At 40.7% G+C, this 243,793-nt stretch overlaps 4 protein-coding genes, 10 long non-coding RNA genes, 1 other non-coding gene and 1 pseudogene across 35 annotated transcripts in view; 7 read left to right on the top strand and 9 right to left on the bottom strand.

Annotated features, from left to right (window-relative positions):
* Window positions 1-1,052: 1,052 nt before the first annotated feature.
* LOC144329889 (uncharacterized) lies at window positions 1,053-140,863 on the top strand. The gene is made up of 3 exons (XR_013395624.1): window positions 1,053-1,188; window positions 125,582-126,905; window positions 138,868-140,863. It is a non-coding gene; the product is annotated as an uncharacterized LOC144329889 (long non-coding RNA).
* Window positions 33,791-89,243, top strand: SLTM (SAFB like transcription modulator). 11 transcript variants are annotated; one of them, XM_077939489.1, is made up of 21 exons: window positions 33,791-34,066; window positions 35,027-35,114; window positions 50,675-50,739; window positions 53,999-54,196; window positions 55,079-55,126; window positions 66,091-66,118; window positions 67,677-67,917; window positions 68,526-68,575; window positions 70,717-70,835; window positions 73,400-73,549; window positions 73,788-73,891; window positions 73,990-74,156; window positions 74,616-74,701; window positions 74,920-75,083; window positions 77,530-77,710; window positions 78,437-78,561; window positions 79,399-79,569; window positions 80,412-80,723; window positions 80,823-80,964; window positions 84,466-84,626; window positions 88,190-89,243. In XM_077939489.1, exons 1-21 carry the CDS (start codon window positions 33,905-33,907, stop codon window positions 88,296-88,298), a joined length of 2,871 nt encoding a protein of 956 aa, XP_077795615.1. In that variant the 5' UTR covers window positions 33,791-33,904; the 3' UTR covers window positions 88,299-89,243. The 11 variants fall into 11 exon arrangements, with proteins under 11 accessions (XP_077795615.1, XP_077795614.1, XP_014997861.1 ...); XM_077939488.1 differs by having other exon boundaries at window positions 67,506-67,917; XM_015142375.3 differs by having other exon boundaries at window positions 67,503-67,917.
* Window positions 33,886-63,627, bottom strand: LOC144329893 (uncharacterized). The gene is made up of 3 exons (XR_013395627.1): window positions 62,657-63,627; window positions 62,206-62,520; window positions 33,886-34,578 (listed from the first exon to the last, which is right to left on the bottom strand). It is a non-coding gene; the product is annotated as an uncharacterized LOC144329893 (long non-coding RNA).
* On the top strand, window positions 42,617-45,892 carry LOC144329886 (uncharacterized). Its single transcript, XR_013395620.1, has 3 exons — window positions 42,617-42,857; window positions 43,869-44,440; window positions 45,524-45,892. It is a non-coding gene; the product is annotated as an uncharacterized LOC144329886 (long non-coding RNA).
* On the bottom strand, window positions 88,809-106,012 carry LOC144329883 (zinc finger protein 444 pseudogene; annotated as a pseudogene). Of its 3 annotated transcripts, none has more exons than XR_013395615.1 (2): window positions 104,807-106,012; window positions 88,809-90,414 (listed from the first exon to the last, which is right to left on the bottom strand). The product of XR_013395615.1 is annotated as a zinc finger protein 444 pseudogene, transcript variant X1 (transcript). The 3 variants fall into 3 exon arrangements; XR_013395616.1 differs by having other exon boundaries at window positions 88,809-90,421; window positions 104,812-106,010; XR_013395617.1 differs by lacking the exon at window positions 88,809-90,414 and adding an exon at window positions 98,116-99,612 and having other exon boundaries at window positions 104,818-105,940.
* On the bottom strand, window positions 114,767-199,090 carry MINDY2 (MINDY lysine 48 deubiquitinase 2). 5 transcript variants are annotated; one of them, XM_077939496.1, is made up of 9 exons: window positions 198,154-199,090; window positions 180,921-180,978; window positions 166,956-167,044; window positions 158,925-159,107; window positions 151,415-151,517; window positions 141,472-141,614; window positions 124,457-124,630; window positions 119,984-120,178; window positions 114,767-117,545 (listed from the first exon to the last, which is right to left on the bottom strand). In XM_077939496.1, the coding sequence occupies exons 1-9, from the start codon at window positions 198,994-198,996 to the stop codon at window positions 117,420-117,422; spliced, it is 1,914 nt and encodes a 637-aa protein (XP_077795622.1). In that variant the 5' UTR covers window positions 198,997-199,090; the 3' UTR covers window positions 114,767-117,419. The 5 variants fall into 5 exon arrangements, with proteins under 5 accessions (XP_077795622.1, XP_014997859.2, XP_077795621.1 ...); XM_015142373.3 differs by having other exon boundaries at window positions 158,925-159,083; window positions 166,980-167,044; XM_077939495.1 differs by having other exon boundaries at window positions 116,917-117,548.
* On the bottom strand, window positions 129,539-140,864 carry LOC144329887 (uncharacterized). Of its 2 annotated transcripts, none has more exons than XR_013395622.1 (4): window positions 138,837-140,864; window positions 136,430-136,896; window positions 134,093-134,153; window positions 129,539-129,680 (listed from the first exon to the last, which is right to left on the bottom strand). It is a non-coding gene; the product is annotated as an uncharacterized LOC144329887 (long non-coding RNA). The 2 variants fall into 2 exon arrangements; XR_013395621.1 differs by having other exon boundaries at window positions 134,093-134,165; window positions 136,437-136,896; window positions 138,837-140,863.
* On the bottom strand, window positions 160,715-164,605 carry LOC144329894 (uncharacterized). Its single transcript, XR_013395628.1, has 2 exons — window positions 163,850-164,605; window positions 160,715-162,510 (listed from the first exon to the last, which is right to left on the bottom strand). It is a non-coding gene; the product is annotated as an uncharacterized LOC144329894 (long non-coding RNA).
* Window positions 173,422-178,661, bottom strand: LOC144329890 (uncharacterized). Its single transcript, XR_013395625.1, has 2 exons — window positions 178,595-178,661; window positions 173,422-173,780 (listed from the first exon to the last, which is right to left on the bottom strand). It is a non-coding gene; the product is annotated as an uncharacterized LOC144329890 (long non-coding RNA).
* LOC144329885 (uncharacterized) lies at window positions 190,420-191,159 on the bottom strand. Its single transcript, XR_013395619.1, has 2 exons — window positions 190,801-191,159; window positions 190,420-190,660 (listed from the first exon to the last, which is right to left on the bottom strand). It is a non-coding gene; the product is annotated as an uncharacterized LOC144329885 (long non-coding RNA).
* A 1,401-nt stretch (window positions 199,091-200,491) lies between the features above and the next one.
* LOC144329892 (uncharacterized) lies at window positions 200,492-202,346 on the top strand. Its single transcript, XR_013395626.1, has 2 exons — window positions 200,492-200,800; window positions 201,172-202,346. It is a non-coding gene; the product is annotated as an uncharacterized LOC144329892 (long non-coding RNA).
* An 8,076-nt stretch (window positions 202,347-210,422) lies between these two features.
* On the top strand, window positions 210,423-210,636 carry LOC114679996 (small nucleolar RNA U3). Its single transcript, XR_003732074.2, has one exon. It is a non-coding gene; the product is annotated as a small nucleolar RNA U3 (small nucleolar RNA).
* Window positions 210,637-220,818: 10,182 nt separating this feature from the next.
* LOC144329882 (uncharacterized) lies at window positions 220,819-222,646 on the bottom strand. Its single transcript, XM_077939498.1, has 2 exons — window positions 221,619-222,646; window positions 220,819-221,464 (listed from the first exon to the last, which is right to left on the bottom strand). Exon 1 carries the CDS (start codon window positions 222,624-222,626, stop codon window positions 222,159-222,161), a length of 468 nt encoding a protein of 155 aa, XP_077795624.1. The 5' UTR covers window positions 222,627-222,646; the 3' UTR covers window positions 220,819-221,464; window positions 221,619-222,158.
* ADAM10 (ADAM metallopeptidase domain 10) overlaps window positions 221,960-243,793 on the top strand; it is a 153,612-nt gene continuing 131,778 nt past the window's right edge. For 2 of the 3 annotated variants that reach the window (XM_077939493.1, XM_001097016.5), the window contains exon 1: window positions 221,960-222,195. In XM_077939493.1, the coding sequence (XP_077795619.1) occupies window positions 222,141-222,195 (55 nt within the window). In that variant the 5' untranslated portion in view covers window positions 221,960-222,140. Of the gene's footprint in view, window positions 222,196-222,637; window positions 222,880-243,793 lie in introns of all 3 variants that reach the window. The other variant, XM_028850986.2, reaches the window with a different exon arrangement.
* LOC144329888 (uncharacterized) overlaps window positions 240,422-243,793 on the bottom strand; it is a 6,103-nt gene continuing 2,731 nt past the window's right edge. The window contains exon 3 of the long non-coding RNA XR_013395623.1: window positions 240,422-241,527. This is a non-coding gene — a long non-coding RNA (uncharacterized LOC144329888). The remainder of the gene's footprint in view (window positions 241,528-243,793) is intronic.
* Window positions 242,566-243,793, top strand: part of LOC144329884 (uncharacterized) — a 3,959-nt gene continuing 2,731 nt past the window's right edge. Inside the window, exon 1 of the long non-coding RNA XR_013395618.1 lies at window positions 242,566-242,944. This is a non-coding gene — a long non-coding RNA (uncharacterized LOC144329884). The remainder of the gene's footprint in view (window positions 242,945-243,793) is intronic.

Here is a 243,793-nt window from a genome sequence, read left to right as displayed (position 1 = left end):
ATAAATAAATAATTTTTTGAGATGGGATCTGGCTTGGTCGTCCAGGCTAGAGTGCAGTGGCACAATCTTGGCTCACTGTAACCTCTGCCTCCCCTGGCTCAAGTGATCAGTGATCCTCCCACCTCAGCTCCACAAGTAGCTAGGACCACAGGTGCATGCTACCATGATCGGCTAATTTTTGTAGTTTTGGTAGAGACACGGTTTCCCCATGTTGCCCAGGCTGGTCTCAAACTCCTGAGCTCAAGTGATCTGCCTGCCTCAGCCTCCCAAAGTGCTGGGATTGCAGGCATGAGCCACTGTGCCCAGCCTTTTTTTTTTTTTTTTTTTTAACCTTTACGCTCTGTTGAACTTGATGAAGTGTCTTAAAGTTCATCTAGGTCAATCACCCTATTTTCCACGAGAGAAAAGTAAGCCCCAGAAAGGTCTAGTAACTTATTCAATATCCTACAGCAAGTTAGTAGGCAATAATAACCAAGCATGTCTTTTCATTAAAGAGGTACTATCTCCTTGAACTGACCATTAAATGAAATAGGCTTTATTCCCATTATAAATGAGAAAACTATATCTGAGAAAGGTTAAATTACTTGTCAAGGTCAATATTAAGTGTTAAAGTGAGGTGTAAACAAAGAAAAAAGTTTGACATTAAAAATATTTTCTCGGCCGGGCGCGGTGGCTCACGCCTGTAATCCCAGCACTTTGGGAAGCTGAGACGGGCGGATCACGAGGTCAGGAGATCGAGACCATCCTGGCTAACACGGTGAAACCCCGTCTCTACTAAAAAATACAAAAAACTAGCCGGGCGAGGTGGCGGGCGCCTATAGTCCCAGCTACTCAGGAGGCTGAGGCAGGAGAATGGCGTGAACCCGGGAGACGGAGCTTGCAGTGAGCTGAGATCCGGCCACTGCACTCCAGCCTGGGCGACAGAGCGAGACTCCATCTCAAAAAAAAAAAAAAAAAAATATATATATATATATTTTCTCTCATTTTGGGCCACATGTCTTTTTTTTTTTTTCATTAAAAAATAAAAAGATAAAAATATTTTCAGGGTGGACGCAGTGACTCATGCCTTTAATCCCAGCACTTTGGGAGGCTGAGACAGGTGGACTGCTTGAGTCCAGGAGTAAAACCAGCCTCAGCAACATGGCAAAACCTCATCTCTACAAAAAATACAAAAATTAGCAGGGCATGGTGGCATGTGCCTCTACTCTCAGCTACTAGGGAGGCTGAAGTGGGAGGATCACCTGAATCCAGGGAGGTCGAGGCTGCAGTGAGCCGTGATGGCACCACTGCACTCCAGCCTGGGTGATAAAGTGAGACTCTGTCTCAAAAAAATAAAAATATATATATACACACATACACACACACACACACACACGCATATATGTATATATCTTTGCCCAGTGATTTGTTTTATCTTCTGTTTTGTTCTTCCTTTTTTTCTTTGTTCTTTTAGAGATAGGGTCTCACTCTGTTGCCTAGGCTGGAGTGCAGTGGCACCATCAGCTTCAATCTCCTGGGCTCAAGTGATTCTCCTGCTTCAGCCTCCCCAGTAGTGGGGTCTACAGGCATGCACCACCACACCTGGCTAATTTTAGATATTTTTACAGTATTTATTTATTTGTTTGTTTATTATTTATTTACTTATTAGAGATGCAGTCTCGCTCTGTCACCCAGGTTGGAGTGTAGTGGTGCGATCTTGGCTCACTGCAACCTCTGCCTCTGGGATCAAGCAATTCTCCTGCCTCAGCCTCCCAGGTAGATGGGACTACAGGCCCACGCCAACACGCCCTGCTAATTTTTGTATTTTTAATAAAGACAGGGTTTTACCATGTTGGCCCAGCTTGTCTCAAACTCCTGACCTTAAGTGATCCACCCACCTTGGCCCCCTAAAGTGCCGGGATTATAGGCAAGAGCCACCGCGTCTGGCCCTGGCTAATTTTTTCAAAGTTTTTTTGGTAGAGGATGGGAGTCTCACTATGTTGCCCAGACTTGTCTTGAACTCCTAAGCTCAAACAATCCTTCTGCCCTAGCCTCCTAAAGTGCTGGAATTACAGGCATGAGCCACCCCACCTGGTCCTTTGCCCAGTGCTTTAAGAGGCCAAGGCAAGAAGATTGAGTTTGAGACAAGCCTGTCCAACATAGACCCCCATCTCTATAAAATAACAAATAAAATAATCTTTTCATCTTTGTAGTAAGAATATTTTTCACAGATTCACTTTTGGTTTGTGCAACAAAAACCCAAGTTTTAAAAATGAAAAATTGAGTTGGGCACAGTTGCTCATGCCTATAATCCCAGCACTTTGGGAAGCTGAGGTGGGCAGATCACTTGAGGTCAGGAGTTCATGGTCAGTCAGTTCAACATGGTGAAACCTTGTCTCTACAAAAAAAAAACAAAAAACAAACAAACAAAAAAAATTAGCTGAGCTTGGTGGGGCAAGCCTGTAGTCTCAGCTATTTGGGAGGCAGCAGAATCACTTGAACCCAAAAGGCAGAGGTTGCAGTGAGCTGAGATCACGCCACTGCACTCCAACCTGGGTGATGGAGCGAGACTCTGTTTCAAAAAACAAATAAAATTACAATTAAAATTTAAAATAAATAAAAATAGATTGGCCAGGCAGCGTGGTGACTCACACCTGTAATACCAGCGCTTTGGGAGGCCCAGATGGGTGGATCACCTGAGGTCAGGAGTTTGAGAGCAGCCTGATCAACATGGAGAAACCCTGTCTCTACTAAAAATACAAAAATTAGCGGGGCATGGTGGTGCGCACCTGTAATCCCAGCTACTTAGGAGGCTGAGACAGGAGAATTGCTTGAACCCAGGACGCGGAGGTGGCAGTGACCCAAGATCACACCACTGCACTCCAGGCTGGGTGACAGAGTGAGACTCCGTCTCAAAAATAAATAAATAAATAAATAAATAAGAGAAAATGAGCTTAGGGATGCAATCTAAAGATCTGAAATTATGCCTGTATTTTCAAATGTGACATATCAATTCCTTGCCACAAGTGCCACTTTATTTTATTTTTAATTTTCTTTTTATTTTTGAGACAGGGCCTCACTCTGTCACCCAGGCTGGAATGCAGCGGCACGATCCTGGCTCACTGCAACCCCCGCCTCCCAGGCTCAAGTGATCCTCCCACGTGAGCCTCCCTGTAGCTGGGACTACAGGCGCATGCCAACACACCTGGCTAATTTTTTGTATTTTGGTGGAGACAGGGTTTTCCCATGTTGCCCAGGCTGGTCTCAAACTCCTGAGCTCAGATGACCCATCGCCTTGGCCTCCCAAAATGCTGGGATTACAGGCCTGAGCCACCATGCCTGGCCCACAAGTGCCATTTTAAATGAATCATCTTTTATTATATTTACTTACTTATGCAAACATGCCCAGCCCTATTCTCTAACAGTATTTGTGATAGCTTACATGAACACATGTAATCATTAGGGTAGAAACCTCAATGGATTAAGACCCTAAGGGGCAAAACAAGAAAAAAAGGATGGCAAAATTCAGACAGAGGTAACTGTTAATATGATGCAAAAATGCATACCATAGAATCCTGGACAATTTCTAAGCATGAGTCACAAATTTAGCTTTAGATTCCTTTCAACCAGAGCCAACAATTAAAAAATTCATAGTGTTAATAAGGGAATATGTCTTAGAAGAAGCATAACTTTTCCTTACATCAAGACCTTAAAAAAAATCATCATTATAGAAATACTGTGTGACTGTAAACAACATTCTGAACATCCCTACAATAATTATTACAGTTTCATGAAAGGAAGAAAGCTGAGGAGACATATTACAGTGAGATCCTTTTACAGCCCCTTAAGAAAGGAGACAAGCCCAATATAAGAAGGAGGCTGGTAGGCCGGGCACGGTGGCTCACACTTGTAATCCCAGCACTTTGGGAGGCCAAGGCAGGTGGATCACGAGGTCAGGAGTTCAAAACCATGCTGACCAATACAGTGAAATCCCGTCTCTACTAAAAATACAAAAATTAGTTGGGTGTAGTGGCAGGCACCTGTAATCCCAACTACTCAGGAGGCTGAGGCAGGAGAATCGCTTGAACCTAGGAGGCAGAGGTTGCAGTGAGCCAAGATTGTGCCATTGTACTCCAGCCTGGACAACAAGAGCAAAATTCCGTCTCAAAAAAAAAAAAAAAAAAAAAAAAGGACGGAGGCTGGTAAAGAAGACAAAGTATGAGTCTAGTAATAAACTCCCATAATCTCTTCATATGAAAACTTTCTAGAAGATTGAGGGCCATTTATTTTCTTACCAAGTCAGGACAGGAGTTTTGCAAGAAGGGTTCTTCTGCAGGTATAATTTCCTACATGCTATCCTCTCCTGTCCTGCTGGTACAGCTTGTCCCAACTCCAAAGGGTAGGTAAGACACAGACCATGGATTTTAGCACACTCTACTCCTGGTCATACAGAGACCAGTTTTTGTATGACATATATAAGCACTGCTATTCCAACAGTACCATCTACATGGGGAAACTTGTAATATGTGGGCAAGATTTCAATAGGTTTTTCCCAAGTAGCCTAGGATAAGGTTTTTAAGGGAATTAGCCTTAAGAGGTGGGAGATACATTAAGCTGAGCGGTAAGTTCATGAGGGTTCACTTCATTCTCTTTCCACTTTTGAATATACTTGAAATTTTCCAAAATAAAAAAACGAGAGCTGGGCATGGTGGCATGTACCTATAATCCCAGGTATTTGGGAGGTTGAAGCAGGAGGATTGCTTGAGCCCAGGAGTTTTTTTTTTTTTTTTTTCTTTCTCTGAGACAAGGTCTCACTCTGTCACCCCGGCTGCAGTACAGTGGAATGATCACGGCTTACTGCAGCCTCCACCTTTCAGAGCCCAGGAGTTTGAGACCAGCCTAAGCAACTTAGACAGAACCCATCTCAAAAACAAACAAAAAACCCCCCCAAAAAAAAAACAAAAAAAAGAAAATATAATCATGTTGAAGATCCTCAGGGATAAATGAAGTAATATGTATCACAAATAAACAATTATAAAAAACAGACAAAAATAAAACAAGAGTAGATGGATAAAAAATGTGCCAATTAGAAATTTCAGAAATTAAAAAGTAGCACTAAAAATTTAATGGAAACTCAAAAGCAACCCAATTAAAAATAGGCAAAATATTTAAACAGGCATTTTACCTAAAAAGATGTATGAATGGCTGGAAATGGTATACGGAAAGGTGCTCGACATCATTGGTCATTAAGGAAATGCAAACTAAAGCCGCAGTAAGATACCATTTCACGTCTACTAGTATGGCTATAATAAAAAAGAAAATAACTGCCAGGTGCGGTGGCTCAAGCCTGTAACCCAGCACTTTGGGAGGCTGAGACGGGTGCATCACGAGGTCAGGAGATCGAGATCATCCTGGCTAACCCGGTGAAACCCCGTCTCTACTAAAAAACACAAAAACAAACTAGCCGGGCGACGTGACGGGCGCCTGTAGTCCCAGCTATTCGGGAGGCTGAGGCAGGAGAATGGCGTAAACCCGGGAGGCGGAGTTTGCAGTGAGCCGAGATCCGGCCACTGCACTCTAACCTGGGCGGCAGAGCGAGACTCCATCTCAAAAAAAAAAAAAGAAAGAAAATAACAAGTGTTGGAAAGGATGTCAAGAAATAAACCCTCAAACTTTGCTGAGGAGTATGCAAAATGGTACAGCTACTGTGGAAAACTGGCAGTGTCTTTAAAAATAAACATAGGCCATATGCGGTGGCTCACGCCTGTAATCCCAGCACTTTGGGAGGCCCAGGTGGTTGAATCAGGAGTTCAAGACCAGCCTGGCCAACATGGTGAAACCCCATCCCTACTAAAAATACAAACATTAGCTGGGTATGGTGGTGCATGCCTGTAGTCCCAGCTACTCGGGAGGCTGAGGTGGCAGAATTGCTTGAACCTGGGAGGCGGAGGTTGCAGTGAGCCGAGATCGTGCCACTGCACTCCAACCTGGGCGACAGAGTGAGATTGTGTCTCAGACAATAAATAAATAAATAAATAAATAAACTTAAATGTACAGTCATACCAAGAAATTCCACTTCTAGATATCTATCCAAGAAAATACAAACATATGTCCACACAAAGACTGGTACATGTTAATAGCAGCAGTATTCATAATTGCCAAAAAGTGGAAACAATCCGAATGTCCATCAACTAGTGAAGGGATAAACGCAATGTGATACATCTATATAATGGAATACTTTCAGCAGTATCAGGGAACAAAAAACAAATACAGGATATAAAATGAATGAACCTCAAAGAAATTAAGTGCATAACACATATTGTATAATTCTGTTTATATGAAATGTCCAGAAAAGGCAAATATATAGAAACAGAAAGTATATTGGTGGTGCCTGGGGCTAGAGGTAGGGACAAAGGTGGACTGCAAATGGGCATGAGGGATCATTTTATTATGAAAGAAATCTTCTAAAACTGGATTGTGATAATGCTTGTACAACTTCACAAATAGATCAAAAATCATTGAATCGTACATTTTAAACTGTATGTAAAATGGTAAAGATGGCAAATTATATATGTATGTTTTACCTCAATAAAAGAATAGAAATAAAATTAAATGGTATGTAAATTACGTCTCAGTGAAACTTTTCATTTACTTATTTTTTCTTTTCTTTTTCCTTTTTTCTTTTCCTTTTTTTTTTTTTTTTTTTTTTTGAGACAGAGTCTTGCTCTGTTGCCCAGGCTGGAGTGCAGTGACATGATCTTGGCTTATTGCACCCCCTGCCTCCCAGGTTCAAGCGATTCTCCTGCCTCAGCCTCCCTAGTAGCTGGGATTACAGTTGCATGCCACTATACCCGGCTAATTTTTGTATATTTAGTAGAGATGGGGTTTTGCCATGTTGGCCAGGCTGGTCTTGAACTTCTGACCTCAAGTGATCCACCTGCCTCAGCCTCCCAAAGTGCTGGGATTACAGGCGTGAGCCATTGCACCCAGCCCATTTATTTATATTTTCAAGACAGGGTCTCACTCTGTCCCCCAGGCTAGGCTCCAGTGGTGTGAACTCCTGGGCTCAAGCCATCCTCTTGCCTTAGCCTCCCAAGTGGATAGGTCTACAGGTGCCTACCACCACGCTCAGCTAATTAAAAAAATTTTTATAGAGACTAGTCTCAAACTCCTGGCCTCAAGCGATCCTCCTGCTTCAGCCTCCTAGAGTGCTAGGATTACAGGTGTGAGCCACCGTTCCCAACCTCAATGAAGCTATTTTTTTAAAATAACAATAATAGGCCGGGCGCGGTGGCTCAAGCCTGTAATCCCAGCACTTTGGGAGGCCGAGACGGGCGGATCACTAGGTCAGGAGATCGAGACCATCCTGGCTAACACGGTGAAACCCCGTCTCTACTAAAAAATACAAAAAACTAGCCGGGCGAGGTGGCGGGCGCCTGTAGTCCCAGCTACTCAGGAGGCTGAGACAGGAGAACGGCCCGAACCCGGGAGGCGGAGCTTGCAGTGAGCTGAGATCCGGCCACTGCACTCCAGCCTGGGCGACAGAGCGAGACTCCGTCTCAAAAAAAAATAAAAAATAAAAAATAAAAAAATAAAATAAAATAAAATAAAATAACAATAATAATAATAATTGGGTAAACTTAAGACAGGACAACTCTGAGTAATTAGTGAACTTGGAAGATAATACTGAAGAATACATTCAAAACACATCACAAAAAGAAATAAAAATATGAGACAGGATGGAAAAAACATACAATTAATCTGAGTTTCAGAAGAAGAGACTATAAAGGAATTATAGAAAAATAGCATTAAGGTCGTGTGCAGTGGCTCACGCCTGTAATCCCAATACTTTGGGAGGCTGAGGCAGGCAGATCACCTGAGGTCAGGGGTTTGAGACCAGCCTGGCCAACGTGGTGAAACCCTGTCTCTATTAAAAATACAAAAATTAGCTGGGCATGGTGGCAGGTGCCTGTAATCCCAGCTACTCAGGAGGCTGAGGCAGAAGAATCACTTGACTCTGGGAGGCAGAGGTTGCAATGAGATCACGCCATCGCACTCCAGCCTGGGAGACAAAGCAAGACTCTGTCTCGAAAAATAGCACTGAAAGTGATAATATCTGAGTAGATTCAGGAACTAAAGGAACATACGAATCTTTAGATTGAAAGTGCACTTCTGCAGGATAAAGAAAAATCCACACCTTATATCCAAACAAGTAGGCTGGGCATGGAGGTTCACACCTGTTATCCCAGCACTTTGGAAGGCTGAGGCAGGTGGATTGCTTGAACTCAGTAGTTATAGACCAGCCTGGGCAACATGGCATAACCTCATTTCTACAAATACTACAAAAATAGCCATGTATGGTGGTGTGCGCCTGTAGTCCCAGCTACTCAGGAGACTGAGATGGGAGGATAGCTTGAGCCCAAGTTGGTCAAGGCTACTGTGAGCTGAGATCGGGCCTCTGCACTCCAGCCTGGACAAAAAAAACAAAACAAAACAAAAAGTAACACTGAAAACATCAAAGATAGAAAGAAATTGCTAAAAGCCTGTCTAAGAAATTATCTATTAAAAATCATTAGACTTATAGGAATATTGCTTCAAATTGCTGAAAGTAAATACAGTCTTTTCTCAGTACACACAGCGGATTGGTTCCAAGATTCCCCAACACCCACGTGGTGTATACAAAATCCTTACATACTGAAGTACCACAGTCCACCCTGCAAACCTGCATATAGGAAGTTAGTCCTCCATATAAGTGGGTTTCACATCCCACTAATGTTGTATTTTCATCTGTGTTTGGTTGGAAAAAAATCCCTGTAGTAGTGGACCCATGCAATTCAAACCCATGTTGTTCAAGGGTCAACTGTAATTGTCAGTCTAAAAATCTACGTGCAGCTAAACTATCGTTCAAGAGTGAGGATGGGCCATGCACAGTGGCTCACGCCTGTAATCCCAGCACTTTGGGAGGCCGAGGTGGGTGGATCACTTGAGGCCAGGAGCTTGAGGCCAGCTCGGCCAACATGGTGAAACCCTGTCTCTACTAAAAATACAAAAATTAGCTGGGTGTGGTGGCACACATCTGTAATCCCAGCTACTCAGGAGGGTGAGGCAGGAGACTGAGGAGAATCACGATGCTGGGAGGTGGAGGTTGCAGTGAACCGAGATGGCACCACTACACTCCAGCCTTGGCGACAGAGCGAGATTCTATTTCAAAAAAAGAAAAAAGTGAGGATGAAACAGCATATAAAGAATGGGAGAGAGTATTCTTTTCTGAGCCTCACTGAAAGAACTACCAAAGGATGTGAGTTAGCAAGAGAAATGAACTTTAAAGGAGTGGGATGTAAGGCATGAGAGAACATAGAACTTGACAAAAATATGTTGTTAAATTTAATTAAATGTGAACTCTAAAAATAATTTTTAGAAGAAACTAAAACTAAAACTGAACGGAAACCCTGAACAAAAATAAGAAAATAGGGATAGGGAGTATTCAGTGGATAATTACAGTATGCAAAGGTTCAGTAGAAAGGTAGAAGATACTGAAAAGCTTTAGCCTTTGGAAGTTTTTATATTTAAGTAGTGTGGTAGCCAGCCTCCTATGATGGCTCCCAATATCCTCACCTCCTGGTATTGTCATTGAATTGTGGCTTCCCAGTGTGCCCGATAAAATATAGCAGAAGTGAGAGGGCTTTGACTCCTAAGGCTACTTCATCAAAGATGTGGCAATTTCCACCTTGGTCTCTCTCTCTCTCTCAAAGCATTGGCTCTATGGCAATGATTCTCAATTGGGGATGATTTTGTCCCCCATGTTCACCCCAGGGACCATTTGGAGATGTCTAGGGAGACATTTTTGATTGTCACAACTGGGAGCGCTACTGCCATCTAGTGGGTAGAGGTCAAAGATGCTGTTAAACATCCTAAATAGAACAGCACTTCCGGCCCCCTTCAGCAGCGAATTATGAAGTACAAAATGTCAATAGCACTGAGGTAGAGAAATCTTCTCCTAGGGAAGACCAGATGCCATATCATGAAGACTATCCAACAGCTGTATCGAGATGTTCACTCGGTAAGGAGCTAAGGCCTCTTGCCTCAACAACTTGCCAGCTACATGGGTCCTTGAGAGTGTCCTCCAGGCTCAGTGAAGCCTCAAATGACTGTAGGCCAGTTGACATCTTGACAAGTCATGAGAGATCCCAAGCCAGAACACCCAATTAAGCCCCTCCTGAACTTCTTACCCACAGAAACTGTGTGAGATAATAAATGTTGATTGCTTTTTTCTTGTTTGATTGTTTGTTTGAGATGGAGTCTCACTCTGTGGCCCAGGCTGGAGTGCAGTGGCACAATCTCAGCTCACTGCAACCGCTGCTTCCCAGGTTCAGGCGATTCTCCTGCCTCAGCCTCCTGAGTAGCTGGGACTACAGGCGCCTGCTACCACGCCCGGCTAATTTTTGTATTTTTAGTAGAGACGGGGTTTTACCATGTTGGTCACGCTGGTCTCGAACTCCTGAGCTCAAGTGATATGCCCACTTCGGCCTCCTAAAATACTGGGATTACAGGCATGAGCCACCATGCCCAGCCAAATGTTTTATTGTTGTTTTAAGCCTCTAAGTATTGGGGTAATTTATTAGACAGCAATAGATAACTAATACAAATAAGTAAAGTTAAAGATTTAAGGATATGATTAAAAGAAGAGAAATATAGTTTATAGTTCCCAAACTAGCAAAGGCAAATCAAAGGGGAACTATACAAAATGTTAATAACCTAACATAAATCAGAGAAAGAGAAGGAAAAAAAAACAAAAAACACGGTACCGGAATCACAAAATATACACATATAAATTTAAAGACATTAGAAATCACAATAAATGCAAATGCATTAAACTCACGTACTAAAGAGGAAAAACTCAGACAATGGATTAAAAATATCCAACCATATACTTCTTACAGAAGATAATCCTGAAATAACATAGAAAGATTGAAAATAGGCCAGGCCCAGTGGCTCAAACCTGTAAACCCAGCACTTCAGGAGGATGAGGCCAGTGGATGGCTTGAATCCAGGAGTTTGTGACAAGTCTGGGCAACATGGCGAAACTCCGTCTCTACAAAAAATACAAAAATTAACTGGGCATGGTGGCACATGCCTGTAGTCTCAGCTACTGGGGAGGCTGAGATAGGAGGATCACTTGAGGAGGGAGGATGGCTTGAGCTCAGGAGGCGAGGGTTGCAGTGAGCCGCGATGGCACCACTTCACTCTAGCCTGGGCGACAGTGAGACCCTATATCAAAAAGAGAAGAAAATTGAAAATAAAACAGAAGCAATTACAAATTACAGAAAACACATATGAACAGAAAGCTAATAGTAAGTAGTATCAGACAAAATAGAATTTAAGGCAAAAACAGAGATAAAGAGTGGCACTACATAAAGATTAAAGGAACACAACACGTAAGTCATAAGTGTATTTGTATTAGTTATAAAACAGCCTTGAAACATAAAACAATAAAGCAAAAACTGATCTACAGAGAGACATTGACAGAAATCACAATATTGGCAACTATTTGCAGTTGGAGAAAAGATATAAATATTTATTTATGTATTTATTTTATGTATGTATGTATGTATGTATTTATTTATTTTGAGATAGGGTCTTGCTCTGTCACACAGGCTGGGGTGTACTGACATGATCACGGCTTACTGCAGCCTTGACCTCCTGGGCTCCAGTGATCCTCTCACCTCTGCCTCCCAAGTAGCTGGGACCACAGGTGGGCACCACCACACCCACCTTATTTTTTAAATTTTTTGTAGAGATGAGGTCTTGCCATGTTGCTCAGGCTGGTCTCAAACTCCTTGGTTTAAGTGATCCTCCCACCTCAGCCTCCCAAAGTCCTGGGATTATAGATGTGGGCCATGGAGCCTGGCCAATATGTATTTAATAGATAATGCATGTGCATGGTAAAAAATTGAAGAGGTTCAATACTGTTCCCTGAAATGAAAGCCTCTGTTCTGTCCATCTCCCTTAGCCTCTGAGTTCCTCTCTTCAGAGGGCAATACTATTAACACTCTTAACTGTTTCTTGTGTATTCTTCCAGATACGAGTCTATATACTTACATATGTAATCATACATGTTATTTTCCCCTTGCAAACAATAGCAAACTACATACAATATAATCTGGTGTCTAGCTCTGTTTAATTTTTCTAAAGTATCTTGTAGTCATTTCCATAGCAGATATGTATGGATCCATCATTCTTACTAATAGGTGCAGGGTATTCCACTGCATGACCATACCATTGATGAATGTTTAGGTGCCCATCACTTTTGCTGTTATAAACAATGCTGCAATGTCAGTTCAAATAATATTTCCCATAGATTTGTTATTATCTACAAGAATGAGTGGGATTTCTGGATCAAAGTGTCTATACCTTATAATTTTGTTATGCATTTTCAAATTGATCTTCATTTATGTCAATTTATACTTCAATTTACAATGCATGAGAATACATTGACAACATATTCTTAAAAACACAGCAAGTTAACAAACTTTTAGCTCCATACCAACCTAAAGCTTCATATTCTTCAAAATGAACTTGATAACCAGATTGTCATGCCTGAGAAAAAAGATTTACTGGCACAGGAGATGATTAGTAAGCTGTGGTCTTTATGATGTGAGCCTTTCAATCCAGAAACATCTCCATTTATGTCAACTTGCGAGTCTTTCAAAGTGGCTTATAATTTTCCCTACGTGTATATTAAATATGTTTTGTTTGGTTCAAACGTAAGTCATTTATTTATTAATTTATGCTACAGCAAAGGTCTTCTATTATATCTCCTAACTGATTTTTCTTTGTAATATATATGAAGCTATTGGGTTTTGTGTATCAGTTTTAACACATGTTGTTTTATCTATCATTATCTTATTGTTTGTAGCAGTTGATTCTTTTGGGTTTTCCAGATACACAGTTATATCATATCCAAATAGAAATAGCTTAACCTGTTCTTCTCACAATGCTTCTCCCCTTTTTCTTATTAACACCTATATACTATTAAAGACAGAGAAGCTAGTGAGCATTCTCTATTTCTGACTTTAGAAGGAACCCTTTTTATAAGTAAATGCTGTCTTTTGGACTGAAGAATATATGCATGTGCGTGTGTGTGTGTGTGTGTGTATGTGTGTATACTCTCCTACACTTATGGAGATCACCATATACTTATTCTCCTTAGTTCTTTCAGGTTTTCTGTTTTGTTTTTTGTTTGTTTGTTTGTTTTAGACAGTATCTTGCTCTGTCACCCAGGCTGGAGTGCAGTGACACAATCATAGCTCACTGCAACCACAAACTCCTGGGCTGAAGTGATCCTCCCACCTCAGCCTCCTGGGTAGCTACGACTGGCACCACCATGCCAGGCTTTTTTTTTTTTTTTTTTTTTTTTAAAGAGATGGAGTCTCATTGTGTTGCCCAGGCTGGTCTCAAACTGCTGATCTCAAAGTAATCCTCCCACCTCACCTCCCAAAATTTGGGATTACAGACTTGAGCCACTGCACCTGGCTGCTTTTTTGCCTTAGTTCTATTAATAAGATGAATTACACTAATGAATTTTGTAATAATAAAACACCCTTGAATTTCTGGAATACACTCCTGGTCACAATGTATTGTCTTTGCAAAGTGCTGTTGAATTCTGTTTACAAAGATTTTATTTTAAACTGATGCGTCATATTCACAGAAGAGGTTGGTTTGTAGTTTTCTGCCAAGACAAGTTTTTGTCAGGTGGGACTGAAAGTACCAGCTCTCTAATCATGGCTTATTCTTTCCAGTGACTAGCCCCCATCCTAAAGTTACCTAGGGGTGGCCAGCCATCAGTCAACTTGTTAGCACACAAAAAGTCACTTACCAGTTTGGAGATTTCAAGGATTTTAGGAGCTGTATGCCAGAAAACAGGGAGGAAGACCAAATACTGTATATATTTCACAATATCACAAGCCCAAATGTCCATTAAGAACAAAATGAATAAACAAATGTGGCAAATTCAAACAATGTAATATTACGTTGTAATTTAAAAAACAAATTACTGATATATGCAACAATATGGACAAATTTCATAGATGTTATTATAAACCAAAAAGTACCTGAGACAGGTCTCAATCAGTTTAGAAGTTTATTTTGCCAAGGTTAAGGACATTCCCAGAAGACAAGAACACAGAATCATAAAAAGTCTGTGGTCTGTGCCTTTCTCCAAAGAAGAATTTGAGGGCTTCAATAATGGGGAAAAGTGCGCTGGAGGGAAAAAAGGGAAGGTATGGTAATCCACATGTTGTAAGAGAAAAGAAGCAGGTAGGGGAAGAGTCAATTATGTACTGGTCTCATGCTCAGTAAATTGGCACTTTACCTAAGATAAGGTGAACATAGAGTAGCTACCGGTGGAGATATTGAACCTTTTATCTGTAACTCTCTGCTTATGAACAAAAGGAAAGGCAGCTTCTTGCATGACTCAGCTTTCAGCTTAATTTTTTCTCCCTTTGGCATAGTGAATTGGGGTTCTGAGTTTTCATTTTCCTTTCACATTATGTTGTATGTTACCGTATTTTTCACAGCAATCAACACTCTGCCACAAATGACAAACATCCAAATTGCAGTGACTTAATATCACACAGGTTTATTTCTCAGTCCTGGGACACTTCCTGTGGTTCTGGAAGACTTCCACTATGCTGTAGCTATACCATCCAAATCATGAAGCCTCTGAGGTAACAGTAGTCAAGATAAGACAGGACGGTTGCCCAAGAAGTTTTTTTGGTTTTGTTTTTGTTTTGATTTTGAGACAGGGTCTCACTCTGTCACCCAGACTGGAGTGCAATGGCACAGTCACAGCTCACCGCAGTCTCCACCTCCCAGGCTCAAGCAATCCTCCTGCCTCGGCCTCAAGTAGCTGGGATATAGTGCCTCTACACCAAGCTAATTTTCTATTTTTGCAGAGACAGGGTCTCGTTGTTGCCCAGACTGGTCTCAAAGTCCTGGGGTCAAGCAATCCTCTCGCCTCAGCTTCCCAAAGTGCTGTGATTACAGGTGTGAGCCGCTGCACCTAGCCAGCCCAAGAAGTTTTTCAGGGCCAGGGTCTGAAACTGGCTAACATCAGTTCCACCCACATCTCACCAGCCAAACTTCTAGAAAGGTGGCAACTTAACTGCCTAGGCATCCAGGAAGAGAAAAGTGAACATATAGCATTACCTCTGCCATGAGTGTCCACTTAAGGCTATTGATGAAGAATCCATAACAACTGAGGAACTTAAGGATGTGGCAGCTATATAAAATAATTAGAAAAATATGAACAGATGGAGGGATCCTCCCAAACTCTAACACAGAACAAATTCATATTGTTTACATGCCTACATAGAGTAGAAATGTTCTTGACCCGCATCCTTTTACCTAATGCACTGTAGTAAACTACATTCTCACTATTCCCTTTGTAAAATAGGCTAAAGCCGTGACATACTGAACACTTTCAATTAGTAGGCTGTTTTCCAGCATAATCATGTATTTCTGCTGCCAGAAGTTGGGCTGTATCTTGCTTGCTATTAGTCATATGGATTTGCTCCAAAACCTGTTTTTCCAGTTGTACATGTTATACGTTACTCTAATTATGTAATTTAATTAAATATTCCTGAAGCCCCAGAAATATGAGTTCCAAAATCAAAGAAAAGGCTTTTCTCCTTTGAAAACCCATGGCTGGGTCTGATGCTCTGAAACTTCAAATAGCTTGTTGAAGCCATATGAACTGTAATCCAAAGTATTAAATTATGGCACCGTAGGGATTTCCTCATATAATAATAGGGTAGACTCGCAAGCAGGGCTGTGGTTGCCTCACTTGCCTCACTACGGCTTTAAATGATATAAAAGGCAGCTAGCCTACTGCTCTAGCACTCCTGACCTAGCAGATTTTTCATTTCCAAGGGCATCTCAGACTGTTGGTCTTTGGGTGCACCACCATGAAGAATAAAGGTAGGCTTTGGGGAACCACATTGATTCACATCTTTGGTCATGTAAATATTTTGTTGACTGCTTTTTAACAGGTTCAGTCGTGAATAAGGAATCACTTATGTGATCATTCTCACCGATCTTTGAACCTAGCCTAGACAAGCCCTTCCATCCAGACTAGTTCAATCGTACATCAAAAGATTGGTGAACATTTTTGTGTTTGAAATTAAAATATTTAAAAATAATGTACCATTACTAAAATGGCAATAGAGTTGTAGCAGAGTCAAACCAAAAAAAAAAAAAAAAAAAAAGAAGGCAGCTGATTAAAAACCTCAGCTAAAATGTGTTGACTTAGAGTTGCCTATTCAGATAGCAGTAGTAAGAAAGGACAGTCTTCCCTTCTGGGAATCAGGTAGAATTATCCGGGGAGCATGTAGTCTTCAGGTTCCACATCCCAGTTTGAACCTGTGGCAGTAACTAACTATTCTATAGCCATATCCTCTTCAACCCAGAAATCTCTGCTCCCTTGGGATGACAAATCCATTGTTGTGTGACTTTATAACCATCAAAAGGCTTAGAGTAAGTTTGGAGATAATCAAAAATCTTACTATTTAAGGTTTAGATCTTAAATATTTAATGCTTTGTCTAGAAAATGTCCTTGTATGTTTATTATTTAAAATGTTATGCTTACGGTGAAACCCCGTCTCTACTAAAAATACAAAAAATGAGCCAGGCGTGGTGACGGGCACCTGTAGTCCCAGCTACTCAGGAGGCTAAAGCAGAATGGCGTCAACCCGGGAGGCGGAGCTTGCAGTGAGCCGAGATCGCGCCACTGCACTTCAACCTGAGTGACGGAGCGAGATTCCGTCTCAAAAAAATAAAAAATAAAATAAAATAAAATAAAATAAAATGTTATGCTTAAGAAAATATATCAGCGGGGCGCAGTGGCTCATTCCTATCATCCCAGCACTTTGGGGAGCCTAGGCAGGCAGATGGCTTGAGCTCAGAAGGTCGAGACCAGCCTGGGCAACATGGTTAAACCCCGTCTCTAGAAAAAATACAAAAATTAAACGGGTGTAGTGGCATGTGCCTGTAGTCCCAGCTACTGGTGGGGGGTGAGGTGCTGAGGCAGGAGGATTGCTTGAGTCGGGAAGGCGGAAGTTGCAGTGAGCTCTGATCCTGCCACTGTGCTCCAGCTCGGCAACACAGAAAAACCATCTCAAAAAAAAAAAAAAAAAAAAAAAAGGAGGCATCTTTTTTGGAAAGTTTAACTGTAAAAGGAAAGACAGGAATAGGAAAAGAAGTTCAGAATTTCCTTCTCTGCCAGTTCTTTTCTTCTTCTGTCGTTTGTTTTTTTTTGAGACAAGGTCTTGCTATGTTGCCTAGGCTGGTCTCAAATACCTGAGCTCAAGTGATCCTCCTGCCTCAGGAGATGAGATTAAAGGTGCTGAGATTAAAGGTGCTCACCACTGCATCCAGCTCTCTCCTTAGGATAATCCTGAACTTTAAGGTTCCTAACTTTAAACTCAACTCAATTCTTTCCTCACCATGAATCTCTTTCTCTATTTGTATTTTGTATCTCAGGGAATGTTATGATTCCACATCCGTTTGATAACTAAGACCTGTCGATTCTACTTCTGTAATTCATCCCTTCCCACTCCACCTCTCTTAACACACCAGTAGCTTCCTAACTGGTCTCTGCCTCCTTTCTTACTTCAATGCACATAGGAAACTGCAGGCTACTTATCCAGTCTCATCCCCCCTCCTCTCCCCTTGCAGCATATCTGCAATGTCTTCACTGCCGCACCCTCACTCATGTCTCCTTGTTGTCCCACATTCTTCTGCTCTTTCCTCCATTCCCATTTCTTCCATTCGTCTTATCTCTCAAAACTCAGCTTAGATGTCACCTTCATTAGGAAATGTCCCAAATGTATTTTAGGGCTGATAGATCTTTTTGATTTTGGTCATTGTACGGCAGTTTAGTATTTAGATTGTATTATAAATGTTAGTTCGCTTATTTCTCCACTAGCCTGTCCTTCGGGGCCTCTTTTGTATTCATTTCTGTATCCTTATTATTGGACAATACCTGGCATGTAGTGGGCGTTCCAATGATACACATTGAGAGCAAATGCTGTGTTCTTAATAAAGCCTTGTTGGAGAATCCCATATAGACTCTTCTTAATACACAGCCCTTTCTTAGCCCGGTACAGCTCTGAGCAATTTCTTTTTCCTTCTTTGCTTCAGTATTTCAGCCTACTTTTTGCTCCCTTGTTTATCTCTTGGAAATCCTCTCCCCTAAAGTCAACTTTCAGACTAAGTCACAGATTCCTCAGTTTCCTACTTTCTTGCTTCTTTGTGCTGGTTATCTATTGCTGCATAACAACTTAGGAGTGTAACATAAAAATAAACATTTACTATTATATAGAATTTTTCTGAGTCAAGAAGTTAAAAGTAGCTTAAGTGCATGTTTCTGGGCCAGCCATGGTGGCTTACACCTGTAATCCCAGTACTTTGGGAGGCCAAGGCAGGTTTATCATTTGAGTCCAAGAATTCGAGACCAACATGAGCAACACGGAGAAACCCCAACTCTAGACAAAATACAAAAAATTATCTGGGTGTGGTGGTATGCATCTGTAGTCCCAGCTACTCAGGAGGCTGGTGGGAGGGTGGCTTGAGCCTAGAGGTTGTAGTGACCAAGATTGTACCACTGCACTCAAGCCTGGGCAACACAGCAAGACCTTGTCTCAAAAAAGAAAAAGAACAAGTGGGTGGTCTGGCTCAGGGTCTCTTATAAGGTTACAGTCAAGATATTAGCTGGGGCTGTAGTCATTTAAGGCTTGTTGGGACTGGAGGGTACCATTTCAAGACAACTGACTCAAAGGAATGGTGAATTGGTACAGGTTGTTGTCAAAAGACCTCAGTTCCTTGCTGTGTGGACTTCTTAGGGTTACTTAAGTATCCTCACAACATGGCAGCTGGATTCTTCAAGAGCAAATGACCCAAGAGAGGGAACGATAGAGGCCACAATCTCTTTTATGACCTAACCTTGAAGTTCAACTCTATCATTTTCTCAACATCCTATTGGTTGCACAGGTCAGCCCTATTCAACATGGGACAGTGCTACTTGAAGATGTCAATGTTGGGAGAAAGAATTATTGGGGGCCATCTTGAAGGCCACCATACCCCCTTTGAAGATTAGCATACAATTACTTATTCTTTGATAGGTTTAATGGATACCAGAAGGAAATGAGGGTTAACAATGGTTGAGCACTCATTACACTTTAGACACTTCACATACATTATTTAAGTTTTAAAAATAAAAGTACAGCACCATCTGTTAACCTCAGAAGTAGAATTTAAATTCATGATTATATGGCCCCAAAGCCTATGCTTTCAATTTTAACCTTTTTTATTATGAATATAATATACATAGAGAAATTGTAGAAAACAAATAGGCCGAGTGCAGTAGCTCAAGCCTGTAATCCCAGCACTCTAAGAGGCTGAAGCGGGTGGCTCGCCTGAGGTCAGTTCAAGACCAGCCTGGCCAACATGGTGAAACCTTGTCTCCACTAAAAGTACAAAACTCAGCTAGGCATGGTGGCAGGCACCTGTGGTCCCAGCTACTCGGGAGGCTGAGGCAGGAGAATTGCTTGAACCCAGGAGGCGGAGGTTGCAGTGAACTGAGATCATGCCACTGCACTCCAGCCTGGGTGACAGAGTAAGACCTTGTCTCAAAAAAAAAAAAAAAGAAAAAAAAGAAAACATAAATATTCAGGCTGAGAAATTATTGTAAGGTGAACATCCCTATAACCACCATCTGAGCCAAAAAAAAGAAAAAAAAAATTTCAGGCTGGACACGGTGGCTCATGCCTGTAATTCCAGCACTTTGGGAGGCTGAGGCAGGTGGATCACCTGAGGTCAGGAGTTTGAGACCAGCCTGGCCAACATGGTGAAACCCCATCTCTACTAAAAATACAAAAATTAGCCAGGCATGGTGGCGTGTGCCTGTAGTCCCAGCTACTTGGGAGGCTGAGGCAGGAGAATCTCCTGAACCCAGGAGAACCCAGAACCCAGGAGACCGGAGAATCGCCTGAACCCAGGAGAGGTTGTAGTTAGCTGAGATCACGCCACGGCACTTCAGCCTGGGTGACGAAGCGAGACGCCATCTCAAAATAAATAAATAAATAAATAAATAAATAAAATATTTCAGCATTCCAGAAGCCTTGCACATGACTCTTCCCAGTCCCTACCCTATACCTCCCAACTACAGTAAGCACTATCCTGACTTGTATGGCAACCACATCCTTGCTTTCCATTACAGACTTACTACTTCAATATACATGCCTAAATATTACAATTTGTTTTTTCTTGTATTTCAGTCATAAAAATGATACGTATTATTTGACATAATGTAAAAGAATTTACATCATGTACTTACATAAGGTAATTTATTTCAACATCATTATAATTGCTTCATATTAATTATTGTACAGTATTGCATTGTATGAATATACCACAATTAACTTATCCATTCTGCTGTTAATTGATATTTCGGTGGTTTCCAGGTTGTGACTATTACAAATAATGCTGCTATGTGTATTTGTTTTTCTATAGAGCATATACTTAGAAGTGAATTTGGGGCTGGGTGTGGTGGCTCACGCCTATAATCCCAGCAGTTTGGGAGACCTAAGTGGGAGGATCCCTTGAGTCCAGGAGGTTGAGGCTACAATGAGCCATTAGAGCACCACTGCACTGCACTCCAGCCTGGGTGACAGACTGCGATCCCATCAAAAAAAAAAAAAAAAGAAAAGAAAAAAAAAAAACCCACAAGAAAAAGGAAGTGAATTTTTGACTCAAAGATTATAAAGAATATATGGTTCTCTAACTTAATTAGATAAGTCTAAACTATTTGTTAAAGTGGTTGTATCCAATTTTTTTCTTCTAGTATTAAAGAGTTCCAATTATTCCATATGCTTGCCAAAACCTAGTATTGCTATTCTCCCTGATTTAGGCATTATGCTGGGGTATAAAAACATATCATTGCAGTTTTAATATGCAATATCTTGATTACTAATGTTTGATCACCTTTTCATATATTTATTTAAATTATGTCTGTGTGTGTGTATATATATATATAATGTTACATACACACACATATGTACCATTTGAATTGAATTTTCTCTTTGGTGAAGTGTCTTTTTCACATTTTTTTCTTTTCTTTTTTTTTGAGACAGGGTCTCACCCTGTCACGAAGGTTGGAGTGCAGTGGCTCGATCTCAGCTCACTGCAGCCTCTGCCTCCCAGGTTCAAGCGATTCTCCTGACTCAGCCTCCCAATTAGCTGGGACTAGAGGCACACGCCACCACGCCCAGCTGATTTTTGTATTTTTTAAATAGAGACGGGGTTTCGCCATGTTGGTCAGGTTGGTCTCAAACTCCTGGCCTTAAACAGTCCACTGGCCTTGGGATCCCAAAGTGCTGGGATTACAGGCATGAGCCACCACGCCCGACCTTGATCATTTTTATTCTGCTGGGTTTTTTTTCTTTTTAATGTGTTCTTTGTATATGGTGGTTATGAACCTACTGTTATCTGTGTTTTAAATACCTCCCCCTTTTGTAGTTTGCCTTCTACTCTCTCAGTGGTACCTTTTAATGAGTAGAAATTATTAATTTTAGTGTAGTTATTTATATCAATCTTTTTATTTGTAGTTGGTGCTTTTTGTGTCCTTATAAATAAATATTTTCCTAATCCAAGGTCCTGATAATATTCTCCTAATACTATCTTTGAGGAGAAACAAATCTGAGTACTGATTTCCTCCTCCCTCTGGTAACTTAGCTCAGTATAAAAGCAAGCTGACAGCAGAAACTGAACTCCAAAAGATCCTCCTTTGCAAAAAAGACTACTTCCTGGTCCAGGAACCTCCACTATTACACAGTACACTGACTGCTGTCCCCATTTACCCTAGAATAATGTAGAGCATTAAGGTGGTGATGTCCTTGCCAACTGGATTCCTTTCCATGGTTTACCGTGCGTACCCTTTTTACTTCTTACCTTGTATGTTTTTCCACTTACAGTTCCCATTTTATATTTACACACTGAACACCAGTGGTATTATTGTTTTGCCTCATATTCATGTCTACAATCCACATGGAATTTTTTTTTTCTTCGTATTTGGTGTAAAGTAGTAATCCCAATGTAATCTGTTGAAAACATTGTCCTCACATTACTACTCGATAATGCCACTTTTGTCAAAAAGCAGGTGCATGGATCTGTTTCGGGTCCCTCTATTCTGCTCCATTGGTCTAGTTGTCATCTCTTTACTAACACCACATTTTAAAATAATGCTTGATGTACCATAGAACAAATGCTGATATCATTTTCCTTCCTCAAAACTTTTTGCTTATTCTTGGTCATTTGCATTCCATGTAAAATTTGGAAGTTTCTCAAATTCCACTCCAAAAACTGGTTAGTATTTTGATTGAGACTGAATTGATAAGTATATCAATTAAGGATGAGCTGACATCTTTGTAATATTGAGTTTCAAAATTCATAAACCCAATACCTCTCCATTTTTTTTTGTATTGCAAAAATTTATTAAAATTGGAGACACTGTTTTAATCTTCTTGTGCCATGAGACTCCATCAGGCTGTCTATAAAGACCATTGGGAGGCTGACGATCACTTGAGCCCAAAAGTCTGAGGCTGTAGTAAGCCTCAAAGGGCCACTGCACGCCAGCTTGGGTGAGGCAAGAACCTGTCTCAAAAAACTCTCCATTCACTTCTTTAAAAATTTTCCCACCAGGCACGGTGGCTCACACCTGTAATCCCAGCACTTTGGGAGGCCAAGGTGGGGCACATCACCTGAGGTCAGGAGTTCCAGATCAGCCTGGCCAACATGGCAAAACCCCAACTCTATTAAAAATACAAAAATTAGCCAGGTATGGTGGCAGATGCCTGTAATCCCAACTACTTGAGAGGCTGAGGCAGGAAAAGCGCTTGAACCCGGGAGGTGGAGGGTGCAGTGAGCTGAGATTGCGCCACTGCACTCCAGCCTGGGTGACAGAGCGAGGCTCCTTCTCAAAAAAAAAAAAAAAAAAAAAAATTCCCAATAAAGTTTTGTGTTTTCCATGTAAAGTCTTCCACATATTATTAGATTTGTCCCTAGATAGGTGACATTTTTGAAATTATTGTAAATGTATTTTTTGTCTTGTAGAAATATGTAACCAGTTTACATTTGATTGAATATTAAAAATTTGGCTGGGCATGGTGACTCATACCTGTAATCCCAGCACTTTGGGAGACTGAGACGGGCAGATCACCTGAGGTCAGGAGTTCAAGACCAGCGTGGCCAACATGGTGAAACTCCATCTCTACTAAAATATACAAAATTAGCTGGGTGTGGTGGCAGGCACCTGTAATCCCAGCTACTCAGGAGGCTGAGGCAGGAGAATCACTTGAACCCAGGAGGCAGGGGTTGCAGTGAGCCAAGATCGTGTCACTGCACTCCAGCCTGGGTGACAGAGCGAGACTCCATCTCAAAATAAATAAATTAATTAATTAATTAAATTTGCACTTACTTATTCTACTTATGAGGTAAAGGAAAAAATTTTAAATAGTGAATGTAAACAAATTTTTTATTTCGTTGGCTGGGTACAGTCACTTACACCTATAATCCCAGTGCTTTGGGAGGCTGAGGTAGAAGGATTACTGAAGCCCAGGAGTTTGAGACCATCCTAGGCAACATAGCAAGATCCTGTCTCTACAAGAAAAATTAAAATTAAAAAAAATTAGCTGGGCATGGTGGTGTAAGTCTGTAGTCACAGCTACTCCCAGTACTTCGGGGGGATGAGGCAGGAAGATCGCTTGAGCCCAGGAGTTTGAAGTTACAGTGAGTTATGATCATCCTTGTAAATAGCCATCATGCTTTAGCTTGGACAACCCAGTGAGACTCTGTCTCTTAAAAAAAAAATTCATCTTATTCATGGCTGATACATGGTAATGCAATTTATTGCTGTACACTGATATTGTGTTCAGAAATGAAGCAAAACTCTCTCATGAATTCTAATAATTCCTTTTGTAATAATATCATCTATAGATAATGACTTGATTATTGTTTTCAATCTTATATATTTTACTTTCATTGCCTCATTGTCCTGGCTAGGCTCTTCCATTGTACTGTAGGATAGTATACAGGTGTGTGCCACCATGCCCAGCTAATTTTTGTATTTTTAGTAGAGACAGGGTTTTCCCATGTTGGCCAGGCTGGTCTTGAACTCCGGGACTCAAGTGATCCACCCGCCTTGGCCTCCCAAAGTGTCCCAACTGCACTTGGCCAAATGCAATTTTTCTAGGAATTTTAAATTTCATCTAAAATTTCAAATATGTGGCCTGAAGTTGGATTCCTAATACCTCTTATTTTTAATGTCTGCATGATGTGTAAAATTTCTTATTCTTAGTATGAATTATTTGTGTCTTCTCTCTTTTTTTCTTTAAATGCCAATCTTTTAAATTTGATAAGTTTATCAGAGTGCCAGTTTTAAATTTGATAAGTTTATCAGAGTGCCAGTTTTTGGCTTTGTGGATCACTCTATTGTATTTTTATTTTATATTTCACCTATTTCTACTCTTATCTTTATCCCCTTCCTTCTACTTCTTTTATTTTACCATTCTTTTCCTAACTTCATGAGATATATGCTTGGCTTATTTTTAATCTTTCTTCTTTCCCAATAAATGCATTTAATTCTATAAATTTCCCTCCAATCACTTCTTTAGCTGTTTTCCATAGGTTGTGAAATGTTGTATCTTCATCATTATTGTGATTTCTTCTTGACCCTTGGTTTATTTCAAAGTGTATTTATTAATTTCCAAACGTATGGTGATTTTCCAATTATCTTTTTGCCTTTACTTGCAGTTAAATTGTAATGTGGTCAGAGAACATATTCCGTAACTTCAGTCCTCTGAAATTATATTGAGGCTTGTTCTATGAGTAGTATAACATCAAATTTCTAACTGCTCAGGAATGCTTTTAAAAATACATATTCTGGCCAGGAGCGGTGGCTCAAGCCTGTAATCTCAGCACTTTGGGAGGCCGAGACGGGCGGATCACGAGGTCAGGAGATCGAGATCATCCTGGCTAACATGGTGAAACCCCGTCTCCACTAAAAAATACAAAAAAACTAGCCGGGCGAGGTGGCGGGCGCCTGTAGTCCCAGCTACTCGGGAGGCTGAGGCAGGAGAATGGCGTAAACCCGGGAGGCGGAGCTTGCAGTGAGCTGAGATCCGGCCACTGCACTCCAGTCCAGGGGACAGAGCAAGACTCCGTCTCAAAAAAAAAAAAAAAAAAAAAAAAATATATATATATATATATTCTACATTTGTTTGTCTACTATGTCAAATTTGTGAACTGCGTTGTTCAAATCTTTTATCTACTTACTGATCTTCTGCCTGCTTGTTAAATTAGTTACTGTGAGAAGTGTATTAAAAATCTCCCACAAAAAAAAAAAAATTCCTACAAAAATTGCAGATTTATCAGTTTCCTTTGTAGAACTGTCAAATGTTATGTACTTTAAGGCTTTGTTATTAGGTGCATAGAAACATACAATTGCTCCATCTTCCCCGGGATTTGCTCCTCAATATTAAGTAAGTCTTCTATCTTTTTAGTGGGTCCCCCACCCCAAATGCTACATAGGGTGAGTATTCCTAACCCAAAAATCTGAAATGCTTCAAAATTCAAAACTTTTATTTTTCTATAAATTATTGGAGTATAGGTGGTATGTGGTCACATGAGTAAGCTCTTTAGTGGTTATTTGTGAGATTTTGGTACACCCATCACTGAGCAGTATACACTGCACCATATTTGTAGTCTTTTATCCCTTGTACCCCTCCCACCCTTCCCCCCAAGTTCCCAAAGTCCACTGTATTATTCTTATGCCTTTGCATCCTCATAGCTTAGCTTCCACGTATCAGTGAGAACATACGATGTTTGGTTTTCCATTCCAGAGTTAATTCACTTAAAATAATAGTTTCCAATCTCATCCAGGTTGCTGCAAATGCTGTTAATTCTTTCCTTTTTATGGCTGAGTAGTATTCCACCCTATAAATATACTGCAGTTTCTTTATTCACTCATTGATGGGCATTTGGGTTGGTTCCACGATTTTGCAATCGTGAATTGTGCTGTTACAAATATGCATGTGCAAGTATCTTTTTCGTATAATGACTTTTTTTCCTGAGTAGATACCCAGTAGTGGGAATGCTGGATCAAATGGTAGTTCTACTTTTAACTCTTTAAGGAATCTTCACACTGTTTTCCAAAGTGGTTGTAATAGTTTACATTTCCACCAGCAGTGTAAAAGTGTTCCCTGTTGGCCGGGCGCGGTGGCTCACGCCTGTAATCCCAGCACTTTGGGAGGTCGAGGCAGGTGGATCACACGGTCAGGAGTTCAAGACCAGCCTGGCCAATATGGTGAAACCCCGTCTCTACTAAAAATACAAAAATTAGCTGGATGTGGTGGCAGGCGCCTGTAGTCCCAGCTACTTGGGAGGCTGAGGCAGGAGAATCACCTGAACCCGGGAGGCAGAGGTTGCAGTGAGCCAAGATCGTGCCACTACACTCCAGTCTGGGCGACACAGCGAGACTGTGTCTCAAAAAAAAAAAAAAAAAAAGTGTTCCCTGTTCACTGCATCCACACCATCTATGTTTTTCGATTTTTTGATTATGGCCATTCTTGCAGGCGTAAGGTGGTATTGCATTGATGTTTTGATTTGCATTTCCCTGATCATTAGTGATGTTGAGCATGTTTTCATATGTTTGTTGGCCATTTGTACATCTTCTTTTAAAAACTGTCTATTCATATCCTTAGCCCACTTTTTGAAGGAATTGTTTGTTTTCTTCTTACTGATTTGTTTGAGTTCATTGTAGATTCTGGATATTAGTCCTTTGTCAGATGTATAGATTGTGAAGATTTTCTTCCACTCTGTGGGTTGTCTGTTTACTCTGACTGTTCCTTTTGCTGTGTAAAAGCTTTTTAGTTTAATTAAGTCTCAATTATTTATCTTTGTCTTTATTGCATTTGCTTTTCGGTCCTTGGTCATGAAATCCTTGGCCAAAGCAACTTTCAAAACTTTTTGAGCACCAGCATGATATTCAAAGGAAATGCTCATTGGCGCATCTTGGATTTCAAGTTTTTCGATTAAGGATGCTCAACTGGTAAGTATAATGCAAATACAGTTGATGCTTGAACAACATGGGTTTGAACTGCAGGAGTCCACTTATACACAGATTTTCTTCTGCCTCTGCCACTCTTAAGATAGTAAGACCAACCTGCTCTTATTCCTCCTTCCCTTCAGTATGAAGATGATGAGGACAAAGACCTCTTTGAATATCCACTTCCACCTAATGAATAGTAAATATATTTTCTCTTCCTTCTGATTTTCCTAATAACATTTTCTTTTCTCTAACTTACTTTATTGTAAGAATATAGTATACGATACATATAATATACAAAATACACGTTAATTGACATGTTATTGGTAAGGCTTCTGGTCAACAGTAGGCTGTTAGTAGTTGCATTTTGGGGGAGTCAAAAATTATACATGGACTCAGGGGCTTGGTGCCCCTAACCCTGAGCTGTTCAAGGGCCAATTATATTCTAAGATCTGGAAAAAAAAATCCAAAATCCAAAACATTTCTGGTCCCAAGCATTTCTGATAAGGGATACTCAACCTGTACCAGCTTTGTCTTGGCTAGTGTTTACAAAGTGCATCTTTTCCAAACTTTTGCTTTAAAAAAAAAAAAAAAAAAATATATATATATATATATATATATATACATACACACACACACACACACGTTTACTTTTGAAAAGATATATGTGTTTACTTTTGAAAAGATATATATATGTTTACTTTTGAAAATATATATATTCACTGTTGAAAAGTAAATATATATAAAGATATATATAAAAAGACATATACATATAGATATATAGATATATAGATATATATAGATATATATAAAGATACATAGAAAGATATATATACACACAAAGACACATATATATATAGTGAGATGGAGTCTCGCTCTGTCACCCAGGCTGGAGTGCAGTGGCGCAATCTCCGCTCATTGCAACCTCCAACTCCTGGGTTCCAGCGATTCTCCTGCCTCAGGCTCAGGAGTTGCTGGGACTACAAGTGCGTGCCACCACACCCAGCTAATTTTTTGTATTTTTAGTAGAGATGGGGTTTAACCTTCTTAGCCAGGATGGTCTCGATCACCTGACCTTGTGATCCGCCTGCCTCAGCCTCCTAAAGTGCTGGGATTACAGGCGTGAGCCATTGCGCCTGGCTCATTTGTGTATATTTCTTAAATGTGTTCTTCTAACTAGTTAAAAACTTCTGGACTGACAATTATCTTTTACCTGGAATAGTTAACCCATTAATCTTTAATGTAATTGCTTTTATGTTTGTTTTTAAATGTTTATCTTATAGCATAAGATAATTATCCTACTGGTTCTATGTCCCCTCTTCTATCTTGTTCTCTGGAGGATTTTCTTTACCTTAGTTAGTTTGAAAGTTACAGTCTTTTAATATTTGACTAGTGACTACCCTAGAAATTAGAACATGCATGTCTGACCTTTCTGTGATCATTTTCTTCTTTCTCAAGATACCATTTAGTACTTCCTTTAATGCAGATCTACCCGTTGTTAATTCCCTCAGTTATTATTTGCTATTAGGTATTATTTTATTTAAGTACAGATAAGATATCAACCTGCTATTTTCTGATTTCCTTTTTTGCTGTTGAAAAGTAAATATTCGTCGGGCGCAGTGGTTCACGCCGGTAACCCCAGAACTTTGGGAGGCCCAGGTGGGCGGATCACAAGGTCAGGAGTTTGGGACCAGTCTGGCCAACATGGCGAAACCCCGTCTCTACTAAAAATAAAAAATTAGCTGGGCATGGTGGCAGGCGCCTGTAATCCCAGCTACTCAGGAGGCTGAGGCAGGAAAATCGCCTGAACCCGGAAGGTGGAGGTTGCAGTGAGCTGAGATCGCACCACTGCACTCCAGTCTGGGTGACACAGTGAGACTCCATCTTAAAAAAAAAAAAAAAAAAAAAAAGAAAGAAAGAAAGAAAGAAAAGAAAAGAAAAGTAAACATTCGACCAGGCACGGTGGTTCATGCCTGTAATCCCAGTACTTTGAAAGGCTGAGGCGAGGAGATAACGAGATCACGAGATCAAGAGATAGAGACCATCCTGGCCAATATGGTGAAACCCTGTCTCTACTAAAAATACAAAAATATAGCTAGGTGTGGTGGCATACACCTGTAGTCCTCGCTACTCCGGAGGCTGAGGCAGGAGAATCGCTTGAACCCGGGAGGAGGAGGTTGCAGTGAGCCGAGATCGCGCCACTGCACTCCAGCCTGGGTGACAGAGCAAGACTCCATCTCAAAAAAAAAAAAAAAAAGAAAAAAAGAAAAGTAAACATTTATCTTATATTTGCTCCTATGAAGGCAATGCCTCCTTTAAGATTTTATCTTTGATCTTCTGTAGTTTCACTATGATGTGTCATGTATGAGTTTAAAATGTATCCTACTTGGGCTTCGTGGAACTTCTTGAATCTATGGATCAATAGGTTTCTTAAATTTTAGAAAATTATCATCTATGATCTCTTCAGAGATTGGTTTGACCCCATTCTCTTTTCTTTCTGAAATTTCAACTACAATTATTTTGGATTTCTCTCTGAATTCTGTCTGTCCCTCACTCTCTGTGCTGGATATTTCCAATTTCTCCCTTCTCCAATCCTCTACTCTGCGTCTTAAGGGCAGATATTTACTTATTTATTTATTTATTTATTTATTTATTTAGATGCAGTCTCACTCTGTTGCCCAGGCTGGAGTGCAGTGGTGCAATCTCAACTCACTGCAACCTCTGCCACCTGGTTCAAGCGATTCTCCTGTCTCAGCCTCCCCAGTAGCTGGAATTACAGGCACGTGCCACCACACTTGGCTACTTTTTGTATTTTTAGTAGAGACAGGGTTTCACCATGTTGGCCAGGCTGGTCTCGAACTTCTGACATCAGGTGATCCTCCCGCCTCGGCCACCCAAAGTGCTGGGATTACAGGCGTGAGCCACCGTGCCTGGCCTAGACATGGTAACTTTAAAAATATTTGTAAAAGCAATTTGTGAACATAGGTAATGTGTTGTATCTCCCTTCAAGGATAATTTACATTTGCTTCTGCTAGGTAGCAGTGGCATTAATATGACACTGTTATGTCTTAGAACATGACTTCATGACATTAGCATGACATCAAGATGGCTGCAGTCTATGCAAGGCTTTCCTTACTCTAAGTTCATGTTTTCTTCTAGAGAGCAGTCCTTTGGTGTTTCAAAAGTAACTTTGGGGCCAGGCGCGGTGGCTCACACCTGTAATCCCAGCACTTTGGGGGGCTGAGGCAGGCAGAGTACTCGAGGTCAGGAGTTCGAGACCAGCGAGGTCAGGAGTATGAGACCAGCCTGGCCAACATGGTGAAACCTCATCTCTACAAAAATACAAAAATTTAGCCGGGTGTGGTGGCTCATGCCTGTAATCCCAGCTGCTCAGGAGGCTGAGGCAGGAGACTCACTTGAAGCTGGGAGGTGGAGGTTGCAGTGAGCTGAGATTAGGCCACGACACTCCAGCCTGAGTGAGAGCAAGGCTCCATCTCAAAAAACAAACAAACAAAAATACCCCAAAAAACAACAACAAACAAACAAAGTTTGGGATGGCAAATCAGGCCCCCTTCCTTTGGCAGACTCTGGGCTCCACCTTTTGTCCCTTAAATCACCCAAAAGTGGTGCTCAAATCTCACCGGCCTTTCAGCATTAGCAAGTAACTTCTTTCACTCCACATGGTGGTCTCCTCTCTCTAGATTTCAGCCTTCTCTCAAATTTTGGCCCAGCAATTTCTCATTATCTTGTTATTTCTTTTATGGTTTTGATGTTTTAAAAAGTTTCAAAATGTTTTGTCAAACATCTTCCTTATCTTCAGAGAGACATCTATATGATTTAGCTCCCCATCACTATTTAATATAAGCTATGCACTTTTCATTAAGACAAGTACACAGTAATACAACTATTGCCAATAGGAAATAGCTGAGTCCAATGAAGATGTTTCAAGGTAGGAAAAGTTTAAAAGCCTATTTGGGCTAGGTGTGATGGCTCACGCCTGTAATCCCAGTACTTCGGGAGGCTGAGGCAGGAGGAGAGCTTAAGCCCAGGAATTTGAGGCCAGCCTGGGCAACATAGTGAGACCCTGTCTCTACAAAAAAAAAAAAAAAAAAGAAGAGAAAAGAAAAAAGAAAAATTAGCTGAGTGTGCTGGCATGCTACTTGAGAGGCTGAGGGGAAAGGATTGCTTAAGCCCAGGAGTTCGAGACCAGACTGGGCAACAATGTGGTGAAACCCTATCTCTACAAAAAATACAAAAATTAGCCAGGTGGGGTGGCAGGGGCCTGTAGTCTAGCTATTCAGGAGGCTGAGGTGGGAGGATCACTTGAGCCTGGGAGGTTGAGGCTGCGGTGAGCCATGATTACACCACTGCCCTCCAATCTGGGTGACACAGTGAGACCGTGTCTCAAAAAAATAAAAACAAAAACAAAAACAAGAGACAGGCCGGGCGCGGTGGCTCAAGCCTGTAATCCCAGCACTTTGGGAGGCCGAGACGGGCGGATCACGAGGTCAGGAGATCGAGACCATCCTGGCTTATGCGGTGAAACCCCGTCTCTACTAAAAAAAAAAATACAAAAAACTAGCCGGGCGAGGTGGCGGGCGCCTGTAGTCCCAGCTACTCGGGAGGCTGAGGCAGGAGAATGGCGCAAACCCGGGAGGCGGAGCTTGCAGTGAGCTGAGATCCGGCCACTGCACTCCAGCCTGGGCGACCGAGCGAGACTCCGTCTCAAAAAAAAAAAAAAAAAAAAAAACAAGAGACAGTGTAGCTGTAAGTCCCTAGGTAAATCTCTTACAATCTTGAGGACTGGGTCAGAACATTTTTTTTTCTTTTTTCTTTCTTTTTTTTTTTTTTTGAGATGGAGTCTAGCTCTGTTGCCCAGGCTGGAGTGCAATGGCATGATCTCAGCTCACTGCAACCTCCACTTCCTGGGTTCAAGCGATTCTTCTGCTTCAGCCTCCCAAGTAGCTGGGATTACAGGTGCGTGCCACCACGCCCGGCTAATTTTTTGTATTTTTAGTAGAGATGGGGTTTCACCATGTTGGCCAGGCTGGTCTTAAACTCCTGACCTCTAGTGATCCACCCACCTCAGCCTCCCAAAGTGCAGCGATTACAGGCTTGAGCCACAGCACCCAGCTTTTTTTTTTTTTTTTTTTTTGCTTTTTTTTTGAGACAGGGTTGCCAGCCTCTGTTGCCCAGGCTGGAGTGCAGTGATTGGATCTCACTGCAACACCTGCCTCCCGGGTTCAAGTGATTCTCCTGCCTCAGTCTCCCGAGTAGCTGGGATTACAGGTGCCCACCACCACACCCGACTAATTTTTGTATTTTTTGTAGAGAATGGGTTTTTTCTCTTGACCAGTTTGGTTTTGAACTCCTGACCTCAAGTGATGGGCCAGGAGATTTCTAAGGAACCTTTGCATTCTAAACTTCTATTACTGTGAAACCAATATTGTAGCAGAGACAGAGCTGGATTTGGAATCAGGAGGCTGGGATTTGAGCGCAGCTCTGCCACATACCAGCTGTGTGAACATGGGCAAGTCATTTAATCTCTCTAAGCCTCACAGAGATTTACCTCACAGAGTTGGGAAGGATTAAGGGGGTTACTGTATGTCAAAGTGCCTTATAAACTGTAAAGAACTACCCTAATGTCAGGTATTCTTTTATAACGTCCAGTCTTCTTCTTTTTGAGCCAATCAGAAAAAGTAACCTAAAGTGAGTCAGATCTCAGGAATTTAAGTTGTAAAACCAGGAAACACATTATAGTTAATTGTGCATCATACTCACCTTATGGAATTTATAGAATCGTTTTATTCTATCAGTGCTTACACTTTGATAATGAATAATACAAAGTAAAATTACAAATAGGTACTCACTTCTACAGGCCGATCCTCCATAAGAAGATGGTCACTGTTCTCGGAATCCCAAATTTTGAGGGGCAAAATAGTGAACACAGTATATGATAACGGCAACAGGTACTTATAAACTAGTTTTCTCATTCATTGAACAATTTCGTGTGGAGCCATCACGTCTATCGGGGAGGATAGCAAACCTGAGGTCAACACGAAAGAAGTTTTCCTGTTTTCAAGCGAGCAGGGGCAGCCCTAGAATGAACTAAGCTGCCATCAGCAGGGCGATGATGTTTTCTCCTGAAACAGCCAATGAGGCATGTGTCAAAAGCCAGGCCTTCCTATTCTTTGCACTAACAGTCCCAGAATTGCTTTGAGGTCTTTTGAATGGAACTCGGGGAACCTAGATCGTCGGTGCACACCGGCGATAATTTTTCGATTATTCAGCAGAATTGACAAAGTATTTCCCTGAGAGGTTCAGCGCGCGCGCGCGCCTTCTCGGTTTGTGTTGAGTAACGCGCGCACTGTCATTCAGTGCCTACACATCGTTGTTGCTGAAGGCTCAGGAGTTGCAAGAAAATGGCTAACGAAGCGACGAGGGAACGGCGGCGCGGCAGACGTTGCTGCGATAGGACGTGCCTGACCTCCCAGTACACACAAGGGAACGCACCGCCCAAGTATCCGCGGCCCGCCCGACCGTACGCGCCGCTGCCGGTCCCTGAGCCAATGCGCACGCGCGGCCGTCATCCGGGTGCTGGCTGCTGCTGCAGGTTGCGCTAGGGTGGCGGACCGGGGGAGGGGCCAGCGGCTCATTGTGCGCAGCGCTGTGCGGCGCCGGCGGCCGCCGAGGCCTGGGTGGAAGTTGGCGCTGCTGCCGCCGCCCTGCAGCCCACTCGCTGCCTCGGCAGCGCGCTGCTCTTCTAAGATGGCTGCCGCTACCGGTGCGGTGGCAGCCTCGGCCGCCTCGGGTCAGGCGGAAGGTAAAAAGATCACCGATCTGCGGGTCATCGATCTGAAGTCCGAGCTGAAGCGGCGGAACTTAGACATCACCGGAGTCAAGACCGTGCTCATCTCCCGACTCAAGCAGGTGAGGCCCGGCGAGGACTGGGAAGGACCGGGGAGGAGAGCTTAGGCCGCGCCTCGGCGCCCCGCTTCCGCCGCAGCCTCCGGCCGCCCGCAGCAGCTGGGACCTGCGGGGCAGCATGGTAGGGAGGCCCGGGGCGGCTCCCGCGAGCGTGGAGGACGGGGACCCTTACGCGGTGCCCCTGCCCCCGCGCCCCGGGCCGGGCTGGGCCTGCGAGGGACCGGCCACAGCAGCCCAGCGTGCCTCCGCCTCCCCGGGACGTCCCCGCCAGCCTGCGAGGGTTGCGGCCGGCCGGCGCGGCCTCCCAAGGGCGATCGTGGAGACCGGGGAGGCGCTCGGTCTCCAGCCTTTAGCCATGGTGAGCGTGTGCATTTCTTGGCCTCAGAGGGAATGGTTAGTTTGGTGACTTCTGCGAAGTTACCGTTTAATTGTGCCCAACCGTTTCTTCCCCATCTTGAGGGGGAATTGATAGTGGGAGTTGATGGGTGGGTGACAGAGAGAGTTTTTGTTTTCCACTAGGCTTTTAGTTTTTGCATCAGCGCAATAATTACTTTTTCATTCCTGATTAGCTTTCTGGTTTGAGTGAGCGTTGGAATTGTAGTAGAGTAGCAGTAAGTTTGCATTACAGAAACTAGGAAAACTCTGTTTAGTTATTTACTTTAGTAGCTAGCAACTTTTCTGCAATATAACATATTTAGATTTTTGGCCAGTATGATGTGATATTTAATTATCTTGACATGGTAGAATTTAAAACTCCTTGCGATTTTGATACCTAATGATTTTTTTCCCCCTGAAAGTTTCTCTCACTCTTTCGTGTAGTTTAATTGCTCATTTTTGAAGTCGGTTTATGAAATAACTGGCAATTCTAATGGCTTGAGGTTTGCTAAATTTTTTTTTCATTTCGTTTTTATAAAATAAGTTTAGATAGATTGTGTAGCATATTAACTTCTCTTTCTAATGTAGGCTATTGAAGAGGAAGGAGGCGATCCAGATAATATTGAATTAACTGTTTCAACTGATACTCCAAACAAGAAACCAACTAAAGGCAAAGGTTGTTACGAGTTATGAACATATTTTAAAATATATTTTGGTTATATAACTTGCCTCTGCTCTTGTGCCACTTGCCCTGTTTATATAGTGCTACTCTTTGCTATTTCCCTCTGGCACTCTGCCTTCTTGGGTCAAGGAAGAAAAGTTACTGTTGCCAGACTTTGGGTGACTTGTAGCCCTTTAGATTCGGCTGAAGCTGATTAGAAAGTGAGAACAGTTCTTTATTGCTTCCGAAAAAAATTACAAAGTCCAGTTGTGTGATGATGCTTCATAGTGTGAAGACCTGAATAAAATACAGTTTAACACATGTCTACCTTGCCCCACAATTGGCAGAGTATTGATGGAATTCCTACCAAATCTTTCACCTTGCCTCCTTGCTGTTTTCTTTAGTATATTAAAATTCTGTAACCTTTATGTTTAGTACTTTGTTTGACTTGGTGAACTTAATTTGCATTTATGCCATTATACCTCCTAATTTTTAGTGAAATTCAAAAAGACCTCACCAATCATACTAACAAGGTAGAGGGAAAAATCCATGATTAATTAGCTTTAAAAAGGTTTAAATTATAGGGATGTTAAAGATTCTTCTTTTGTAACTTTTAAGCTAGAGCAGAATATATTTATTTCCAGGATATAATGATTTAGTGACTAGCTAAAAGTGGTTTTAAATGAACATTTTGCAGTATGAATGGAACTTAGGTATTTTTTAAGGCTTCTTGGTGAGTGAAACCTTTACTTGAATAACTGCAAATTTCTCCCTCCTATAAGGACAGTGGCAGAGGGTGGACATGATATATCTGTATTCTGGTCCTTACCTACAATTTTCATGCAGAGTTTGTCATGGACAGCTGCTGCATTTTTTGTAATCTAATTTTCTTTACTGCTTTAAGTGATCCAAATGTTACTCCCAACGACTGAATGATTGCAACTAAAATAAAATGGATTAATCTTGAAAAGAAGGGAATATTAAATTTTGATCTTAAGCACACCTGGGTATCAGAGATGAGGACGAGTCACTATTTTGAGTCTTCCTAGGTTAGGAAAGTCCCCTGTTTGTGCCAAAGGAAATTGAAAAGGGCTAAGAAGCATTCCCTGGGAGAGATGAAGATGTAGTTTAGGGAAGTAAAAAAGTTATCTTAAAGGTAGCTTTTCAGATAACTCTGACTCAGTGTATCACTTTGAGAGATACATTTTCCTGTGTTTACAGAAGCTTGTCCTGAGAAGACTGCTAACAAACCAGAGGCTATTTCAAAATGGAAAATGATAAAAGTTCAGAAATAAGTATATCAGGAATTAACCATGTGTCTTGTAGTGGTTTTGATTCATATCTTTTACCTAGCATGCTGTGCTTTGTCATAGTCCCAGGTTGTTTGAGTTGACTATTATTTTAGCATTGAAAATAAACATGATTTATTCTGTTCTCATCTACTTTTAATTTCTGTGTATATCCCTTTTTCAGTTTTTTTTTTTCCTCAGTTTTGTTTTTTTTGGGGGGGGATGGAGTTTCGCTCTTGTTGCCCAGGCTGGAGTGCAATGGCGTGATCTTGGCTCACCGCAACCTCCGCCTGCCAGGTTCAAGCGATTCTCCTGCCTCGGCCTCCATAGTAGCTGGGATTACAGGCAAGTGCCACCACACCCGGCTAATTTTGTATTTTTAGTAGAGACGGGGTTTCTCCATGTTGGTTAGGCTGGTCTCGAACTCCCGACCTCAGGTGATCTGCCTGCCTTGGCCTCCCAAAGTGCTGGGATTACAGGCATGAGCCACCGTGCCCGGCCCCTTTTTCAGTTTTGACTGGGAACATCATTTATCTCACCATTAGAAATAATTTCAGCAATATAAAATTTTAAGGATTTTTTCAATACATTTTATGACATATAGGTATATATCATATATATGATATATAGGTAAATATATAGGTATGTATATATAGGGGTGTATGTGTGTGTGTATATATATTTTTAATAGGGTATTGCTCTGTTGCCCAGGCTAGAGTGCAGTGGTGCCATCATAGCTCTTTGTAGCCTCAAACTCTTGGGCTTAAGTGATCCCTCCCACCTTAGCCTCCCTGGTAGCTGGGACTACAGGCACGTGCCACCACAACATTTTAAATAAGTAAACATTATTTATTTTTATCAGTATGTTTGTTAATTTTTTTCTTTGTATGGGTTATATTTGTACTTTATTCCATAACTCTGATGTTAAGAGGTCCTAAGGTATTCAGTTAGAAGTTGTAACATTTGGGGGCTGGGCGCAGTGGCTCACACCTGTAATCCCAGCACTTTGAAGGCCAAGGCAGGTGGAGCACCTGTGGTCGGGAGTTCAAGAGCAGCCTGGCCAGCATGGTGAAACCTCGTCTCTACTAAAAATACAAAAAATATATATATGTGTATATATCTGGGCGTGGTGGCACGCGCCTGTAGTCCCAGCTGCTCGGGAGGCTGAGACAGGAGAATCGCTTGAACCCAAGAGGCGGAGATTACATTGATCCGAGGTCACAGCGCTGCACTCCAGCATGAGCGATAGAGCAGGAATGCATCTCAAAAAAAAAAAAAAAAAAAAAGTTGTAACGTTTAATCATTTGTCTGTAGCAGGCCTCCTTGTAAGAGATGCATGACAAAAAGCTCTTGTCTCCTTGAATTCCGGCCATCATTGTTATGAAAATCCTGTGAATTACAAAGAATATAATGTAAATCTCCACCTCCCAACGTAGTTTGAATTAATTTACAATAAAGATGCTTATTGATTCAATTATTTTATTTTTATTATTTTTAGTATGAGAGATTTTGAACCCAGTTTACTTGTTAAAGAATGCTCGTGTCAAATTCCAAGCGCTACTGATCATCTTTAGAGCCAGTTTTGCTTAAATGCGTCATACCAACTCAGTTCTAGCCTTTGAGATGTTTTCTCTGCCAGTTTACACAGTGATAAGATTATTTTAGGCCAGGCGCAGTGGCTCATGCCTATAATCCCAAAAGGCCAAGGCGGGAGGATCGTTTGAGGCCAGGAGTTCAAGACCAGCCTGAGCAACATAGTAAGCTCCTATCTCTATTTTAAAAAAGAATTAAGATGTTTAAGTAATAACTTTTAGAAACCAAATTTATATAGGGAAACTTATTAAAATATCAATAATGAACAGATTTTAAAACCAAGGATATATTAAATATTGTTTTAATGTGATGTCAGTTTTCCTTTTTTTTTTTTTGAAATGGAGTTTCGCTCTTGTCGCCCAGGCTGGAGTGCAATGACGCAATCTTGGCTCACTGCAACCTCTGCCTCCCGGGTTCAAGCGATTCTCCTGCCTCAGCCTCCCGAGTAGCTGGGATTACAGGCATGCGCCATCACGCCCAGCTAATTTTGTATTTTTAGTAGAGAGGGGTTTCTCCATGTTGGTCAGGCTGGTCTCGAACTCCCGACCTCAAGTAATCCTCCCACCTCGGCCTCCCAAAGTAAGCCACCGTGCTTGGCTGATGTCAGTTTTTCAGTCAAGTTGCTGAATTACTACATCCAATTCCTTTTGCCAGATCTTGCTTTACTTACTGGTATCTACCTTGAAATAATTGCATCTTGGTTATGCCACTTTTCCTTCAATGAGCCTGTTTTATCTTTTGTAAAACTGGAAATTTTACTGGTTCACCTATAAGGCTCTTTTAGTTCTGAAATTTAATAATTATATAACCAAAAATGAGAAGAAAATTCTTTGTTTAACCAAAATGATGTTTAAGGAAGCAACAAGTAAGCTCATAGGAAATCAGTATAGTTTTTCTTCAGCACAAATTATTAGAAAACGAAAAGTGCCAAGAAGGGGATTACTTAGAGGTAATTATGTAGACATCAGCAAGACATAATGTATAATAGCTTGTCAGGAAAAGAAATCATTCTTATGACAATATTAAGGTAGTGATTAAAAGTTAAATGACAAGAGAGAAGCTTCCTGGGTATGGAAAAAATACTTTGGTGAAACATTAAGCTTATCTCCTATAAAATAACTATAGGGTAACTTTTAAAAAGGTATGTTAAAATGATTGTATTTAGAGAGGTTAGAGGGAAAGGAACCTACATTTTTAAGTTTCTCCTAGAATACTTTTTAAATGCAGCTATTACAAGCACAAACAATGTTGATAATGTTATAGTGGGCTCTGACATTTATAACAACATATTTATAAAATTCCTTTACATGTAGTTAATAGAGTGGACGTTTGTATCTTAGAATGGCTTTATTGAGTCTTTTCACACTCTGTTATGAACTTTTAAATAGGTAACTTAGAAGAAAGCTTCACCCATTGAAGTTTATGGTTACATTAATTGGGTGTGTGTTTAAAAAGTAGCTGAACAGGTAGAGCTAACTTCTCATTAGGTTGTTTTAGAGATTATAGATTTAAAGACTTTTGGTTTACCTGACACTGGCATATACTTTTCTTTTAGATTTTCAACCTTTAAAGTCACCAATTAACTTCAGGAAAAGTGATGTGGTTAATCAGTACAGGATTTAGAACGTGTGTACTGCAGTACTTACCGACGTGAAAACTTAATTGCAATACCTGGCGACTTCAAAAAGACTAAAAATGCTGTGTAAAAGCTGATTTTTCTCCTATAGAAACAAGTATATTTTGAGGTTATAGGTTTGGCCAAACATCTAATGTCTGATTTTTTGGGGAAAATACCACAGACTACGTATTTATAATTACATGTTTACTCTGTAAAGCTTTCTAAAACTTATGTCAATTAAATGTAGTAATCAGCCATATAAAGCACATTTCATATAACATAGTAACATAGTGTACTGTAATTCGCTTTTTTTTTCCCTCCAGCTGTAGTATGTTCAGATGTTAAGGGACACTTTAATCAGAACTGTGGCATTGAGGAGGACTTTGGGCATATAATTGTTATAGATATTTCTTAGGCGCCCGAAGGCTGAAGGCTCTGTGAAAGCTGGGACGCAGTTTTTCATTCACCTCTCTGTCTGTAACGCCTAGTGTAGAGCAGGGCACATAATAACTGCTCAAAAAATATTTGTTGAATGAATACTGAGGGCCTTTTTGGGGCTTTCTTAACTGCTTTTAGAAATACCTCTTTTGGGCTGGGTGCCGTGGCTTACGCCTGTAATTGCAGCACTTTGGGAGGCTGAGGTGGGCGGATCACCTGATGTCAGGAGTTTGAGACCAGACTGGCTAACATGGTGAAACCCTGTTTTTACTAAAAATACAAAAAATTAGCTGGGCATGTGGCTGTAATCCCAGCTACTCGGGAGGCCAAGGCAGGAGAATCTCTTGAACCCAGGAGCAGAAGTTGCAGTGAGCTAAGATCGCACCATTGCACTCCAGCTTGGGCAACAAGAGCAAAACTCGGTCTCAAAAAAAAAAAAAAAAAATAGAAATATCTCTTTTGGTGCCTATTTTAATTGCATATTTCTTTGTAAGAAGCAGGTACATCAGGGATTAATAGTTTTTATCTTTTTTTTTTAAGGTGCCTCTCAAGAGCACTAATGGCTTCTTCTTACACATTGATATGTAAAGTACACTTACTTTTAGAACACATAAATCATTACATTGTCCTTTTATTCTTTACCACATTGATGCTGTGCTGAAAAGCCTCTGAACCTTTGCTGGAATATTGTCCAACCTCAGAGATTGTATATGTCATTTTCATTTCACAAAATTAGCCCTTTTATCAGAGCTATTAAAACCTACATTTGGCCAGGCGCAGTGGCTCATATCTGTAATCCCAGCACTTTGGGAGGACCATGAGGTCAGGAGTTTGAGACCAGCCTGGCCAACATGGTGAAACCTCCTCTCTAGTAAAAATACAAAAATTAGCCGGGTGTGGTGGCATGTGCCTGTAATCCCAGCTACTTGGGAGGCTGAGGCAGGAGAATCACTTGAACCTGGGAGGAGGAGGTTGCAGTGAGCCAAAAATGGTGCCACTGCACTCCAGCCTGGGTGATGGAGCAAGACCCTGTCTCAAAAAAAAAAAAAAAAAAAATAGGTAATCCAGAAAAGTAGAAAGAAAGTGAAGATTACCCATAATCCCACCACCCTGAATTTATCATACGTAACATTTTACATATGATATACATACATAATATTTATAATCAAGTACGTGTTTACTCTGTAAAGCTTTCTAAAAATTGTTTCAATCTAATACAGTAATCATCCACATAAAGTACATTTCATATTACCACATGTTGATCTAAGTTGTGTAGCTATGTGTGCAAGTACTTACAGGAGGTTTATGTTTAAGGGTTCCCCCCCCCCCTTTTTAACAACTAAAATAGATTCACACCATACATGGTGTTTTGTTGAAGGTAGATAGAATTTAAATATTTCTGTAGTCTGGAGAATCAAAACACAATAACCTTCCGCCTGTATTCTTAACAGCTTCTATAGATAGATTCACTTATCTTTGTGGCTCATGATCTGCACCTGCATTAGTGATTTGAGTTTTAAAAAATACAGAAAGCAGGCTTTCACTCCCCATAGAGTTGGTTTGGGTTGTTATTTTGGGGGCCCAGGCATCAGTATGTATTTTCTAAAAGCTCCCCAGGTGATTCTTAGGTACACCTGGAGTTAAGAACTACTGACTAATCTAAACTAAAGCTTGAAAATTAGCATCATTTTTATTCTTCCCTCTGCTACTCAGTTTCTAGATTGTTTTATATACTTTTCAGTTTTCGAAAAACTTCTGCATTGCTTTATTTGATTCTCACAACAGTGCTGAGAGTTAGGCAGGACTATTTTCTTTTTACTGGTAGAGTAGAAAGGTAACTCATTAAGAACCCAGTTAAATTACCTTTGACAGTCTTATGTTTGTAGGCACAACTGCCTGAAGGAGTGTGCCAGAAATGTTTATTCTGTTCATCTTTAGATAATAAATGTAACAGATTTGAAAAATACACCTTTGGCATATTCAAGGTTTATTACAATGAATGTGAATTATCTTTGTAGTAATTTTTCAAAGTGACCTATTGGGCCAGGTGGGATGGCTCACGCTTGTAATCCCAGCACTTTGGGAGGCCGAGGCGGGTGGATCACTTGAGGTCAGGAGTTCGAGACCAGCATGGCCAACATGGTGAAACCCCATCTCTACTAAAAATACAAAAACTAGCTGGGCGTGGTGTTGGGCTACCTACTCAGGAGGCTGAGGCAAGAGAGTCACTTGAACCCAGGATGCAGAGGTTGCAGTGAGCTGAGATGGCACCACTGCACTCCAGCCTGGGCAATAGAGTAAGACCCTGCCGCAAAAACAAAAACAAAAAACCCAAAGTGACCTATTGTATGACTGTTGTGTTTAAGACAATGTACAAGGCCTTTCAGAAAAATGATTTTATTGGTAAAATGTCAGTTTAATAGAAGAGAAGCTAAAACACTTGCAAACAATTCAAGGCATGGCCTGTGATTGTTTTAAGATACTCCATGCAACTGAGGAGAGGTTGTTGTTGGAAACATTTCAGTTTGGCATATCTTCTTAATCTTCCCCTCCCTTCCAGCAGAAATTTTATAACTAAGCTTTTTTTTTTTTTTTTTTTTAAACTTATCGTAGCTCTTGTGAATGTTTAAGGGGAAAAGTTACTCAGCCATAAAGTATTTTGGCAAAATGATTTTAAAATTTCCTTGGGCTGGGCGCAGTGGCTCACGCCTGTAATCTCAGCACTTTGGGAGGCCAAGGCAGGAAGATTGCTTGGACCCAGGAGGTTGAGGCTGCAGTGAACCATGACTGCCACTGCACTCCAGCCTGGGCGATAGATTTGTCTCAAAGAAAAAAAACTCATTGTTAAGTGGGATTTGTTTTTGTTTGGGAGGTACTTAAAAAGGAAAATTGCAAACCTTTATAAGGACCAGTTTGCCTTTGGAGGAAAAAGAAAATTGCAAACCCTTATAAAAACCAATTTGCCTTTGGAGGAGAAAGCCAATTTATGATCCAAAATTCTTTGTTCAGAATTCTCAAATACAAAAAATTCTGAAAACTGAAAGTTTTTTCTTAAGTTTGGTGGCAAAGTTATTTGTAGTCTTAATGTATCCCATTTGATGTGAATCTGCATACATTTCCTTGCACAAAATGTTTCTGTGAATGTGAAATACTGTTCCAGAAGCCACTGGGAGGTTTAACTTAATAAATAGTATATGCAACATTTTACTCTTCTAAAATCTGAAAATTGTGAATTCTGGAACCTATCTCAGAGGGTTTCATTGAGAATTTTTGGACCTATACAAATTTATGCTGCATAAATGTTTATAGTCTTGTCTTTCTCTTGTATATACATTTTTACTTTGCCATTTTACTTTAGACCCTAAAATCATGCAAATAATATTTTAGGTTTTTTTTTTTTTTTTTTTTGTAATTTCAAAATAGCCATGTTACTACTGTGATAGTTTAGGATGTGATAGGTTAATTTTGCTTATTTTGTTATTCAGATTATGTTTACTGCCCAATTTATTTTGTAGTTTTTTCCTCAAAGCATAAAAGTTTGGCTTCAGGCTGAGCGTGGTGGCTCACACGCCTCTAATCCCAGCACCTTGGGAGGCCGAGGCTGGTGGATCACTTGAGACCAGGAGTTCGAGACCAGCCTGGCCAATGTGATGAAACCCTGTCTGTATTAAAAATACAAAAATTAGCTGGGTGTGGTGGGATGAGGCTGTAATCCCAGCTACTCAGGAGGCTGAGTCAGGAGAATTGCTTGAACTCGGAAGGCAGAGGTTGCAGTGAGCCAAGATCACGCCACTGCACTGCACTCCAGCCTGGGCAAGAAGAGCGAGATAGTGTATCCAAAAAAAAAAAAAGTTTGGCTTCAATCTGTGTTTTACTTTCAGTTAGTTCCTTCATCCTGGTCATGCCACTTTCACAGTTTTGTGGCAGTTGCTAGATTCCCTGTAGGACAAAAGAGGTGAAACTGTTTAGTTGATTTGCTGCAGGAGCTTTGATAGCAAAGGTTTAAATGGGACAGATATAAATGGTTACCTGACTGTACAAAAATGTGCTGAAGATAGTGCTGCTTGTTGGAATTTAAGGACGATTTGGTCTTTAAAATTCTTTCTCATGTTTGATATTACAAAAGTTAGGGACCTGCCGATGTAGTGACAGGATGTACTGACAGGATGGGGTTATACACGAAGTTAGTTGAACGGCCATGTCATCCCTTTCTCCCAGCTGGGCCAAATAGAAATCTAGACCTTGTTTTCTTATTTTTAACTTTTAGAGATTATTTATCTATTTGTTTATTTTTGAGGAGTCTCGCTTTGTCACCCAGATTGAAATGGAGTGGTGGCGCAATCTTGGTTCACTGCATTCTTGACCTCCTGGGCTTAAGGGATCCTCCCACATCAGCCCACCTAGTAGCTGGGATGGCAGGTGCACACCACCACACCTGGCCAGTTTGTGTGTTTTTTTGTAGATATGGGACTCCACCGTGTTGTCCATGCTAGTCTTGAACTTCTGACCTCAGGTAATGATGCCTTTACCTGATGGAGGCCAATGCCTTGGCCTCCCAAAGGGTTTGAGATTACAAGTTCGAGCCACCATGCCCGACCTGTTTTCCATTAGTGTCCAGCATAGGATTTACTCCATTATCAGTCAGAAAATATATAATGTGGCTGGGTGCAGTGGCTCACCCCTGTAATCCCAGCACTTTGGGAGGCTGAGGCGGGTGGCTTACCTGAGCTCAGGAGTTCGAGACCAGCCTGGCCAACTTGGTGAAACCCCGTCTCTACTAAGAATACAAAAATTAGCTGGACGTGGTGGCGGCATGTGCCTGTAATCCCAGCTACTTGGGAGGCTGAAGTGGGAGAATCGCTGGAACCCAGGAGATGAAGGTGGCAGTGAGCCAGGATCATACCATTGCACTCCAGCCTGGATGACAGAGTCAGACTCTATCTCAGAAAAAAAGAAAAAAGAAAAGATATAATGCTTGAGTATCGGCTGGTTTTGTATTATATATTTTTATATGTATTTTATATATGTATATAATATATTTATATATAATATGTATATGTTATGTGTATATAATATATAATTATATTAATGTAATATATAACATTGTACATATAACATATATTACATACACATTATATTATACATATTCTATATTATATCCATGTATATAGTGTTGTACTAGGTTCTGAGCTGGCTGATAAACATTATAGCCTTTTTTTTTTTTTTTTTTGAGGCAGAGTGTTGCTCTTGTCACCCAGACTGGAGTGCAGTGGCATGATCTCGGCTTACTGCAACCTCCACCTCCCGGGTTCAAGCGATTCTAGCTTTTGGGAGGCCTCAGCCTCCCAAATAGCTGGGATTACAACCATGAGCCACCATACCTGGCTACTTTTTTGTGTTTTTAGCAGCGATAGGGTTTCACCATGTTGGCCAGGCTAGTCTCAAACTCCTGACCTCAAGTGATCCACCCGCCCGGCCTCCCAAAGTGCTGGGATTACAGGCGTGAGCCACCTCGCCTGGCAACATTATAGCTTTTTAAAATGAGTTATATTTTAAACTCATTTTAAAATATGGAAGGGGAAAGTGTTTTTTCACAAAATAAGAAATTACAATATAGTCGACTGGTGTCAGGAGTTCAAGACCAGCCTGGTCAACATGCTGAAACCCTGTCTTTACTAAAAATACAAAAATTAGCTGGGCGTGGTGGCATGCACCTGTAATCCCAGCTCCTGAGGCTGAGGCATGAGAATTGCTTGAACCTGGGAGGTGGAGGTTGCAGTGAGTGGAGATCATGCCACTGCACTTCAGCCTGCATGACAGAGTGAGAGCCTGTCTCAAAAAAAAAAAGGAAAGAAGTTACAATATAGTTTCTAATTTACTATGTGTAAAACAAGCCAAAAGTTACAAATTATGAAAGCAGTCCAAAGCTAATGTGAGATTTCAGTTTTCTTGAATATTATGTATCTATCAGGTTGTTACTCCAGTTTCATCACTGTTTGACAATCTTGTCCTTATGGCTTTTAAGATTACAAGCTGAAACATTAAATGTCCAGTGTGATTGTACTTTAACAGCTGTTGGAAATAGTATGGGACAGCAAAGTTAGACCATTTTTACATACCCCAGCGCTGCCTCTTGTTGCCCGTGCGTCATAGTCATCGGGCAAGTGAGTCTCACGTTGTAAAATTTTATACATGTGGATTTTGGAGCTTCTGTTTACACTAACAGAGATAATATTTTAAACAACTGGCATATTGTAGCTCCTCAAAGATCTAATGGTTTTGAGGAATGGAAATTGGGCTGCGTTGAAATTGAAGCACTGCCACTTACTAGCTTTGTAATCTAATTTTTCAGAGTTAGTTTCTCTTTTGTAAAAGGGGCATAATTGTTTCAGAGTAGTTGTGAGGATAAAATTTTAAAATACAAGTACATAAATGCATATGAAGAATTTATCCTAGTACCTGGACCATAGATGCCACTTCAGTAGTAATGACTGCTGTTTTTGTTGCTGAAGTGTAATTTGATTTTCCTGTTATTACTAAAAGAAGTGAAATTTGATACAGAGTGTGCATAGTATGTAATTTGTCATTATGCTGAGGACTGCCATTTCAAATATAATACCTTTATTTAAAAAATTTTTTATTTTGTATTTTTTTGAGATGGAGTCTTGCTCTGTCACCCAGGCTAGAGTGCACTGGTGCAGTCTCGGCTCACTGCAACCTCTGCCTCCTGGGTGCAAATGATTCTCCTGCCTCAGCCTCCCGAGTAGCTGGGATTACAGATGCCCATCACCCCGCCTGGCTAATTTTTGTGTTTTTAGTAGAGAACAGGTTTCACCATGTTGGCCAGGCTGGTCTCGAACTCCTGACCTCACGTTATCTGCCCACCTCTGCCTCCCAAAGTGTTGGGATTACAGGCGTGAGCCACCATGCCCAGCCAGAACATTCAGAACATTTTTATTTATTTATTTATTTATTTTGACACAGAGTCTTGTTCTGTTGCCCAGGCTGGAGTGCTGTGTTGCAATCTTGGCTCACTGCAGCCTCCACCTCCCGGGTTCAGGTGATTCTCCTGCCTCAGCCTCCCGATTAGCTGGGATTACAGGCATGTGCCACCATGTCCGGCTAATTTTATATTTTTAGTAGAGATGGGGTTTCACTGTGTTGGCCAGGCTGGTCTCAAACTCCTTACCTCAGGTGATCCACCTACCTCAGCCTCCCAAAGTGCTAAGATTACAGGCATGAGCTGCTGTGCCCGGCCTTATTTATTTATTTTACTTTTAAGACAGTGTCACTCTGTCTCTAAGGCATGAGTGCAGTAGGGCGATCTCAGCTTACTGCAACCTCCGCCTCCCCGGTTCAAGTGATTGAACCCAGTGCCTCAGCCTCCCAAGTAAGTGGGATTACAGGCATGCACCACCATGCCCAGCTACTTATTTGTATTTTGTAGTAGAGATGGGGTTTTGCTAGTTGGTCAGGCTGCTCTCGAACTCCAGGCTTCAAGTGATCTACCCTCCCAAAGTGTTGGGTATACGGGCATGAGCCACTGCATCTGGCCTCAAAGATAATTAAATTGAATTAATTCACCACTCCTTATTAGAATAATGTGTTCTATACAGGTCATAATAAAATATAGTGGCAGGAATTCAAGATCGGTCGTGAGAAATCCTGGCTTCAGTTCTGACAGCACCATTTTCAAGTTTTAGGCAAGGTATTTAACCTCTCAGGCTCATTTTCTCTTTTGTAAAATTGTGATAATGGACCCATGTACCATCATAGGGTGCCTGGACAAATCAACTGAAATTTTTTTTAAGTGCTTTGCAAATTGTAAGGCAGTTTGTGATTATAAGGAATAAATAGCATTTGTAAATGATCTAAAGGAGTTCCCCCAAAAGTTCTCCTCTATAGGCTGTTTGGTGGTGAGTGGGTATGGGAGAGGATTTGATGTTTTGGTTTATTTTGCTTCTGAGACAGGGTCTCGCTCTTTTGCCCAGGCTGGAGTGCAGTGGTTGGTATAATTACAGCTCACTGCAGCCTTGCCCTCCTGGGTTCAAGCAATCCTGCCACCTCCTGGGTTCAAGTAGTCCTCCCACCTCAGCCTCCTGAATAGCTGGGACTACCGGCATACACCACTACACCCAGCTGTGTCTAAAAAAAAATTTTTTTTCTTTTGAAGAGATAGGGATCTCACTGTGTTGCCTGGGCTGGTCTCAACTCATGGACTCAAGCGCTTCTCCCACCTCAGCCTCCCAAAGTGCTGGGATTACAGACATAAGCCACTGCTTCCAGCAGGATTTGATATTTTAAAAGAGCTTTTTTTCTCCCAAAAAGTAGCCTCTTTGAGGTTTTTATATTATGGAACTTTCTCTAAATGTAATAGAAGAATTTAATTAGCTGGGTGTGGTGGCTCACGCCTGTTATCCCAGCACTTTGGGAGGCCAAGGTGGGTGGATCACCTAAGGTCAGGAGATCAAGACTATCTTGGCTAACACGGTGAAACCCCATCTCTACTAAAAATATAAAACATTAGCTGGACGTGGTAGCATGTGCCTGTAGTCCCAGCTACTTGGGAGGCTGAGGCAGGAGAATCGCTTGAACTCAGGAGGCAGAGGTTGCAGTGAGCTGAGATCGTGCCACTGCACTCCAGCCTGGGCAACAGAGCAAGACTCTGTCTCAAAAAAAAAAAAAAAAAAAATTAGTAGTTTTCTTTTTCAGGAAAAGAACATCTTTAATTTTTTGTCTTTCTTAAATAGATTAATACTTTCAGATGAACAGACTTTTCTTAGTGATTGCCCTTTTAATAACTTCTAATTTTAGACTTTAGGGCAACGTAATCAGATAGACTTGTTTTCATGTGAAATTCTCATGTACAAATTAAGTTTAGTGATAAAGAGAATGATGACAGTAATTATAAATTTATATGCAAAGCATTAATCTACAAAGGTAACAGTAAACCAGAAAGTTAAACCAAAAAGTTGTTTTCCCCAAAATGCAAACATCAACATTGTAAATAGGAAGTTAGCACAACACCAAGCGCCACACCTCATTTCTTATTTGGTTCTCACAAGCCTTCAGCTACCAATTGAGTAAAAGAAAAATCCCCACTCCTAATCTTGTTTTTTGCATACTTGGAAGGACTAGCATAGCATTTTCCCTTTTACCACTCATTCGTGGAAATGACTTACAGTTGGGAGTAGATGACAGGAGCTACCGAGGAGACTAGGGAAATGCAGGTATACTAACTTTTAAAATATTTATCCCAGCAGCTAAACCTCTACCCTGATTACTGAAGCTTAAACTAGGTAGTAGCACTGTCTGTGCCGGTTATAGGCAAAGGGAAAAAAGTTCATTCATTGGCCCTAGGAAAGAACATCCATTCATGTTTCAAAAGAAATGGGGGAAAAAAAAATTTAATAGTAAAGTTCCAGAAGATGTGTTTTTTAATGACATTTCTAGTACACCAAGGATTTTTAACTAGGATTTTGTGGACTAGCCTGAAAACATAATAAACTTTTAGCATTGCCTCTGTGGAAAACTTTTTTTTTTTTTTAAATGTGGAAAGCGTTTTTAAAGTTCCAACTACCAGCTGGGCGCAATGGCTTAATGCCTGTAAATCCTAGCACTTTGGGAGGCCGAGGCGGGCAGATCACTTGAGGTCAGGAGTTCGAAACCAGCCTGGCCAACGTGGTGAAACTCCATCTGTCTCTACTAAAAATACAAAAATTAGCCAGGCATGGTGCCTTGTGCCTGTAATTCCAGCTACTTGGGAGGCTGAGGTAGGAGAATCTCTTGAACCCGGGAGGGGGAGGTTACAGTGAGCCGAGATTGTGCCATTGCACTCCAGCCTAGGCAACAGAGTGAGACTCTGTCTCAAGAATAAATAATTATTCTTAAAAAAAAAAAAATTCTAACTACCAGTTTGCGAAGTTTTGAAGATGGGCAAAGAAGGTCTGTAGTTTGTCTGAAAGCTATTAACAGTTTTCACTTTGCCTTAATTTCTGCATGCCTTAAATCAGTTATTATGTTAAGTGGCCAGCACTCTTTATATTTAGGCTTTTGGATAAATAAATAATTAGCATAAAAGTAGTCACTGTATTTAAGGAATTAATCTTCTCTATGAAGAGGCAAGGTATACTAGAGACAGAGTACAAGGCAATATGTCATCAATCACCTGATGGATTGTAAGATGAAGATTAAAGTGTGAGAATTTTTATTTCAGAGAATGCTTGTTGAAGAGAAGAACATAGGAAAGGCTTTGTGGGAGGTACAGATCTTGTACTTAGCTATCAGGTGTCTGTGTATATATAGTCAGTAGAATGCCATTGAAAGGTATCACAACTTCTCAGATAATTGAGGATAGAAAATTCAACTGGTGTAAAGAAAAATGCATCATACATGTCATATCAGTTAAGCTGATGGGTTCATGTGTAGGATTATGTGCACAGTTTATTTCAAACAGCATGACATAGGAAAGCTTTTTTTGTTTGGGACGGCTCTGACCAGGTGGTTTATAAGCAGTTGGCATTAGCTTTGTTAGACAGCTTGGGAGTGGAGAGTGCTATTGCAGGGTAAACTCTGAATATTTTTTGTTCTTAAAGTAATAAAATATCAGTTGTTAGCCCATCTTCCTTCTTTCACAGGTAAAAAACATGAAGCAGACGAGTTGAGTGGAGATGCTTCTGTGGAAGATGATGCTTTTATCAAGGTAAAGTGTTCATTACTCAGGTTAAGATGTTTATTTTAAGCCTAGTATTTTGCATCATGAATTTTGTGCATTGCATTGAAGAATGGTCACTGAAGTATGTAGGTTAAAGATAAAGACCTATATACTGACAATGTATAATATTGTCAATCTCATTAACTCTCATAATTGAGAAATATAGTAAATAACTTTAATTAAATGAGATACAAAAGCTAAAAATAATAATCTCTCCAGGCCTTTAGGTAGAAAGCTGGCCAGGGAAATAGCTACAAGATAATAGATATGTATGTTAGTTCCTGGACAAGATATCACAGGGAAGGATATTGATAATTTATTTTTTATCTGCCATTGCATTTAGCTTTTGTATATAATTTACAGAACTTAGAGTAATGTAGACCTCAAAATACACTGATAAAATTGCTGAGGTGTTACTACTTGATAAAGATCAAATTAAGGGCCAGGCGCCGTGGCTCACGCCTATAATCCCAGCACTTTGGGAGGTCTAGGTGGGTGGATCACTTGAGGTCAGGAGTTCAAGACCAGCCTGGCCAACATAGTAAAACGCCATCTCTACTAAAAATACAAAAATTAGCCAGGTGTGGTGGCATGTGCCTGTAATCCCAACTACTTGAGAGGCTGAGGCAGGAGAATTGCTTGAACCCAGGAGGTGGAGGGTGCAGTGAGCCAAGATGGTGCCAATGCACTCCAGCCTGGGCAACAGAGCAAGACTCCGTCTCAAAAAAAAAAAAAAGAGAGAAAGAGAGAGATCAAATTAAGAAATTTGTTTTGCCATTTAAAGATGAATAAGCGAGGCCTTTTGGGGCCAAAAATGAGTGTATTTCAAAACTGGCTGGCCAGAAAAATTATGGATGTAATTTTAATTGGGGTTGTGGCAGTTCTAAATACTACAGCTATAGAACAAGCTGTTTATAATTGTAGTTAGGGTTTAAAATTTTTTTAAATTATTATTTTAATGAAAAGTGATCTGCTTATTTGTTCTTAAGTATTGTGGTATTTGCAGGAATTATTTCATGAGTATAGTTTCTCTTGAATTATGTACATTTGTGCCCCCATATATTCTGTTTCCTGGGTAAAACTAGTCCATATTGTCATCATGTCTCTTGATGTTTGTGTGTTTTACCATAGAGTCAGCTCATGTTCATTTACACACCCATCTCTCCTGCCTCCTAGCTCTCTTCACTCTCCACACTGCACATACACACAGACACACACACACACACACACACACACACACACACACACAGCCCTACCCCCAGAAGGTGTTTTGTTGAGGAGTTAACCCTGAAAGCAGATAATTTTAGGAACTATTTGCCCAGGGATCCATGAAAATTGATGATTGCATGTCTGTAATCAGCTTGTGTTTGAGCCTTTAAGTTTTGGTATTCTGTTACCCTTATTATATATCTTCCATCAGGTTTGTTCCTTTCTTCCTATTTTTCTCCAGTTGTCTTCACCAGTAAGTGTATGATTAAGCAAACATTATCCATAAGCTGTAAAAACATTGTGACTCAGTAAAAAATCTTCTACTTTTCAAATTTGTTTCTTTCAGCTCTTCAGTTCATAAAAATGTTACAGTCATTTGAAATGTCCTAAGGAGATATATATGTCTATTCAGAAGAATAATAGTACTGTTTCTTATATGTGCTACAAAGGATGCCTTTGTGTTATTGTTAAATAAACCTGGTCATAACGTCTAGAATAACAAGGGAACTTTTTGTTTGTTCGTTTTTGTTTTTTTGAGATGGAGTCTCGCCCTGTTGCCCAGGCTGGAGTGCAGTGGTGCAATCTCGGCTTACTGCAACCTCCACCTCCCTGGTTCAAGAGAGTCTCCTGCCTCAGCCTCCTGAGTAGCTGGGATTACAGGCGTACGCCACCAGGCTCGGCTAATTTTTGTATTTTTAGTAGAGACGGGATTTCACCATGTTGGCCAGGCTGGCCTCGAACTCCTGACCTCATGATCCGCCTACCCGTCTTGGCCTCCTAAAGTGCTGGGATTACCGGCATGAGCCACCACGCCCAGCCCTAGGAGCTTTTTTAAAAATTCTGTTTAAAGATATCTTCAGTTTATTTTTGGAAGTATTAACATGTGATATATTTGATAGAAATTAAGTGAATGTATTTTTCTCATCTCTCACAGTTGATAATTTTGGAATTTATACAGTAATGGTTGGTAAATATCACCTATTGCCTAAATACCAGAATTGTATAGAAATTGCTTCTGTGAATAGGTGAGGAGATTGGTCAAAGTTGGCACCTCAGAATAGGTGAAGTTTCCTTGGTAACTTCCCTTGATCTTTCTTGCACCTATACTTCTGCCATAATACAGCCATGTACTCCATTTTCAACCCCTCACGTTCCCCAACTCATACTGTAGTACGTTTGGTCAAACAAGAGATCCCCTGCTCTGCAAGCACTCCACATTCCAAAACAATCATTCTTTTCTATGCCCACCTCTCGATAGAAATTTCAGTTTCCTCACCGCAATTTAGCTGTGAATGATTAGTAGTCATGCCTCTGCCTCTTTTACCTTTTAACCCAGAAGCCTTTTCTTAAATCCGCTGGATTTACCATAAGAACAGGAAAAAAGGAAGGAACCTTTATTGCTTTCACCCCTTTCTCTGCGCTTAATCAGAGGAAATTGAGCAGATTGCTGATTTTGTTTTCACTGAAGTACCATATATCCATAAACTTTGAAGGACAAACAGACCCAATCCCAACCTGTGTTACCCTTCCTAATTGACATTTGGCACAGTGGTAGATTTCAAAACAAATACATTTCAATTAGTTATTTGCATATTTTTCAAGAACAGGCATTGACGCAGCAGTTGGGTGTTCTTTATTATTAGAAGTAAACTTTGTTTTAATGTATAAGACTTCCAAAGTCTTTGAAGTTAAATCAACGTATGGCACATGGAGAAATCAAGCCATATTTTTTGGACAGCTCCTAGAAGGTGGCTTGGTAAATATTAAATAACTGGAATTTAGAGCATCTCTAGTAGCAATTCAATTAGTGTGCATTTTAGTGTGAGAAATTTGAGAACTCAGATTCGTGTTTGATGATCGTGGTATTAGACCTATCTTTAAAGACACAGTTAATATATAAGGTAAAATGATTGAACTTTGGGAATATTAAAATATGATCAAATTTGACACATTTAAAGGTGTAAATTACCAAAAACATTTGGTGGATAGCCCACGCTACTTTGCCTCTAGTTGTACCAAATTTTCTTACCATTAAAAGGACTGTGAATTGGAGAATCAAGAGGCACATGAGCAAGATGGAAATGATGAACTAAAGGACTCTGAAGAATTTGGTGAAAATGAAGAAGAAAATGTGCATTCCAAGGAGTTACTCTCTGCAGAAGAAAACAAGAGAGCTCATGAATTAATAGAGGCAGAAGGAATAGAAGATATAGAAAAAGAGGACATCGAAAGTCAGGTCTTTAGCCAGTTTTTTTTAAAACATGACACAGATAAATTAAGTTTTAAATAATAAAAAGTACTTTTTTCTAGTTCAATTTGGAAGTCTCAGAATTTTTAAAAGATGTGCTACTAAAGCTACTTATAAGTCATCTAAAATCCTACCACCTTAGGCAACCTTTTAAATTTTTGCTTATTTCTTATAATATATATTTTTACATAGTTGTTACAGAGTTAAGTTGATATTCTGTATTTTCATATAACATATAATTTCATAATTTTCCCATAATTTATTAGACTGCTTTCTACAATTCTAATATACTCCTTTAATTTTGGACATTTTAAGTTTTAAGGCTTTTTCCCTACTCCAAGATGAATGAATGTACCAATTTCATTCTGGCATTGCCAGCATTACTTGGTGGTAGGGTTTTTTCCCCTTTCTGCTACCTTAGCAAGTATAAAAGGTTACTTTAATTTACATTTCTTTGGTTATATCAAGGGTGGGGAATTACTTATGAAAGTTTAATTTTAAAGTAGATAATATTTCCAAATATTTTCTTTGAAATAGACCATTTGTCCTGCTTTGAAGTATGTTAGTACATTTTAAGAAAGTCAGTGGGTTAAGGAGTCAGTGCTGTTAGTATTCATGCTTAAAACACTTCACTTCTACCTACCTAATAAATGAGGGGCTCAAGAGAAATGTTTCTAATTCTCTAGCGACATGGCTAATTTTTTTTTGGCATAAAATATAGTCTGAATATTAAGCATTGATTTACTACCCATGGTATCATAGACATTATACAGAAAACAAGGCAAATGATAATCAGGTATAAGCATAAAAGCATTCTCATGTTACCCAGATATTTTGTAAAGCAAAGCTATTGTATACCCTTTTACATAGGAAATTGAAGCTCAAGAAGGTGAAGATGATACCTTTCTAACAGCCCAAGTAAGTTTACATTTAGTCCTATGAATTTGATATCGTGGGTGGAAGGGCTTGGAAAAGGAATCTTATTTTGACTTCATAATTCTTTAATTCATGTAACTGTCTTAAATTTAATACTGAGTTATTTACGTGACATACACAAAGTACTTAAAACTATTGGCAAGACCGAGGCGGGTGGATCACGTGGTCAGGAGATCGAGACCATCCTGGCTAACACAGTGAAACCCTGTCTCTACTAAAAAATACAAAAAATTAGCTGGGCGTGGTGGTGGGCACCTGTAGTCCCAGCTACTCAGGTGGCTGAAGCAGGAGAATGGCGTGAACCCGGGAGGCGGAGCTTGCAGTGAGCCGAGATCGCACCACTGCACTCCAGCCTGGGCAACAGAGTGAGACTCTGTCTCAAAAAAAAAACAAAAACAAACAAACAAAAAGATCGGCAGCTGAAATTTCTGTTGCCAGAAAGATAATTGGAGTTATTATGAGTTTCCTATCATTTTCAGAATTTTAGAAAAAAGTCCATCCTTTCTGTAAAACCTAACTCTGGTTACTAGTCTTTTGAGAAGTCTACATTCTTCTTGATTTTTTTCTTGTCACTTGATGTAAAATAAGTCTTTTAAAAGTATTAATATCCTTTTCAAAGCTTTATTTAAAATTTTGTTAATTTAACACTCCTGTAACAGGCATAGTCTAAAAATGATTAAAAATTTCTAGAAATTTACTTGGGGGGTGTGTGTATTGCAAATGACTGCACTTCAATGTGTAATAACGTGTTGCTGCTAATGTGATACACATAGTGGACTTTTTAAAGTGACTTACAGATGTTATAAGCAGACATCTGCAGATCAATTTCTGCATAAAAAATTATCCTTTGTCTTTTTCTCATATCTGTAACTAAAGAACCCTTTGTTTTTGTGTCCTCTTAATTTCATTTTAATTTTTAATCTTATAAAAACCAGAGAGGGTTTGGTGGTTTTGATCCGAGTTGGTTTTAATCTGATAAATAAATGCACGCATCCCCGGCGAAGGGAGTCAGTGCCCATTGGCATGTATTAGCTCTAGAATTACCACAGTTATCCAAGTAGGAGAGGATCGTGTCCTCTTTAAATGGTGTACTTTCAAATAGAGATATGGGTTCCTTTGTTTACTAGATTCAGAAAAAATAGTCATCAGGTCAGTTATTTCCTCTGGGTAGTATTTCCTAGAAGAGTACTTGGGCCTTGTATTCATGGACTACTTATTGATGGCCCCTGCATGCTTTCTTTCCTGCAGTGCTCTTGCCTTTGAAATGCTAGTGAGCCACAGATGCTTCTGAGGCTATATATTGCCTCTCTGTGTGTTGTAGTGGAGGAGAAGTTGCATTTTGGAGAAAAATTGCATTTCTGGGAGAAATGTTGCTGATCATTTGGAATATTCAGAAAGGAAATATTAGAATGGTGAAAGTCTGTAAGGCTGTCCCTAAGTACATTGATTTCCTGGTGATAAAGAATCTATGAGGGGCTGGGCACTGTGGCTCATACCTGTAATCCCAGCACTTTGGGAGGCCGAGGCAGGTGGATCACAAGGTCAGGAGTTCGAGACCAGCCTGACCAATATGGTGAAACCCGGTCTCTACTAAAAATACAAAAAATTAGCCAGGCCTGGTGTTGGACACCTGTAGTTCCAGTTACTTGGGAGGCTGAGGCAGGAGAATGGCTTGAACCTGGGAGGCAGAGGTTGCAGTGAGCCGAGATCATGCCACTGCACTCCAGCCTGGGCAACAGACCGAGACTTGTCTTGAAAAAAAAAAAGAATCTATGAGGAAAATTAACTCTTAAATCGAGAGAGTACCTTTTCTAGATTACTGATTTGCAAAAAGGGGAAGTTGAGGTCTTTATATTATTTGGCAGCTGGATATTAGCTTCTGTCAAGGATCACTCCTATAGTTGTCCACTGTGTGAGTTGTATGAAGGCATCATATCTAAGGATACCCACTTAAATAATAAACTTCATTACAAACATTTTTTAAATGGATGGAAATATATCTGAAGGAAGAACAGTTATGTATTTCTTATCAGGGAGCAAGATCGCCATATTGTATCAAAAGATGAGGTTACGTTTTTAGAGAAGTTTTCTTTAAAATGACCTTTTTCCTCTTTCTAAATAATGTCTCATGGAACATCTAGAAACATAAATGTATCTAGGTTCCATATGATCTAATGCATCTAAACATGCTTACTGAGTCTATTACTATGTGCATTCAGGGATACTTCATAGTGTAACCATCACCCAGCTTCAGCTGTTTTCAGTTAATGGCCAGTCTTATTTTCCTCTATGCTTCTGTTTACTTTCTCCCTTCTGCATTATTTCGAAACAAATCCAAACATATTTCCCTTGAAAAATTTCAGTATGTATCTCTAAAAGAGAATTCTTATTTTTTATATTAGCACTCCTAAAATAAAAATTTTAATATTGTGAAATATACAGTTAGGATTCAAATGTTCAATTTTTCTATAGGTTTTTTTTTTTTCATTATGCCTTGTTTAAATCCAGATACCAGTAAGATCTGTATGTTGTGATTGATTGAAATGTTTTAGGAGGTTTTCCCTTCCATCTGTTTTCCTCTTACTATTTTATTTGTTGAAAAAAGCAACTTGCTTATCCGACGGAGCAAGGGTTAGCAAAAACAGGCATCTCATGTAGTTTGCCAGTCGCCACTGTAGAGCTTCCAAGGCCTGGATTTTGCTGATTACATTCCTGTGGTGGTCAACATGTTCCTTTGTTTATTGTATTTTTTGTAAATTGTTAAGTTGGTTGTAGCATCTAGAGGCTTGCTCTCAGATTCAGCGTTAACACCCCACCCCAGCACACACACAGCCGCCTCGTAGGTATAGTACTGTGTTCTTCTATTTGGATGCACATAATATCTGGTTGTCTTTTTGTGATGGTACCAATCATTGATGATTCATACCCAAGTAGGAGTTGCAAAGGGATGCTATTCTAATTCTATCATTTCTTCTGTATATGGTGGAATGTTTCTAGAAAGAGAAACTTCCCCTTATTTACTATTTGGTTACCCTGTGGTATCATTTACACAGGAAAGCCAGGATATATGTTTGATTCTTTCCTTTTTATTTACCAATTTTCAGAATATTGAGCTGGTTCACTGGCATCTCTGACAGTGGCCAGTTCTTAATTTTTTCTTTTTTCCTCTTTAGATTCATTTCAAACTCATGGATTTGTATATATGTAATGTATTTTGGTCCATCACAGTTATTATCCTTAATGCTTACATTGTTCCATGTTGTGAGAGCCTCATCAAGTTGGCTCTTGAGTCCTTTCGCATGATCCTAGTAGACTTTGATTGATTCCTTGCTTGATGGTATGTAAAGATGTGCCATTTCCTGCTCTAGAACTATAATTAGGCATTTCTTCTTTATAGTGGTAAATGATATTTCAAGACAACAATCTAGGTGGTGGAGGTGTTCACTGCTACTGAGTTGTTCATTGTTTCTAGGTCTTTTCAATGTACAATGCTAGAGAAAATGTTGGAGTTGTTTTCTTTGTTTTTGCTTATTTTTACTTTTAAGATAAAATAGACCTTCAATTCATATCTTGGTACTTCCAAGATAACCATTTACTTTATCTTACGGTACACATACAACAACTTTAGAATGATTATACCAACACTACCACCAATGCAGTTACTGAAAGTAATTTAAGATTTTTTTAGACATATTTTTCGCAAGGATGTTTCCCTCTGGGGATGAACAAATCACCGTGTTTTAAGTTCTTTCCATTCTGTATGGTTGTATCACCCACTGATACATATCTAGGTTGATTTGTTTCATTTATTTTCAGTATTTAGGTATTGCTTTTGAAAGTTTACTCTGGGTGGGCTGTGGTGGCTCATGCCTGTAATCACAGCACTTTGGAAGGTTGAGATAGAAGGATTGCTTAAGGCCAGGAGTTCAAGACCAGCCTGGGCTACATAGTAAGACTTTGTCTCTACAAAAAAAAAAAGAAAATTAATATAGCTGGGTGTGGTGGTCCATGCCTGTAGTCCCAGCTACTCAGGAGGCTGAGGCTGGAAGATCACTTGACTGCAGGAGGTCAAGGCTGCAGTGAGCCAAGATCATGCCACTATACTCCAACCCGGTCAATAGAGCAAGACCTTATCTCAAAAAAACATTAGAAAATTTAATCTGGCTGGATGCAGTGGCTCATGCCTGTAATCTCAGTTCTTTGGGAGACTTAGTCGGGCTGATCACTTGGCTCAAGAGTTTGAGACCAGCTTGGGAAACAAGGCAAACCCCCGTCTCTACAAAAAATACAAAAGTTAGCTGGGTGTGGTGGCGCACACCTGTGGTCCTAGCTACTCAGGAGGTAGACTGAGGTGGAAGGATTGCTTGAGCCCAGGAGGTTGAGGCTGCAGTGACCTGTGATTGTGCCACTGCACTCCATCATGAGCAACAGAGAAAACTCTGTCTCAAAAAAAAAAAGAAAAAGAAAAATTATATATATATATGTATATACACACACATATGTGCAGCATATTTATATAGGGATTTGTCTATTTCAAGAGCCAGTCCTCAGGCTTTGATTTGAAGCTGAAATCTTTAGGCATTAGCCTCTAGGAAGTTATACTAGGTGGACTTTGGTTCAGATTCTACTTCTATTAGTTAATTACAATATTGTGATTGTGGCAGGTTCTCTATTAGTCAATTTATATGTCTATAAAATGAATATTATAATTCTTACTCAGTTGATACAGGGATTAATCATAGATTCTGATGTAGTATATGTGCAATTAGTGGTCATTTGTAGTGTTGTTTTACTAGCTTGAACATATTGCTTACTTGAGAAATTTCTGGAGCTTTTTCTCTAAAATCTTGTTTGCTAATGCTTTAATTTTTTTTTTTTTTTTTTTTTTTTTTTTTTTTTTTTGAGACCGGGTCTTGCTCTGTCGCCCAGGCTGGAGTGCGGTGATGCAATCTCCCCTCACTGCAGCCTTGACCTCCCAGGCTCAAGTTATCACCCCACCTCAGTCTCCCCAGTAGCTGGGACTACAGGTGTGCACCACTACACCCGTCTGACTTTTGTATTTTTTTGTGGAGATGGGGGTTTGCCTTGTTGCCCAGTCTGGTCTCGAACTCCTGAACCCAAGCAATCCACCCATCTTGGACTCCCAAAGTGTTCAGATTACAGGTGTGAGTCATCATGCCTGGCTTTAATATGCTTTTATTCTTAAAAATTTCCTCTAGTTTCAAGAACCTCTTCAGTCTTTAATATTATGTGTATTCCTTTTTCTATTTGCCCTTGCCCCTAATGTTTCACTAACCTGAAAAATCTTACCTTTTTTTGTCATATGAAAATCTATATACCTCTTACAGCCAGATTCACTATCTCCACAAAGCTTTCTTTCATCTCTCTCTTATATGTAGTGCTTTACTGTTCACAGAGAGCTTTTTATATTCATTACCTTACTCAATCCTTGATATATCTTACATGGTTTACATGTCAACTCCACTTTATAGGTAAATTCATCCAGATAGATGACATACCACAGAGTAAAACTGTTACAGTGATAACGACAGGGTAAATACCTAGGTGTCATGGTGCCTATTCTGATATTCTTTTCACTAAACTCCACACTAGCAAATGTTTTCTGAGTTCTATTGTACTTAACATAGTGCCAAAGTTAAGCACTTCAGATACATGAAAATCAAGCAGTTAGTTCAGTCTTTCCAGCTAAAAACAGCAGTCTTACACTGCATTTATTTAGTACATTTATTCAACAGGTATTTTTTGAGTACTTATGTGCCAATCATTTTGTACTTCCCTTGATATTTAGCATATTCCCAGATAGGTAAGTAGTAGTTTAAAGTTATTGTGAAGGTTTGTTCAGTCCGAATACAGTGTTTACATGTCAAGCTAGAGGAAAGGAGGTCTTACTTAGCCTATACATGTACATATATCATAAGATAACCTATGGGAAGTAGTAGAATTGAATGTGTAGTAAATACTTGGTTCACTGAAAAATAAGTCCTAGGCTTGTCTTTGTCTCTTAGCAGTCGTTGCTGCTCCTAGGACGAAATGAAAATAAAGGAACTTTATGTCTTTTAGCATTGACTAAGGATTGCAGATCCCCCCGTGAGATAAACAACATGAGTTTGTAGACATTTGCTTCCTCTTCATATGTTAAATATTTTTTTAAGACAAACTTGAGTGGTTAATTTTAAAATATGCTTTACATTTAATAAATAAATGTTTTACATTTACTTATTTGCTTTCTTCCTCATTTGGAAAAAAAAATCTGTTTTCAATGGGGGGAAATTGTTTTCAAATAGTTGCATATCATGTCTGTGCATATATACCATTTAGACAGGGAAAATTTCCCATTATATTTCTTGGTTTGTTTCCTTATTGCAAGTATTTTGGACTTACTTCGGACTTACGGTTAGTGCTATGCTTGCTGCACATACTGCGCAGTAAAATCAACAGGCATTTACGTGTGGTTCATCTTTTTTACTTTACCCAAGTTGTTTTTGTGCTCCACCCACATTGTAATCAGTTTTGTTTTCTAAAAGTTGGGTCAGGCCATTTCCCTACCGGCATTTAAGTATATGTCATAAAATTTCTGTTTAAATTATGAAACCCTTCAGAAGACATGCTGAATTATTAAGATAAAAACCTAAAACTTCTCCAGCAAGTAAGACAAACCTTGCTAGTTACTTTAGCAACTAGAAATAACGTTATAATTGACAGGAACTACAATAGAACAAATTATTTTTTTTTACATCATAGTATTTTAAAAATTTTACTTTTTAAAATAGCCAATAATTTGGACATGTTTTTTTCTTGAAGCTTCCTTTCAGTTTTGCATCTCTAAAATAATAACTTCGAAATGGTGTGCTCTTCGCATCTGAGGTAGATAAGGAGAATCAAACTGCATTCTTTAAAAAAAAATTTTTTTTTTAAATATATATTTTTCTAAAATAGAGACAGGGTTTTACTAGGTTTCCCAGACTGGTCTCAAACTCGTGACCTCAAGTGAACCTCCTGCCTCAGTCTCCTAAAGTGCTGAGATTACAGGCGTGAGCCACTATGCCCGGCTACGTGTTGCATTCCTTAAGTTCATTTAGTCTGCTTTAAATACACGCTAGGGTGTCTCAGTTTATTGCTTCAAGAAAAATTACTAAACTAAAAGACAGTTTGAAAGAAAAAGATTTATCCATAATTCAAGCATAACTCATTCTTCCCTTGCTGTCTCTACCATTCCACCCAAGTTAAAATGTTTTTCTTTCCTTTCCAAATACTGCAAATTGAACACATAATGCTTAAAAGTATATTCTAGTAAAACAATTTATTAAGACATTCTTACAGGCTGGGTGCAGTGGCTCCTGCCTGTAATCTCAGCACTTTGGGAGGCTAAGGCGATAGGATCCTTTGAGGCCAGGAGTTCAAGACCAGCCTGGCCAACATGGTGAAATCCTGTCTCTACTAAAAATACAAAAATTGGCTGGGCGCGGTGGCTTATGCCTGTAATCCCAGCACTTTGGGAGGCCGAGGCAGGTGGATCATGAGGTCAGGAGATCAAGACCATCTTGGACAACAAGGTGAAACCCCACCTCTACTAAAAATACAAAAATTAGCTGGGTATAATGGTACGCACCTGTAATTCCAGCTACTCGGGAGGCTGAGGCAGGAGAATCGCTTGAACCAGGAAGTCAGAGGTGCAGTGAACCGAGATTGTACCACTGCACTCCCATCCTGGGTGACAGAGTGACACTCAGTCTCAACAAAATAAAACAAACAAAAAAATTAGCCGGGTGTGGTGGCGCATACTGGGAAGGCTGAGGCATGAGAATCCCTGGAACCCGGGAGGTGGAGGTTTGCAGAGAGCTGAGATCGCGCCACTGCACTCCAGCCTGGGTTGACGGAGTGAGACTCTGTCTCAGAAAAAATGAAGAGGAATTCTTAGAGCACAGTATAATGGACTTAGATAGTGATAGAAGTTACATTGCTGTGAGTTGATGATTTACTTGTTCTGGACTATTTTACTTCTCAGCTTATGGTCGAGCTTTTTAGTATTTTTAAGTTTCTTTCATGTTACCCTAGTTGTAAAATAATTGGTCATTCCCTAATTGGCACACTTTAACTTAGTACAAATATCATTTATTAATAAAATGATTCATAGAAATTATTATTGTTGGCCAGGCGTGGTGGCTCATGTCTGTAATCCCAGCACATTGAGGGGCCAAGGCAGGTAGAGCGCCTGGGCTCAGGGGTTCGAGACCAGCCTGGGCAAGATGGTGAAACCCTGTCTCTACCAAAAAATACCAAAAAAATTAGCCAGGTGTGGTGGCACACACCTGTGGTTCCAGCTACTCGAGAGGCCGAGGCGGGAGGATCAACTTGAGCCTGGGAGGCAGAGGTTGCAGGAGCCGAGATCACACCACTGCACTTCAGCCTGGGTGACAGAGTGAGACAGTCTCACACACACACAAGTTTAAAAAAGAAAGAAATATTTTGAAAAAAGAAATTATTATCCAAATGTACTTTTGAGCACACTGTAAAATATTTGACATTTTAAGAAGTGCATGCTTTTATATGAATCTAAAATTGTATTATAAATAAGCCGTTTAAAGTTCTACTTATGTTTCAACTTTTTTAGTCTTTTTTCACTAAGAGGTTGTTACTCTGTAAAGGCAGCAATACTTAGTGTTCTCTCTGTACCAACAGCATTAATTTCACCTGGAACCTTGTTAGAGATGCACATTCTAAAGCCTCATTCCAGACCTTCTGAATCAAAATCTGTGTTTTATTTTAACAAGCCCTCCAGGGGATTCCGATGCATGCTGAAGTTTGAGAACCACTGCTCTAAGGCTTTGTATGTGGTAATTTCACAACAAGCTTCACATCGCCTGACTTTAAACAGTGTACTTCTGATTAGTTTTTCTTTTAAAAGTTATTAAAAGCTGGACATGCTGGCTCACACCTATAATCCCAGCACTTTGGGAGGCCGAGGCGGGCAGATCACCTGAGGCCAGGATTTCGAGATTAGCCTGGTCAACATGGTGAAACCCCATCTCTACTAAAAATATAAAAATTAGGCTGGGTACGGTGGCTCACGCCTGTAATCCGAGCACTTTGGGAGGCTGAGACGGGTGGATCACGAGGTCAGGAGATCAAGACTGTCCTGGCTAATATGGTGAAACCCCGTCTCTACTAAAAATAAAAAAAATTAACTAGGCGTAGTGGCACGTGCCTGTAGTCCCAGCTACTTGGGAGGCTGAGGCAGGAGAATCACTTGAACCCAGGAGGTGGAGGTTGCAGTGAGCCAAGATTACACCACTGTACTCCAGCCTGGTTGATAGAGGGAGACTCCGTCTCAAAAAAATAATAATAAAAATTAGCTGGGCATGGTGGTGGGTGCCTGTAATCCTAGCTCCTTGGGAGGCTGAGGCAGGAGAATCGCTTGAACCCAGGAGGCGGAGGTTGCAGTGAGCCAAGATCGTGCCACTGCACTCCAGCATGGGGGACAGAGCAAAACTCAGTCTCAAAAAAAAAAAAAAAAAAAAAGTTAATAAAACATTTGGTAGGGCACAGTGGCTTGCACCTGTAAATCCTAGAACTTTGGGAGGCTGAGGCAGGAGGAATGAACGCTTGAGTCCAGGAGTTCCAGACCAGCCTGGGCAACATAGCAAGACCTCTTCTCCACTTAGAATTAAAAAAAAAAAATTTGCTGGGCATGGTGGCACACGTCTGTAGTCCCAGCTACTCAGGAGGCTGTGTGGCAGGAGGATCACTTGAGCCCAGGGTTTGAGGCTGCAGTGAGCTATGATCATGCTGCCACACTCTAGCCTGGACGACAGAGTAAGAAGCTGTTTAAAAAAAAAAAAATCAAAACATTTGTTAAGCCAAGCGTAGTGGTTTGCATCTGTAATCCCAGCTACTCAGGAGGATAAGGTGGGAGAATCAGCTTGAGGCCAGGAGTTCGAGAGCACCTGAGCATCAATAGCAAGACTTGTCTCTAAAAAGTAAAATGATTATGTAATTTTTTCAGTTATTGAGATTAGAATGCATATCACTTTATTCTTTATAGCCTTATGTTTGGGAAAATGTTGGTTCTCTGTTGCTCTGATTACTTCAGTGATGTTTGCATTATTTGCTTGGTAGAGCAAATTAAGCTTCTCCCCTTTATGACACTTCTATTTTTAAGCTAGCACATTCTCAATTTTAATTTTAGTGAAGCTGTCAAATATTTTAAAATTAAAATCATGTTTTAAAAATATGTGGGTTACTTGTTTTAATTCCCTATAGCACAAATACCATTTTAAAATTGGCTTGGCCATCAGTATATGTATGACAAATATGAACTCTTTTTTTGAGACAGGGATTTACTGTCACCCAGGCTGGAGTGCAGTGGTTGATATGAACTCACTTTTAACACATTAAAAGAATGAATAATTTGAAACTGACTTAGTAACTGTTCTTCTAATGTCTGATATACTTAAAGGGGAGTGTTATTTGTTTGATTTGTTCATTACTGTGTATCCAAGCACTTGAAAGTTACGTCTACAGGTTATACTTTCTGGTACTATTTTAAATAGTATATCTTAGCTAGGAGTACCTGTGAACTGAGTAACATAAAACACATCATCAGGTCAGTCTTATTGACAGCTCTTTGATATGAGGAAGAATTGGATTATATAAACTAGTTTTGAATACCAAAATTAATCCAGTTTGTTATTGATCTACTCATTGATAGATACACCTGTTTTCTAAGATGTCCCAGACTTGTGCCACATCTCTCTCTACATGGACTCTGGTTTTGATTGGAATAGCCTATTTATTTGTTAGTGTTAGGTATCCCTACATAATAATATGAAGCTATCCACCAAATTTCACTTGGCTGATTTTGTACTATTACTAAAATCTAGTTTTATGTGAATTCATTTTACATTTGATTATTCTTTGAATTTCAGGATGGTGAGGAAGAAGAAAATGAGAAAGGTATGTTTGATGCTGAATAGAGTTTAAAAATTGCTAAAATTTAGAAAAACAGTAAATTATGTGAAAATAAAGCACTCCTTATTTGAAACCTTATTTTTGAAATTAGTTTATTTTCAAATTTATCTATTTAGTGAATTAAGTTAGCATCTTGATTTTATTTTCCAATTGGTTTTAATTTTCTTTTGAACACTAAAGATATATTCCAACTTAATAGTACATATCAGTTACTGTAGTGAGCAATGCTATTTTTTATTTAATCCAATTTTTATTTTTAAAATAACTTCTGGTATACGGTAAGTTGATTAAATTCTTAAGACTGACACTGCAGTAACTCATGTGTGCTTATTGGAGTCCGAGTGCATAACTCACAGTGAATTTTACAACTAGTCCTAAATATGATGAATGACCAGGAGACTGACTTTGTGTTTGCTGCTTAGAGAAACTTCCATACGGTCATCTGACAATTTTAGTTTAGACGAGCTGTCTCATTCAATACAATTACAGGGGCAACAGTAGTAATACATGTGGTCAGTAGGAGGTTATGGAAGAGTCCTTGGACAGAAGTCAAAGGATCCTACTTTGGACTAGAAAGGACATGGAGCAGGGTTAAGCAAGGCAAATAAAAAGCCTAGAAGCAATGACGAAGTAAAGCTACTGACTGAAAATGTCACATGCCCGAAGCCTTTCTGTTTTGGGGGAATGCAAGACATCTTTGAAAATGGTAATTGCAGACTGACTGGACAGGATGAAGACTGGAAATAACCAATTTCCTGAACGTTACGGAGCAGGAGCATCTTTGGAGCCTTCTGTAGCAGTTTTCCATACGAATCTGGACTACTCAAGCATTGAAGAGTGAAAAAGATGGGGCCCTGAAATACTGTGAAGACTGATTGATATCCTCAGACTGTGACCTGTCAAGAAGTCACCATGGGAGTTCTGAAGGTCACTAGGGTTCAATCCCAGGATAATTCGAGCATTGAACAACAATCTGCACTTTTGTCACTGTCCCTTGGAGGAACAAAATCTTCCATATGCCATTAACTTATAACCAGAAATGAAGAGCTGGTATCTTCAGGATGGAACCATTTTCTCACTGTTGTTGTTTGGTGTTTGTATGTAGAGATCATTTTTTCCATGAAGAATAAGTGATCCTGGGTAAAGGATGGTTTATGTTAGTTAATACCCTTGTGTTTTTTTTTTTTTTTTCCTCCTAACCTTCCATCAGTGCTAATAACTGGCTTTATATTTTCTAGGTCCTATTCTAGCTTATGAATATGAAATTGTTTAAACTTCTTGTTTTGCCATATTTATTCCTGTTAAATCCTCTTAGATATAGCAGGTTCTGGTGATGGTACACAAGAAGTATCTAAACCTCTTCCTTCAGAAGGGAGCCTAGCTGAGGCTGATCACACAGCTCATGAAGAGATGGAAGCTCATACGACTGTGAAAGAAGCTGAGGATGACAACATCTCGGTCACAATCCAGGCTGAAGATGCCATCACTCTGGATTTTGATGGTGATGACCTCCTAGAAACAGGTAAAAATGTGAAAATTACAGATTCTGAAGCAAGTAAGCCAAAAGATGGGCAGGACGCCATTGCACAGAGCCCGGAGAAGGAAAGCAAGGATTATGAGATGAATGCGAACCATAAAGATGGTAAGAAGGAAGACTGCGTGAAGGGTGACCCTGTCGAGAAGGAAGCCAGAGAAAGTTCTAAGAAAGCAGAATCTGGAGACAAAGAAAAGGATACTTTGAAGAAAGGGCCCTCGTCTACTGGGGCCTCTGGTCAAGCAAAGAGGTTTGTTTTTCTATGTCAGTTCTTTACGATACTGAATTCCAGCATTCAATAAGATCACTCTACATTAAGGGGGTGGCTTCAAGAACATGTACAGTAATTAGTGTCTTATGATCCTGCCTATAATATTTTTGACCGTCATAAGTTACTTTTAAAAATTTTCAAGATCTTCATAATAATGCAGTGTGTTCTACTGATTGCATTGTCGAATGTCAGCATATATTTGGTTTTTTTGTTGTTTTTTGTTTTTTTTTTTTCAAATTGACAATTTTTGTGTTTTATTTTTTAAAATCCTTGTGATGATGGTTAATGAACAACTATCAGTTCTAAGAACACAAAATGAAGTCAAGTCCCAGTCCTGAAATCTGGAGAAGATGGCCATATTTCCACTGAATAGAATTGTCAGAAAATCTAGATCTTCAGGCATCTTGGGGAAAATCAGTGCAAGAATCCTCAGGGAGTCATTTGTTCAAATAACCTAATCTAGGCCTTTGGAATTGTTAATTTGTATGAATAGCACTAGTTTGAAATATAGTGAATATCAAGCTGTTCTATTTTGGGTTTGGTTTTGTTTTTGTTTTCAATTTTCTTCTGGTGATTTGCCTCTTTAGCTCTTCAAAGGAATCTAAAGACAGCAAGACATCATCTAAAGATGACAAAGGTAAAGGGTTTTTTTCCCTATTTATTTCAGTGTTGACATTGCATATTTTCATTAAAAAGTAGTAGTTGTGTGGTGTTTTCTTTGACATTTAGTCCTTAAGAATTTTATTGACAGGCTAGAAACTTGAGATGGTCTTTATGTAAACTGTGGAATTATATATATTATAGAAAACTGATTGATGTGTTACTGTTTACTTACTTTGTAAACTGGTATTGGGTATGTTAAAAACCCATTGGCTAGGGAACACTTATCTGGTGTGTTCCAAGGGACTGTGTTGGATATTAATAGATATTTTCTTACATTATAATTTCAGAACTATTTTATCTTTTGTTAACTCATTTATAACTACTGTATATCACCACAACCTTTTCCCTGTTCACAGATTATACTTTCTGGTACTATTTTGAATAGTATATCTTAGCTAATTAAATAATACTTGTGTGTATTTGTGGAGTCTAGTGTTCGTTTTTCTTTTTTTTCAATTCTTGTAAGTTTCAAAGTGCAATATTTAGTTGCTTTCTGATACTGAGAAATCTCATGCCCATGAGCTATAGTTTCATCTTGTACATGTGCTGTGTTTACTTAAAAAATACTTACTTTCTACAAAAGAATTTTAAGGGAAAATAAAACATTCAGGTACTACAAAGCTTTTAAATACCTCCTAAATGTGTAAAGGAGAATTGTATGCATCTTCTATAGTTTATTTTAAGCCAATTGGTCTTTTAAGGAAAAAAAAAATTTTTTTTCTGTAATTAGTAACATATCTGGGCCCAAATGTTACTGGTAACAAAAATGATACACAAACATTGAGTTAACATTTCATAAGGTCCTTGATGAATACCCTTTGTAAGAACAGAATCAAGTATCAACCATTAATATTTAAAAAATTTGAGCCAGGTATGTGTTATCTTTTCTCCCTCTGAGTCTACGCTGAAAGTAGCTTCACAACTGTTAACACATGTAATTTTTTAAAACATCTAAAATTTTTACTCTTTCTCCATTTAATGTGAAATATAGAAATTGTTCCTTTTAATTGCTTGTATACTGTTTCTTTTAAAGTGAGTAAAAATTATTTTCCAGATAAAGTCAAGTGAATGAAAATTTCCCTTTTATTACAGCACATTTGAAGAAAAGGGTGACTGGCTAGGCCTGTATCCTAAGATACGGCCTCTATACGTATGAAGCCATAATTCGTGTGTGACATAGTACAGAAATGATTCATATAATCATTTACCTGTTATAAAGGATTTTGAGATCTCTGATCTTTAATCTTGTAGTTGTTTCAGAAGATTGTTTCTTACTGACTCTAGAGTTATCCAGCTGCATATAATTCCCATTTTGTCTTACCTATTCTTTTTTTTTTTTTTTTTTTTTTGGAGACGGAGTCTCTCTCTGTTGCCCAGGCTGGAGTGCAGTGGCCGGATCTCGGCTCACTGCAAGCTCTGCCTCCTGGGTTTACGCCATTCTCCTGCCTCAGCCTCCCGAGTAGCCGGGACTACAGGCGCCCGCCACCTCGCCCGGCTAGTTTTTTGTATTTTTTAGTAGAGACGGGGTTTCACCATGTTAGCCAGGATGGTCTCGATCTCCTGACCTCGTGATCCGCCCGTCTCGGCCTCCCAAAGTGCTGGGATTACAGGCTTGAGCCACCGCGCCCGGCCATCTTACCTATTCTCTAATAGGGAATGAAGGTGTACCAGTTGGTTTGTCTTTGTTATTAACCATGTAAATTCTTGAAAAATGTATACCTTACTCTGACTTTTTCTTCTTCCATGTCAATTTCTAAGGATCTAAAGCCCACAGCAGATGTGGCAACTAAACAGTCTGTTCATTGCTAAGTGATTGCTTCCTGGTTGTCTCTATTCAGTGCAGTGGTAGACTATAAATTAGTAAAACTGAACAGCAAATTGATTTTTTTACCCTCTTCAACTTAGAACTCATACAATAGGAAATGTACATATATTTAGATTTTTTTCCCTCACTAGTTATGTTGTCTTGTTTGATTTCAATAATAATAAACACAGGATTTTTATATAGTAATGTCATACTATCAAAATTATAGTTTGGAAAGAATGTGGCCCTTTTAATTTTGTATAAAGATTCTGATTGAGATACTTAAACATCTGATATTAAATCTATTCTAGGAAGTACAAGTAGTACTAGTGGTAGCAGTGGAAGCTCAACTAAAAATATCTGGGTTAGTGGACTTTCATCTAATACCAAAGCTGCTGATTTGAAGAACCTCTTTGGCAAATATGGAAAGGTACATTCTTTTTACCTTTTTATCCGTCTTTCTAGTATCTGCATTTGAAATGAGGATTGTATTCTAAATACTATTACATAAATATCTTCTAATTTGTTGTATCTCTTAGGACGGTTAATAGACTTAATTACTGAATTCTGTGGTAATGGTAGATGAGAGTTAAGGGATAAATAGTGTTTCATCATTTAATCTGTCTCTGAGCCTTGGGAATCTTTGTATTCCAAACTTTAAACCTATTTAAGCCAAAGACTAAGTTTATTCATCATGATACTTTGTAGCACGTAGCTTGGGATGTGGCATATTGCTGAGCCTGATTTGGACATCTTGAAAAAATATATTTATATTTAGACTATTATTAGGCAGTGGGATATATAATTCAGTGGGGACTGGGGGGAACCATATACGATCCTTGTTATAGATTTCTAGTCCAGTAATGGAGAAAAATGTAAAATTGGCTATTATATAGGCATTAGAATTGTTTAAACTTATATAAAGTTATATACAAACATGTATCTATATTAAGTTTATATATAAACTTTTTTTTTTCTTTTTGAGACACAGTCTCACTCTGTCACCCAGGCTGGGGTGTAGCAGCGTGATGTGGGCTCACTGTGACCTCTGCCTCCCAAGTTTAAACTATTCTCATGCCTCAGCCTCCCCAGTAACTGGGATTACAGGCATGAGCAACTGTACTGGGCTAATTTTTGTATTTTTAGTAGAGATGAGGTTTTCACTATGTTGATCAGGTTGGTCTTAAACTCCTGGCTTCAGGTGATCCACCCCTGTCTGAGCCTCCCAAAGTGCTGGGGTTACAGGTGTGAACCACTGCACCATGCCTGTATATATAAATTTAATCAGAAGTTGTTTTAAGTGCTGTGAAGGAAAAGTACACAGGTGTTAAAAGGGGGAGGCTTTACTGTGGTTAGTTCATCAGGAAAAGTTTCTCCGGCAGTTAAGGGGAGACCTAAAGGAAGAGAAGTAAGAGTAGTCAAAGAATACTCCATTAATAACGAATGCTTTGAATTGTGAGCTGCATCCCTGAGGGCACTCAATACTGTCTACTTACATTACAGTTTTTCATATACATCATAGTTAATGTACTCCAGTGTAAGCTCTTCGAGGTCAGGGACCTTATTTACTGTACTTCATGTGCACATGATAGGCTTTCAAATATTGAAATTAGTGAATTAGTGACCATTATTGGTAAATAGCCGTTAATATTACCAAAACCTGTCCTCTTGATTTTCAGAGGCTTTTTTCCCTGCTTTAATTAGTGAGTTGCCTGAGTGTAAAGGAGGTTCTTGTAGGTGTCAGAAATAGAATGCTGAGAATTGTAGCCCCATGATAGGCTGTGTTATTTTTTCTTCTGTTTTCAATAATATATTGTTAGAGATGTGAAAACAATATTTTAATGTTGATATTTATTAGTAGTAAAACTATATGCGGATACCATATATTTGGTAGGAAGACCCACAGAGTTAAAAATTAAATGGCTATGGGGCAAATCAGCCTTTCCTAGGGTTGAGGTAAAAGTTGGTTGGTTCCAGCCACCCACACCATTAAACTCCTGATTTTCCTGTTTCCTTGTTCGCAGCTTTATGTCTTTACTCTGTTCAGCACTGAATCGTTCTCTCTCACTTTTCTTCTCACTCATCCATACCTGCTTTGTCTCTCTTAACTACCCATCTTACAGAATTGAAATTATTTGTCATTTTCATATACATTTGAAAAGCACATAGATTGAAAATGTTGTCTTTCAAGCTTTAGCGTGTTTTTCAGGGGGTGCATTTTTAAGTCTGCTTTTTTATATGTGATTGGTTCTTTACTCATTATAGAAAAGTATCAACACTCATCATTAAAATACTGGAAACTTTTTCTCTAAAGACATTCAGGGTGGGCATATGATAGGGATATTTTGGTTCAAATCCAATTTATTTGCTTTTATTAATTGTGCCATTACTTCACTGATGAGATTGTTTTGGCTACATTGGCTACATATTTGAGGGGAGGAAATAAATATAAAAAGAAGGTTAAATTGCTTTTTGGCACTTTAAATTGTTCCCCTGAATATTTATTAAGATGGGTAATGTAGATGGTGATCACAAGAATATGAAATAGGCTGGGTGCAGTGGCTCATGCCTGTAATCCCAGCACTGTGGGAGGCCGAGGTAGGCCGATCACCTGAGGTCAGGCATTTGAGACCAGCTGGCCAATGTGGCGAAACCCTGTCTGTACTAAAAATACAAAAATTAGCAGGATGTGGTGGTGCATGCCTGTAATCCCAGCTACTTGAGAGGCTGAGGGAGGAGAATCGCTTGAACCCAGAAGGCAGAGGTTGCAGTGAGCCGAGATCACACCACTGCACTCCAGCCTGGGCGACAGAGTGCGACTCCGTCTCAAAAAAATATATACATATATATATGAAACAGAATAAGATACACCCCGAATTAATATATAGTTTCCGTTTTGAAGTTTCATGTATTTAGAAGTGTGTGTAGTTGGAACTAGAAGTGTGTGTAGTTGGAACATTGTAAAACTCTCTAAAGTACAGTCTCATTTTATAGGTTCTGAGTGCAAAAGTAGTTACAAATGCTCGAAGTCCTGGGGCAAAATGCTATGGCATTGTAACTATGTCTTCAAGCACAGAGGTGTCCAGGTGTATTGCACATCTTCATCGCACTGAGCTGCATGGACAGCTGATTTCTGTTGAAAAAGTAAGCTTGCCTAACTGTTTATCCAAGCAAGTCGAATTTGATCGCTAGTTCTCAACTCATAGCTGTTAACAGTAGCAGGGAGTAGAATTTGCAATTATTTTTAATTTTTATGTGTTTGTAGTTTTTACTTTCCTTATAATTTTCTATCTTTTCCAGATTTTCTGCCATTAACACACTTTTTATAATCACAAAAATGTAACCATATGTATAAATTGTTTTTCTGGTTCAAACCTTTCAGGTAAAAGGTGATCCCTCTAAGAAGGAAATGAAGAAAGAAAATGATGAAAAGAGTAGTTCAAGAAGTTCCGGAGATAAAAAAAATATGAGTGATAGAAGTAGCAAGTAAGGATTTATTATTTTTATTTATTTCGATAAACAGACTTTTTTGGTACATTATGAAGCACTCATTCTGGTTTTTTTGTCTGGGGTGGTATGGTCAGGACACAAGCCTCTGTCAAAAAAGAAGAGAAAAGATCATCTGAGAAATCTGAAAAAAAAGAAAGCAAGGATACTAAGAAAATAGAAGGTAAAGATGAGAAGAATGATAATGGAGCAAGTGGCCAAACATCAGAATCGATTAAAAAAAGTGAAGAAAAGAAGCGAATAAGTATGCTATATATCTTTTCAATCCCTTTCTAATGCATTCGACTGCTTAATTTTTACAGTGGAAGGGAAAACCTGAAATTATAATCCAGAGGTGTAAGCTTTGTTGTTAGGTGTCATTGTGGTAGGAAAGGAGGTCTAGTAGGAGTAATTATCTTCTTTTCTACTCTGGGGAAACAAACAAATGTTTTCTTCCAGCTAACCTCCTTTGCTATTCTGGGCTGACTTAAAATGGTCATTGATTAGTACTATTGAATTAGGATCTTTTGGTATCACTGAAAGTATTTATGTTAGCAGACTGAACTGTTTAAAAAACTCTTTGCATTTAAGTTCTTGTAGAATAAGTAGGTTTTTTATTTCTTGTATTGGTGTGTGACTGTCAGAAGTTAGCATTTTTACATACGTATTTTCTTTTTCAATGATAATTTTTAGACATTTATTTTATATAATTTTTTTCCCTTAGGTTCAAAGAGTCCAGGACATATGGTAATATTAGACCAAACTAAAGGAGATCATTGTAGACCATCAAGAAGAGGAAGATATGAGAAAGTAAGTCTCTGATCAGGATGGCTGTATACTACTTCAGCTGTTTACAAAAGAAGATAATTCTGTTTTTCCGTAACCATCTTTGCATACTTGCATGCTAGCAAACCCAAGAAAAAGGAAATGTTACTAGTTATTTGAACTTTTTAAATGACCTGCTAAACTTGAAAAATAAAGCCCCAAAATATTTTAATTTCTAGTGTTCTTCTAATTTTTTTCTATAGATTCATGGGAGAAGTAAGGAAAAGGAGAGAGCTAGTCTAGATAAAAAAAGAGATAAAGACTACAGAAGGAAAGAGATCTTGCCTTTTGAAAAGATGAAGGAACAAAGGTTGAGAGAACATTTAGTTCGTTTTGAAAGGCTGCGACGAGCAATGGAACTTCGAAGGTAGGAAGAGGGTCTGTTTTATACCTGTCGTTAAATATAGGTAAATATTTAACACTGGTTATAAGCCAGATTTCTGGAAATTGTATTCCCACAGAAAACTGTTTAACACCTTAAAGAAGTACGGTAGCATCTAATGATTTCTTAAGTTTGCATAGCACTTTAAAATTTACAAAGTGCTTTCCATCTGTTATCTCCAACTCAACAGTTCTATAAGGCTAGTTATGCCCATTATACAATTGAAAAAAGTGGAGGCCCAGAGAGGCTAAATGACTCTTCCAATGCCCACATGGCTAACAAGTGGCAGAGTCGGGACTCTGACCCAAGTCTTCTGACTCCAAGTCCAATGCTCTTTCCTCAACACCAAAGCTGCTGCCATAAAAAACATGACTTTAAAGGAAAAATTTGAGGTAAGATAGTTTCAGAGTAGCTATAGTGTTCAAATACTGTAATCTGACATTTTAACACATTTAGCAAAATTTATTGTTTGTATTAGTGCCTAAGAGAAGGAAGATTTGCCCTGTGAGCCTAATGGTATTCAGATTGTATCCCAAAGCAAGCATTCTCTTTAAAACAAATGGAAAATATAAACAAAGCAAGATGTTTCCATTTTTAGTGGCCATATCTCAACAGTTCATCATGAGTGTCAGTTTACTTTTGTATATCAATTTTTGGATGCCACTTAAAATAGTCTTGTGGGTGTGTTTTGTAGTATATTATTTCAAATGTTAACCTATCTTGTCCAGGGGTTACTTATCATGGGATTTCATCTATTCATTCATGAGAGTGTTGGGAACTACCAGAGATACTTTTAGCAACTTAGGTTATTCTGCATAATAATTGACACACAACTTTACTAAAAGGAAGTAATCCTTACAGCACATAGAACCCATTTTCTTTTTTTTAAGATGAAGTCCAAATGTGCCTAGCTTCCTGTTTATTTAGTTGACAACAGATTGAGAGGAGAGTGGGATTGAGGGGCAACTAGACCAGTGATTCTCAAACCCTATGAGACCAAAATCCCTTTTATATTAAAAAATGTTGCAATGCCTTTACTCTCCTGAAATGAAACTGATGCGTAACATACTTAACCTATACTAATAATTTCCAAAAATAAAAGTAATGGCTTAACTATAATATAAAGGAGAAATAAAAGTAATTTATAATAAAAATATGTATTCCAGATAGGAATGTTTAGGCATGACTTAATGAAGTAGTCAGATGTTTGCATCCCTATTTAGACTCACTGAGAATGGGACAGCTCCAAATACAGACTGACATTGTATGTCAGTTGATATGTTGTATTGGTTAGTAAATACCAGAAGTAGTGTTGACATTATGACATGATTTCTGAAATGGTGAGCAACTCTTGGTAAAAGTCTCAAGAAAGTATAATTTTCCTTCTATTTATATGGAGTTGCATTATTGGAAATTCTAAAATACATAAATCATATCAAAGCAGACAAACTTAGTATTGACTAAAAATGGGGTTGAGTTCTAGACTCACGTTATTCTTGCTTAAGGCATTTGGTTGTTTTTAATGGTGTGAATGTCCATTGTGGCATCTGAAAGGTATGAGAAGTGTTGGATGGTTCTTACTGTGTACAACTATCCTCACTATTCCATGCATCAATAAGATGCTTAGATTCCTTCATCCTCATACACTAAATGCTAGTATCTGCCCCATGGTCATTGTGATAATTAAAAATACCCCATTGATTTCTGTAGAAATAGTACTGACCCATTGAGAACCACTGCGTTACTAGAGAAAGACATGCCAATGATAGACAGAAAAGGACACTGACTACCTTACAGTAAGAAAATAACATTAAAAGTCTAATACAATAACAATTCAGTTCAGCACACAGTTGAACTACCTCTGACTCAGAAAACACATTACCTGGAGCCATCTATTATAGGATAGTAAACATTCCAAAATAGCCCTTAAAGACACCATTTTGTTGTATGTAGTATTTGCTATTGTTGATGTTCATTGTTATGATCCCAAATCATCAAAATAAAGTATATACTTTGTTTAAGGAGATACAATAGAATATATAATAGGCATTAGAGCTTTTTCCATCAAAAACAGGTGTTGGAAGTTGTAGTTTTGTAAATTTATATATGCAGATTACATCCTTCTAAAATGTCAATTAATTAATGGACTATTATTATAGTGATTTTTATTTAAACAGGAATCATCTAAGAGGCAACTACTCTATATTATAAAATTTAGCTGCTCAGTTGACAGTCTTATTTATAAATAAGTGAAAATATTGGGATCTGTTTAAAGTTTTACTTTGAATTCTCTTTCCAATTACATTAAAACTACTTAGATTGAGTTGAAATTTTAAATTGCCAACCTCAAGGAAAAATTCAAATTCAAAGCTATTCTCTTTCACACAGTGCTAGCATAATTTAAGTATTTCTAAATACTGATTTTTGGTAGACGAAGAGAGATTGCAGAGAGAGAGCGTCGAGAGCGAGAACGCATTAGAATAATTCGTGAACGGGAAGAACGGGAACGCTTACAGAGAGAGAGAGAGCGCCTAGAAATTGAAAGGCAAAAACTAGAGAGAGAGAGAATGGAACGCGAACGCTTGGAAAGGGAACGCATTCGTATTGAACAGGTGCAGTCAGAAAATCTTTTCATCTTAAATAACTCACCTATTTCAAACTCTGTGATTTTAGCCCTAAAATTTGCTTTACTTGTTGTAAAGCGTCTATAGAATGAGTTTAGCTAATGAGCTTTTAAGTGTCCCTGAAAGATAACAGTGAATTAGGTACTAGTTAAAAATACAATTAGTAGTGACTTTGTTCTAGATAACTGGTAATAATTCTAGCTCTGCAATATCATGGCAGCCTAATAGTCTGAGCATAGGACTATGAGTCCAGAGTAGTTGTAATCCAGGCTCTGTCACTATCCCAGTCTTAGAAAATAATAATGATTTCCTTACATATTATAGTGGGAATGATTTCCCAAGGCTGGAAGGAAATAATGCCTCTCTTTGCAGAATTGCACCTCAGGGTTTTAAGGCACTTAGTCTCCATACATATTAAGAACGCTATTTCTAATTCCCTTTAGGTGCTTTTATTTTAGTCGAATGATTAAACTAAACTTGACCTTCCCAATTACTTGCCAACTTTCACCACCCAGTCCTTGTTATTTTTAATGTTGCAGAACGATAGCTATAGCCTAGATTATTGAAATCAAATTTAGGTGTCATAGGTTTGTGTTTTGCCTGGTCTTTGCTTATGATGGTTTCTTAGCGACAGGATTAAAACAAGGTTGCATGTATACTTATCTTATGTTTTCATTTTGCCTTGGTTGGTTCTTCCTTCTGTGTTGTCTGAAGGAACGTCGTAAGGAAGCTGAACGGATTGCTCGAGAAAGAGAGGAACTCAGAAGGCAACAACAGCAACTTCGTTATGAACAAGAAAAAAGGAATTCCTTGAAACGCCCACGTGATGTAGATCATAGGTAGTTACTCACTTTATTCCTTAACAGTTACACTTGCTGTTTTATTCCCTTTAGGCTAAGACTAGAGAATTAGAAAGTATAAACTCCTATCACTGAAATAAAAGTCACAATCAACAGGGATGGGAAGGATTACAGTACTGGGGTAGACCCAGTGCACTGGCAAGTGGGAACAGTCTGCATTTCTTTCCCTGTCTACCTTTCTGATGCCAAACGTTTTTCGTTATGACTGGAAATACATTGTCGTAATAGGCTTCAATAATAATTAAACAGATTTTGAACATTCTTAAAAAGGTAGTGCAGATAGTATAGAAATGGAAGTCATAAACTTGAGATTGAAAGATACATTCTGTTGTGTGCTTGGATTCATACTTCATATAGATTTAAAAATATAAGTATGCCCATTTAATTTTCTTAACATAAATTCTATTAAAATGAGTTGATTGTGTAGAGAAATAGGTGGAATGAATGAACTGTGCTTCTGACTTGCCACTCTAATGTTTCCAAAGTTAAGGATAACTGAAGAGGTTGTGAACTGCTGGTTAGAATTTTATTATAAAGTGGTTTCAAGTATTTTATTTGTCTTTTCCATTTAATAATTGTAAGACATGCAGTTTTTCAACTATTTTTCTCTCCCGTTAAATTCCTCTCACACTGTTTGACTTTACGTAATTCAACAATTAAGTCTTTGCTAGTTTGTACTCCTGAGTGTGTTATGTCTTGAGTTTATTAGCCCTGTTGTGTCCACAGTTCTAACATGTGGTATGTATGACTCCAAGTAAATGTCGTTTGATTACTGTAGAACTAATTTATGTAAATGAGCAAATATTTCTCTTCAAGGCGAGATGATCCTTACTGGAGCGAGAATAAAAAGTTGTCTCTAGATACAGATGCACGATTTGGCCATGGATCTGACTACTCTCGCCAACAGAACAGATTTAATGACTTTGATCACCGAGAGAGGGGCAGGTTTCCTGAGAGTTCAGCAGTACAGTCTTCATCTTTTGAAAGGTAGATATGTTGAAAATTGTTACATTTATTTTATGAGCCTTGCTAGTGATAACTCTGTTTCTCCTAAAATCTTCATTAAGAAGTACCAGGTCAGAACTGAATGCTCAGAACAAATTATATGGTTTTTGTTTCTGTTAATGGGAATGTGATTCAGTATTCCAAACTAATTAACTAGAACACCATTAAGTAGGTTGGCTTTATCTTCTTATCTGTATTTTATTTTTATTTTTTTTTGAGACAGGGTCCCACCTGTCTCCCAGGCTAGAACACAGTGGTGCAATCTTGGCGTACTGTAACCTCTGCCTCCTGGGTTCAAATGATTCTTGTGCCTCAGCCTCCCAAGTAGCTGAGATTATAGACATGCACCACCACCATGCCCGGCTAATTTTTGTATTTTTAGTAGAGATGGGGTTTTGCCATGTTGGCCAGGCTGGTCTAGCACTTCTGGCCTCAAGTGATCCACCCACCTCAGCCTTCCAAAGTGCTGAGATTACAGGCATGAGCCACCGCGCCCGGCCTCTTATCTTTAAAACTGTGGGAGCACTGATCGCTTTGGATGTGCCTCAACTGTTAAGAACAGTAAAACATTCTTCAGCTTGGTAGCGACTTTGAGTGTTTGGTATCATTTCTCCTGAACACTAAGAAAACCAACCTTAGGCTAGACACTTAGTTCAGTTTGAAAGAAAATGAGTTGTAATAATCAATGACTAGCTTTTTTCCATAGCTTTGCCTTAAGTTCATTTTTTGGTTTCATCATTATAGGTTATGCAGACAAAGTTAAGAAGAATTAAGCACTCAAGTAAGCACTTCTTGGACCTATATTCTTTGTTTCTAATCAATAGGCGGGATCGCTTTGTTGGTCAAAGTGAGGGGAAAAAAGCACGACCTACTGCACGAAGGGAAGATCCAAGCTTCGAAAGATATCCCAAAAATTTCAGTGACTCCAGAAGAAATGAGCCTCCACCAAGAAACGAACTGAGAGAATCAGACAGGCGAGAAGTTCGAGGGGAGCGAGATGAAAGGAGAACGGTGATTATTCATGACAGGCCTGATATCACTCATCCTAGACATCCTCGAGAGGCAGGGCCCAATCCTTCCAGACCCACCAGCTGGAAAAGTGAAGGAAGTATGTCCACTGACAAACGGGAAACAAGGTAGCTGTGTACTTCATAATGCTTTCCTAGTGGTCTCATGCCTTGGGGCTAAACAAATTACAGTTTTGATCATGTATGTTTTTATGTTTTGTTTAACAGAGTCGAAAGGCCAGAACGATCTGGGAGAGAAGTATCAGGGCACAGCGTGAGAGGTGCTCCCCCTGGGAATCGTAGCAGCGCTTCGGGGTACGGGAGCAGAGAGGGAGACAGAGGGGTCATCACAGACCGAGGTGGATCACAGGTAAATGCTGCGGGAGGCCTGCCTCCAGCCTGCACACATACATTTAGAGGATTCATGAGCTACTCTGGATATACAGTAACATTTTGATATGGCCTAGCTAGATTGGAATGATTGAGAGGCATTAATTTTTAATTTTAATTTTTAAAATTAATCTGAATTTTTCTCATACTTTACTGTCAGAGTTGACCATCAGTAGTCCAAAGAGTTAAGGTACTAGCCTTGAAATACTGCATTTTGATTAAACTTCCTAGTGAAATTTAAGAATTGTTAATTTGATAAATGAGCCTGTCTAATTATAACTTTGGTTTTATTTCTTTTTAAGAAATTGAGGCTTTCAAACTGGATCTGAAATCTGTGACCTCTATTTGTGTTTCCTTTTCACTTTTTCCTTCTTAATAAAATATTCTTGTCCAGGCATGGTGGCTCATGCCTGTGATCCCAACACTTTTGGAGGCCAAGGTGGGCAGATTGCCTGAGCTCAGGAGTTTGAGACCAGCCTGGGCAACATGGTGAAACCCCATCTCTACTAAAAATACAAAAATTAGCTGGGTGTGGTGGTGTGCGCCTGTAATCCCAGCTACTCTGGAGGCTGAGGCAGGAGAATCGCTGGAGCCCAAGAGTTGGAGGTTGCAGTGAGCCAAGATGGCGCCACTGCACTCTAGCCTGGGCTACAGAGCCAGACCCTGTCTGGGGGGGAAAAAAATATATATATATGTGTGTGTGTGTGTGTGTGTGTGTGTATGTATATATTTATATATATATGTATACACACATACATCTTTTTCTCCTGCTTCATTTAAGTAGCTTAAAGTGTAAAATTGAAATAGAGCTTTGTCTGTTTTTTGTCTTCTTATCCTAAAGATAGATGAGTGTAACGTTACATATTTTTAAATTTTTATTCTTGTGACACTTATATTGACTTGAATATTTTGTAAGTTAATGAGCTGGACAGAGGAAAGTATCTTCATCTGTTAGAGACTGAAATGAACAAAAACCTTTTGCCTCATTTAAAAGTATTCTACTGATGAAATACTGGCATATGGGTTGATAGTAGCACAGTTAGGACATACTTTCATAAATTATATACCAAAAAGAATTGTGCAGTGTGTGTGTCTCCATTATATGTAGGTGTTTGTTTTGTATTTTAATACATATTAGTGTGTTTGTTTATTTGTTTTTGAGATGGAGTCTCACTCTGTCACCCAGGCTGACATGCAGTGGCATGATCTCGGCTCACTGCAACCTCTGCTTCCCAGGTTCAAGCAATTCTTTTTCCTCAGCCTCCCGAGTAGCTGGGACTACAGATGTGCACCACCACCCCTGGCTAATTTTTGTATTTTTAGTAGAGGTGGGGTTTCACCATGTTGGCCAGGCTGGTTACAAACTTCCGACCTCAGGTGATTCACCCTCCTCTGCCTCCCAAAGTGCTGGAATGACAGGCATGAACCATCACGCCCACCCCCTAAACAGAATTTTTCAGACTGAGTCTATAATCCAGATAAGTCTGCCTTGTTTACAGTAAAATTTAAGAAAGTCTCAAAGACCAGCCCTCTGCATTCAGATGTCCTTTTAGAAAATGTGTCCTGAGGAGGAGATCTTGTATACTCCCTTGAAAATTTTCTTTTTCATAGTGTTAGTCTGTAAATTGTTCTGCCACTATTATATCTCAGCCTCTCTGTGGGTACCTTCTGCTTTCTTTCCTGTAAGCTAAGTATCACAATGCTTGCTTTCTCTTTCCTTAGATCCCTAGTTCTACAGTTTCTTTCTTTGTGTTTGCTACTCTGTTTTCCGTAGTTACAGATGTAGCACCTTGTAAGTGCCATAGCACTAACTAGTACGATGTAAAATAAGTTGACGACTCCTGTTTTCTGTGCTGTTTGCATGTTGTCCTGATAGGCGGATCATAGGCCCCGCCGTGGCTTGTCTTAAGGTTTTGATCTCTGTCTGTGCGTTCTTACAGTCAATGTAAGATCCAAGTATTTGAAATAATCAAGGGTCAAAAAACCCTTGGGTGCTAGAAAATATAGAAATAGAAATTAATGTCCAGGCCTGGTGGCTCATGGCTGTAATCCCAGCACTTTTGGAGGCCAAGGCAGGAGGATTACTTGAGGCCAGAGGTTCGAGACCAGCTTGGACAATATAGTGAGACCCCATCTCCATAGGAAAATTAAAAAATTAGCTGGGCATGGTGGTGTGCACCCTGTAGTCCCAGCTAGGCAGGAGGCTGAGGCAGGAGAATTGCTGGAGCCTAGGAGTTCACAGTTGCAGTGAGTTATGGTAGCAACAGTGTTGCTCCAGACCTCAGTACCAGCAACTGCTCCAACCTAGGCAGCACTTGATCATGTCTCCAAAAATTATTTTTAAAAACAGGAATTGGCTGGGTACGGTGGCTCACACCTGTAATCCCAGCACTTTGGGAGGCCGAGGTGGGCGGATCACGAAGTCAAGAGATCAAGACCATCCTGGCCAACATGGTGAAACCCCGTGTCCACTAAAAATACAAAAATTAGCTGGGCACGGTGGCACATGCCTGTAGTTGCAGCTACTTGGGAGGCTGAGAAGGAGAATTGCTCCAACCCAGGAGGTGGAGGTTGCAGTGAGCCAAGATCGTACCACTGCATTCCAGTCTGACAGCAGAGCGAGACTCCATCTCAAAAAACAAAACAACAACAACAAAAAGTATTGAATCATTTCCTCCATACCCTTCCCTGACTACAAAATAGATACAAACTCTTTCCATATGCTGTTGCACTACTCATCCTTTTTTTTTTTTTTTTTTTGAGACGGAGTCTTGCTCTGTCACCCAGGCTGGAGTGCAGTGGCCGGATCTCAGCTCACTGCAAGCTCCGCCTCCCGGGTTTACGCCATTCTCCTGCCTCAGCCTGCCGAGTAGCTGGGACTACAGGCGCCCGCCACCTCGCCCGGCTATTTTTTTTGTATTTTTTAGTAGAGACGGGGTTTCACCGTGTTAGCCAGGATCATCTCTCGATCTCCTGACCTCGTGATCCGCCCGTCTCGGCCTCCCAAAGTGCTGGGATTACAGGCTTGAGCCACCGCGCCTGGCCAACTCATCCTTTTATCTTCTCAGACATCTTATTAATTTGCTTCTGACATTAAAAATATAAGTTGGTATGAGACCGAGACTGAGGGTGTCGTGATTTTTTTTTTTTTTTTTTTTTTTTTTTGACATGGGGTTTCACTATCGTTGCCCAAGCTGGAGTGCAATGGCGTGATCTCAGGTCACTGCAACCTCCACCTCCTGGAGTGTGCAAGTGATTCTCCTGCCCCAGCCTCCTGACTAGCTGGGATTATAGGTGTGGGCCACCATGCCTGGCTAATTTTTCGTATTTTTAGTAGAAATGGGGTTGCACCATGTTAGCCGGGCTGGTCTCGAACTCCTGACCTCAGATGATCCTCCTGCCTCAGCCTCCCAAAGTGCTGGGATTACAGGTATGAGCCACTGCGCCCGCCCAAGTGACTTTTCATATGCTATTCTTTTAGCACTATCCTGAGGAGCGACATGTGGTTGAACGCCATGGACGGGACACAAGCGGACCAAGGAAAGAGTGGCATGGTCCACCCTCTCAAGGGCCTAGCTATCATGATACGAGGCGAATGGGTGATGGCCGGGCAGGAGCAGGCATGATAACCCAACATTCAAGGTAAATAACTACTAACCAGTTTAGACTTTTTCTGCCAGCACACAACCAACATTTGATCCTTTCCATAAAAGTCATTATAGTTTCTGAGAGACTGAACTGCAACTAGTGAAAACCCTAGGTCGGCCTGAACATTTCCCTGTATCAACTCAGAGTCTCCAAAAGACTGTGTGCAGAACAGCTGATATTAATGTGTTACTTTGTATTTTTCCTTGTAAATGAATTCAGTCACGTTCTGGCAAGTTGATCTAGATATGGGTATGTATGTATGGTAGGATCCAGTAGATAATGAATCCTTTTGTTTTGTTTTTTGTTTTTTGAGATGGAGTCTCACTCTGTCGTCCAGGCTGGAGTGCAGTGGCGAGATCTCGGCTTACTGCAACCTCCGCCTCCTGGGTTCAAGCAGTTCTCTCATGTCAGCCTCTCAAGTAGCTGGGACTACAGGCATGCGCTACCAATCCCAGCTAATTTTTGTATTTTTAGTAGAGACGGGGTTTCACCATGTTGCCCAGGCAGGTCTCGAACTCCAGACCTCAGGTGATCCGCCTGCCTCAGCCTCCCCAAGTGCTGAGGTTACAGGCGGGAGCCACTGCAACCAGTCTAGATAATGAGTCTTAACCTCACATTGGAACCATCATCTTGTTCCCTACCTAGCATTCCTCAAATTCTTAGGAAGAAAAAACTGAAAGTGTGTTCTGTTTCCTCCCTGTTATTTAAAATAACTCCTGGCAGAGCTTTTAGACATTTAACACAAAATCTATTCATACGTTAAGAGGCGAGCTTTACTTTCTCTTCACAACGAGGTCGGATGTGGCCCTTCAGCCAGCAGGTCTTCAGCTTCCCCATCTCTTTCACGTCCTCCTTTCTTTCCCATTCCTCTTAGGAGAGATACTGACTTGACTCAGTGACCCAGGTCACTATTATTCCATGGTCACTTCTACCATCAAACTTCAGTAAGTGTGCTACTTCTGCCTGCACAAGCTCAACATTCATTGTATCCGGTTTGTAAAGGTCACTGATGACTTTTCTCCTGATAAATATAGATTCTTTTATTTTCATGGTTTTCGACTCCTTGGTGGTTAAACACTGTTTCACATGGTCATTTATCTTTATTTTGAGGGAGTCTGTTTTCTAGGGCACCATCACTTTCTTTCTGCCCTTGTGACTGCCTTTGCAGGCTCCTTCCCATGGCTAAGCTTTAGACACTGCTGTTTCCTTTCAGCTTCATGTTGCCACTGCCATGTAAGTGCTTTGCTGCATCCATGAATTCAAGGTCACAGTCAAACTCATTCTTCTCCTGTTTCAAACCTTTGTGTCCCTTTTGTTGCCTGCAGCTTCTTTTAATTTGATAATGCCACCATCCATTTCACTCACCCTGACTGGAAAAACGGGACTTGTCCTTACCTTTCTTCATTCCTACCATAAATTTCTAAGTGTGGTTCTTTTTTTTTTTTTTTTTGAGACGGGGTCTTGGTCTGTCCAGGCTGGAGTGTAGTGGCACAGTCTCGGCTCACTGCAACCTCTGCCTCCCAGGTTCAAGCGAGTAGCTGGGAATACAGGCGTGCACCACCATGCCCAGCTAATTTTTGTATTTTTAGCAGAGACAGGGTTTCACCATGTTGGCCAGGCTGGTCTCGAACTCCTGACCTTGTGATCTGCCCACCTCGGCCTGCTAAAGTGCTGGGATTATAGGCATGAGCCACTGTACCCAGCTGTGTGGCTCCATTTTTTAAAAAAATGTTTCTCAGGCTGGGCACAGTGGCTCATGCCTGTAATCCCAGTACTTCGGGAGGCCAAGGTAGGTGGATCGCTTGAACTGAGGAGTTCAAGACCAGCCTGGGCAACACAGCAAAACTCTGTCTCTACAAAAAAAAAGTTTATCATAACTATCCCTTATTCCTCATTTTAGCTTCTATCTGATCTTCCCAAATTATTATTTTTGTGTTCCATTACCCTATTTGTAAATTGAACTGTTTAAACTCCCATTTTGTTACACCATTTATTGCTCTAAAACTATAACAAGCAGCTGCTCCAAGTCACAGGATCGAGCCCAGATTCCTTAGTCTGGCATTTAAGCCTTTTTATAATCTAGTTTTATTCTGCCTGAACCATTTCACTGTAGACAATTTTTTTTTTCCAAGACGAAGTCGCTGTCCCCCAAGCTGGAGTGCAGTGGCGCTATCTCAGCTCACTGCAACCTCTGCCTCCTGGGTTCAAGTGATTCTCTTTCGGCCTCCCAAGTAGCTAGGACAGGTGTGTGCCATCACGTTCGGCTAATTTTTTGTATTTTTAATAGAGATGGAGGTTTCACTTTCTTGGCCAGGCTGGTCTCAAACTCCTGTTCCTCAGGTGATCCTCCAGCCTCAGCCTCCCAAAGTGCTGGTATTATAGGCATGAACCACTGCACCCGGCCTTCACTGTAAATTTTTATCTCCTGGTTTGTTAAAGTTTTTTCTTTTTTGAGATGGAGTCTCACTCTGTCACCCAGGCTGGGGTACAGTGGCACGATCTCAGCTCACTGCAACCTCTGCCTCCGGGTTCAAGCAGTTCTCCTTGATCCGCCCACCTCGGCCTCCCAAAGTGCTGGGATTACAGGTGTGAGCCACTGTGCCCGGCCTGTTAAAGGTTTTTTGTCAGAGGAGAGGGTCTGCTTTTTTGTGTTACTAACATCTGCTCTGTTGCATTACACATAAAGATTCCAGAAATATTTTTTAAATGACTTCCCATAATTTAGCTCACAAACTTTAGCAAACAACAGAATCACCTGGAGGATGTGTTAAAACACAGGTTGGCCGGGCATGGTGGCTCCTGCCTGTAATTCCAGTACTTTGGGAGGCCAAGGCTGGCAGATCTTTTGAGCCCAGGAGTTCGAGATCAGCCTGGCCAACATGGTGCAACCCTGTCTCTACTAAAAATTAAAAAATTAGCTGAGCATGGTGGCACTTGCCTGTAGTCCCAGCTACTCTGGTGGCTGGCTGAAGTGTGAGAATCACCTGAGTCCAGGAAGTCAAGGCGGCTACAGTGAGCCATGATTGTGCCACTGCACTCCAGCCTGGGTGAAGTGAGTGAGACGCTGTCTAAAAATATATATATTTAAAAGAACGAAGAAAAACAGGTTGCTGGGAGTCCCACCCCCAGAGTTTCTTTCTCAGTGGTCTGAGATGGGGGTAAGAATTTGCATTTCTAACAGGCCCCCAGCTGGTGCTACTGCTACTGGTTTGGGGTCCACACTTAAGAGATCTGCTGCTGTAGTCCATCCACATGCAGATCTGCAGCTGGCTTCTGAAGTAATGGGACTTCAAAGTGAGATTGCCCAAGTTCAGATCTCTGCTCCACCATTGGCTCTGTGACCTTGGACGAGTTCCTCAACCTCCAGATCTCTTTCTTCATCAGTAAAGTGGGGTTAGTAATGGTTCAGACCTCAGGGGACTGTTGCAAAGAGTAAATTATTTATTTTGGATAAAGTACCAAGAACAGTGCCTGGCAAATGTTAAGTGCTGCGTAAGTATTTGCAGTGATGATTTGTTCTTTGTTCTCTAACTTTTTTTCTTTTAAACCTTTTTCAGTAACGCATCCCCAATTAATAGAATTGTACAAATCAGTGGCAATTCCATGCCAAGAGGAAGTGGCTCCGGATTTAAGCCATTTAAGGGTGGACCTCCACGACGATTCTGAAAATGAGCTCTCTGCCATGGTTTTATGATAATTTATTGAAATCTCCTGTAAACTTTACTTGACTACTTATGAAAAGGACCTCTGACTTGCTTGAGAGTTCTGTCAGACTTTTCTTTTTAAAAATTTAACATGATTGCTTTTCTCAATTTTGGAGAAGATGTTTAAATAGTTCTGTTGTAACTTTTAATAGTTTTGTGTATCATTCAACTTTTTTTCTTGCAGCACCGAGACACATTTGAAAAGATGGAATTGAAGTCGTTTTGTTTAACGCTGTGTGAATATAAAGAGTAGTCTGCAGCTGTGTGGTAGTGGTTTAATTTGCAGCCTTAGCTCTGTGGTGTCTGGCTCTAGAGTTACTTCTTTTCACCAGGCATTTTCAGCCTCCATTTTGAAGGCTGTCTATGCTTAAGAAGTCTTAGCTGTCTAATTTTTAGAGAATAAGATTGTTCATTGCATTTCTGAGTATTATGTAACCTATTTTTGCAGAAGGTACTGTTACATTAAGTGCATCTGTGTATCCTGGTTTAAAAAAAATGTAATCTTTTTTGAAATAAACCTTCATATTCTGTATAGTTGCTAAAGTGTTGAGAACCTTTTTAATTGTAAAATGAGAACCGATTTTCAGTTTAGTGTAGCAGCACACTTGTTCAGGTTTGCATGGTATGAAACCAAATAGATTCATGAAACCTTGGCCATGAGGTTTGTTTCACAAGGTTCTTAGACCGAGTTGTGCAGGTAAGTGCACTTTTAGGTAATCTGCACTGTTTGATGGATAAATTCCATCTTTGGGAATTGTGTGGGTATTAATGTTTCCATGTTCCCAACTATGTTGAGAAGTGGAAAAAAACCCAGGTTCTAGATGGGTGAATCAGTTGGGTTTTGTAAATACTTGTATGTGGGAAGACATTGTTGTCTTTTTGTGAAAATAAAAATCCACACCTGGAATTGTATGTGTCTTTGTTTTCAGCGTTTTAGGTGTTAGTTGTCCAGTTCTTTCTGTAGTTCAGCCCAAGGTGACTGACTAGGTATAGAGCTCTAAAGGCAGTCTTTTGGTCTTTGTTCCTCAGAAATAAATCTAGCTTAGACTCTTCACCTCAGTAGCTGGGCAGCATATGCTGTTCATGTGTTAGAGACTTAACCACTAATCCTATGGCATTGTTTTAAAAAGGCATCTCTTTTAGGAAAGCCCTTCAAGGTAAATGCTGTTCTTTCAAAAAAGCTTCCCACATTCCTTTATATAAATCAGTGGTGAAAAATCCAAATGGTCTAGATGTCTGGTAAATTCAGCACTCTCTATGCTCGGTACAGTCATGCCATGAGATGGCTCACACTTCCCAGTGCCATGGGCAACCAAGGTACCGTGGTCTCTGGTCCTTTGGGGAACTGGCACTGTAGGGACTTCTCTGGATTTCTTACCTTTTCTGCCATTTCCAGTCCGACAGTTGTGGGAGCAGGTTGGGTGTGTACGTTGGTGTGAGGGAGGTCTACTTCATTTCTTGATCACAACATTTTGTAGAGTGTTACAGGAGAAGCCTCAGTATCCACTGGAGTGAACGTTGGTGACTTTAGGTTAGAATGTCACTTCTCAGTGTTTCCTCATTTGTAGAGTGGGACTATGTTTCTTAGAAGGGATTATCATACAGCTGCTAACATTGGCTAAGCGCTTTACGTGCTGGGCAATGTGCTAAGCATTTGAGGTACGTTCGCCTACCTAATACTCAGAAGAATCCTCCTAGCCATAGGTAGAATTACTGACCCTGACCAGTTTTCAGATGGGAATCTGGATAGTAACCTGCATTTTAAACATTAGATCCTTAATTTGTTTCAGTCTTTTCTGTACTTAAACTGAAGGGTACAAGCCTATAGACATCATAGGTAATTATTTTTTACTCAAGTCGCCATGGCGAGTGCTTTTTTAAGTTCAGAAAACCTGACAAAACCATCTGATACGCTGGCATTGAGGTTGAGTGACCCTCAGCGATCAACAGCAGCAGCTCGCAGCGACCTGGCTGGCTCAGGGTCAATAGTGAAAACCAAATTTAGAGGGTTTTTTGTTGTTTTGAGATGGAGTCTGGCATTCACCCAGGCTGGAGTGCAATGGCGCCATCTCAGCTCACTGCAACCTCCGCCTCCCAGGTTCAAGAGATTTTCCTGCCTCAGCCTCCCGAGTAGCTGGGACTACAGGCACCTGCCACCACGCCCAGCTATTTTTTGTTATTTTTAGTAGAGTTGGGGTTTCACTGTGTTGGCCAAGCTGGTCTCAAACTCCTGACATCATGATCTGCCTGCCTCAGCCTCTCAAAGTACTGTGATTACAAGTGTGAGCCACCGCGTCTGGCCTATTTAGAGATTTTGTTGTTGTTGTTGTTGTTGTTGTTGTCGTCATCGAGATGGAGTCTCGCTCTGTTGCCCAGGCTGGAGTGCAGTGGCACTGTCTTGGCTCACTGCAACCTCTGCCTCCCGGGTTCAAGCAATTCCCCTGCTTCAGCCTCCCAAATAGCTGGAATTACCGGTGACTGCCACCATGCCCGGCTAATTTTTTGTATTTTTAGTAGAGACAGGGTTTCACCATGTTGACCAGGCTGGTCTTGAACTCCTGACTTCATGATCCGTGAAGGAAGACAGTCTCCTCAAAGCCAAGAGAATGGAGGAAAATGTGCCATTCCCCATGTGCTTGATGCTAAATCCAAATGTTTCGCCACAGTGCAATGGCATCAGTGAGTTAGAAGCTATAGACAGCTCACATGATGCAAAAAAAGATTCAAGAAAGATAGTAGCCAGTCTTGGTAAGCTGGGCAAGATGCTGACGTCAGAAACTACACATGCCAACAATCATTGTAAAATAAAATTAAAAGCTTAGGAATTACATAGAAAAAATCTCAAGCTCTTAAATGTATGAAGTAATGAAAACATTTAAAACCCTTCTGCCTGGATTGTCACTTAACTCAGTTCCTCCATACTTAACACGTCCTAACAAATACTGAATCCTTATTGTAATCCCAGCTACTTGGGAGGCTAAGGCAGGACAATTGCTTGAACCCGGGAGGCAGAGACTGCAGTAAGCCGAGATGGCGCCACTGCACTCCAGCCTGGCAACAGAGTGAGACTCCGTCTAGAAAAAAAAAAAGAAAAGAAAAAAAAATTGTCAGATTTTTTACATTTGTAAAGAATCTCATCCAATCCATCTCTCTACCTAAAGATGAATCTCTTCTAATACCTCCAATAACTGCTTAATTAGCATTTCTGTCAAACACCTCAAATTTACCATGTGTAGTTACCCCCAAAAACTAATCCTCTCAAATACTTAATCACCACCTTCAACTCAGTAAGGGCGCTGTAGGTGAAATTAATAATATCCCTTAAAACGCACCACTCAACAATACTGTTTATTTTTATCTGAAACAAATTGTTTCCTGAAATCCTTCAAGTGCTTCCTACAGATAAGCTTCTATCTTTTCTTTCTCTTTCCTTTTGACTTGGCCATTCCAGCCAGACCTAAGGGGCAGGTATCATGTAGTTAATGTTCACCTACATATTCTGTACCGAAATCACCAATATCTATGTCTTCTACCCCTCTTAACATTTTTCTCTGAGAAGATCAACTTCCCCTCCAAGCCCTCTAATTTCTCTCCATCTGCAGAATACATTCAGTCTGCCACCTCATTTCCTACTACTCTCTTCCTTGTTCACCTGGTTCCATGTGCTGACCACAGCATTGTCCCGTGTGTTGACCACAGCATCTCATCTCAAGCCTTTTGCTTGTGCTCCTTCATCTGAAATGCTCTCCCGCAGATAGCGATGTGGCTCGCTTCCTCATTGCTTCAGTTCTTAGCTAAAATGTCATTTTCTCAACCATGCCTTCTTTGATTTTATTTAAAATTGCCACACTTAGGCCAGGCGCGGTGGCTCATGCCTATAATCCCAGCACTTTGGGAGGCAGAGGTGGCTGGATCACCTAAGGTCAGGAGTTCGAGACCAGCCTGGTCAACATGGTGAAACCCCGTCTGTACTAAAATTACAAAAATATTAGCCGGGCATGGTGGTGGGCGCCTGTAATCCTAGCTACTCAGGAGGCTGAGGCAGGAGAACTATTTGAACCCGGGAGGCGGAGGTTGCAGTGAGCCAAGATCACGCCACTGCACTCCAGCCTGCGTGACAAGAGCAAGACTCCATCTAAAAATAAAATAAATTTGCCACACTTACTCCCTTTCTCAGCATTCCCCCTCCTTCCCATCTAATCTATTTATAATCCATTTTTTCCTACTTGAATGTAAGCTCCAGAAGGACAGCTGTTTTCGTCTATTTTTTCTTTTCGCTGCTGTATCCCTGGCCCCTGGCTCTTAGTAGCCACTCAATAAATATTGGATGAAGGAAAATCCATGTGAAGGATTCAGAATTTTTATAATAGGGACTTAGGGAGAGCAATCTGGTTGGAATGGGGGAGCCTGGGCTTTGTCTTAAAGTTCGTGTAACATTGGTGTAGCATTGTTGTAACAAACACACTTAATTAAGATTGAATACTTAAGCCACCCGTTGGTGCAGCCATCAGTAAGAAATGGGATTGTTTAGGGACAGGCTGCCCAGACCAGCAGCTCTCAGCCTGGAATTCATGCTGTCTGAGGGGAGATTCCTGCCCCAGGCATAAACATTAGCCATGAAGTCATCTTGGCTCCATGCTCACCATGTAGTTTTCCACCTGGATTTGCCAATAGGGTTAGGAAATGAGAATGAAATCTACTCATTGGTTAAGTTTTCATCAGTTAGGCCGGGCACGGTGGCTCATGCCTGTAATCCCAGCACTTTGGGAGGCTGAGGTGGGCATATCATGAGGCCATCCTGGCTAACACGGTGAAACCCTGTCTGTACTAAAAATACAAAAATTATCTGGGCGTGGTGGTGGGCGCCTGTAGTCCCAGCTACTCAGGAGGCTGAGGTAGAAGAATGGCGTGAACCCAGGAGGCGGAGCTTGCAGTGAGCCGAGATCATGCCACTGCACTCCAGCCTTCGTGACAGAGTGAGACTCCGTCTCAAAAAAAAAAAAAATTTTCATCAGTTTATGAGACTGAGCCCATGGAAAGCTCAAGCAATAACCTTTCATTTGGACAGAGACAGTTTTCCTTCTCTTTTTTTTTTTTTTTGAGATGGTATCTCACTGTCTCCCAGGCTGCAGTACAATGGCACAATCCCGGTTCACTGCAACCTCTGCCTCCCAGATTCAAGTGATTCTCATGCCTCAGCCTCCCAAGTAGCTGGGATTACAGGTGCTTGCCACCATGCCCGGCTAATTTTTGTATTTTTAGTAAAGATGGAATTTCACTATTTTGGCCAGACTAGTCTTGAACTCCTGACCTCAAGTGATCTGCCTCCTTGGCATCTTAAAGTGCTGGGATTACAGGTGTGAGCCACCATGCCCTTCCCCTTCTCTTAATAAATCTGGTGATGTCCAACAAACTATAAATTCACTAATTTCCTCACCACATTTCAGGCATTTGGGAAGTGGAGTGCAGGGGAAATGGGTCAGATACCATGACAAGAAATGGTGCATCCCTCAAGGACATGGTAATATAAGACTAAAAATTCTAAGGAATTCTGATCCAATGAACCAACACCCTAATTTTCTAAAATTACCAAATTACCCGTTAGCTTATTTAATGACTTTATTTCCCCTGGATCTGCCATCCCGGGCTTCTGGACAGGTAGCCTGCTAGGATTTGCTTCACCCGGTTGACAGCTCACTCCCTCTGAACTACTCTAAGAACACTCAAATTTATGAGGTGAGATGGTACTACAGGGAAGGCCCTTGCAGCCGGGACAATGTGCAGGGGCATCCAGTCTAGAAACCACAGGCTTCAGAATGGGGATGAATAGGGACTCAAAAACCAGTTTGCCATTTGCTAGATGTGTTCAATTATGGGCAATTTATCTGTATATCCAGAATACTACAGTCAGCTTCGCTAGTAGGAACAGGGCTGTTGTAATAAGTGGGAAAATATGTGTCAAATACTGAACAAATTCTGCCCATTTTTTTTTTTCTAAAGTCACTTTGTGTTCCCTGATTTAAGACAAAAGAGGCAACCTCATTTGTAAAAGGTTGCTGATTAAATAGAGAATTAGGCCGGGCGCGGTGACTCATGCCTGTAATCCCAGCACTTTTTGGGAGGCCGAGGTGGGTAGATCACCTAAGGTTGTGAGTTCAAGATCAGCTTGGCCAACACAGTGAAGCCCCTTCTCTGCTAAAAATACAAAAATTAGCCGGGCATGGCTGTGTGCACCTGTAGTTGCTGCTACTCAGGAGACTGAGGCAGGAGAATTGCTTGAACCAGGGAGGCAGAGGTTGCAGTGAGCTGAGATCATACCACTGCACTCCAGCCTGGGAGACAGAGTGAGAATCTGTCTCAAAAAAAAAAAAAAAAAAGTAAAAATAAAAACAGATAATTGGATGGGTGCCGTGGCTTACGCCTGTAATCCCAGCAGAATGTTGGGAAGCTGAGGTGGGCGGATCACAAGGTCAGAAGTTCAAGACCAGCTTGACCAACATGGTGAAACCCCATCTCTACTAAAAATACAAAAATTAGCTGGGCGTGGTGGTGGGTGCCTGTAGTCCCAGCTACTTAGGAGGCTGAGGCAAGAGAATTACTTGAACTTGGGAGGCAGAGGTTGCAGTGAGCCGAGATCGTGCCATTGCACTCCAGCCTGGGTGACAGAGCAAGACTCTGTCTCAGAAAGAAAAGATAATTGAACTTGCATAGATGCTAACTGGGCAAAATCTGGGGTCTAATGGGTGATGAGCCTGGGCCACACCCCCAGAGGTTCATGGACGGGGTCCCAGCATGGTTTACCCCCAAAAGTTCCTCCACAGGATTCACATGCACAGCAAGGTTTGACAGTCACTCTAGAGATACAGCTCAGAGTAAGAATAACCAAATGCTTTTTACAAGCCGCTGGCAATCAACTCTGTGTTTTTGCCAGTGGGATGAGATGCTCTGAATAATGTAATTTTCTGATTAAATGATGATCAATTCCTCTGTAGAGCTGAATCACCCAGGGTGGGAGTGGGGGACCTCTGCATCAGCTTTAGGAACTTGGGTCCAGAGTTTTCAGAACTGTCCTGCTTGCCGGGCGTGGTGGCTCATGCCTCTAATCTCAGCACTTTGGGAGGCTGGGGTGGGAGGATCACTTGAGGCTAGTTTAAGACCAGCCTGGACCAAATAGTGAGACCCTGTCTCTTTAAAAACAAAAACAGCCAAACTGCCTTGGTTAAGTTGTGAAATATTAATATTATGTATTATTTAGATAAGCCATACTTTGTTTTCATTCCACTAAGTAGAGAATGACCTTTGAAAGAAGTGTAAGAGGCCGGGCACGGTGGCTCACGCCTGTAATCCCAGCACTTTGGGAGGCTGAGGCAGGTGGATTGCAAGGTCAGGAGTTCAAGATCAGCCTGGTGAAGATGGTGAAACCCTGTCTCTACAAAAATTATCCAGGTGTCGTGGCAGGCACCTATAATCCCAGCTACTCGGGAGGCTGAGGCAGAGAATTGCTTGAACCCTGAAGGCAGAGGTTGTAGTGAGCCGAGATCGTACCACTGCACTCCAGACTGGGCAACAGAGCGAGACTCTGTCTCAAAAAAGAAAGGAGTGTATCAAGAGTCTCATTTTGCATCAACTAAAATTTTCATTCACTAAGCAAAAATATTACACTTTCCAGTTGACACACAGTTTAACTATTTTTTTCAAGTAAGTTTTATCTGCTTGACTATTTTTTTTATTTTTTATTTTTATTTCTGAGACAGCGTCTCACTCTGTCACCCAGGTTGGAGTGCAGTGGCATGATCTTGGCTCACTGCAACCTCCACCTCCTGGGTTCAAACGATTCTCCTGCCTCAGCCTCCCAAGTAGCTGGGACTACAGGTGCCCGCCACCATGCCCAGCTAATTTTTTATATTTTTAATAGAGATGGGATTTTACCATGTTGGCCAGGATGGTCTCAATCTCTTGACCTCATGATCTGCCCGCCTCAGGCTCCCAAAGTGCTGGGATTATAGGCGTGAGCCACCACGCCCAGCCTGCTTGACTATTTTTAAAATTTAAACACAAAAACTCCAAGTGATCACATAGAATGACCAAAGTAAAGTTAACTCAAATTCTAGTTTTCAGTGCATAGGTTTTACATCTACCTCTAGTATTTTGTTTGATGCTATTATAAGTGGACTTGTTGAATGTCAATTTTAATTGTTCATTGCTAGCATATAGAAACAAAAGTATTTTGAAGTAAAATTTACAAATATGCACACATTTTAAGTGTACAGTTTAATGAGCATTGACAAATGTGTACAGCCAAGTTATTACTACGATGATCAAGAATATCTGCATCACTAAAAGTTTCCTTGTGCTCTTTCCCAGTCATCCTAAACCACATCTCCAGCCCCAGGCAACCACTTATCTGCTTTCTACCACTGGAGACTTTGTCTCCTAGAGTTCATATAAACAGGATCATACAGTAATGTCTTATTTTGTGTCTCGTTCCTTTCACTCAGCGCAGTGTTTCTGCAATTCAGCCATGTTGCTGTATCAGTCATTCCATCTCTTTGTTGCTGTGTAGGTTTCCAATGTACGGCTGTACCACAAGTTTTTGTGCATTCACCTATTGATGGAAATTTGGTTGTTGACAGTGTTTGGCTATTATGAATAAAACTGCTATGAATATTTGTGTACAAGTCTTTGTGTGGACACATTTTCTTTCTTTCTTTTTTGAGACAAGAGTCTCACTCTGTCACCCAGGCTGGAGTGCAATGGCACGATCTTGGCTCACTGCAAGCTCCACCTCCCAGGTTCATGCCATTCTCCTGCCTCAGCCTCCCGAGCAGCTGGGACTACAGGCACCCGCCACCACGCCCAGCTAATTCTTGTATTTTTAGTACAGACGGGGTTTCATCATGCTAGCCAGGATGGTCTCGATCTCCTAACCTTGTGATCCACCTGCCTCGGCCTCCCAAAGTGCTGGGATTACAAGAGTGAGCCACCGCGCCCAGCCGACACGTTTTCATGTCTCTTGGGTAAATAGGACTGGATATATGGTAGTGTATATTTAACATTACAGGAAACTGCCAAAGAGTTTTCTGAAATCGTTGTGCCTTTGTGCATCAGCAATGTAAAGGATTCAAATTGCTCTACAGATGCACCAGCACTTGGTATTGTCAATCTTTTCAACGCTACCCTTTGTTAGTGGGTATGCTGTACTATTTCAGTATAGTTGAGTGTAGTTTTGTTTGTTTTTGTTTTTGAGATGGAGTTTTGAGCTTGTTGCCCAGGCTACAGTGCAATGGCATGATCTCGGCTCACTGCAACCTCCACCTCCCAGGTTCAAGTGATTCTCTTGCCTCAGCCTCCCAAATAGCTGGGATTACAGGTGCCGGCCACCATGCCCCGCTAATTTTTTGTGTTTTTAGTACAGACGGGGTTTCACTATGTTGGCCAGGCTGGTCTTGAACTACTGTCCTCAGGTGATCCACTGGCCTCGGCCTCCCAAAGTGCTGGGATTACAGGCGTGAGCCACCGTGCCCAGCCCAAATGTGTGTACATATTTTTCTGACTAATGATGGTGAACATGTTTTTAATGTGCTTATTGACCATTAATATATCTTCCTTTGTGGATTATTATTATTCTTTGAGATGGAATCTCTCACTGTTGGCCAGGCTGGAGAGCAATGGAACGATCTCAGCTCACTGCAACCTCCGCCTCCTGGGTTCAAGTGATTCTCCTGCCTCAGCCTTCTAAGCAGCTGGGATTACAGGTGTGTACCACCATGCCCGGCTACTTTTTTTTTTTTTTTTTGTATTTTTTAGTAGACATGGGGTTTCACTATGTTGGTCAGGCTGGTCTCAAACTCCTGACCTCATAATCCACCCTCCTCAGCCTCCTAAAGTGCTGAGATTACAGGCGTGAGACACCATGCCCGGCCATGAATTATTTATTTAAATCTTTACTCCATGTTTTAACATTTTTGTAAATTATTTTATTCTTTCACAATGATTTAGAGAGACTATCTTCGAGCCAGTACAAATATTTCATAAATGGTATGTGGCCGTTTTCTAACCAGTTGAATAATGTGTTGCACAATAAGCCACCTCACATCTTTCAGCAAGAAATCAGATTAAATCTGAATAGTAAAGACATGACACACTGAATTAATATACAACTAAAATTTGCTTTAAATATTTCTTTGGGGGAGTGTTGTGGGAAGTCAGGGACCCTGAACGGAGGAACTGGCTGGAGCTGAGGCAGAAGAGCATAAATTGTGAAGATTTCATGGACATTTATCAGTTCCCAAAATTAATACTTTATAATTTCTTATGCCTGTCTTTAATCTCTTAATCCTGTTACCTTTGTAAGCTGAGAATGTACATCACCTCAGGACCACTATTGTACAAATTGATTGTAAAACATGTGTTTGAACAATATAAAATCAGTGTACCTTGAAAAGAACAGAATAACAGCAATTTTCAGGGAACAAGGGAAAATAACCATAAGGTTTACTGCCCGCGCAGTTGGGCAAAATACAGCCATATTTTTCTTCTTTCAGAGAGCCTATAAACGGATGTGCAAGTAGGAGAAATATCACTGAATTCTTTCCCCAGCAAGGAATACCCTGGGGAAGGCATGCATTCCTGGGGGGAGATCTATAAACGGCCACTCTGGGAGTGTCTGTCTTATGTGGTTGAGATAAGGACTGAAATACACCCTGGTCTCCTGGTCTCCTGCAGTACCCTCAGGCTTCCTAGGATCGGGAAATTCCAGCCTGGTAAATTTTGGTCAGACTGGTTCTCTGCTCTCGAACCCTGTTTTCTATTAAGATGTTTATCAAGACAATACATGCACAGCGGGACATAGACCCTCATCAGCAATTCTAATTTTGCCCTTTGCCTTGTGATCTTTGTTGCCCTTTGAAGCATGTGATCTTTGTGACCTACTCCCTGTTTGTACACTCCCTCCCCTTTTAAAATCGCTAATAAAAACTTGCTGGTTTTGCGGCTCAGGGAATATCACGGACCTACCGATATGTGATGTTACCCCTGGAGGCCCAGCTGTAAAATTCCTCTCTTTGTACTCTTTCTCTTTATTTCTCAGACTTGTTGACACTTAGGAAAAATAGAAAACCTAGTTGAAATATTGGGGGTTGGTTCCCCCGACAGAGGAGAGGACAGCACCCTCTACTCAATAAAGACAATTTTTTTTTTTTTTTGAGACAGTTTCGCTCTTGTTGTCCAGGCTGGAGTGCAATGGTGCGATCTTGGCTCACTGCAACCTCCATCTCCTGGGTTCAAGCAATTCTCCTGCCTCAGCCTCCTGAGTAGCTGGGATTACAGGTGCCTACCACCGTGCCTGGCTAATTTTGTATTTTTAGTAGCAATGGGTTTCTCCATGTTGGTCAGGCTGTTCTCGAACTCCCGACTTCAGGTGATCCGTTCACCTCAGCCTCCCAAAGTGTTGGGATTACAGGCATGAGCCACCATCCCTGGCCAAGAGAAACATTTTTTACAGTGCAGAAGTCTTTTATTTTTTTTTAAAACACCTATTATGCTATGAATTTGTAGGGAAGAGGTTCCAGCAGCTCAGGCTCCTTCCTATTGGTTCTCACAAAGTGTGCTTCTCTGGGTAGAGGCTGCTGCTTCAGGTGAACCCAGGTGCCTTTCTCTTTGACTTCTTTCTTTTTCTGATCATTTTCCTTCACATGTTTCAGGAAGCTATCTTGGCTTTTAGAGTGCTTAATGTGCTCAATACACACATTAATTCTCTTGGCAAGAATCTTGCCCTTAACTTGTTTACAACAATGCCAACAGCATGCTGGGTCATACTGTAGACTCTCCAGTTTAGCCATGGTAACATTTGTGGGGCATTCCTTTTTGAACAGTACCCATTCCCTTGATGTCTACAATATCACCTTTCTTATAGATTTGCATATATGTGGCCAAAGGAACAACAACAAGTTTACTAAAAGGCTGAACATATACTGGGTGCCTCTCCTCTTTCCCTTTGTGTTCATCATTTTGGCAAATTACTGGAAGATGGTGGTTCTGGCCATCTTTAATTGTATTTTTAAATTTCGATGAAGTGGGCTGGGTGCGGTGGCTCACGCCTGTAATCCCAGCACTTTGGGAGGCCAAGGTGAGTGGATCATTTGAGGTGAGGAATTCGAGACCAGCCTGACTAACACGGCAAAACCCCATCTCTACTAAAATAAAAAAATTAGCCAGGCGTGGTGGCGGGTGCCTGTAATCCCAGCTACTCAGGAAGCTGAGGCAGGATAATCACTTGAACCCAGGAGGTGGAGGTTGCAGTGAGCCAAGATTGTGCCACTGCACTCTAGCCTGGGCAACAGAGTGAAACTCCATCTCAAAACAAAACAAAACAAACAAAAAAATTACGATGAAGTTAGGCTGGACACAGTGGCTCACACCTGTAATCCCAGCACTCCGGGAGGCTGATGATGTGGGAGGACTGCTTGAGCTCAGAAGTTCAAGACCAACCTGGGCAACAGTGAGACCCCGCAACTCTATTAAAAAATTTTTTTGATGACGTTCAGTTTATCAACTTTTTTTCTTTCAAGGTTCATGGATTTTCTTTTGGTGGGGGGGGGGTCCTATCTAGGAAATCTTCACCTACCTCATGATCACATACTTTTTTTCTCCTATGTTTTCTTCTAGAACTTTTATAGTCTTAGTTTTTATAGGTTATTTTGTTGAGACAGGGTCTCCCAATATTGCCCAGGCTGGTCTTGAACTCCTGACCTTAAGTGATCCACCTCAGCCTCCCCAAGTGCTGAGATTATAGGTATGAGCCACTGCAACTAGCCTTACATTTACATAAAATCTATTTCGGGCCAGGCAGACTGGCTCACACCTGTAATCCCAGCACTTTGGGAGGCTGAGGCGGGTGGCTCACCTGAGGTCAGGAGTTTGAGACTAGCCTATCCAACATGGTGAAACCCCATGTCTACTAAAAACACAAAAATTAGCTGGGTGTGGTGGTGTACACCTGTAGTCCCAGATACTTGGGAGGCTGAGGCAGGAGAATCGCTTGAACCCAGGAGGCAGAGGTAGTAGTCAGCCGAGATCTTGCCACTGCACTCCAGCCTGGGCGACAAACTGAGACTCCATCTCAAAAAAAGAAAAAGAAAAAAGTCCATTTCTAATTAACTTTTGTATGGCATAAATTAAGGATTAAGGTTCATTTTTATCTGTATGTGTACCAGTACATTCTCACATTACTATAAAATAACTGAGACTGGGTCATTTATAAAGAAAAGAGGTTTACTTGGCTCATAGTTCTGCAGGCTGTACGGGAAGCATAGAGGCTTCCGCTTCTTCGGAGGCCTCAGAAAATTTACAATCATGGCGGAAGGCGAAGGGGAAGCAGGCACATACCTGAGCAAGAGCCTCTTGCTCAGAGCAAGAGCAAGAGAGCGAAGTGTGGAGGTGCCACACACTTTTAAACAGCCTCCTCTTGTGAGAACTGTATCACAAGAACAGCACCAAGAGGAGGGTGTTACACTATTCATGAAGGATCCATTCCCACGATCCACTCACCTCCCACCAGGCCCCACCTCCAACTCTGGGGATTACAATTTCACATAAGATTTGGTGGGGACACAGACCCAAACCATATTAATACGGATATCCAGTTTTTTCAGTATTATTTGTTGAAAATACTTATTTTCCTATCCGGGCATGGTGGCTCATGCCTAGTAATCCCAGCACTCTGGGAGGTTGAGTTGGGTGCATCACTCATGGTTAGGAGTTTGAAACCAGCCTGGCCAACATGGTAAAACCCAAACCAGCCTGGCCAACGTGGTGAAACCCCGTCTGTAGTAAAAGTTCAAAAATGAGCCAGGCGTGGTGGCGGCCCCCTGTACTCCCAGCTACTCAGGAGGCTGAGGCGGGGAAAATTGCTTGAACTGGGGAGGCGGAGGTTGTTGTGAGCCAAGATAGCGCCACTGCACTCCAGCCTGGGCAACAGCACGAGACTCTGTCTCAAAACAAACAAAAACAAACAAAACCCAAAACCAAAAAACAAAACAAACAAAGAGTACTGAATCTGTCAACCCATAAGTAGTGTCTCTCTTCATTCAGCAGGCTGTAGGCCTTCATTAATCTCTCTCAGTAATGTGTTATAATTTTCATTGTATAGGTCTTACACATTTTTTTTCTAACTCTCACTGCATCCCAAATGGAAGGGACTGTTTTTATTTTGCAAGATATATACATTAAAAGCAATAATAACTACCAAGTGTACTTTTACCATCTTTTCCTAAAAGGACATTTTAATGCCAAAGAAACAGATGGCAGGAGGTCAGAGTGGTTACAGTGGCTGAAATCTACCTATATGGCACCCACGCCGGCTCCTGTTCTGAGGAGTCATGAAAAACGGAAAGGGAGTAACCCTGAGGCCGACAAATCCCATGTTAGTTCTACTCCACATCCAGTTCACCCTGTGTTCATCTCATCTCTATGGCAGACAGAAAAATGGCCCAAAGATGTACCTGGCCTGATACCCAGAACCTGTCTCACAGGCCAACAGGGACTCTGCAGATGGGAGAGAATTAAGCATTGACACGGGGAAACTATCCTAAATTATTCTGATGGGCCCAGTCTTATCACAGGCATCCTACAAAGTGACCACAGGACCAAAGAGGGTCAGGGTCAGAGGTGTGACAGGGAGACGGAAGCAGAGTTTGGAGTGCAGCACTCTGAGGACAGAGAAAGGGCCATGAGCCAAGGAATGCAGGCAGCCTCTAGGACCTGGAAAAGGCAGGAACCGGATTCTCCTCTAGAGCCTCAGGAAGGAATGTGGCTCTGCAGACACCTTGATTTTGGGCTCTGAGACCCGTTTTGGACTTCCGACCTCCAGAACCATAACAGACGTGTGTTATTGGTACACCACTGGGTTTGTGGTGATTTGATACAACCCACTTTAGGGAACACTGACCCAGAAGGAGGGTGAGGATAGAGAAGCCATAATCAGCACAGAGGTGCCTGGAGGTGGGAGCAGAGGAGGGGTGAGCTGTATCCCAGATAGTAATGGGGGAGAGTGTTTGGGGGCTGGTCAGGTTGCATAAGAAGGCAGATGGGGCCGGGCGCGGTGGCTCACGCCTGTAATCCCAGCACTTTGGGAGGCCGAGACGGGAGGATCACGAGGTCCGGAGATCGAGACCATCCTGGCTAACACAGTGAAACCCCGTCTCTACTAAAAATACAAAAAACTAGCTGGGTGCGGTGGCGGGTGCCTGTAGTCCCAGCTACACGGGAGGCTGAAGCAGGAGAATGGCGTGAACCCGGGAGGCAGAGCTTGCAGTGAGCTGAGATTGTGCCACTGCACTCCAGCCTGGGGGACACAGTGAGACTCCCTCTCAAAAAAAAAAAAAAAAAAAAAAAGAAGGCAGATGAACGGGGCCACTGGGTTGGGTGGCGCAGAGGCCATTGGGTTGGGTGGCGCAGAAGCCACTGGCAGCCTTGACAGGAGCTGCTCCCTCTGGAAGAAAGGAAGGACGCCCTGCTGCCGTGGACTGAAGGCTTTTGCTCGCTTTGCCTCACCTAGACGCCCCCTTTCTGCTGCTACATCCCAGCACCCAGCAGGCACTCCGTGCACACCTACGATGAACACCCGACTGCTCTGACTCTTCACCCTCCCACCTCCGGGGACTCCAGCCTTACTATTAACACTCCCTTATTCACGGGCCCCTCTGCTGCTCGAGGCGCCTCAGGGCCTTTGCACTGGCTGCTCCCGTGGCCTGGACCACTCTTCTCAGAGATCTCTGCGTGGCTGCCCGCTGCTCATCACCCAGGCCCCACACAGCAGCCTCCCGGCACGTGAGAGTGTCACGTATTGAGAGGAAAATATTTTGAAGACATTAGGGTCAGTGAAGTAGGTTATCAAAACTAAATTCACCGGTTTCTTTTCACCTTTTTTAACGTGGCGACTAGAACACGTAAGATGGCGTCTGCGGTTCACATTACACATCCTCCCTGGGCAGCGTACTCCTAAGCCAGGCTGCAAGCTTCCCCTACAGGGCCAGACAGGAAATGCTTCCAGCTTCTCAGGCTCTCTGTCGTAGTTACGGTGGCAACAGTCAGCCACAGATGACGTAAGTGAATGGGTATGGCTGCGCACCAAGACTTCACAAAGACAGGTGCTGGGCTGGGCTAGGCGGGCCCCAGACAGTGAGTCGGCCCATGCCTGCTGTGTGGTAAAGAATCCAAACCTGGGGCCCGGAGCGATGGCTCACGCCTGTAATCCCGGCACTTCGGAAGGCCAAGATTAGGTGGATCACCTGAGGTCAGGAGTTCGAGACCAGCCTGGCCAACATGGTGAAACCACATTTCTACTAAAAATACAAAAAGTTAGCTGGGCGTGGTAGCGGGCGTCTGTGAGCTCAGCTACTCATGAGGCTGAGGCAGGAGAATCACTTGAACCCGGGAGGCGAAGGTTGCAGTGAGTCGAGATCATGCCACTGCACTCTAGCCTGGGCAACAAGAGCGAAACTCTGTCTCAGAAAAAAAAAAAAAAGAAAAAGAAGAAAGAAAAAAAAAGAATCCAGACCTGCCCAGAGAGAGGCCTGGCTTTTGCCCTCCGCCCCTGGGAAATCATCTCTGAACCTCTGGTGCCTCACGCATGAGGAGGGTCTGACTGCCTGGGGGCCTTAGGCCAGCCCACAGCAAGATGAATTTGGGGTGGAGTTTGGGCCAGATGGTATCCCTGAGCTTGGGGGGGCTGGAGGCTGAGGTCAGCCACACAGAGAGGGGAGGAGTCCCCAGTAAGAACAAGAACCCAGGGCACAAGGTCTGAGGAGCGTCCCTGGCTGGCAACACTCCCTGCGTGCCGGGAGGAGTGAGGGGAGAGGACAGCTGATACCCAGTCTCCGTGGAGCCTTCCGCGCCCTCTTCCCGGCTGCTTCCAGCGCGTCCTTCTCTATGATAAGCGTGACTGTGAACATGGCTGAGTCCTTCTAGAGAACTCGCAAGTATGCCAAGGTCTTGGGGGCCCTACCGACTTGCAGCTGGTGTTGGATGGAACCCCACATGGACTGTCCCTCTGCGCCGTGGCCTGCCCACCATGGGTCCCACTGGTTTTCGGGGGCTAAGCGGCGGTCTTCCCTCGGCTTCCTCGTGGCTTCCCCGCTCCCCTGCCTCCTCCCCTCCTCCGTCGTAGCCCCGTCAGGCTCACCCAGAACAACTCCAGCAGGGCCACCGCCTCCTCCCCGCTGCACACCCAGGCCTGCGTGTCAGCGGGCAGCGCGCTCAGGAACTGCTCCAGCACCAGCGGCTCCAGGACCCGCTCCTTGGTCTGCACCTCGGGCCGCAGCCGGTCCCGACACAGGGCGCGGAGCAGCCCCAGCGCCTCTTGGGGGCCCGACGCGTCGCCCAGGTGGAAGCGGCGGAAGCGGTGCCACGAGGAACCCGGCGCCAGGCCCTCGGCCTCCTGCTTCACCGGCACCACCAGCTCCATGGGGCCTCCTGGATGGCAGCGCCTGCCCCTCGTGGCCCAGGGGGCAAAGAGGTCTCTGTGAGGAGCGGCGCTCACTCGGGCGGTGAGGAAAGGGTGTCTGTCTCGTGGGATCCCACGGAGTCAAGTCCCGGCTTCTCGCTGGGCCCCCTCCGCGGCTTCTGTACCTCAGTCCTGCAGCTCCTCCCGCAGCCTGTCCTACAGCACAAAGGCTCTGGAGCAAATTCCAGCTCTGCCTCCCACCAGCTCTGTGTCCTTGGACAAGGTACAAGGCACCTTTTGTAATACACTGTATGTCCATGTCCTTGACTCACTCAGGCGAGGCTCCCCAAGACCCCTTACCTCCCCGCACACGTGCACAAAGCTCACCGGGACTCCTCTTACACATTTTTCATTATTCGTTGCCGGTACATAGAAATACAACTTTTTGTGTATTGATCCTTCTATCCAGTGACTTTGCAGAATTTACTTATTAATTCTAGTAGCTTTACTTTAGATGACTTAGGGTTTTCCATGTATACGATCATGTCTTCTGGGAATGAAGGCAGCATTATATCTTCCTTATTAATTTCAATGCCTCTTCTCCCCCTTGCCTTACTGCATTGGCTGCTATCTCCAATAGAGTGTCAAAAGAAGTGGCGAGGGCAGACATTCTTGCACAGTTCCCAATTCTAGAAAGAAAGTATTCGGGCTTTCACCATCACTATGTGTGGTGTCAACTTTGATTTTGCCACTTATATCCTTTATGAGGCTGAGGAAATTCCCTTCTATTCCTGATACACTCAGAGTTTTTATTACAAATGGGTATTAAATTCTGTCAAGGGCCGGGCGCAATGGCTCACGCCTGTAATCCCAGCACTTTGAGAGGCCTAGGTGGGCGGATCACGAGGCCAAGAGTTCGAGACCAGTCTGGCCAACATAGTGAAACAGCGTCTCTACTAAAAATACAAAAAAAAAAAAAAAAAAAAAAAAAAAAAAGCCGGGAGTGGTGGCAGTCGCCTGTAGTCCTAGCTACTTGGGAGGCTGAGGCAGGAAGATTGCTTGAACCCAGGAGGCAGAGGTTGTGGTGAGTGGAGATTGTGCCATTGCACTCCAGCCTGGGCAGCAGAGTGAGACAAAAAAAAAAAAATTCTGTCAAATGCTTTTTCTATGTCTGTTGAGATGATATGATGATATTGACAGGGGTTTTCCTCTTCATTCTGTTAATATGGTTAATTACACTGACTGATATTAAAATGTTAAACCAATGTTGTAAGTTGGGGAAAATTGACACTTGGTTATGACACTGGGTTCAAGCAATCCTCCTGCCTCAGCCTCCCAAGTAGCTGGGACTATAGGCGACTGCCACCACTCCCAGCTATTTTTTTTTTTTTTTTTTTTGTATTTTTAGTAGAGACGCTGTTTCACTATGTTGGCCAGACTGGTCTCGAACTCTCGGCCTCGTGATCCGCCCACCTAGGCCTCTCAAAGTGCTGGGATTACAGGCGTGAGCCACTGCGCCCGGCCCTTGACAGAATTTAATACCCATTTGTAATAAAAACTCTGAGCATATTAGGAATAGAAGGGAATTTCCTCAGCCTCATAAAGGACATAAGCGGCAAACTCAAGGTTGGCACCACATGTAACACACATATATATATATGTAAAACCAAATCTTACTGGATTTGATTTGCTAAAATTAAAACCTTTTCTTTTTCAAAACCATTTTTTTGGCCTGGTGTGGTGGTGCATGTCTGTAATCACAGGACTTTGGGAGGCTGAGGTGGGCTGATCACTGGAGCCTAGGAGTTGGAGACCAACATGGACAACATGACAAAACTCTGTCTCCACTAAAAATACAAAAATTAGCCGGGGGGGTGGTGCACGCCTGTAATCCCAGCTACTCAGGAGGCTGAGGTGGAAGTCACTTGAGCCCAGGAGATCAAAGCTGCAGTGAGCTAAGATCGCATCACTATACTCCAGCCTGAGAGACAGAGCACGACCTTATTTCAAAACAAACAAACAAAAAACAAAACAAAACAACAACAACAAAAAAGTTGGTGCGGTGATTCACAACTGTAATCCCAACACTTTGGGAGGCCGAGGCGGGTGGATCACCTGAGGTCAGGAGTTCGAGACCAGCCTGGCCAACATGGTGAAACCCTGTCTACACTCAAAATATAAAATGAGCCAGGTGTGGTGGCACACACATGTAGTCCCAGGTACTCGGGAGGCTGAGACAGGAGAATAGCTTGAGCCCAGGAGGTGGAGACTGCAGTGAGCTGAGATGGAACCACTGCACTCCAGCCTGGGCAAGACAGAGCAAGACTCTGTCTCAAAAACAAAACAAAAACAAACACACACACACACACACACACAAATTATTTTATTGAGATAGGATTCACATGCCATACATTTCAAATCAGCCACTTAAAGTGTATAATTATTTTAGTATATTCTCAGATACACACCATTATCACCACAATGAATTTTAGAAGATTTTCATCACCTCGTGAAGAAATCCTATACTATACTTCTTTTTTTTTTTTTCTGGTTTCGCTCTTGTTGGCCGGGCTGGAGGGCTGGGATTACAGGTGTGAGCCACCACCACACCTGGCCAGAAATCGTATACTCTTTAGTTGTCACTGTTGACCCTCTCTTCCCAAGTCATAAGCATCCACTAATCTACTTTATCTTCAGAGTTTACTGTAGAGATTTTATTAAATGAAATAATATAAAATGTTATCTTTTGTGACTGACTTTTTTCCCTTAGCATGATGTTTTCAAGGGTCATCTGTGTTGTGGTATACAGCAGTACTTCATTTCTTTCTAGAGTTGAATAATGTTCCATTGTATGATCTACCACATAGTGTTCATCCATTCATCAGCTGATGGGCATTTAGGCTGTTTTCACCTTTAATCTATTGCAAATAATACCATTATGAACATTCCTGTACAAGTTTTTATTTTATTTTATTTTATTTTTTTGAGACGGAGTCTCCCTCTGTCGCCGGGGCTGGAGTGCAGTGGCGCGATGTCAGCTCACTGCAAGCTCCGCCTCCCGGGTTCACGGCATTCTGCTGCCTCAGCCTCCCGAGTAGCTGGGACTACGGGCGCCCGCCACCTCTCCCGGCTAGTTTTTTTTGTATTTTTAGTAGAGACGGGGTTTCACCGGGTTAGCCAGGATGGTCTTGATTTCCTGACCTCGTGATCCGCCCGTCTCGGCCTCCCAAAGTGCTGGGATTACAGGCTTGAGCCACCGCGCCCGGCCACAAGTTTTTATGTTTACATGTGTTTTTATTACTCTGGGAGTATACATCTGGGAATGAATTGCTGGGTCATATGGCAACTCTCTCTCTATATATATATATTTTTTTTTTTTTTTTTTTTTTTTTGAGACGGAGTCTCGCTCTGTCGCCCAGGCTAGAGCGCAGTGGTCGGATCTCAGCTCACTGCAAGCTCCGCCTCCCGGGTTTACGCCATTCTGCTGCCTCAGCCTCCTGAGTAGCTGGGACTACAGGCGTCCGCCACCTCGCCCAGCTAGTTTTTTTGTATTTTTTAGTAGAGATGGGGTTTCACCGTGTTAGCCAGGATAGTCTTGATCTCCTGACCTAGTGATCCACCCGTCTCGGCCTCCGAAAGTGCTGGGATTACAGGCTTGAGCCACCGCGCCCGGCCAGCAACTCTGTATTTAATCATTGAGGGAACTGCCAGATTGTTTTCCAAAGTGACTGCCCCAATTTATATTCCCATCAGTCATATATGAGGGTCTGTTTTTTGTTTTCTCACCAACACTTAAGCTTGTTTTTTGACACAGGGTCTCACTCTGTTACCCAGGCTGGACTGCAGTGACATGATCATGGCTCACTGCAGCCTCAGCCTCTTGGGCTCAGTAAGTTCTCTCTTTATCAAAAGTTGGCCCAAATATTCTAAGAGTTATAGGTAAATGTGAATCAATATGTCAGTTCCCCATCTCCCTGCTCATCTTTCTGAACTTTGTAGCTCAATTACATGAATATACAGAGCAAACAGACTTTGGTCTAAATATCAAAGTTTATTGAAATAAAATATAATCTATAATAAAAAATACTACAGGTGTTATTCACTGGTTACAGTTTTAAGTATATTAACAAAAACAGCCAACATTTTAATCCAACAATGACACTATCTTTGTGGTACAATAACAAACATGAAAGTAAATGTTGAATAATACTGAATAATTCTGTCAGAAATATTTTATATTTTACCATCTATGTATGCCTTTTTAGGAATATCCTCCCAAAGTGAAACTTTTGAAACTGAAGACACTGTTTTTAAGAATTAAGTAGTTTTAGAATAATTAGTATTTAAAACAAATTTATTTCACAGAAATTCAGTTCAACCCTAAGCTGGGTAGATGGTTTAGGTATCTTTATTCAAAAAATGTTTTTCAATGCTCTTTCCTATGAATCTCTAGGATTGCTATTATTCCTCAGTTGAAATTAAAGCTGGTCATAAAGCAAAACAGATTAATTATTTCAGAAGTAAAAAGGGTATTAAGACAGAAAATGAAAGGAGGAAAAAATAGGCACTCATATGCAATCTATATATTTAAACGCTTTGAGAACTCAGTAGCCAATCTTGGCCTGGCACAAAGAGATCTTTGCTATGTCACAGCAAATTGACCCAATTAGTCCAACAATAAAGTGGAGAAAGAAAACTTATTTCTCTTCCTTGCTATATTTCAAGATAATTTTCTCTGTAGTCATTATACCATTCCACTTGCTACTCCTCAAAATATGTGCCTCAATCCAATTATTCTGCACAATTCAAGGAAAAAGATTCACATGCACTAGCTTCAGGAAATGACTTTCAGGGTACCTCTGAAGTTTCACAAGCAAACATGATCCCTTTTGCTGACTGCTGTGAGGCAGTCATACACCAATCTCCTGTTATATTGTCCTACTTGTAATGTGTGAATCTGTAACAAGTTGTCATTTATTAAGCAAGATAGTCTTTTAACAAAAACCTCTGAGGGCTTTTCAAAAACTCATCTTTAAAAATATGTAAAACAAAGATACTCTATATACCCTGAAAAAAATGCTTATTTCACATATGTGAAAAACAATAATAAAAATTCTGACAAAATTGAGAGACATACAAGACAGGTCTTCAAGGATTAAATACTGTTAAGTCTTAAAACATGTTGCAATTATGTTCACAATGTAAGGTTCATTAAACATTTTTTAAAAACACATTGCATTAGTTAGAACTGCTTCGTAAGGTATTTCAGTTACAAGGCCTATTTTGACAGGTCACCGATTTGAGAACTTAACTGAGAATTTCAGTTTCTTGACTTTTTTTTTTTTTTTTTTTTGAGACAGAATCTTGCTCTGTCACCCAGGCTGGAGTGCAGTAGGGCAATCTTGGCTCACTGCAACCTCTGCCTTCCAGGATCAAGTGATTCTTGTGCCTCAACCTCCCCAGTGGCTGAGATCACAGGCACATGCCACCACACCCTGCTATTTTTTTTTTTTTTTTTTTTTGTATTTTTAGTAGAGACAGGGTTTCACCATGTTGGCCAGGCTGGTCTTGAACTCCTGACCTCAGGTGATTCTCCCACCTCGGCCTCCCAAAGTGCTGGGATTACAGGCATGAATCACCGCGGCAGGCCAGTTTCTTGACTTTTTATTTACAGTTATAAAACAATTATGAGAGCCAAAGGAGCCAGGATCACCTTCCAAAACATTTTGTTTTGTACTTCCCTGATTTATGAGGCATTCTTCTCAAAGCAGGATATTACAGTGCAGATTAAAACCGGATATTAAAGTTAATGGTGACAAATTATTAAGTGGTTTGAAGAAATCCTTAGAATATTAGATACAGTAGAGAGACTTACTGGCAGAATAAGAAGTCTACTGGGGTTCAAAGCTTAGATTTTATATTTCTGCCATGGTATCTCAACACTTTCTCTGGGATAGTACCATGCCCTAAAAAATACCTGTTAGGCAGACAAGTCTAAATCTCCTTTTTCAGGACAATAGGACAAAACTGAACTTGAGGCAATAGTTGAAGAATTTTACCCTGTTTTTCAAGTTTAATTTTTTTGAGATCAGAAAAGTAAAATTAGAAACTAGAATCCTTCATGTAAAAAAATATATGCATATCACAATTTATTAAACTCTAACATCTAACAGCAGAAACACCAGGATTAAGTAAGAACATGCATGAACTAAAATTTAGATAAGATATTCAAAATAAGTTAAATTTACCAGAGTCCTGCATTTGGCCTCTCTCATGTTATTGTCTCTATTTTGCAATTTGTTTTGTTCAGGAAGCCTCTGATTTTAATATTTAAAGTGTCACCTGAGAAGAGTAACCTCAATTCTTCATGTTTTCTCAACAGTCTTAGAGGTGTTGGACATCATTAATAAAAGATACTAAATCAGAGAACCTAAGAACTCTAAGATTCTGTCGAGTTCCTTTACCATTTTCAGTCACTTTCTAAAAGGGATTTAACTTCACATTATCAAATAACATTTTACACTAAAAACACAGTTTATATAGCCCTAAAATAATAGCACTTAAGAGATCTAAATGAATTCCACCAATGCAAACAAAGGTTATATACTGTATTAGTAATTTTATACCACTGTACTTTATTTCATGGAGAAAAAGGCAAAGAGAATCTAAATATTTAGATCTGTGAAAGATACTAGAAAAAAATAGATTTTTAAATGCTTCTGATCCTCCCAAAATACTCTTGATTTTGACTCTATAGTCTATAGAACACAAAAGCAACTGTAAAATGCATTTGGGAAGAGATGATGCCATACTCAAAGAAACTACAAATTTTGACAGCATTAAAAAAAACTGACAAGATAAATTTTGTTATTGAGAAAAAAGTGTGCACACTGAAGAACATAGGATGTGTAATATTTGTGATAATTTAAGTCATACTTTGTGCTTATACTATGCCCTTTATTCAGGAGTGCAAAACACTTAATCAAAAAGAGCATCCTTCACATATTTAGAGTACACTGAGGCACAGAAAGTTTGCCCAAGGCAAGATAGAAAGTCAGGTTTATAGACACAAAATGATCTAGAATTGTTCATGTCCAATTCCTTAAAATACAAATTGTAGACTATTCGTTATGCCTCCATCTTATTTTATCAAACATTAGTAATTTTACTAAGTTTATGCATAAGTACTGTGTGATAGGTAATGCCCAGAAGGTTTTTATCATGTTTTAAAATAACTAGTGCATGGAATAGGAAAAGTTAATCAAATGTAAATCAATTCACTTTTTTTTTTTTTTTTTTTTTGAGATGGAGTCTCGCTCTGTCGCCCAGGCTGGAGTGCAGTGGCAGGATCTCAGCTCACTGCGAGCTCTGCCTCCCGGGTTCACGCCACTCTCCTGCCTCAGCCTCCCGAGTAGCTGGGACTACAGGCGCCCGCCACCTCGCCCAGCTAGTATTTTTGTATTTTTTAGTAGAGACGTTTCACCGTGTTAGCCAGGATGGTCTCAATCTTCTGACCTAGTGATCCGCCCATCTCGGCCTCCCAAAGTGCTGGGATTACAGGCTTGAGCCACCGCGCCCGGCCACACTTTTGCTTTTTAACAAAACTTAAATAAATGAGCTATTTGCAGACAGTTCTGGAAATTCTTGCCTTGATTTTTCTCCAGCAAGATTTTAGATATGTAGTTCACATGTCAATGTTAATATATGAATAATTATTTTCTTATTTATTGGACTTCTAGTTCTCTTTCCTCTCATGATCCATCTCTTAGTGAACTGACTTTCTGATTCATTGAAAGGAAAATGCTAAGAAGGTTTTGTGCAAGTGCAAAATGGTTAATCTTGGGTTTGGTCAACTAGTCTCTGATATTAACTTCTTTAGTTAAGCCAAGATCAAGAAGTATGAGAAAGAACTTGAAATATGAGAATTTGACACATAATATGGGATAAGTAGTCAATATTAGAAATATGAGACAATAAAAACAAGATATATTCCAAAGCCTAATCCTAAACTTAAATCTACGCTTCATTCAACTCTGAACCTGACCTTGAAACACGGAAGAAGTTACTTTACCTAAGCACACTGGACCAGTGTAAAACCAATGCCAATTTTAGCTGCCTCATACTGCTTAATGTGTATATGTACACATGTATTCTTAAAATGGTGATTCTTAAATTGAAGGGAAGTTCTGAATTCTTTTGAGACTCTAACAGAGGTCCTGATAACTTGCTTCAGAAACACACACGTACAGTAAGTGTTGATCATGTACTACAGATCACAGCATTGTGGATGCAGTGGGATTAGACATGAAGAAAAATTTTAGATTTTCAATAACGACTCTGGTTACTAACCTTAAGGAATATACTTAGACTCGGAAAGTAAAAGGACAGTGCAGTGACCATATTTGTTCATTCATCTGCCTATTTTCAAATCTAACGATGATGTGCTGGATGCAAATGTGTCCCTAATCTAGGCTATAAATGATAAAAACAAAGATGTTTAAGTTCTAACTTTTGTTAGCAGTATATATCTAATAATTTCCAAGTATTACAAAATACTTGGAAGGAGAGACTTTAATATACCACTATCAAAATCCTATGTACCCAAACCAGCAATGAAATGGCTGGATATATAATGTTACCTTGGGCAGAATTTAAGAAAATAAAGACACAGTAGCGCTACATTTTTTTTTTTTTTGAGACGGAGTCTCGCTCTATTGCCCAGGCTGGTGTGCAGTGGCGTGATCTCAGCTCACTGCAACCACTGCCTCCTGGGTTCAAGCGATTCTCCTGCCTCAGCCTCCCAAGTAGTGCCCACCACCATGCCTGGCTCATTTTTGTATTTTTAGTAGACATAGGGTTTCACCATGTTGGCCAGGCTGGTCTCGAACCCCTGATCTCAGATGATCCACCTGCCTCGGCCTCCCAAAGTGCTGGGATTACAGGCATGATCTAAATTCTTTATACCCTTTAAGGACAGGAAACCAGTATCTCTGAAAAGTTTGTGTGTTTTAATACAATTTACATTTCATTTTTCCCCCCACAGTAATCAAAGCAAACATTTTATCATTATTATTCTTGGTATATCAAACTAAATTCCAGGAATGTAAGAAAGTCTGACTTGGAAATATTACATAGAAAAAGGCTGAATTAACACATTACATTTTTTAGTTTTTCCTCGTAAGTATATATTGACATCTACTTATCTGATAGCAGCACTGCTGGTTTTGAGTAAGTTTTGTTTTGTTTTGTTTCCTTCCAGAGGGAATGCAGTATGGCAGTATTTTCTTTGGAACAAATTAAGAAGATAGTAACAAATAACAGAAGAAATACTTCTACACATATATTTTCCGTGGGCAATAAATAGGTAAGTATATAATTATGAAAAAATATGCTTCAACTATGCTTTTTAAAATTTCTCAAGGTTTACTGGTTTTTCTTATTAAAATATAATGCACTATCACTACTATCTGTCCCGAGAAAAACAAACCCTGAGGTTTGAGTTTCCACCTTCAGCCAATAGTGATATCAAGAGTAAACTTGGATTGAGGTCAACCTGTTTGAGCCAATAGAGAGTTCTGCAGTATATCGGGTTATTATTACTAATGTATATATATTCTAGGTTATAATCAAGATACTCATGAAATATTTTCTATCAGAGTTTTATATCCCAAACAGGTTCTTTGATGATTTATCATACTACCATAGGAAATTTGAAGAAATAACGAATTGTGTAACAGAAATAGACATGCAATATAGAGGACATAAAAGATACAGCTTGACCCTGGATTTTTCCCTTAGAATAATTCCTTCCATAAATAAGACTTTATTTTTACATATAGATTCATCCTATAACTGGTCTAGGATCATAAAGTTAATGACGTAGTTGAAAAAATCCAGACCACACATTTCTGTGGTCTTTTGTCACCCTAGACCACACACACAAAAAAACATTCTCCAAGTGGATGCTCAGGTCAGATTATGATGCTCTTAAATAAAGAAATGTACTGAAGCTTAGAATGTAAAGTACACAACTATTTGCAGCAGCAATAGTCTTTCAAAATGACTAAAACAAACTTTTAAATATAAGGCATATAAAACAGACTATTGAGGACAGTTTTCCAAACTATATATAGAAACACAGGAAAATATGTGTGGCCTCATAATAAAGTTAAATAAATAGTATTTCTGAGTTCTATAAACACTATAAGAGGTTATAGTTTTATTTGGTTCCCATACGTTAAAAACTCTGATTGCTTTTACATTAATTCCTCCAAATTCTTAGCTACTCTCAGATTTTTTTTTTTTTTTTTTGAGATGGAGTCTCGCTTTGTTGCCCAGGTTGGAGTGCAGCAGTGCGATCTCGGCTCACTGCAACCTCCGCCTGTCGGGTTCAAGCAATTCTCCTGCCTCAGCCTCCTGAGTAGCTGGGACTACAGGCGCCCGTCACCATGCCCGGCTGATCTTTTGTATTTTTAGTAGAGATGGGGTTTCACCATGTTGGTCAGGCTGGTCGTGAACTCCTGACCTCAGGTGATTCGCCCGCCTTGGCCTCCCAAAGTGTTGGGATTACAGGTGTGAGCCATTGCGCCCGGCCCTCTCAGATTTTTATTAATGTCTTTTCATAAGACACAGAGATTATCTCTAACTTCCTTTCAGAAATGTGCTTTTTCATTGGTTTTAATAAGTACATTTAATTTTCTAGCAATAAACATGACTTAAAATTTAAGGTTCAAGGTAATACTAGAAAAAGGTAGACACTGAACTATCTACTTTTCTACATCCCCATATTTACAAGGCCTAGCATCCACTGTGCTTTCCTCCATATACTCAATCACATTGCCAATAAATAGTAACTGTGGTCCAGGTTACCTATGATAAAGACTCCAAAATTCCTCAAAATTTTACAACACTACAAAGTCATTAATATCTGATATTGATAGGTTATAAGTATTAGTGTTATGCAACCTTTTGCTATTGGAAAAGAAATACAAATCTTTATTTTTGCTATCTAAATTAAATCTAAGCTCCATGATCAATTCTCAAGATAATACCTAAAATGTACATTCCTAAATAAAGGTAAAGCTGTTTAAGGGCTGAACTAGTCCAATATACAATTAAGGGTTATTTATTCCTATTATTTTGTTTGTTTTTGTTTTTTTTTTTTGAATCCCTATGTTAAACCCGTGGTTTCTCATGGATTAGATCATAATTTAACATTGTAAAATTTCAGAAACTATTGTGCTAATATTTAGATTTCAGGAAGGAATCAGACTAAATCAATTACCTCCATTCATTGTTAGAACAGAAGATATAATAGCTTACTAACTGATATGAGTTATGAATGTCACTATGACACAAAATTTGCTGTGATTTGCTTATCTGGCTACAAGTGCAGTGTTTTTCATGAATGACAACACACAGCATTTCCAACTTGTAACACGAAACTCCAGCTCATAAAGAGTGTATTGTGTGACTTGAAAAAGTCTGATTGTAACTAAGTAACAACCTTTCCCCTGAAAAAACATGAACAAAATCCATTGGGAAATCAGGCACAGACGGTATTGATCGGGTTTTCTTCCTTTCCTCCTGTGGTTTTGTTTCTCAAGACATATAGGTGGTTCCAACAGAAGCCAACACTTGTTACAAAATAACACAGCTATTTTTTTCCTTTTCTTTTTCTTTATCTTTTTCTCGCGGTTCCTTCCGTTTACGTTCACTATTCCCAGATTGTCTTCCACTTGATGGAGAGGCTTGTGCTGGCTGGCCCTGCTTTAAGAAAAATACGCAGGAAAAAATTAATCTAAGGGACTTATTCATGGTTATATAGAAACAAAAATCATAACAGTGGAAGGAATCACTGATGGAAAAAGAAGTTAGCTATTGGTATACAGATTTGTTATATTACGTGGTATATGAGCAGTTGCCTCTACCATTCTGGATATAATGAATGCATTCATTATTCTAAATAAATAAAATTTCTTTTTTTTTGAGACAGAGTCTGGCACCGTTGCCCAGGCTGGAGTGCAATGGCACAATCTTGTCTCACTACAACCTCCGCCTCCTGGGTTCAAGAGATTCTCCCGCCTTGGTCTCCCACGTAGCTGGGATTATAGGTGCCTGCCACCACGCCCAGCTAACTTTTTGTGTTTTTAGTAGAGACGGGGTTTCACTATGTTGGCCAGGCTGGTCTCGAATTCCTGCCTTCTTGATCCGCCCACCTTGGCATCCCAAAGTCAGTATTTCAAACAGTAAATAACATAAGATTATATTGCCTAAAGTCAAATTGAAGACACATTTGTCAAAAGTTTAGAAAATGTTAAAGAAAGTGACACCTTTTGATAAACTATAATAGTTCTTCAAAACCTCACTAAATTCCATAATAAACAGATTTTTTTTTTTTTTTGAAATTGAGTCTCAGTCTGTTAGACTGGAGTGCAGTGGCATGATCTCGGTTCACTGCAACCTCTGCCTCCTTGGTTCAAGAGATTCTCCTGCCTCAGTCTCCTGAGTAGCTGGGACTACAGGTGCATGCCACCACGTCCAGCTAATTTTTTATATTTTTAGTAGTGACAGGGTTTCATCATATTGGCCAGGCTGGTCTCGAACTCCTGACCTCGAGATCCACCTGTCTTGGCCTCCCAAAGTGCTGGGATTACAAGTGTGAGTCACTGTACCCAGCCATAATAAACATCTTAAAAGGAGAAAAGAACCCCTGAGAACTGGGAGTGTGGAATGTGAAATAAGACACCTTTTTTGAGTGAAAAGCTAGGCATAACGTGGTAGGATTTAACTATTAAGCTTGGAGTAGTCAATATTTGAGCTAGAAATGGAAATTTTATATTATTTTAATGGGGACTTCTATATTTAGTTTTATGAGACTTAAAAGAGCATCTTGCTTTTTTTGTATGCCCAAATCAGAATTTCTTGTATATCTGAATCAAAAGGAACAGTCTAGGCCAGGCACGGTGCCTCACGCCTGTAATCCCAGCACTTTGGGAGGCCGAGGTGGGTGAATCCCTTGAGGTCAAGAGTTTGAGACCAGCTTGGCCAATATGGTGAAACCCCATCTCTACTAAAAATACAAAAATTAGCTGAGTGTGGTGGCACACACCTGTAATCCCAGCTACTTGGGAGGCTGAGGTAGGAGAATTGCTTGAACCCATGAGGTGGAGTTTGCAGAGAGCCGAGATTGCACCACTGCACTCCAGCCTAGGCGTCAGAGTGAGGCTCCATCTGAAAAAAAAAAAAAGAACAGCAGTCTGGCATGGTATAAATATAAAAGGAGGGGAATATTTTTAACTTAATGAAATGAGATTTAACATGTAGAATCTCACCATTATATTTTAAGTGCTTTAAACGGTTTACGGAAAGTGAAAAGTAGGGAGATGTCAATCTTTGTTGAATACCTAGTACATGTTAAACATTGGGCTAAGCCCTAATATTATTTGTTGTTCACAACAAACTTAAGAGTTCTTCATTTTACAGATAGGGAAAATGAGGCTAAGAGAGGCAGAGGATGTCATCCAAGAGATTGCAACTAGAAGGAAAGACAGGAGCAGGAAATGCAAATCTACATTTATCTGGATCCAAAGTCTATATTTTTTCTAGTAGTACCTCATACTGCCCTCTAGTTGATAGAAAGGACTTCGTCCAAATTGACTTATTTTCTTGGCAGCTATTATGAATTTTAGAAATAAATCTGAAAATCAGAACCTCAGGAGAAAATATTTTACTAAACGAGATACAAGCTTAGGACAATGTCATAAAACCCATGGGTGCTAAATTCCTAACAAAATGGAAGAGTTAATACCTAATTTAAAATTTTTTATCTCAAGTGAAATTTACTGCTAAGGTGATCATCGCCTTTTTTTTTTTTTTTTTTTTGAGAAGGAGTCTTGTTCTATCATCCTGACTGGAGTGTAGCGGCACAATCTCAGCTCACTGCAACCTCTGCCTTCCAGGTTAAGCAATTCTCCTACCTCAGCCTCCTAAGTAGCTGGGATTACAAGTGTTCACCACCACGCCCGGCTAATTTTTGTATTTTTAGTAGAGACGGGGTTTTGCCATGTTGGCCAGGCTGGTCTCCAACTCCTGGCCTCAAGCAATCTGCCTGCCTCGGCCTCCCAAAGGGCTGGGATTACAGGTGTGAGCCACTGCACCCAGCTGTGATCATCACATTTAAGACTCAGAACACTAGTTTTTACCTGAGCCTGCGTAGAAGCAGCAGCAGCAGCAGCTGCTGCTTGTTCCTGTTCCTGATAGTATTGAGAAGCCCGTCTGTCCTCTTCCTCTTGGAGTTTCTTTGCTAGTTCCAAATCACTGATTCCTTCTGGGATTTGTTCCCAATTGATCTCTTGGCTCTGCTGTTCTTGTTGTAGAGATAATGCCATAAGATAATCCTAAGAAATTAAATTATAACCATCATTAGCCATGAGATTTTGCCCAAGAATGAAAGACTGCAAATATAGATGTTATATCTATAAAGCTGTAAGAATGGCTTTAAAAAAATATGCCACGCCCGGGCAATATAGCAAGACCCTGTCTCTACAAAAAAAGTTTAAAAATCAGCCACGTGTGGTGATGTGCACCTGTAGTCCTAGCTACTTGGGAGGCTGAGGCAGGAGGATTGTGTCAGCCCAGGAGTTTGAGGTTACAGTGAGTTATGATCTCCTCACTGCACTCCATCCAACACGGGTGACAGAGACCCTGTCTATAAAAATGAATAAAAACAAAAAAAGAAAAAGAAAACAATATAAAATGACAAATAATTAAAATAAAATAAAAACCATTTTATTTTAAATATTAAAATGACAGTTACCTTCCTAAGTATTTCCCTTGGGGAGCTATGAACTTATTTCAGTGACTCTGACATTGTTCTAAATATTTTTGGAGGCCAGGCGCGGTGGCTCACGCCTGTAATCCCAGCACTTTGGGAGGCCAAGGCAGGTGGATCGCTTGAGCCCAGGAGTTCAAGACCAGCCTGGCCAATATGGTGAAACCCCATCTCTATGAAAAACACAAAAATTAGCCAGGTGTAGTGGTGCACACCTGTAATTCCAGCTACTCGGGAGGCTAAGGCAGGAGAATCACTTGAACCTGGGAGGCGGAGGTTGCAGTGAGCCAAGATCATGCCACTGCACCCCAGCCTGGGCGACACAGCAAGACCCGGTCGCAAAAAAAAAAAAAACTGGGGGGAACGTATTTGAAATTGTTTTTGGAAGCCATATATAGGCAGTCAAGAAAGCTAAAAACAAAACAAAACAAAAAGTAGAGGGGAGCCAGGTACAACGGCACACAGCTATAATCCCAGCACTTTGGGAGGCTGAGGCGGGCAGGCTGCTTGAGCCCAGGAGTTTGAGACCAGCCTGAGCAACATGGCAAAACTCTTATTTCTGCAAAAAACACACAAAAAATTAGCTGGGCATGGTGACACATGCCCGTGGTCCCAGCTACATGTAGGGGAGGCTGAGGTGGGAGGATCACTTGAGCCCAGAAAGTTGAGGCTGCAGTGAGCTGTGATCACACCATTGCCCTGTAGCCAAGGTGACTGAGACCCTGTTTCATGTATAAATAAATAAGTAAATTGGTTTAAAGAATTTTTAAAAGTTCCCCATTTACAAAAGAAACACATGCTTATAGGCAATTCAGACAAAACTGAAAACCATAAATAACAAAATTTAAATCACCATAATATCATTACACAGAGACAACTACTGTTAACAGTAGTTTATTATTATTTTTCTACATTCCCATACAAATTCAAACCAACCCCCTGAAACTACTGCAATGTTTTCTTTTCCATTTAGTGTCCTAAAAGTCTTCTGTTTTAAAAAATAAGAATTTCCCAATATTATTAAATATTCTTCTAAAAGATGATTTTTAAAGACAACATAGTAGCCATCATATAGTCTTACTCAATTATTTAACCATCTCCTTCCTACTCCCATGTACACACTCAGATTACTTTCTATCAGAAAAAGTGCATTTTGGTCAAGCGTTAACTTAATATCCACTTTATTAAGAGTCAGTGCTGACTAAAATTTGACCAGTCTGTGTACCTCCTCCCCCATCTACCCTCAAAATAAGATAATTTTAAATAATACAGAGGATGGGTAAACGGTTTTTGCCTGTGGCCAGGTGGGGTGGCTCACGCCTGTAATCCCAGCACTTTCGGGGGCCTAGGCGGACAGATCACTTGAGCCCATGAGTTCGAGACCAGTGTGGGTAACATGGCGAAACCCTGCCTCCACTAAAAATACAAAAATTAGCCAGGTGTGGTGGCACATGCCTGTAGTCCCAGTTACTCGGGAGGCTAAGGTGAGAGAATTGCTTGAGCCTAGGAGGTGGAGGCTGCAGTGAGCCAAGATCGTACCACTGTACTCCAGCCTGGGTGACAGAGTGAGACCCTGTCTCAAAAAATAAAAAAGGTTGTTGCCTGTAAAGATCTTGTCATACATATAGCATGACTATCTCATGGATATAAAGATATAAATAATTTGTCCTTCAAGTTCTTCTGATTCCTCAAACTCTGCTCTTTACGAAGCCTCATGGTCTTGAATCCACTTCTTCCTTGCTGCTTCCAGATAACAATCTCAACACCTTATCTGGACTACTGTGACAATCTATTGCTTTGCCTTCATTCCCCTGCTCCAATTTTTTCTTGGCTCACTGCAACCTCCGCCTCCCGGGTTCAAGCGATTCTCCTGCCTCAGTCTCCCGAGTAGCTGAGACTATACAGGTACATGCCACCATGCCCAGCTAATCTTTTGCATTTTTTAAATTAGAGATGGGGTTTCACTATGTTAGCCAGGATGGTCTTGATCTCCTGACCTCGTGATCGGCCCGCCTTGGCCTCCCAAAGTGCTGGGACTATAGGTGTGAGCCACTGCGCCTCGCCCTTTTTTTTTTTTTTTTTTTGAGACAGACTCTTGCTCTGTCACCCAGGTTGGAGTGCAATGGCACGATCTTGGCTCACTGCAACTTCTGCCTCCTGGGTTCAAGCGATTCTCTCACCTCAGCCTCCCGAGTAGCTGGGGTTACAGGTGCGCACCACCACACCTGGCTAATCTTTTTATGTTTAGTAGAGACAGGGTTTCGCCATGTTGGCCAGGCTGGTCTTGAACTCCCAATCTCAGGTGATCCACTCACCTCGGCCTCTCAAAGTGCTGGGATTATAGGCGTGAGCCACCATGCCCGGCCCAATATTTTTTATATATAATATAACGCTTAGAAAAATCCCGCACATTTCTCTTAACATTTAAAACACAATACCCGTGTATAGCTTCTGAAGGAAAATGAGCACAATGACTTTCAGAACTGTTTTTCAAAGAAAAGTCCTAGAAGCATATTTGTTTGAATTAAGTATTCTTTTGTGTACTTGATACCTGCTCTTCAAATTGCCATTATAGGACTTAACATATAACATGCATTGGTCAAATATCTGCCTCCCCTACTAGGCTCAGCATCTTTAAGGACAGGACGGAATGATTTATCTTTGTATCCCTAGGACCTAAGTGTCATGCCAGGAATACAACTCCTCACTGAATATTGGCTAACTGAACACAGTCTTTGTGCACTTAAATTGTTATGAGTGAAATATATGCCAACTGTTTAATATGACCATATTTTTGCTTCAGTCAGGGAAGAATTCACATCACCATCATGCCTCTAATAATAAACAGACCTGTGGCTCCAAGCCTGCCCACTTATGGCAGGCAAAAATCTCATCTGTCAAAAAAAAAAAAAATCTCATCTGTCTCATTTCTAAATGCAAGTTCTATTCACTAGTGTGCCTCCTGCTATAAATGTCTACTCCTTCTTACCTTGGCCTCTAAGGTTTAGAATATCCACCCATTCTTTATACAGTATATGCTACCTTCCAGATTCTCTCTCCTCTACTTTTTCTTTTTTTTGTTTTTTTGTTTTTTTTTTTTTGAGACGGAGTCTCGCTCTGTCGCCCAGGCTGGAGTGCAGTGGCCGGATCTCAGCTCACTGCAAGCTCCGCCTCCTGGGTTCACGCCATTCTCCTGCCTCAGCCTCCCGAGTAGCTGGGACTACAGGCGCCCGCCACCTCGCCCAGCTAGTTTTTTGTATTTTTTTTAGTAGAGACGGGGTTTCACCGTGTTAGCCAGGATGGTCTCGATCTCCTGACCTCGTGATCCGCCCGTCTCGGCCTCCCAAAGTGCTGGGATTACAGGCTTGAGCCACCGCGCCCGGCCTCCTCTACTTTTTCTAACTAGTCAAAATATAACTCAGATATGTGCTCATCTCTTCATCTTTGCCACCGAAGGCTAAGCCATCATCAGCTCTTGCTTGGACTGTTTGTCTCTGCTTAAACCTGTATCCTTCCTATGTATTCTCCAAATAGCAGTCTTTTAAAAAGGTAAAGAAGATCCCATCACTTCCATGTTTAATGCTTGACATAGCTTCTCTACTGCAATTAGAATAAAATTCAAACTTCTCACCCTAACCTTCACAGTTCAATATGATCTGGCCTTCTGCACCAAAGTACATAATTAATGTACATGTAGAATGATCACCAACTATTCAGAAGTGTCAGGAAAATTTCACAAGTATATTGATGAATTAATCTTTAGTTGAAAAATTTTGGATAACTGAATTCACATTTGAAAAAAATCAGCATTTTAAGCACTATAAAGAAGACAATACAAATTTACCTGATCTATCTGATCTTGTTGTCCTTTGTATACAGTTTCAGGATCTGAAGGAGGCCGAAGACGAAATTCTGAGTCACAGAAATTTCCATCACCATCTACGTTGTGTAGGCTTTCCCAAACAACTTTTTCTTCAGTAAGAAACCCCTGGTCCGTTACCAACAAATACAGTTGACCCTTAATAAGAAGTAACAAAAGAAAAAAGACTGTTAAATTGATCAAAACTAGAAATATAGTATTTAAGGAAAGTTTTATAATCTATATCTTCAGAATGTATTAAACATTCCTACTGTTTAGATCTGTACAACACGATAAATAGACCAAGTAGATATTTTACTTCCTCAAATCCACTCGGCTTTGAATATAGTTTTTATTTGGCACACTACACTATAACAAGAAATAAGAGCTCTTGGCATGCTCAGCTAATGTATGACTTATAAACACCTTTGGGGGGTTTATATTCTCATTTCACAAAATAGAAAAACACCATACAAATTCCTGAAAAAGATATTACAGTCATAAAAAATGATACCATGTTGCCTATTTTTTTTTCCAATTAAGCCTATATGACTAATCCAATCCATACCAATTTTTCCTTTCTCTGCACCATTAGTTACTCTTGTTTTATACACCAATAATACTTTTCACCTACTCTGTATTATCAATGTACTTCTTTTGTATACCAATAATACAGATACAATGCAATTGTTTTGTACTTGTTTTGTATCACCAAATTGCCCAGTATTGATTGTATTTTCCTGCCTTATCCCATAGCCTCTGTACCTGCATAAAATTTTTTTTTAAAATTTTTGTGGATACATAGTAGGTGTGTGTATTTGTGGGTTACTTGATTTTTTTTTTTTTTTTTGGAGAAGGAGTCTCAGTTTGTCACCCAGGCTGCAGTGCAGTGGTGTGATCTCAGCTCACTGCAACCTCCGCCTCCCGGGTTCAAGTGATTCTCCTGCCTCAGCCTCCTGAATAGCTGCGACTACAGGCATGTGCCACCACGACCGGCTAATTTTTTGTATTTTTAGTAGAGATGGGGTTTCACCGTGTTAGCCAGGATGGTCACGATCTCCTGACCTCGTGATCTGCCCGCCTCAGCCTCCCAAAATGCTGGGATTACAGGCGTGAGCCACCGCGCCCAGCCTACATGGTATTTTGATACACGCATGCAATGCATAACAATCATGAGGGTAAATGTGGTATCCATCCTCTCAAACACTTACTGCTTGTGTTACAAACAATCCAATTACACTCTTTCAGTTATTTTAAAATGTAAAATTAAATTATTTTTGACTATACTCACACTCTTGTGTTAGCAAATGCTAGGTCTCACTCATTCTGTTTTTTTTTTTTTTAAACATCCATTAACCATCCATCCCGCCTGCCTCCAAATACCCATCCCAGCCTCTGGTAACCATCATTCTACTCTCTTATCTCCAGGAGTTCAATTGTTTTAATTTCTAGCTCCAAAAAAAAAAAGAAAGAACATGCGAAGTATGTCTTTCTGCGCCTGGCTTATCTCACTTAACATTATGACCTCCAGTTCCATCCATGTTGTTGCAATTGACAGGATGTCATTTTGTTTTGTGTGTATAGCACTCCATTGTGTATGTGTACCACATTTTCTTTATCCACTTGTTTGTCAATGGACACAGCTTGATTCCAAATCTTGTCTAGTGCAAATAGTGCTGCAATAAACATGGGAGTGCAGATACCTCTTTGATACACTGATTTCCTTTCTTTTGGGTATATTCTTAGGAGTGGGATTGCTGGACTGTACAGTAGCTCGATTTTTAGTTTTTTGAGGAACCTCTAAACTGTTCTCCATAGTGGTTGTACTGATTTATATTCCCATCGACACTGTATGAGGGTTCCCTTTTCTCCATATCCTCACAAACATTTGTTGTTGTCTTTCAGAAAAAAGACATTTTAATTGGGGTGAGATGATATCTCATAGTTTTGATTTGCATTTCTCAGATGACCAGTGATGTTCAGCACCTTTTCACATACCTGTCTGCCATATGTATGTCTTTTTTCTTTAAGATGGAGTCTCACTCTGTTGCCCAGGCTGGAGTGCAGTGGCATGATCTTGGCTCACTGCAACCTCCATCTACCAGGTTCAAGTGATTCTCCTGTCTAAGGCTTCTGAGTAGCTGGGATTACAGGTGCCCACCACCACACCTGGCTAATTTTTGTATTTTTAGTAGAAATGGGGTTTCACCATGTTGGCCAGGCTGGTCTCGAATTCCTGACCTCAAGTGATCTGCCCACCTTGGCCTCCCAAAGTGCTGAGATTACAGGTGTGAGCCACCACATCTGGCTCCATTTGCATGACTTCTTTTGAGAAATGTCTATTGAAATCATTTTGCCATTTTAAATTTGATTTAACTGATGAGATTTTTTTTTTTCCTAGAGAGCTGTTATATATTCTGGTTATGAATCCGTTGTCACATGGGTAGTTTGCAAATGTTTTCTCCCATTTGGTGGGTTGTCCCTTCATTTTATTTTTTATTTTTTATTTTTAGGCAGAGTCTGGGTCCCACTCTGTCGCCCAGGCTGGAGTGCAGTGGTGCGATCTCGGCTCACTGCAGCCTCAGCTTCCTGGGTTCAAGTGACTTTCCTGCCTCAGACCCAAGTAGCTGCAACTACAGGAGCACACCACCACGCCTGGCTAATGTTTGTATTTTTAGTAGACAGGATTTTGCCATGTTGGTCAGGCTAGTCTTGAACTTCTGAGCTCAGGTAATCCTCCCACTTCAGCCTCCCAAAGTGCTGGGATTACAGGCATGAGCCACCACACCCAGCCACTTTGTTGAATGTATCCTTTGCTGTGCAGAATTTTTTTAACTTGATATGGTCCCATCTGTCCACTTTCACTTTGTTGCCTGTGCTTGTGGGGTATTACCCAAGAACTCTTTGTTCACTTCAGTGTCCTAGAAAGTGTCTCCAATGTTTTAGTCATTTCATAGTTTGAGGTCTTGGATTTAAGTCTTTATTCCTTTTTTTTTTTTTTTTTTTTTTTTTTTTTTTTTTTTTGAGACAGAGTCTCGTTCTTGTTACCCAGGCTGGAGCACAGTGGCACGATCTTGGCTCACTGCAAGCTCTCCATTCTCCTGCCTCAGCCTCCTGAGTAGCTGGGACTACAAGCACCCACCACCACGCTGGCGAATTTTTTTTATTTTTAGTAGAGACGGGGTTTCACTGTGTTAGCTGGGATGGACTTGATCTCCCAACCTTGTCATGATCCACCTGTCTCAGCCTCCCAAAGTGCTAGGATTACAGGTGTGAGCCACCATGCCCGGCATTTTTTTTTTTTTTTTTTTTGAGACAGAGTCTCGCTCTGTCATCTAGGCTAGAGTGCAGTGGTATGACCCCAGCTCATTAAAACCTCTGCCTCCCAGGTTAAAGGAATTCTCCTGCTTCAGCCTTCCAAGTAGCTGGGATTATAGGCATGCACTACCACACCCAGCTAATTTCTGTGCTTTTAATAGAGACAGGGTTTCACCATGTTGGCCAGGATGGTCTAGAACTCCTGACCTCAAGTGATACATCTGCCTTGGCCTCCCGAAATGCTGGGATTACAGGCGTGAGCCTGTAGAGGCGCCTGACCGCTTTAGTCCATTTTGGCTTGATTTTTGTATATGAGATATGGGAGTCCAGTTTCATTTTTCTGCATGTGGATATCCAGTTTTCCCAGTACCATTTATTGATGAGACTCTTCCTTCCCCAACGTATGTTCTTGGCACCTTTATTGAAAATGAGTTCATTGTAGGTGTGTGGATTTGTTTCTGTGTTCTGTATTCTGTTCCATTAGTCTATGTGTCTGTTTTCATGCAAGTGTCATGCTGTTTTGGTTACTATAGCTCTGTAATATAATTTGAAGTCAGGTAATGTGATTCCTCCAGTTTTATTCCTTTTGCTTTGGATAGCTTTGGCTACTCTGGCTGTTTTGTGGTTCTATATAAATTTTAGGATTTTTAAAGTATTTCTTTGAAGAATGTCATTTATATTTTTATAGGGATTGCATTGTATCTATAGATTGCTTTGGGTAGTACAGAGATTTTTAACAATACTGATTCTTCCAATACATGAACACAGATCATCTTTCTATTTTTTGGTGTCCTCTTCAATTTCTTTTTTGAGATGGAGCCTCTGTCATCCAGGCTGGAGTGCAGTGATAGCACAGCTCACTGGAGCCTTGAGCTTTTGGGCCCAAATAATCCTCCCACCTCAGCCTCCAGAGTAGCTAGGACTACAGGCATGTGCCACCATATCTGGCTAATTTTTTATTTTTTCTAGAGATGGGGTTTTTCTGTGTTGCCCAGGCTGGTCTCAAACCCCTGGGCTTAAGCAATCTGCCTGCTTCGGCTTCCCAAAGTGCTGGGATTACAGGTGTGAGCCACCATACCTGGCCTTCCTAACATATTTTTAATACCCAGCTTGGGTCTACCTCATCCTATGATAATTTAAGAGAAAAACAAAAAGTCCTTTCCAGCTAATTTTCCACTGAATAGATCTGACCCTTCTCTTTATACTTATCACAACTCATTTCAACATATCATTTAATATTACATAATGTCTCTGTTTTACAATTTATGTAGATCATATATTACACTGGCTATTTTCCAACCATAATCTTATTAGTAATTTTCCCCCAGATGATGCTTTAGTATGAGGGTTCTTCTCTTTTTTTTTGAAACAAAGTCTTGCCCTGCCACCCAGGTTTTAGCACAGTTGGGTAATCTTGGCTCATGGCTCTGCCTCCCAGGTTGAAGTGATTCTTGTGCCTCAGCCTCAATAGTAGCTGGGACTCCAGGCGCACGCCACCACACAGAGATAATTTTTGTACTTTTAGTAGAGTCAAGGTTTTGCCATGTTGGCCAGGCTGGTCTGGAACTCCTGGCCTCAAGTGATCCGCCCACCTTGGTCTCCCAAAGTGTGGGGATTACAGGCGTGAGCCACAGCACCTGGCCACGTGAGTATAAGTTTTAACTAAAAGGGTATTCCTTTCTTGGTATAGCTGATCTGTCTTCTCATAGATCATCAGCCTCAATTTCCTCCTTAGATTTTGATATTTACTTTTTGTTGTTGGTGGGTTTTTTTTTTGAGACAGAGTCTTACTCTATCACCTAGGCCGGAGTGCAGTGGCACGATCTCAGCTCACTGCAACCTCCGTCTCCCAGGTTCAAGTGATTCTTGTGCCTCAGCTTCCCAAGAGTAGCTGGGATTACATGCACTTGCCACCACCCCCTGCTAATTTTTGTATTTTTAGTAGAGACGGGGTTTCACCATGTTGACCAGGCTGGTCTCGAACTCCTGACCTCAGGTGATCCACTGCCTCAGCTTCCCAAAGTGCTGGGATTAAAGGCATGAGCCACTGTGCCCCACCTGACATTAATTTTTTAAAAAAACTATAACTGGTTCACTGTCAACAATGCAGATTATTAGTCAAAAGTTCCTTTATGTAATTATAGCATAGAAGAGCAAAATATCTGTGACTATAGTACTAGTTTAGGCCCATCTGATCCTGAGAGTCTACGGTTAAATCACTAACAATAATATTTCTTGCATTGATATTCCAGCACTTTTGCTACATTATGCAGTCAGTGCTTTCTTAACATTCAAATTTTCCAATTTCATTCATCAGTTTTTAAAATACTGAAAAATTTCATAAATAATAATATAGAATAGGTTTTAATGCATTAAATTCTTAATTATGTATTAGTTCATATTATATAAAATGTCATATTGTCACAATTTGTAAATTTATAAAATATTATTAAATTTGACAAGTTTTCTTCATCAATTTACAAATTGTGATGATATTGTCAGGTATGTTGTTACTGCAAGTGACTACTCCATGTAGAATTAATTTACGAGGGTATTTTTATATAGAATAGGTTTTCATTCAGTGTTCTTTTGTGATCCAATATGGAGGAAAGCACTGGCTAAATATTTTTGGTTAACTAACTTGTATTCAAATTACTTAACATCTCTAGGTCGGGTGTGGTGGCTCATGCCTGTAATCCTAGCACTTTGGGAGGCTGAAGTGGGCATATCACTTGAGGTCAGGAGTTTGAGACCTGCCAGGCCAATATGGTGAAACCCTGTCTCTACTTAAAATACAAAAAGCCAGGTATAGTGGTATGTGCCTGTAGTCTCAGCTACTTAGGAGGTTGAGGCAGGAGAATCGCTTGAACCCAAGAGGTGGTGGATCCAGTGAGCCAAGATTGTGCCACTGTACTCCAGCTTGGGCGACAGAGCGAGACTGTCTCAAAACAAACAAACACACACCAAAAAACCTTTAAAAAATTACTTAACATCTCTAGACTTTAGTTTTTTCTTCTTAGAAATTTTGAAGTTTCTAAGGTACTTTATAATTTGAAAATGTATACATTTCTAAGAGAGTTTCTAAAGTATTTTAAGTACTCAAAAATGAACTTACTACTCCTACTTAACAAATGTAGCCTTATCCACAAAGCACTTTCTTATCCACCCAGACAGGCAGTGAAGCATAGCTGTTGACTTGAAAGTCAAGTTGAAAGTCAGATTGGAAATGCTTATAAGCTAAGTGGTCTTGGGCAACTTACTTAGGGTCTTTATGTCTTCCCTCAGCTATTAAGTGATAATAATAATATCCACTCCTCACAAAGGAGTTGTGAAGATTAAATGAGATAATCAATATAAAATGCTTAATAAAGTACAAGGCCCCTAATTGCTTCATAAACAGAAGATATATTCATGAGTATCACCTAAATCGATCTCAATTTCTGTGTCTATCTGCTTCTGTCTCCTATTTAAGAGAAAAAGATGAATCTCTCTGCTTGTACTATGGAATCATCACTTTCCTTATTCCAGTTTCCAATTTCCCCCCCTCCCCTTTCAATTTAAAAAGTGACAATTTTTGATATATCAACCAGCTTTAAAAATAGCTAAATTTAATAGATTGTTACTTAAATGTAGCATTCTGTGGAAAAAAATTTCTACTATAGCATTAGTCAAAGAGGAAATAGAATAAACAAATTTATTTCTTTAACATGGTTTTAGTATTTATCCAGAATTGTACCTCCTTCTAAACTACTTTTCACTTCTAATCCCTAAACATAAAGTAAAAAAGCAAACAAAACCAACCTCAAAACTCATCTGGCTGAGTTTATGGTAAAAAATAACAACACAACAACCAACCTCAAAAACCTTGGGACTGAATATGCTTCAGAGAGATGTCAGTAATTGAAAACCAAGAGATAGGGGAAACAGTTATGACATGAATATAAAGGTCGATATGGTAAAAGCACAATCAAGGAGTCATAATAGGAAAAGAGCTATACAGATATCATTATATGAACCAAACATCTAGAAGCTATGTGATCTAGACAGGGGCCATGTAATCTTAGTTAAGAGCAAGCAGAAGTTATCAGAGGGTGGTGAAGGCGGGCTATGAAAATGAAATGGAACAACTAGACCTAGGATACAGAATTAGGTAAGGATAGGAATCCAACAGTCATGATCATGAAAAGCTAAACTAACTTAAAATATGAAAAGCTAAACTAACTTAAACGGGTCTGTTTCTAGAACAGAAAAGGTTTATTTACAACCCATCTTTATACTTTCAAATTTCCTGCATGGATAAATAGTCATCTCACTATCTAGACCCACAGGAATAGTCCTGAAAGCATTTGCCCTCTTATGGTCTCCTCACTCTGCTCGTAGAAATCAATCTAGTTATGCTGTTGAAAACCATAGATCAGTCGGGCGCGGTGGCTCACGCCTGTAATCCTAGCACTTTGTGAGGCCAAGGTGGGCGGATCACCCGAGGTTGGGAGTTCAAGACCAGCCTGGCCAACATGGTGAAACCCCGTCTGTACTAAAAAATACAAAAAATTAACTGGGTGCAGTGGCGTGCACCTATAATCCCAGCTACTCGGGAGGCTGAGGCAGGAGAACCGCTTGAACCAAGGAGGCAGAGGTTGTAGTGAGCTGAGATCATGCCACTGCACTCTAGCCTGGGCTACAGACCGAGAATTTGTCTCAAAACAAGAAAAAAAAAAGCACAGATCTTCACGCTGGGCATGGTGGCTCACGCCTGTAATCCCAGCACTCTGGGAGGCCGAGGTGGGTGGATCACCTGAGGTCAGGAGTTCGAGACCAGCCTGACGAACATGTTGAAACCGTGTCTCTATTAAAAGTACAAAATTAGCCAGGCATGGTGGCGTGCACCTGTAATCCCAGCTACTTGGGAAGCTGAGGCAGAAAAATTGCTTGAACCCAGGAGGCAGAGGTTGCAGTGAGCCGAGATCACACCATTGCACTCCAGGCAGGGCAACAAGAGTGACACTCTGTCTCAAAAAAAAAAAAAAAAAAAAAGGCATAGATCTTTATAGAATCATGAGCCTCCCAAAGTGTTGGGATTACAGCCATAAGCCACTGTATCTGGCCCCCAAATTAGCCGGACATGGTAGTGCGTGCCTATAATCCCAGCTACTCGGGAGTCTGAGGCATGAGAATCTCTTGAACGCGGGAGGCGGAGGTTGCAGTGAGCTTAGATCATGCCACTGCACTGTAGCCTTGGTGACAGAATGAAAGTGTCTCTCACACACACACAAAATAAAAATAAAAAAAATAGGCCAGGTGCGGTGGCTTACACCTGTAATCACAGCACTTTGGGAGGCTGAGGCGGGCAGATCACAAGGTCAGGAGATCGAGACCATCCTGGCTAACACGGTGAAACCCCATCTCTACTAAAAATACAAAAAAAAAAAAAAAGAAAAAATTAGCCGGGCGTGGTGGCGGGCGCCTGTAGTCCCAGCTACCCGGGAGGCTAAGGCAGGAGAATGATGTGAACTCAGGAGGCGGAGCTTGCAGTGAGCTGAGATTGTGCCACTGCACTCCAGCCTGGGTGACAGAGCAAGATTCCATCTCACAAAAAATAAAAAAGTAAAAAATAAAAAATAAATACAATAGTGAGGTGAATGTATATTTTGCAAGGATGATCTGCCCAGTTTAATTGTAGAAGACCAGGTGGATGTACAAGGAAAGAAGTGATACAAATGACAGCAGAAATTAGGGCTATTCCTATTTGTTGCCAATGGATAGATGAGGAATAAAAAGTTTAATGAAGAGTTCATGGAGGATATTACAAGTAATAACTAACAGAGATGGATTTCACTTTGCTAATAATGAAAGAAACACAAAGGTATTTTTCCAGAATTTAGCAACAGTAAACCACAAAACTAGGAATAAAAGGACTTTCCAACAATAGGAAGTCAATTAATATCTGTGGTCAGAGAAAATGTCCTGTGTAATAAAAATCATTGTTTGTACCATATTCGTTCGGAAGTGTGAAGTTGATTGGTAGATACTATTCACAAAAAATGGGTCAGTTTGATTAAGACATCCATTGTGACCTCATGATGGCAGAAGGCTTAAAAAAGTCTGTAAAGATAAAATCAAGGCTAAACATGGTGGCTCACGCCTGTAATCCTAGCACTTTGGGAGGCCAAGGTGGGCAGACTGCTTGAGGTCAGGAGTTCGAGACTAGGCTGGGCAACATGGCAAAACCCTGTCTCTACTAAAAATACAAAAAATTAGCTGAACGTGGTGGCACACACCCGTAATCCCAGCTACTTGGGAGGCTGAGGCACCAGAATTGCTTGAACCTGGGAGGCAGAGGTTGCAGTGAGCCAAGATCGCACCACTGCACTCCAGCCTGGGTGACAGAGTGAGTCTCTGTCTCAAAAAGAAAAAACAAACAAACAAAAAAGATAAAATCAACTGTGGTAAAAATAAATAAACAGATGAAGATGAAATCATGAAGTTAATAAACAGGGAATACTTTGTCCAGGTATAGGTTTTAGAAACATTTATATACTTTTCAATGGTTTGGTGTATTGAAACACCACCTAGTGGTCCTCTAAACACCACTTTGGTGTATAGAGGGTCACCAAAAAGCCTAACCCTAGGCAGGGTGTGGTGGCTCACACCTGTAATCCCAGCACTTTGGAAGGCCGAGGTGGGTGGATTGCCTGAGGTCAAGAGTTTGAGACCAGCCTGGCCAACATGGTGAAATCCCGTCCCTACTAAAAATACAAAAATTAGCTGGATGTGGTGGCAGGTGCCTGTAATCCCAGCTACTCGGGGGGCTGAGGCAGGAGAATCACTTGAACCGGGAAGGTGGAGGTTGCAGTGAGCCAAGATTGTGTCACTGCACTCCAGCCTGGACAACAGAGTGAGACTCCATCTAAACAAACAAACAAACAAACAAACAAAAAAACTCCACAAAGAAGAGTCTAACTTAACAGAGAATTCGCTCTGCTTCTATCCAATACCTTGAGATGGGAGTTAGAACAAAGATGTAATACTAAACAACACCATTCATAACTAGAAAGCATGTATACCTCCCTTACCCTCTTGTCAAAGAAGAGCCCACAGCTCAAACATCTCTAGAATTCCAAAAGACTTTGGATGACAAAAGATTTTAACACACACTAAAAAAAATTAATTAAATAAATATTAAAAAAAGCTTTTCATAAATAGGGTTTAGTAAATTCCTATGGAAATTGGTACAACCAGTAAAGAAACTGGAGGTTTCCTGGGTAATCATTTTTGTCCTGCCATCATGGACTTTCCCCTGTTGGCCTAGGTCTTGATAATGATATAAGATAATCATGAATACCTGGAAGCCTAAAGATCCTCTCTGAAAAGTCGTAATAAAAATTAGGCCACGCTCAGTGGCTCACGCCTGTAATCCCAGCACTTTGGGAGGTCAAGGTGGGCGGATCACTTGAAGGCAGGGATTTGAGACAAGTCTGGACAACATGGTGCAACCCATCTCTACTAAAAAAAAATAAGCCGGGAGTGGTGGTACCTGCCTGTAATCACAACTACTTGGGAGGCTGAGGCAGGAGAATCGTTTGAACCTAACAGGTGGAGGTTGCAGTGAGCTGAGATTGCGCCACTGCACTCCACTCCAGGCAACAGAGTGAGACTCCATCTTTTTTTTTTTTTTTTTTTTTGAGACGGAGTCTCGCTCTGTCGCCCAGGCTGGAGTGCAGTGGCACGATCTTGGCTCACTGCAAGCTCCGCCTCCCAGGGTCACGCCATTCTCCTGCCTCAGCCTCCCGAGTAGCTGGGACTACAGGTGCGCATCACCACGCCCGGCTAATTTTTTGTATTTTTAGTAGAGATGGGGTTTCACCGTGTTAGCCAGGATGGTCTCGATCTCCTGACTTCGTGATCCGCCTGCTTCGGCCTCCCAAAGTGCTGGGATTACAGGTGTGAGCCACGGCGTCCGGCTGAGACTCCATCTTAAAAAAAAAAAAAAAAAAAATCTCTAAAAAGTAGCCCCACTAACAAAATAATAGAAGTATAGATATTTATGTCTGACTGCCAGTTTATTATAGACTGGCAATTTATTATTATAAGCCCATAGGTGTAAACACCACTGAGGTAAAGCATTCTATCTAGATGTTAAATTTGTTTGTTGAAAGTATATCTTTTTTGTTTTTTTTTGAGATGGAGTCTCGCTCTGTCACTCAGGCTGGAGTGTAGTGGCATGATCTCGGCTCATTGCAACCTCCGCCTCCTGGATTCAAGCAATTCTCCTGTCTCAGCCTTCTAAGTAGCTGGCATTACAGGCACACACCATCACGCCCAGCTAATTTTTGTATTTTTAGAAGACATGGGGTTTCACCACGTTGGCCAGGCTGGTCTCAAACTCCTGACCTCAAGTGATCCACCTGCCTTGGCCTCCTAAAGTGCTGGGATTACAGGCGTGAACCACCACGCCTGGCCTGAAAGTATATCTTGAATTCTGTGGGATGAAATGTATTTATATGACAGATGTTCCAAAGAAAAAGAGTTCACAGGAGTACAAAGATGGAAAACATGGTGACCATTAAATATAATTTTTCCTTTTTTTTTGAAACAAGGTCTTGCTCTGTCATCCAGGCTGGAGTGCAGTGGCACGATCACAGTTCACTGTAGCTTCAATCTCCTGGACTCAAACAATCCTCCCATCTCAGCCTCCCAAAGAGCTGGGATTATGGGCATACACCACCATGCCTGTTTTTTGTTTTTTTGTTTTTTTTTAAAAAAAAAACGTTTTAAAAGTTTTTTGTAGAGACAAGGTATCACTTCATTGTCCATGCTGGTCTCTAACTACTGGGCTCAAACAATCTTCCCACCTCAGCCTCTTAAAGTACTGCGAACACATGTGTGAGCCTGGCTGGTCATTAAATATGAAAGCATAAGATGTCCCTAAAAACTCAGAGTTCCTCAAGAGTGAAATGCTAGAAGGCAGTAGGAAGATATGGAGGATGTAGCTTTGAAAGTAGTCATAGTTTGTTTAAAAAAGGTTTTTTTTTTTTTTTTTTTTTGGTGCCATCATGGCTCACTGCAGTCTCACCCTCCTGGGCTCAGGGCTCAAGTGATCCTCCCACCTCAGCCACCAAGTAACTGGGTCTATAGGCACATACCACCACACTGGCTTACTTTTCAAAATTATTTGTAGAGACGGGGTCTTCCTATGTTGTCCAGGCTGGCTTTGAACTCTGGGCCTCAAGCAACTGTTCAGCCTTGGCCTCCCAAAGTGCTAGGATTACACGCATGAACCGCCTTGCCCAACCTCTATTTTTAAAAATTATTATTTGTGTCCTTACTAAATTACACATTCTCTGGGGCTCAAGTTTATAAAGAGCTACAAACAACTCAGGAATTAGTAGGACAGAGTAATAGTCTTAATGCTGAACAGCCTTAATAGAACAAAGGCACAATCCTCTCTCTGCCTTATTCCCTTAATGAGCAAATGGACACCATGCTGGAAGAACCCCTTCCCTAAATTTTATTTGGCATTTATTTAGTAATTTTAAAGTATTCCTTTAGGGGTTCTATTCTATACCAACAGCCAAAGTGTTATAGATTCTGTTGTAAATCAGGTAATCTGTCACTGGGTCAATGAAGAAGACATAATTTTGACCCTTATAAAGAATGCACTCATGTCTGGGTGCAGTGGCTCACACCTGTAATCCCAACACTCTGGGAGGCTGAGGTGGGCAGACTGCTTGAGTCCAGGAGCTCAACACCAGTTTGGACAACATAGGGATATCCTGTCTCTAAGAAAAAATTTTTAATTTGCCAGGTGTGATGGCATACACCTGTAGTCCCAGCTGCTTGGGAGGCTAAGCCATGAGGATCGCTTGAACCCAGGAGGCAGAGGTTGCAGTGATCTGAGATTGCACCAGCACACTCAAGCCTGGGCGACAGAGCAAGACCCTGTTTCAGATGAAAAAAAAAAAAAAAAGGCACTCACTGGGTACTCTGTCAGAAGTAAAGCAGTGTCTTATCTAAAGACTGAGGATTGGAAAGCTGGTATAATAGGAATACAGGAAATAGAACCGAGAACTGTAATGGGTCATAAATAATCGCCCAAATGCCCATAGGATCCCTGGAGAACACAAGATTTGGATCATATTAAAACGGAGTTACTCTATCAAATGCAATGCATGGTCTTTGATTAGATCCTGGTTTGAACAAATCATCCATAAAACTATTTTGGGGACAAGTGGCAAATTTGAATATGGACTAGATTTTAGATATTAAGAATTATAGTAGCCACTGCGCTCCATCCTGGGTGATGGAGTGAGACCCCACCCTGTCTCAAAAAAAAAAAAAAGAATTATAGTTAAGTTTGAGATGCAATAGGCCGGGCGTGGTGGCTCACGCCTGTAATACCAGCACTTTGGGAGGCCAAGGCGGGAGGATCACAAGGTCAGGAGATCAAGACCATCCTGGCTGACAGTGAAACCTCTACTAAAAATACAAAAAAATTAGCTGGGCGTGATAGTGGGCGCCTGTAGTCCCACCTACTTGGGAGGCTGAGGCAGGAGAATGGCATGAACCCGGGAGGTGGAGCTTGCAGTAAGCCCAGATTGCGCCACTGCACTCCAGCCTGGGTGACAGAGCAAGACCTCATCTCAAAAATAAAAATTAAAATTAAAAAAAACCCCAACACTTTACAAGATCTAATCCCTGTCTATCTATTTAGCCTTTCTTCATTCCTTTTATTTGCTATGCTTCAGGCACACTGACTTTCTTTTAATTTCTCAGGAGTCAAGCTCTTTCCTTCCTCAGGGCCTTTGCATACATGCTCTATCTGCTTAGTTACTCTTTTTTGGCCAACTTATTAAACTAGAAGATTCACTTTTTAGGTATCATTTTATTTTTATTTAATGAATTAATTTATTGAGACAGAGTTTTGCTCTTGTCACCTAGGCTGGAGTGCAACAGCATGTTCTCAGTTCACCGCAACCTCTGCCTCCCAGGTTCAAGCGATTTTCCTGCTTCAACCTCCCAGGTAGCTGGGATTACAGGCGCCCACTACCATGCTCAGCTAATTTTTGTATTTTTAGTAGAGATGGGGTTTCACCATGTTGGCTAGGCTGGTCTCGAACTCCTGACCTCAGGTGATCCACCCGCCTCAGTCTCCTAAACTGCTGGGATTACAGGCATGAGCCACCATGCCCAGCCTCAGGCATCATTTTAAATGTGACCTTCTCAAATATATCTTTCCTGACACTCCCTAAGTTGTAAGTCCTGATAAAAGCAACTAAGTTATAAATCCTGATAAAAACACTCATAGCTTGTGATATGTATCCTTAACAAAATGTATCTCAGTAGAAATAAATTAACAATTATTTGTGTAATTATTTAATATCTGCCCCTTGTCAAACTAGGAGGTCCTTAATAGGCAGACACCATAGCCGCCTTGCTCGTGGCTGTATTCCGACTACTAGTGAGCACCCAGACATGATACCTGCTCAATAAATATTTGTTAAATAAATGAATAAATCCTAGACTTGAAAGGTCAGGTTAAGTAAGAAATAAAATGATTTAGCAGTATTCACCATGTAGCAATAAATCTGATCCTTATATCCTTTGGCCTCAGAATTCTGAGGAGTATGGATGACTCTGGGCCCATATCTGACCTAGATATAGCTAAAATGTTGAAGTTATACAAATGAGCTGTTGCTATAACCAAGATAGGGAGAGCCAGGGCTTTAAGGGTATTCTTACACAGGCAAACAAATCATTATTTTATACTACTCTGTGTAATTCACTGACTAAAGTGTTGAAGAAAATATGAAGATGTAATTCATGACCTTAATAAGATACTTTCGTTTAGGAAAAAAAATGACACATTTACATGGAAAGAAAACTGGTAACTAGGTATTAACCAATAAGGGCTAAAAAAAGATGATGTAGCCAATAACAGCTAGATGATGGTTAGACAATTGTACTCTGCCTTAGCTGCACATTAAAATCACCTGAAAAGCACTCAAAATTAATCATGCGCAGATCCCACCTCCATTTAATGGAGTTGGTGGTAGGTTCTGAGGACTGGCATTTTTAAAAAAGCTTCCCGTACAGTTTTAGCATACAATTTGGGTTGAGAACCAGTGGTTTGAGGAAAGTAGAAGTAGCTTTACTAAAGAGTTAGTATTTGAAATGTTTCTTAAAGGATGGGTAAAATTTGGACAGGCAAAAAGGAATGAGAAGAGCTTTCCAAACAGGGCTTAAGGAGTGAGATATGGCAGGAAAGTGCAGAAATTAGAAGGTATAATGTATGTATGGGATGGAGGGTTATCAGTGAATAGACACCATTTTGGCTGAAGTAAAGTATTGGTGAATAGAACATATCTTGTATTTTTATCCCCATGCATGAAGTGCTACTGAACATTTTTGGTATATTATTGACGGCATCAGTACGGTATTCTACTGTACTATTGAAGGAATCTATACCTTCAATAGGTATAAGGTGACAAACTTCTGAACTAAGTGAAAGCTCTAACAACAAAAAGAATGGCTATAAGAGATAAAAAGAGTAAACCAGTAAATGACAGAGCCATAAATGGCACTATAGGAAGAATTTAAAGCTACACATTATTAAAGAATTTAATGTTTGGTCACACCAAATTCATTAAACTTTAATAATAGCAAACCATCATAAAGGCAAATCATCTAAATAAATAAAAAAGTTTATTCTAAATTCCTTTAGCACTGAAATATAAACTTCCATCATTAGATGTCATCCTAGTTCTGGCCGGGCGTGGTGGCTCACGCCTGTAATCCCAGCACTTTGGGAGGCCGAGGCGAGTTATCACCTGAGGTCGGGAGTTCAAGATCAACCTGACCAAAATGGAGAAACCCCGTCTCTACTAAAAACACAAAATTAGCCAGGCATGGTGGCGCATACCTGTAATCCCAGCTACTCAGGAGGCTGAGGCAGGAGAATTGCTTGAACCCAAGGTGGAGGTTGTAGTGAGCCAAAATCACGTCATTGTACTCCAGCCTGGGCAACAAGAGTGAAACTCCATCTCAAAAAAGAAAAAAAAAAAAAAAAAAAAAAAAGCCTGGGCATGGTGGCTTACGCCTGTAATCCCAGCACTTTGGGAGGCCAAGGCGGGCGGGTCACCTGAAGTCGGGAGTTCGAGACTAGCCTGACCAACATGGGGAAACCCTGTCTCTACCAAAAATACACAAAAATTAGCGGGGTGTGGTGGTGCATATGCCTGTGATCCCAGCTACTCGGGAAGCTGAGGTAGGAGAATTGCTTGAATTCGAGAGGCAAATGTTGCGGTGAGCCGAGGTCGCGCCATCACACTCCAGCCTGGGCGACAAGAGCAAAATTCCATCTCAAAAAAAAAAATAAGTCATCCTAGTTCTATCTCTAGGGTTTATCTTTTTTTGATTCTTAGAAAGAAAATAATAAAATACTTATTGCAAAGATCTGTGAAAAAGAAGTGGAGAATTAAAAAACAAAAAGTGATTTGAGGTAACACTTCAATTGTTAATCCATCCCATCCTTATAAAGTACTGTATTTAATAATTACCTTCATAATTTGATGGTTACAAAATATTATGCTAAAATCTTTTATTTATAAGCAGATCAAAAGACATCTCTAAATCAAGCTCTTTTGATTTAGAATCACAATTAAATAGCTATTTCTATATCATACCTTGTATTTGGTCATGGTGCTAAAATGATTATTCCGAAAGAACACACAAAGTTCTCCTTCCTGAACCGTTGAAGTTAGTTCACATAATCCATGGTATGTCAGTTGAGTGGCTGTGTTATTTAGAAACTGCTCAGCTACAAAGCCTATAGAACCAATGCATAATATTAGATAGAATAATTTCAAAATTAAAAAGTTATTCTTTTTCTATTTAAAGTGTGTTCCAAGCATGGAAAAAGGCCTATCATTATAATACTTTCCCTACTACTTTATGATGACTCCAAATTGGACATCTGTGATTTTAATTTTGCTATGAAATATGTGTATACAGAAATTGCTAACCTAAAGAAATAGTTACATGAAATTCTTTTTTATAAACAAATGAATTTACTTATACCTCACCTACTATTACAAAGGATTTCATGCAGGTTGCAGTAAAAAAGCAGACACAATAAAACTAAAACTCATCAAAGCAAATAAAAAGACAGGTGTCAGGCAATTTTTAAAATGGGTAGGAAAGAAAAATGTCAGTCAACAGCTACCTTCCCAGTAGCAAGGTGTTTTCACATTAAAAGATTTTACAAAAATCCTAGATAATTCTTAAACTTCTCAATTCTTAATTGTAAACTTCTCAATTCTTGCTTTAAAACTACAAGTAGGCATAAGGCTGAAGAGAAAGCCGTGGGATAAATGATGCCATTTGTAATGGCTTTTTATGCCATTTTTATTCTAATCTCCTCCAACATATGCCACTCATGTAGCTGTATCAAGTTTGGAAACAGATCTTATGGCTTTTGTTTTTGAAATACAATAAAATATGCAGAAGTGATCTGGGGTATAGTTTAAAACATATATATACACACACACACGCACGCACACAGCTGATCTTCATAAACACAATTGATCCTCATTGCAAGTTCGTATCTGCAAGTTCATCTGCTGGCTAAAATTTATTTAGAACCCTCAAATCAACACTTGCAGCATTTTTATGCTTGTTTGTGGACATGTGAAGACGGGTGAAAATTCTGAGTGGCCCAATGTGCACATTCCCAGCTGAGGTCAAACAAGGCAACATTCTGCCTTCTTGCTTCAGCTCTCTCACATACTGTAAACAAGTGTCCCTTTCATGGTCTATTTAGTGCCAAGATTTTCACATTTTTATGCCTTCTGTTGGTGATTTTGCTGTTTCAAACAGCATCCAAGCATAATGCCAAAGTGCTGGCTAGTATTCAGTAGACAAAGGCTGTGATGTGCCTTACAGAAAAAATACATGTGCTAGGTAAGTTTCGTTCAGGCATGAGTTATACAGGTTGAGAGGCTAAGTATCACTTATCTGAAATGCATGAGACTAGAAGTGTTTTGGGTTTGGATTCTTTTGGATATTGCAACATTTGTGTTATACTTATCAGCTGAGCATCCCTAATCTGAAAATGAGAAATCTCAAATGCTCCAATGAGCATTTCCTCTGAGCGTCATGTTGGTGTTTAGATTTTGGAGCATTTTGGATTTTGGATTTTCAGATGAGGCATATTCTATCTGTAGTGCTGTTGGCTGTGAGTTTAACGCTAGTGAATCAACAATATATATTAAATAAGGTGTGTTTAACAGAAACACACATAAAACAAGTTTATGTATTGATCAGTTGATGAAAATGTTGTTACCAAAGGCTCCTTGGAAACTAACTCATATTTATCCTAGGGACAGTGGTTCAGCATTCACTAATTCAGTGTTCACAGCAACTTTATAGAACATAGCTATCATAAATAATGAGAATCAACTGTATACATATTTTTTTAAACTTGTATTTCTCTTCTTTGCCTCCTTCCTTTTGGAGTAAGGAGAGATGTCTCAGAAGCAATGGAAGAGGAGGGAAGGGAATGCCCTAAAAAGTTTCATAAGTGATCTGAGAGATACAGATATAAGGACTAAAGATAAATCTGTGGTATGAAACTAACACTTCAACAATAAATTTAAAATAAAACTTGGTAGGGCCAGAAGCAGATAACATAGGTTTATTCCACTCCCTAGACATCCCTTAGTGTCAAACCATAGTACTTCAAGCTACAAAGTAGTTGTAAAAAGTTACCACACTATAGTTATCACACTACTGCAAGGACTTTGTTATGACAGAAAGTACAAAAATTATAAAGAGGTCTATAGTCAAAAGAAATTCATTGAATACTTGCAACTTTTTCGGTTTATACATTTAGATATAAGAAGTTTCTCCACCTGATTACTGTTGTTACTTTGCCAAGTACTAAGTTACCATATACTAATGAATAGCATTTATGATGTACACTAGTAAATAGCATTTACTATTATGTAGCATTTAAAGAGTAGGCATTATGCCTGTGCTGAAAAGTACCACTGCTATCTGTAATATCTGTATTACTAAATGTTCCCTTCACAAAGATGTTTTTAAATGCCCCTTCCATACCTTACTCACACAATATCCTCTCTACAGATCCCTCTCAAAAAGATACAGAAATTCAGTAGATATATAGCACATTACTTTCATGTTAGTGTGAAATTCAAAAATTCAATATTAGAAAGGTCTTTCTCTGCTACTTCTTTTTACAGAATAGGACATAGGCTCAGAGAGAATAAGTGACTTGCCCAAGGACATAAAACTAGTTATGGCAAAGTGAAGACTGTAACCTAGGAGAATTATTATGGGTATTAAGTTTTAAAATTTATTGCAGATGAGTATTATAAATGCCACCTGAATTATATCTCTCCCAAAACCATAAAGCATAACTTATTAAGAACTACGAAAAACAATGTTTCGTAATTCTCCTGTCATCTCTTAAACAGTGGTTTTAGTGGAAAAGGCTAATCTAGTTTTAACTTTTTACAACTATTTAAACAAATTTTGGAAAACAACTCTAAGTGTTACACAGTGGTTTATTTATCTGTAGACTTATCAGAGCATCATTATAATGCTCAAAGAGGTGTTACTGATTCAAATAATCCATGGTTTATTTACAACATTCACATTAAATCTCAATTTTATTGTTAGATACTGTTATTGATGATACTAAAGGTAAAAAAATTCATATAATGATAATAGAGTATTATTCATGAGAATAAATGTAAGCCCTATTTTCCTGAGAAGATTACTATATTTGAAAATATTTCTTATATTCAGAAATTCAAGGCTGGGTGCGGTGGCTCACGCCTGTAATCCCCGCACTTTGGGAGGCTGAGACGGGCGGATCATGAAGTCAGGAAATCGAGACCATCCTGGCTTACACAGGGAAACCCCTTCTCTACTAAAAATGCAAAAAAATTAGCTGGGCGTGGTGGCAGGCGCCTGTAGTCCCAGCTACTCAGGAGGCTGAGGCAGGAGAATGGCATGAACCTGGGAGGCGGAGTTTGCAGTGAGCCGAGACTGTACCACTGCACTCCAGCCTGGGCGACAGAGACTCTGTCTCCCAAAAAAAAAAAAAAAAAAGAAAAAAAGAAAAAAGAAATTCAATAATAAATTAGTTCATTAAATTGTTTTCCTCTATTACTGGACAGTTATTAGAGAACATGAAAGTAATGAATGCCTTAGAGATGGTGAAGTTAGAAAGACAGGTACTATCATTAGGTAAAAAGGAATAGAATGTAGAAATAGGAAGGAAGGAAATTTGATTTATTTAAAAATGTTGCCTAGATGTGGTCCTGTCTGAGATTTGTGTTCAAATTTAAGCTTAGTCAGAACTTAACTTGTCACTGTGACAGCTTTAAACAATCTAATTTTAAAGAATTTAATCTATATTTAAGTTTCAAAGATCAAATACATTATATGAATGTATTTTTTTCTCAAAAGGATGGGCAAAACAATTTATTTTAATGACAAATGCCCAGATTTTACTTGAAAAGATAAAAGCTCATACAATTTTTTTTTGTTTTTTTTGAGATGGAATCTCACTCTGTTCCCAGGCTGGAGTACAGTGACGCTATCTCGGCTCACTGCACACCTGGCTAATTTTTTGTATTTTTAGTAGAGACAGGGTCTCACCATGTTGGCCAGACTGGTCTCGAACTCCTGACCTCAGGTGATCTACCTACCTCCCAAAGTGCTGGGATTACAGGCGTGAGCCACCGCGCCCAGTCCACTCATATGATTTGATTCCAGGAGTGCAGTAGGGAGCCCAGAACATTTTACTGTGCCAAAAAATAAGTGCTCAAGGAAAGATGAGGAGATACAAAAGAACACAAGACCCAACTTGAGGGCATCCCACTGGCCATATCATATTTAGAACAATTAAAGCATCAAAAAGAATAATGATAATGGATTATAATGCACTGAATAAAAAGGAATCCATGAGTTTATATTGATATAATTTTTTTTAATGGGGAAGGAAGAGAAGGAAGAGAAGTGAAAACTGTTCTGTTACAGAAGAATAACAACTAATAAATAGAAGGAATAACAGAAATTATGACCACCACAGTAATAACTGATTCAGGCAAGAATCAATGGATGCCAGATCTACTGGGTGAAAGATTATTAAGGAATAGCATATTCACACAGTTCAAAGAATAACATCACAGGTGACTTATTAACTACCAAGGGAAAAAGGCATCTTTACAGTATTAAAACCTGGCAGATATTATCTTATATTTGAACATCACCAAGAATGAGATAATCAGGCTCATGTGCCCCCGATTTGATGCACTGGGAAAGACATAATGTCACCTATGTAGCATCCCTGCCAAAAAGATATAACCTGAATCTACTAATGAGGAAATAATCAGATGAATCCAAATTGAGGAATATTCAATGGAACAACTGGCCTGGACTATTTTAAAAAGTCAATGTCATAAAAGACAAAAAAGGAAGGAAAGGAGGGAAGAAGCAAGGAAGGAAACGAGGGAGGAAGCAAAGAAGGAAGGAAGGGAGGAAGCAAGAGAGGAAGGAAGGAAGAAGGTTATAGAACTATTCTACATTACAGAAGACTAAAGAGATGTGACAACTAAATGATTCTTAATTGGAGCCTACATTGAAAAAAATTAAAAGCTGTAAGGGGCATTACTGGGAAAATGGGATAATTCTGAATATGAACAATATATTAAATAATATTGTATAAATGCTAAATTGCTTGAGATAATTGTATCGTGATTATATAGGAGAATTTATATAAGAGAATTCCTTGTTCTTAGGAGACAAATGATGAAGCATTTATGGGCAAAGTGCTTTATTTGCAATTAATTCTCACAAGATTTAGGGAAAAAAGAGTGTGTGGGGCTAGGTGCAGTGGCTCATGCCTGTAATCCCAGCACTTTGGAAGGCCAAGGCGGGCAGATCACCTGAGTTTGGGAGTTTGAGACCAGCCTGACCAACATGGAGAAACCCCATCTCTATTAAAAATACAAAATTAGCTAGGTGTGGTGGTGCATGCCTGTAATCTCAGCTACTCGGGAGGCTGAGGAAGAAGAATCGCTTGAACCTGGGAGGCAGAGGTTGTGGTGAGCCAAGGTTGCATCATTGCACTCCAGCCTGGGCAATAAGAGCAAAACTCCGTCTCAAAAAAAAAAAAAAAAAAAAAAAAGATTATGTGTTCGGTGTGTAGGAATACAGAAAAAAAGAAAACATTCAATATATTAACAATTGGTAAATTTAGGTAAAGAGCATATAAATGTTCATTGTGCCATTATAATATTTTTTATGGGTTTGAGATTTTTCAAAATAAAAGTTGAAGAAAGAAAAAGGAAACCAATATTATTTAATAAAAATAATAAGCCAAACTATAATGTTCAGTATTTATGGCACATAATAAAGGCTCAATAAATATTTTAATAAATGAATAATACATATCCTAGAAATATTTTTATAAGTGTATTTTTGTCCTAGGATCAACTGTTAAAGAAACATTCCTAGGCCGGGTGTGGTAGCTCACACTTGTAATCCCAGCACTTTCGGAGGCGGAGGTGGGCAGATCAGCTGTCAGGAGTTTGAGACCAGCCTGGACAACATGGTGAAATCCTGTCTCATCTAAAAATACAAAAAATTAGCCAGCGTGGTGACGTGAGCCTGTAGTCCCAGCTACTTGGGAGGCTAAGGCAGAACAACTGCTTGAACCCAGGAGGCAGAGGTTGCAGTGAGCCGAGATTGCACCACTGTACTCCAGCCTCCAGCCTGGGCAACTGAGCAAGACTCTGTCTCAAAACAAACAAACAACAACCACACACACAACAAAAAAGAACGATTCCTGAGAGCATCTGGAATTAAATGAATAGCTCTGGTGAAGTCTGGCTGCTGGTACTGTGCTTTTTTTAAACTTGCTGATTTTTGCTGCCACGAAAAATCAGCATCATCACAACCAGATTCAAAAAGGTATTGTTTCTATTCATCACTATACTGGAAAAAAAGTAGAAAATAAAAAAGGTATCAACACCCAAAAGCACTGTGTTCTACAAATAAGTATTCTACGTAAAGTAAAAGTTCTATACCTTTACTTACAAGGTATTTGCATCAAGAAAAGTGAATGTTATCTAAAACAAGTTGAAAGAACACCTAACTCTATTTGATTATTTGCTAAATAACATTTCTTTTTCCTTAAAAAGGAATTTGAGGGAATATATTTCTTATTCTCCATACCTTGATAGGAAATAAAATGTGTGAATTTTTAAAAAGTTATCACCTGTGACCAAAACTTATTTTTTTTTTAATAAAGATTAGAAATAAGTCAGCTTTGAGGTATTATACTGATTTAAAGGGAAAGCTACAATTGCAGGCTAAACAGAAAAAGAAAGCAGATTATTTCAACTGAACACCACTCAAGATAATATGATATATGATGGGCTGGCTGAGGTGGCTTATGCCTGTAATCTCAGCACTTTGGGAGGTCGAGGCTGGCAGATCACCTGAGGTCAGGAGTTCGAGATCAGCCTGGCCAACATGGTGAAACCCCATCTCTACTAAAAATACAAAAATTAGTCAGGCATGGTGGCACATGCTTGTAGTCCCAACTACTCGGGAGGCTGAGGCAGGAGAATTGCTTGAATCCAGGAGGCAGAGGTTGCAGTGAGCCGAGATCATGCCACTGTACTCCAGCCTGGGTGACAGAGCGAGACTGTCTCAAAAAAAAAAAAAAAAAAAAAGATAATATGATGAAGAAAAATGATGAAGGAAACCTAATTGCTAAAAAGTAAGTAAAAATGTCTATTATGGTCTATTATGGCCTTTTATTTTCCATGATTTCTTAGTGTTTTATACAAGTAACCATTAGTGTTAAGTAATTATTTCAAATGAACTACATACTTGTAGTCACTTATGAACAAATATCTAGTTTAGCTTTTTAATTATGCTGAATGACACATATAATTATTCTTTAATATGGAAATCTGGCATGTAGAATTTCACCACTATGAAATTTATATATCAAGGAAGTAATCAATAAATATACCCAGTAGATATTCCCTAAAAATTCTATACCATTTTAGAGGGTTTCTTTCTTTGCTTTTACCATGATGTTCTTCCTAAATTATCAATAACACATATATTAACTATAGTTTTTCGTTATCCTGAGGAATCAATGTCAGAAAAATAATAATATTTGTGACATCAGGTTAAGGAAAAAGAAGTAATGAAGGGACTGACTTTTTTGTTCATTTTATTAATTATTGTAGTACTAAGTCCCATCCTTACTGTATTTGTAGCCATAATTGGGAAAGATGTTAAAAGTGTTTCACATAACTTCATACTCCATAAGTCAGTTTATCCAAGTATTACTTCTTGGCTAGCATTCTGTATGTTACCACTTTCTGAATCATATTGTTCCTTCAAGTACTACTGAATAGCATACTCTAGTATACTGGACATTACTGAAGAAGGATTCCATAGATAGACATTTTTAAAATAGGAGCTTCTTTTTAGTAATATATCTATGGTAATGAGAGCTTGTATAGGAATGCAAACTTCTAGTGAGTGGAGTTTTTCCCCCCTACAGTCTAGTTCATTGAGAAGGAATTTTGTTAATTGAGATAAAACACTTTTCTAACAGTTTTTGTTGCTTCTTTCCCTCCTAAAATTTGAACATTGCTGCCTCATGCTGTAACGAAGAGTTGTCAGAGAAATCAACGATCAACGACTGTATAATGTTTTTTGCTTTTTGTTTTTTTTTTAAGACAGATTCTATTCTGTTGCCAAGGCTAGAGTGTAGTGGCATGATCTTGGCTCACTGCAGCCTTGACCTCCTGGGTTCAAGTGATCTTTCAGCCTCAGCCTACCAAGTACGTGGAGCTACAGGTGCCTGGCTAATTTTTTATTTTTATTTTTTAGAAATGGGATCTTGCTACATTGCCCAGGCTAGTCTCAAACTCCTGGGCTCAAGCAGTCCTCCTGCCTCAGCCTCCCAAAGTGCTGGGATTACAGGTGTGGGCCACAATGTCCAGCCTGTCCCTGTATCTTTATATGTTTATTGCAAGTAGAAGACTAGCATAAACCTCCCAGCCTGATCAAGACAAAATCCCATCTCTACGAAAAATACAAAATTAGTGCATGCCTGTAATCCCAGCTACTCGGGAGGCTGAGGCAGGAGAATGGCTTGAACCTGGGAGGTAGAGGTTGCAGTGAGCTGAGATCGCACCATTGCACTCCAGCCTGGGCAACAAGAGTGAAACTCCATCTCCAAAAAAAAAAAAAAAAAAGATTAGGATAAACCTTAACTAAAATACTATGCATTTTCTTATTATTTTCCTCTTTTGCAAAAATGTGTTAAACTTCTGGATAATTAAGTAATATAATTAGTTGGGTTCTGATTAATATAGATGGAATTCATGCACATATCTTTTATATGCTCATATGTTCTTGTAGTCGTCAGTTTTAATTCTTAAAAATGTGATTATTGTAATAAACTTTCATTATATCTTATGTAAAATAATTGTGTGTCTGAGACAGACTAAAACTCATGCTCTACTTCTCATGATTTCTCTTTCTTTTTTGTTTACCTTTCATAGAAAGAAGAAGTATAGCCTCAGTATTTGTATTTTTGAAAGAGTAAAATGGGGACTAAGAAGGTATATCTACATGCTATGCCTTTTGATAGCATTCTGTTTCAAATCTCCACTTCTCATCATTGACTGGAACACAGTTGAAAAAATATTAAACTGATTTTGTGATGATGAATTTAGGAATTCCAGTTAGCTAAGGATTAGGAAAACTGATTTTCAGAGGCATATTCTGATCCAGAATGGGGCTTTAATATATTATATTATACTGAAACGTAAGGCAGTAGTCTACTAAAATAGAGTACTTGAGCACCATAATACTCATCTCAGTCAATTGAAGTATTCAGGATCAATGATAAAGTCCATTCAGTACTCCTAAATAATAAACCTTTTTTAAAAAAGTAATTATCAGTAACCTCTGGGTACATGACCATACCAAAGTTAGCAAGTGATTCCAAAGATTTTTAATAGAATTGAGGCCTGATTTTACAAGTTAAATGAAAAAGAATTCTAGGAAAAACCTTTCATTGGCACCTTTATGAAGGATTACTTCTTTTTTTTTTTTTTTTTTTTGATACAGAGTCACTCTGTTGCTCAGGGTGGAGTACAGTGGCGCGATCTTGGCTCACTGCAACCTCCGCCTCCTGGGTTCAAGTGAGTCTCCTTCCTGCCTCAGCCTTCTGAGTAGCTGGGATTACAGGCATGCGCCACCATGGCCGGCTAATTTTTTGTTGTACTTTTAGTAGACACGTGGTTTCACCATGTTGGCCAGGCTGATCATGAATTCCTGTCCTCAGGTGATCCACCTGCCTCAGCCTCTCAAAGCGCTGGGATTCCAGGCGAGAGCCACCATGCCCAGCCTATGAATGGTTACTTCTTAAAATTCATACAAGTAATATGACATGTGTTTTTTAGAAGTCTTATTTAATAAATTTGAAAGATATTAAATTATTAGAAAAATTATCTTGCCAAGAATTTTAAAAGTCAGGAAACAGCAGCACTCACCCACCTTCACTAACCAGCTCACTATTGTCTGACTGTTTACAAGAGATGATCTTCTCCACTAGTTGGTTGTAGCTGCAGTTACCAACAGCTTTTACGATGTCATCAATCTAGAAAACAAATGACTGTCTCACTAATCATGGTAAGATTAGAAACAAAACAAAAGAAAGCCATATCACTCTTTATAATTTTATTCTAATACTAAATATAAAACTATTATTTAAGAAAAACAAAATCAGCACTAAAATCAACACCCAACAGTTTCCAAGTTTGTTTACAGCTCAGTATGACACATTATGAAAAATACTGCAGTTGTATTATTTTAATTATGCAAAAAAAGATTAAATAGGATTATTACATGCAACTTTATTTCTTAAGGTCATAAACATGTATTTAAGTGATCAAAATAAAACATAAACTATTTCAGGAGAAAAAATAAGAAAATATCAATTTTTTTCCACCCAGCATAAACTACCAAGCAACAGTTTTTTTTTTAAAAAGTAAAAAACAAATGTTGCACATTTAAAGCAAGGCAACTTTAAATATGTTAATTTATAGGATTAATAAAATTATTACATTTTATTACTTATTTCCTAGAGAAGTATAGTGGAGATGTGAGTAGAGATAACTAACGTTATTTTCCTGAAGAAAAGTATGTTAATCAGGAATGGTATCTGCTTCATGGTTCTTATTTAATCTTTGTTTTTGGAGGTACAGCAGAAGAGTAAATTTAAACTTTTAAGCTATAGGAAAATAAAATTGGGCTTCTTTTTTTTTTTTTTTTTTTTTTTGAGACGGAGTCTCACTCTGTCGCCCAGGCTGGAGTGCAGTGGCCAGATCTCAGCTCACTGCAAGCTCCGCCTCCCGGGTTCCCGCCATTCTCCTGCCTCAGCCTCCCGAGTAGCTGGGACCACAGGCGCCGCCACCTCGCCCGGCTAATTTTTTGTGTTTTTAGTAGAGACGGGGTTTCGCCGTGTTAGCCAGGATGGTCTCGATCTCCTGACCTTGTGATCCGCCCGTCTCGGCCTCCCAAAGTGCTGGGATTACAGGCTTGAGCCACCGCGCCCGGCCAAAATTGGGCTTCTTTACTCTGTCTCCATTACACTTTGCTTTGACTATAGAAGAAAAAGAGGTTTCTACTGTCTAAACAACTTATATAGTTGCCTTTCCATACATGAAAATATATTTATATTTATTTATAAATTATTTACATGTATTGCTGTATTAACAAGTTATATACCTAATAAATACAAATTTTAGAATTATATAAATAAAAATAAGAGGGCCAATGTTTTCTTCCTACATTCAAATGATCACCTTGAGGACCTACTCTTTGAATACCACAGGTCTCAACATATATCTGCACATACTCAGCAGTGGTTTTCAAACTTGGGGAGCTTATTAAAAAGATGTAAAAGAATTTCAGGCTCAAGTTGCTTCTCAATTGTGTAAGTTTTCATTCCACTGCGCAGGTGATTCCGATGCATAACAAGTTTGAGAACCACCATTCTAGGCTATAATTTATTTTCCTTGTTTATGAAAAAGTCTACAATACTAAGAGACTCTTAACTCATACAACTGGAACTGATGATTGGTTGAGACGACAATCAGTTAATTCAAAACGTCAAAGCAGGAAATTGTGGAAAATGTTTACAGGCATAGATATCTTAAACATTTTTTTTAGTCGGGGGAATGGAGTCTCATTCTCTTGCCCAGGCTGGAGTGCAGTGGTGTGATCTTGGCTCATTGCAACCTCTACCTCCCAAGTTCAAGTGATTCTCCTGCCTCAGCCTCCCAAGTAGCAGGGATTACAGGTACCCGCCACCACACCTGACTAATTTTTTTGTTTGTTTTTAGATGGAGTCTCGCTCTGTCACCAGGGTAGAGTGTGGTGGGGCAATCTTGGCTCACTGCAACCTCTGCCTCCCAGGTTCAAGCGATTCTCCTGCCTCAGCCTTCCTAGTAGCTGGGAGTACAGGCGCCTGGCACCACGCCCAGCTAATTTTTGTATTTTTTAGTAGAGTCGGGGTTTCACAATGTTGGCCAGGATGGTCTTGAACTCCTGACCTCAAGTACTCTGCCTGTCTCAGTCTCCCAAAGTGCTGGGATTACAGGTGTGAACCAATGTGCCTGGTCCATATCTTAAACATTTCATATTAACTTAAAACACAAAAATGTATTCAATGGTCAATCTTTTGATGCAGAGCCAAACAAATCCTTTTCTTTGCGAGAGGATCCTTGGGATAAGATTCTATGTAGATCGCACAAAAAACATCTATGAGTTCCAGCTTTGATTTATGTAAAATGAGAAGTTAGACCCTTAAGAAACAATTTGAGGGCACAATCTCTTCAGATGTTATTTTCCTCAACACCTTTACTTTATAGTGCTTTTCATTAGTGACTCAATTTCAGTAAGTCTTTTTAAGAATCTGAATTTTCAATTCTAAGAAATCCAGAAAAATACAGCTACAATAAGTTGGCTGTGGTGGCTCACACCATAATGCAAACACTTTAGGAAGCTGAGGCAGGAGGATATCTTAAGGCCAGGAGTTCAAGACCAGTCTGGGCAACACAGCAAAACTCCTGTCTCTAAAAATAAAATAAAATATTTTTTTGAGATTTTTTTCTTACTCTGTCTCCCATGCTGTGTCACCCACAATGGAGTGCAGTGGTGTGATCTGGGTCTCACTGTGTCACTCTCGCTGGAATGCAGTGGTGTGATCAGAGCCCACTGCAGCCTCAACCTCCCAGGCTCAAGCAATCCTTCCACCTCAGCCTCCTGCATAGCTGGGACTATAGGCACACGCCACCACACTCAGCTAATTTTGAAATTTTTGGTAGAGACAGTCTCATTATGTTGTCCGGGCTGGCCTCAAACTCCTGGGCTCAAGCAATTCTCCCACCTTGGTCTTTCAAAATGTTGGGATTACAGGCGTTAGCCACCATGCAAGGCCTCTAACAAAACATTTTTTTAAAAATTAGCTGGACATGGTGGTGCACGTCGATAGTCCCAGCTATTCAAGAGGCTGAGGCGAGAGGATTGCTTGAGTCCAAGAGTTCAAGGCTGCAATGAGCTATGATCATGCTACTACACATCAATCAGCCTGGGCAATGGGGCAAGACACTGTCTGTAAAACAAAACAAAACCCCCCAAAACCCAACTACAATAATAAACACAAGATCAACAGGCTGGGCATGGTGGCTTATGCCTATAATCCCAGCACTTTGGGAAGCTGAGGCGGGCAGATCACCTGAGGTCGCGAGTTCCAGACCAGCCTGGCCAACAAGATGAACCCTCATCTCTACTAAAAATACAAAAAATTAGCCAGGCGTAGTGGTGGGCACCGGTAATCCCAGCTACTTGGGAGGCTGAGACAGGAGAATCACTTGAAATCGGGAGGTGGAGGTTGCAGTGAGCCAAGATCACGCCACTGCACTCTAGCCTGGGCAACAAGAACAAAATGCCATCTCAAAAAAAAAAAAAAAAAAAAAAAAAGACCAATATACAAGAATCAAATATATTTCTCTAGAGTAGCAATAAAAAAGATTTCAAATATTCATAGGCAGAATCCAGAATCTGTACATTAGTGTTTCACTCAAGGCCAGGTGTGGTGGCTCACGTCTATAATCCCAACTTTAGGAGGCTAGTGGGGGAGGACTGCTTCAGCCCAGGAATTTGAGACCACCCTGGGCAACATAGCAAGACTTTGTCTTCACAAAAAATAAAAAATCTAGCCAGGCATGGGAGTGTGTGCCTGTAGTCCCAGCTACTCAGGAGGCTGAGACAGGACTGCTTTAGCCCAGTAGTCCCAGGTTGCAGTGAGCTATGATCATGCCACTATACTCTAGCCTGGGTGTCAGAGTAAGATCTTGTCTTCCCCACCCCAGAACTCCATTCATCCAATTTATTTGGATGTCTATTACATACTACTACATACAAGGTGCCATTAGAGAATCTATACACACAACAGTGAGCAAAATAGTTTATGCTTTCATAAAGCTTATATTCTAGAGTAATAATAAACCAAATCAACAAATACATAGTGTAAGGTTGTTGTCTATAGTGGTATGCACATGTTTGTTTTCATTGTAGTATAGTATTCCACAGAATATACCATAATGTGGTTATTCATTTGTCTTTTGATGGTTATTCAACTTGTTTTCAGTTTGGGATTATGGCAAATAATACTGCTGTGAAAAACTCTAGGACATTTATCCTGTTCCACTCATCAGGAGTGTATGCCTTGCCAAATTGCTGGGTCTTAAGGAACGCTTAGCATCAACTTTAATGGATAAACTAAACTGGCTTCCAAAGTAAATGGTCAATTTCCATTCTTACCACAAGGAATGAGACTTCTCCATGCTGCACATCTTTGCCAACATTTAATATTGTCAAATTTTTATTTTTTTATTTTTGTTTTTTGAGACAAGGTCTCACTCTGTCGCCCAAGCTGGAGTGCAGTGGTGCATTCTCAGCTCACTGCAACCTCTGCCTCCTGGGTTCAAGCAATTCTCTCTGCCTCAGCCTCCGAGTAGCTGGGATTACAGGCACCCGCCATGACAACACCCAGCTAATTTTTGTATTTTTAGTAGAGACAGGGTTTCGCCATGTTGGACAGGCTGGTCTCGAACTCCTGGCCTCAAGTGATTCACCCGCCTCAGCCTTCCAAAGTGCTGGGATTACCGCGTGAGCCACCAGGCCCAGCCTACAGCAGTTTTATCATGATGGCCAGGGACTGGAAAACGCCCAGATGCTCTTTAACAAGTAAAAGCACAGTATGTACACACCATAGAATAGTACTCAGAAATAAAAAGGAACAAATTATTGATAGATGCAACAATCTGGATGATGCTTTGGAGACTTATGATGAATCTGAAATGCCAATCCAAAAAGATTACACACTGTATTATTTTGCTTATATAATATTCCAGAAATAACAAAATTATAGAAATGGAGAAAGATTAGTGGTTGTCAGGGGTTAAGAAGAGGGTAAGGGTGTGAGAGAAGTGGGTGTGGATATAAAAGGGCATCAGGAGGGATTCTTGTGTTAAGAGAAATGTTCCGTATCTTGACTTTATTTGTTTACTTATTTATTTTGAGACAGGGTCTCGCTCTTTCTCTCAGGCTGGAACGCAGTGGTGTGATCACAGCTCACTGTAGCTTCAACTTCCTAGGCACAAGTGATCCTCCCACCTCAGCTTCCTGAATAGCTGGGACTACAGGCATGTTCCATCATGCCTGGCTAATTTTTGTATTTTTGTAGACATAAGGTTTTGCCATGTTACCCAGGCTAGTCTTGAACTCCTGGGCTCAAGTGATCCTCTTGCCTTGGCCTCCCAAAGTTCTAGGATTATAGGCATGAGCCACTGTGTCCAGCCATGTATTTTGACTTTATTAATGTCAATTTCCTAGTTTTGATATTTTACTAAATTTTGCAAAATTACTAAATTTTCCCATTGGGGAAAACTGGGTAAAAGGTATGAGGGATCGTTCTTTATTATTTCTTTTTTTTTTTTTTTTTGAGATGGAGTCTTGCTCTGTTGCCTAGGCTAGAGTGCAGTGGCACCATCTTGCCTCACTGCAAACTTCGCCTCCTGGGTTCAAGTGATTCTCCTGCCTCAGCCTCCTGAGTAGCTAGGATTACAGGTGCCCGCCACCACACCCAGCTAATTTTTGTATTTTTTAGTAGACACGGGGTTTCACCATCTCGGCCAGACTGGTCTTGAACTCCTGACCTCATGATCCACCCGCCTCGGCCTCCCAAAGTACTGGGATTACAGGCGTGAGCCACTGCGCCCAGCCCATTCTTTATTATTTCTTACACTGGCATGTGAATCTACAATTACTTCAAAATAAAAAGTTTAATTTATAAAAAAGGTAAATTCTCACCTCATATCATAAAACAAAATAAATTTGAAAGGCATTGGCTGGTAGGAGTCCTTTGTCTTTTTCTTTTAAAGTTCACAATTAACCAATATTATTTTGAAATTTGAATCTTACTTATGTTAAAAAATGTAAGTAAGTGAAAATAATATTACAACAGTATAGGAATAGACATAACAGATCAGTGGAAAAGAGAAGACTCTAACCTATATAAAAATTTAGTATGTGATAGTAGAATTATTTTTTCCTTTCATCCTTCCAATTGACTCTCCATTTCTTCTCTATTCGGGAGACTAACCTCTATGGACTGCAGCAACTGGAATTCTTACTTTCTAGTTATCAGCTGAATTTGGCCACTGGGAGCTACTGGAGGAAATCAGAAAGTGGCAGTCAGAGAATGTTTTACCTACGCTCTTTCCCTGCCGGGCCATAGCTTGGTGGTAGTATTCTGCTCCTGCAGGTCACATCTCCTGGTCAGGAGCTCTGTGCTTTACTAATCAATCTTGCTGTGTTCTGCTAAGTATTCCCTCTCCTTGTCTCTTCAGAGTTAGGAGTGGCAATCGTTTTCTGCTGTTGCTAGGTCTAAGATGCTTCACCAACCTTTGCTTGTTCCCCTTAACTTTGTCCACACCTTTGTAAATAGTCTCTTCATTAAACTTCTGACAGTTATCCTTAAGTGTGTCATCTACTTCCTGCCAGGACCCTGATACCCTTGACAAGAGGCAAAATCTGGATTGCTAGAATGGAAAGATGGCAGTGCCTTTTTAAAATAAATGTTTGGGTAATACAAAATCTCTTTTCAAAGCTATGCAATAAAGAATATGGTCTTGCCCAAAGAGAGGTTTGACCTTTGTCCCGGCTCCTATGAAATAACTTCTAAATCTTGGCAATTCCATACCAATAGGACTGACTGTGTTACTTATCGTGGGCTCCTTGGGCCACACCTGCAGTTTATACTAATGATGGATCCCTTGAACCACATGGTGTCAGCTCAGCTTCCAGGGAGGAAAGGGTAGGAGTCTGGGTTCAATTACATGGGCAATAAATTAAATCATACCTACATAATGAAATCTCAATTAAAAATCTGAACACTGAAGGTTGGGTGAACTTCCAGGATTGGCAGCACTCCATGCATATTGTCATACATCAATTCCAGGAGGGTATGATGTCCTGAGGATCCAAGGGGAAGCTTCACAGTTGGAACCCTCCGAGATTCTGCCATATATCTCTCTTTCCTTGGCTAATTTTAACCTGTACCTTTGCCCTGTAATAAACTGTAATGGTGAGTATAATAGGTTTCAGGGAGTCCTGTCAGTCACTCTGGTGAATTACTGAACCTGAGGGTAGTTTTGGGAAACCTCTGAACTTGTGATTGGTGTGAGAAGTAAGGGTGGTCTTCTATGAGCTCTTCCCTCTAACCTTGTAGTTGGGCCCTAGCTCCTTGCAGTTGGGGTCAGAGGTCTTGGGCAGACTTAGTAGTCTGGAGGACTGCGCTCTTAACCTCATAGTTTGGCTAATTCCAGGCAAAAGTGCAAAAAAAGTAAGTAACAAAAAATATAAATTGAGATTAATTTTCCAAATTAATACATTTTTCCTGCATTTGTGTTTATATAATTTAAATTCTTTGACTTACCTGAGGGTCTACTAACCACCCATGGTACAAAGGAATATCAAGAAGATCAAATACTATGCATTCTGGTGTATATTCAAACACTCGAACACCAGTGAATCTTACATTTACATCCAGGCCTGTCTGTAGTTTGTGCAGAATTGCCATGGCATCACTCATATTCTGAAAATAGAAAAGGGGAAAGTTCTAATTCAGAAACATCAAAACACGAACAAAAAAGATATTCAAGTACAAGTACATTTACTTTTAATTTTCCATTTTATCCAATAAATTCAATTCAACATATTTTTATTATTGAGTATCTACTATGTGTCAGGCACTAATTGGAGTTTGAAAGATATAACAATGAATAAAACAGACACTGAGGTGGGCGGATCACTTGAGGTCAGGAGTTTGAGACCAGCCTGGCCCACAGGGTGAAACCCTGTCACTAAAAATACAAAAATTAGCTGGGCGTGGTGGCATGTGCCTGTAGTCCCAGCTACTTGGGAGGCTGAGGTGGGAGGATCACTTGAACCCAGGAGGTGGAGGTTGCAGTGAGCCGAGATTGTGCCACTGCATTCCAGCCTGGGCAACTGAGTGAGACTCAGTCTCAAAAAAACAAAACAAAACAAAACAAGACAAAGTTCATGCTCTTATGCGACTAATATTCTATTGAGAGAGATAAACATGTATATATATAAAACAATGTCAAGTATTAGTAAGAAAAACTGAGCAAGAAGAGGTTGTAGAAAGTAGGAGAAATGAAGGACCTACGTTAGACCAGAAAGTCTAAAGTCAAATGTTTTTAAAGTCAAAGAGGAAGGCCTCTTCTACTGTTGAATCTAAAATAATTGAAAGTAGGATCTTGAAGAGATACTTGTACACCCATGCTCATTGCAACATTATTCGTAATTCTTTATCTATTCTTAGTTACAACTGACAAATGAATACAGAAAATGAGGTATATACATACAATGGAATATTATTCAGCCTTAAAAAAAGAAGGAAATCCTGTCATATGCTACAACCTGGATGAACCTTGAGGACATCTTGTTGAGTGAAATAAGCCAGTCACAAAAGTAAAAATACTGTATGATTCTACTTATATGAGATATTTAGAGTCATCAAAACCATAAAAACAGAAAGTAGAATGGTTGTTTCCAGGGGATTGGAGCAAGTGGGAAAGGGGAGTTGTTTGATGGATATAGGGTCTCACTTTGCTGCTCAGGCTAGAGTGCAGTGGTGTGATCATGGCTCACCACAGCCTCAAACTCCTGGGCTCAGGTGATCCTCCCGCCTCAGCCTCCCATGTAGCTGGGGCTACAGGTACACGCTACCATGCCCAGCTAATGTTTTTGATATTTTGTAGAGATGGGCTCTTACTATGTTACCCAGGCTGGTCTTGAATTTCTTAGCTCAAGTGATTCTCCACCTCATCCTCTCAAAGTACTGGGATTACAGACACAAGCCACCATGCCTGGCAAGTTTCAGTTTTAAAGATGAAAAAGTGGCCGAGTGTGGTGGCTCACACCTGTAATCCCAGCACTTTGGGAGGCTGAGGCGGGTGGATCACGAGGTCAGGAGATCGAGACCATCCTGGCTAACACGGTGAAACCTCGTCTCTACTAAAAATACTAAAAATTAGCTGGGCATGGTAGGAGGCAACTGTAGTCCCAGCTACTTAGGAGGCTGAGGCAGGAGAATGGTGTGAACCCGGCAGGCAGAGCTTGCAGTGAGCCAAGATTGCGCCACTGCACCTCCAGCCTGGGCGACAGAGCAAGACTCCGCCTCAAAAAAAAAAAAAAAAAAAAAAAAGGATATATTTTATATTGTGTGGTTTCTAACACAATTAAAAAACACAGAAATGAGCTATCAAGCCATGAAAAGACACAGAGAAAACTTAAATGCATATTAGTAAAAAAACAAGCTAATCTGAAAAGGCTACATACTGTGTAATTCCAAATGACATTCTGGAAAGGGCAAGACTATAGAGACAGTAAAAAAGATCGGTGGTTGCCAAGGATTAAGTGAAGGGAGGAGTGAATAGGCAGAGTACAGAGAATTTTTAGGACAGTGAGACTATTCTGTATGATACTGTAATGATTGATACGCATCATTATACATTTTTCAAAATCCATAGAATATACAAAACCAAGAAAGAGTAAATTATAGACTCTTGGTGATAATAATGTGTCACTGCAGGTTTATCAATAATATATGAACCACTCTGGTGCAGGATGTTGATAGTGGGGGAAGCTGTGTGTGTGGGGTTAGGAGGAACAGTATAGAAATTCTCAGTACTTTCCATACTCAATTTTACAGTGAATGCACTGAAAAGGAAGGAAGGATGGAAGGGAGGGAGGGAGTGAGGGAGAGAGAGAGGAAGGGAGGAAGGGAGGGAGGGAGGGGAGTGGGGAATGTAAATGGGAGAGGAAAGAAGGAGAGGGAGGTGAGGGAGACAGGCCTCTTTGAAAATGACACTAGAATAGAGACCACAGTGAGCACTGAGTCTTAGGAAGCTCTGGACAAAGAGCATTCCAGACAAAGTAGACATCAGTGCAAAAACAAGTTTATTACTGTGTCCGTGAAATAGCATGGGGCCCAGTGTGGCTGGGACAAAATAAAAATGAAAAATTGTAGGAGATGAAGTCTAAGAGACAGGCAGAGGCTGGATCACAAAGACTTGTTTGTCAAATTAAGGAGTCATTCTGTCCACATCAGTTTTCTCAATAAATGTAGTCATATACATCTGGAATAAAGACTATTTTTAAATGCTTTTCTAAGCATGTTAACACATTAAATATGGACATATGTATAGAAAGTACACTTGAAAGAATAAAGAAAAACCGATACATAAAATTTAACACTTTTACTGAATCCTTACTGCTAATCAGACACTGTACAAGATACTAAAGACACAGAATATGAACAGTAGACTACAGTCTATAGAGGGGTTTGATAATAAAAAGGGTGAAAATGAAGGAAATCTTCTTATATTAAAACTAGGATTCTCTTTCAAATTTGAAAAAGACAAATTTAGGTTACAAAAACAAAGTTCTGTTTTATGAAATAATTCATAAAATTCCTTTCTAACAGACTGTACACACTGTAAACAGGAATCATTCAAATGTTTTAAATTCATGAATGATACATTTATAATAGGATAACATTGTTATATTGCAGTCTTTTACCTTTGTCAGTTTCATCTCTTCCTACTATGTATGTTTCCCCCAAACAATGTATTTTCTCTACCTTCCCAAAAATTGAACCCTTAAAAACAATCAGCTTACATTTTTTGCCTTAAGTGTTTTCGAACTTTTCTTAAATCTACAGCAATGATGAATCTGAAAAAATACTAACAATAGCAATCTAAGAATTATAGTTTTACAATCACCAGATTTTCCTCTATTTTTGTAAATTCTTGGTTGTCAACCACCCAAATTCCTTCAGGGGCAATATGATTTCTAATGGCTCTGGGTTCAGGCTTATTCCTTCGTATATTTGCTACAATTATTCCCCCTTATTTAGTATTAAAACAACTGAGTTAACACCATTTGATATCTTCATAAAGATTACTAAAACTGATGAAAGAGGCCAGTCACAGTGGCTCATGCCTGTAATCCCAGCACTTTGGGAGGCTGAGGTGAGCAGATCACTTGAGCCCAGGAGTTTGAGGCTGCAGTGAGCCACGACAGCACCACAGCAATCCAGACCATGTGACAGAGTGACAGACCCTGCCTCAAAAAAAAAAAAAAAAGGCTGGCACGGTGGCTCACTCCTACAATCCCAGGCAGGCAGATCACTTGAGGCCAGGAGTTTGAGACCAGTCAGGCCAACATGGTGAAATGCCATCTATACTAAAAACAAAAAAATTAGCCAGGAGTGGTGGCACGTCTGTAATCCCAGCTAATTGGGAGGCTGAGGCATGAGAATCCCTTGAACCTTAAAGGCAGAAGTTGTACTGAGCTGAGATCGTGCCACTGCACTCCAGCCTGTACAACAGAGGGAGACTGTCTTTGTTTTTTTGAGATGGAGTCTCGCTCTGTTGCCCAGGCTGGAGTGCAGTGGCGTGATCTTGGCTCACTGCAACCTCCACCTCCTGGGTTCAAGGGTTTCTTCTGTCTCAGCTTCTCAAGTAGCTGGGACCACAGGCGCATGCCACCACGCCCAGCTAACTTTTTGTATTTTTAGTAAAGATGAAGTTTCACCTGTTAGCCAGGATGGTCTCGATCTCCAGACCTGTGATCCCCCCGCCTCAGCCTCCCAAAGTGCTGGGATTACAGGCGTGTGCCACCGTGCCCGGCCGAGACTCTGTCTTAATAAAAAACAACAACTGATAAATTAAACAAACTTATTTTAAAAGGGTTTTAAACTCTTGGGTAAGTATTTTACCACTTTGTTCCTAATTCCAAATTATACTTAATATTATAAAATACAAATGTGAGCTATGGTTGCTTGCCTTACAAGAAGGGAGTACTACTGGAAACTTTAAGGCAGTGATTAAACTGTTTCTTAGAACTCTTTTCAAAGGAAATTTTAACATGGTCAAATATTTTAAATTTATTTATTTATTTTTATTTTTTTATTTTTTTTGAGGCAGAGTTTCACTCTTGTTGCCCAGGCTGGAGTGCAATGGCACGATCTCGGCTCACCGCAACCTCCGCCTCCTAGGTTCAAGCAATTCTCCTGCCTTAGCCTCCCTAGTAGCTGGGATTATAGGCATGTGCCACCAGATCCAGCTAATTTTGTATTTTTAGTAGAGACGGGGTTTCTCCATGTTGGTCAGGCTGGTCTCGAACTCCCGACCTCAGGTGATCCACCCGCCTCAGCCTCCCAAAGTGCTGGGATTACAGGCATGAGCCACTGCGCCCGGCCTAAATTTAAATACAAAATATATTTTAAGAATATATTTGCACTCATTAAAAATTTGTTATGAACACACACACATCATGTTTTCTTGTACTGTCAGTATATTATCAGACAAAACTGGAAAAAATAGGCTCTTTGCTTACATTACAACTTCTGGTAAAGAGTTTTAATTGGGAATATTGCAGCTCTGTGTTGGTCTTTCTAAAATTAGATTTGAAGAGGTCTGCTCAAGTAAAATTATACAAAAAAGAACACTATTACATCACACTTGTGGAACATTACACATTAGCTCAGACTGAGCCCAGCCATATAAGCTTGACATACACTATTTTCAAAACTAACGGTAATGTAGTTATAGCACCTTAGAGTTTCAGTGTTTATTTTAAAAGCAGGGTACTTTTTGCCTGATATGTTTATGAGAAATGCAAGCAGTTGTTAGATATCCTTTGTTTCAACTTTGAGCCAATATTTCCAATCTTTCTTTAAGAACCCTGATCAGTGTAATGGGAATGTATTCTAAGACTGCAAGATGGACTTAAACCAAATGCTGATAACATTTGCAAGCATTTTTATTTTTCTTTCTTTCTTAATTTTTTGATATGCAGTCTTCCTATATCACACCCAGATTGCTCTTGAACTCTTAGGCTCAAGTAATCCTCCTCCCTTAGTCTCCTGAGTACCTGGAATTACAGCTGCGAACCACTGTGACTGGCTGCAAACAGTTTTCTTTTCTTTCCTTTTTTTTTTTTTGTTTTGTAACAGGGTCTCACTCTGTTGTCCAGGCTGGAATGTAGTGGTGTGATCTTGGCTCACAGCAACCTCTGCCTCCTGGAAGGGATCCTCTGACCTCAGCCTCCCAAGTAGCTGGGACTATGGGCGTGTGCCACAATGCCCAGCCAGTGTTTTGTATTTTTTGTAGAGATAGGGTTTTGCCATGTTGCCCAGGCTGGTCTCACTCTTGGGCTCAAGCGATCCGCCTGCCTTGGCCTCCCAAAGTGCTGGGATTACAGGCATGAGCCACCATGCCTGGTGCCTGCAAACACGAAAATTAAGATTTTCTCATTTCAATCAAGATTTTCTCAGGATTAGGCAACGAAAGTAAGATGAATTTGGAGGTTGATATCAGACTGCAACTATCATCCACAGTCCCTAATTTTAACTTTTTAATCAAAATAGCTTCATGATTTCAGTAAGAAATGATATAAATTTCATAAATACATGATATAAATTGAACCACTTTATACTTATCATGTACTGGTTTTATATACTGGAAGGTGGATAAGATTTCATTTGAAAAGAGGTTTCTATTGCTAAAAATGTTTAAATATCACTGTTTTAAGGTACAAATTCCCCTGATAAAATTTAAATGACTTAGAATACAAATTTGGCTTTAGCTGTAGATTTCCTTTCTTCTCCTTCTCCTTTTTTTTTTTTTTTTTGAAAAGGAGTCTCGCTCTGTTGCCCAGGCTGGAGTGCAGTGGTGTTATCTCGGCTCACTGCAAGCTCTGCCTCCCGGGTTCACGCCATTCTCCTGCCTCAGCCTCCCGAGTAGCTAGGACTACAGGCACCCGCCACCATGCCCGGCTAATTTTTTGTATTTTTTTTTAGTGGAGATGGGGTTTCACCATGTTAGCCAGGATGGTCTCGATCTCCTGACCTTGAGATCCGCCTGCCTTGGCCTCCCAAAGTGCTGGGATTATAGGCGTGAGCCACCGCCCCCGGCCTCTTATTATTATTTTTTGAGGCAGAATCTCCCTCTGCTCCCCAGGATGGAGTGCAGTGATGCAATCTCGGCTCACTGCAATCTCTGCCTCCCTGGTTCAAGCATTTCTCATGCCTCAACCTCCTGAGTAGCCGGGACTACAGGTACGCGCCGTTACACCCAGCCAATTTTTGTATTTTTAGTAGAGATGGGGTTTTGCCATGTTGGACAGCTGGTCTCAAACACTTGAGAGTGACCCACCCACCTTGGCCTCCCAAAGTGCTGGGATTACAGAGCCACAGCATCTGGCCTAGATTTTGTATCTTATGATATGATGCAACGTAAGTTGTTGATTCTTCTTTTTTTTTTTTTTTTTTTTAATGAGACAGAGTCTCGCTCTGTCACCAGGCTGGAGTATAGTGGCGGGATTCCAGCTTGCTGCAACCTCCTCCTTCTGAGTTCAAGTGATTCTGCGGCCTCAGCCTCACGAGTAGCTGGGACTACAGGCGCGCACCACCCTGCCCAGCTAATTTTTTTTGTATTTTTAGTAGAGATGGGGTTTCACCGTGTTGGCAAGGATGGTCTCCATCTTCTGACCTTGTGAATTGCCCGCCTGGGCCTCCCAAAGTGCTGGGATTACAGGCGTGAGCCACCACGCCCAGCCAACTTGTTGATTTTTCAAATTCTATAGGACTAGATTATCTGAACATTAAATTCAAGAAATTTTTCAAGACTGAAATGAGTTATGCTTTCTTTTTGCAAATTTGATACTGGTGAAAGTATGTTAAAATGGTTGCTTTGAAAGTAAATGTGAAGGTTCCAACGGTGTCTCTTTCTTCCCTGGCTGATGCTTCCTTCCACTCTAAGAAGCCAATCCCTTCTTGCCTTTGCCAAGTCAAGGAAGAATACTGACGAAAATAAAACTCCGCTTGCTTTTTTCCAGCACCAACAATTTTGAGCCTAGTGATACCTCCTACAATGCAGAACAGGATCTCTAAAGAACATGTCAAGGAATGTGGATACTGAAACTATCAAATAGCAAAACTTGCCCTAATGACATTCCATATACATCATTTGTTCAACTCTCTCCTGAACATAACTTAATTACAAAATATAAATAAAACTAGGAAAGATACATCAATGACAAATTCACCTGGAAGTCAGTTTTTCAAGAAAAACACTAGGTTTGATCCGTCATGGAATGAGAAAAAAAAGGAAAAATATTGAGGAAAAAAATGAGAAGAAAAAGGAAAAAAAAAAAAGAGAAAAAAAGGAAAAAATCTGGCTGTGAGCTAAAAATGGATTTTATATTTTTAAAGAGGTATAAAAAAAGAAAACAAAGAATATGTAATAGAGACTGACCACATGTGGCCTGCAAAGTCTAAAGTGTTTACTATCTAATCCTTTATAGAAAAATGCTGCCAGCTACTAATAGAGACCAATGTATATATTTAAACTTTCAAATTATATACTTTATATACTTTAACAAAAATTGTGTTTATTACCTGTTCATAATTTAAACGTTGAATTTCTGAAATTTCTTTTGGCTTTGCATCAAGCATGTAATCTCCTGTAAAAAAAAGAATTGTAAAATTGCCTTTTAAAAACTTTTTTTTTCTGATTACAAAAGTAATAGATCTTAATTATAAATGTTAAAACACTGTAGTTATAGCTAACATATAAAGTTGACTCACCAATCCTACCCAGAGAGAATCAATGTTAACTTTTCCTATCACCTCAAATATTTTTTCAATGTATATACTATAGTGCTTTTGAACTTTTTACTTCCATTTTATAATATATTTCAGCAGCATTCCACGTTACTATGTATAAAGGTCCGAAAGGTTGTACCAAATTTCATTGCTGTCAACAATATAACTATTTCTGATTACCTCACCAACAATGGGTATTATCAGTCTTCTAAATGTTTGCAACCCTGAGAAGTAAAAAAAAAAAAATTTAGCATCTGGCCGGTTTGGGTGGCTCATGCCTGTAATCCCAGCACTTTGGGAGGCTGAGGTGGGTGGATCACCTGAGGTCAGGAGTTCAGCCTGGCCAACATGGGGAAACCCCAACTCTACTAAAAATACAAAAATTAGCCGGGCGTGGTGGCGGGCACCTGTAATCCCAGCTACTTGGGAGGCTGAGGCAGGAGAATCGCTTGAACCTGAGAGGCGGAGGTTGCAGTGAGCTGAGATCGCGCCACTGTGCTCCAGCCTGGGCAACTGAGTGAGACTCTGTCCCAAAAAAAAATTTTTTTTTTTTTTCATTTAAAAAGATGGTATTTTTATATATGAGTTTTTATTTGGTATCACCTTTTAAATATATGTATAACCTTTTGGTATATGTGGCAACTTTTTAATATATGTAGAACCTTCTAAAAATATGGATCACAATTTTAATACTTTTAAATCTATGTATTATCTTTCAAATTATGTATTAACTGTATGTACATACTTTTTTCCTTTGAATTATCTACCTATATAATTTTTTTTTCTTTTTTTTTTTTAAGAGATGGGGTTTCGCCATGTTGCAGCATCCCAAAGTGTTGGGATCACAGGCATGAGCCATTGTGCCTGGCTTATCTTTTCTTATTGAACTGTAAAAGCTAAACTGGGCTGGGCATGGTGGCTCATGCCTATAATCCCAGTGCTTTGGGAGGCCAAGGAGGGTGGATCACTTGAGGTTAGGAGTTCAAGACCAGCCTGGCCAATATGGTGAAACCCTGTTTCTACTAAAAATACAAAAATTAGCCAGGCGTGGTGTTGTGCACCTGTAGTCCCAACTACTCAGGAGGCTGAGGCAGGAGAATTGCTTGAACCCAGGAAGTGGAGGTTGCAGTGAGCCAAGATCGCGCCATTGTACTCCAGCCTGGGTGATGGAGCCAGACTCTGTCTCAAAAACAAAAACAAATTTTATTTTTTTAAAATCTTGTCAACTGGTTAATCTGTCTCTATCCTTCCAGACAACTAGTTAACTGATTTTTTGTGAGATCTAGACTTAGTGACGTAACTGAGACTGCACATTTTAGAAGACTTTTTTTTTTTGAGACGGAGTCTTACTCTGTTGCCCAGGCTGGAGTGCAGTGGCGTGATCACAACTTGCTGCAATCTTAACCTCCCTAGGCTCAGGTGATCCTCCCACCTCAGCTTCCTGAGTAGCGGGGACTACAGGCATGTACCACCACACCTGGCTAATCGTTTAAAAAAATAAATAAATAAATAAAGCTAAACTGGATGCAGAAAAATGAGCAAAACTTGGAAAGGCAATGGGAGAAAAAGCATCTTTTGAGGGGAAGAATGAATGGAGAAAACACATATAAGAAAGATCATGTCACATGGACAACTTATAAGAAGATTTAATACAAAAGATTTATATTGTAAAGTAGTGGCAAACACGGTTGAATGAGTAAACTTGAACAGATTTTAGAAAATCCTAAATAATATGCTGATAAGTTTGGCTGACTGTAAAAGATCACACGGATCTTTATACTATATTAAGTAGAGAAGTGAAGGATGAAATTGATGCTTTAGGAAAAGCACACTGATATGTAGGCTAATTTAGAGAACAAAGAATGATACGGTCTGCAGGTAAATCAGGTTGTGAAGTATCAGTATACAGAAACAGAAAAAACTTCAAGGAAAGAATTAATATAACCTTGCTACTAATGGGATATTTTAGATAAACAGAAAACAAGAAACCAAAATTTGACAGCTACTTTAGGCCAAAAAAATGGAAGAGACGGTTTGGCATAAGTTTACTAGCTTATACCAGGTGAACATTTGGAAAAAGGAAATACAGGCAACTCTGGGAGAAATTAAAATGCTTCAACATTGACCTGTCTTTATAGCATATTTATATTCAACAGATAAAATAATTTTTTCAAAGTCAGACAATGCCACCATCTCTATTATTTTCCTTACTTTATACTATGCCAGTCTTATCATCATACTAACAATATCAGATGGCTGAAGTCACAATATACATTCCAGTTTATGTTGAGTTTCATATTCCTGCTCATTTCCTGCCTTCTCCCTCCATCTCTTCCCCTACCTTACTTTATTACTCTTCCTAACACTTCCTGGGTATAGTGTTTCTTTCTCTATGCCAAAGCCCTCCAAAAAGCCATGTCCATGTCTGGCTCTGCTCTCATATTCTAGTAACAGAAATTTCCAGATTGAAATTCACCACTCTTTTAATCTTTGCCAATCAAAATTCCCATTTCCTTGGGGTACTTCAGCTAGGCACTAGGAAAGCAATTATTAGTTTCTCTTACAATCCCTCTACTAGTGTTTGCTTTTTAACTAAAAAACATCTTTTTTTCTCCAGAGAAATGGAGTAATCTCAACAGGAGAACATCTAAATAGCTTAGAAAATTAAACAATTTGTTCTGGCACGATTGACCCTGAGTAAAGTTTACTTTTGGTGAGGCAGAGCCTTCAGAATTTATTTGCCTACACCGTTCTTGTTCACTTCTCCCCCATATCCCATTAAAATATTACTTTTACACTGTCACTAATAGCTAAGTCCTCTCACCAGTGATTCCCAAACCTCTTTAGCTATACCAGGTCTAGCTATTTCCCCACTAATTTTTCTTTTTCCTTATTAAAGTTATCTATCCTATGTTCTGCTTCCTCAGGGCTTTGCTAGCTAAGAGTTAGATAAATTTAACACACCAAGATGTGTTAACTATTTCTTTTATTACTCTTTCCAAGAAAAATACCATGCTGACATTTTCGTGGTTAAAGTACACTTATGCAGCCACATTAACTACATGTTGACACCTCCAAATAACTAGCTCACAGTACATACTCAGTAAATATTTACTGGATTGCTGGGCGCGGTGGCTCACGCCTATAATCCCAGCACTTTGGGAGGCCAAGGCGGGCGGATCACCTGAGGCCAGGAGTTTCAAACCAGCCTGGCCAAGATGATGAAACCCCATCTCGGCCGGGCGCGGTGGCTCAAGCCTGTAATCCCAGCACTTTGGGAGGCCGAGACGGGTGGATCACGAGGTCAGGAGATCGAGACCATCCTGGCGAACACGGTGAAACCCCGTCTCTACTAAAAAATACAAAAAAAAACTAGCCGGGCGAGATGGCGGGCGCCTGTAGTCCCAGTTACTTGGGAGGCTGAGGCAGGAGAATGGCGTAAACCCGGGAGGCGGAGCTTGCAGTGAGCTGAGATCCGGCCACTGCACTCCAGCCCGGGCGACAGAGCGAGACTCCGTCTCAAAAAAAAAAAAAAAAAAAAAAAAAAAAAAAAAAGAAACCCCATCTCTACTAAAAATACAAAAATTAGCTGGGTGTGGTGGCAGGCACTTGTAATCCCAGCTACTTGGGAGGCTGAGGTGAGATAATCGCTTGAACCCGGGAGGCGGAGGTTGCAGTGAGCCAAGATTGGGCCATTGCACTCTAGCCTGGGTGACAAGAGTGAAATTCCATCTCAAAAAAAAGAAAAAAATTTTGCTGGATTAAAAAAGGCAAGAAAAGGGCTGGGTGTGTGACTTACGCCTGTAGTCCCAGCACTTTGAGAGGGCAAGGTGGGTGGATTACAAGGTCAGCAGTTCAAGACCAGCCTGGCCCACATAGTGAAACCTCATCACTACTAAAAAAAAAAAAAAACAAAAATTAGCTGGGTGTGGTGGGGGGGCGCCTATAATCCCAGCTGCTTAGGTGGCTGAGGCAGGAGAACTGCTTGAGCCTGGGAGGCGGAGGTTGCAGTGAGCCAAGATCGCACCATTGTACTCCAGCCTGGGCAAAAGAGCAAGACTCAGTCTCAGGAAAAAAAGAAAAGAAAAGAAAGAAAAACACAAGTAGAGGAAATTTCAAACACCAAAAATACTTTGGGATGATAGAGGGGTAAGAGGGATATATTTTTGAGTACATGAGCTTTCAGCATTCTTTAAATCATAGAAAGTGCCCAGAGGGAGACAGCACATTAACCCCTCTAAACATCGGTTTCCTCATCTGTAAAACAGAGGCATTACAATTTTGTGATGGCTTTATTTTTCCACCAATCTCATCCTTTGTACTATTAGTATTTCTGCACTTATGGCTCTGCTCATCGGTTCTCTGCCACCACAACTGTATTTCTTCATTTGCAGAACTCATGGCAAAAGAGCTCATTTTGTCTCAGAAGGTACGCAGACAAAGTCAAGTAGAGTGCTAGTGATAATGAGCAGGGAAGAGGTTAGGTAAACGGCATCAACTTGTGATAGCACAGAAAGTAGAGCCAGAATGAAGATAAGAGCTATGGAGTGGCAGCACAGTTTAACACTGTCCAGTCGAAATATAATGCAAGCCACAAATTTGAGCTCAAATGTAATTTTAAATTTTCTAGTAGCCACATTAATAAAAGTCAAAATAAACAGGTAAAATTAGTTTTTTTTTGTTTTGTTTTGTTTTTTTTTGAGATAGGGTCTCACTTTGTCACCCAGGCTGGAGTACAGTGGCACAAACATGGCTCATGGCAGCCTTGAACTTCCAGGCTCAAGTGATTCTCCTGCCTCAACCTCCTGAGTAGCAGGGACTACAGGTGAGCTTTATTACACATGGCTAATTTGTAAATTCTTTGTAAAGACAGGGTTTTGCCATGTTGCCCAGGCTGGTCTTGAATTCCTGAGCTCAAGTGATCTGCCTGCCTCAGTCTCCTGAAGGGCTGGGATAAAAGGCATGAACCATCACACCTGGCCAAAATTAATCTTAATAATATATTTTATTTAACCTAGTATATGAAAATTTCAACAATCAATATTTTAAAATTACTGATATTCTTTTTTAACCAAGTCTTTGAAATCCGGTGTATATTTTACATTTACAGAACATCTCAATTCACACTGGCCACATTACAAGTACTCGATAGCCGCATGTCCCTACCGGCTACTATATTCTTCAGTGCAGGTTTAGGTGATATATGGTAATGACCTAACAAAGAATAGTAAATGAGTCCAATTTGACTCAATCTGCCTTACACAATTCCATCTGAGAACAAGGAAAGGAGGGTTGAGAGTGGATGGATATGGAAGAGCTGGATAGGAAACAGGGTCAGAAATACATGTAACTCATTACTTAAATTATATATAGTTACATATAAATGGCCAGGTGCGGTGGCTAATGCCTATAATCCTAGCACTTTGGGAGGCCAAGGCAGGTGGATCACTTGAAGCCAGGAATTCAAGACGAGCCCAGCCAACACCGGGAAACCCCGTCTCTACTAAAAATACAAAAATTAGCCAGGCATGCTGGTGGGCACCCGTAATCCCAGCTACTTGCGAGGCTGAGGCAGGAGAATTGCTTGAACCTGGGAGGCAGAGGTTGCAGTGAGCAAGATCATGCCACTGCACTCCAGCTTGGGCAACAGAGAACCAGTTTCAAAAAACAAAACAAAATAAAACTACATTTAACTTTTTATTATCCCATTTAGGAAACTAAAATAGATTAAGCATCCTATTACAGTAAATTCAAACTTCCTGCCTGGCTCACAAGACTCTCTTGCCACAATCTACTTATCTCTATTTCTTTAACTATACAACATGCAGATTTACCAAGTATAGTCAAATTAGACTCATACACTGTTCCTTCAATATGCCTTACATATTTCCACCTCTAGCTTGAGCTTAAGATAGTTTCCACCCAGCCCTCAAACAACCTTTTTTATTCTTTACAACAGCATAGATTCTAACTATCCTTCAAAGCCCAATACAAGTCACATGTTCTCCTTTAAGCCTTTTCTACTCCTTACCCACTTCCCATACCCATTTGTACCCAAACTTCTCAAAAGTTTTCTGCCCTTGAGGCTCCACTTCCTTACCTCCCAGACACTCTTCAACTCACCACTCCATTTCCATCTCATCACTGCAGTGACACGGTTTGATGAAGGTCACAATAACCTTCACACTGCCAAGTCATAACGGGAGTATTCTCCAGTATTCAATACCCTTTCTCCTTTCTTCTAACAATCTTCACCTTCTCTGGGCTTCATTATAGCACTCTCTCCTGGCTTTTCTCCTATCTTACTACCAGCTACTTCTTCACTATTTCTCTGTCCTCTACTTCATTCATTTTAGCAGAGGTGATGTTGCACCTAAAGGAGCAAAAACTGGTTCTTGGTGCAGGAGGGTGGGTGGCAAAAAAAAAAAAAAAAAAAAAAAATCTTAGATAGTATAATGGCTTATAGCCTTCAAAGGGCCACAGTACAAAAAAAAACCCATACAATAGACCCACACAAAATGGCTCAAGCCTGTAATGCCAGCACTTTGGGAGGCCGAGGCGGGCGGATCACGAGATCAGGAGATCGAGACCATCCTGGCTAACACGGTTAAACCCCGTCTCAACTAAAAATACAAAAAATTAGCTGGGCCTGTTGGCAGATGCCTGTAGTCCCAGCTACTCGGGAGGCTGAGGCAGGAGAATGGCATGAACCGGGAGGTGGAGCTTGCAATGAGCTGAGATCCGGCCACTGCACTCCAGCCTGGGCAACAGAGCAAGACTCCATCTCAAGAAAAACAAAACAAAAACCAAAAAACACATACAATATATTTACATTATTAAAATGTCCTGAAGTGAGCCATTAGGACAAAAGTGTCTATAAAGGCTCCTCAGAATGGCAATAATGAAAAGAAAGTTGAAACACTGCTCCACCTAACCTCTACACGCTGGGAAACTTCAGGGGAGAATCCTGGACCCTCTTCTTTTCTCTCTCTATTATCTTATCAACTTCCACAGATTTAAATACCATTTTTATACTGATGACTTCTAAATTCTTATCTCAAATTTCAGTGTTCTCTGGAACTCATAGTCTGCCATTAGCAAATTCCCTAGATATTCAACTTCTCTGAATGTTCCCTTCACCTTACTATCTGAGTATCTGGCTCTGTCTTGATGACAATGCAGTTCTCTTAAGTGATAGTTCTGTTCTCTCTCATACTTCTTTTACCAGCGAGCCTCAAAGTGGAATAGGTACCCACTTGTTGTCGAAAGTAAGAGGGAAGGTATAAAATAATTGCCTAGAGAAATGGGAGAGTGAATGGATTAGAGAGCTGTGGTATGATTTTGGGGTGTTACCTTTGAGGTTATTCTCTCCCCTCTTCCTCCCTAAATTCCTCAGTTTTAAAACTCAGATAATTCTACCCATTATCTACCCACCTTGTTGCAGTTATCTACTGAGCTCCAGGCCAATACCCTTTATTCTTAGCTCCTTTCTCCAACACAAATCCCATCATTTTCGGTAATTTCAATAAGCACGGGGATGTCTCTTCCAACACCCTGCCTCTCTGTTCCTTGGCCTCTTCTCCAACGAAGATACTTTATTCTTAAAACACACCCACACACACACACACCCAGAAAAACAACCTTTTATTCTACTTCATCTCAGAAACTCATTTCCCACGGTAATACGTTTCATTATTACCAAAAATTCCTCAGCTGTATCAGGAATCGAGACTTACAATCCATTAATCTCATTACGTTCTCCTTCCACACACTTACATCATTTCCTCTTTACGCAGCTTAAATTCTATGGCCCATGATTATAATCACTCTCTATACACACCTTCATACCTTAGACTACTCCCCTCATCCCCCACCGCACAACCCTGGCCCCACCACTGACGACATGTAGAGCAACATACCCTAGATTCTTTCGTCAACACGCTCATCAGGCAAAAATTCAGCTCTGGTGAAATCCTGGCCTCCCATCATTCAGACCTGGACTCGTGCAGCTGAACACGACTGAGAAAACGTAACGCCATCCTAGCTGGTTTCACTAACCTCAAAGGTAACATCCCAAAATCCTACCACAGCTCTCTAATCCATTCACTCTCCCATTTCTCTAGGCAATTATTTTATACCTTCCCTCTTACTTTTAACAACTCCTCCCTCATCCTCACTCCCAATTGATGACTTTGTTTCCTATTTCATTGAGAAAATAGAAGTACTCAAGAGACTAGCTACAACCACATCCACCCACTTACCTGCACCTCTTTGTAATATGTTCTGTCTTTCCTCCTATTACCATGGATGAATTATCTAAGGCTAGATTTTCTATTTGTATAAAGTACTTTCTGCAGCTCCTTTTCTCTAGTTTTCTCTTTTATAAAATGGCTTTGAAGTATAATCCACATCCCATACAACCTACCCACTTAAAATGTACAATTCAATTATTTTTTGTAGTATATTCACAGGATTATGAAACTATCATCATGATCTAATTTTATTATTGACTGACTGATTGATTGAGACAGAGTCTCACTGTCACCCAGGCTGGAGTGCAGTGGTGTTATCTCTGCTCACTACAACCTCTGACTGCTGGGTTCAAGCGATTCTTCTGCCTCAGCCTCACAAGTAGCTGGGACTACAGGCATGCGCCACCACATCTGGCTAACTCTTTGTATTTTTAGTAGAGACAGGGTTTCGCCACGTTGCCCAGGCTGGTCTTGAACTCCTGAGCTCAAGTGAACCACCCACCTCAACCACCCAAAGTGCTGGGATTACAGGCATAAGCCACAGCACCTAGCCCGAACATTTTTATACAAGTTGTACGGACATATGTTTTCACTTCTCTTGGGTAAATACCTAGGAATGATATTTCATGGTCATACGGTAATTCTCTTTAACTTTTTAAAGAATTGCCAAACTGCTTTTCAAAGTGGCTGTATTATTTTACATTTCTACTGGCTAGGTGTGAGGGTTTCCAGTTTTCTCTTGTTTCCAGTCAGGTTTTCATCCCATACTCTCATCAAGGTTACCAATGACTTCCTTATGGCTAAATAGTCAATTTTTAGTCTTCCTCCTGTTTGAGCTATTAGCAGCATTTGATTCAGCTCATCTCTCACTCTTCCTTGAAACATTTCTTCATTAGGATTCTAGGAAATCACAGCCTCCTATTTTTCTTCTACCTGGCTGGGCATGCTGGCTCTTTCTCCTTCCCCATCTTCTAATCACTGGCATATCTTGGACTTAGTCTACTGACCTTTTCTCTTCTATCTACTACATTCCTTCCCTTAATGATCTCACCCAATCTAACTACTGTTTATATATGTTGTCTGTAAATACATATTTATAGACTAGACTTGTACTGTCTAATACAGTAGACAGTAGCAATATGTGGCTATTAAATTTAATTTACATTATGTAAATTATGGTCACATTACACACACACACACACCCAAACACATATACACACACACAATTTTGAGATAGGGTCTTGCCCTGTTGCCCAGGGTAGAGTGCAGTGTTGTGATCTTGGCTCACTGCAGCCTCTGAATCCTGGGCTCAAGCAATCCTCCCACCTCAGCTTCCCAAGTAGCTGGGACTACAGGTGCACACCATCACGCCTGGCTAATTTTTGAATTTTTAAGTGGAGATGGGGTGTCACCATGTTGCCCAGGCTGGCCTCAAACTCCTGGGCTCAAGACACGAGCTACATTTTAAGAGCTTGAGGGCCACATGCGGCTAGTGGCTACTAAACTGGACAGTACAGATACAGAACATTTCTATCATTACAGAAATTTTAATTGTATAGTGCTGATCCAGACCTCTCCTCTGAACTCAAGATATATATATATATCTCTCAATAATTGCTTTCCTGATGGCTCCATTTTTTTTTTTTTTTTTGAGATGGAGTCTCGCTCTGTCGCCCAGGCTGGAGTGCAGTGGCGAGATCTCTGCTCACTGCAACCTCCGCCACCCGGGTTCACGCCATTCTCCTGCCTCAGCCTCCTGAGTAGTTGGGACTACAGGCGCCCCCACCACACCTGGCTAATTTTTTGTTTTTAGTGGAGATGGGGTTTCACGGTGTTAGCCAGGATGGTCTCAATCTCCTGACCTCGTGATCTGCCTGCCTCGGTCTCCCAAAGTGCTGGGATTACAGGCGCGAGCCACTGTGCCTGGCCTGATTGTTCCGTTTTGATGTAGATAAACATCTAAAAACAAAAATCCTGCAATTTCTCCCTAAAAACCTTGCCCCTTCCATTTTTTCCTATTTCAGTTTTCCTATTTCCATCCTTCTACTAGTTCAAACCAAAAACGATGAGATAACCCTTGACTCCACCTTCATTCTACATCCAACTGATCAGCAAATTCTGTCAACTCTCTATCCAGAATCTAACCGCTTCTTACAAATTTCACTTATTTTACCTTGGTTAAAGCCACCATCTGTTGCTAGTTGTAATAACTTCCTAAATGGTTTTCCCGCTTGTCCTTACCCCGCTAAGGTCTATTGTCAACATAACTGCTAGAGAATTCTTATTAAATCCAAAGTTAGATCATGTCAGTCCTCTGTTCAAAATCCTCCAACAGCTTCCCAGCTTACTTATGGCAAAAACCAAAATTGCTGTTACATCCTTAGGGCCCCATATGATCTGACTGCGTCAACTCTCTGATCTCATCTCCTACAACTCCCCTTTGTGTACTCCTTGGCAGTCATATTGGCTATTTCTCAAAATCACCCAGTATATTTCAGCCTTCCCCATAAAATATAACTTAGGAATCACTAACTTTAAGAATCATTTATCAAGCAGCGTCCCGTGGGAAAAAAAATAAAAACTTAAAATAATAATAAAAATTAAAAGAATCACTAAGCTAGCCTAAAAGAGGGATTTTCTTTTTAAACCAATTTGCAGACATCTAGGTATTCAGAGTAATCTACCCTTAACTATGAGGTCCCTAGCCAGTGAATGGGGATTAAATGATACGAATTATATTTTCTTTTTTTTTTTTTTGAGACGGAGTCTCGCTCTGTCACCCAGGCTGGAGTGCAGTGGCCAGATCTCAGCTCACTGCAAGCTCCGCCTCCTGGGTTTATGCCATTCTCCTGCCTCAGCCTCCCGAGTAGCTGGGACTACAGGTGCCCGCCACCTCGCTCGGCTAGTTTTTTGTATTTTTTAGCGGAGATGGGGTTTCACCGTGTTAGCCAGGATGGTCTTGATCTCCTGACCTCGTGATCCGCCCGCCTCGGCCTCCCAAAGTGCTGGGATTACAGGCTTGAGCCACCGCGCCCAGCCTCCAATTATACTTTCTGAAATAAGGGTCTTCCTGCCAGGTGCAGTGGCTCATGCCTGTAATCCCAGCACTTTGAGAGGCCAAGGCGGGCGTATCGCTTAAACCCAGGAGTTCAAGACAAGCCTGGGCAACACAGTGAAATCTGATCTTTACAAAAATAAAACTTGACCAGGCACGGTGGCTCACGCCTGTAATCCCAGCACTTTGGGAGGCCGAGGTGGGCGGATCACCTGAGGTCGGGAGTTCAAGACCAGCCTGATCAACATGGAGAAACCCTGTCTCTACTAAAAACACAAAATTAGCCGGGTGTGGTAGCACATGCCTGTAATCCCAGCTACTCGGGAGGCTGAGGCAGGAGAATCACTTGAACCCAGGAGGTGGAGGCTGTGGTGAGCTGAGATCATCCCATTGCACTCCAGCCTGGGCAACAAGAGTGAAACTCTGTCTCAAAAAAAAAAATCAAAAATCTAAAAATTAGCTGGATGTGGCAGCATGTGCATGTAGTCCCAGTTACTAGGGAGGCTCACGTGGGAGGATCACCTGAGCCTAGGGAGGTCGAGATTGCAGCAAGTCATGATCACGCCACTGCACTCCAGCCTGGGCGATAGAGTAAGACTCTGTCTCAAAAGAAAAAAATAAAAAAAGAGTCTTCTAAAATTTGCAGTGTCAGTTATATCACTAAGTCTGTATCTCACAAAAAAATGAGTTAACTAGTTGTCTGGAAGGGTACGGACAAATTAACCAGTGGACAAGATATTTCTTTTCTTTTCTTTTTGAGATGGAATCTTACTCTGTCACCCAGACTGGAGTGCAGTGGTGCAATCTCGGCTCACTACAAGCTACGCCTCCCGGGTTCACATCATTCTCCTGTCTCAGCCTCCCAAGTAGCTGAGACATCAGGCGCCCCCCACCACGCCTGGCTAATTTTTTTGTATTTTTTAGTAAAGACAGGGTTTCACCATGTTAGCCAGGATGGTCTCAATCTCCTGACCTCGTGATCTGCCCACCTTGGCCTCCCAAAGTTCTGGGATTACAGGCATGAGCTACCGTGCCCGGCCCCAGGTGACAAGATTTTTAAAAAACAAAATTTGTTTTTGTTTTTGAGACGGAGTCTCACTCCATCACCCTGGCTAGAGTGCAGTGGCATGATCTCAGCTCACTGCAACCTCCACCTCTTGAGTTCAAGCAATTCTCCCACCTCACCCTCCCAAATAGTTAGGACTTACAGGTGCATGACACCACACCCGGCTAATTTTTGTAATTTTAGTAGACACAGGGTTTCACCATGTTGGCCAGGCTGGTTTCGAACTATTGACCTCAAGTGATCCACCTGCCTTGGCCTCCCAAAGTGCTGGCATTACAGGCATGAGTCACCACACCTGGTCTTAATAATAATTTAAATACTGAAAAAACTGTAAGAATACGGATTAAGATTTCCTATTTGGTAATAGTATAAATATATAAATTCTTATTTGCCAGATTATAAAAGGCCACAATGTGATGTACAACTGCCTGCTCTCTAAACAAGTTCAACTCAATGTAGCCAGTCTACAAACTATATTACTGGTCTGTTTTGAAATAAGCAGCTTAGGCCGGGCGCGGTGGCTCAGGCCTGTAATCCCAGCACTTTGGGAGGCCGAGGCGGGCGGATCACAAGGTCAGGAGATCGAGACCACGGTGAAACCCCGTCTCTACTAAAAATACAAAAAATTAGCTGGGCGCGGTGGCGGGCGCCTGTAGTCCCAGCTACTTAGGAGGCTGAGGCAGGAGAATGGCGGGAACCCGGGAGGCGGAGCTTGTAGTGAGCCAAGATCGCGCCACTGAATTCCAGCCTGGGTGACAGAGCGAGACTGTCTCAAAAAAAAAAAAGAAATAAGCAGCTTAGAGAAGAATGCAATTCAATACATTACTTCCTTCAACAAGAAAATTTTCCTATAAAAAATTTCAGTTGAAATGAACAGTGTGCTTACTAATGTAAATATTTTACATCCTAGGAGAAGATTCTATCTCACTGCAGACTGATAACTAACATTTTGTAGACTGGCATAGGTCCATGAATCACACACTTTCAGTAGCACTGCTCTAAATCACCTCCTTTGTCTTTAATTCAAGTCTACCCAATATTTTTGAACACTTTCCACATGCAATGTCAGCGATTCTGTGCCATCTCCCATTCTACAATTTATTGGGATTAAGATGTATCTTGTTTTCTAGACGTTACCTAGATTCCTCATGTGTATTATAGAATTTCAATGCTGGTCAGAAAGAAGACTATACCATCTAAGAACAGTAACATACTGATAAAAATTTTTAATTAGCAGATTCAAAATTGTAATTTTAAAATAGATTATATAATAGCACTTCAGAAAGGTGAGACTGGGTAATAAACTAGCTTTGAAAATGTTTGTTTTGAAAGAGATATAAAATCCACTTTTCAACACTAACCTAAATATTCCATCAGCTGCTCAGCAGTTATGATTTCCATCATCGGTGGAAGTTTCACCTGAAAAACAAAATATTATTTCTATAAAATTAAATGTTTTAGGTGACTAAAGTGTTTCTTGCAGTCAGAAACACAAATACTTATGTCTATATTATGGATCTACTATACTTATACATTAGCATTCACATATATTAGAATCTTTATAGCCAGTCTTTTTTTTTTTTTTTTTTTTTTTTTTTTTTGAGACAGAGTCTCTCTCTGTTGCCCAGCTGGAGTGCAGTGGCGCAATCTTGGCTCACTGCAAGCTCCGCCTCTCGTGTTCACACCATTCTCCTGCCTCAGCCTCCAAGTAGCTGGGAATACAGGCGCCCGCCACCACGCCCGGCTAATTTTTTTGTATTTTTAGTAGAAACGGGGCTCTATGTGTTAGCCAGGATGGTCTCCATCTCCTGACCTCGTAATCCACCCGCCTCAGCCTCCCAAAGTGCTGGGATTACAGGCATGAGCCACCGCGCCTGGCCTATAACCAGTCTTTACTATATTATTCTATTTATTAGGTTGATACAAAAGTAACTGTGGTTTTTGCTATTAAAAGTAATGCAAAGCTTAAAAACAGGCAAAATTTAACTATATTGTTTAGAGCTGCACATATACGAGATAAAACTATTAAGAAGTAAAGAAATGGGCTGGGCACAGTGGCTCACACCTGTAATCCCAACACTTTCAGAGGCGAAGGTGGGCAGATCACTTGAGGTCAGTAGTTAGAGGCCAGCCTGGCCAACATGGTGAAACCTCCCATCTGGGCAATAGAATAAAAAGAAAAAAAAAAGTAAAGAAATAGGCTGGGTATAGTAGCTCACGCCTGTAATCCCAGCACTTTGGGAGGCTGAGGCAAGCAGATCACTTGAGGTTGAGAGTTCAAGATCAGCCTAGCCAACATGGTGAAACCATCTCTCTACTAAAACTACAAAAATTAGCTGGGCATGGTGGCGCATGCTTATAATCCCAGCTACTTGGGAGGCTGAGGCAGGAGAATCACTTGGACCCAGGAGGCGGGGGTTGCAGTGAGCCAAGATTGTGCCACTGCACTCCAGCCTGGGTGACAAGAGTGAAACTCCATCTCAATAAAATATAAATTAGTAAGTAAAGAAAAGGATGCTATAAAAAAAAATCAAGATTACCAGCTATCTGTGGTAACAAGGAGTTATAGTTGGAAAGGGGCTTTTAAGGGGATTCTGACATGCTGACAACGCTCTATTCTTTGACCTTCTTGACCTGCAATGGTAGTTCCACTGATGTTTGCTTTATAATAATTTATTAAACTGGACATCTATTTTATGTATGTTTCTATGTGTTACATTTCACAATAAAAAGTTTAAAAGTAAATAGATACATTACAGTGATATTTAAACTAAAAACCCCAGAAAATCCATTAAAATTAATTCAGCTGCAACAACACATTAGTCTAAATTAATTTTTCAAATGCATTGTCAAATGAATGACATAGATACTACAGTCAATGACTGCAAATACTTTAACTGACAGTCACAAGCACACTCCAGGGTATATTTATAGACTAGGAGAAAAAATAAATACTGTAGGATGGACACTCAAAGTAATTACTGTATCAATGATAGAAGAATAGTAACATTGTTAAAAATTCTTCAGCAATTATTTTGTGTTCAACTAAGGAAATCCTTTAAATCAGCGATTCTTCCAACAATTCTCCCAAATGTTGAAAAAGGTCCTCTAGGTGTTTATGTTATCAAATGTAATAATGTCACAATTTTGTTTTAATCAACAAGTAAAATAAGTTTTTAAAAAGACCCCTATAAAACAGAATGGTCTGAAGCCCTCTGTAAGCATAGATGACAGTCAATAGTTATAATTAGTCATCTAGTAAATTTATTATTCAGTAAAAACCAAGAGATGTCTTTGAGGTTTGATCATCATTTCATTCTAAATTATTTTTATTGTCTGTGACTTTTTTTTTTTTGAGACGGAGTCTCGCTCTGTTGCCCAGACTGGGGTGCAGTGGCGCGATCTCAGCTCACTGCAAGCTCTGCCTCCCGGGTTCATGCCATTCTCCTGCCTCAGCCTCCCGAGTAGCTGGGACTACAGGCACCTGCCACCATGCCCGGCGGGTTTTTTTTTGTATTTTTTAGTAGAGACGGGGTTTCACCGTGTTAGGCAGGATAGTCTCGATCTCCTGACGTCGTGATCCGCCCGTCTCGGCCTCCCAAAGTGCTGGGATTACAGGCTTGAGCCACCGCGCCTGTCCGTTTGTGACATTTTTAAATAATTTCAGGTCAGGCCCGGTGGCTCACACCTGTAATCCAGGAGGCTGAGGTGGGCAGATCACTTGATGTCAGGAGTACGAGACCAGCCTGGCCAACTTGGTGAAACACCGACTCTACTAAAAAAACACAAAAATTGGCCAGGTGTGGTGGCGCACACCTGTAGTCCCAGTTACTTGGGAGACTGAGGCAGGAGAATTGCTTGAACCCAGGAGGCGGAGGCTTCAGTGAGCAGAGATCGTGCCACTACACTCCAGCCTGGGTGACACAGTGAGACCCTGTTTCAATTAAAAAAAAAAAAAAAATTCAATAGACTATTTTTTTTTTTTTTTTTGAGACGGAGTCTCACGCTGTTGCCCAGGCTGGAGTGCAGTGGCGCGATCTCGGCTCACTGCAAGCTCCGCCTCCTGGGTTTACGCCATTCTCCTGCCTCAGCCTCCTGAGTAGCTGGGACTACAGGCGCCCGCCACCGCGCCCGGCTAATTTTTTGTATTTTTAGTAGAGACGGGGTTTCACTGTGGTCTCGATCTCCTGACCTTGTGATCCGCCCGCCTCGGCCTCCCAAAGTGCTGGGATTACAGGCTTGAGCCACCGCGCCCGGCGACTATTTTTTTTAAAGCAGTTTTAGGGTTTACAGAAAAACTGGGCAGAAAGTACACAGAGTTCCCATAAATGACATATTTTTAAATTGAAACTCTGGCAAATTACTGTTGACTGTTTGTTTTTCTAAATAAACTTTCTTTTGGAACACAGTCCCTCTCATTTGTTAATGTACCGTCTTTGGCTGCTTTTCCACTACAATGCAGGGATGAATCTGTGCAGCAGAGACTGCAGGGTATGCAAAGCCTAAAACATTAGTGTTTACTATCCGATCCTTTACAGGAAAAGTTTGCTGATCTCTGCATTAGATGATTTTTTTTTAGAAGCAAATACACAAATATTTCAACTCACTTATTTACAAGCAGTCAGTAGTATATTCATTTCCTGAATTGTAGCCAGTAAAGTACTTTGGATGTTTATTAAAACTAAAAAGTGCCTACTTCACACTAATACTATGGAGCCATCCACAGATCTTAATTATTTTTTTTAACCATTTAAGATCTTCCCAAAAGCTTGCTTCTTTTTTTTTTTTTTTTTTTTTTGCTTTCCTTCACCAGCATCACCTCAAAAGCAAGTGCCAAGGGTTTTGTTAATAACCTAATAAGGCTTTGTTAATAACCTAAAAAGACTTGTAAGTCTTTTTAGATTTTTTCAAAGGAGAAACAAGTTATGAGATAGCTGGCTAAGAATATAGAACTAACAGTTGTGGCAGTCTGTCTGAATCTCTAAATTTTAAGTTTTACAATGAAAAAAAATAACTGGCTGGGTGCGATGTCTCACGTCTATAGTCCCAGCACTTTGGGAGGCTGAAGTGGAAGGATCACTTGAGCCCAGGAGTTTAGACCAGCCGAAGTAATATAGGGAAACCCTGTCCCTACAGAAAAAACCCCAACACAAACAACAAAACTTAGCCAGGTGTGGTGTTGCATGCCTGTAGTTCCAGCTATTTGGGAGGCTGAGGTGGGAACATCACTTGAGCCCAGGAATTTTGAAGCTGCAGTGAGCCACTGTCATGCCACTGCACTCCAGCCTGGGCAACAGAGAGAGACCCTATCTAAAAAAAAAGAAAGAAGAGAAAGAAAAAAATGACAAATCAAGTATGACCTCTTTTAGTAATTATCTACAACATATTGTTTATAATAAATGAGTACTTTAACAAATACAAAGGTACTTGGAAGACACTTTAAGTAGTTTAAATATTCCTCCTAAAATTTGAGCAAAGTATCTCAACATATATTAAAAAATAGCTCCCAATTAATAGAGGCCAAATAAATTTTTATTATCTAGGAAAATGTTCTACCCTATAAATATTACTGAATTAACTGGATTTCCTGAGGAAATTATTATTATTATTTTTAAGACATGTTCTCACTGTCCTCCAGGATGGATCGCAGTGGCAGGATCATAGCATACTGCAGCCTTGACCTCCTGGGTTAAAGCAATCCTCCTACCTGAGCCTCCCAAGTAGCTGGAACTACAGGCATGCACCACCACACCTGACTAATTTTTGTATTTTTTGTAGAGGTGGGGTTTTACTACATTGCCCAATCTGGTCTTGAACTCCTGGCCTCAAGCAATCCTCCCACGTCAGCCTCCCAAATCACTGGGATTACGGTGTAAGCCACCGCACTCGGCCCTGGAAAATTATTAATATAAGCACAAGAATATTTAAATTAATAAAAGAAAAAAGCTACTCAGACTCCAAATGTTCCACTATAAGGTAAAACCTAAAAAATCTAGCTCAATTATTCTATCGTCCAGGCTAGAGTGCAGTGGCAATATCATGGCTCGTTGTAGCCTCGACCTCCCTGAGCTCAGGTGATCCTCCCACCTCCACCTCCCAAGTAGCTGGGACCACAGATGTGTGCCACCATGCTTGGCTACTTTTTTGTATTTTTTGTAGAGACGGGGTTTTGACATGTTGACCAAACTCCTGCTTAAATTTGCCTACCTCAGCCTCCTAAAGTGGTAGGATTACAGGTGTAAGTCCCCGTGCCTGGCCCATTCTGTAATTCTTAATCATCTAAAGAAGAAAGTAAATCTGGGAATAGACTCAAGCAAGACCAAAAATAGTAACAACAAAACCTTCTGTTTAAACTGTAAGTGAAATCTTAAACAGGAATGTGAAACATCCTAAGAATGATACGCCAAGGTTTTGACACCTGTGATTTTGATAACCCAAAGGAAAAGATAAATGCAGGGGACTCAGCAATAACTAAGAAATAAGAAGTACTTTATATAGGTGATGGCAAGTACAAAAATTACTACTAGCCAAATAATGTTTTTAAATGCTTAACAATTAGAATACCAATATAATAAGTATTCAAGAAACACACACTTTGAGTTCCAACACCTCTTCAAAGTTGGGAAGATACTTGAGAAAATATAAAATTGAGTTATTTGCCAGTCTCTGCTCTTTAGAAAAGAGAAGTCACGGGCTGGGCAGAGTGGCTCACTCCTGTAATCCCAGCACTTTGGGAGGCCGAGGTGGGTGGATCACCTGAGGTTAGGAGTTCAAGACCAGCCTGGCTAACATGGTGAAATCCCATCTCTACTAAAAATACAAAAAATTAGCCAGGCGTGGTGGCAGGCACCTGTAATCCCAGCCACTCAGGAAGCTGAGGGAGGACAATCACTTGGGCCAGAGAGGCAGAGGCTGCAGTGAGCCAAGACCATGCCACTGCACTCCAGCCTGGGTGACAGAGCGAGACTCTGACTCAAAAAAAAAAGAGAGAGAGAGAAAATTACATATATTGAACATCTACTAATTGTCATTCAATTTTATGTTACCTGAATCCCCAGCAATCCTATGAAGCAGGCATTATTAACCCCATTCAAAGAATAAACTAAGGCTTTAAAACGTTAATTTATCCAAAGTAAGTAGAAGTACTGTGATGGGAAGCAAGATCAGACACCAAAGCCAATTGCCTTTTCCATTATACCAATACTCACAGGCTTTTCTAACAACAGCAGAACACTTTCCACTCAATGAAATCTTATATAAAACATCATCTGTAACGTATTTTAAATCAATAATTGATAGAACTTTGTGACCAGGGAAAAGTGGAGCATCATGGGGAAAGAATAATCAAAGTTGACTCTAAGGCTCAGGAAACTAAAAATCAAGATCCATACAATTGATAGCAACGGAAATTTGGCAAGTGAAGATAAGTTTGTAGAAGAAAATGATGTCTGCTTTGGAACTGTGACATTTTTAGTTTGACATTCAAACAGGGAGTTGAGTTTGGAACAAAGAAGATAACATTTTTATATTGCAGTTTATTTTTGTATTACTTACGTACGGCAAAATGGACCCACTAAATAATAGCCAAATTTCACTAATATGAAATATGCAGTGTTTACATACATATGTGTGTATATATGTAGCATTTATATATTTGGCATGAATATATAGTATTCGTGATTTTTTAGTTGAAATTGTAAAGAAATTATTCTTTAGAAAATATTAGAAGTAGGCCGGGCGCGGTGGCTCAAGCCTGTAATCCCAGCACTTTGGGAGGCCGAGACGGGCGGATCACGAGTTCAGGAGATCGAGACCATCCTGGCTAACACGGTGAAACCCCGTCTCTACTAAAATACAAAAAAAATTAGCCGGGTGAGGTGGCGGGCGCCTGTACTCCCAGCTACTCGGGAGGCTGAGGCAGGAGAATGGCGTGAACCCGGGAGGCGGGGCTTGCAGTGAGCTGAGATCCGGCCACTGCACTCCAGCCTGGGCAACAGAGCCAGACTCTGTCTCAAAAAAAAAAAAAAAAAGAAAAAGAAAATATTAGAAGTAATAATGGGAATCAAAGAGAAGCTTTACCCACTTTTTTCAAAATAAGGACTCAAAAACTTAAGGATTCTTTCAACATGCCTTTAATTCTGGCTCCAGCAAATAAAAATGTATGTATTATAAGCTATTACACATCATGCTTTACATTTTAATTTCTTGTATGTACTATTCATTTACTACTAATAATATAATACTTACTAAAAAATACTCAAATTCAGACTTTTTAGTAAACCTAATTGGCTTTCTACTTGCTATCAGTATTTCTTTCTTTTTTTTTCTTTTTTTGAGATGGAGTCTCGCTCTGTCACCCAGGCTGGAGAGCATTGAGACAATCTCGGTTCACTGCAAACTCCGTCTCCTGGGTTCAAGCAATTCTCTACCTCAGCCTCCCAAGTAGCTGGGATTACAGGCACCCGCCAGCACGCACGGCTAATTTTTGCATTTTTAGTAGAGACAGGGTTTCACCACCTTCACCAGGCTGGTCTTGAACTCCTGACCTTGTGATCCACCCACCTTGGCCTCCTAAAGTGCTGGGATTACAGGCATAAGCCACCGCGCTCCGCTGCCATCAGTATTTCAAAACAGAAAAATTTTATGAGACAACCCACAAATTAAAAAGGCTTTGAAACTCTGAAACACTTTTGTCAGTTTTTAGCATAATTTAGACCCTATCCTCAGAGTAAGACCAAGGCCTATTTAAAACTGTCAGAAACTGTAGATATATTCACACATATTAAATTTGCAGGAAAGTCTTATTTTATAAGCACTTCAAAGTGTTTTAGAGCAATAAAGAATGTTGTTGCAGTGAGATTTACTAATAAAAGATTTACTAGTAGGCTGGGTGCAGTGGCTCATGCCTGTAATCCCAGCACTTTGGGAGGCCAAGGTGGGCTGACTGCCTGAGGTCAGGAGTTCGAGACCAACCTGGCCAAAATGGTAAAACCCTGTCTCTACTAAAAATACAAAACAATTAGCTGGGTGTGGTGGCAGGTGTCTGTAATCCCGGGTACTTGGGACACTGAGGCAGGAGAGTAGCTTGAACCCAGGAGGCGGGGGTTGCAGTGAGCCGAGACTGCACCATCGCACTCCAGCCTGGGCAACAAGAACTAAACTCTGTCTGAAAAAAATATATAAAGATTTACTAGTAAAAGAAGGCATCTTCCATTCAGAATTCACCATGTATATTTAAGAAGCTCAGCAAGCTTACTATGCTGAAAAATCTCCTCCCCAAAATATTAATAATTAAACTTTTACATTAATTGCTTGAAAGATAGATGAGAATAGGGTAAGGTAAGAGACCATTTTGAAGGCTACTAAGGTAGTCCAGGTGAGAGATGAAGGCCTGAACTAGGGTAGTGGCAGTAGAAAAAGAAGTTACTAATTGCTGAAAAACATCTAAGAATATATTTAATAAACTACAATGGGAAAGTCAAGTTTATTCACCATAGTACCCCAAAGAGACTCTGAAATTAGAAGTGTCAGACACTTCAGAAGACATAAGATAAAGCACAGAGAGCTAAAAACGGGAGTCTGTATAAAGAGCAACTAGTACCAGATTGCAGAATTTGATCTAAGAAATAATGAAGTCTATTTCTGCTTCTCTGACTTTATCATTGGCTCTCCCATCCTGTTTTGCCCCAGACCTATTGTCCACCAGACTTAGTGCTATCTTGAACTTTATCTTCCCAATCAAACATCCTGAGTGAGAGCTCTGGTTCTAGAGTAGGTGATAATCTTACCTTGGGCTAGTTATTTAAACTTTATGCACTTCAATTTTCTTTTTTTTTGAGAACGGAGTTTCACTCTTGTTGCCCAGGCTGGAGTGCAATGGCATGATCTAGGCTCACCGCAAACTCCGCCTCCCAAGTTAAAGTGATTCTCCTGCCTCAGTCTCCTGAGTAGCTGGGATTACAGGTATGCGCCACCACGCCCAGCTAATTTTGTATTTTTAGTAGAGATGGGGTTTCTCCATGTTGGTCAGGCTGGTCTCAAACTCCTGACCTCAGGTGATCTGCCTACCTCGGCCTCCCAAAGTGCTGGGATTACAGGCGTGAGCCACTGTGCCCGGCCTCAATTTTCTATATACATAAAATAAGAACAACAGTCTACATAAGGATTTCATGATGTGGTTGAGAAAATTAAAAGAGAAAACATACAATGCATGTAAAATAATGCACAGTATCTGGACACAAAAATAATTGAGTACTTACTATTATTATTCAAAGTCCCTATGATTGTTAGTACCACCTGTGCCCAAATGTCCTTCACCTGGGACTCAACAGATAAGGTTGGATAGGGAGTGAGAAGGTTTTTCACTAAAAGACTACTCATATCAAGGGGAGAAGAAGAAATGAACACATCTATCACTATTAGAGGGCAACTCCTACTGGCAGTATTTATTCTCTCCTCAGCCCTTGTCTACCTTATCTTACAAATCCAGAGTTACAACACCAATTCTTGGAAGAGACTGGGAATGAAAGCCTCAGAAATGTTCTTAAGTCTTTTGTGTAAACAAAACCCCACAATTGTGTGAAGTTTTAATCTCTTTTTACAGGATCTATATTTAAAAACAAGGTGGGCAGAGGCTAAGATGGAACCTTTGGCTCACCATCTGTTTTTCCTTTTTTATAAGTAATAAACACACTTGGAAAACCTCAAAAGAGCTCTGTGCTTACTTCAGGAAAAGAAAATTTGTGTGATTACAATGTTTCTGCAAGTCAGGGGAAAAAGCATAACCTAGATGGAAGTTAGAAGTGTCTGTGAAAGGATATGAGGTAAAAAAGTCATCAAGGAGGGAGGGAGAACTAGAGAAAAAACTCACCCCTGGCAAAAAGCTCACCTTCATCGTGCCTCACTTCGCAGGTGATAATGAGACAAAAGCGTATGTCCATTTGAACTTTGAATTTTCTGTTAATAGCCTTTTGTTCATTTTGCCATTGTGCTGCTCATCTTTTTCTAATTTATAAGGGCTCTTTGTAAATTAAGAAATTAGGGTTGGCCATGGTGACTCACGCCTGTAATCCCAGCACTCTGGGAGGCTAAGCCAGGATTACTTGAGGCCAGGAGTTCAAGGCCAGACTAGACAACATGGTGAGATACATCTCTACAGAAAAAATAAAAAAGAAACTGGTTGGGCACAGTGGCTCACACCTGTAATCTTAATACTTTGGAAGGCTGAGGTGGGCAGATCACTTGAGGTCGGGAGTTCAAGACCAGCCTGGCCAAGATGGTGAAACCCTGTCTCTATTAAAAATACAAAAATTAGCCGGAAATCGCATGAACCCAGGAGGCAGAGGTTGCAGCGAGCCAAGATCGTGCCACTGCACTCCGGCCTAGGCGACTGAGTGAGACTCCGTCAAAAAAAAAAAAAATTAGGTGGGCATGGTAGCACACACTTGTGGTCCCAGCTGCTCAGGATGCTGAGGCTGGAGGACTGCTTGAGCTCGGGAGGTCACGGCTATAGGGAGCCATGATTGCACCACCACGCTCCAGCCTGGGTGACAGAATGACAGTCTATCTCAAAAAAAGAAAAAGAAAAAAAAAAAAAAAAGGGAAATTAGCCCTTAGATAATCCAGCAAATAGTTCCCTTGGTTTAGTGGGTTTTGATTTAGTTTGTGTCTGTTCTTTTTTTTTAAGCTTTTTTATATTTTACAGAATCAAATATATGAATCCTTATTTTACAGTTTATAGGTTTGATGTTTGGAGAAACCAACTTTACATTAAAAATCCTTCTTCAGGACCCCGGCATCCCTCCCATGACTTGGAACAGGAGATAATCTCAGCTTATACTAAGCAAAGAAAAAAACTGGGAAAAGAATTCCCTACCAAAAACAGTTAAGAAGGAGAGGAGATGTGTTTCCAGCATCTTAAATTAGTGCATTCATTTTTCTACTAAAATGCTATACAATGATTAAATATTGCAATACTCTATCTTCTCTATCACAACGTATAATATAGGTTATATGTAAGTTTTTTTGTATGTATATTGGCCTCAGAACCTATAACATTCTAAAAGAAAAAAAAAAGTATAACCAAGTAGGGATTCCCTCTATTATTAAAGAAATACCTTTGTAAGCACTAAAATATATATGTTATTTACCTCTAGCTTAACTTCATAAACACCTAATTACATGGGTTACAGCCCTCAAATATACCTATAAAAAGCATTTTTTTACAGCTAAAATAAGATTTTAAAAAATTATTAAAAATCAAACATAGTCAAAAAGAAGCAAAATAAAAATGTATTCTAAGTGATACATTAGATACATTTTGGTAAGTTTACCTGGTATAATTTGTAATTTGAGCCCAGGAGTTTGAGACTAGCTGGGGCAATATAGTGAGACCCCATCTCTACAAAAAAACAATTAAAAGGAAAAACACAGGCCGGGCGCGGTGGCTCAAGCCTGTAATCCCAGCACTTTGGGAGGCCGAGACGGGCGGATCACGAGGTCAGGAGATCGAAACCATCCTGGCTAACACGGTGAAACCCCGTCTCTATTAAGAAATACAAAAAACTAGCCGGGCGAAGTGGCAGGCGCCTGTAGTCCCAGCTACTCGGGAGGCTGAGGCCGGAGAATGGCGTGAACCTGGGAGGCGGAGCTTGCAGTGAGCTGAGATCCGGCCACTGCACTCCAGCCTGGGCAACAGAGTGAGACTCCGTCTCAAAAAAAAAAAATAAAATAAAATAAAAGGAAAAACACAGAGGTAGATGAAATTATCTCTTGAAAATGAGAGGTAAACAGAATTACAAATTTGAGCTTGAATTAAATGTAATAGATTTCTTTCTTGATTTGTTAAATTATCACAGCTCAACTATTTAATAGATTTTCTTTTTTTACAATTAAAAAAATTTTTTTTTTCTTTTATAGAGATGGGGTTTCATTATGTTGACCAGGCTGGTCTCAAACTCCTGGGCTCAACTGATCCTCCGGCCTTGGACTTCCAAAGTGCTAGGATTACAGGCGTGAGCCACAGTGCCCAGCCAACTATTTAATAGATTACGAATGATCACCTACTCTCTATCAGTTCTGAACCAATACTTTCAACTCAGTCCTTACCCTGTTTGATCACTTTTACTGTCACTTCTCATCCAGAACTACTACACTTATGCCTTTGCTCAAATCCTCCCAGTTTGTTCAGTCTATTGATTTTCTAATAATTTCATCCTCTCCCAAGATGATCAGCTGTTTTCCCTTTCAATTCTCTAATTCTCTCCCCCTACACCCCAGGTGTCAGTTCTTGAAAGAAAAGCCCAAGTCTTGATAACTCTAACCAGTCATTCTTCCTGCTCCTATTTCCAGACATAAGCAAACTAGGGAAAGACCAAAAACAAAGCAAAACTGATAATCTAATCGTTTTTAAAGGATACCTCAATTTATCCATGCTACTAATTGGCAGTCTTTCTGTTTGTGCCTCAAATTCCTAAGCATAATCTCCACTCTGATTCTTCTTTAAAATGCAATATACTTTTCTCACAAAATTCACCCCGTCAAATGCTTTACAATCTTAATTATTAATGAGTTCAATAGTTACTGCTTATGAGTTCAATGATTATTTTGCCAAACTGAAAAATACAAGGCTTCAGTTTTCATCTACCTCTCTTTTTTTTCCTTATTATTATTTTTTTACAGACATGGGGGGTCTCACTACATTGCCCCAGCTGGTCTCAAACTCCCGGGCTCAAGCGATCCTCCTGTCTTAGCCTCCCGCAATGCTGGGATTACAGGCATGAGCCACCACACACGGCCAACCTCTCTATCTTAACGTGACCTTGTCTCTGTATTTTTCTTGTTCCATTCCTCCCAGTACTTCAGAAAATACAGTTGTTGTTCCTTTCCTCTAAAGACAACTGAGGATTCCATGTTATCCTGACTTTTCAGTGACCTTGTCCCTACACCTGTCATCTTCGGCAGAATCTTCCCTACTCCATCAGCTCTCTGATGCTGCTGCATTTGACAATAGTAATGTACTAAATTTTTAATACATTATCTTTCTCTGAATACTCTCATGACATTGCCCTATTTCTAGTTCTCATTCCACATCTCAAATTGTGCCTATGCTGGTTTTTCACTCCCTCACCCTTAATATTCTTCCCTTCCTCCCCCAATTTGATCTTTATTCCTCTGTTTTCTCTCTGTCTCCTGGAGAATGAGGTAGGGGAGGAGAGGGAGTGGGGAAATTGAGGCAGGATGGAGAGGATGTTTCTGCTGGCAATTTGTCACTCTCACATATTGGGATGGCAAAAAAAAGTTGAGAACTATTGCTCACTACTCTCTGGAGAATTCATGTAGTCTCAGAACTACCATATTTACTCTAGGTAGTAATTCTCCAATTTGATTTTTCTCTATAATTTTATAGCCTCTTGCAGGTGGATCACCTGAGGTCAGGAGTTCAAGACCAGCCAGGCCAACATGGTGAAACCCTGTCTCTAATAAAAATACAAAATTAGCCGGTGTAGTGGCGCACGCTTGTAATCCCAGCTACTGGAGAGACTGAGACAGGAGAATCACTTGAACCCAGGAGGCAGAGGCTGTAGTGAGCCGAGATCCTCCCACTGCACTCCAGCCTGGGCAAGACAGAGTGAGACTCTAGAAAAAAAAAAAAAAAATCAGCCTCTTTCCTGAGACCCAGTCCATGCTTCTAACAGCATAATGAATATTTATATTTTTATGTCCCACTACTGGACATTTCCAACTAAACACAACCAAACTTTGGCATCAACTTCCCCATCTAAAATAATTCGCTTAATACCTTCCCTATCTTTTGAAAGATCCAACCAATCTTTGTTACTCAGGTTTGAAAAATGGTGTTACTGTCTTCACTTCTTATAGCCAGTCAGTGATGAAATCATCATTGGGAATGCTACATTATCCTCATCAAAGAGAGGGGGCAAAGAACTCTAACCAAAGCGCTATCCGCATCAATTCTTCCTGCTACACTCACTACAATCTTACTTCTAGCCTAATATCAAAGTAAAAGACCACTTTCTTCATGTCATTTCTTTATCTAGCAATTTAGAATAGCTCCAATATCAGCTATATATAAAGTCTAAACAGCTACATCAATGGATCCTCTGAAATCTGACAACCACCTTCACACCCCATTTACTATTTTTCTCTACTAGAGCATTTCTCAACCTTTTTGTTCCCAAAGCCCTTTACAGTCTTAAAAATGATTGAGGACCCCCAATAACTTTCATCTATGTGGATATCTATCTATATCCACCTTATTATAAATTAAAATTGAGAAAAATTTAAAACACAAAGTACAGAGGCATACACTGCATTAACTGTCAGAGCGATGCCATTACATCATGTAGCCTGAAAAACTCCATGGACACTTGTGAGAGAATGAGAGTGAAAAAGGCAAACAGGCCGGGTGCGGTGGCTCAAGCCTGTAATCCCAGCACTTTGGGAGGCCGAGACGGGTGGATCACGAGGTCAGGAGATCGAGACCATCCTGGCTAACACGGTGAAACCCTGTCTCTACTAAAAAAAAAAATACAAAAAACTAGCCGGGCGAGGTGGCGGGCGCCTGTAGTCCCAGCTACTCGGGAGGCTGAGGCAGGAGAATGGCGTGAACCCGGGAGGCAGAGCTTGCAGTGAGCTGAGATCTGGCCACTGCACTCCAGCCTGGGTGACAGAGCAAGACTCCATCTCAAAAAAAAAAAAAAGAAAAAAAGAAAAAGGCAAATAACTTCTTAGTATTATTATAAAAATAGTTTTGACTTCTAGTACCCGGCTCACTTTGAGAATACTGCTCTACTTTGCTTCTCTCATCCATCTCTTTATCAATCATCAGTGATTACTTATGACTGGTTTTTGTGTGCATCAATAGGCTGGAGGAAAAAAAAAAAAACACTGATAACCACAGATTTACAAAATAATCTCCAAATTCATTAGCATGCTTGCTGATTCATAATCTGACAAAACCTGTCAATTTTATTTCCTGCTATTACCACCATTTCCTTTACCTCCTATGCTGCACAATTCAACCTAGGTTGAAGGTCCCAAGTAGAAGAAATCCTTTTCTGCTTCAGTATCTTTCAATACACTATTCTCTTTGCGCAGAAGGTCTTCTCTCACTCATCCTTTGGATCTAGTTCACAGGTTATCTCTTCTATGAAGTCTTCCCTTGATAATCCCTTCCCCAATTACCCTTTTCTGTGGGCTTCCATAGCATATTAGAGCTTCTCACATTGCACTGTAATTATTGTTTATATGTCTGTCATCCCACTAGATAGCTACGTGAAGGCAGGTTTGCATCATACTCATCTTTGCATTTCCTTTTTTTTCTTTTTTGGGGATGGGGTTTCGCTCTTGTTGCCCAGGCTGGAGTGCAGTGGCTTGATCTCGGCTCACTGCAACCTCCACCTCCTGAGTTCAAGCAATTCTCCTGCCTCGACTTCCCAAGTAGCTGGGATTACAGGTGCCCACCACCATGCCCGTCTAATTTTTTTGTATTTTTAGTAGAGATGGGGTTTCACTATGTTGGCCAGGGTGATCTCGAACTCCTGACCTTACGTGATCCACCCACCTCGGCCTTCCAAAGTGCTAGGAGTACAGGTATGAGCCACTACGCCTGGCCTCATCTTTGCATTTCTAGTACCTCACACATAGTGGGAACCCAAATATTTGATCATTCACTTGAATCTGTCTGAATTGAATGAGTCAGTTTAATATGCATCTATCCCCAAATACTCCAGACCACAGTACTTGCCCTTTCCTCTGAATTTCTGCAGTACTATATCAGAAAAAGGACTACAGGAAAGTAATAGCTATTCCTTCCTACAAAAAAGATTAGGGACTCTGGCCCATTAGAGCAAGTATAACTCCCCAGTTGAGAGCCTCTATCAAGTGGCTCTTCTTTACCTTTTCAACCTTATTTTTCATTATTCTCCAACATTAACTTACCACCTCTGTCATTTAATAAACATATAAACACACAATATCCATTCTATTTTCATTCCTTTGGTTTATACTCTTCTCTCCCCTGGGAATTCCATTTCCCTGTTATTCTAAATTCTCTTCCTTAAAAGATCTGTTAAATTGCTCTAATGGTGGTGTCTTTTTAAAAAAGAAAGAAAAAAAAAAGATTGGTTCAAGATCCAAAAATCCCATGAAGCTTTCTAGGACTATGCCATACCAAATGAAAATTTCCCCTTTCTGAATATCAAATGCATTTCCACAGATTTACCACAATTTACCTACCACTTGTCTCATAGAACTTACTATTTCTTGTTCTTAAACAGTTTCAAGTAAGTCAATGATGCCACCTCAAACAGCTTGACAGCCTTTTAAGGGCAGGTACTGTCTTCACTCAAAACATCTCAGTGCCATTATGCACCAGACAGTGGCAAGGTTTCTAATTTTATTTCTTTTGTATCAGCCCTTGCTAGTGACAGGAAAATAAAGGCATGTTTGATAAACACTATTCCCTTTACGTGATTTTCTTCCTAACTGTTCAGAAGAATCCAGGTTATTTTTTTCTTTTCTTTTTCTTTTAATATAGGGTCTCACTATATTGCCCAGGCTAGTCTCAAACTTCTGGGCTCAAGCGATTGTCTTGTCTCAGCCTCCAGCGTAGTTGAGCTTACAGAGTAGCTGAGATTACAGGCGCACACCACCACACCCAGTTTGGGTTATTTTTTTTTCTAGGAAACATTGCATCTATAAATATAATTACCAATTTGAAAATAAAATAGGTGCTGTGAGATGCATCTTCTTAGCACCCTAACACTGCAAGCTTAAATACGACACTTCATTTTACAGGTAACTCTCTCTGAGTCCTCATCATACCTATTTTTAAGGGTCCTTCCTTTTTTTGCTCCTTCACCTTAGATATATCTTTTCTTACTTTAGTTTTTAAGAGTTTTAGCTCCTTTAACACATTCGGATGCATGGTTACTGGTAATAATGCCAAACCATTTGAGAGCCAAAGAAATGAGGCAAGTAAAAATCATGCATAAAATGAAAACAATCTTTGAAAACCAAGAAGTTATGGTAATTGGGTCTCAGACCAATGCTTTTCCTTAAATGGAATTTGTCTAAAGAGCCACATCTTTCCCATCACCATTCTCTTAAGTATCTACACACGAATGGGGCATTAGTTGGAAATCAGACTAAACATAACCATCAAAACTTAGTCCATGATATCACGGATTGATGGTAACTTCTGAAGATTACTTTCTCCAATTCTTCACTTTTTTGCATATGTGATAAAGTCGGCAAGAAAACATAGGAAATTATAGTTTAAAATAATCATAAGATTAAAGATACTCTAAGTCCTTCTTGTTTCTAAGTGTATCAACCACAATTGAACGCTGAAACAACACTACAAGAGAAAACGGAGGTTAGGGGCAATTCTTTTCGATATATGTACAAGGGAATATTCTTTCAACATGGAAGTCTTGGAATGAATTTCATGTAAGAAGGGGACTGATGAATGAGGAAAGAAAGGAAGCCATCACCTGACATGCAGCAGCTCCCTCACCCCGTTTTCCTCCACCCCAAAAGCTGTAGGAAGTAGAAAGCTGCAGAATGTACCTTCCAGGCCAGGAGCAAAACATTGAGGATGGCCAGCAAGGGGCAGGGTCCGTTCTCATTCTGGGTGATGATGGGTGTGTTCTCTTCCTTCCACTGGATCCACTTGATGTGATATACAGACTGTCCCGGGAAGCGTTCCTTGGAAGCCGCCAGCACCTGAGCGGTCTCCTCCTCCTCCTCCTCCCCCTTGCACAGAGGAACAGCCCCGGGCAACACCGCCGCGCCCTCCTCCTCCTCAGGGACCCTGTTCTCCGCTCCCTCCTCACTATTGAACTCGCAGCTACTGGGAAAAGAATGCAGGTTAGAGAACGACTCCAGAGAGTCCAGGCTCGGCGATTCCCCAGGAGGGGTCGGGTCGCTGCAACTGCTGCTGAGGCCGCCGGCGCTGCTGGGCTCTTCGGAGCCGGCGGCCGTCAGCTCTGCTTGGCAGGTGCCGGCGAGATCCGGGCGGTCTCCCGCGTCTCCGGCGGGACCCAACTCATGACCCACTCCGGCCACGGCTGTCTCCGGGGAGGCGGTCACCTTGTACTGCCCTCTCAGAGGCGCCTCGGCGGCAGCAGGACTCTCCACACCACTATCCTTCAAGTCCAAACCCGGGGAGGAGCTGCAAGGTCCGGGAACCTCAGGAGAGCCCGCGGGAGAAGCCGAGTCCGGGAGGCTCCTGCTGGCGGCCGCCGCCCCCAGCCCATTCCCGCCGCTGCTCTCCGCCGCCCATACCCCAGGACCATCACCAGCGGCAAGCCTGGTCTCTTGTAGCCCTTCCTGCGAAGAACCTGTCCCTGACTCTGGCCCGGCCGCCACCCCGTGTTCTAGCGGCTGCAGGCTCTCGGGGCTGCTCTCCATACCGGGCCGCCCGCCCCCAGCTCTATGGAGACCGCGGCCAGTTCTCCGCAGCCAGCGCCTCGGACGCCATGACAGCTGTATTGGCAGCAACAGCGCCCTGGCGCGGCCCCGGCCAGGCACGTCACCGGGGAGGGCACTAAGAACGCGCGCGCGCGCGCTACCGCGCTCTCCGTGCGCTCTGAGCTTGCCTCCGCTTGACTGCGCGCTGAGGGGCGAAGGCGAACCACTCAGGAGCCTCCCACGTGGCCCAGCCCCTTCCGTGTGCCCGCCCGAGCTCGCGCTCCGAAGGCCGGGCGTGGAGGGCGTGGCTAGGAGGGCGCGGCCGGGGGGCGCGCCCCCGCGGCTCAGCTCCAGTAGGAAAACATCCTCTCACTATGTGGCCGGAAGTTGAACTCCGGGGCAGCCCGCTTGTGTGCGGCTTCTTTAAAGGCAAGGCAGGCGGCGGAGAGCTTGGTTGTAACCCTTTAGCGCTGGGTCGTGTGTGGCCCACCCTCGGGCTCAGGCGTTGTGGAGTGGTTGGAGGTGGTTGTAGTATTTGGCAAAGAACTTGTCCCTGAAGGGCTCAGGAGACCTGTTTTCTCAGCTCCTAATATGGAAAATTGAAGGCATTTCTTACGAGATGCAGATTTTAAAGCGGGCATATCTACTCGAGGGGTTTGGATTACTGCACTGCACAAGTTCCAGTATCTCTCGGTTTTGGCTGAGAAGAGCTGTGCTTCTCACCAGCTACTGGTGAGACACTCGCCCTACAGGCAGAGTCAGCATGGTTGTGGACATTGACCTGCGCAGCAAAAGAAAGTGGCTAATTTGCGCCACTAATAATAAATTAGCTTGTGTTTGAATTAGCCAAGTGTTTGCGGTTTTGCTAACTTGGCTTCACTTTGCATGGAGTGGGAAGTGCCTGCTTCTGAAAAGGTGACTTTTTTCCTAATTAGAATAGACTCCTCTTAAGGCCATGCAGTTTTCAAAGAAAAAAGACAAGCTGGACGTTTTGTTAGTAACAAAAATGTATGTGGGTCCTATTCTAACTTGTTCCAGAAAAGGGCTTTTCCCCCCATTTTTTTCCTTTCAACATTTTCTGGGCTGTTGGGGATACAAAATTTAACAAGACAGGTCTTCCTTCGCAGACATATAAATACCTCTGTTGGTTAGAGAAGGCAGACAAAATTGCAAAGTAGTATTTCATTCAGTCGTTTAATACATTTTAGTACCAAGTAAGGTGCTGGATACTGTCTGGCACTGGAGATGCCATAGTGGATCACAGAGCTTATATCTTCGTGGAGCTTACTGGGTTTTTGTGTGTGTGTTTTTTGTTTGTTTTTGAGACGGAGTCTCGCTCCGTGGCCCAGGCTGGAGTGCAGTGGTGCGATCTCGGCTCACTGCAGGCTCCGCCTCCCGGGTTCATGCCATTCTCCTGCCTCAGCCTCCCGAGTAGCTGGGACTACAGGCGCCTGCCACCACGCCCAGCTAATTTTTTGTATTTTTAATACAGACAGGGTTTCACCGTGTTAGCCAGGATGGTCTCGATCTCCTGACCTCGTGATCCGCCCATCTCGGCCTCCCAAAGTGCTAGGATTACAGGTGTGAGCTACTGCACCCGGCCAATGTTTTTTTTTTTTCTTATTGCTATATTTTTAATGCCTACTTAGATGGTTTTTTTTTTTTTTTTTGGAGACGGAGTCTCGCTCTGCCCCCCAGGCTGGAGTGCAGCTCCACCTCCCTGGTTCAAGCGATTCTCCTGCCTCAGTCTCCCAAGTGGCTGGGACTATAGGCGCCTGCCACCAGCTAATTTTTTCTATTTTTAGTAGAGATGGGGTTTCACCATGTTAGCCAGGATGGTCTCGTGATCCGCCAGCCTCGGCCTCCCAAAGTGCTGGGATTACAGGCGTGAGCCACCGCACCCGGCCACACTTAATATGTATTACATATAATACACGCATGTTTAATACTTATATTCTTGTTTACCTGAGAATGCAGAAGACTGTGCCTTTTTTTTTTTTTTTCTCTTGAGACGGAGTCTGGCTTTGTCGCCCAGGCTAGAGTACAGTGGAGCAATCTTGGCTTATTGCAACCTCCACCTCCCACGTTCAAGTGATTCTCCTGCCTCAGCTTCCCGAGTAGTTGGGACTACAGGGGCACACCACCATGCCTGGCTAAATTTTTTTGTATTTTTAGTAGAGATGAGGGTTCACTAGCTTGGCCAGGCTGGTCTCGAACTCCTGACCTCATGATCCGCATTGACATGATACTATGATATATGTCTAACTGTGGGGTCCAGCCCTAGGGAGCTTAGCGGGTATTCTCCCTGTGTGCGGAGACGAGAGATTGTAATAAATAAAGACACAAGACAAAGAGATAAAGAGAAAACAGCTGGGCCTGGGGGACCACTACCATCAACATGCGGAGACCGGTAGTGGCCCCGAAGGGCTGGACTCGCTGATATTTATTGCATACAAGACAACTGGGCAGGGTAAGGAGGGTGGGTCTTCTAAATGATTGACAAGAGAAGCAAGTCACGTGATTACAAGATAGGGGTAGCTGAAGCCTAGCGAGAAGGCAGCATACCTCAGCGTTTTCTTCTCTGCACTTGTAAGAAAGATCAAAGACTTTAAGACTTTCACTATTTCTTCTACCGCTATCTACTTACGAACTTCAAAGAGGAACCAGGAGTACGGGAGGAGCATGAAAGTGGACAAGGAGCGTGACCATTGAAGCACAGCGCCACAGGGAGGGGTTTAGGCCTCCAGATGACTTCGGGCAGGCCTGGATAATATCCAGCCTTCCACAAAAAGCTGGTGGAGCAGAGTGGTCCCTGACTTCTCCAAGGAAAGGACACTCCCTTTTGCCGTCTGCTAAGTAACCAGTGCCTTCCCAGACATTGGCCTTAACCACTTGACCAAGGAGCCCTCAAGCGGCCCTTATGCGGTCATGACAGGAGGCTCACCTCTTGCCTTCTAGGTCACCTCTCACAATGTCCCTTCAGCACCTGACCCTATACCTGATGGTTATTCCTGGGGTATATTAGTAATGCAACAAAGAGTAATATTAAAAGCTAATAGTCAATAATGTTTATAATAATGATTGATAATCGTCCATAATCATCTCTATATCTAATTTGTATTTTAACTATTCTTATTCTAACTGTTTTCTTTATTATACTGAAACAGTTGGTGCCTTCAGTCTCTTGCCTCCGCACCTAGGTAGTCCTCCGCCCACATCCAAATCTTGGACAACAGGAACATTATAAAAGATAATGGAGAGCTTTTTCAGAATGTTGAATTTAGGAGTTGTGTGTGCTTTTGATCTTCATTGTCAATCCATAAACAATAAATCTTGTTCTTAAATTTGAATTTGTTGCCTAAAATAGAATTGGAGATGTTAATAGATTAAAATATATGCTGCTGGTTTAAGCATTTTATGGTATTTTAGGCCATGAAATATAAATAAGAATAGTACAGATTTCAAGGCTGGGCGCAGTGGCTCACGCCTGTAATCTCAAGACACTTTGGGAGGCTGATCACCTGAGGTCGGGAGTTCAAGACCAGCCTGACCAACATGGAGAAACCCCGTCCCTACTAAAAATACAAAATTAGCTGGGTGTGGTGGCACATGCCTGTAATCCCAGCTACTTGGGAAGCTGAGGCAGGAGAATCGCTTGAACCTGGGAGGCGAAGGTTGTGGTGAGCTGAGATTGCGCCATTGCGCTCTAGCCTGGGCAATAAGAGTGAAACTCCATCTCAAAAAAAAAAAAAAAAAATACAGATTTCAGGAAATTTAGAATTTAGCATGGTACCTCAAATGTAAAAAGGAAATCTATAAAGCTGTGTTATATGAATAAATTAAATGAATAAATCATTTATAGGCCAGTGGGCCATAGGAGAGCCAAAAATCATGGCATACACTTCTCAAACAATGGCCTTTCACCATTTTTCAAAACCTTTACTTGGATAAACCTATACTTGCTGTGGTAGTTTTTCTTGGTATGTCTTTCAGCTGCTCACATGGCATCATTTAATAATTTATTTGTAACAAACAGAACCAGTTTTTATTTTCATGTGTTGTCAACAATTAAGCCTAGATAAACAGCTGTGAAAATATAGTTAGTTATTTAAGTTCATGAAAATATACATAGTTATTTTTTAAGGGAGGTGAGGAGTGGCGTCTAGGGAGAATACCAGAAGAGAAACTGATATTTTATTCTTATTTTGCGTATATGTATCTTTAGGTAAACTCGGAGGTAAGATTGCCATTTTTAAGTTAAATAGTTACCATCCAAATTTAATTAAATTAATTTATTTAAGACAGGGTCTCACTCTGTCACCCAGGTTGGAGTGCAGTTGCACAATCATGACTCCCTGAAATCTGAACCTCTCAGGTTCAAGTGAGCCTCCTGCCTCAGTCTACTGAGTAGCTGGGACTACAGGTGTACACCACCATGCCCTGCTAGTTTTTAAAATTTTTGTAGAATATGTTGCCCAGACTGGTCTTGAACTCCTGAGTTCAAGCAATCCTCCCACCTTGGTCTCCCAGAATGCTGTAATTATAGGCATGAGCTAGTGTGCCTGGCTACTATCCAAATTTTAAAAATTATTTTTCAAAGTATCAGATGTAATAGTCTTAAAAGTTAAATAATTTATATAAAAACAAAGCAGTTCCCTGTTCTATCCTTCCAGACCCTTGAGTCCTGTTCTTTATAAACAGCCTCACAGTCTCTTTCAACTCATGATCATCGGTATGACTGATCATACTGCTAACTCTGTGGCTAAATTAGTGGGAAGTGAAGAATTAAGCAAATAAAATAATGAGGCAACTGAGTAATTTTTGTTGTTTGTTCTTTTTCATTCTTTGAGACAACTGTTAATTCCAAGATAGACAAAAAGCTTAACACAAAAATAAATCACAGTAAAATACCTGACTTAGCGGTGAATACTTACGTAGCTCTAACGCTTTAATCTTTGAGTATGTAATCAAAAATTGTTTAATAACTGGAAGATTGGAGCAATAGGAGGAGCAATGATATAAAAGGAAAGAACTAAATCCTCATCTTCCATGGGAATAAATCAATAAACAATATATACAATTATTTTTTTCTGTCCAGTGAATGGAATACTGTGTTTTGGGTTTTATTCTCATGATTTAACTCATGATCAGTTCCTTTTTTTTTTTTTTTGAAACAGGGTCTCACTATGTTGCCCAGACTGGAGTGCTGTGGCTATTCACAGTGGCTGTTGTGGCACACTACAGCCTCTAACTTGGCTCAAGCAATCCTACTGACTCAGCCTCCAGAGTAGCACAAACTACAGGTGCTCACCACCACACCCAGCCTCATAGCTGTTCTTTAGCTCTTTGTGCCCTTGTTTCTGAGAAACAAGTTTACACTCTGGTTTCTTTATTTAACAATTGTAGGCTGGGTGCTGTGACTCACTCCTGTAATCCCAAAACTTTGGGTGGCCAAGGTTGGAGGATTGCTTGAGCCCAGGAGTTCGAGGGTGCAGTGAGCTACGATGGCCTGGATAACAGAATAAGACCATCTAAAAAATAAAACCCAAAACACTGTATTCCATTCACTGGACAGAAAAAAATAATTGTATATATTGTTTATTGATTTATTCCCATGGAAGATGAGGATTTAGTTCTTTCCTTTTATATCATTGCTCCTCCTATTGCTCCAATCTTCCAGTTATTAAACAATTTTTGATTACATACTCAAAGATTAAAGCGTTAGAGCTACGTAAGTATTCACCGCTGTCAGGTATTTTACTGTGATTTATTTTTGTGTTAAGCTTTTTGTCTATCTTGGAATTAACAGTTGTCTCAAAGAATGAAAAAGAACAAACAACAAAAATTACTCAGTTGCCTCATTATTTTATTTGCTTAATTCTTCACTTCCCACTAACTTAGCCACAGAGTTAGCAGTATGATCAGTCATACCAACTTATTCCTCAGGTCCATGTTAATACTGTATACATTCTTCCTGGAACAGTCACTTCTTTCCCTCTGCTCTGGACTTTTCTTTTATAAGCCTGCTACACAGGTGTCATCCTGGGATTTCTCTTTATCACTTTTTGAGGAATTCCTTCTTCTGTGTTGATTCCTTTGTTTCTTGGATCTCCTTTTTCTTTAATGATGCATATTTTTGCTTTTTTTTAAAAATAATAGAGATAGGGTCTCCCTCTGTTACCCAGCCTGGAATGCAGCGACACGATCATGGCTCATAGCACCCCCAAACTCCTGGGCTCCTGTGGTCCTCCTGCCTCAGCCTTCCAAGTAGCTAGGATTACAAGCACATGCCACCATACCTGGCTCATTAAAAAAATAAATTATTTGTAAACATAGGTTCTCACTATGTTGCCCAGCCTTATCTCAAACTCCTGGCCTCAAGTGATCCTCTGCCTTGGCCTCCCAAAGTGCTAGGAATATAGGTGTGAGCTGTGACACCCAGCCAACTGTATTCTTTTATTTTTTATTTTTTTGTGGGTCGGAGTCTCGCTCTGTCACCAGGCTGCAGTGCAGTGGCATGATCTCAGCTAACTGCGATCTCCACCTCCTGGGTTCAAATGATTCTCCTACCTCAGCCTCCCTAGTAGCTGGGACTACAGGCACGTGCCACCATACCCAGCTAATTTTTTACTTTTAGTAGAGACAGGGTTTCACCATATTGGCTGGGATGCACTTGATCTCTTGACCTTGTGATCTGTTCGCCTCAGCCTCCCAAAGTGCTGGGACTACAGGTGTGAGCCACCACACCCAGGCTTTTTTTGTTGTTGTTGTTGAGATGGAGTCTAGCTCTGTGGCCCAGGCTAGAGTGCAGTGGTACGATCTCGGCTCACTGCAACCTCTGTCTCCTGGGTTCAAGCAATTTTCTGCCTCAGTCTACCAAGTAGCTGGGATTATAAGCACCTGCCACCATACCCAGCAAATTTTTGTATTTTTAGTAGAGGTGGGGTTTCATCATCTTGGCCAGGCTGGTCTTGGACTCCTGACCTTGTGATCCACCCGCCTTGGCCTCCCAAAGTGCTAGGATTACAGGAGTTAGCCACCACGCCCAGCCCAAATGTATTCTTAATTAGCTTCCTGAGGAAGAGTGCAAGGGAAGTAAATTTTTGTAGACCTTGTAGGTTTTTACATTTTATAGTTTGGCTGGGTATAAAATTGAAGATTGGAAATACTTTTTCTTCATTTTAAAGTAATTTTTCAATTGTATTCTAGCTTCCAGGTAATTATAGAGAAGTCTGATATTATTGTGACTCCACAACCTTTATCTATAACCTCTTACTTCTCTCTGAAGTTTATTGATCTTCTCTTATTCTTGATGTTCTGACATTTCAGTATTTGATATATCTTTGTGTGGTCTTGCTCTGTTTATTGGGCTGGCTACTTGTGTGATCACATTCCGTGTAGAAACTTACGTCCTTCAGTTCTGTGAAATTATCTGGTTTTATTTTATAATTCTTATCTTTTCTCTGATTTTACACTCTTCATCTTTTTATTCTACTTTGCATGTTTAATTTCCAATAAATCATTCTAGTTTTTGTTTAATGGCATCCTGACCTTTTATCATCTTTTAGAATATTGATTATAATTTTTAATATATCCTTTATATTTTTCAAAACATATCTGAACCATACACTTCAGAAAAGTATACTTAGTGAACATATAGTTAGTGATTGTGCTAGAGAGTGAGATATGGGGGATATAAGTGTAAAACATTGGACTTATTTTTTGGGAGTACAAAGTTGTTTGGGGAATTAAGAAGTATGTTCACATGAAATGATCATTGAGAATACTCACTTTATAATTAACCCTAAATGACTAGCACAAACAGTAAATGTTATAAAAGTTCAGATGAAGAAAAATGTTTTAGTGTGAAATAAGGAAGATTTAAGCTATACAGTGCTTGTCTAATTAAAATAACAGGCTGATTACTACCTCAGGCTTAAGAAATCCAAAAAATACATCAAAATGATTCTTTTAAAATTCAGTTTTTCTTTTTTTTTTGAGACAGAGCTTCACTCTTGTTACCCAGGCTGGAGTGCAATGGCATGATCTCGGCTCACTGCAACCTTGGCCTCCCAGGTTCAAGCAATTCTCCTGTCAGCCTCCCAAGTAGCTGGGATTACAGGCGTGGCCATTTATATTTTTAGTAGAGATGGGGTTTCTCCATGTTGGTCAGGCTGGTCTCCAACTCCCGACTTCAGGTGATCTGCCCACCTCGGCCTCCCAAAGTGCTGGGATTACAGGCGTGAGCCACCACGCCTGACCTAAAATTCAGTCTTTCTTAGTTGAATTGTATTATGTTTGGCTATCATAACAGAAAATGTGGTGCCATCTTTGATTTTTACGCTAGTTTACTGATTATTATCTCATCGATAAGTCTTGCTGATATTACATACCCCTTTCCTTAATTCCCTTTGGGGCCACTCCTGAGTCCTTATCTCCTTACCACTAGAGTGTAGCAGCATTCTAATTATTCTCCAGCCTATGATCTCTTCCTTATCTTATTCTGCATAAACCTACAAGAGCTATAGTTCAAACATCTTGGCTTTGTTATGTTGATGATGCTATGGAAAATAAACTGATCGTTCTTTATTGTTAGCTGCGTCAAAATTAGCTCAGACCAGAAGATTGCACAAGTACAGGGCATATATACATTTACTCCTCCTCTTTTAGCCTTCTATTCAAGATATGTGAGAAAATTCTGAGTTAAAAATCAAAGGTTTCCATGTAACTCAAATTGCCCTGGCTCTGGCCTTCAACTGCTTGCAGAAACTCCAGCCTCCTGCAAAGAACATCCCCGACTCAATTATTTCTGAGAGCCCCCATGGGGAGTCCCACACCTGTTTAGAAATAAGTCCAATCCTATGATATTCCACCAGGTGCTGCTTCTACTCCATGCTGCTTTACCAGATGCCCATCTGTCCTGGTAATGTTAAAAATACTTGATGGTGAATGGAGGGAAATAATTTTCTCTTCCCTCTTATTATAGCCCTAATGTGCGACAGTATTAATGAAACAGTTCTCTCAGTTTTACTTATGTAGTCCTTTATGTAGTCCTTTTTCAAAGTGAGAGCAAAATGTGATTCCAGGTAGGTTGCACCAGAAGTGAACGTAAGAAATATATAACATCTTCAACTTAGAATCCCTGCTTCCCTAGTCTTATGGCCAATGGTTAAAATTTTGTCATTGGATCACGTATATTATGCCTGCCTCATTCTTTCCTTAGAACTTTTCTCAGAAATACTTCTGCCCTGCCAGCCCACCAGTTTGTCAGACATCTGTCAACTCTAGTTCTCAAAGTATGGTTTTTGGGTTGGTAGTATCAGTATCACCTGGGAACTACTTAAAAATGAAAATTCTCGAGCCCTACTCCAGATCTACAGAATCAGGAGCTGTGTGTTTTTTTTTGTTTTTGTTTTTTGTTTGTTTTTGAGACGGAGTCTCGCTGTGTCGCCCAGGTTGGAGTGCCGTGGCCGGATCTCAGCTCACTGCAAGCTCCGCCTCCCGGGTTCACGCCATTCTCCTGCCTCAGCCTCCGGAGTAGCTGGGACTACAGGCGCCCGCCACCTCGCCCGGCTAGTTTTTTGTATATTTTAGTAGAGACGGGGTTTCACCGTGTTAGCCAGGATGGTCTCGATCTCCTGACCTCGTGATCCACCCGTCTCGGCCTCCCAAAGTGCTGGGATTACAGGCTTGAGCCACCGCGCCCTGCCAGAGCTGTGTGTTTTAACAAGACCTCTGGGTGATTCTGATCTTTGATAAAGTTTGAGAATTACTACTCTAGCATTGGGGGAAGCAACCCCTTCTGACTCACGTGACAAATAAATAAACCTGAGCAAGAGACAGCGAGAGGCTTCTAAATTCACCCTCCATATTCACTGTTATTTTTCATTACTCTTCTGGAACTATGCAATCCTCCAGAACTATGCAATGCTCTTTTGGCTGTGTTTTTCTATACACTTTTCCTTGAGAGGGGTGTGTGTGTGTGTGTGTGTGTGTGTGTGTGTGTGTGTGTGTAGATAGACAGATATACTTTCAAAGTAATGTCTAAGACTATATTTATCATTCTGACGTCAAATTGTTTTTGGTTCTTGTCTGTCTCATGTTTTTTTTTCATATTAGTATCATTCTCTCAGTCAGTCAAGTGGTTCTGTTTTATTTTTCTCACAGTCAAGAAGTCCTATTTTGAATTTGAAAGGTTTCATTCTTTCGCTCAGACTGGAGTGTAGTGGCACAATCAGAGATCACTATAGCCTTGAACTCCTGGGTTCAAGCAATCCTCTCACCAGTCTCCTGAGTAGCTAGGACTATAGGCATGTACCACCTCACTTGGCTAAAGAGAATGGGGTCTTGCTATGTTGCCCAGGCTGGTCTCAAACTCCTGACCTCAAACGATCCTCCCCACTCAGCCTCTTACAGTTTTAGGATTACACCACGCCTGACCTAATTTTGCTTTCTTAAGACAAAACCTAAACATACCCATTTTATAAAAACTAGTAAACCACTGTTTTCTTCAAAGGCTACTACTAAATCAATGGTGTATCTTACAATTGAGAGTATCTTAGAATTGGGGAAATATGTCCTCTCTTCTGCTGTTTTTATGCGTTGACACTGACTTTCCAGCAGTACCTGGTCTTTTATTTTCACTACATCCCTTACTATGTTTTTTTAAAACGGCGGTTGCCAAACTTTAGTGTAATTAACTCCCATGTGGGAAGACTATTAAAATGGGTTTCTAGGCTCTATCCCCAGGAACTCTATTCAACGGAACTGGAGAAAAGCTCTGTAATCTGCAGGGGTTTTTGTTTGTTTGTTTGTTTGTTTTTTGAGATGGGGTCTCACTGTGTCGCCCAGGCTGGAGTGCAGTGGGGGTATCAGGGCTCACTGCAGTCTTGACCTCCTGGATTTAAGTGTTTCTCCCTCCTCAGCCTCCAGAGGAGCTGAGACCACAAGGGTGCGTCACCATACCTGTCTAATTTTTAAATTATTTGTGGAGATGAGTTCTCTCTATGTTGCCCAGGCTGGGGACTCTGCGGTTTTGATAAGCATCCTAAGTAACTCTAATGCAGTTATTTCATGAGCTATACTTTGAGGAACACTGACCTAGAATGATATCAGGCAAAAACTACTTGCATCGTTGAGAAGTATAGTTTTGTTAATATGCAAACAGTAAGAATTCGGACCCATTTGGTTTATAATCACAATAATGAACCTCATAATTTTCACTGACTGTCTACGATGTGGTGCTTTGGGGCACAAAAGAGAATATGAAGCATAGTCATATGGAGGCAACCCAATGTAGCCAAAAGTGTGATGAATGGAGACTACAAGAACCTGGTCCTGCCACTGACTAATTTTACAAGCTTGGGTAAAAGTAAATTCATAAATTTACTTCAGTTTTCACATTTTGTAAAAGAAACGAAAAAAGGAAGACTATACTTTCAGGGATCATTTCTATAGTTCGTTACTAGAGAAGTTTCTCTGAATGTGTAGAACATCAGAAACCATGAGGAGGAGGCAGTGTTGTCTCCCGAGCGTGAAGCCGGGTCCTGGTGTTGCTTCGCTGCAACTGCCATTTGCCATTGATTATAGTTTTTCTCTTCCTTTGGGTAAGTAAGAGGGAAAGGATGCAGTCTGAGTGGTTCCTATTAAAAAAAACAAAGAAAGAAAGAAACAAAAAAACCAGGAGGAAAATAGCTTGGATGATTTTGCTATGTGGTACTGTAGATGAAATGGAACTTATAATAAAGAGTTTATAAATTATAAATATATTTTTAAGTATATTCTTATTGCCACTGCCCTCAAGTTGGTTAGGAAGACAAAACGTAAGTGTCTATAAGTAAAATAAAAATATGACCCCTATAGGCAGTGCTTAAGGGGTAGTATGAAGTGCCTCTCAGAAAGATAATTAAATAACCAAATCAACAGAATAAATCAGCTTAGCTATTTTTGTTTGTTTGTTTGTTTGTTTTAGATGGAGTTTCGTTCTTATCACCTAGGCTGGAGTGCAATGGTGCGATCTCAGCTCACTGAAACCTCCACCTCTTGGGTTCAAGCAATTCTCCTGCCTCAGCATGCCTGGCTAATTTTTTCTTTCTCTTTTTTTTTTTAGACGGAGTCTCACTCTGTTGCCCAGGCTGGAGTGCAGTGGCACGATCTGGGCTCGGCTCACTGCAACCTCCACCTCCTGGGTTCAAGCAATTCTCCTGCCTCAGCCTCCCAAGTAGCTGAGACTACAGGTGCCCACCACTATACCTGGCTAATTTTTTTCTTTTTTTTTTTTTTTTCTGAGACAGAGTTTCACTTTTTTGTCCAGGCTGGAGTTCAGTGGCACGGTCTCGGCTCACTACAACCTCCGCCTCCCGGGTTCAAGCAATTCTTCTGCCTCAGCCTCCCGCTTAGCTGGGATTGCGGGTGCCCACCACCACACCGGGCTGATTTTTTTTTTTTTTTTTTTGGATTTTAGTAGAAACGGAGTTGCACCATGTTGCCCAGGCTGGTCTCGAACTCCTGAGCTCAGGCAATCTGCGCATTTCGGCCTCCCAAAGTGCTAGGATTATAGGCGTGAGCCACCGTGCCCGGCCTAATTTTTTATATTTTTAGTAGAGACCAGGTTTGACCATATTGGCCAGACTGGTCTCAGAACTCCTGACCTCGTGATCTGCCCACCTCGGTCTCCCAAAGTGCTGGGATTACAGGCATAAGCCACCATGCCTGGCCTAATTCTGTGTTTTTAGTAGAAACAGGGTTTCACCATGTTGGCCAGGCTGGTCTGGAACTCCCGACCTCGGGTGATCCACCTGCCTCAGCCTTCGAAAGTGTTGGGATTACAGGCGTGAGCCACTGTACCTGGTCAGCTTAGCTATTTGTAACAGTTACCTTAGAAGACAGGATTTGTTCAGTGTTTAAAAGAAGTGAGAGTAAGGCTGGAAATAGAATCAAAGTCTGAATAAATGCAAAAAAAAAAAGTGGTCTAATCAATTATATTATTTCTAAAGAAATCATATAATAACAGGAAGGGAGATAGTGGTCTGCATGGAGTCCAGAGAATATCCCACAGCATAAGGGTTTGCTGAAGTGTGCTTTGATCACCATCTATTGTGGAGGTCCCTGAACATGTGGATGGTCTGGTACCAACCTATTCCCTCGATAGATTCGATTGTGGCATAGTAAGTTGAATAGTTGGATGAATTAGCCAGAAAAATCATTCAGTTAATTTTTTCTTCAGTGATGCCTTGCTTACTAAGCCACTTTGAATTATGCTTTAGCTTCTCAACTATTGATAAGACATAATGCATTGACTTGCTAACGTGAATAGCTAACTCATAAAATTATGAGGTGACATTTTAAGACCTAAGTCCCTCAAGAGTTTATCTCCTTGTCATTTGATCAAATCAGGTTGCACTGAGAAAAATCTAGCTTCTGGGTCTTAAAAGCTAACAGGTAGATTCTGTACCATGGCAATGATAATAAGGATGGATTTACCCAGTAATTCAAAAGACTAGACTACAAGATTTGGAGTCAAACAACTTGGGTTAGAAGCCTGGTCTGCCTGTTTCCTCATCTGTTAAATGAAATATATCTACTTCAAAGCATTGTTACAAAGAGTAAATGGAATCATGTATATAAATTTCTTATCAAGGTGCCTGGTACCATGTCAGGAATATTGTTTTGGTAATCTGGAAATCCTCATAATAGGAACAAAATAAATACTTGTCAAATGAATGAACGATTATTATCATCACCACCCTGTAAGCTTTTGGGGTGCCCTCTGCTTTGCCTCAAACTTTTCTATCTCTGCTCTCTTTAACACTGGGATAATAGAATTTCCAGAAAGTAACACATGATTAATTGCAGATGAGAGATATAAATAATAGGTGTTTCAGGCTAAAATGTGATTGAGATTACTATGGCAAGGGGGATCTAGGAAAAAACTTCAAAGACTATTGTGAACTTGGTCTAGTTTTTAAAATGGGTCATATACTCAAATACTGACAGGGATAACTGGGGTGGGGTTAGATTAGACAAACCCAGACCAAAGAGGGCAGCCTCTACTCAGTTTCTGCCAATTGATTCTGTGCAAGGATCTAGGTTGGCTTGACCTTTCAGTTTCCATGGAAAATCTAGAATCTTGGTTTAACCATGAAACCTTACAATTATTTAATATTGATGAATAATTGAGAAAAAAAATTTTGACCAGACGCAGTGGCTCATGCCTATACTTCCAGCACTTTGGGAGGTTGAGGAGGGAGGATCACTTGAGCCCAGGAGTTCAAGACCAGCCTGGACAACATACAGAGATCCTGTCTCTACAAAAAAAAAAAAAAAAAAAAAAAATAGCCGAGCATGGCAGTGCATCCCTAATACCTATATTCCCAGCTACTTAAGAGGATGAGGCAGGAGGATCACTTAAGCCCAGGAATTTGAGGCTGTGGTGAGTCCCACTATACTCCAGCCTGGGTGACAGAGCAAGACCCTGTCTTAAAAAAAAAAAAAAAGAATGGGGATGATATTTAAAAAAATACAATACAGTTTGATAAAGCTACATTAGAATTATATAAATGGTAGCATTAAGTTTTGTCTAGAGGGGAAGTTTAAAATTTTACAGAAAGGAAGAAGCCTAAGCCATATATTTAACAATGTCTATTCCTTTACATTTTAAAGGAATGCCTTCTAATTGCTGTAAGTTACAAACACCATATTTCACGGTTCTCCTTTCCCCAGACGTGGATTTTATTTTTTTTTTTTTTTTGAGACAGGGTCTCACTCTATTGCCCAGGCTGGAGTAAAGTGGTGTGATCACAGCTCACTGCAGTCTCAACCTCCTGCACTCTAGTGATCCTCCCACCTCAGCCTCCCAAGTAGCTGAGACTACAGGCGTGTGCCACCATGCTCGGCTAATTGTTTTATTTTTTGTAGAGACAGGATCTCGTTGGTCAAGCATGGTGTTTCATGCTTGTAATCCCAGCACTTTGGGAGGTTGAGGTGGGCAAATTACTTGAGGTCAGGAGTTCAAGACCAGCCTGGCCAACATGGTGAAACCCTGTCTCTACTAAAAATACAAAAGTTAGCCAGGAATGGTGGTGCATGCTTGTAATCCCAGCTCCTTGGATAGCTGAGGCATGAGAATTGCTTGAACCCAAGACACAGAGGTTGCCTTGAGCCGAGATTTCACCACTGCACTCCAGCCTGGGTGACTAAGTGAGACTCTGTCTCAAACAAACAAACAAACAAACAAACAAACAAACAAGGCCAGGCACGGTGGCTCATGCCTGTAATCCTAGCACCTTGGGAGGCCGAGGTGGGTGGATTGCTTGAGCTCAGGAGTTCGAGACCAGCCTGGGCAACACGGTGAAACCCCTTCTCCACTAGAATACAAAAAATTAGCCAGGCGTGGCAGCGTGTGCCTGTAATTCTAGCTACATGGGAGGTTGAGGCAGGAGAATTTCTAGAACCTGGGAGGCAGAGGTTGCAGTGAGCCCAGATCGTGCCACTGCACTCCAGCCTGGGCTACAGAGCGAGACTCCATCTCTTAAAAGAAAAAAGAAAAAGAAGACAGGGTATTGTTATATTGCCCAGGCTGGTGTTGAACTCCTGGACTCAAGAAATCCTCCTGTTTTGGCCTCCCAAAGTGCTGAGATTACAGGCATGAGCCCCTGTGCCCAGGCCCAGAAGTAGTTTTTTAAAGTCCTTTTCTTCTCTGATTCTTCTTTTATACAGCAAGTAAAATCCTAACCAAAAAAGTGTCTTAAAATGAATTATTGAAAGGATTCTCTGAGCCTAATTTCATAGAATTTATAGGATAAATGGGAGAAGCATTTCTCCTGGAGGGAATAACAAGTGCAGAGATGTCAAAGAGGGAAGTGATGTGTATTTGGGAAACCAACTGCAGTTGAACAGCAGCATATTGTGATTAAAGCACACGCTCTTGAGGCAGATCTAACTTTAGGCATTGGTTCTGCCATGCACCAGCTTTCTGACTTTGGGCAAGTTATTTAAGTTTCCATTACCTTACCATTCCTCGAACTCCTGACCTGCTATTACTGTTATTCTAATTTTTGTAACTGCTACTTTTAGAAGATAAAGTAAGAAAGAGCTGGCCATTGGGGACAGCAGACTTTTCATCCTAGAAACATGGCCCAGTTTGTCTAAAACCTTACTGAGAAGGCCCCAACACCACCGATGAACACTGCCGTGACTTACTTGAAGACCTGGTTGGCTATATTTTGGCACTGTGCCAAGGTTGAGCTGGTTCCTCCAACTCCTGCTTAGATTCCTAGTTATTCAGAGCTTACAAATAATAGCTGGGCATGGTGGCTCACACCTATAATCTCAGCACTTTGGGAGGCCGAAGGGGGTCAGATCACTTGAGGTCAGGAGTTCGAGACCAGCCTGGGCAACATGGTGAAACGCCATCTCTACTTAAAACAAAAAAAATAGAAAAATTAGCCAGGCATGCTGGCGTGTGCCTGCAATCCCAGCTACTTGGGAGCCTGAGGCAGGACAATCACTTGAAGTTGGGAGGCGGAGATTGCAGTGGGCAGAGATCATGCCACAGCATTCCAGCCTAGGCGGCAGAGCAAGACTCTGTCTCAAAACAACAACAACAAAAATCACTCAGTAACACTCAAACTGATAGCTTGAAACAGCTCACAGTTAAGGAAGCTATGCTGAATGGTTTGGTGGCCACTGAGGTGTGGATGTGATTTCATATCCAAGAATACAAAGGCAAACATGACATCATTGGCTATAATGTTTGAAGACCAACCTTAAACATCTGATTCTATTTCATTTATTTTTTGAGTATTCTTGGACTATGTGTGATCAGACTGCTATGTGTCAAAAAAAAAAAAAAAAAAAGAGGAGTGGTGAAAGACAAAGCTGGCAAGGAAAACAATGACTAGATCATGAAGATCTTGGTGTTTTTTGTTTTTTTGTTTTTTTTTTGAGATGGAGTTTCTCTCTCGTTGCCCAGGCTGGAGTGCAATGGTGCAATCTTGGCTCACCGCAACCTCTGCCTCCTGGGTTCAAGCGATTCTCCTGCCTCAGCCTCCCGAGTAGCTGGGATTACAGGCATGCACCACCATGCCCGGCTAATTTTGTATTTTTAGCAGAGATGGGGTTTCTTCATGTTGGTCAGGATGGTCTTGAATTCCTGACCTCAGGTGATCCACCTGTCTCAGCCTCCCAAAGTGCTGGGATGACAGGTGTAAGCCACTGCGCCTGGCTGAAGGTCTTGTATTTTATCTTGCAGATAAAAGGATCTGTATTTTCAAAAGACTGGCAGGTGGGGAAGGGGTGGGCAGGAGATCAGGCAGTGGGTATGTGAGAGAGGAAGACCAAGGCTTGGGCTGTGGCAGTAAAGGTAGGTAGAGGGACTTCATATGCTGGAGAATAAAGATGACTTGATGATCTATCTACTGGGATGGGAGTTTAGGTAATTGAGTGAATGGTGTTGCCATTAACCAAAATAGGGAATTTAGGAGGAAGAGAGGTTCGGGTAGGTTGATGTAGGGGTTTTTCCAGTTTGGGACATGTTACGGGTATGGCTGTGTAATTTCAGGTAGGAGATGACTAGCAAGAGTTGGATATGTAATAATAACAACATCTAAAATATTTTTATAATAGTAATTGTGTGCTATGCACTGTTCTTAGTACTTTACATCTGTTAATTTATTTGACCCTCATAGCGACACTCTGAGGTAGATACCACTATTTTCCCCATTGCAAAGATTAGGAAACTGTGGCACGGGTGCCTTAACTTACCTAAGGTTAGGTGGCTAGGAAGTTGTGCAACTAGTATATGGGTCTTGGGTTTGGGGGCATAAGAAACGTCCCAAGAAAAAATTATTGGAATACTGTTCCAGGAAACTTGCTGACAATGTGCACAATGTGCTAGGCATTGTCAAGACAGACCCAGGCTTTGTTTCCATGGAGTTTATAGCCTAGTGAGCTGTATACATTTGGGGGTAGTAAAATATCATGCAAGTGAAAATGAGAAGAAAGCTAAGGGTAAAATCTTGAGGATCACTAATACTTATGTGGTAAAGAGAAGAAAAAGTCACAGGAAAAAGATGTAGATGAAACTACGACTAAAAGTAAACACGAAAGTCAAGAGTAAATGAAGGTTTATAAACTATTAGAAGAGGGAGTTCTGAGGAGAGAGTGTTTTCTGAAAGGTCCAGTAAGGTAAGGAGTGAAGGTGTCTAGTGGAATTGATCACTAGCAGATCTTTGATGTCTTTGATGGCCCTAGCAAGAGTAGCTTCTTACAAAGCTAGGTGGGAACAAATTGCAGTGGATTAACAAGAAGTTTGAAAGCAAGACCAAAAAGAAGAGAGACTGGAGTAAGGGATATAAGTTAGGAGTTCTGCAGTAATCTAAGCAAGATAAAATATTATAATTAAAGTAAAGCAGTGGTTCAAACTTGTAACACTGGAATACCCTCAGAGTGCTAGCCAATCAGAGCAACAGCAATGAGAAGGGGAGCATTAAAAGCACAAAGACATTTTTAGGGAAGAATCAATATGACTTGGTGACAAAGGAATAATCTAAAATGATGCCCTCCCTGACTTTTCTTTTTTTTTTTAAATAGAGACGGGACCTCACTATGTTGTTAAGGCTAGTCTCAAATTCCTGGACTCAAGTGATCCTCCAGCCTTGGCCTTCCAAAGTGCTAGGATTTCAAGCGTGAGCCGCTGTGCACAGGCTAAAATGATTCCAGATTTCTGGGATAGTGGTAGTGCCAGTATCAGAGATAAGAAGTTAAATATATTGAGTTTAGCATGACAGTGGGACATCCAGCAGGCAATTTAGCAGAAGTTGGAAATTCACAATGTAATTGTTGAAATGTTTACCAGCATTGGCCTTCAGTCTGTGCAACAAACATTCTCCTCTAGTGTTACTTGTCTATTACACTGTATAATATATGAGCATTTGCTTACAAGGTGAATTTCCCATTACTAAAACTTGAGGATAACTTTTATTATACTGGTAATATCAAAACTGTATTGTTCCTGAGGAACTAATGCTATTAAAATAATTATTGCTTTCAAGTGGATGTTTGAGTGTTCATGCAGTGACCATATATTTATATTTTTTTACTTAATAGTCATATAGCAAGTATTATATGCCAGGTATATTATTACAATTGCTTTACAGATATTAACGAATTTAAATGTAATCATTAAAACAATCTGCTGAGGCAAATATTTTTTCATTGTCATTTTACAAAAGAGATATTGAGGCCAGGTGGAGTGGCTCACACCTGAAATCCCGGCCCTTTGAGGGAGCCAAGGTGGGCAGATCACTTGAGCCCAGGAGTTTGAAACCAGCCTGAGCAACATGGTGAAACCCCATCTCTACAAAAAATACAACAAATTAGCCTGGCATGGGGCCCCCGCCACCTGCAGTCCCAGCTACTTGGGAGGCTGGATCACCTCCGCCCTGGAGGCTGAGGCTACAGTGACCTGTGGTTGCACCACTGCATCCCAGCCTGGGTGACAGAGTGAGTTCCTGTCTAAAAAAAAAAAAAAGAAAAAAAATATTGAAGTTAGAAGTCAAAAAAACTTGGCCAAAGTCACACGGTTTATAGATGGCAGAGAGCTAGGAGTCAAACCCAGGCAGTCTGTGATAGTGCAGATGCAGATCTTATACTTTAACATTTCATCAGTTTTCCAAACATTTGCAAAATATCAATAATGAATTAAGTTAAAATAGTAGCCCAAACTTGTAACACTGGAATACCATTCATTATGATGCTGGTATGTAATGCCATTCGTGCTTTGCAAATAAAAAAAATACAGTTTTTCTTTTTTTTTTTGAGACAAGGTCTGTCTGTGTTACGCAGGCTGGAGTACAGTGGTGTGATCGCAGCTCAATGCAACCTGAACCTCCAGGGTTCAAACAGTCCTCCCATTTCGGCGTCCTGAGTACCTGGGACTACAAGTGCATACCACTGCACTGGCTATTTTTTTTATTTTTAATTAATTATTTAATCAATTTTTTTTGAGACAGTCTTGCTCTGTCTCCCAGGCTGGAGTGCAGTGGCGCCATCTCGGCTCACTGCAACTTCCGCCTCCCATGTTCAAGCGATTCTCCTGCCTTAGCCTCCCAAGTACCTGGGATTACTTGCCTCAGCCTCCAGAGTAGCTGGGATTACAGGCACATGCCACCATGCCCGGCTTTTTTTGTTTGTTTTGAGACGGAGTCTCGCTCTGTCACCCAGGCTGGAGTGCAGTGGTGCGACCTCGGCTCACTGCAAGCTTCGCATCCCGGGTTCATGCCATTCTCCTGCCTCAGCCTCTCGAGTAGCTGGGACTACAGGCGCCCGCCACCACGCCTGACTAATTTTTGTATTTTTAGTAGAGATGGGGTTTCACCATGTTGGCCAGGCTGGTCTCAAACTCCTGACCTCAAGTGATCTGCTGACCTTGGCCTCCCAAAGTGCTGGGATTACAGCTGTGAGCCACCGTGCCTGGCCAAAATAAATTTAAAAAATTAAAAAAAAATACAGTCTTTATAAATGTAATTTTCAGTAATCACCTTGGTAATGCAAAATATGGTTTTGGAGTTTTTTTCCAGTTGAATTTTAAGGGAAAGTGTCATTTGCTTCTAATCACTGGAATTCATTATAAAAATATTGTGCAACAGAAAACGTGCTACAAGGTGGTTTAAGAGCTAGAAAAGGCCGGGCGCGGTGGCTCAAGCCTGTAATCCCAGCACTTTGGGAGGCCGAGACGGGCGGATCACGAGGTCAGGAGATCGAGACCATCCTGGCTAACACGGTGAAACCCCGTCTCTACTAAAAATACAAAAAACTAGCCGGGCGCGGTGGCTGGCGCCTGTAGTACCAGCTACTCGGGAGGCTGAGGCAGGAGAATGGCGTAAACCCGGGAGGCGGAGCTTGCAGTGAGCTGAGATCTGGCCACTGCACTCCAGCCTGGGTGACAGAGCAAGACTCCGTCTCAAAAAAAAAAACAAAAAACAAAAAACAAAAAACAAAAAACTAGCCGGGCAAGGTGGCGGGCGCCTGTAGTCCCAGCTACTCGGGAGGCTGAGGCAGGAGAATGGCGTAAACCCGGGGGGCGGAGCTTGCAGTGAGCTGAGATCCCGCCACTGCACTCCAGCCTGGGCGACAGAGCGAGACTCTGTCTCAAAAAAAAAAAAAAAAAAAAAAAAAAAAAAAAAAAGACCTAGAAAATAAAAATACCATTTGTTGACAGCACTACCACAAGACATTAGTAAAAAGCACAGGTAATATGTGATGTAATGTCTGCAGGTAACTATTTCCTAAGACTGAGTATTTTAACGAAGGAAAAAAAAAATTTGTGAGATTCTGCCATCCTCTGATGATTCCATGTATCTCATTATAAATGGATACAATTATGATGGTTTTGAAACGTCCATTTTTGAGCTTATTAACGTTGCAGCAAAAATAGAATCATTCATTTCTCAAACTGAGAATTAAAGAATATTCTTATGGCCGGGCTCGGTGGCTCCCGCCTGTAATCCCAGCACTCTGGGAGGCCGGCGGGTGGATCACCTGATGTCGGGAGTTCGAGACCAGTCTAACCAACATGGTGAGACCCCGTCTCTATTAAAAATACAAAAAAATAACTGGGCGTGGTGGCGCATGCCTGTAATCCCAGCAACTTGGGAGGCTGAGGCAGGAGAATCGCTTGAACCTGGGACGTGGAGGTTGCGGTGCGTCAAGATCACGCAATTACACTCCAGCCTGGGCAACAAGAGCAAAACTCCAGCTCAAAAAAAAAAAAAAAAACTTGATTTATGTTAATGGTAACAAATGGTATAAAATACACAGGCAACAGTATAGGAATTCCAGTTTATTATGGTATCAATATTAAGGCCAAGCGCAGTGGCTCACGCCTGTAATCCCAGCACTTATGGGAGGCCAAGGCGGGAGGATCGCTTGAGTTGGAGGTTACAATGAGCTATGATCACACCACTGCACTTAAGCCTGGACGAGACAGCAGAGACTTTGTGTTTAGAAAACAAAACAAAACAATTTACACACATACACACACACTCCCTAATTCAGCCTACTCAAGCACGATACCAAATAGATGAAGAATATCTAATTAAACGGCCATAAAAAGTTCTAGTTCATGACATGCAAGTTTAAAGAATCAAAATGAGTTACAAGAAAACAAATACAAGCTTTAAGAAGTTGGGGAGAAGATGTGCGAGGATTCGCTTCAGAGATGTGACAGAGAGAGAGAGGAAAGAGGACATTTTCTGGACTGGAGATTCAAGACCGTCTGGTTCAGGCTGCATGTTTTTGCAAAGGCTAAAGCCTTAGTCTGTGAAATAAATTTGTAAAGAGCTCGGAAAACTACATCTCGGACATGGTGTCTTTTCTTCCTGCTGCTTGAAGGTCTTTGCATGTTCCGATCACTAGGGCAGCTGCCGCTATAATTACTGCTTGCTGGGAGTTTTTGTTTACTTGGTAGCTGTGGTGCACCAGGAGAGGCAGAGAAAGAAGAAACAAAAACCTCTGTTACTTGTGACGTTAAGAAGCGGAAGGCAGCCCCGCTTACATCTTCCATGGTCCATTTTAGCCCAAGGGAAGGTCCTCAGCAGCTCTAACACGTAGCGGAGCACTACCTTCGCGTAGGAGCGCACCCGCCTCGGGGCGGGACCAAGACAAACCCCGCCTCCGAAGCCCAATCCCAGTTCTCCGCCGGCGGACAGGAAGCGGCGGCGGGTCTAGCAGCACGGGAACCGTCCCCCGCGCGCATGCGCGCGCCCCTGAAGCGCCAGGGGGACGGGTAGGGGCGGGAGGTAGGGGCGCGGCTCCGCGTGCCCGTTGGGTGCCCGCGCGTCACGTGGCGAGGAAGGAGGCGGAGGTCCGAGTTTACAGGGAGGGGGGGAGAGAAGAGGGAACGAGCAAGGGAAGGAAAGCGGGGAAGGGAGGAAGGAAACGAACGAGGGGGAGGGAGGTCCCTGTTTTGGAGGAGCTAGGAGCGTTGCCGGCCCCTGAAGTGGAGCGAGAGGGAGGTGCTTCGCCGTTTCTCCTGCCAGGGGAGGTCCCGGCTTCCCGTGGAGGCTCCGGACCAAGCCCCTTCAGCTTCTCCCTCCGGATCGATGTGCTGCTGTTAACCCGTGAGGAGGCGGCGGCAGCGGAAGATGGTGTTGCTGAGAGTGTTAATTCTGCTCCTCTCCTGGGCGGCGGGGATGGGAGGTGAGGCACGACTGCGAGCGCCGGGGGCGCCGCGACCACGGCGGAGCGGCGGCCGGGCCGAGAGGAGCCCAGTCGCGCCTCGCGGCGTGCGCGTCAGTCAGCCCAGCCGGCCAGCGGCGCCACTCTGGCGGGCCGCGCTCCCCGCTCCCTATTGTCCCCCGCGCCCCGACCGCTTTCCCTTCGGTGGCGGGCCGAGGAGGCTCCCAAGCCGCCGGCGAGGCCTTCCCCGCCCCCCACCGCCCTGGCGGCCCGGGAGGCGGGGGTCGCCTTCCAGAGAAGCGAAGTCGGGGCATTCGCGTCGCCTGGAGAGAGCGGTGGAACCCAGGCTGGTGGCTGCATCCCTCCAGTCTGCTCGGCGGGTGCCCGTGCAGGCAGCCGCAGCGGGGCTGGCGGTCTCGCCGTCCTCGTTCAGCGCTCATCCTGCTCACCATTCCTCCCCCAGCCCCTGCCCGGTAGCGGATACCGAAGTCCTCTCCGCCGCCGAGACCCGCCGCGCAGACTCGTGGGAAGTTATGTTGTTTGCGGCTGGGCTCGTGTATTGTTCTTTACCGGGCGCGCGGATCCTGACCGACCCCATTCTGCAGAGGGGCCGCCCGTGGAGTGGCAGCAGTCATCACCCGCGTGTCTGAGACTAGTGGCCTCGGTTCTTCCTGTGTCCTGTGTTTGGAGAGAGATCACAGGAGGGTGTGTTGGTGTTCAGTGAAAACATTCTGTCGCCCAGGGGAAGGGGTTTGGTCGGGAGAAGGGTAAACCATTTGGGGATGTTCTTTGATTTGTAGGCTGGATTGGGTCTCCTAGAGTAGAAGTTCGGTCCCTGGGTGACCCAACTTGAAGTTTCGTTAAACTCTCAGGTGGAGTAGATGTGCAGTGTAGTTAGTGGGTTGTCAGAACGGTGCCCCCTCCCCCCTACAAATGAAAGTTAAATTTGCTAAAAGCATGTCATTTCTTGTTTCGGATTTTGAAGACGACGATTTTTATTTCCGGTGTATCCTACGACCAGCTGCATCATTTTATTCTTGTGTAAAGTGCTTTATTTTAGGTAAGCTTTTTGACTTGCCCCAAAGCAAACTTGAAAACCTCAAAGTGTGCCTAAAAGCAACGAATTGAAAAATTTTGAGGAATGCTTTGGATGAGTGTCTGTAGCCTTTGATAACTTAGAAAATATCTATTTCATGTATTGTTTCTGTTTTTTTCTTTGCCACTTTGACTTATGACTGCAGGGCCAAGTGTGTTTCTGTCCTGTATTCTACCGAGTCCGAGGGTGGTACTGCGTAGGCAGACTTCTGTTATAGTTTGTAGTGTTCGGTCTTTTTGTTACACATTTTGTTTTATTTTTTTCAATCCAAGTCATCAAGCAAGATACACATTTTAGATTCAGATCTGATAATAGATGTTTAGTTTTAAAAAGGATTATGTGCGGGAGACCCCGTTAGAGCCTTTTCATCTGACATTTGTTATTTCTGTTCTAAACGTGGCTTTCAACAAATCATTTTCCTATCTGTTTTCACTTTTTGTGATTAAATTCAGGAGTTAAGACACTTCTCTGTAAGGTAATAAAAAGTAAGACAAACACATGAGGCACTTTACTGAATAGCAGTATAGCAAATGTTCTTTTAAAAATAATGAAAACAGTAAGAAACTGATGTAGTCTTATGTTTGAAGAAAAAACAATTGAATAACATAATGTTTGTGGGTTAAAACCCGTATACAAAAATTTTCTAAACTCAGATTTCCATAGTCCTTTATTGCATTAAGCATTGATTAAAAGCCTAAGTTTTGGTATTTCTGTTAAGCAGAACTTTTTCAAAAAACAGAAGACAAGTTTTATTAGTTTTATTTTAAAATTAATATCAAGATTTTAGCTTTTGGGTACTTGAAGATACTTGTAATTTTATTGTAACTATGAGGTATTTTTATTTACTAATCTGAACTGTTTATGGTCACTTGTAAGATCTTTGTATGATGATTTGTAGACTTCAGCACATTCAAATTGAATGTGTCTTTTAGCATGTGAGAGAAAGGAGAAATTTGTGTAGATTAGAAGTTGTGGCGGAGATTTAACTTAAAGTAGAAATCATTTTCAGGTAGTTAATAAACCCTTTTTGTTGCTTCCACCTCCCCAATTTGTCAGTCGCTGTTGTGTGTGAAAATTTTCTTGCTTTGTATATTACTGGGATGGGAAGCTGGAAGGAAGAATTAATGTAGTTAGAATCATAAAACATAAACTTAATGTAGTTAGAATCATAAAACATAAACTTTCCTAATGGTGTCCATTTCCAGCACAGCCCCATCCTATGTTGTAGTTGTAGGAGCATACCATGTTTTTTTATTTTATTTTTTAAATTTAATTGGTGTGTTTGAGAGCACAAAAGGTATTTCAACTGTAGCAGTAAATCCCATAATATTTTGGTTTGATGAAATCATACACGAAATGAACTTGAGTATAATATGTCTCTTATATTTAAAAATCTGGTGTAAGTGCTTAGCTTTGTACAGTATGCTCAATAGAAATAAGTTTTCTGGAAACTCGACCAGAGCTTTAAAGGTAGTAGAGCTGAAGCAGTTAAACCTTCCCTTACTCTGACTCGGAATCTACCAGCAAATAAGAGTTTAATGAAAGAGACAGGCTAATTTTGTCTTTATCCTTAAGGATCTCTGACTCTTCATCTTTTTTAAAACTTCAGTTTGAGTCCAGTTAACTCCATCATCTTTTTAAAAATTTGTTTTATTTATTTATTTTGAAAAGTAGTGACAGGGTCTTAATATGTTGCCCAGGCTGTTCTCAAACTCCTGGAGCCTAGCGACTCACCTACCTTGGCCTCCCAAAGTGCTGGGATTGCAGGCATGAGCCACCCCGACTGGGCAATTCTTTCTCTTGTTAAGACATTTTTCTTAACAAGAAAAATTTACAGATTACATATTACTAGTAATTTACATATTTCTAGGATGGGAAGCTGCAAGGAAGAATTAAAGTGTTTAGAATTATAAAACATAAGCTTTCCTAATGGTGCCCGTTTCCGGCACAGTCCCATCCTATGTTGTAGTTGCAGGAGGATACCATTGCCTACATTAACAGTATTTTCTGTGTGTATGTATACAGCCTCTCCCAGCAGGCATGGCAGGCACTTCTCTGATGTGCTTTTAATAACTTGTTTAAGACCTTCAAGGATGTGTATTATCTGATCTCTTTAAAATTTTTCTAAGGACCTTAAGAATTTTGGGGGGTAGGGTGAATGGAACGTTTCTGTGATGCCTTTTGTGTATCTGAATACTGTGTTAGGAGTTTCACTTTTCAACAGTTATGAGAGAGGGGTGATATGCAGTTGAAGAAACAGACTTGAAAATACAATTCTTCTAGCATCATCCACCACTTATTTAGACATTCAAACTCAAGCTGGTTTGACCTTAAACCCTAATAAGCTTTTTTATCCATTGCCCCCTCATGCGTTTTTGAAAGTGGCTTTCATACATTAGCTCAAAGGTGGCCACTGGACTAAACTACCTTAGAGGTATATTTTATTTGCATTGACTTTAAGTTTGAACTAATGATTAACATTGGGATATTTCTCAATGAAATTGGGAAAAATTGGGATATTTCTCATTGAAATTCATGGATTTCTGGATTTTAGGGGAAGACTTGGAAATCCAGGTACTAGGGGGCTATATTCCTATTGTCCAGAGCTGAGCAGTAGGGCAGTAGCCACCCTCTTTAAACTGGGCATGTGCGTACCCGTTACTGCAGTTCCCATCATTCCTGATGATACATCTGGCCTTTTTCACTCATTTTTGTTACCTGCCTGGGTGCTGTGGGTATGTTGTTCACATCTCTGCCTCAGCTTTATCTTGTATAGATACCTCCAACTTTTAAAAAATGTTTGACTGTGACCTCTTACTCAACTTTTAATGTTTTTTTGCAATGTTTTTTCTGTAGTCTTAAAAATTGGTTTAAAAAGAACATGGCATACACCATACTTTTTATTCAGCATTAGGTTATTAGATTTTTTTTTTAAAAAACCCTATTTTTATAATAGTAACAATTTGAAGGTCTTTAAGATAGAATGATTGTTAGTCTCTCCACATGTCTTTATCTAAATGAGTAAATAAGAAACTGTTTCTTTTTCTACTGGGATGAGAACCACAGAAAAAATTAGTTGAGGGTCATATTAATAAAAACCAATTTAAGAATAGGATACAAACATAAACTCTGCTTTTGAAATTAAGACAATGAAATGGAGGAGCAATAACTTCAGCAATTAGCTACATTTTCCTAACATTGTTGGGAGATCACAGGTTCAGATATGAGATGGTGTCCATATAACAAACTCTGGGAATACACTTTTTTTTTGAGACAGAATATCGCTCTGTTGTCCAGGCTGGAGTGCAGTGGCCCTATCTTGGCTCACTGCAACCTCCGCCTCCCGGGTTCAAGTGATTCTTCTGCCTCAGCCTCCAGAGTAGCTAGGACTACAGGCATGCGCCTCCAGGCCTGGCTAATTTTTGTATTTTTATTAGAGACCGGGTTTCACCATATTGGCCAGGCTGGTCTCAAACTCCTGACCTCAGGTAATCTGCCCGCCTTGGCCTCCCAAAGTGCTGGGATTACAGACGTGAGCCACTGCGCCTGGCCGGGAATACACTTGTACATTTTTTGTGTGTTTCTTTTTGTTGTTGTTGTTGTTGGTCTTGGTTAGAGATGAGGTCTCACTAGGTTGCCCAAGCTGGTCTTGAACTCTTGGCTTTAAGCAGTTCTCCAACCCTGGCCTCCCAAAGTGCTGGGGTTACAGGCCAGTTTTGGGTGTATCTGGTGGAAGTTTTTCTAAAATATAGAAAATTTACTGTAGACACATTTATCTCCTTAAAATGGACTGAATTTAATCTTAAATGATTAAAGTTTAATTGGGAGAAGAGTTGTTATTCTGGGTTCTATTGTAGTTTCTGTTTTTACTTTTTCCAGAAATGATTGAAATGGCCTGGTAGTTTATTATTTTATTATTCTAGATGATTGTGCATTTTAGATGCACAATCTAGATGATTGAAGATGTCACCTTGAAGATGTCTAATTAGTTGTTTCTAGTACGTTTTGTGTAGGAAAACTAAATGATTATACTTAACAAACACGCTTGCACGTGAAATGAAATAAGTAAGTTCTAAATCTTCTATGGAATAAAGTACATGGGCTTTAGGTAGTTTTTTCTTTCTCTCTGCCCCCCACCCCTAACCCTCACCTTTCAATATGTATAGCTTGGCTTTGTAGAGTTTAGCATTGAGGTTGCCTGGCTCCTAACTTTCTAAACAGTTGGAATGATGTGGTACTAGTGTGTTTTGCTAGTTACAGTTAAGCAGGGAAGAGTGGAGAGAAAAAACTGATGAATAACCAGGAAGGTACAGCAAATAAAATGTATACTCATTTGGTTGCAGATAGATTATGTCCTATAGCTAAATCATGAGTACTCTGGTTTTATACTAATATACTAGATTATTGGTATTAAACATACTTTAAAATGTCCAACTATAATATTCTCTACAAGAGTAGAAATTGTGAATTAAGAAAGAGTATTGACTGGATGTGGTGGCTCATGCCTGTAATCCCAGCACTTTGGGAGGCTGAGGCAGGCAGATCACCTGAGAGGTCAGGAGTTCGAGACAAGCCTGTCCAACATGGCAAAACCGCCTCTCTACTAAAAATACAAAAAATTAGCTGGGCGTGGTGGCGGGCGCCTGTAATCCCAGCTACTCAGGAAGCTGAGGCAGGAGAATCGCTTGAACCTGGGAGGCGGAGGTTGCAGTGAGCTGGGATTGCACCACTGCACTCCAGCCTGGGCAACAAGAGTGAAACTCCATCTCAAAAAAAAAAAAAAGGATTTTATTTAAAGGAAATTCGGTGAAAGGTAGATGACAGAGGCTCATGGTATTGTGCTTGTTTCTAGTAAGTAGCTGTGTTACAGTAACTGTGTTACCATTTTGGTGATTTTTACATTTGTATAAAGTTAAATTTCTTGTCTGTCTTTAATTGTATTACATTATAATGGTTAGAAAAAAAAATTTTCTGAAGTTGAGGCATAGTTTTGGAAGCGTCTAGCTTAAAATATGGTCCATGTGGAGTACCAAAAATGTAGTTTGTGTGGAGAAGGTTGAAGGCAAGGGCAGTCATTGGCCACTGCTGCCAACAGTAAGTTTCAGTGAGAGGCCTATGTGAGATAAATTGTGGGTAGGAAAGGCTGTGGACAGAAAAACACATAGTGATTTCACATCTGAACCCCCCCAAGCCCAAAATCACAGGGTCCAGCCTTCCTAATTGTGGGAATGATTTGCGTTTTGTTTGATTTTTACATGGGCAGCTCTATGTGATGTGCTGGGGTAAAGAGCCCCAGGTTTTTGTTGTTGTTTTGTTTGTTTTTGAGACAAGGTCTCATTCTGTTGCCCGGGCTGGAGTACAGTGGTGGGATGTCAGCTCACTGCAGCCTTGACTTCTCCACCTCAAGCGATTCTCTAACCTCAGCCTCTCCATAGCTGGGACCACAGGCACGCGCCACCATGCCTGGTTAATTTTTTGATTTTTTTGTAGAGATGAGGTCTCACAGTGTTGTCCAGGCTGTGTTGTTCTTTTCTAAAGGAGTAATTGATTTTATTAATGATCGTTAATGATCTTCCAAGCAACCCTAAAAAGTCTGCTTGTTCTGAACAAAAATCTAGTAGTGATAATTCTAACTAGTCTAGCTGTTGATTTTTGTTTGTTTGTTTGTTTGTTTTTTGAGACGGAGTCTTGCTCTGTCGCCCAGGCTGGAGTGCAGTGGCGCGATCTCGGCTCACTGCAAGCTCCGCCTCCTGGGTTTACGCCATTCTCCTGCCTCAGCCTCCTGAGTAGCTGGGACTACAGGCGCCCGCCACCGCGCCCGGCTAATTTTTTGTATTTTTAGTAGAGACGGGGTTTCACCGTGGTCTCTATCTCCTGACCTTGTGATCCGCCCGCCTCGGCCTCCCAAAGTGCTGGGATTACAGGCGTGAGCCACCGCGCCCGGCCGCTGTTGATTTTTATATTAGGAAAAAGGAAGTAATGTTAAGGATAAGTGGAAAACCTATGATAATCCTACCACTTGGATTCCTGTAAGGGCATCCAAAAATCTTCATATTGTCCAGCAGTATGAAGATTTTGCCTTAGTATCACGATAGCCATTTCCAGCTAGTTTGCAGGAAATAGCAGTCCTGAGAATATTTCTCAGGGAGTGTAGTCTCCCTTTGATGCTGAGTGAATTCATTTTGAAGCTACTACAGATGCTTCTTGACTCATTGATAAGTTGAAAATACCGTAAGTCGAAAGTGTATTTAATGTTGGCAACAGAGATGATGGTTCAACTTAGTATTTTATGATGGTGAGAAAGTGATACGCGTGCAGTAGAAACTGTAACCCCATTGTAAGTTTTAAGGAGCTCTCCTCCACTTAATGATGGGATTATGTCACAATAAACCCATCATAAGGTTGAAAAATATGAATCATAGTAAGTTGGGTAACATATGTACGGTCCACTTGTACTACTCCAAGTAAACAATGTGAGATGTATACAGTGAGAACTTTGTTGTTTAGTCACCAGGATTTATTGTGTGTCTATGACTGTTACGAGTCATGAAGCCACAGTATTGAGTGAGAAGAAAAGTAAAAAATACTGAGTTTGTTGGAGTAAATGAAATGCCAACATATAAATATATACTTCTAATTATGTATTGTAGTTGCACCTGAAATGAGGATTTGTTAAGCTTAAGGGACATGAGCAATTGGGGAAGGCTTTTTGAGGTAGAAGAGAATGGCATATAAGATGCTTGTAGGTTTACTTGCACGGAATTGATAGTCTGTGTCAGGAAATCAGGAGAATTGCTAACTGGGCCATGATAATCAGGACTCTGATTATTCTAGGCCACGATAACCGTGAGATAGAATATTATGGAATGTTGGTTGGAGTCCCTGTTGAAGAGTTAGGTTATGATTGACAAATTGGGTGATTGAGTCTTGGATTAGAATGATTGTAGAAATAAGTAAGGATAGAACAAGAAATGACATGGAAGAAAAACTGATAAAACTGGGCAAATGTTTAATGTGAAAGTAACCAAACTTATAGAGGGCTCACTCTGTTGAATGTAAATATTAGGCTGTTTCATTGGAGGGAGTGTGATTTTATAAAACTTTGAAGACCTCAGTCTTTGAAGTTGAAAATGTCTTAAGATTTTGAGTCTGGATAGAAGCTTATAGATTGGGATGGGTGTCAGAGTCTGGGATTTTATCTTATTTGCATGCTAATACTTGGAAACTGGATAAAACTTTGCACAGATCTTAAATCTCTGGCTAGTTATTTGGGAAGCAGTGCTTTAGGTAGTTGGGTTATAGAAGTTTAGTGAATTTGGAGTGGAGATAGAGATTAGTTTAAAGATATACTAACACTGTTTTTTCTTATTTAAGTTGGAATTAGGCTATTCAGTTCAAAAATATGATTGACTCTTGATTTCATGTGAACTGTGAACTTCTGTTTCTGAGACAAATAGGGGAAAATAATGTGATCTTTGCATTTTAGGCAAATGTACATATATGATTTATGGAGCAGAATTTACTTTCCATCTGTTTTTGCTTGTATTGATGGTGACAGGACACAGATATACATACATTTGAACTTTGAATTTAGCTTTCAAATGATCTTTGCATTTTAGGCAAATTTGCGTTAAGTGATTTGTGGAGCAGAATTTGCTTTCCATCTGTTTTTGCTTGTATTGATGATGGCAGGACACACATATACATAGATTTGAACTTTGAATTTAGCTTTCAAAAGAACACATAGAATTCTCTGTGAATTGATGGGATATTAATTTACTATCCCTTTTCCTAGGAATTAAGTGAGATAATTTGTAAAAGTGCTAAAGACTTTAAAGTACTATGTAAATATTATTAAAATTATGTCATTTCCAGACCTACTTTCATTTGAGATTTATCAATTACAAAATACAGATGGATAAAATTTATTTTTAGTAGTTGGACTATTAGAACATCATTACCAAACATTAGAAAATAGAATTAAAGAAAATCCAGAATTCCTCCTCCAACACAATTTTATCGCTTTTTAATATTAATCATGTAATCTTTTAAAATACTTATGGGTTTATATTATAGTATTTGTGTAGTTCTGTATACATTTAAAAAACTAATGTGTAGTTGATGGCTGGGTGTGGTGGCTCATGTCTGTGATCCCAGCACTTTGGGAAACTAAGCTGGAAGGATCAGTTGAGGTCAGGAGTCTGAGACCAGCCTGGTTAATATAGCAAGACTCTATCTCTATGCCAAAAATAATAATAATAATAATAATAAAATAAAATAAGTAAAATTAAATAGAAGAAAAACCTAATGTGTAGTTAAAACGTGTATATATGCAAAGCAGACATTGAGATATTTATAAGTAGTAAAAAATGAAATCATGTCATTCCTGTTTATACCGTATTTTTTCTATTTTATGGATATTGCTGTTCTTTTTTTCTTCCCACCCTAGAGACAGAGTCTCGCTCTGATGTCCAGGCTGGAATGCAGTGGTGCAATCTTAGCTCACTGCAGCCTCCGCCTGCTGGGTTTAAGTGATTTTTGTGCCTCAACCTCCGAGTAGTTGGGACTACAGGCGTGTGCCACCAGGCCTTTCTCATTTTTGTATTTTAAGTAGAGATAGGGTTTCACCATGTTGGCCAGGCTGGCCTTGAGCTCTAGACCTCAAGTGATTCTCTTGCTTTAGCCTCCCAAAGTTTTGGGATTACATGGGTGAGCCACCGTGCCGACTTTGATATTGCTGTTCTTTATTTCAAGCTTTATAGTTAAGTTACTGATCTGTGTCTTTACTAGAAGGGGAATGTTAAGAGGGAAGTAACTGCTTGGTAAGTGGACTGCACTTCTCGATATATGTTATGTACCCGTTTTCATTCAGCAGATACTGGCATTAGTGAAGCAGCCTTCATAGTACTGGCTGTCAGCTATATTACGGAAATAGTCTTGTTACATGAAACTGAATGTCATAATGATTTTTGTTGAAATTGGAGTATTGCTGTAGTAAAATCAGAAAGTGACCTCCTCCAGTTAGTACAGTATATTATCAGAACCCTCAAATGTGTATTATAAAGGTTAGGTATTCTAATCTAGCATAATGGAGAGGACAGTTTTGTTGACAGCTTTGGAGATGGATTGGCACTGATGCTTATAAATTGGTTCAGAAATCAGAATTTAATTTTGGTGAGAATTTATAAAATTTAAGAATGTATACATTTTCCTGGTAGCCCATAAATTCACTTGTATCCATCCAGTCATAGAAATCTCTTAGTAACTCCATGCTCCTTAGGAACAGCAGGCCATTTAGTAAGGAGGAGCTCTTTTTCTTTAGTGTAGAGCACACTTTAGCATGGTGGTTCTCAACTAGGAGGCAGAGGTGGATGTTTTGGGATATCTTATGGGAGAAGGGTGAGTTAATGACAATGGGTTTAATGTGAAATGGAGCGAGTGGGACAGATGTATATCAAAAGTGGGGTGCTGGCTATGTGAGTGTGAACGTGATGTAGGTAGATTGAAAGTCATACTCTGTTACTGTCTGTACTTCTATCTTATTAGAAATTGTATGAAAGATTCAATATAACCCACAGGTTCAGAAAAAGGAATAAAAAAAGATTGTATAAAAGAGTTTCAAATCAGCATAGAAATCTTATGTACACATTTCAATCTTTTGATTTTTAAATTGTATTTCATAAGTTAGTGGTAGAAATTTAATACATTCAATAGATTTTAATCATTCGTGTTTTCTGCCCTTTGTGTATAGTTTATAAAAGAGCTACTTTGACTTCTGAGCCAGCTTGTGTTATTTTTACTTCTTAGAGACTAGCTGATTTCAAAAAGTGGGTGTGTAGAAATATACTTTTAATTGTAGACACTCCCTCCTATCTTGTACTTTAACTTGTAACTGTTAGGTGTAGCTGTTTGCTTCTGGTAGTTGATTTGGCTGGTTTCTAGTGAAAAAATAGATTCTGGCTTAAGTTTGAAGTCACATTGTAGAAGTAGCTTTTCAAAGAGTGCATTAAAGGCACTTAAATATATTACTGAAATATAGGGCATGATAGTTCCTGGAAGCCTACCTTTGTCATACAGGAGAACAGTTTTGTTAGTGGTATTTAGTGCCTGAAGATCTGAGTGAATATGTATATCAAATAAAGGAAGCATTGGTCAACACAGTGTGATGCCTGTGACATGTAGTTGATGACTCAGTAGGAAGGAAATATATTTTTACGTTGGGGAAAAATGCTGTTGGTACCTAATTTTGAAATTATACAAGTGAAAAGTCTGTTGAAAACAAGTTGATTACAAGTAATTTTTTCGAGGAATGCAAATATGCCATGCTTAGCTTACTCTTACATTCTCTCATTTATTGTAATTGAGTTTTTCTGTAAATAGGAAGATCTGTAATATCAACACATTATTGCAGATTTTCTTCTCCCATTCTTAAGATTGTACAATCAACTTTTTGTGTATATATAGGAAAACACTTGCCTGTTATATGATATTTCTGTCTCACACCAAGGTGGTGATGTTGACCCACCATCAGAGAGTTATTCTTTGTTTTTTCTCCTGATGTTAATGAAATTTTCATTCTGTATTTTTTCACCCAATTCTTTAATTTAGATTGGAACAGAATATTGTAAGTTTTGGGTTCAAGGATTGGGAAGTTAGCTTTTGCTTAGAAGGGTACTTGGGAAGTAAGATGCTACCTACCCATGGAATATGGAAAAAAATCATAATGGCTGGCATTTGTTGGGGTACTTAATGCCCGGCACTGTTGTTAGGTCGTTTTGTGTATCATGTATTAGCTCAGTCTTCACAGCATCTCTATGAGATAGGTGTTGTTATTTTCATTTTATAAATGAGAGAGAAGGATCAAGGAGGGTTACTTATCCAGAGTCAGGAAAGTCAAATAGTAGTTATCAATTGAGGGAAGCCAGTATTTGAATATACTCAGTCTGGCTCCAGAATCCCTCCTCTTATATACTATGCTGTCTCCAAGAAACATACCCCAGGCTTTAAAAAGTTTAGTATACTGGGATGATTTATCATTCTTAGATCTTGCCTTTACATGTAGGCTAATTTTACACTCAAAGCATAATTTAGGTTCTTTGTACTTAGAGTATTTGAACCATTTGCCTTTTAGTCAGTGAGGTTCTTTATAGAAGGTATTTTATTTTTTGGATGTGAAAAAATGTTTACAGTTGAGGGGAGAAAAGCACCTTACAGAAAGAACATGCATAAAACCATTTCAGTTTTGTCATAGATAAATGTATATGTAATCATTTTTAGAGAACAGATACCAACTTTCTGGGTAGTAAGATTCATAATGCACTTCTGTGATTAGGAAAAATAATTTTTTAAAAGGCAGATTAGTAAATACCAGTATCCTGGCGACCTTGAGAAAAGTTAAGGAAGATAAAAATACTGTTCTCAAATTGTAAACAGTTCTCCTAAGCTCTCCTGTGACAAGGAAGCCAAGTTGTGTTTTTTCTATTTCTTAGAACCTGCTGGTCATTTTTCTACCACTCTTGCATGTGATTTTTTTCGTATTACTTAGTTTTCCCCCTTCAAAAAAACCCAAAAAATTAGAGATGGGGTCTTACTGTGTTGCCCAGACTGGTCTTGAACTCCCAAGCTAAAGTGATCTTCCTAAACAATCACTTTCGACTTCCCGAAGTGCTAGGATTGCATAAATTTTGATAAAGAATCTGTTTTCTCTATCTCGTAGATCCAACCTAGTTATTCTTCTGGCAATTTTACATATAGGCTTTGTTCAATATACCGTGTTTCTTTTTTTTTTTAATTCTTGAAAATGTTTATACTTTCTAAAAGGTTGAGGGTATACTAGTAATTAATATTTGTATGCCTTTCACCTAAATTTATGAACGGTTACCTTTTACCACATTTACTCTCTTTTTAATAATATATTCTTTTTTCCCCTCTGTTTGATTTGAAAATAAGTTGTACTCTAAACACTTCAGTGTGCTTGCCTTTCATAAAAGTAAGGACATTGTGCTACATAACTAAGGAGATTTTTTTCTTAAGTGTGGAGATGTTCAACTTTCCCATGGGGCTTATAAGTATTAGGTACCATGTGGCTGTAGTATATGCTTTGTAGTATATGCTTTTCAAATTTCCCATGGGGCTTTTAAGTATTAGGTATCATGTGACTGTAATATATGCTAGCTTTCTGGCAACTAAAACAGAGAATGAGAAAGTAAAATGCTGTTGGTGCGCTTTTCTGTGTAGGTAAAATAAAAGAAGAGAAGGGAGAAGATGTTGACTTTGCAGAGTAACCATCCTGTAGGGTGGAGCTATTTTATGTAGGAATAATATCTCAGTAACATAACCTTGAGGTTATTGCATCATTATGGCTTCTTCTGGTGAAGATGTTAATAAGGATAAACCTGGCTTAAGAAGAACACGTTAAAGTAGGAGGAAAATTAATCATCCTTCAAATAGAAAGATATTTAGTAAGATATAATTACCTAGAAACTGTCCTTAGTGGAAGCTGTCATTTTCCGTTGGTGTCAGATTAGTAAAATTTTATTGTCCTCTAGGTTAAATGTATTTTATTTTCATCATTGTCAGGTAACATCTATTTATCCACTGTTAAAGTGTTTATGTGAAAATGACTTTTTTAAGTACAGTTGAACCTCTGTATGTGTGAGTTTCATATTCATGGATTCAACCAACCACAAATGAAAAAATTCAAAAAATAAAATTGGGTCTGTACTGAACATGTACAGAGTTTTTTTCTTGTTATTCCCTAAACAACACAGTACAACAACTATTTATATAGGATTTAGATTGTATTATGTATTATAAGTAATCTCGAGATTATTTAAAATATACAAGGTATGTGCATAGGTTGTATGCACATACCACATCATTTTGTCAGAGATTTGAATGTCCATGGATTTTGATATCTGTGGGAGGTCCTTGAACCAACCCCCCAGGGATACCAAGGGACAATTGTATTCTATTCTTTATCAGGGAGATAAAATTAGGAATTAAGATTGGCATTCTTTGAGTACTTCCTTTTTGTTCATTTTGTCCTGCGTGGGTAAAATATCTAATAGTGATGAAAGAACCTGGACTGGGACAGTCTAGCAAGTAGTAAGGATCAGGATAGAGTAGATGATAAGGAATCGGAGTAAACGATTAGGCAGCTTGGAACTAGGGAATCAGGAAGATCTATAACAAGGAGAGATTCCCAGATACAAAGGTGAGTGGGTCAGAGGCCGAGCTCTTTTCAGATAGAGGTGGGTGAATAGTTAACATGTTTCAGTGAGATTTGATGATACCGCATGCTGTATCTATACTTTTTGAGCTCTTGACTGATTGCTAAAGTTTAGAAATAAATCTCAGTTGATAGGTCCAGTCTCTGCATGTGGGAACAGGCAATTTTGTGGTGTCTGACTGAGGTAAGCAGTACAAGGGTTGAAGATGAGTCAGGGCTCCTGTGGAGTAAACCATGCCCATTGCAATCACTAGCTGTGGAAATCAAGGGTATACATACATACATACATACATATGTATATATATATGTTTTTTTTTTTTGTCTATAAAAAGTATATTCTTTAGTATTGCATTACTTGTTTTCCCCATCTTAGAGGTAGACGTCAGTTTAGTTTTTGAAGGCTTTTTGCCATGTGCTGTATTTTGATAATATTTTTTTCTTTTCAGTTTTTTTTTTTTTTCCCCCAGACAGTGTCTCACTTTATCACCCAGGCTGGAGTGCAGTGGCACAATCTTGGCTCACTGCAGCCTTAACTTCCCAGGTTCAAGCAATCCTCCCACCTCAGCCCCCCAAGTAGCCGGGACTACAAGTACATGCCACCATGCCCTGCTGATTTTTGTATTTGTTGTTGAGATGGGGTTTCGCCATCTTGCCCAGGCTGTCTTTACAGTTTTTTCAGTCATATCAGAAATATGGTGACTTACCTTATTTATGATGAAGGTAATTTGACTCATCGTAGATTATCATGAAATCATTGAAATAAAAATTGAGTTCTTGGCACAGCCTCCTATTTGCTCTGTGACATTGGGTTTGTTACATATCACTCAGACCTCAGTTTTCTTTAAAATGGGCTAATAGTTCTCACTTGATTGGGTGGTTTAAGTGAAAAAAATGTAGAGCAATACAGAGCCTGGCAAATAGCAAGTGCTTGATACATTTTAATTATCATGACATCCAATTCATAAGCATTGTTGTTTAATTTAGGTAAACAAGAAATTGATGTAATCAGGATATTTTTCTATACATGGTAAGATTTCAGGGTACATTTAAAAAATTAGGATACTGTAAAAAATAAAATAGGCATATATAGTTTGGAATTTTTAATTTTTCCCCTTTAAATATATGAAATGTGAAACTTAAAAAGTCATTTAAAAATGTTTTTTAGTGAGGTGTTAATGTGAATTTGAGTATATTGAATTTCTAAAATAAGAATGAGAAGCAACAGCCTTAGTGTAATAATACATATATATATATATAATGTAATGAAAAACCAAAGATACTCTATTAAAGTCAGGGACAAAGTAAATATGCCCACACTCGTTGTTATTCAGCATGGTTTGGTAGTCCTAGTTAGTGTAGTAAGTTAAAAAAAAAAAAGATAAAACTATAAGTAGATGAATAAAAGATGTAAATGTGCAAAGCAGAACCAATAAAAGGCCAGGAAAGGAGCCCTGATGTCCAAGGGGAAAGAGAGGGAGAATTTTCTTTTCCCCTACCTTTTTGTTTTTTCCTGGCCTCTAGCCAATTGGATGGTGCCTGCCCACATTGCAGGTGGATTTTCCCCAGTCAGCCCACCACTCCACACGCCAGTCTTCACTGGAAGCACCCTCTGAGACACATCCAGAAATAATGCTTTACCAGCTCTCTAGGTCTTCCTTTATCTAGTCAAGTTGACACCTAAAATTAACTACCAGGTTAATTAACTACCAGGTTCGTGGATTTCAGGTATTCCTCTTGTAGAGGAAAAAAAGGTGAATTATAACCAAAGGTGGATGAATCTAAGTGTTTAAGTGACTTACCAAAGATTTGATACCTCTTCTGTAACATTTTGTAATACTTGGCTTATTCAACTCTGCTGTTGTGTGAAAGTAGAGATAGAAAATATGTAAATGAATGAGCATAGCAGTGTTGTAAAAACAGGTGGCCAGCTGGAACTGGCCTTTGGACAACAGTTTGCCAACCCTTGTTCTACATTATTTGGAAACTTTTTCTACTCAGTACAATGCCTGAGACGTCAGTAGAGGTATTTTTTGCTTAAATGATAGCTCCATGAAGCAAGTGTGTAGAAAAAAAGAGGTATTAGCTGAGTATCCTTATTTGAAATACTTGGGACCAAAAGTGTTTTGGATCTTTAAATTTTCAGATTTTGGGAATATTTGCATTATGCTTACCATTTCCTAATGTGAGAATCTAAAATGCTTCAATGAGGTTTTTTTTTTTGTTTTTGTTTTTTGTGACTGAGCCTCGTTCTGTTGCTTAGGCTGGAGTGCAGTGGCACGGTCTCGGCTCACTGCAACCTCTGCCTCCTGGGTTCAAGGGATTCTCCTGCCTCAGCCTTCTGTGTAGCTGGGATTACAGGGGTGTGCCACAACTCCTGGCTAATTTTGTATTTTTACTAGAAAAGGCGTTTCGCGATGTTGGCCAGGCTGTCTCGAACTCCTGACCTCAAGTGATCCACCTGCCTTGGCCTCCCAAAGTGCTGGGATTACAAACTTGAGCCTCTGCGCCTGGCTGAGCATTTCTTTTGAGCATTATGTCGGAGCTAAAAAAATTTTAGATTTTGGAACATTTTGGATTTCAGATTTTTGGATACTCAACCTGTATAGCTGCTGGTAGAAGTCAGGGAATTTCTGAGTGAAGAAAGGTTACAGTGCCTCTCAATCTTGAATGTGCATACAGATCATTCTGGGGTAGTCTGGGGTAGAGCCTGAGTCACTTGTGCGGTCAGTAGATCTGCGGGGAGCCTAAGATTCAGCATTGCTAGCACTTTTCCTGGAGATACCTATGCTGTTAGTAGCTGAAACACAGTTTGAATTAACAAGGTTCTGTGTTCAGAAAATTGCAAAATGCTAGACACGGAAAAAGATTTAATTGGATAAAGACGTAAACATCCATAAACATAATTTCCAGTCTCAGTGGTAATAGTTGAAAGAACTTGTTAGTTGAACACATGATGAGTAGTAGGCCTCCATGTTTTCTTTTCTTTCTTTTTTTAAAACATAGAGACAGTGTCTTGCTATGTTGCCCAGGCTGGTTTCAAACTCCTGGGCTCAAGCAATTCTTCTGCCTCAGCCTCCCAAAGTGCTGGGATTACATGTGTGAGCCACTACACATGGCTCATATTTTCTTTTACTTTAGCTTCAGTTTTGAGTTGGACCTTCTGGTCTTCTAAGTAGTTCTTGAAAATGGTTTAGTTGCTCTTTTCTCAATGGATATTTTGCCTTGATGTTGGTTTCCCCCAGTGTTCTTTTAAGACCTGTAGTCACCGGTTGTCATTTAATCTTTTATTTCCCCATCTCTTACTACTTATGTCCTATTAGCAAACTACAGTTATGTAGAAATATTAATACCGAATCATTACAGGCTGCTTAGTATTGGAAGTAAGTAGAATGTTAACTTCATTTATTTTACTGAGAAGATAAGTTGAAATATTTTGAATTGTCTTTTTGATTTGTCTTTGTTTTTGATCCTGGCCCCTTTTAAAAAATTTTATAACTTAGAGAAATTTTGTAACTTTTGTAACTTTTATAAATTTTCTATCTTAGGAAAAAGGTAGGAAGGTCAGAAACCCATATACCTATCACTTTGAAGCGACATTTTTCTTTTTTCTTAAAAATAGAGATGGAATCTCATTATGTTGCCTAGGCTGGTCTCGAATGCCTCACCTTAAACTGTCCTCCTCGGCCTCCCAAAATGCTGGGCTTAAAGGTGTGAGCCACCATACCTGGCCTCAATATTTTTATTAAAAAAAAATCTAGTCAGCTTTTTTGAGATATAGTTTACATACAATAAAATTCAACAGTTTTTTAAGTGTACAAATTTATAAATTTTGAGAAATGTATTTACTTGTATAACTACCTCCATAATCATAGAACATTTCTATCAATCCAAAAAGCTCCCTGGACTATTTGCAGTCAATTCAGAATACTTTCTTTTTTTTTTTTTTTTTTTTTTTTTTGGAGACGGAGTCTTACTCTGTCGCCCAGGCTGGAGTGCAGTGGCCGGATCTCAGCTCACTGCAAGCTCCGCCTCCCAGGTTTACGCCATTCTCCTGCCTCAGCCTCCCGAGTAGCTGGGACTACAGGCACCCACCACCTCGCCCGGCTAGTTTTTTGTATTTTTTAGTAGAGACGGGGTTTCACTGTGTTAGCCAGGATGGTCTCGATCTCCTGACCTCGTGATCCACCCGTCTCGGCCTCCCAAAGTGCTGGGATTACAGGCTTGAGCCATCGCGCCCGGCCAATTCAGAATACTTTCTAATTTCCTTTTGATTTCTTCTTTGACCCATGAACTACTTAGAATTGTAAATTCCTAATATTTGGGGATTTTCTGCATATCTGTTACTGACTTAATTCTACTGTAGTCAGAAAACATACTCTTAGATTTTAGTCTTTTAAAATGTATGGAAACATGCTTTGTGGCCTAGGATTAAGGTCTATCTTTGTGACTGTTCCATGTGCCCTTAAAAAGAAATATATTCTATCTATCCAGTCAAGTTCTTTGTGTTTAAGTTTTTAGTAATCTTACTGATTTTTTTTGTCTACTTGTTCAGAAAGGAGTGGTATGATTTCCAACTCTAGTTACAGAGTCTACTTTTTTCTGTTCTATCAACTTTTTCTTCACATACTTTGAAGCTCTGTTATGTACATACATCTTTAGGCTTGTTATGTTCTCTTCTTGAATTATGAAATGTCCCTCTTTATCCCTTATAATTTTTTTGTTTTGTTTTGAAGTTTGCTTTTTCAGCTATTATTATAGCCACTCCAGCTTTCTTTGGATTAGGGTTTGGATGTTATATATTTCCCCATCCTTTTTACTTTAACTCATCTTTATTTTTGTGTCTGTTAGCATATATTAACATTTCCCTTTTTAAAAAAATAACAAGGCTGGCGTGTCATCTCATGCCTGTAATCCCAGAACTTTAGGAGGCCAAGCCAGTAGGATTACTTAATACCAGGTGTTCAAGACCAGCCTAGGCAACATAGTGAGTCCCCATTTCTACAAAAAATAAAAAAGATTAGCCAGACTGGGCACGGTGGCTCACACCTGTAATCCCATCACTTTGGGAGGCCGAGGTGGGTGGATCACCTTAGGTCAGGAGTCTGAGACCAACCTGGCCAACCTGGTGAAGTCTCTACTAAAAATACAAAAATTAGCTGGGCGTGGTGGTGCATGCCTGTAATCCCAGCTACTGGGGAGGCTTAGGCAGGAGAATCACTTGAACCTGGGAGTGGGAGATTGCAGTAAGCCGAGATCGCGCCATTGCACTGCAGCCTGGGCAACAAGCAAAACGCCGTTTCCGGAAAAAAAAAAAAAAAAAAAAGATTAGCCAGGCATGGCGTGGTGGTGCACCAGTTTCCAGTTACTTGGAAGGCTAAGGTGACAGGGCTGCTTGAACCTAGGAGGTGGTGGGTACAATGAGCTATAATCATGTCACCACATTCCAGCCTGGGCAATGAGTAAGACCCTGTCTCTTAAAAAACAAACAAACAAAAATATATATAAAGACAGCTTTTGCCTTTTAATTGTTACGTTATATCATTTACTTTCCCTTCTGCGTCCCCTTCCCTTCCCCTTCTCCTTTTCCTTTCCTTTCCTTTCTTTTGGAGATGGGGGTCTCTCTGTTTTCCAGGCTGGAATGCAGTGGTCATTCACAAATGTTATCATAGTGCATTGCAGCACCAAACTCTTAGGCTCAAGCAATCCTCCCACCTCATTATCCTGAGTTGCTGGGACCACAGGTGCATACTACTGTACTCAGCTAGATCATTTACTTTTAATGTGATTATTCATATGGCTGAGTTTTAAACTATCATCTTTCTATTTGTTTTCTATTCCATCTGTGCATAGTTCTTTTTCCTGCATTTCTCAGGAGTAATATACTTTTTTTTTGTTTCTCTTTTGTTTTTGGAAACTGAGTCTCGCTCTGTCACCCAGGCTGGAGTGCAGTGGCGCGATCTCGGCTCACTGCAACCTCTGCCTCCTGGGTTTAAGCGATTCTCATGCCTTAGCCTCCTGAGTAGCTGGGATTACAGGCACCCGCCACTATGCCCTGCTAATTTTTGTATTTTTTTTTTTTTTTTTTTTTGAGACGGAGTCTCACTCTGTCCCCCTTGCTGGAGTGCAGTGGCCGGATCTCAGCTCACTGCAAGCTCCGCCTCCCGGGTTCAGGCCATTCTCCTGCCTCAGCCTCCGGAGTAGCTGGGACTACAGGCACCCGCCACCTCGCCCGGCTAGTTTTTTTGTGTTTTTTAGTAGAGACGGGGTTTCACTGTGTTAGCCAGGATGGTCTCGATCTCCTGACCTCGTGATCCACCCGTCTCGGCCTCCCAAAGTGCTGGGATTACAGGCTTGAGCCACCGCGCCCGGCCTAATTTTTGTATTTTTAATAGAGACGGGGTTTCACCATGTTGGCTAGGCTGGTCTCGAACTCCTCACTTCAAGTGATCCACCCGCCTCGACCTCCCAATACATACTTAAAAAATGATTCAGTTTTATCTCTGCTATTGGCTTTATGATATACTTGTTTTGTTTTGTTTTGTTTTGTTTGTTTGTTTGTTTTTTGAGGTGGAGTCTCGCTCTGTCACCCAGGCTGGAGTGCAGTGGTGCCATCCCGGCTCACTGCAAGCTCCGCCTCCGGGGTTCATTCCATTCTCCTGCCTCAGCCTCCCTAGTAGCTGGGACTACAGGCTCCCGCCACCCAGCTAATTTTTTGTATTTTTCGTAGAGACGGGGTTTCACGGTGTTAGCCAGGATGGTCTCAATTTCCTGACCTCGTGATCCGCCCGCCTCGGCTTCCCAAAGTGCTGGGATTACAGGCGTGAGCCACCGCGCCTGGCACCTGTTGTATTTTTTAAAGGTTGTTCAGAGTGTATAATATCTTAACTTATCACTGTATACTTTCAAATATTATTTCACTTCTTATAGAGTGTATGTACACTGCATTTCTCCTCTGTTTTGTGCTGTTATTGTTACACATTTTAATTCTGTGTGTCATAAATTCCACAGTAGATTGTGTTTTAAAAAATATATTCACTTAACTTTAAAAGAGATTAAAAATGAGAAAAAGAAATCCTTTTTATTTTCTTATATATTCATTATTTCTGTCACTATTATTTGCATCAATGTAGATTTCCATTTGGTATTATTCCTTCTGTCTGAAAAACTTTATCATTTCTATTAATGGAGGCTACTAGTGATGCATTGGAAGCTTTGAAACCCAAAAGGGCTTTGTTTTACCTCCTCTTCCCACCTTCATTTGTGAAAGTTATTTTCACTGGCTATAGAATCTT

The sequence above is a fragment of the Macaca mulatta genome, chromosome 7, assembly GCF_049350105.2.
Source record: "Macaca mulatta isolate MMU2019108-1 chromosome 7, T2T-MMU8v2.0, whole genome shotgun sequence".
NCBI lineage: Eukaryota > Metazoa > Chordata > Mammalia > Primates > Cercopithecidae > Macaca > Macaca mulatta.
The sequence above is the reverse complement of the archived record's forward strand: the minus strand, read 5'-3'. Positions and strand labels throughout refer to the sequence as shown.

Coding starts and splice junctions, on each gene's coding strand:
- SLTM (XM_015142374.3), top strand. CDS start 33,905: ATGGCTGCCGCTACCGGTGCGGTGGCAGCCTCGGCCGCCTCGGGTCAG. Junction 80,724..80,822: donor ACTGACAAACGGGAAACAAG/GTAGCTGTGTAC, acceptor TTTGTTTAACAG/AGTCGAAAGGCCAGAACGAT. Junction 84,627..88,189: donor ATGATAACCCAACATTCAAG/GTAAATAACTAC, acceptor AACCTTTTTCAG/TAACGCATCCCCAATTAATA.
- MINDY2 (XM_077939495.1), bottom strand. CDS start 198,996: ATGGAGAGCAGCCCCGAGAGCCTGCAGCCGCTAGAACACGGGGTGGCG. Junction 159,108..166,955: donor TAAACACAATTTTTGTTAAA/GTATATAAAGTA, acceptor TTTCTGAATTAG/AACTTTCCCCTTTTCTATTT. Junction 141,615..151,414: donor TAGTGAGCTGGTTAGTGAAG/GTGGGTGAGTGC, acceptor TTGGTTCTATAG/GCTTTGTAGCTGAGCAGTTT.
- LOC144329882 (XM_077939498.1), bottom strand. CDS start 222,626: ATGGTGAGCAGGATGAGCGCTGAACGAGGACGGCGAGACCGCCAGCCC.